This window comes from Tursiops truncatus, chromosome 9, assembly GCF_011762595.2.
Source record: "Tursiops truncatus isolate mTurTru1 chromosome 9, mTurTru1.mat.Y, whole genome shotgun sequence".
NCBI lineage: Eukaryota > Metazoa > Chordata > Mammalia > Artiodactyla > Delphinidae > Tursiops > Tursiops truncatus.
In genome coordinates, this window is record NC_047042.1 from 91,802,063 (window position 1) to 92,090,420 (window position 288,358).

At 45.0% G+C, this 288,358-nt stretch overlaps 4 protein-coding genes and 1 long non-coding RNA gene across 26 annotated transcripts in view; 1 reads left to right on the forward strand and 4 right to left on the reverse strand.

The window, feature by feature from the left end:
* Positions 1–25,754: 25,754 nt before the first annotated feature.
* LOC109551876 (uncharacterized) lies at positions 25,755–67,799 on the reverse strand. Its single transcript, XR_012334117.1, has 5 exons — positions 66,854–67,799; positions 42,718–42,833; positions 38,938–39,001; positions 37,050–37,219; positions 25,755–36,181 (listed from the first exon to the last, which is right to left on the reverse strand). It is a non-coding gene; the product is annotated as an uncharacterized lncRNA (long non-coding RNA).
* Positions 67,800–76,144: 8,345 nt separating this feature from the next.
* Positions 76,145–120,939, reverse strand: SLC37A3 (solute carrier family 37 member 3). 10 transcript variants are annotated; one of them, XM_033863353.2, is made up of 15 exons: positions 120,837–120,939; positions 111,548–111,708; positions 110,198–110,306; positions 103,519–103,611; positions 99,573–99,656; positions 97,588–97,733; positions 92,222–92,318; positions 89,959–90,043; positions 89,045–89,223; positions 86,688–86,829; positions 85,029–85,130; positions 84,374–84,421; positions 83,263–83,414; positions 79,179–79,244; positions 76,145–77,540 (listed from the first exon to the last, which is right to left on the reverse strand). In XM_033863353.2, the coding sequence occupies exons 2-15, from the start codon at positions 111,634–111,636 to the stop codon at positions 77,448–77,450; spliced, it is 1,485 nt and encodes a 494-aa protein (XP_033719244.1). In that variant the 5' UTR covers positions 111,637–111,708; positions 120,837–120,939; the 3' UTR covers positions 76,145–77,447. The 10 variants fall into 10 exon arrangements, with proteins under 10 accessions (XP_033719244.1, XP_073666086.1, XP_033719243.1 ...); XM_073809985.1 differs by lacking the exon at positions 120,837–120,939 and adding an exon at positions 120,690–120,708; XM_033863352.2 differs by lacking the exon at positions 120,837–120,939 and adding an exon at positions 120,581–120,602.
* A 3,656-nt stretch (positions 120,940–124,595) lies between these two features.
* RAB19 (RAB19, member RAS oncogene family) lies at positions 124,596–139,826 on the forward strand. 2 transcript variants are annotated; one of them, XM_019930837.3, is made up of 4 exons: positions 124,596–124,721; positions 126,970–127,182; positions 128,365–128,548; positions 138,329–139,826. In XM_019930837.3, exons 2-4 carry the CDS (start codon positions 126,982–126,984, stop codon positions 138,595–138,597), a joined length of 654 nt encoding a protein of 217 aa, XP_019786396.2. In that variant the 5' UTR covers positions 124,596–124,721; positions 126,970–126,981; the 3' UTR covers positions 138,598–139,826. The 2 variants fall into 2 exon arrangements, with proteins under 2 accessions (XP_019786396.2, XP_033719249.1); XM_033863358.2 differs by having other exon boundaries at positions 124,685–124,704.
* Positions 139,827–150,784: 10,958 nt separating this feature from the next.
* MKRN1 (makorin ring finger protein 1) lies at positions 150,785–179,906 on the reverse strand. 4 transcript variants are annotated; one of them, XM_033863359.2, is made up of 8 exons: positions 179,545–179,906; positions 171,765–171,893; positions 158,371–158,600; positions 157,374–157,600; positions 154,413–154,627; positions 153,548–153,658; positions 152,851–152,989; positions 150,785–152,494 (listed from the first exon to the last, which is right to left on the reverse strand). In XM_033863359.2, the coding sequence occupies exons 1-8, from the start codon at positions 179,721–179,723 to the stop codon at positions 152,282–152,284; spliced, it is 1,443 nt and encodes a 480-aa protein (XP_033719250.1). In that variant the 5' UTR covers positions 179,724–179,906; the 3' UTR covers positions 150,785–152,281. The 4 variants fall into 4 exon arrangements, with proteins under 4 accessions (XP_033719250.1, XP_033719252.1, XP_073666093.1 ...); XM_033863361.2 differs by lacking the exon at positions 179,545–179,906 and adding an exon at positions 179,239–179,392; XM_073809992.1 differs by lacking the exon at positions 179,545–179,906 and adding an exon at positions 178,862–179,041.
* Positions 179,907–207,013: 27,107 nt separating this feature from the next.
* Positions 207,014–288,358, reverse strand: part of DENND2A (DENN domain containing 2A) — a 108,774-nt gene continuing 27,429 nt past the window's right edge. Inside the window, exons 2-20 of one of the 9 annotated variants that reach the window (XM_073809993.1) lie at positions 288,215–288,316; positions 284,147–285,310; positions 267,734–267,861; positions 265,992–266,113; positions 254,512–254,712; positions 248,214–248,307; positions 247,697–247,747; positions 246,112–246,299; positions 241,539–241,648; positions 240,547–240,616; positions 239,387–239,464; positions 235,625–235,765; positions 234,099–234,247; positions 219,692–219,869; positions 218,028–218,069; positions 214,390–214,618; positions 213,749–213,994; positions 212,053–212,139; positions 207,014–207,177 (exon numbers count right to left, since the gene is read on the reverse strand). In XM_073809993.1, the coding sequence (XP_073666094.1) occupies positions 207,098–207,177; positions 212,053–212,139; positions 213,749–213,994; positions 214,390–214,618; positions 218,028–218,069; positions 219,692–219,869; positions 234,099–234,247; positions 235,625–235,765; positions 239,387–239,464; positions 240,547–240,616; positions 241,539–241,648; positions 246,112–246,299; positions 247,697–247,747; positions 248,214–248,307; positions 254,512–254,712; positions 265,992–266,113; positions 267,734–267,861; positions 284,147–285,310; positions 288,215–288,288 (3,432 nt within the window). In that variant the 5' untranslated portion in view covers positions 288,289–288,316 and the 3' untranslated portion in view covers positions 207,014–207,097. Of the gene's footprint in view, positions 207,178–210,811; positions 211,156–212,052; positions 212,140–213,748; positions 213,995–214,389; positions 214,619–218,027; positions 218,070–219,691; positions 222,607–234,098; positions 234,248–235,624; positions 235,766–239,386; positions 239,465–240,546; positions 240,617–241,538; positions 241,649–246,111; positions 246,300–247,696; positions 247,748–248,213; positions 248,308–254,511; positions 254,713–265,991; positions 266,114–267,733; positions 267,862–284,146; positions 285,311–288,214; positions 288,317–288,358 lie in introns of those variants that run through there. The other 8 variants (XM_033863362.2, XM_073809994.1, XM_019946017.3 and 5 more) reach the window with 8 other exon arrangements.

The following is a 288,358-nucleotide window of genomic DNA, read 5'->3' on the forward strand; positions in this document are numbered from 1 at the left end:
GCTGACTGTGGTCCAGCCACTGTTGTGTTTTGCGTAGTATGATTCATTTGATTCGCCCAATTAACTTTTAGTGAGGAGGTCCTCAGGAAGAGGGCTCCGTCTTGTAGCTGCCTGACCCTTAAGTCTTCAAGTTCACTGTATAAAGTGAGGATAATACCCATCTAATAGCGTTGTGAGGATTAAATGAAGCCACGTAGGTAGAAAGCACTTTAGCCCAAGATTTTCCATTGTAATTTCATAGATACAGAGAACTGAATGCTACATTTGAAAAATATGTACTGTATTAATTTTTAAACAACAGGAAACGGAAATTTTTGAGATCCATTCTAGAGTATTTCAACGGGCCCTTCAATACGTCTGTCCCGGTGGAGGTGAACTTGGAGTGCTGTTTGATCTCTGGATCCCAGTAGCCAGTCTCTGCTAAGCCTGGCGTCACCCCACATCAAAGGAGACAATGCGAAGTCAGAGCAGCCGAAACGCGGCCCACACTTCAAAGGGAGTTCCTCTTCCGGAAGTTGTTAGAGCCTTTCAAGGAGGGTAAACAGCAATACATCTCAGGGGACTCCCGGCGAGCTACAGCTACATCCAACCGTCTTCCTCGCTGGGACGCGGCCCTTTCCGGGGCCCAACCGGTACACCAGAGAATGAAGACGCCGCTCGGTGTAGAAGATGTTGGTCCCGTGCCTTCCTAACTTCCCTGCACATAAACGAGCAGCCAGGAAGCCCCATCACAGGGCGGGCCATGACGGGGGTGCCCCATCTTCCTTCCTGCCCGCTGTCAAGTCCGCACCGACAGCTCTGATTCCTGGGCTTCCGTCCTTTGGCTTACATATTGGAGCGCTGTGTTTAAAAACCACCAACAGAAGTAAAATACTCCTCTTTGGGCCGGGGGTGGGTGGGAGGGTGGGGGCTGAGGCATGGGGATGCTGGTGAAGGAGAAGCCTAAAACGATCTGCCTTCTCCTGAACAGGTGCCCTGGGTCCAGCATTTGAAGCCCCCCTCCCGGCCCCCCTGCCGCGGGCCCTTGGCTAAGCCGGCGGTAGATGCGCGCGGGTCATCACACCCATCCCCACCTGTCTGTGGCCCCGTTTTTAGCGAGAGGCAGGCTGAGGCCTACTGGGGAGCTTCCCGGCGCTCCCTTTTACAGCTAGGGGGGCGGCCGAGTGGCGCTGGACCCTCCTGTGAGCCCCAGGGTACCCGGGTAGACTCGCTCGGCGCGAGTACTCCCCCGGCCCTCCGCAAGACCCCGAAGCATCCCCCTTAACCCCCGGGCACGTTCACATACTCTTCACACCCTGTTCACTCCCCCGCCAGCTGGCACCTTCCAGACGCCTGAGAAACCTTCCGTCCCGCACGCTCGCATCCCCCAGGCCCCCCGCACAGCCCCTCAACCCCAGCGCGCTCACACCCTTCTCGCCCCCTGCGTACAGCCCCGACCTCCGCGCGCTCGCGTCCCCGGACCCCGCACGGTCACACCTCCTACCCAGGCGCGCCTCCCGAGGGCGCACCCCCGGCCCCCTCGGACCCCCGGCCGAGCTGGCGCCGGGCGGGGGCCGGATGCGCAGACGTGCCGCACGTGCGCCGCGCGGTGATTGGCAGCGCCGGCCCCGCCCGCGCCCCCCACCCCCACCCCCCAAGCTGTCCGCCCGGCTTGTGGAGGGGAGTCCAGAGCCCGGGGCCTGCCGGGGCGGGCAGACCGGGCTGCGGGGTTCGCCGCCCGGAGAGGCCGGGGAACAATGTGGCCTGATGGGAAGTGTGTGTGGCGGGGAGGGGGGAGCCGCTAGAAAGCGCCCCTAACAGCACCCGTGTTCTCTAGCTTGGTGGTGTTGGACTAGATGCTGTTCCTGCCGAGTGAAAACACTTTCCGTAAGTGATGAAAGAAACGTCCCCCTTTATTCGGTTATTGACTGGGGCCCAGTGCATTTAAACCCCAGAGATCTTCAGTCCACTGAGGAGGGGAAGAGTTAGGAAGGTGCCTGAGCATTTTGATGCAGCTGGTGCTGGCCTGAGAAAGTGACGGCGGAGGCACAGCTCGCATGGCCCTGAGGGTGATGCTCCGCCTCTGAGTGGAGGACCAGAAAGATGTCCTTTAAGGGACCGGTGGTGGCTGGGTTTAGCTGGGGAACGTTTCCCAAAGGAGGCGACTTGAGCAGAGGCTGTAGATCCCGGGCCTAAGACTAGAATTGCGGCCCGGGACATACTGAGCGCGCGGAGGAAGAGGGCGCTCCCGGGGACTGATGGGGACAGGGGGAGGCGAAGGCGCAAGCAGCCCTGAGTGGTTCTTGGCGGTGAACCGCAGAGGAGCTGTCTTTCCTCATCCCCGCAGCAGTCAGCCAATGAAAGATAGGCGCAGGGGGTCCCCAACCAATGGAAATCTGCCGCCTGCGGAGGAATTGCCACTGGAAACATTGATGGAAACCTGGCCCAGCGCTTTCTCTTGGGGGCTGCTTTCCCAGAAGCCCAGGACAGGTGTGTATCAAGGACCAAAATACCAGGAGCGAGTTCACTTATTCAGCCATTCAGATTAGAGCGCCTGCTGTTTGTAAGGCACACGCCGTGGCCGGTGGAGGGGGCAAAGGAAGAAAGGGAGGAGGGCAGAGGGACGGAAACACGCTTCCAGTCCTGAGCGTCTCGGAAGCTGGTGAAGGGTTTCTCCCGCTTTTCTATGTCCCGCGTTATTTTCCCTACTATAAACGTTAGCAACTTGTGACTGTGTAGTGCTTTAGTTTCCAAATTGCTTTCACAGGCGTGATCTTACTTGGTAATCCCTATAACCTAAAAGACAGGTATTATTACTCATATTTTACTAGCGAGAGAAGTGGCGCTCAGATCAATTGAATCATATACCCAAAGTGTCACAGCTGTTAGTGATAGCGTTGGGCCTAGAACTCAGGTGTCCTGACTGCAAATCCAGGGCTCTTTAAATTTATCAAAGGAAGGAAACCAGGCCTGCTTTATGATCCTGGTGCCCAGGGCACACCCAGCAATTAAAATGAAATCCAGAAGGACTGGGTTAATTTTTTTTTTTTTACTTTAGTCATTGCTCTTTAAAAAAAAATAAATTTATTTATTTATTTTTGGCGGCGTTGGGTCTTCATTGCTGCACGCTGGCTTTCTCTAGTTGCGGCGAGAGGGGGCTACTCTTCGTTGCAGTGCACAGGCTTCTCCTTGCGGTGGCTTCTCTTGTTATGGAGCATGGGCTGTAAGTGCATGGGCTTCAGTAGTTGTGGCGCATGGGCTCAGTAGTTGTGGCTCACGGGCTCTAGTGCGCAGGTTCAGTAGTTGTGGTGCACGGGCTTAGTTGCTCCGCGGCATGTGGGATCTTCCCCAACCAGGGCTCGAACCCGTGCCCCCTGCATTGGCAGGCGGATTCTTAACCACTGTGCCACCAGGGAAGTCCCCATTGCTGTGCCACCAGGGAAGTCCCCATTGCTCTTTCAACTTGCCCCTTAAAACACAGGTTAGCTCTGCTGTTATACACCTACGTGCGTAGAAGAGATTCCAGTGACTCACTGCCAGGAAAGCCAGTACCATAGGTAAAAGCAAAATGAGGAGAATGAGGATGGGTTACCAGCTGTGGACTTCCTCCTCACCCACAGCCCTCAGGCCAATGGGAGACCTGAGGCCCTCTCTGTCTTCTCTCATTATTGGTCTCCATCTGGAGATACTGCTTCCTGTCCCATGGGCTAGGCTTTGCCTGCCTAAAATAGGCTACACTCAAAGGAACCTCTGAGGCCTCCACCTCAGCCACCGCCATCACCCCACCCCTCCCCTGGCCACAATGACATTGGAGATTTGGGGGGCGGTGTTTGCACTTTTTTGGCTCTAAGGCATGTGGGATCTTAGTTCCCCAACCAGGGGTCAAACCCAAGCCCCTTGCATTGGGAGTGCAGAGTCCTAACCACTGGACCACCAGGGAAGCCCCTGCTGAGATTTTTTTAAATGCACATCACTGAGCACATCTCTGGATTGTGATTCAAGAGGTCCTGGATGTGTGTTATTTGTTTTGTTTTCTTTTAAGTACTCTGAAGTGATTCAGATAACCAGCTAGATTGGGAACCCACAGATATAGAAAGACTTCCATCAGAAAATTTGAGATAACCCAAGTGTGAAATTGGCAGGTTATTGGTTAGATGAGGAACCTGTTATTCAGATGTTCATACTGCCTAAGCATGTGCAGGGTGACAACTCCATTCATGAGAGAACCCAAAGGGGAACTAAAACCCCTCAAAGAAGGAAAATTCTGTGTTGAGTAATCTAAGACCTTAGAGGAATGTAAGGCTAGGGAACTGAGAATGGGTGTTACCTTACTTTGACTAAAATAAAATTTTAAAGTCCGTACTCTAAATAGAGGTAATGTCAGTGACTCACATCTTACATAACTTCAATTCTGATCAATGGGCACTGTTTACTTTATTTCTATTTATCATGCCTTACCCTCTAGACCAGCACTGTTCAATACAGTAGCCACCAGTCACATATGGCTATTGAGGGGCTAGAGGCCTCCCCAGCAGACAACCTGCTGAAAGCTTGACCGGTTGAGAGGAGACCGGTCAGCTAGACAGGCTCCCAATCCCGAGGGCCTCTATGCCAGGGGTTCTTAGACATGGTAGAGTTCAGGGGCTCTAATCACGCAGGGACTTTTGCAGAGTTGGGTGTGAGCACATTTTCTGCATGAGAAGTGTATCGTTTTCTGGTGCTGCTGTAACAGATTGGCACAAACTTAGAGGCTTAAAATGGCACTAATTTATTATCTTGCAGTTCTGTAAGTCTGAAGTCTGATATGGGCTCAAGAGACTAAAGTCCAGATGGCAGGGCTGTGATCCCTGCTGGGGGCCCTAGAAGACGATTGTTTCCTTGCCTTTTCTAGCTTCTGAGGGCTATTGAGTTCCTTAGCTCATGGTCCTCTGTATATTCAAAACCAACCGGGACTTCCCTGATGGCGCAGTGGTTAAGAATCCGCCTGCCAATGCAGGGGACACGGGTTCGGGCCCTGGTCCGGGAGGATCCCACATGACACGGAGCAAATAAGCCTGTGAGCCTCAACTCCTGAGCCTGCGAGCCACAACTACTGAGCCCACGTGCACGACTACTGAAGGCCGCGCGCCTAGAGCCCGGGCTCCGCAACAAGAGAAGCCACCACAATGAGAAGCCCACGCACCACAACGAAGAGTCGCCCCCGCTCGCCACAACTAGAGAAAGCCTGTGCGCAGCAACAAAGACTCAACGCAACCAAAAATAAATTAAAACAAAAAACAAAACAAACAAAAAAACAAACTAACAATGGCTTCCTGTTGCATTTAGAGCAATATCTAAGCTCCTCTCCTTGGTCATAAAGACCCAGCCTACTTCTCTGCCTCATCGGATATCATTCTCCCCAGGGCTCACTGACTGTCCTGCTTTTCACATGTGCCTGGCTTGTGCCCACTTCTAGGCATTGGCATTTGCCTTTTCCTCTGTTTGGAAGGTTTTCCCTCCAGATCTTTACAGTCATTCATGTCTCAGCTCAAACATAACCTCCTTTTTTCCTTGAGTATCAGTTAGAATGTTGTTGGTCAAAAGAAACAAGAAACCCTAATTGGCTTAAACATCGAAGGGGATGTAGTGGCTTGTGGAACTAAAAAGTCAGGGCCCTGGATCTGTGTCTCTGTGATTCTCTGATGTTCCCCTCTTCAGTGGGTCAGCTCTGTCCTCATGATGACCTCCTGTACGTTAGCAAAATGGCTGCAGCAAGCCCTGGCCTCACGTCCATATCCCACCTCATCCAGAAAGAGAGTTTCTTGTTCTCCAACACTCAAAGGAAAGTACTGCACTTCACCTAACCCATCACTTAACCCAGGAGACTCGCACATGCTGATTCGCATATCCCTGAACCAGTCGCTGCTGAAAGGACCCAGATTAGACTTAGGCAGCTAAGGCCCCATCCCACCCAAATCTCTAGGCTGCCATGTATTTGGGAGATGCTGATGGGTGCTGGGGAGGCCACCAGCAGTGTCCCCCAGAGCACTTTACCACCTCAGGGCTGGGCAAACTTTGTCTGTAAAGGGCCAAAGAGTAGATCATTAGGCTTTGTGTATCTCCTAAGGGTTTATTTTGTTTTATAATCCTTTAAAAATATAAAAATCATTCTTGGCTCATGGGCCTTACAAAAAGTAGGCCAAGGGGTGGATTTGCCCAAGGGTCGTAGTTTGCCAAGCCCCTGAACCAGCCCATGATGATGCTTGTGGTGTCTAAATTTACTTTGTTAATTTGTTTCCCCTGACTACAACATAACCTCTGTGAGAACACGAACTGTACCTACCTTCTCAGCACCTAAAATAGTGATGGGCACATAGCAGATGCTCAGTAAGTGCTCACTGGATGGATGCCGAAGAAAAGTTCATGGCAGAGCACGTCAGGACCCAGTGCCTAGCTCTGACCTGGGTTCTTCTGCCCTCCCTGTCTGGGGGACACAGCTGCCCCCATACTGACCAATGGAGGAGTGGGCAGGGCTGCCACTGGCTCACAAGGTGTCTTTACACAAATCAGGAAAAGATAACGCTTTCTGGCTGGTGCAGCCCAGCACCCAGGACCATGGTGAGTGAGTGACAACTGGACTCCAGCCCCCACTTGCCCCCTTGGAGGGTGCCCTTGGGTAAGGTGCATCTTGCATGGTTGCGTAAAGCAGCTCTGGGGCGGAGTTCTAAGATCTCACCTTTTACTGTTCCCACCCTTGATGGCAAAATCCTCTGCTCTCTGCTTTTACGCTCTTTTCTTTCACCAACTCCCAATGCCCTCTTCTTCCAGTTTTCTTCAATAAAATGACTACAATTTGCATGTATTGAACTGAAATTCTCATTTGGTACTTGGAAGTGTATCCAAGCGTACAGAATGTGGCATACGGGGAATTATCGCTGAGGAGGGATTTCTGCCCTGTGGATTTTCTACACCCCATGAAAGACAGTGGGAAACGAGGAAAAGGACCAACCAAAGTTGCCAAGGAAATAGGGAAGCTGCCATAAACATACAGAGTAATACATTGAGGGTTCTTCTCTCTGGAAAGACAAAGGCTAAGAAGGAATAATATCTGTTTGATCATGGATGTTACGGTTAGTGGTCATGAACTCATTCACCCAATCCTGAACTACAACCAGGGGGCTCTGCTTAAAGCTTGAGGGAATGATGTTTAGGAATAATAGAAGAAAATCAGACTTCACTCGGTGGGTGGTAAGCTCATGGAACTTATTACCCCAAGCAGGAGTCAGACTGGAAATTAAAATGCCCAGTACGCTGTGGAACACTTTGTTGTTGACAGACCATAATGACTTAGGAAGGGGAATGAGGATGCCTTGAGATATTGGGATGTGCTCTTGGAGGTTGCAGACAGGGAGCACAACTGCCTGTTCACAGCCCTTCCCATCATGCCCTTGGCAGAGACAGAGCTCTGAGCGAGGCAAGACCCAGAGCTGAGACTGCCCCTGCACGCCCTGGGCAGTCTGGAAGATTGCCTTGCTGAGGGGAGGGGATCTCATAGATGAAGTTCCCCACTTGGGTTTCCTTAGGCCAGCTACAATCTTTTGCTGAGAATCCAGGGGTCACTGAGACAATAAAATGATGTTTGTGGAAACTTTACATTAATGTCTATTCTGCCCAATGGGAACTCACCTGCTGTCATTACAATAGCTAACAAATATTATGCACTATGCGCTGTTATAAGCACATAATCACTTAATCCTTCTAACAACCCTGTAGGATGGATCGCATTATGTCATCATCCTATTTGACAGATGGAAAAACTGAGGCAGAGGGAAATAACTTTTCCAAGGTCTCATAGCTAATAAGTGATCCAGGATTGAAACTCAGGCTGGCTGACTCTGGAGTACACACATAACACTTCCGCACTAAACTGGGGTTCAGGCCACTCCTGCACTTCTGCTGGGGAGACACCTCTCAGCTCCAGTCAGGTGCCGCCAGGAAGGAATGCAGACCCATTTTATCCATTTATTCAAGAAAAGTTATGAAAGTCAACACTGGGGTCTAGATCAAACAAATCCAGCTAAATCCCCCGAACTCATCTGGCTCCTGACTTCTGCTCTGTCCACACTAGCTCTCCAGCAATATGCCTTCGGACAGGTTGCTGTGATCCATGTCCATGGACACAAGTCACTAGGCGTGGGCTCTGAGCAGAGCAGGACATGCGTACAGAAGAACCTCAGGGGGGCAAAGGCTGCCGGGCTGGGGTGCTTCTGGGGTCTGTCCCCAAAGGAGCCGGCTTGCTGGTCCTGTCACTCAGCAGTGATTAGTAATCTCTCGGGTTCCTTGCAGTTCCAGGACCCAAACAATCTATGAATGTCATCACAGAAAGGAACGTGTAAGGCTCTAAGGCAGAGAGTTGTTTGATGTGTGGGAAGATAGGCTCTGTGGAGTATAACCTGATCACCCATCCTAAGCCCATCAACCACACAGAACGTGCAGAACCCAAGGCTACGTGGTGTGGTGTGGGCTGAGAAAACTGGCAGGACAGAAGGCAGGGCAAGGAGCCTGTGGCATCAAGTGGAGCCTTCCTACAGGGTCACCCCATAAGGCTGGGCAGGTCGTGCACTGCGCCTCGAGTGCACAGGGAAGATCGGGAGCCTCTTTCTAGTTTGCACAAAGGCACCGTTCACTAAGCTGAGCACTCATGGGGCTGTGTCCCCCCAGAGGAGGGACCTTTTCTAATTCACATCGAGTTCCCATATATAGCAGGGGACCCTGAAGAAGTCTGGGGTGCTGCTGTACTCTTCCACACACCCCCACTATATTCTATTTCTTTCTTTCCATCTTTTCTACTATTGAGAGTGCAGGTAGAATTTGGGGGTCCAGGAATTCTACCCTGGTTCGCCCACCCCTCCCTTCCTGCGGGGCTCCTGGGGACTGGGGCACACACATGGGATAAAGGCAAATAGCACAGAGCCTGACACACCATCGGGGGGCAGGGACACCAGGATCCAAAGCTCTGACTCCCCTGCCCCCGACACAAGCCCTGGGAGGAAGACGAGGGAGGGCCAGGAGGCCAGGCTGCCAGAGGACCTTGGTTGTTTCCTCATTCCATCCCAGCTGGAAAAGCCAGTGAGGAGAGCAAGGTCACCCAGCCCCCGGGAGCAGGGAGTGGGAGAGACGCGGCACATGACCCCTTATGGCACAGGAGCCCCACCCCCTCATGAGTCTGGCTGAGCCAGTGCCCTGGATCCTGACCAAACAGATTATGGCTTCCCCGGAGGGAAGCCAGCAGGGGCGGAGGCTCTCCCTGTGCAGGAACAAAGTCTCACGGAGTCCTCACAGTTTCCCTTTTCACAGATGAGGAAGCTGAAACGCTCGCTAAATAAGGATAAGGAATTTGGTCAAGAGCACGTAACTAGGAAGGTGCAGAGCTGGGCTTTGAACCTGAGGGGGACGCTGTGGCGTTTGCCCAGGTTCCCCTTCGGGACGGAGGACAGCTCCCAGCCAGTCGCTCCCCAGGAATGGCCCTGCCTCAACGGAGCTGCCTCATGCAATGTCCAACAGGGGCTCCTTCCCGGGGGCGGCCCAAGGCCAGCTCACCCGTGCGGGGCTGGAGGTTTGGGATGACGCTGGGGCAGAGCGTGGGGTTTTGGCTGCAGCTGTGCTGCACTTGGACATCTTCTGCCCTCGCTGGCTCACAGCTGCTGCTGCTGGGAACACTCGCCAGGAAACACTCTGCACGCGTCTCCCTCTTAGAGGTGGCTTTGGGGACATCCCACCTAAGACACCTGCACGCCCACATCTATGAAACGCTGCCTCCCCACCTCAAGCTTGCCAGGATGAAAGAACCAGGAGTCCAAACAGGGGAGGCTGAGGCAACCCAGAGACGAACAACAGCGGGAGGCCACTCCCCCACCCCACCCCCCCACCCCCCCACCCCCGCCAGGCTGGAGGGACAGGAGAAAGGGGCAGTGATATCCGAGCCCAGGGATCACCCAGTGGAAGCTCTAAACACAGTTGGTCATACTGGGTCTGTCTGGGAGAAACAGAAGCTGCTACAGGGGACACCCCTGAAGGTGGGAGTGGGTGGGTAAGACCCTGGTTTCTCCCTTCTTTCCAGCTTGAATTTTACGATTATGGACAACTTACGCACACAGGGAGTTTAAACCTAGGTTGAAATTTGCACATATTTGGGTAATATTAAAAATTTAACATTTTAAGTCTGTTCTGGATTGATGATCATTTTTTCTTTTCAAAGGGAAACATTACTGTAGAATGATATGCCAGGGGGAGGACCCCAGACCATCGCCAGCCCCGGCCCCAGTGCCAGCCAAGCCCTTCACACCCTTAAAGGTCCAGAGTTTCTATTGCTTTTATCCTTTCTGGATTGGGGGTGGGTAGCCTTAAACAGCCCTGAGAGCCGGAGGATTTTAGGGCCAGAAGGGTTCCTAGAGGCTTCCTTGTTCACTCATTCTACCCCAAGCCCAGAGCCCTTTAGCGAAGCTTGGACAACCCATCCCATGGAGGGGGCCCCACAGCTTTGGGGGACTATTAGTCCTGGGGATTGGAGACACATTGGGGCTTTTTAATCTCAACCTAGATGAGTGCTTTTCTCTCTCTCTGTGTATGTGTGTGCATGTGTGTGTGTGGGTGCGTGTGTGTGTGTAGTCTCCACCTTTGTAGTTCACAGGAGAATGGTTGTCTGGGCACATCTTTTAAATATACAGGAATCATTGGCATTGGTAATAGATTGTGAATATATTTGATTTGTATTCCAATGGAAGGGAAAGCTCCAGGGAGGGAAACAAGATCTAGTGGAGAGCTGAGGATGGGGGAGCCTGGCCCAGCTCCTGGCTCCAAGGAGGCCAGGCCCAGCCCTGGAGACTAGCTCTTATCAGCCGGCTGGGGACCTGGGCAGAGGCACATCTGCTTCTGTTTATTCTTCCTCTTTATCTTAATGGGTCCCCCCACCTATCGCTCCCTGGAATATCCCTCACCACCACTTGGATACTCAGGTACCTCTCCCTGCCCTGGGCAAAGACCCAGGGAGGGAGGGGATGGGGGAGGACAGGCCAGATATTTGGTGTCTGGGTTAAGGCTCCTTACTAAACGCCACCCCAGGCTTAACTGGACGCTAAGGTGAAGGTGGCAAAGAAGGAAAAGAGTAAAAGGCCAAAGACCTTCCTCCTGGAAAGGAAACTGGCGGGTTTCTAGGAGCAACCTTAGCTCTAAGAGAAATGTAATTACATTTAAATTTCGGGTTACACCTAAGCTAATAACTATAACTGGAAATTCCTGTGGGAGCAGGAAGTTTTCTCTCATTAAGAGATAATAGAGAGTCACTCGCCCTTGAACCCAGAACAGTCAGTTTCAAGCCCGGAGGACTTTACTTAGGTAGGGCCTCTACCAGCCCACAGGGCACCTTTGTGCAAATTAGAAAAAGGGGCCCCTTCTTGCAGGTGTCACAGCCCTCGACTGGGCGAGTCACCTCTCCCAACTTCCTCAGCATCCTGGGCCAACGAGAACCAGGACACAGCTACATAGTCACAGCAGCCCCCCCTCCTGCCCCTATCTATCCCTTCCATTAACCTGTACAGCTTAAGTGCTGAACAGACCACCCCAGCAACAGAGAAAAATTCTGCAGCTATGAGAAGCTTGGAAGGCTTTTACGCTAACTTGGTCCAAAGTCCCTGCTCCAATTCATTCCATGATAAGGCTTCTGGTTGGGTTGCTAATCACATTCCAGGCCTGGCCCAGGTTATCCTAAACTGTGATTACTGGCAACTTAGAATTAATGAGGAAGTTACCAAATTTCTCAAGGATTTCTTTCTTTAAATTTTACGTAATGCCTATCATCTTAAAGCATGGGGTTTTTGTTTTGTTTAGTTATAGACATAATGAAGTTCACTTCTTTTAAAGCAGTTTCTCTTTTTGTAGCAAAATTGGCAATATGGCATGGTGGTTCCAAGCTCGATGCTGGAGTCAGAATGATCTGAGTTCCGATTTTAACTCCTCCACTTGCCAGCTGAATGGTCCTGTGCAATTAACCCCTCCACACCCTGGTTTCCTCATCTGTAAAAGGGGGCTACATAAGTGTATTGACCACAAAGAATTAGTACGTGAATTGAATGAGGTGACGCATGGAAAACACTTGCAGGGTGCCTGCACACAGTACCTAATAAACATTAGCTATTATTAAGCTTATTTTAAATGGTAAGGAAAGTGACACCTTATTTATGGGTAATTGAGAAGGATGGGCTTGTTTCCTGTCCCTTGAACAAATGGCCAATCCCAAGTCTCAGGCAGGAAAAGTGAGCCTAGGGCATCACATCGTGCCAGAAGACAAGGAAGTATTCAAAGACATAGGAGCTAGCTGGAAAGGATTCTTACTGGCCAAATTTGAAACAATTTGAGCATCAAAATAAATAATGACTACAGTTGGTAACACAATGAATAAAACAAAATCCACACGTTCACAGTGATATTCAAAATAAAAGAGAGAGGGAGGGAAATACCAGCCAATAAAAATGGAAGGAATGATAGAATTGGAAAACAGTACTTTGCAGGCCCCAGTAAAATAAGTGATTTAGGCAAAGATTAACAATGGAACCATTGGATGAAAGGTTATCGGAGAGTAAGATAGCCTCATTGGGTTAAAATAACACCTACAAAAAAAAAACAAAACACCTACAGATGACTTACAAATTACCAAGTGGAAGATTCTTCTTTACAATGGAGAGATCTGGTAGTCACCATCTTAACCGAGCAATCAAACTGAGCATCATTAATAGTGCAACAATTATGCACCTTCTGATGTGATATAATCCAAAATACACAATATGCCAAAGTGATTAACATACTTCTAACCAAGCCTCATGACCTACATTCCAGTTTACAGAAAATACAGGGATAGAGGAACAGTGAAATTATACCAAGAGAAATCAAAAAGGCAAATTCACAGTGTGGAACATACTCTAAGACAACTGACCTGTGACAAAGGCTCTCTCATTGACCAGACTTCAGTCAGGTTCCTTTGAACCCTCTTTCCACTAGGCCTTGACCTTGGTCCCCACCCTGTCTTGGGCCTACCCAACCCAATCTTAGCAGAGTGCTGCTAAATCATCCCTCCACCCTCGCTATCTGATCACCCTTAATATCTGATCCAGTTCGTCCTCTTCTACCCACGACAATGTCTAAGGACTTAACCTATCTTTAACAAGATTCCCCCTGCCCTGCTCCACCACGTCTCCTATTAGTACATCTCCATCCACTGACTCCCTCACCTGCTCTTTGTCTGTAAATCCCCACCTGTCCTTGTTGAATTTGGAGTCGAGCTCCCTCTCTCTCCCCTGTTGCAATAATCTTGAATCAAGTCTTCTTTATAGTCTGAGAATCTTTTTTCTTTAACACCTGGATACTTCAAAGAATTAATGTCTTTTTTTTTTTTTTTTTTTTTGCAGTACGCGGGCCTCTCACTGTTGTGGCCTCTCCCACTGTGGAGCACAGGCTCCGGACGCGCAGGCCCAGCAGCCATGGCTCACGGGCCCAGCCGCTCCGTGGCATGTGGGATCCTCCCGGACCGGGACACGAACCCGTGTCCCGTGCATCGGCAGGCAGACTCCCAACCACTGTGCCACCAGGGAAGCCCTAATGTCATTTTTTAAAAGGGTGGATTACTACAGAATAAAAGAAATTAGAGAAATTAAAATAATTTAATTACATTCTTTTAATTAAATAGAATTAAAAGAAGTTAGATAGCAATCAAATGAATATCAGATACTTTGGATGGATCCTGACCAAAAAAGAAAAAAAAAATCTGCAAAAGTTATTTTGAGGACAATTGGATCCTTTTGATTATGGATTGGAAATTATAGAATTATTCTTAATTTTCTTAGGTGTGGTAATGGTATTGATTATAAGGAGAATGTCCTTACTCCTATGAAATACCTGCATTTTGGTAACTCCTGTACTTAGAGGTTGTATTAGTTTTCTAGAACTGCTATAACAAATTACCACAAACTGGGTGGTTTACAACAACAGACATGTATCCTCTCTCAGTTCTGGAGGCTAGAAGTCTCAAATCAAGGTATCAGCTGGACCATGCTCTGTCTGAAGGCCCTAGGGGAAGATCCGTCCTTGCTTCTTCTTACTACCTTCTGGTAGTTGCTGGCAATCCTTGGTGTTCCTTGGCTTATGACAGCATTAACTGCATCTCTGCCTTCATGGTCACTTGTCCTTCCCTGTGTGTCTCTCTGTGACTTCAATCTCTCTCTCCCCTTACAAGCACATCAGTTATTGGGTTTAGGGCCCACCCTAACCCAATATTCTCTCATCTTAACTTGATTACATCTGCAAAGACCCTATTTATAATAAGGTCACATTCACTGGTACCAAGATGTTAGGACTTCAGCCTCTCTTTGGGGGGAATATAATTCAACCCACAACAAGAACAAAATGTCAGGATGTCTGAAATTTACTTTCAGATGTCTCAGCAAAAGATTTTATAGTTAGAGAAAGAGAGAAAGGGAAAAAAACCCCAAATGTCATGAAATGTTAATAATTGTAGAATCTAGATGGAAGGTATAGGGTGAGCATTATAGTCTTTCAACTTTTCTGTAAGTTTGAAATTTTCAAAATAAAAAGTTGAAGGAAAAACAGATTCCTAGCAATTCCCCCATCCACAATCCTGTTCCGTTTCATATATCTGAGGCAGATCCAGGAATATACTTTTAATAAAGGTTCCCTTTTTTTGGGGGGAGGCGGGGCACACCACCTGGCATGTGAGATCTTAGTTTCCCAACCAGGAATTGAACCTGCGCCCCCTGCATTGGAAGCATGGAGTCTTAACCACTGGACAGCCAGGGAAGTCCCAGCGTTCCCATTTTTAATAAGCACTTGAAGGTGATTCTAATGCACTGCTAGGGTTGAAATGTACTAGTTGATGTCATAAACTCACATGGATATTATTTATATCCCCTGCCACCTTTTACTCTGTTTCCTTTTGAGAACATAAATTTATGTAAAATTAAATCAACCAACACAGCATGCACATACATTCATACAAAGATGGTGAATATTTTAGTGAACACTGATTAATGTAACAATGTCTAACAATTTATTATTAGATATGTATTTCACAATAGAGAAATATATCCAAAGTAAATTTATTTCCCTTGAACATCAATAGGCTTCAGCTAGGATTTTTTTGATCCCTCTCTCTGCTCTTATCTCTCTTCTGGATATATGCCTTTTTAAAAAACAAAGTGTCTTGGGCTTCCCTGGTGGCGCAGTGGTTGAGAGTCCCCCTGCTGATGCGGGGGACGCGGGTTCGTGCCCCGGTCCGGGAAGATCCCACATGCCGCGGAGCGGCTCGGCCCGTGAGCCATGGCCGCTAAGCCTGCGCGTCCGGAGCCTGTGCCCCGCAACGGGAGAGGCCACAGCAGTGAGAGGCCCGCATATTGCAAAAAAAAAAAAAAGTGTCTTTACTCATATTTTAGTGGGGTTTTGGGAGGAAGCTGAAGCTTATACACATGTTCAATCTGCTATGTTTAATGGGGAGTCCTCAGAACCCACAGTTTTCAACCCCAGTTTTATTGAAGTCAACTTCCTCATGTAAACTAGCCCCAATTTCAAAATGGAAGTCAAGGAGAAATGTGACTCAGTTCACACAGTTTGAAGACCACTTTCCAAAAATGCTTTTGGCCTGTGTGGTTAAGTCTGAATGATCAGTCTGAGTATAATTGTCCGACCATCATGTGTGGACTGTGTATATGCAGCCCAAACCCATAGCCCCAGCCTTGTCCTTTCTGATGAAACACCAGTGCCCACAAACAGAAGGTTCCTCTTCTCTCACCATGGAATAAACAGGAAGGTCTCTTGGGACTGTGGTCTTAGGACTATAGCTCTGCCCCTAATTTCTGCAGACCCTTTACCAAGAACTGAGTCATTGCAACACCACGCTCAGCCAGCTGTCTCAGCACAAGAAAAGCTTTGCTGTGGTATGAGGTTTTGTGGGCTGCAAACTACATCTAGGTCAGCAAATTAAACTCCACAGGGTGGTTACCAAGTCCAGCTTCATCTAGCTAAAGGGCTGTCTGATTTCACCCTTGGATACAAGGCCCATCTGCGTGTGTTTAAGGTACAACACTTCAGGCCTAAACCCCTCGATGACACATGCCTAAACTCAGAATCCTATTTACTCCACCAGGGCTCTGGGGTATGTGAGAGTAACAATACTCCATCCCAGCAGATACATTGAGATTTGTGTGTGTGTGTGTTGGGACAAAGTGGGGAAGTGGCGCTGTATTTCTTTGTTCCTCAGTTTCACTCACTGTTTCTTTCCTGCCACTTGTGTTTCTTTCCTGCCATGTTGACCCAATCATGAGCCTTTTTTCTCAGTTCCCTTTCATGGAAGTTTTTCAGAATGATTTCACAACAGATGGCCAACTGGTCTACTACCTAGATAGAGCTTTACAAAGAGAGTATCTAGATGGGGTAGGGTGTGTCACCTTGGTTCAGGAACTGGGTTGCAGATTTATAGTGGATAAAGTCTGCAGAGATTAAATCTTGTTAAAAATTCAAAACAAGCCCGCAAATACTTATGTGAAGGCCTGATGCTATCTGGGGCTCTGGAATACAGAAAAGAAAACCAGAGTGGCTGTCTTCCAGGAGCTCTTTAACTATGAAGGTAGGATTAACATTCTAGTGGATAGCTACATTTTTCACTACCTAGCACCCATGCATGCTTTTCCTGATAATAATACCCCAAGTTCACTCTGAGAAGAACCCCTCCTCCATCCTTAGTCTGTGTGCTTTCAATGCCTGGTTCTAGAGCTGAGGTATAGACTTAAGGCCAGGCCACAGTGACTGGTTTAGAGATGGGCATGAAGCCTAATAAAAGCCAATGATATACATGAGATGTTTGCTGATACTGTTTGGGGAAAGGTATGAGATACTTTTTGCTAGGATTACCACCAATAAGGATGATGTGAACCTGGAGCTGCCAAAAGCCACACGATGGAGCCTAAGAATGAGGCCAACACAGCAAAAGACAGATCAGAATGAAACAGAGAAACTGACTTCCTTGGTCAAGCCATTCTTGATGTTCCATATATTCCTAGACTTTTCTGCTAATTGTCCCAGTAGTTATTTTTATTTGTTTAAGCTAGTTAGATGGGGATTTCTTTAAGATGCCACTAAAATGCTCTGTGTTGCAACTAAAAGGTTGAATAGTGTCCCCCCCAAAATTCACATCCACCCAGAATTTCAGAATGTGACCTTATTTGAAAATATGGTCTTTGAAGATGTAATTAGCTAAGGATGTTAAGTCGAAATCATCTTGGATATAGGGTATGCCCCAAATCTAATGACTGGTATCCTTACAAGATGAGGCAAAGACTAAGAAAGACACAGAGACACAGAGAAGAAAGCCATGTGAGAGAGACAGGGGTTGGAGTCATGCTACTAAAGGCTTAGGAATGCCTGGTGCCACCAGAAGCTAGGAAGGGGCAGGGAAGTGTCCTCTGACAGAGCATTCAGAGGGAGCATGGTCCTTCTGACAGCCTGATTTTGAACTTCTAGCCTCTAACTGTAAAATTTCCATTGTTTTAAGCCAGGTTGTGTCCTTTGTTACAGCAGCCCTAGGAAACGAAAATACTGCAATATGTGAAATAATTCAATAATTCAATAATTTATTGGCACCTAATATGTTTCCAAAGAGGTTTTAGCATAAAATTCAGAGAAAAGTGATATGGAGAATGTAGAGGGATATTTGAGCTGGGACATCATGAAGCCTGAAGAACTGTCTGCCCCAACTACCTGCCCCACCATGGGTGCCTCTGGAAGTTCCTGGAGAAACTAGAATTTATGGTCTCTGAACTCCTCTTTCTGGCCTTCTGGCAGGCCATTCTCCTAACATATGGACTTCTTCAGCAAGAAAATGAGCTCTGTTGGATAGAATTGAAAATATTTCTCCTAGCTTGTTCTTTGTCTTTGTTTAGAGTGATTTTGGCCCAGTAGAATTTTTGTTTATTGGTCAAATTTTTAAATTTCTTTATGGCTAATTTTTTCCCCCCAATTCCCCTGTGTTTTCATCAAGTGTGCTATACTGTGGAGTAAGTTATTTCTTTTCCAATTTTTTTCTTCTTGTGGTAAAATACACGTAACATACAATTTATTATCTTTCTTTCTTTTTTTTTTTTTTGGCTGCATCGTGCAGCTTGTGGGATCTTAGTTCCCCAACCAGGGATCGAACCCAGGCCCCCAGCAGTGGAAGTATGGAGCCCTAACCACTGGACCACCAGGGAATTCCCTTAATCATTTTTAAATATATAGTTCATGGTATTAAGTACATTCGTATTTTTATGTAACCATCAACACCATCCATCTCCAGACCTCTCTTCATCTTACAAAACTTTAATTATACCCATTGAACAATAACTCCCCATTTCACCCTTCACCCAGCCCCTGGCAACCACCATTCTACTTTTTGTCTCTATGATTTTGACTAAGTAAAATGTAGCTTTCTTTTATCTTTACTGTGTTTCCCTTCACTGTACTTCCATCACCTTTATTGGGTGTTCCCAAAAAATAGCAACAGTCATAATAGTACCATTTGTTGTGTCCAGGCATTGTACCCAGGGCTTAAGTACAACGGCTCTAATCTTTCCAGTATCTCTACAAGGCAGGTAGTATTCTGCCCATTTTACAGAGGAGGAAAGTGTGGTCCAAAGAAGTTACACAAATTGCCCCAGTTAAGGGTCTCACAGCTCTTAATTGGAAAAGGGAAAAGTTGTGTTCGCATTTGTCCAAGCCAAAGCCACAGCTCCTCTTACAATACCATTCAGAAGCCTTCTATCTATGCCCTCAGACTACAGACTGCTGATCTTGTCTCTCAAATGTTGATTATTCTATACAAATAGAGGGAGAGATATACCATGTTCTTGGATTGGAAGAATCAACATTGTGAAAATGACTCTACTACCCAAAGCAATCTACAGATTCAATGCAATCCCTATCAAACTACCACTGGCATTTTTCACAGAACTAGAACAAAAAATTTCACAATTTGTATGGAAACACAAAAGACCCCGAATAGCCAAAGCAATCTTGAGAACGAAAAATGGAGCTGGAGGAATCAGGCTCCCTGACTTCAGGCTATACTACAAAGCTACAGTAATCAAGACAGTATGGTACTGGCACAAAAACATAAATATAGATCAATGGAACAGGATAGAAAGCCCAGAGATAAACCCACGCACATATGGTCACCTTACCTTTGATAAAGGAGGCAAGAATATACAGTGGAGAAAAGACAGCCTCTTCAATAAGTGGTGCTGGGGAAACTGGACAGCTACATGTAAAAGTATGAAATTAGAACACTCCCTAACATCATACACAAAAATAAACTCAAACTGGATTAAAGACCTAAATGTAAGGCCAGAAACTATCAAACTCTTAGAGGAAAACATAGGCAGAACACTCAATGACATAAATCACAGCAAGATCCTTTTTGATCCACCTCCTAGAGAAATGGAAATAAAAACAAAAATAAACAAATGGGACCTAATGGAACTTAAAAGCTTTTGCACAGCAAAGGAAACCATAAACAAGACGAAAAGACAACCCTCAGAATGGGAGAAAATATTTGCAAATGAAGCAATTGACAAAGGATTAATCTCCAAAATTTACAAGCAGCTCATGCAGCTCAATAACAAAAAAACAAACAACCCAATCCAAAAATGGGCAGAAGACCTAAATAGACATTTCTGCAAAGAAGATATACAGATTGCCAACAAACACATGAAAGAATGCTCAACATCAGTAATCATTAGAGAAATGCAAATCAAAACTACAATGAGATATCATCTTACACTGGTCAGAATGGCCATCATCAAAAAATCTAGAAACAATAAATGCTGGAGAGGGTGTGGAGAAAAGGGAACCCTCTTGCACTGTTGGTGGGAATGTAAATTGATACAGCCACTATGGAGAACAGTATGGTGGTTCCTTAAAAAACTACAAATAGAACTACCATACGACCCAGCAATCCCACTACTGGGCATATACCCTGAGAAAACCATAATTCAAAAAGAGTCATGGGCTTCCCTGGTGGCGCAGTGGTTGAGAGTCCGCCTGCCGATGCAGGAGACACGGGTTCGCGCCCCGGTCCGGGAAGATCCCACATGCCGCGGAGGGGCTAGGCCCTTGAGCTATGGCCGCTGAGCCTGCGCGTCCGGAGCCTGTGCTCCGCAACAGGAGAGGCCACAACAGTGAGAGGCCCGCGTACCGCAAAAAAAAAAAAAAAAAAAAAGAGTCATGTACCAAAATGTTCATTGCAGCTCTATTTACAATAGCCAGGACATGGAAGCAACCTAAGTGTCCATCAACAGATGAATAGATAAAGAAGATGTGGCACATATATACAATGGAACATTACTCAGCCATAAAAAGAAATGAAACTGAGTTATTTGTAATGAGGTGGATGGACCTAGAGTCTGTCATACAGAGTGAAGTAAGTCAGAAAGAGAAAAACAAATGCTGTATGCTAACACATGTATATGGAATCTAAGGAAAAAAAAAAAGGTCATGAAGAACCTAGGGGTAAGATGGGAATGAAGACACAGACCTACTAGAGCATAGACTTGAGGATATGGGGAGGGGGAAGGGTAAGCTGTGACAAAGTGAGAGAGTGGCATGGACATATATACACTACCAAACGTAAAATAGCTAGCTAGTGGGAAGTAGCCGCATAGCACAGGGAGATAAGCTAGGTGGTTTGTGACCACCTAGAGGGGTGGGATAGGGAGGGTGGGAGGGAGGGAGACGCAAGAGGGAAGAGATATGGGAACATATGTATATGTATAACTGATTCACTTTGTTATAAAGCAGAAACTAACACGCCATTGTAAAGCAATTATACTCCAATAAAGATGTTATAAAAAAAAGTTAATTATTCCTAGTTTGACCCTCATAGGAAAAACTTATTTTCAATTATTGCATATAACTTTTTCACCTTGTGTCCTAGTTACAAAACATAGCTCTATTAATATCACGGGAGAACAAAAGGAAATAGTTATTAAAAAGCAAATTCTATTCCCCTTGGTCAAATTCCAAAGTATAAGACAAGTATAGCCCCAGTGGCTCCCATGCTCTGGTCCCCCCTCCACTTTCTGCTCTCTCTCAGGTGGGTGACCTCCAGCTGCCATCTGGTTTTGTCCTAACTACAGGAAAGCACAAGAGAGTTTGAACTTTGCCCCATTTGAACTCTTTTTCCTGTGTGAGAGCTGTGCTTCATTTAAGGAAGTGCAAACAATGGTGAATGATACTTGTATGTTTGCTAGGGCTGCCCTAATGATGTGGCTTACATGACAGAAATGTTTCATACTTCTGGTGACTAGACATTTGAGGTGAAGGTGTGAGCAGGGTTAGTTTCTTTTGAGGCCTCTTCCCTTAGATTGTAGATAGCTGTCTTCTCCTTGTGCCTTCATATCGTGTATTAGTCTGCGTGGGCTGCCATAACAAAATACCATAGACTGTGTGGCTTAAACGACAGATATTTGTTTTCTCACAGCTCTGGAGGCCAGAGTCCAAGATGAAGGTGCTGGCCTGGTCGGGCTCTGGTGAGAGTTCCCTTCTTGGCTCAGAGGCAGTCACCTTCTCACTGTCTCCTCACATGGTGGAAAGGGTTCTAGGGGTCTCTTTCTCTCCTTACAAAAGGGTACTAATCCTGTCGTGAGGACCTGTCTTAGCTCAGGCTGCTATAACAAAATACCATAAACTGGGTGGCTTATAAACAACAGTTTATTCCTCATAGTTCTAGAGGCTGGAAGTCTAAGCTCAGAGTGCCAGCATTGGTCATGTTCTGCTGAGGGCCTTCTTCCAGGTTGCAGATTACTGACTTCTTGCATCCTCATGTGGCAAAGAGCAGAGCACAGGAAGCAAGCTCCCTTGTGACTCTTGGAAGGGCACTAATCCCATTCACGAGAGCTCCACCCCTATGACCTCATCTTATGCTTATTAGCACAGAAGCCAAACCAAAATCAGCAGTCCCCTGCCCTAAGCTTTCTCACCACCAGGATTTGCTTGTGGTAGCCAATGGCAACTCTTCTAGCTATTTTCTCTGATACTTATCTCCATGTTTAAGAATACTGTGCTTCTACTGCTATTACTTTTGTTTTGTTTTCCTTTTTGGCCGCGCCACATGGCTTGCAGGATCTTAGTTCCACGACCAGGGATTGAACCCCGGGCCAAGGCAGTGAATGCACTGAGTCCTAACCACTGGACTGCCAGGGAATTCTCTACTGTTGTTTCTTAATTTATCATGTTTAGACATTCTCCACCGACTCTGGTAGGTGAGTACCTAACTCTCTCATGTACAGCCATCACTTCCCCTCCCCCATCATCCCAACATAGCACAACTTTGGAAGAATAAATAGTTGGTATTTACATTATAATGACTATACAAGTATCATTCACTGCTGAGCCAAGTGAATATTACTTATCTCTGTTCTCAGGCAGCCTTCAGTATTCCTAAAGTTAATGATGGCCTCGTTTTTTTAATTCATTTTATGTTCTATGACTCATCATTAGTGTTCTCTAAAAGCTTTAACATCTCTGCCAAAGGCCTTCCCATGATATTTTCCATATGGTCAAGCACATCAGCTCCATTTCTTCTTTCCCAGAGCCTCTCAGGAGGCCTCCTTCCTCCTGCACCCAAGCTGACTGGGCTCTGGCTTAATGCTCTGCTGTTAGTCCTAGGACTTTGCTCACACCTCAGTGATGGATACCCTAGTCCCTATGTTGAGGATCCCACCTCTCTCTCTCTCCCTCTCTCTCCTCCCTCACTTTAAAAAAATTTTTATTTCCTCCTTGTAATGAAGGAGGAAGTGTCTATTAGTGTCCTAATAAAATTCACTTGAGAGTGTACTCAGATAATTTTGTGATTGGGTGAAAAACTAGGCATTGCTTAGAGCACATCCTTTCTGAGTTTTCTGATTTTGATTCTATGGGGGCTCTGTGCATTTCATTGCCTTTGAGCTATTTCACAACTCTGTAAATTGTAGGTAATTGATAGCAATGCAAAATAATTCTTATCTAGAGATATGCAAATAAATAACCCACAGTCCCTCTCCCCACCCCATACAAGGCTCCCTACAAAAGGCAGTTTCATATCCGTTTATAAATTCATTTCAAAATTCCTTTTTTCCATATAAATTTGTGCTTCCTTGACATCTTTAAAATGGTTGTAACATCTTACTGTTTCCCTCATTAATAATGAGGTAAGATATTTTACATACGTTCATTTTATATTTGTGAGAGTCATGATTTTACCTTTTAAAAAATATTCCTTTAATAGAAGTGTATTTTTAAAGTCACTGAAGTCTGAAAATATCTTTATTCTTCTTTCACACTTGAGTGATAGATGGGTTGGGTATAAAATTATAGGTAAAATACCCAATGCCACAACTATACCCCAATTAAAAAAAAAATCCAATGCCACTTTGACTCCTGTTTCTTTGCATATAACTAGTTTCCAACACTCCCCCTCCATCCTATTTGTTTGTTTGTTTGTTTGCTTCTTTATCCATGGGATTCAGAAATGTCATAATAATATGCCCTGGTGAGGGTCTTTTTCACTCATTCTGCCATGCACTTCAGTGGATCTTTACATCTAGAGACACTTGCCCTTCAGGTCTAGAAATAAATTTATATATGATTTTCTCTTCCTGGAACTCCTTATATTTGGATGTTGAATGCCTAAATAGATCTTCTAGCTCTCTCATCTTCCTCACCATTCTCATTATTGTATTAATTTGTTTCTCTACCTATTAATGAGGTTGAGTAGCTTCCATATTTAATTGTCCACTTAGCTTCTCAATTATTCTTTTTCTATTAAATAGAATTTTGATGTAAAACAATTGAATATAAACCGATAGCTTGTCAGTATATCACTACATTTCAAAGGATGACAATTTTGAGGAAGATTGATTTATATCACCTAGGTAAAATTGGTGCCTTGTCTTTTTTTTTTTTGGCTGCGTTGGGTCTTCGTTGCTGCATGCGGGCTTTCTCTGGTTGTGGCGAGCGGGGGCTACTCTTTGTTGCGGTGTGCGGGCTTCTCACTGTGGTGGCTTCTCTTGTTGTGGAGCACAGGCTTTAGGCTCGCGGGCTTCAGTAGTTGCAGCACGCAGTCTCAGTAATTGTGGCTCGTGGGCTCTAGAGCACAGGCTCAGTAGTTGTGGTACATGGGCTTATTTGCTCTGCGGCATGTGGGATCTTCCCGGACCAGGGCTCAAACCCGTGTCCCCTGCATTGGCAGGCGGAGTCTCAACCACTGCGCCACCAGGGAAGTCCCACCTTACTTGTGTTGCTAGCCACAGAATTTCCAACATTTTATACACAATCTGGCATATAATAGTTGCTAAATATATCTTTGTTGAATAAACCCTCAACTTATAGATTCCTACTAAATCCTAATCTAGTTCTTCCTCCAGGGTTAAATAGTAAATAATCTTTTTTAACTTTTCATTCTGGAAAAATAAAAATAATATTTTTCAAGTATTTGCTATTTGTCCTGTTCTAAGCTCTTTAGGTGTGGTGATTAATTTAATCCTTACAACAATCCAATGAGATAGGTATTATTACTATCTGCATTTTGAAGGTAAAGAAATTTATCTGAAAGCTTCATTAGCTGAGCTGATATTTGGCTCCAAAGATTATACTTTTAACCATCATATTAGATGCCTCTTTGGTTGGCTCAGCTCACAATCCAATTCTGATCTATTTATAGTAGCTGTCAGGCACACATTGTTGAGAAGAATTCTGGGGCAGCATTTAGGTTGCATGGAAAAAATAATTTGCCTTGATTGATTAATGATGTCTGCCACAGGCCCAGGAATGGCGAGTCAGGGTTGTTTTTTTTTTTTAAACACTGCTTACTCATTCCTTGGAGAAAGAGATTATCTTTGGGGTTATACATAGCTCTAGTGCTTTTGAAATTAGGGCATGTTGACATCCAAAGTGTTTAAAGGCTGCTTTGTTTCTTTGCTGTAGCAGGAGAATATTTTAACTGCCTGTTTATAATTTATCTGAGAGAAGCACTGGTAATTAGGCATCTGATCACTCCTCTGATTCCCTTGCTTCTTCCTTTTCCTGTGATAACAGAAAGTCAGGAAAATAATCACATTGCCTCATGATACCAGTGGGCCATATAAAAAGCCCCGTGATGTTGTTTTTCCAATCACTGGTTTTCTTGACAGCCAGCATTTAAACCATTCCAAACACCCCTCCCGTCAATCGTTAGAAATGACCTTAGGATTGGTCTCTTTACTAACCTTCCTACTACGTCCCAAACAGTTTTACAACTTGGCTTCAGCTGCAGGGCAGTCCAGCTTTTAAAGGAATTATATCCCTTTCCCAGAATAGCCATTAAACAGAACTTAACACAGTTTTAAGGGAGGTATAAAGTGACTTTTTCCCATCCCTCCCCACTTTTCAAAGTGCACTTTTACACTCAGAACCAGCATCTATTTGTCTAGGACAGTTTATAAGGTGTTCACTATTCACTTTCTCATCCTTTAACAATTTTTTTTTCAGCTAAATAATATACATTTATTGAGAATTCCTGGGATGGCTGTTATTTCCTCTTAACTACAGGGCAGGGAACCAAGCAGAGAAAAAAAAATCACCAAGAAAGCCCACGGCCCTGATTCCTCTGGCTGAGCAAAGGGAAGAGGAAAGTTGCTCCAGGGGGCAGTGCTCATGAAGGCAACAGCATTTTGCAGGAGGCCTGCGGAGGAAGTCCCATGACACCGGGGGTGGGTGGAGGCTGCTTCTCCCCCGGTGGCTCCTCTATTTCAGTTTCTTGAAGGGGCTCTTCTGGCCCTTGATGACGCCTTTCTCTTGGAAGTTCCACAGGGCCATCAACAGAAAGCCAAGTGTGGGCCCGGGTTGTAATAAGCATCTTGGAGATGGTGGGCTGCTCAGACCTTGCCCACTTTGCGACGGACAGGGCTCCCACTGAGGGGGATGCTATGCGCCAAGCGTCCCCCATCAGGGCGAAGAAGGAAGACCTCGGGCTGCCTCCCAGACAGATGCTGCAGGTCAGCAGACCCCCACAGAGCCTCCGGAGGGACCCTTCCCACTTCAGCTATCCAGTCCGCGGCCCTCCCGTAAGGCGGACAGCCTGCTGCACCCGGGAAGGAGGGGCATCTCGTCTTCCTGTTGACACGGCACCTCCTGGGACGGTGCTCACATGTAAGACAAGAAGCTTCCACCACCCCTCTGCCATCTGCTGTATCCCATGATCTACGATGTTCAAGCTCAGCCCCAGAGAGCCCCCTCCAGCACGCATCCCACAGACCTGCCCCGATCTTGGCATGCACAGCAAACCCACAGCCAAATGGGCCCGATCTGAACACATCTTCAAGGCCCGGACCCTCGCTGGGTGTTCCTTTTCTGCTGTTATTTATTTGTAATGTTGTTAATGTGAAATCACATATGTATAGTTTAAAAATAATACTAAAGCCAATCCCCTAGTACTCATAACCCAGGTTAAGAAATATAACATTAGTAAAGCTTTGGGGCTTGTGTTAGTTTCCCATGGCTGCTGTAACACATGATCACAAACTGCGTGGCTTAAAACAAGGGAAGTTTATTCTCTCACAGTTCTGGGGGCTAGAAGTCTGCAGTCAAGGTGTCTGAAGGCTCCTGAGGAAAGTCCGTGCCTTTTCCTGCTTCTGGTGGCTCCCAGCAATCCTTGGCTTGTAGCTGCAGCACTCCAATCTCTGCTTCCATGGTCACTGGCCTTCTTCCCTCTACTTTCTCTTATAAAGACACCAGTCATCGGATTAGGACCCACTCTAATCCAGTCAGTATGACCCATCTTAACTTGATTAAGTCTGCAAAGATGCTCTTTCCAAATAAAGTCACATTCACAGGCAATGGGGGTGAGGACTTGAACATATTTTGGGGGGACACAATTCAATGTCCTACAGAGCCCTTGCTGTGTTCTCCTCCATCATATTCCTTCCCCAAAGAGGTAACCACTTGGCTGATTTTTGCATTAATCTTTTTTTTTTTAACCTTTAAAATAGTTCATCACCTAAATCTGTATACCTAACACAAAAATTGTTGAGTTTTGAAACGCTGAGTTTTAAGCACAAGTCTAGCTGAATAAGGTAAGGGCAGTACTGCCGTTTCTGGATGAAGGCTCCCACGATGAGATGCTCCAAAAAGAGTCTTCAGCTCAGAAAGTGTTCAGAGCCCCGCTGGGGGAGAGTGTGTAGTTTGGAAAACTCAGCACTCACCAGAATTAGGGCACTTGTGTGGACAAGAGACTGGGCCCCTGGCAGGAAGATGGCTGGGTAAGTGGGCTGCATCCTGAGTGCTGGTAAGCTCACACGGGATGGTGGGGAGCCCCTAGGATGGCTCCCATGATCCCTCCCTCGCCTTCACTCCCACTTCCAGAGGGACCGGGGCTGATGCTCCTGTACACTCTAGGGATTCCATGGCTTCTCGCTTTCCCACCGGCCCCCTGTGACTCCGCCTTTCAGCTCTGCCACTTCACCCTCCTCCTGGGTTTGTATATTATCGCTTAAATCCCTCTGCTGTAGTTTGAGTGGAGTTTCATTAGGGAAAAGATGCATGTGTTCAATGTACCGTCTCCACCTTGAGAGCTTTCTCTTGGTCTCACTTTTCTACTGAGCTGTGTTTTAGGATTTCCTCCTTCGTTCACTCAATCTGATGTCTGCAAGGCTGGGCTGTCAGGAGGGACAGAGCTGAGAGTAGTTGAGCTGACAGTAGTTGGGGAGACAGACAAGGAAATCGGTCGTTATGACGCAGCAGTAGTGCTTAAAATATGGTTCCTGGACCACCTATGCAAGCATCTCCCTGACGTTTCGTCAAAATGCTGAGACCTGAAGGTCGGGCCCAGGGAGGATAAAGACTCCAGACGGGGGAGCAGCCGTCAGCTATTTGAGGCTGGTTGGAGCCAAGGCTGGGGAAGCCCACCCAGAAAAAGTGTGAGGGGCCATGCACTGGCCAAGGACTGAGTGGGGAGAACAGCAGTACCTGTGGGCTGAGCACAGGGGGAGACTGAGAAGAAGAGGTGGGAAGATGGCGTGTATGTTGACGGCTGTCATAAAGGTTCCAAAATCCAGGTTTTCAAAAGTAGCACAGAAACCAGTCCTGTGTGATCCCCTTACATGAGGTACCTAGGGTCGTCAAATTCAGAGAAACAGAAGGCAGAATGGTGCTTACCAGGGGCGGGGGGAGGCGGGGCGGCGGGAAGCAGAGTTTAACAAGTATAGACTTTTAGTTTTGCAAAAAGTCTGAAGACTGGTTGCACAACAGTGTGCATATATTCAACACCGCTGGACTGCACGCTTAAAACTGGTTAAGATGATCAATTTTATGTTATGTGTTTGGGTTTTTTTTTTTTTACCACAACAAAAAATAATTTAAAAAGAAAAGAAAAAGTAACACAGAAAGCAGGGACTGTTTCTAACCTTCAAAAGTTCCTTGATTGGACTTCCCTGGTGGCGCAGTGGATAAGAATCCGCCTGCCAATGCAGGGGACACGGGTTCAATCCCTGGTCTGGGAATATCCCACATGCCACGGAGCAATTAAGCCCATGCGCCACAACTACTGAGCCTGTGCTCTAGAGCCCACAAGACACAACTACTGAAGCCTGCGTGCCACAACTACTGAAACCTGTGTGCCTAGGGCCCGTGCTCCGCAACAAGAGAAGCCAGAGAAGCCCACACACCGCAACAAAGAGTAGCCCCCGCTCGATGCAACTAGAGAAAGCCCGCATGCAGCAGCGAAGACTCAACACAGCCAAAAAAAAAAAAAAAAGTTCCTTGATTCTTTACCCTTTTGTGATCAGGCTGACTCAGCAGACCAGCGTTCCCCAAATGACGACAAAGCTCCAGTGTCTGCTCATCGCCACTGGGGCGTGAGGGACTTTGTCTCCCCTACTTATCCAAGAGCACCCCCGGACACCGCATGCCAGGAGACGCAATCTAAGTAAAGGCTTGAGCCGGAAGCCAGGTCTCAGCATCTCCTCCAACCGTGTTGCCCCCTTCCTGTCCAGCACCCCCAGCTAATCAACCAAAGCTCCGTCTTGTGTGGCAGTTCCTGAGGTTTGCCTGTCACCAAAAGCTTCTGCTTTGTCTCCAAGGGCTCCAGTGTCCACTTTGGGTCCTGTGGTTTAGCCTCTGGAAATTCAAATGGATTCTGGCTGAATTCTGTCACAAGATGGACTCTACACCCTGCCTCCTTGGTGCTCTGAGTAGGCCAGGTTGGGGGCATGATGGGTTATCAGGCTAGTAGGAGGGGAACGTAACTTGAGAGGCCCAGTGCATGTGGGGCCTCGAGATGGGGTCCAGCTACAGGGCCTGGCTCTGGGGAGCAGCACAGAAAGGTCTAGAGCTTCATTCAAGAAGTCACAGACTCTAATATAGTAAAATAATTAGAGCCAACACTTAGCACCAACAATGTGCCGGGCATCCTTCCAAGACCTTAATATTGATATGTGTGCGCGAACTCAATGAATTCTCCCAGTGAACTTATGAGGTCAGTTCTACAGCCGACTTTACTGCTGTAGAAACAAGAGCACAGGGACGGGGTCTCTCTTTGCTGCATCTGCTGTGAGAATGAAAGCAATCAGGCAGTCGACGGTCCAGAAAATGTAGACATCACTCAGAGGGATGCACAGGTGTCACGAAGGGCCCCACAGGAGGCTGCAGAGGGATTTGAATCACATCAGGGTCAAACTCAGTCTCCTTGGAAGGAAAAAGAAGAGGCTCTGGGTGGACAAATGGTGGGGAAATAGGAAGGAACTGGCTGTGGTTTGCACTGTCGGTTGTCACGTACAGAATGTAGTGGAGGGTGTTACCCCGGCTTCCGTTCCAAGATGAGATCTGTGTGCTTCCCCATCACCGTTGTCATTCAAGAGGACAGGTCTCTGGTTGAAATCTGGAATTTCTTGTATGAGAAATATATCAGCAGCGTTTGAAAGTATTTGAACCAGGCGTTGCTTGTTCAGTGTCTCAAGCCCAGAAAGAGGAGTTAATTCTTAAAGGAAAAGACATTGAACTTGTATCAAATTCAGGTTGTTACTTTGATCCTGCAAGCCACAACGGTTAGAAGGAAACCCGGACACTTCTGGATGGTATATGAACAAGTCTCTGAAAAAGGAACAGTTCAGCAGGCTGATGGAGATCTACGAGTTGTCTGGCTATGGAAAATAACTAGATGGCGGATCATTCTTAAGACCTATTTCTAATACGTTTGGTGTTTTTTTTTTTTTGCGGTACGCGGGCCTCTCACTGTTGTGGCCTCTCCCGTTGTGGAGCACAGGCTCCGGACGTGCAGGCTCAGCGGCCATGGCTCACGGGCCCAGCCACTCAGCGGCATGTGGGATCTTCCCGGACTGGGGCACGAACCCGCGTCCCCTGCATCGGCAACTGGACTCAACCACTGCGCCACCAGGCAAGCCCCCTATTTCTAATATTTTAAAGATGTAGTAAAGGCCCTCTATTGAAGGATCAAAAGGACGGGGAGGTTGAACTACTTGCCCAAGGTAACCCTGTCAATGCGAGGCAGAGCCAGATCTAAACCCAATCAGGCAGACTCCCGAATTGGCACCCTTATCCACCCTGCCACCTCTCTCCCAGCTGCTCGTCTTCAGGTGGCAAATCAGACAGACAGCCCCTCAGTGGGGAAGCCAGAAGAGTCCAGAGCCCGGCTGGGGTCCGTCATGGTTCCAGATAATCCGATGGTGTAGAGAAGGGTTCAGCCAGCCAGTGGGTTGGGTCAGAGAGTTCCAACCCCAGAAGGGGCTGGGCTAGAGCTAGGCAGGGAACAGGGCAGGTTGCAGTCCCAGCAAAGGGCACCTGGGCCCCTTTGGCTCTGAGCCATTTCCCTGTTTCTGGGCTGGGACCCCAATGGGCCAACTTGAGAAGTATAAAAACTGTGACAGCAGGGCTATGACACAGACATGTAGAATTTGCTCTGTGGCCCCGAACCTGTCTCATAGCAGCAAACATAGCAACACAGGCAACCTGGTTGGCACCTGGCTTCTGGGCCGAAGAGGGTGACTTAATGACAAGGTCTCATGGGTTGATGGAGATCAAGGAGAAAAGGGACAACGTGCTGGCGAGAGCACCAGTGGGTTCAGGATGGGAAAGGCAAGCAACACAGGGCAGGCATAGGTGGAGTCATCACCAAGGGCTGCAGCAAAGCCCCCAAAGTTTTAAAAGCCTTCAGGTTTCTGTGAACTATTGGGGCCTACAGATAAGACATTGCTTGAGTCTTGTAAGTGCTGGTCTCACAGCTCCTTTCCCATCGCACCTCAGCTGTTCCTCACCATGCCAAGCACCATGCCTAAGGCCTGGCCTCAGGGCCTTTGTACTTGCCACCCTCAACCTATAACACTCTTCCCCAGATATCGTCACTCCCCGCAGGCCTGTGCTCCAAGGAGGCTGATCAGGGAGGCCGTCCCTACAAAGAGCACCTCCCTTCCCTGCCCGCCCATCCTTTACTATCCCCTTGCCGTACGGACTGTGTTTTCCAAAGGTGCCGCAGCAATCTCTCCTACGCCACGTGTTCTTTCTCTGGCCCCTGGAATCTGGGGTCCCTGTCACTGCTCTAACCAACAGAATACGACAGAAGTGCCAGTCCCAGGCACTTCACAGCTCCAGCAGCCTCTGCTTCCTGCTTCGTGGAACACTTACTCTTGGAGCGCTCCTTCCAGAGCCCAGCTGCCAGGCTGAGAAGCTTGTGGGTAGGCCACAGGCAGATGTGCTGGTCAGCAGCCTGCCGAGCTCCTAGCCAGAGGTCAACATCCACGGCAGCCAAACGTGTGAGGCACCTCGATGTCCGACCCAGCCGGTCCTTCGGATGACTCGAGGCCCGGCCGGCATCTGGTTGCATCACTTGTGAGACCCCCAGCAAGACCCACCCGTATGGGCCCAGTCCACCAAAGAACCATGAGAGAGAATACAAAATTGTTGTTTTAGGCCACAGAGTTTCAGGGTGGTTTTTTTCCACAGCAGTAGTCATCTGGAGGATGCACCCTGCTTAACTAGTTTTCACAGCACCTATGCACTGCCTGATAGTATATAAGCTATTTGTTTATTGTCTTTTTCTCCCTCTTGTTTTTGTTTACTACTGTACTCTTAACACTTGAGAGTAGTGCCTGGCATGTAGTAGCTCAATAAATATTTTCTAAGTAGATGAATGAATCCAAAGACATTTTCCCCCAAATCACAAAGCAATAATCAACGTGATTCTATTAGTTCTCAAGAGGCTTAACACTGGGTCATCCTGAGCATAGGTTAGGGCATCAGATGTGGTTGTATTTATTCACTCAACAGCCATTTATTGAGCTTCTATTACGTGCTAGGCCCTAGAAATAAATCAGCGAACCAAAGCAAAAATTCCTGCCCTCATTCTAGTGGGGGAGCAGGCAATAATATAAATAAGGAAAGTATACCATATATTAGAAGAGGATAAGTTGCAAGGAAGAAAAATAAAGCAGAGAAGAGGGAGAGAGAGTCCTGGGGTCTGGCCGGAATGTTAAGTAAGGTGGCCCAGTGTATTGGTTTGCTAGGGCTGCCACAGCAAAGCACCACAAACTGGGAGGCTTAGACAACAGAAATGTATTGTCTCACAGTCCTGGAGGCTAGAACCCAAATAAGAGAGACAGATTCTCTGCAAGTATTTTGCAGTTTAGAATAATGTAATATGGTTTTAAGTTAATAAAACAAAAACTGAAAAATGAGACAGTACAGTAACAGAATGAGATGAAAAGGGAGGTTGCAGAGCTAAGGAAATAAATTGAAAATACTATGATTATAGATATAATAAATAAATTAGAAAAGAAAAAAATAATCATGGCTGAAAATCAAATTAACAGCATGGAGGAGAGACTTAAGATAAAAGAAGTCGAGGGAAAAGACACAGAGATTGAAGCAATTAGAAAGAATGTGATAGATATAGAAATCAAAGATGTTCTAACTTAAGGACAATTGATGTCCCTTGTGTACAGATCTCAACGAAAGGAACTTAAAATTATTCAGAGATATAATATAGATTTATTATAAATTTATAAATATACATTTCTCTGACTTGAATGAAAACTTAAATATGAATATTGAAAAGATCATGTATATGTCAGGAAATTTTGTTTTAGTATAACCAACATTGACATACCTGTTTAAGATTCTGAGTGTCAAGATTTAAAGGAAAAAAATTGTTCAGGGAATTCCCTGGTGGTCCAGTGGTTAGGACTCCACAGTCTTACTGTCCAGGGCCAGGGTTCGATCCCTGGTTGGAGAACTAAGATCCCAAAAGCCGAGCAGCACAGTCAAAAACAAGAAAAAAATTGTTCAAACGTTCTGGTAGAAGGAAAAATTAAAAACAGATCACTTCTAAAGGAGGGAAAAAATCAAGCTGGTCTCAGACTCCCCTTACAGCAACATTCAATGCCAAAGGACACAGAGTTGATCTAAAAAGAACTGAGAGGAAAAAGTGTGACCTAAGAATGTCACATTCAATCATAGAAGCAACAGGCCGACACTCTCAAACATGAAATAATTCAGAAACTATAGTCACTTCTTAAAAAAAAAAAAAGTATTGATGATAAAATCTATCCAAGAGATGAGTCAAAATAAAGAATTCTAGAATAGGGACATCACATAGTGGAATAGATGATAGGCACTGAATCCACTTAAAGAGAGAAACAGGACTAAAGGGAAAAGCAGTATACGCAAAAACTGGGAGTGAGGAGAGGGGAAAAGGAAGGCAACGAAACAGTATTAATCACTTGATCTCTTCTAGTTTGGAGTAAATCAATTCTATTTAAAACTGAAATGTGATTTCAAAAACTAGTGAATTCAACCTCTAATGGTTATCATAATTCATAATTTTTTTTAGGCTTAGAAGATTATTTTAGGAATTAACATCTCTTGCAGTGAAGAAACATTTATCTTAAGTTGAACAATTTCTTCTGTTTCACTTTCTTCTTTAAATTCAAAAAAATTAAATAGACTTTCGATTTAAACCAGTATATATGGTAGAGTGCATCAGCTTCCTAATTCTTCAGCTCTCCCTGCATCCATGCCCTTTCCCTGTAACTTTAGAGTTCTCCTCAGTTGAACTTTAGAGTTCTCCTAGTGAACTCTAAAGTGCCCTAGTGATGTCTGGGTTGGCCCTGTGTATCAGTCAGGTTCCAATCAGAGAAGCACACCTGGCATGAGTGGAGGAAGGGTGCAAATGTTTTCCTGTGCCCGATAATAAATATTCTAGGCTCCAGGAGCCACGTAGTTTCTGTCACACCTACACAACCTGGTCATTGAGCAGCCATAGATAATATGTAAATGAACAGGTGTGTCTGTGTTCCAATTAAACTTTATTTACAAAAACAGGTGGCAGGCTGGATTTGAGCCATGAGCCGTATGTAGTTTGCCAACTGCTGGGTTAATATGTAAGGAATTTACAGTGGAATGAGACCTTACATTTGGGGAAGTGAAGGTCCAGGAGGGAAGCTGGAAGATCATAGATAACGTCACCTATCAGTCAATCTGAAACCCAAGCACATCCAACCACCAAAGGGGAAGTGCAGAGGGAAAGTTCATGGGGACATCAATGGGGCAGGCCATGGCTCTGAGTGGCTGCTGCTTCTCTGAGTTGCTGCCCAGTGACTAGTGGTGGACCTGAGGCCAACAGGATCAGCAGTTAGGTAGAAGAGCTGAAAGGGGTGGAAGAGGCAAGGACAAGACAGAACCGACCAGCACTTCTCTGTGTCTGTCATTGCATCTATCTGACTACGGTGACCTTCAGAGAGTAATGTCTGGTGCTTCATTCCTGCCTTTCAAACCTCATGTAAATTCCTCTTTGGGCTAGCTCTACAGGTACAGGGATTCTGGGAAATGTAGTTCCAATTGAGCCTATTTGACACAATACAAACCACCACAGTCCATCCCTTGTCAACTTCACATCCATACATACTTCTTTGAATCACATTTAACCTCCAAATAAACACAATAGCAAAATCATGCATTCACCTAACGTGATACAGTGATCTTTTATACAACCAAAACACATTAGCCCTCTTTCCAAAGGAGAGTACAAAGCACATAGTCTCTTTACCCATCTCTGGGTGATGTTCATTCCTCTTCTAGCTCATTCCCTCTCTGAGATCCTATAACTTCAATACTTAAATATAAAGTTGCCTTATTAGCACATTTCACTTAGATGGTAAGGGAATAAGAGGGAAAAAAGGAAATAAAAAAATTACACAGTCTAAGTTAAAGTAATGCAGTTCTGCTTGTCATGATTTCTATTTTTGGAGAGGAGCTACCTTTAAGGTTATACTTCTTAATAGTTTTGTTCATCCTGGATTTACCACCTTCGTCTTTTTCTTTTTTTTTTTTTAATATTTATTTACTTATTTATTTGGTTGCACCAGGTCTTGGTTGTGGCAGGCAGGGTCCTTAGTTATGGCATGTGAACTCTTAGTTGCGGCATGCATGTGGGATCTAGTTCCCTGACCAGGGAGCAAACCCGGGCCCCCTACGTTGGGAGCACAGAGTCCCAACCACTGCGCCACCAGGGAAGTCCCTTTTTCTCCCTTAAGAAAGGGGAATAGGGAATTCCCTGGTGGTCCAGTGGGTAGGACTCCTCACTTTCATTGCTGAGGGCATGGGTTTGATCCCTCATTGGGGAACTAAGATCCCACAAGCCCTGTGGCGAGGCCAAAAATTTAAAAAACAAACAAACAAATAAATGTCAAACAAACAAAAAAAATTAGATATTCAAATACATTCACATTAAAGTAAGAAGAAATACTTATAACTACTACAGTCCTCATTTGTGTAACTTGTCACATGATGTAGCTGGTATTTAAAACTTCCTTCTCCTCTACCAATTCCATATCCCCTTTGTCTTCAGCAAGAATCTCAGCTGGTTCTTGCCTGACAAGGTGACCCAAACTTTCATTACTGAAGGTACTGTGACATCAATAATCCTACCTGGGGCTTCCCTGGTGGCGCAGTGGTTGAGAGTCCGCCTGCCGATGCAGGGCACACAGGTTCGTGCCCCAGTCCGGGAAGATCCCACATGCCGCGGAGCGGCTGGGCCCGTGAGCCATGGCCGCTGGGCCTGCGCGTCCGGAGCCTGTGCTCCGCAACGGGAGAGACCACAACAGTGAGAGGCCTGCGTACAGAAAAATAAAAATAAAAATAAAAAAAATAATCCTACCTGAATTGCTCTGTAATTTTCCATGAACTTTAATCACAGGACATAGTAGTTCTAAGAGGCGCCCCTGGGATCTTCTGCTTCCCAGACCTCCTCCTCACCCACATTGTGAAGTGGCCTTTCCACAATTCTATCAAGCCAGCTCCTTCCAGATAATGGGGGATATGCTCAGATCAATGAATTCCATGAGTAGGAGCCAACTGTCTCACTTCATTTGCAGTGAAATGAATTTCTAGTCAGAGCTGTTGCTGTGTGGAATAACTTAATGGTGGATAAGGCCCTCTGTAAGTCCACAGGTGGTAGTTTTGGCGAAGCATTGTGGGCAGGAAAGGCATATCTATAACCAGAGTAAGCATTCTAGTAAGAACAAAACTCTGCCCCTTCCTTGGTGAAAGTGGCCCAATGTAACCAATCTGTCACCAGGTAACTATCTGATCACCCTGGAGAATAGTGCCATATCAGGTCCTCTGTGCTGGTCTCTGGTGCTGGCAGACTGGGCACTTGGCTGTGGTTACGGCCAGATCAGCCTTGGTGAGTGGAAGTCCATGTTGACGACCCATGCATAAACTTTATCCCTGACATTGGGCAGTGGCTGGACTGGCTGGGGAAGGAGGCTGACTGACATCCACAGAATGACATTCTGTCCACCTGATTATTAAAATCCTCCTCTGCTGAGTCCACCCTTTCATTTCCATTCAGAGAAACCTATTTGCCTACCTGTTCTCCAGACCTCCTTGTCATCAATTTTCCAATCATGGTTCTTCCAAGTCCCTGACCGTCCAGCCAAACCAGTAGCCACAGCCCACGAATCGATGTAAACCCATACCTCTAGCCATTGCTCCTTCCAGGCAAAACAAACAACCAGATGAACTGCTCAAGTTCTGCCCACTGGGAAGATTTTCCTCCATCACTGTCCTCCAGATCTCTCCACAGTGGGATTGTAGCGCTGCATCTGTCTACTACGTGTGGCAAGGTTATCAGTGAGGGTGATTTCGCCTGCAAGGAACACAATATCCAACTAAAAGTGGCTTATATGATAAGGGACACATTCCAAGAACAACATCCAGGGGCAGAAAATGCAATGTCAACAACAAAATGTTACACTTTTTAAGAGTAAGTAAAACTGTCTCCAAAGCAGGGCGTCTTCCCTGAGCAAATACCACTTGGAGAGCAAATTCAAAAACAAAACTGGGTCTCGGCAAGAAAGAAGGTAGGAGGGCTGTGAATGGATATGAACCGTGAACAGGGTCTGCTCAGAAAGGTTAGCTCCTGTTCTATCTGGTTGGTTTGTTGTTTTTTCCTTTGTACTTGTCTATAAGGCTTGAACTTCTTGTTTTATTATGGTAAAAACACATGACATAAAATTTATCACTTTAACAACATTTAAGTGTACGGTTCGGTAGTATTTATGCACATTGTTGTATAGTAAATCTCTAGGACATTTTCACCTCTCAGAAATGAAATTCTGTACCCATTAAACAACTCCCTTTTCCCCCCTCCCCCGGAAACCACCCTTCTACTTTCCAAGAGTTGGACTACTTTGTGTACCTCGTGTAAGTGGAATCATAAGGTATTTGTCCTTTTGTGTCTGGCTTATTTCACTTAGCATAATGTCCTTAAGGTTCGTCCACCTAGGAGTATATGGCAGGATTTCCTTCTTTTTTAAGGCTGAATAATACTCCATTGTGTGTGTGTGTACCAATCACATTTTCTTTACCCATTCATGCATCAATGGACACTTAGGTTGCTTCCACCTCTTGGCTATGGTGAAAAACACCTGGGTATACAAATATCCCTTTGAGATCATGTTTTCAATTATTTTGGATATATGCCCGGAAGTGGTATTTCTGGATCATATAATAATTCTATTTTCCATTTTTTGAGGCAACTCTATACTGTTTTCCATGGTGGCTATACCATTTTACATTCCTACTAAGAGTGCACCAGGTTTCCAATTTCTCCATATCCTCACCAACACTTGGGGGGTTTTTTGGGTTATTTGTTTGGTTCGTTCGATTTGATTGTGGCCATCCTAATGGTCGTGAGGTGATATCTCATTGTGGTTTGATTCGCATTCCCCTGATGATTAATGATGTTGAACATCTTTTCATGTGCTTGTTGGCTATTTTCATGTCTTCTTTGGAGGAATGTCTATTCAAGTCCTTTGCCCATTTGTTAATCAGGTTTTTTGGTAGTGAGTTGTAGGAGTTCTTTATGTATTCTGGATATTAATCCCTTATCAGATATATAGTTTGCGAATATTCTCTCCCCTTCTGTACGTTTCCTTTTCACCCTGTATCAATTTCCTTTGGACTTGAAGTTTTTATAATTGAATATATCATCTTAAGGGAAAACTAAGAAGCTGTCACAGATCAAAGGCGACTAAAGAGACAGGACAACGAACTATTATGCTCTGTCTTGATTGGGTTCTAGAACAGGAAAAAGACATTAGTGGAAAAACTGGTGAAATCCTAATAAAATCTACATTTGAGTTAATAGTAGTATATCAATGTTAACCTCTTAGTTTTGACAAATCCACCATGGTTATATAAGACATTAACATTAGGGGAAGCTGGATGAAGAGTATATGAGAACTCTCTATACTATCTTCGCAAATTTTCTGTAAATCTAAAACTACCCCCCCAAATATGTATATATTTATATAAAATTATAAGTCATTATCTAAAATAAAATAAGATGGGATAAGCACTTACCCTTAAGGTTGATAAGAAGATTAAATGAGCTGGTGTCAGTAAAACATTCACACAGGGCACATAGCTAAAAGGTCAATAAATGCAGGTTATTATAATAGTTATTACATTACCTCTAAATTCCCTTCTACCTCTTGGATTCTGTGAACACTGCTACTTGGTGGCAGTGTACATACACACAACTTCCGTTTGGGGAAAATAAAGTTTCAACACAGTTCCACTTGCTGGTTTCCTACTAAATATAACATATAGCAGTTCTGTTTAATCCACTCCATTTTCTTCTTTTAAGACCATGAGAAAGATTGCCAGACTAACACACAAGTTTTGAGAATGTGAAAAGCTCTTTGAAAAAACTTTAGTAGATTCTACCCATCTTTTTCATCTTCTGCAGGCATTATCCCTCTACCCCAGCCCCCTTTTCTTTTTCTTCCTTTCTTTCTTCCTTTCTCCCCTCCGTCCATCTGTCCTTTCCTCCCTCCCTTTCTTTCTTTCTGTCTTTTATTTTCAAACTCCTTAGAGCTGGAGGGCAACGTCTTCCTTTCCCAAAGAAAAGCTCTCTAAACCTGCAGTTCCCAGTCTTTTTAATGTCACAGATCAAGTTAACTTTTTAAAAAAGGGAAAGGGCTGCGGGTAATTTACAGTTTTCAATTTGTTATTTAACTTATAAGGGAGTTTTTGTTTCCAAATCACTGTCACTATCACCAATATTTCATTAAAATGCCAGCAAAGGAAAGGGCAGTTTAACATCCAAAATGTAAGAGCAGCAGAATCTCAAAATAAAGTGTCCTTCCAAAAAATCATAGTTGCCAGCTTACTCTGTTATGTCAAAAATTTTAAAATAACAGAATATCCTAAAAAGAGTCAAACACAAAGAAACACCAACGTCAAATGTTATCTTAAGATACCACACTGGGGCTTCCCTGGTGGCGCAGTGGTTGAGAGTCCGCCTGCCAATGCAGGGGACACGGGTTCGTGCCCCGGTCTGGGAAGAGCCCACGTGTCGCAGAGCGGCTGGGCCCGTGAGCCATGGCCGCTGAGCCTGTGCGTCCAGAGCCTGTGCTCCGCAACAGGAGAGGCCACAACAGTGAGAGGCCTGTGTACCGCAAAAAAAAAAAAAAAAAAAAAAAAAAAAGGATACCACACTGCATTTTCATTTTTAGATTGTGAACATTGCATACAAGTAAAAGAGAATATATAATGTGCATATACTATACAGTTTAAAGAGTAGTAATAAAATACACAGCCATGAACCCACCACTAGTAGAAAATACAGAATATTCCTAACACTTTGGAAGGCCCTGGGTGGCCCCCTCTTCCTCTCCTGTTTCCAGAGAATACCACCTCCTTAGTACTTAGTAATCGTTTCCTATCTTTTCTTTATATTTTACTAGCTACATCTCTATCCCTGAACAAGGCATTGATTAGTTTTGCCTGGCTTTACTGCTTCTATGAAAGGAATCATATTGTGTGTGACTTGCTTTTTTTCCACTCAAAATCATGGTTTTTCTTGATATAAGCTGGGCATCTATATCCTGCAGAGTTTTGCAGAGGAGCTGGGAAGTCCATTCACTTACACAGTGGTCATGGCTGACAATCCCGTTTCGCCCGTGCACGTGGACAGAGGGAGCCAGGCTCCCAACACCCTCAGTGTGTGTGCTCTTTGGGGTAAGCCAGGGGCTTCTATGGGCCAGACAGGCCAGGGTCCCTAATGTGGGCTGCAGGGGCTGGACATCGGCTGGTCACTTCACTCAAGTGGCACAACTCTAGGCTCTGATCACCACCCAGCGCTCAGAAAATCCTCCGCAAAGGTGCTGAGAGCAGGCAAATTTCACAGCCCACCCAAGTATGGGCTGGTCTTGGAAACCACGCTCTGTCTGTTAATAACCTACTAGGTTAACATCCCTGCACCCCATCTCCTTCACCGCAGGTAAGGAGAGGCCCAGGAAACTTTCCTCAGACCTCTGGATCTCTCTCAGAAAAGATCCTGAAGATACCAGCCCCTAGTGACGCAAACTCTCATGCCCTACACAAGACCAAAAGAGTCAAAAGTTTGCATCTTAATAAAATAAGCAGGTGACTTGTATGCACATTCAAGTTTGAGAAGCACTGGCCTAGATCCTTCATTGTGTGTGTGTTTTTAAGTGAACATTTTTATTGAAGTACAACACACATAAAAGAGTGCTAAGTCTGGGAAAAGAATCTGAAAAAGAATAGATATATGTACATGTATAATTGAATCACTTTGCTGTACACCTGAAACTAACACAACATTGTAAATCAACTATACTCCAATATGAAATAAAAAGTAAAAAAAAAATAGGTGAGGGAGATTAAGAGGTACAAACTTCCAGGTGCAAAATAAATGAGTCGTGGGTATGAAATGTACAGGGTGGGGAATACAGTCAAAAGCTTTGTAACATGTTTGTATGGTGATCGATGGTAACTAGACTTATCATGGTGATCATTTTGAAACGTATAGAAATATTGAATCACTATGTTGTGTAACAGGAACTAACATAGTGTTGTAGGTCAACTGTACTTCAAAAACAAACAAACCAACGCATAGAAAAAGAGATCAGATTTGTGGCTACCAGTGGCAGGGGATGGGGGGAGGGGGGATTGGATAAAGGCAGTCAAAAGGTATAAAATTTCAGTTATAAGATAAATAAAAATGAGGGATGAAATGTATAACATGATAAATATAATTAACACTGCTGTATGTTATATCTGAAAGTTGCTAAGAGTGTAAATCCTAAGAGTTCTCATCACATGGAAAAAATTTTTTTCTATTTCTTTAATTTTGTATCCATATGAGATGACGGGTGTTCACTAAACTTATTGTGAAATCATTTCATGATGTGTGTCAGTCAAATCACTATGCTGTACACAAACTTCTACTTGCTGTATGTCAATTATATCTCAACAAAACTGGAAGAAAAAACATGCTAAGTCATAGGAGTATCATTGGATGAACTATCTATCACAAAGTGAATCCACTGGTGTACCCAGCACCCAGGTCAAGAAACAACGTTGCCAGCACCCTAGAAGCCCTCTTTCCCACATACCCTCCATAACCAAACCCCTGCTCACCAAAGGTAACTAGAACTCCAGTTACTAATAGCATAGGTTAATATGGTCCATATGTGTTCTCCATATAAGTGGAATCATCTTGTATGTATTCTTTTGCGTCTGGCTTCTTTTGTTCAACATTATGTTGGCGAGATTCTAAATCCTTCACTAGGAACCCCAGCTCTCCGCTGTGTACTTACACATTGTATACTGGTGGCTCTCCAGGTTCCTGCAACTCTCATCTCCAGAAAACTGTCATAATGTGAAATAAAACCCCTTTATTCAAATAAATATTTACTGAGCATCCAGACTCTGCCAGGGATTGTGTTAGGGGCTGAACCCCAAAGTGTGTTGCCAAACTGAGACCTCTGTTTCAACGGGGCACCTTGCCTGAGTAGTTTGGGGGAATGTGGAAGATTCACACTGGTATGTGACTTCAAACTTTGAAAGAAATTTATTACCTGCCCTAAAAAACACCCCAAACTACAGCTTAGCACACAGTTACCAAGTAGCAGTGGGGCTTCTCACTTAGGTCTTTTGAACGCATCATAAAATCTAGGTCCCATACGTTTCTGGCCCAGTTATTTCTACTTTTCTTCAAATGTGATTTGGCTAATACTGGGATTCTCCCAGCTCAAAGTTCTAACTCTTTCAAAAAACTTTTGGCACTTGTGCTTCGGGGCCTTCAGAAATAAATTATGTGCAGATACTCACCCCTGGTTTCCCTGGGGACATTTGTGGTTCTTAAATCCTCTTTTCTAATTAGTTCACCCCAAGCATTGCTGAGACCAACAGTCAGTCACCTTCTGTCTGGGCGCCTGTTTTCTCATCTGCAAAAAGAAGGAAGTGTACTACATCAGAGGTGTTTAATCGAAATCCGTGGATTTGCTAGGGAATCCACTAATCCCTGGAAATGACATGGAACATTGTGAATGGGTGTGTGTTTGGTGGAAGAGAGTCCGGAATACATCAACTGCCCCCACACCAAATTAAACACCATCATGTGGTCCCCAGGAACCATTTTAGCATTTAATATTCTGCAGTCATGTGGCTCCTTGTGTCAACAGAAGGGCTTGATGTTTGCTTAGTGTCTGGCTCCAGCTGAATCTCAAAAAGAAAAGATTGCCTTGCTTTTTAGCTTCTGTAGATTTTTCTGCCTTAACAGAAAGGATACTGTAAAATTGCAGGGCCACGCAATAGCATCTCTCTCTGATCTCTACAGGTGAGATAACATCAAGGGTCCGTTCCTTTAAAATAGCCTGGGCCCGAATTGAGTCCCTTTTTTAATATGACCTCATTCTGGGTCCTATTGTATGTAGCTGGCTTGTTTCCTAAACGCTGTTATCTACTGTAACCCTCGGAACCCACTGGTGGGTCTGGCTCTCATAACCAAATAGATGTGACGTACCAAGATACTCTCTGATGAGTTCAACAACCCCATTTTCTGTACCCAGAGAAAGGGCTCTGCAGCAGCCCCGCATGGAAAAGGGCACCTTGGTTTGCCTGCCCAGGCCGGAGCTGGCCTGTCACCTGAGCAAGGGGGTGAAACAGAACACTTCCTTTCTCTCCAAGGCCAGAGCTCCTTATTTCACACATAATAAGATTAGGTTACACGTTCCCTCTGTGTGGCTGGTTCCCCTAGCAGTGCCCTAGCAACAATTTAAGCCCAAAGTTTTCATTACAAACTGGCTCGGTCAGTATAAGGGACCGTCCTGTATTCCTTACATGGAGCAAGACATGCGGACTTGTAAACAGCGTTCTTTTTTTTTTTTTTTTGCGGTACGCGGGCCTCTCACTGTCGTGGCCTCTCCCGTCGCGGAGCACGGGCTCCGGACGCGCAGGCTCAGCGGCCGTGGCTCACGCGCCCAGCTGCTCCGCGGCATGTGGGATCCTCCCGGACCGGGGCACGAACCCGTGTCCCCTGCATTGGCAGGCGGACTCTCAACCACTGCGCCACCAGGGAAGCCCTAAACAGTGTTCTTAATCGTTATATTGCTTTCACTGCAGACAAAAGAGGTGATTTCAGAGCTCATCCTCTTCCTACAAATATCCTTTCCTGCTCACAGTTACGTAAAGAAGTAGAGCCACATTTTCAATCCCTGCTGCTCCAAGTGTGGGCCCTGGACCAGTAGCATCAGGCTCACATGGGGGCTCGTTAGAAATGCGAGATTCTTGGCCCTACCCCAGACCTACTGGACCAGAATCGGCATTTTAACCAGCTCTCCAGATGATCCCTAATCATGGGCATTTTAAAATTTGAGAAGCACTCCCGAGGAATCACCCAACACCGCACTAATACTATGTTTGTGACCTTCCAGCAAATAACGATCAATAAACGGGAGCTTTCTTCCTTCTCCCTCTTAAAACCCAGAGGACCACCTGGGATGCTCTGAGGAAGAAGGGGGAGTAAGAAAAAGCCCAGAAGAGGAGAAACTTGAAGAGAGAATGAAAAAGAGGAAAAGCAAAGAGAGAAGGGGAGATGTGTGGTGTGGCGGGCAGCGTGAGGGCCCAGGGTCTTTGCATTCCCTCCACGGGGGCTCCACACCCGAAGCTGGCTGATCCCACCTTCATAGCCCTCTCCAGTCACATGCTGCCTCCTGTGTTTACCTGTTTAATAGTTTTAAAACTTGGCTCACTTTTCAACTCTGATTACTTTTGAGAAGAAAGTTCACGTCTTGGGGTTTATGTGCTTGTCATGTTTTTTTCTAATACACATTAAAATAGATTCATGGCTATTAACATTCCATTAAATGTTGTTCGTAAGCCCTCCAGATGATCCCTAGTGATGTGGGAGACACGTGGGACACCTGCCCCAGGGGAATGATCGTCCCAGTGGTACAGGAGGTCCCTTAGAGCTGGTACAAAGTGTATGAGGTTGGTCCTACATTCTCATGCTTTTAAACTGCACTGCGGGACATGAGGTGTTATTCAGGCTAAAGCAGCAGATCATACTCTTCCAGGGCCACTCATCTAGAACCTGCTAAATTCTTAAGGGTATGGGCAAGAGCTTGGGATAAAGCCCACAGAGTAACAAGCAAATGTTCACTCAGTACTCCAGGTAACTCAAGGTACCTTAGGTTTACTAAACCCTGTCAACTGGGCTCAGAGCACGGATCTGAAATAAGTAAGAAGCCCTTGTTGGGCTGTTGCTTGGCCTGACAGAGGCTGGGAATTTCTGGTCTCCTATAAGATATCACCACCCCTTTCCTTCACTCTGTCTGCACAGAGTTTTCAGCAATTTATAGAACACGCTCTTCCCTGCGTCTTTTGAGAAGAGGGAGATGCAAAACAAGCCAAAGAAATTACAATGTGAACACACTGAGGTGCTTCTTGTTAAAAGAAATATACAGAAACCAAAAATTCCAATAGAAAACAATAAATAACGAAGAGGTCAGAAACACACACTAGAAAAGAAGGTAGCAATCATTTTAATGTGAGAGTTAACAGCAGTTTTCAGGAATTTAACAAGTATACATACATCGAGGTGACAGTGTCTTTTCCACCTCCACTGAGAACATGACATAAAAGGAATAGACTCAAATCATAGCAAGAGTGCAAAGCAACTTTGACTTGTTGGGGCTATTAGACTCTGATCCAAACTAACAAAGGAAATAATGGGCTCGCCTCGGAAGATCTTTTTTAAAGGATAGTTAAAAAAATATTCCCCCGGTTCTATTGTGGGTTAGGTGAGCTTCTGACTGGATGTCAGGGGTGAGTCTATGGATCCTTTCAATCCAGTTATAAAAAGCTCCTAGGACCTCAGTCCCAGGCCCTTCTAGTGGTATAATTAATTCTATCGCATTCAATATTGCTTGTGATAAGTGAACCATCAATGGACTCTGAGCCTTTCTGTTATTCATGTTTCTGTGCTTTCAAGAAAAGGGATCTTCTTACAGAGCCTTCTGTAAACAGACTTTCTACAAATTGTATACAGTATATTAACTGCACCATAGGAGAAGGGAGAAACAAGCTTTACTGTAAAACTGAGAACCTTCTGTAAATCGGTTAAAAAACTAGATGGAAGAGCCCACCCAAGGTAAAAGGATGAATTAGTCTCATACACAGTACAGAAAGTCAGTGTGGCTGGCAGGTTCCCAGTGCACGTAAAGCTGTGAGCACAGTGCCTCACTCTGAGGACGCAGGCAATACGTGGATGCTCTTAAAATATCACTATCGGCCTTGTATGGATACTGCTATTGGCTTAACCTCTGCTTGTACACAGGGGCCGGGGCACCAGGGATCAATGTTTCATCTCGTGCTCACCAGTCTCTTCATCTCTGCCCAGGAGCCCACAGTGGTTCGCATCTAAGCTCCAGACCAGCGGCCAAGTTCGCCCTGGCTGTCGTCTCCCTGCACCTGGGTCAGGCAGCCTCCTCCCTCCCTCTCCTCCAAACAGCATCAGCTCCTTCTTGCTTAGGCCTTTCCCACTCCTCCAAGAGCAATGAGATGAAAACAAATGGGTTGGGCTTCCCTGGTGGTGCAGTGGTTGGGAGTCCACCTGCCGATGCAGGGGACACGGGTTCGTGCCCGGTCTGGGAAGATCCCACATGCCGTGGAGTGGCTGGGCCCGTGAGCCATGGCCACTGAGCCTGCGCGTCCGGAGCCTGTACTCCGCAACGGGAGAGGCCACAACAGTGAGAGGCCCGCGTACCGCAAAAAAAAAAAAAAAAAAAAAAAAGCGTTGAAAATCATTCGTATCAATTGGATCCAAAATCCAGGTTAAAGATGGCTACGGAGGACGTGAAGGAGCCCAAAGCCCAGCCCCTTCTCCTCATACCTCTATTCCCTCCAACGTCCTCTGCAAAGTCACCAACAGTCCGTGGCCCACACAGTTCATGAGCACGGAGGAGCTTGCCCTGCCTCCACGAAACTCTTCAAGCGAGCAAGTATCTGGAACTTCACGGCAATTATCAGATATCTGAGTTACTAGAATATATTATATATGTTTTAAGAACCATTTAAGATGGAGGTCTGATTTTACTGCTTTTGGTCAAAGGCCAGAGTAAGATTACAGAGCAAGGAACAGCACAATGCAATCCTCAGTTAGAGCCGGAGTGAATAACATTTCAGAGGAAATTTCAAAGGAGGAATGATTTCTGGGTCAATTTAACTGTAGAGTCTAAAATAACTTCAGCAGCCGACTCAAAAGATAAACTCTAAAAGTGCTGTGTGTGTCTGTGTCAGAGAGGAGGAAACGGACCTTTTCTGAGCTGTATCTCAAGTGCATACTGCTTAGAATTATCCCCAAGAACATTCTGGTGAAAGGATGGACTGGAAGAGTCTCGATGTGTCATTCATCAGTCAAGGCTGCCGAGTGGGAAATGGGTCCTGGAAAAGGCTTGTCTCGGTTTGGGAAAGATAAAGCTGGCTGGGGAGGGATGCATTTTGCTCAAGTCTAGTCATTGCCAACACAGTGTCCACTGTGGCCTGCCTGTGGGGCAGCTGACGCCCCAGCTGTAGAGACATGCACTGATGAGAACCTGGCTTCTTCCTTCTGCTTATTCTGCCTTGTGCCCTTGCATGGGTTGAACTGTGTCCCTCTCACCCCCCAAAAGACATGTTGGGGGCTTCCCTGGTTGCGCAGTGGTTGAGAGTCCGCCTGCCAATGCAGGGGACACGGGTTCGTGCCCCAGTCCGGGAAGATCCCACATGCCGCGGAGCGGCTGGACCCATGAGCCATGGCCGCTGAGCCTGCGCGTGCGGAGCCTGTGCTCCGCAACAGGAGAGCCCACAGCAGTGAGAGGCCCGCGTACCGAAAAAAAAAAAAAAAACCCTTAAAAAAAAAAAAAGACATGTTGGGTTCCTAACCCCTGCTCCCTGTGAACATGGCCTTATTTGGAAACAGGGTCTTTGCAGAGGCCAAGTTAAAATGCGGTCACATTCAGTTAGGGGGGTGCCCTTGGGAATAGGGAAAACAGAGTTGGAGACAGACACACAGATGGAGGATCACATGATGAGAGGCGGGGAAAGGGCCACGTGACAGCAGAGGCAGAGATTGGAGGGGTGCATCTGTAAGCCAGGAACCCCAAGGATTGCCAGCTATAGAAGGCAAGGAAGGATCCTTCCCTAGGGCCTCAGAGAGAGCCTGGCTCCGCTGACACCTTGATTTGAAACTTCTAAGCCTTCAGAATTACGAGGGAATAAATTTCTGTGATTTTAAGCCCGCCGGTTTGTGGAACCTTGTACAGCAGCCCTAGGAAACTAACACATCCCCAAAGTGCTCTGGCCTCTCCTCCAGGTAAAACCCTCATCCCTCCTCATCCACGTGGGTACACATGCCTGGGACCCCACGGAGTCCACAGTCACAGCTCTCCACATGGAGCTCCCCAAACAAACACAGACATACTTTGTATGTAACTACCGAATTGCAGATGTCTTAGACTTTTTTTTCTTTTTTCTTTTTTTTTTTGGCTGCGTTGGGTCTTTGTTGTTGCGCACGGGCTTTCTCTAGCTGCGGCGAGCGGGGGCTACTCTGTTGCGGTGCGCAGGCTTCTCAATGCAGTGGCTTCCCCTGCTGTGGAGCACGGGCTCTAGAACGCGGGCTCAGTAGTTGTGGTGCATGGGCCCAGCTGCTCTGTGGCACATGGGATCTTCCCAGACCAGGGTTTGAACCCTTGTCCTCTGCATTGGCAGGCAGATTCTCAACCACTGCACCACCAGGGAAGCCCTTAGACTTTTTTTTAAACTTTTATTATGGGAAAATTTTTTTTCACATTCACAAAAATAGAGCAGTATAATAAACTCCACGTGCCCATCCTACAGCCTCAACAATTACCCATATTTTGTCCATTTTATTTCATCCAACTCCCACCCAAGTTTATTTTGCATGGAAGGATGTCTGGGGCATTTTAAAGCAAACTCAAGGCATCATTCCAGGTCATGTGTAAATGCTTTAGTCTAAACTACTTCAGACACATTTTTTTTTTTGGTTATCTTTGAGTACTGTGTACTTTATTAGCTATGTAAGAGGAATGAATAGCATTTTATGTCTGGGTCCTCTGTTTCTTTTCTATTTTTTTCAGTTCAGTGATTTCTAATATATTCACAAAGTTGTACAACCATCACTACGATCCAGTTTTAGAACATTTTCATCGCCCCAAAAAAGAAACCCTGTACCAGTGAGCAGTCACTCCTTACTCCCGTACCCCCCAGCCCCAGACAACTACTAAGCTACTTTATATCTCTATAGATTTGCCTATTGTGAACATTTCATATAAATGGAATCATCACACACATAGTCTCTCGTGTCTGACTTATTTCACTTGGCATAATGCTTACAAGATGCATCTATGTTAGAGCATGTACCAATACTTCATTCCTTTTTCTGGCTGAGTAATATTCCATTGCATGGATATACTGTATTTTGTTTATCCATTCACTAGTTGATGAAAATTTGGGTTGCTTCCAATTTTGGGCTATTATGAATAATGGTGCAATGAACACTTGTGTACAAGTTTTTGCGTGGACATATGTTTGTATTTCTCTTGCTAATTTACCTAAGAGTAGAATTGCTGGATCACATGGTAACTCTATTTTAACATTTTAAGGAACCACCTAACTGTTTTCCAAAGTGGCTACACCATTTACAAACCTACCAGCAATGGATGAGGGTTCCAGTTTCTCCATAAATTCTCCAACATTTGTTATTGTCATTTAAAAAAAATATATTATAGCCATCCTAGTGAGTATGAAGTGGTAGGTATCTCATTGTGGTTTTGATTTGCATTTCTCCAATAACTAATGATGTTAAACTTTTTCAGGTGCTCAGTATAACTTCTTTGGAGAAATATCTCTTCAGATTCGCCTATTTTTTAAAATACTTATTTATTTATTTTTGGCTGTGTTGGGTCTTCACTGCTGTGCGCGGGCTTGCTCTAGTTGCGGCGAGCGGGGGCTACTCTTCGCTGCAGTGTGCGGGCTTCTCATTGTGGTGGCTTCTCTTGTTGCAGAACACGGGCTCTAGGCGCGCGGGCTTCAGTAGTTGTGGTTCGCGGGCTCTAGAGCGCAGGCTCAGTAGTTGTGGCTCACGGGCTTAGTTGCTCTGCGGCATGTGGGATCTTCTTGGATCAGGGCTCGAACCCATGTCCCCTGCACTGGTAGGAGGACCCCTAACCACTGCGCCACCAGGGAAGCCCTCTTTGCCTATTTTTTAATTGGGTTATTTTTCCTTTTACTGTTGAGTTGTCAGAGCTCTTTATATATTCTGGATGTAATTTCCTTATTAGATTTATGATTTGCAAGTATGGTCTCCCATTCCATGAGCTTTTTCATTTTCTCAATGGTGTCCTTTGAAACACAAAAGTTTTCAATTTGATGAAGTCCAATTTGTTTATTTTTTTCTTTTGTTGCTTCTCCTTTATCTAAGAAACCACTGCCTGACTCAAAGATTTACTCCTACGTTTTCTTCTAAGGGTTTTATGGTTTCGCTCTTACATTTAGGTGACAATCTCTTTCTTAATTGAAATATAGTTGATTTACAATACTGTATTAATTTCAGGTGTACAGCAAAGTGATTCAGTTATCTATATTTTTTCAGATTATTTTCCATTATAGGTTATTACAAGATATTGAATATAGTTCCGTGTACTATACAGTAAATCCTCGTTGCTTATGTTTTACATATAATAGTTCATCTCTGTTAATCCCATGTTCCTAATTTATCCCTCCCACCTCCCTTTCTCCTTTGATAAACATAAATTTGTTTTCTATGTCTGTGAGTCTACTTCTGTTTTGTAAATAAGTTCATTTGCATCATTTTTTAATATTCCACATATAAGTGATATCATATGATGTTTGTCTTTCTCTGTCTGACTTACTTCACTTAGTAAGATATTCTCTAGGTCCGTCCATGTTGCTATAAATGGCATTATTTCATTCTTTTTTATGGTTGAGTAACAGTCCATTGTTTATACATACCACATCTTCTTAAACCAATTGTCTGTTCACAGACACTTAGGTTGTTTCCATGTCTTGGCTACTGTAAATAGTGCTCCTATGAACACTGGGGTACTTGTATCTTTTCAAATTAGAGTTTTCATCTTTTCCAGATATATGCCCAGGAGTGGGACTGCTGGATCATATGGTAGCTCTATTTTTTTTTTTTTTTTTTTTTTGTGGTATGCAGGCCTCTCACTGTTGTGGCCTCTCCCATTGCAGAGCACAGGCTCCGGACGTGCAGGCTCAGCGGCCATGGCTCATGGGCCCAGCCGCTCCGTGGCATGTGGGATCTTCCCAGACTGGGGCACGAACCCATGTCCCGAACCCATCTCCCCTACATCGGCAGGCGGACTCTCAACCACTGCACCACCAGGGAAGCCATATTTTTGTTTTTTTAAGGAAACTCCATCCTGTTTTCCATAGTGGCTGCACTACTTTACAGCGATCTATTCTGAGTTATTTTTTGTATATGATGTGAGGTAGGGGTCCAAATTTATTCTCTTGCATATGGGTATAGACATTACACTTTAATTCTATTTCTTATTAACTTGTTCTATGATACTGTACATCAGTTTTCCATAAAACATCTTTTAGATGATTTTCTTCAGACTACAGCCTAGAATGATAAAAAAGAAAACTCTCATGAAGAAATATTTTAAATGAGGAAGTGGTTAGCCCTTCCTGCATTGCCTGTAATCTATAATTCATTTCCCCAATTTTAGACTTTTTCCCTTTTCTTATAACATGCCATAATGCAATCTAGCACTTGCTTGACTCAGTCATAACTGTACAAATTAGTTCTGCCCTAAACCTCAACTGTTCAATTTAAAAAATTCAATATATGTATATGTATAACTGATTTACTTTGCTGTACAGCAGAAACTAATACAACATTGTCAGCCATACACCAATAAAAATTAATTTAAAATATTTTAAAACAAAAATTCAATATAATTAAGACTTTGGGTATAAACAATGTGCCAGTCAGTTCTGGTAAATCAGAGATAAAAAAACAGGTACTCTGCCCTCAGATAATTACAGCCTAGACAGGGAGAGGAACAGCATGTACACAAATAATAACACGGGGTGAGCACGAACACAGGAGGGAAATAGTGTCCGTATGGGCGGGTTGGGAAGACACAATGAAGGGAGGGGACTAGAGCAAAGTCTTAGAACTAGGCCCAGACAGGGGGTGCCAACATCTGATACCAGCTGGATAATGACCTTGTTGAGCCGAGACCAGACACCTCATCTACAGTGACTGTTCCCCACTCATCCCCAGCAGATCATATCGCTACAGAGACGTGGACCCAGGAGAGCCAGACTTTCTCATTTTTTTTCAAGAGAAATTAGGAAAAAATCTGATTTTATGTGTAATTCCTCATTTTTAAAAGTCATTAAGTAATTTGAATTTTAAAAACTCTACACTGGGTTCCTAAAAAAGCTAAACATAGAATTACCATATGACTCAGCTATTCTATCCCTAGGTATATACCCAGAAAAACTGAAAACAGGGACTCAGACAGATATTTTTATGCCAGTGTTCACTGCAGCATTATTCACAATAGCTAAAAGGTAGAAACAACCTAAGTGTCCATCAACAGACAAACAGATAAAAATGTGGTACAGCCACACCGTGGGATGTTAATCAGCTATAAAAAGGAGTGAAGTATTGGTACTTAATATAACACGGATGAACCTTGAAAATGTTATACTAAGTGAAATAAACCAGACATAAAAGCACAAATATTATATGATTCCACTTATATGAAATATCTAGAAGAGGCAGATTCATAGACAGAAAGTAGATAAGAGGTTACCACGGGCTGGGGAGTTATTGCTTAATGGCTATAGAGTTTCTGTTTGGGGTGATGAAAACATTTTAGAAAAAGACAGTGGTGATGGTTGCACAACACTGTGAATGTAATTTATGCCACTGAATTGTACACTTAAAAATGGTTGAGATGGGGACTTCCCTGGTGGCGCAGTGGTTAAGAATCCGCCTGCCAATGCCGGGGACATGGGTTCAAGCCCTGGTCCAGGAAGATCCCACATGCCACGGAGCAACTAAGCCCGTGCACCACAACTACTGAGCCTGCACTCTAGAGCCCGTGAGCCACAACTATGAAGCCCGCACGCCTAGAGCCCATGCTCCACAACAAGAGAAGCCACCACAATGAGAAGCCTGCACACCGCAACAAAGAGTAGCCCCTGCTCACCACAACTAGAGAAAGCCTGCGCGCAGCAACAAAAACCCAACGCAGCCAAATAAATAAATAAATTTATAAAAAATAAAATAAAATGAGCTTGGTAGATTTAAAAAAAAAAAAAGAAATTCAGAGGGGAGATAACACCTGGTCATGGGAATCTCTAAAGGATTCATGAAGGTAATGGAACTTGAGCTGAGCTTTGAAAGACAGGTAAGAAGGCGAGGCTGCTCCAGAAGAAGTAGCTTGAGTCAAGGTTTAGAGGAAGAACAACAGAGGGTATATTTTAGTATGGAGTCCAGGCCAAGTAGAGAGGTAGCTGGAAAGGTAGGAGGGGACTGGGGACAGGATGCCATGATTGCTAAATCAAGAATTTTCCATTTAATTTTGAGCAGAAGAACGAAGTTCTCGAAGTTGTCCCTGAGATTGATTAGCTAGGCATTGGTGTACAAAATATATTGAAAAGAGGAGACAGAGGCCCCTAAACAGCCAGGTGAGAGATAAGGAAGGTCTGGACCTGACTAGTGGCCACAGGATGGGAATGAAGGAGCGAGTGGGGACAGGAAGGGGGCTCCTTGGAGAGTAATGCATAGAAGCCGATGGTTGCAAGTGGAGAGGGAGGGTCAGAATGGGGCAGAAGGTGGTGGCGCATTATTTAGGGTATAGAGGATTTTCAATTCATTTAACAGTGAAGATGAAGAGAGAGGGTTGTATGTTGAGGGGAAAGGTTTTGCGGCATCATTTTGATTCGTGGTTTTTGTCTGTGTTTTTAGGTTAGGAGAGACTGAAGGACTAGAAAGAATTGGTGCCCTGTGGGAGACTGGAGATTAGAGAAAGAAAGAAGAGTGAAGTGATGGGGCAGAAGAAGATAAGAGGGAGAAGGGTGGAGAGACCTGGCACAAGGTCAGGATGATGTAGACAGAAGTGAAGGGGGAAAGGGTGGGAGAAAGTAAAGAGACAATTTTTAAAAATATATATACATTTAACTTTTTGCATTTTGGATGAATAAACATATTTTTTTGAATTTCATTTCATTTATTTTTATACAGCAGGTTCTTATTAGTTATCTATTTTATACATATTAGTGTATATATGTCCATCCCAATCTCCCAATTCATCCCATCACCACTACCACCACCTCCGCCTTCCCCACTTGGTGTCCATACGTTTGTTCTGTACATCTGTGTCTGTATTTCTGCCCTGCAAACTGGTTCACCTGTACCATTTTTCTAGGTTCCACATATATGCGTTAATATACAATATTTGTTTTTCTCTTTCTGACTTACATCACTCTGTATGACAGTCTCTAGATCCATCCATGTCTACAAATGACCCAATTTCGTTCCTTTTTATGGCTGAGTAATATTCCATTGTATATATGTACCACATCTTCTTTATCTATTCGAAGAGACAATTTTTTAGTGGAGAAGAAGGAAGATGGCTCCACACTTATCAGTAAGATAAGAAATGAAGTCATCTGCTTCAGGAGACAGGCCAGGAGTGATTCTGATGGTTCAACAAGGGCATGTCTACTGCAGAAGGTGACACAGGGAGCCACGAGAGGAGGAATTAAATGATTGCCGAGTGTCACTGGGGCCCAGATGCTGCACACATGAGCAGCAAACTCACCTGGTGGGCCAGCCATCAATGCCTGGCACTCTAAGGGGGAGAGAGGGAAAAGCTATGGCATTGAGAGGGTGGTTCTAAGTATGCTTAAGATTTGTGTAATAAAAATCCAAGGAGTGAGGCATTCTTGGACCATAGAAAGCACATTTTTGAAATGGTCAACTAAGGGGTTTTCTGAGCTTTGCAAAGAAACAAGAGAAGGCAACCTAGACTGGGAGAATGAGAGATCCAGGGCCTGAAGGTCATGGTGAGTGGAGGTGGGAAAGACAGAAAGAGGTTGTGGTCCTAAAATGTTTTGAAAATTGTTGTAAACTCTTAGACCAAATAGGTTAATATGTAGTGACATTAGTGGTTCATGTTGAGGAAGACTTTCAAGGCTGTGTCCAGGCTCAGTTGGACTCAGTGCCTTGGCCGTAAATTAGTGATGTCTGTCAAAGGCAAGGGAAAGGAGAGGAGAGCCAGGATCATAGCCTGTCAATCCTGTGAAACGTGGTCAGAGAGATTTTTGAGCTGAAAAGGCTGGATGAGGAACAGTCCCACGTGATTACAAAGTGCAATAAGCCTAATGTCGTCATGGGTGACTGCAGCGTCCTGAAAAAGGAGGCACTAGAGTAGGAAGTCTAGAAAACGAGAAGGGTGGGATGTTTGGGTGGTCAGTAACATGGACATTCAATTCCTTGGCAGTGATGGCAGTAAACAGGGTGGGACACTATCAGTCCAGCACTGAACTCACTAGGGAAGAGAAAGAACTTCTTGAAGTCGGTAGATGGACATGGTGACGACAGGTGGTATAATCAGGGAATCCAGCACATAGCAGGCGCTTACTAACTACTTGTGGAATGAAGGGAAGTGTCTCTAGGGGGCAAGGAGTATACCATTCCCTTCTCCTGCCCTACAAGCCAAGGAGCCGACAAGAAAAGGAGCCACTTGTTGGGAAATGACACAATCAGGAGAAAGGCAGGTGGGCGCCAGCAGGAATGGGTCTGGGAAGGTGGGGACAGAGCCGGAGGAGCTGAGCCCTGAGGGACCGCAGAGGGCAGGCTGCTCCCAGGACTCAGAATAAATTCCAGATGATACAGGCACTGCTCTAGGGAAGAGCATGTGGATAATTCAAGGAAACCCATTCCCGCTTTAATAAAACAATTCAGAGCACAGGTCTTCCTGAGGGTGGCTTCATCTCATCTCTTACGTGAGAAAAGCTTCCTGAAAAGAGAGCAGTGTGATAGAAACCAAACATAGGACTTCCCTGGTGGCGCAGTGGTTAAGAATCCGCCTGCCAATGCAGGGGACACGGGTTAGAGCCCTGGTCCGGGAAGATCCCACATGCCGCAGAATAACTAAGCCCCTGCGTCACAACTACTGAGCCTGCGCCCTAGAGCCCACGAGCCACAACTACTGAAGCCCACATGGCTAGAGCCCGTGCTCCACAACAAGAGAAGCCACCGCAGTGAGAAGCCCGCGCACTGCAACAAAGAGTAGCCCCCACTCGCCGCAACTAGAGAAAGCCCACGCATAGCAACAAAGACCCAATGCAGCCAAAATAAATAAATAATAAGTAAATTTATTTTTAAAAACCAAAAGAAATCAAACATAGATCAGGGGTCTAGACCCAGCTATGCTAACCAAGCCTATGCCCTTTGGAATAAATGCCGAATGACCTCATTCATTTATTCATTCATTCACTCACAGTGCCGCAGTGTCCTCACTTTACAGTGGGGCTAAATCTCTGTCCTACCCATTTCATGACATTGATCTGATGATAAAAATGAAAGCGACTTCAAAACACTTCACCTTTAAGTGCCCCAAGTTGCCTCACTGAAATGAATTTTAGATAACTATCCCTTGTGCTTTAAAATATTGTGTAATGTGTTGGAAATAAATGGGTCATCTGCCAGGGCTTAGAATTAGCTGTGACCCAGAGACCCGGTCATGTTCATTACAAGCACTGATCCCACAAAAGTGAAGTGTTTTTCACACCCAACCTCCTCCTGTTTCCTATCCTCACGCAGGGTATAATCCACACAGCCCCCAGTGCTTCATCTTGTCCAGCTCTTTTTGGAAATAAAAGCCCTTGGATATTTTGTTACTAAAGGTGCATTCTCTTCAGAGTGTGTATGCCATGCAGCCACAAGGAAGGGAAAATAGAAAACGTCTAGGGCTTCCCTGGTGGTGCAGTGGTTGAGAATCCGCCTGTCAGTGCAGGGGACACGGGTTCAATCCCTGGTCCGGGAAGATCCCGCATGCCACAGAGCAACTAAGCCCGTGTGCCACAACTACTGAGCCTGTGCTCTAGAGCCCGCACGCCACAACTACTGAAGTCCATGTGCCTAGAGCCCGTACTCCGCCACAAGAGAAGCCACCGCAATGAGAAGCATGTGCACCGCAACGAAGAGTAGCCCCCGCTCACCACAACCAGAGAAAGCCCGCGAGCAGCAACGATGACCCAACGCAGCCAGAAACAATAAATAAATAAAATAAAATAATAAAATTAATAATTAAAAAAAAAAACTCTAAAAGAATAAATTATCATTCTCGTCCAGACAGTGCTATGTCATTCTAGACAAGCCACCGAAACTAGCTGTGTCTGGATGGCCATAAGGTGTCGTGGAACAAGTCTGGTGATAGACACACGCAGAGCTGGAAGCGAGGAGCTCCCACTGTGAAGAAGGAACAGGGACACTTCAGTTTTAACTCGAGTGGATCCAAGAAAATCAGTGCTGGGAAAGTGGGAAAGAGGAAAGTGACTTGCTACAAAAGTGAAGTGGGACACACAGCAAGAGCCTTGCATCGAGGAGAGAATGAGAGCTCGGCTGAAGGAGATCCTGAGACCCAGGGTCTGTCTCGACCAGACGAAGAAGGATGCTTTTTTTTTTTTTTTTTTTTTGCGGTACGCGGGCCTCTCACTGTTGTGGCCTCTCCCGTTGCAAAGCACAGGCTCCGGACACGCAGGCTCAGCGGCCATGGCTCACGGGCCCAGCCACTCAGCGGCATGTGGGATCTTCCCGGACCGGGGCACGAACCCATGTCCCCTGCATTGGCAGGCGGACTCTCAACCACTGCGCCACCAGGGAAGCCCAGAAGGATGCATTTTCAAGCATTGCGTGGCATTAGGATGATTTTTCAACTAGTGGTTCTGCTGCGGGTCAAAGGGGAACAAAGGTGGTGAACTCTGGGCCTGGGTCCACACTGGAGGATTGGTGTTGAGAACGCTGGGCTATTCTCTCCATTAGGACTAGGATAGGGGAGGACCAGCCAAGAGATGTGGATGCACCTGGTTGAAAAACTATCCTGAGAAGGAAAAATCCAACAGCTGTGATTTCATAAATACATATAATTCTTACTGAGCAAGGGGACAGAGAAAAGAATGAAGAGAAGAGAGTGGGACAAAGCAAGAGAACAGAATGCCCATCCAATTGGAGAGGGGCAGGACATCACAATGAGAACTACTGTAGGGTCAACGTAGGAGCACTGTTCAGCTCAGTGGGGCAAGGTGGCCCCGATTTTAGATAGGCCCCTAAACTACCCCCTCTTCCAAATATCAGGATTCCTCTTCTTCTCCAAATTTCCCTAGGGCTTAGTGCAGACAGGAGCAGGAAACCCTCCAGGAAGGAACAGTCCAGAACAGGCACCCTCTCCTCACGGGCACGGCCTCCAGCATCACGGGCCTCCCCTCCGCTCCCAGCCCAGCGAGACTGGGGAGGACACAGAATCGGAGTCGGGGAGGAAGCCGCGGGAGGCCTGACTCACCCTATGCTCGGCCGCTTGGACCACGAGTGGGCAGGCCTGCGTGCGATGAATCACTGAGAGCCTGACTGCTATTCTGAGTGCTGCCAAGGACACGGATGCTCTTGTTGGCACCCTGGCACCCTTCACAGTTTCTCTCCCTCCCTGTCTGGCTGCCAGGAGACGAGTGCTATAGGAACTGAGTATTTTCATTTTTTTAAAGCCCAAGACAGACTATCTAATGCTTTCTATTCTTCCTGCATCCCTTCTCAGTTCCTGGAAATCACCGGCAGGAGACTAGGACAGAGAGCCACCTCCGTCCAAGCCCAGCTGAGGCGGCCTTGCTGAGAAGCCATTCCAGGGAGGAGCAGGGGAGGGCAGGGCATACCTTGTAGAATTTCCCAAATGAATCACCTGGCTATTTATTTTGACTGAAAGTGCCCGAGAAGTATGTAAATTTAAGTTCTAAATTCTACAAGGAAAAATCAGACTGGTACCTACAGCTCTATATAACTGCACAGCACTTGGATTAATTTCTTCATCTTTCTAGCTCCCATGCAGCCTATGATGACTTACATCCATGCAAGCCATGTAAAGAGTTAAGTGCTGTACAGACTATACCAAACTCACCAAATGCTACGGGACTCAGTTACCAGAGAATTTAAATAAGAAAGAGTCTGTGTAATATCCCCGTACTACTCTGTATTAAATTATAAGATCCACAGGGAAAAGTCAGTCGTCCTTCATCCTCTCACCACTGCCTGTGTCACAGACCTTTGGGGATGGGCTTTTGGAAAAGCAAAGCTCATGCTTCAGGAAGATGAGAAATGTAGGATATCCCCCAACAAATATTTATTGGATATGAGGGAGGGCACCGTGGGTGTTACAGAGATGAAGGAGGCATCCTCAAGGAGAGTAAATCTCATAGGAGAGATAAGATATGTACACAAATCATTTTACACAAGCACAAAGTAACTAAACATAGAGTTACCATATGATCTAGCAATCCTACTCCTGGGCATATACCCGGAAAAAATGAAAACTAACTCGAAAAGATACATGCAGCACCCCAATGTTCACCGCAGCACTATTTACAATAGCCAAGACATGGAAGCAACCTGAATGTCCATGGACAGATGAATGGATAAAGAAGATATGGTGTATTGGGAATTCCCTGGTGGTCCAGTGTTTAGGACTCTGCGCTTCCATTTCAGGGGGCATGGGTTCAATCCCTAGTCAGGGAACTAAGATCCCACAAGCCATGCGGCATGGCCAAAGAAAAAAGATATGGTGTGTATATATACAATGGAATATGACTCAGCCATAAAAAAAGAATGAAATAATGCCATCTGCAGCAACATGGGTGGACCCAGAGAGTATCTTACTGAGTGAAGTCAGACAGAGAAAGACAAACATCATATGGTATCACTTATATGTGGAATCTTAAAAAATGATACAAATGAACTTATTTACAAAACAGAAACAGACTCACAGACTTAGAGAAGGAACTTATGGTTACCAAAGGGGAAGGGTGGGGGGAGGGGATAGTTTGGGAGTTTGGGATTGACATGCATGCACTGCTATAATTAAAATGGATAACCAACAAGGACCTACTGTATAACACAGAGAACTCTGCTCAATATTACGTAAGAACCTAAATGGGAAAAGAATTTGAAAAAGAATAGATACATGTATATGTATAACTGAATCACTTTGCTGTACACCTGAAACTATCACAACATTGTTAACCAACTATACTCCAATATAAAATAAAAAGTTAAAAAAAAAAAAAACAGAAATAGACTCAGACATAGAAAACAAACTTATGCTTACCAAAGGGGATAGTGATTGGTGGAGGGAGGGGAGAGATAAATTAGGAGTATGGGATTAACATATACACACTACTATATATAAACTAGATAAACAACAAGGACCTACTGTACAGCACAAGGAACTATATTCAATACCTTATAATAACCTATAATGGAAAAGAACCTGATAAAGTGTATGTGTGTGTATGTGTGTGTGTGTACATATGTATATAACGGAATCACATTTCTGTACACATGAAACATTGCAAATCACCTATACTTCAATAAAATAAAGAAGTAAGTAAAAAGTAAGCACAAAGTCCTACAGGATATGAGGAAGGAGAATTATCTGGTTTGATGAAAGTCAAGCAAGATTCATGAACTGTGCCTTGGAGAACAATACAGTTCCCGAAAGGGAAGACACAGGGGTAATGCCAAAGGTGCAGAAAACTGTCTCAGTTTTCAACAAGGATGTAGGGAGACAGAGCTGGAGAGGCACACTCGGCTTGGACGTGCAGCACCTTAACGACAAGCTTGCAAGCTCAGCTTGACCCAGCGGATGTGCAGATCTCACTGAAGATCCTCAACAGGGTGAGAGTCAGGATCGAATCAGAGTCTCCAGAAGCTCAGTCTGGAAGCTGCCGTCAGGATGGATCAAAAGGGAGAGAAATCACAGAACTACTGTTCTGGTCCAGGTAGGAGTAATGAAGGCATGAAAGATGGTGGTAACAATGGGGATGGGAAAGGAAACATGTGTACATTACAGAGGTGAGTAAACAGAGCCTGAATTTTCACTGGATGTGAGGAAATGAGAGAGAGAGAGAGAGACGTCAAAATGACTCTGGAAGGGCTTCCCCCATGGCACAGTGGTTAAGAATCCACCTGCCAATGCAGGGGACACGGGTTCAAACACTGGTCCAGGAAGATCCCACATGCCGCAGAGCAACTAAGCCCATGCGCCACAACTACTGAGCCTGCGTGCTGCAACTACTGAAGCCCACGTGCCTAGAGCCCATTCCGCAACAAGGGAAGCCACCGCAATGAGAAGCCTGCATACTGCAACAAAGAGTAGCCCCTGCTTGCTGCAACTAGAGAAAGCCCGTGCACAGCAACAAAGACCCAACGCAGGGCCGCCCCCACCCGGAAAAAAAAAAAAAAAAAAAAAGACTCTGGGAAACTAGGAACCACCAGAGATAGATGTGCTTTTTCCACTAGAGAAGATGAATTTATAAGCCAGAGTGGCTGAGGAAGTGACAGTGCCATTAAAAGGCCTATGGAGGGCTTCCCTGGTGGCGCAGTGGTTGAGAGTCCGCCTGCCAATGCAGGGGACACGGGTTCATGCCCCGGTACAGGAAGATCCCACGTGCCGTGGAGCGGCTGGGCCCGTGAGCCACGGCCGCTGAGCCTGCACGTCTAGAGCCTGTGCTCCGCAACGGGAGAGGCCGCAACAGTGAGAGGCCCGCATACCGCAAAAAAAAAAAAAAAAAAAAGGCCTATGGATATGAGGAGGAGGAAGATTTGGGGGATGGTTCCCCCTTGCGAGGGCTAAGAGGCCATGTAGATGCTCAGAACACAGTCAAAAATACTTACGAGAGAGATCAGGGTGGAGAGAGAAATCTGGGGGTCATCTGCATGGGGGTGACAGTGGGAACTGTGGGACACAGCAAAGAAAAGCATTCTGAAGGTAGAACCAAAGGAAGACCTACATTTAGAGAATGGAAAAAACAGAAACAAAATGGGGCAAGCAAAAAGGATAAGTATTTACTGAGTCCCAACCACATGCCTGTGCTCAGAGATTTGAATATACTGTCATCTGTGAAGCACTTTTCCCATTTTACAGATGAGGAAACTGAATCTCAGGTAACCCACCAATCAACCCAGAGGCCACATCAGAAACCCAATAATCATTCTCTCCAAATCCACCTCCACGTCTCACAGTCAATTGCAAAATGCCTTTTGTTTTTTTTTATAAATTTATTTTATTTATTTTTGGCTGTGTTGGGTCTTCATCGCTGCACGCGGATTTTCTCTAGTTGCAGCGTGCAGGGGCTATTCTTTGCTGCGGTCGCAGGCTTCTCATTGCCATGGCTTCTCCTGCTGTGGAGCATGGGCTCTAGGTGCGCAGGCTCAGTAGTTGTGGTGCACAGGCTTAGTTGCTCCATGTCATGTGGGATCTTCCCGGACCGGGGCTCAAACCCGTGTCCCCTGCATTGGCAGGCGGACTCTTAACCACTGTGCCACCAGGGAAGCCCACAGCATGCCTTATTAAGTTTACCTTTGAGGGCTTCCCTGGTGGCGCAGTGGTTGAGGGTCCACCTGCCAATGCAGGGGACACGGGTTCGTGCCCCGGTCCAGGAGGATCCCACATGCCGCGGAGCGGCTGGGCCCGTGAGCCATGGCCGCTGAGCCTGCGCGTCCGGAGCCTGTGCTCCACAGCGGGAGAGGCCACAGCAGTGAGAGGCCTGTGTACCACAAAAAAAAAAAAGTTTACCTTTGAATCTTCCTTGATTCTACTCTTTTCCTCCATCCTTACTCTAGGCCCTCAATTCTCCCCTGCTTACACAATAACCTCCTATCTCCAGGTCTCCCTGTTCATGGTCTCACCCATCACTAGTCCATCTCTTTCCCTACTGCCCAAGTGGTCTAACACACAAATCCAGTCCTCACAAAGCCTTCAGAAGCTTGCAAGGCCCTTGATGAGACGGCTCTGCTAACTCCAGGATCACCTCTGGCCCTTCACTTGCAAGCACTCCATCCCCAGCCTCGCAGACCTACCTGTGGTTCACAGAATCCAGCCACATTCCCTTCTCTGCACATGTTTCCTCTCTTCCAAGACCATCTCCTACAGTTCAAGAGCAATTCAGGCATCATAACCTCAGGTTGTACTAATCTTCCCAAGGACCTGTTTTCTGTACTCCTCACTGCTCTGAGCATACCCACATCACAGCACTTATCACACTGCAAGATTTAACCCATACAACAGTCTCTCTCACTGTATTAGCAGCAGTTTGGGGGCAAGGATTTGCTTTTATTCACTGGTCTCTAAAACTCAACATTTCCTGGTAGAATTAATAAAACAGTCAATTCAAACCCGAGTCTGATTCTAAGGTTCACATTCTTTCCACTATGCTGTAAAGTTAGAGAGTAGAAAGAGAAACTGGATAGTGTAGGATGACAAAAAGGCAAGAGGCTCTTTGTTAACCCACAGCTAACATACTTACTGGTGAAAGACTGGATGTTTTCCTCCTAAGATTAGAAGCAAGACAAGGATGGCTACTCTCACCACTTCTATTCAACATTGTACTGGATGTTCTAACCAGGGAAATTAGGCAAGAAAAAGAAATAAAAGGCATCCAGATTGGAAAGGAAAAACTAAAACCATCTCTATTCCCTGATGATGTGATCTTGTATATGAAAAATCCTAAACAATTCACAAAGTAATTATTGGAACAAAAAAAAAGAAGTTCAGCTAGGTTGCAGGATATAAGGTCAATATACAAAAATCAATCGTATCTCTATATACTAGCAATGAACAAAATGAACTGAAATTAAGCAAACAATTCCATTTACAATAGCAACAACAACAACAAAAACAACCCTTAAGAATAACTGTAACAGAAAAAGTACAATATTTGTACAGTGAAAACTATGAAACATCACTGGAAGAAATTAAGGAAGACCAGGACTTCCCTGGTGGCACAGTGGTTAAGAATCTGCCTGCCGATGCAGGGGACACGGGTTCGAGCCCTGGTCCATGAAGATCCCACATGCCGCGGAGCAACTAAGCCCATACACCACAACTACTGAGCCTGCACTCTAGAGCCCGCAAGCCACAACTACTGAGCCCACGTGCCACAACTACTGAAGCCCGCGTGCCTAGAGCCCGTGCGCCACAATAAGAGAAGCCACCTCAATGAGAAGCCCACACACCGCAATGAAGAGTAGCGCCCGCTCGCCACAACTAGAGAAAGCCCGTGCAGCAACAAAGACCCAACAGAGCCAAAAATAAATAAATTTATTAAAAAAAAAGAAATTAAGGAAGACCTAAATAAATGGAAAGACATCCTATATTCATGGACTGGAAGATTTAATATTATTAGATGGCAATACTCTCCACCTAATTGATCTACTGCAACGAAGAGCAGCCCCCGCTCACCACAACTAGAGAGAGCCCATGAGCAGCAACGAAGACCCAACACAGCCAAAATAAATAAAATCAATAAATAATTTTTTAAAAAAGACAATTCAATGGGGAAAGAATAGTCTTGCCAACAAATGATGCAGCGGGATAATGATAGCCACATGCAAAAGAATAAAACTTGGACTCTATCTAATACTACATACAAAAATTAACTCAAAATGGATCATATGCCTAAATGTAAGAGCTAAAATAATGAAAGTCTTAGAAGAAAACTTACGAGTAAATCTTCATGACCTTGGACTAGACAAAGATAGCTTATGTATGACACCAAAATCAGAAGTGACAAAAGAAAAAACAGGTAAATTAGACCTCATCAAAATTTTAAAAATTTGTGTTTCTAAGGATACCAGCAAGAAAGTGAAAAGACAATCCACAGGATAGGAAAAATATATTAAATCATATATCTGATAAGGGACTTATATCTATAATATGTAAAGAACTCTCACAACACAACAATAAAATGACAAATAACCCAATTTTTAATGGGCAAAGGAGACACATCTCCAGGAAGACAAACAAATGGCCAATAAGCACATGAAAAGATGCCCAACATGATCAGTCATTAGAGAGAACCGCAAATCAAACCACAGTAAGACACCACTTCAAATCTATTAGGATGACTAAAATTTTAAAAAGACGGACAATAACAAGTGCTGGTGACGACGTGGAGAAATTGGAACTTTCGCAGATTGCTGGTGGGATTGTAAAATTGTGCAGCCACTTCAGAAAGTAGTTCAGTAAAACAGATAGCTAGTGGGAAGCAGCTGCATAGCACAGGGAGATCAGCTCCGAGCTTTGTGACCAACTAGAAGGGTGGGATAGGGAGGGTGGGAGGGAGGGAGACGCAAGAGGGAGGAGGTATGGGGACATATGTATAACTGATTCACTTTGTTATAAAGCAGAAACTAACAAACCATTGTAAAGCAATTATACTCCAATAAAAAACGTTAAAAAAATAAATAAATAAAGTTGTTTGGCAGTTCCATATGTTAATTATAGTTACCATATGACCCAGCAATTCCACACCCAGGAGACCCAAAAACATACATCCACATAAAAACTTACATACAAATGCTCCTAGCAGCATTATTCATAATAGCCAAAAAGTGGGAATAACCCAAATGGCCATCAACTGATGAGTGAATAAACAAAATGTGGTGTCTGCACATAATTCAGTCATAGAAAGGAATGAACATGTGACAACAGACATGAGCCTTTGTCTCAATTGTACCTGTGAGATTTTTAACTTATGGAAGTGACTGAGTGACGACAAGGAGAGGTCAGTGCCACTGGAAGATTTTTATTACTCACGGTGCCTGAAAGGCAAGCACACCACACCCACCGGGCCCTCCAGGGAAGCTTCAGTTTGGGTCAGGAGGAGGAAGGAGCCAGGGAAAGCCTGAGCCAGAGCCTTTATTGTGTTTTCTGCAGGAAAGGCAAAGCAGGGCAGGGTAAAGAGTTTAGGACTGACTAGTCTGAATAATTCTGGCAGGCTTTGGGAAGGGCCGTCTCTTAGTTGTTTGGCACCTGGCCCTCGTTTGACTTAGGGCAGGGAAGAGATTAGCTTGGTGTGTGAGAGTTTGATAAAGGACGTGGTTGGTTCCTGGTTGGTTCGGGGTGTGGGCTCTGGACTGGATCGTTTGCGTACGAAAAGTGTGCTACAGGGTGAGCCCTTTCCTATCTCTCAGAGCCGGCTAGTCCTGGGAGGGGCAGCGAGCCCACAAATGCCAGAGCATCAAGAATACAGAGAATAAGATGATACAATGAAGACAGCTGGCCTTCTGATGAATGGACGCCAAACAGACAAATACAGGATCTAAGAAAACCCAGTTAGAACAGCCTAGAAAACATCACGCTAAGTGAAAGAAGCCAATCACAAAAGACCCTGTATTCCATTTATACGAAATGTCCAGAGTAGGTAAATCCACAGATACAGAATGTAAATCACTAGTTGCCAGAAGCCGGGGAGAGAGGAGAATGCAGAGTGACTGCTAAGAGGTACGGGGTTTCTTTTGGGGGTGATGAAAATGTTCTAAAATTAGATAAACCCGTGACTATCCCTAAAACCACTGTACACTTTAAATGGGTGACATATATGTGTAAATGATATTTCAATAAAGTTGTTATTTAAAAAAAAATACAAAGAAAGAGCGGTGTTCAATACTTTCACAAACAAGACATCAGAGGGGAATTTCCTGGTGGTCCAGTGGTTAGGACTCTGCACTTTCACTGCAGGGGGCCCGGCTTCGATCCCTGGTCCGGGAACTAAGATCCCACAAGCCACACAGCATGGTAAAAAAAAAAAAAAAAGACATCAGTGGAAGAGAGGTGTCACTACTACTTACCCTCAGATCTCTGGTCTCCCCGATTTTCTAGCTAGAGATGAGGCTTCATGCAAGATCTCAACATTAATCCAGGAAAGAAAGTCCTTTTTGATATATGAGCAGGAGAATAACACCACAAAAATACTGTTTAACAGGATTATTCTGAGAGTTGAGCATGGCACAGACTGGAGCAGGGAAGCCTAGAAGAGGGACACCAAAAATAAGACCATTGAGAATAATTCAGGCAGAGGAAAATGGCTTAGAAATCAACAAGAAACATGAGCTAGAAAAGCAAGTGAGAAAGAATCAGCAACGCCTGGAGGCTGAGGACAAAGGAGAGAGAAAAAGATGTATCCACAAGTATCCTTAAGGCTGGGAGCCTGGGGAAGATGGCGTTACCACAGACAGTTAAAGACAACCCAGAAAATGTGAGAATTACGGCACAGTGGAGACTCCGGGCCCAGTAATGCGAGAGAGCTACTTAACGAATAAGGATCAAAATGTGCCTTGATGCCTAAGTTTACTCAAAAATGCTTCAAGCAGCTTATTAAACAAAGACCACTAGGAAAGTTATGTGGGAAGTGGGTTTGCAGGGACTGGGGTGAGAAAATGAACTCTATTACACTGGGCTGCCAGCAGGACATCCTGGTGACCGCAAGGCAATTTAAGATTGGAAAATGAGTAACAAGTTGGGGCTAGAGAGAAAAAATTGGTAGTCATTGGGAGGTTTTAGAAAAATATGAAACAGCGAACTGTGTAAAAGAAGTACTGGAACTGGACAGAGAAAAATTAAACACTAACTAAGTTCTACCACCTACCTGCCAGGCACTGTATGAGAGGATTTTTCAAAATGATTAGAAGGTAGTCCTGACTTTCTAGAGTTTTGTGGACGAGTGATGACAAAGCTAAAAATAGAGTATGAACGAGAGCGTCTGGAACACAGAAGATGAAACAATTTTGTCTAGAGAGTTTTCTTACGACTGAGGATTAGGAGGAAAAGGAGATATCAAAATGGAGACAAAAGTGGAATTCAAAGAATAAGAAGGTAGTTAACGACATCAAAAGTAAAGAACAGAGACGGCCAGCTTTGATCAGAAAGCAATGCTTGGGGGAATAGCTTCAATAAAAATTTAAGATTAGAAGCATAAAAAGCTGAAAGGGAAAGAGGGAAGTTGTCTCCAGATATATCAAGAGAAAATATATATCTGTGTTACTTTGGAAGAATTAGGACAAATGGAAGACACTGTAAGATTTTCACTCAGGGGGCTTCCCTGATGGCGCAATGGTTACGAATCCACCTGCCAATGCAGGGGACACGGGTTCGAGCCCTGGTCGGGGAAGATCCCACATGCTGCGGAGCAACTAAGCCCGTGCGCCACAACTACTGAGCCTGCGCTCTAGAGCCCGCGAGCCACAACTACTGAGCCCACGTGCCACAACTACTGAAGCCCGCGCACCCGGAGCCTGTGCTCCGCAACAAGAGAAGCCACCGCAATGAGAAGCCCGCACACCGGAACGAAGAGTAGCCCCTCCTCGCCACAACTAGAGAAAGCGCGTGCGCAGCAACGAAGACCCAATGCAGCCAAAAATAAAAACAAATAAAATAAATGAATTTTAAAAAAAACCAAAGATTTTCACTCAGTAGAGCACATCTAACGAGAGCCTCACAGGGAGAGCATGGCTGAGGTGCGCATGGGAAGACCATCCATTTGGAGAACAGGTTACTATTCATAGTAGGGGGATGGCAGAAGCAAGGTGTGGAAGGGAAGGTTCAAGGTCTCAGCTGAGAGGCCTGGAGGATTGAAAGACGAGGAAAAAAAAGATGGAGAGAAACTAATCAAAAGGAATGGAATTTCGAGTGAAGTTAAGGCATCAATTCCTGTGCAAAACAGAGAAATGCCCAAGTGGAGAAACTCCAGATAATCCTGATCTTTCAGTAAAACGGGTGGGGCATCACCAGTGGTAACAGAAGGCTGCCAGGTGGGGGGACCGAGAACTTCTGAGAGAATAACTAGCCAGGAGGGTTTCAAAACCAACGGATGTAAAGTCATGATGAAATGAAGCACATGTGGCTTTCTGGTGCTGACAGGTGCAGCGGGCAGGGTCTTTGGAACTTTGTCTCCCCCTGCTGAGTCAAGAGGCATGAACGGCTGAGTTCTTTCCCAATAGGAAAGAACTGTTTCTTTTGGCGCGCGGCGGTGGGGGGGGGGGGATTAGAGAGAGGAAAACATAAACATTGATTTTTAAAAATCACCTTATAAGTTAGATCCTGCAGCATTAAATGAGCTGCTATGTGAAAAACAAACAGCAGAAAGATGTGGGAAGGGGGCCAGCACTGGGTCATCCCTGTGGCCACGCTTGCTAGTCTTTTGGGGACTTCCCTGGCCGTCCAGTGGTTAAGACTCCATGTTTCCATTGCAGGGGGCACGGGTTCAATCCCTGGTTGGGGGACTAAGATCCACACGGTGCGGGGGGTGAAAAAAAAAAACCTTTGCTAGTCTTTTCTCTAAAAGGTTCTTCTCTTAAGTAACCCATCCCTTTATCCAGACGCTGCTTCAACAGCCTCAAAGTGATTGCAGAGATAGGGACCTTTCCCTCAGCCAGGACACAGGCTTGTTTTGAATTTCAAAAGTTCTGTTAAATTATCTTCTCTCCAAGACCTTGTTCACAGAATCATTTTTACGTGAACCCACCTAGTAGAGCCAACAAGGATGAAACCTATCTCACGACTGGGGGCATTTGGGGAAGGGTATCTCTTCAGCCTCTATTTTAGTCACTGCTCCTTCATCCCCCAGTTCCACCCTCCTGGCTCCAGAGCCGTCTCTCTTTATTTTGTAACCCCATTCACATCTTAATCCCATGCAACAAAGGCAAGTTATGTATGCGATTCCTTAGGTATCGTTTTTTTTAATGAAATCCACAGCAAGAGTTAGGTTCCTGAAACTTTCTATGGTGAGCCTAGGAAAACAAACAAAACGCTAAATACATACGCAAATGTGCACATGCACACACACAATCTAGGACTATGGTATACTGATGTCACTCTTCAGGGCCTGATAATAACTATTAAACAAGGTGAAGGCCTTTGAAGTACTTGGATGAAAGGTTTTACCTAAATACAATTATCCCATTACAATCCAGATCAACATTCCCATCCAACAGCGTGGCCTTTTTATCAGTATTTCACTGATGATGAAGTTATGACAACATCCTTGTGATTAAATGGGATTTTAAATGGTTTCAAATGATTTTGCTACTTGTTATCTAATTTCTGAAAGGGCAAAAGGGAAAAATAAGTTATTTCTTTAATCAGAGGGCAATGGCAGGCAATAAAAAGCTGACTAATAGCATTTTAGATATAAGACCGTCATTCAAAGTTAATTAAACATTCATTAGAAGGAAGGGTAAAGGAATTCCTGGCAGTTCAGTGGTTAGGACTTGGTGCTTTCACTGCTGGGGCCTGGGTTCAATCCCTGGTCAGGGAAATAAGATCCCACAAGCCTTGAGGCGTCGCCAAAAAAAAAAAAAAAAAAAAAAGACGGGTAAGAGCAGGGACCTTGGTCAAGAGGAAAGAGGCAGAGCTGGCTCAGGTGGGCATGGGATATCAGCACCTCCACCAACTCCAGGGCCGGGGGAGGACAGAAGACGTCACAATGCAAGAGTCTGTCAGGTGGCAGATCTTCCTAAGCCTCAGGCAGAAGGACCAGGAAAGAGGGAAGAGATCCTCCTTAAAAAGGCAAACCTGGAGCGGAAGGCGCTGCAGAGAGGGGCCCTGGGGGGCTCTGAGGGGCACTCAGTCCAGCAGCAGGTGCGAGCTGGAGGCAGTTTTAAGACAAAGCTTCGGACGTCCCTGGGGCACCTGCCAATGCGGGGGACATGGGTTCCAGCCCTCGTCCGGGAAGATCCCACATGCCGCGGAGCAACTAAGCCCGTGCACCACCACTCCTGAGCCTGTGCTCTAGAGCCCGCAAGCCACAACTACTTAGCCCACGCTCCACAACTACTGAAGCCCGTGCGCCACAACTACTGAAGCCCGCGTGCCTAGAGCCCGTGCTCTGCAACAAGAGAAGCCACCGCAATGAGAAGCCTGCACACCGCAACGAAAAGTAGCCCCCGCTCGACGCAACTAGAGAAAAGCCCGCACGCAGCAACGAAGACCCAATGCAGCCAAAAATAAATAAATAATGTTTTTTCTTTTTAAAAGCCAAAGCTTCGCAGCGTCTGGCAGCCCTGCTCACCTGCAGGACTCTGGCACTCGGAATTCGAGAGCCTTGCACAGCATGTACCTTGGAAGGAAGCCCAAGATAAGATTAAAGTCAAATGAGAAGAGGCCGAGTAGCATCACGGAAAAAAACACTGAAGTCAGAAGACCTGGGTTTTGATTCAGTCCTGCTGTCATGTACTAGATGTGTGACCCTGGGCAAACCCATGAGCTTCTCAGAGCCTCAGTTCTCAAATCTAAGGACCACAACCACGGGTCCTCCTACCTTACAAATGCAGTGGGGATAAAAGAGAGTAGTGGATGGGAGGGCACTTTTAAAAGTCATGTACCAGGAATTCCCTGGTGGTCCAGTGGTTAGGACTCTGGGCTTCCACTGCAGGGGGCCCAGATTTGATCCCTGATCAGGGAACTAAGATCCCACAAGCCGTGCGGCACGACCAAAAAAATAAAAAAGAAAATAAAGAAAATCAGGCCAGGGGACTTCCCTGGTGATCCAGTGGTTAAGACACCATGCTTCCATTGCAGGGGGCACGGGTTTGATTCCTGGTCTGGGAACTAAGACCCCGCATGCCATGCAGTGCAGCCAAATAAATAAATAATAAAATAAACTTGTTTAAAAAAAGAAAAGAAAATGAGGCCAGGAAGATGAGAAGCTTAAAAAAAATAGCAAGTTGTGTACACACATGAAGCGTTGGTGGCTCAGGCACAGAACTCCCTTTCAAATATTAGTCTTGATGTACATGTACATATGTATATATTTATATGTGTGTGTATAGTTAAATGTAACACATAATTACATATATATATATATATAGTCACCTAGAATTACCTGTAACACATATATAACCATTTAAGTGATTTGTATTATCTGTGTTCACATATATAAATTTCATACTGAATCTGATTTTATTCTGGGTATATGCTGGAACAAACCTGGTCACCAGAGGGACTTCTCTGGGTAGCACAGTGGTTAAGAATCTTCCTACTAATGCAGGGGACACAGGTTCGAGCCCTGGTCCAGGAAGATCCCACATGCCGTGGAGCAACTAAGCCCGCGAGCCACAACTACTGAGCCTGCGCTCTAGAGCCCGCGAGCCACAACTACTGAGCCCGCGTGCCACAACTACTGAAGCCCGCATGCCTAGAGCCCGTGCTCCGCAACAAGAGAAGCCACGGCAATGAGAAGCCCGTGCATCACAACGAAGAGTAGCCCCCGCTCACAGCAACCTAGTGAAAGCCCGTACGCAGCAACGAATACCCAATGCAGCCAAAAATAAATAAATAAGTAAATAAATAAAAACTTGGTCACTAGAAATGGTCAGGGCATTTAAGGAAAAGCAAAAGGAAGATGTGCCTGAAAGTACAGAGGCCACAAGGGAAGATAAACCAGCTGTCTTGATTGATGGTTGCTGCGACCTTGGACATGGAGTTGACTCTTTCACGCTCACAATTTAACTGAGGAAACAACTTAACCAGAAACAACCAGAGAACAAAATAAGGCAGTAAAATCACTCGGCCTGGGCAGACTGCACGGTCTATGTAATGACTCTAGAATTTTAAGGAAAGGAAAGAGCATTAGAAGTGGGGTAATCAGGAAAAGCTCCATGGAGATGAACATATACACTCTACTATATATAAAACAGATAACCAACAAAGACCTACTATATAGCACAGGGAATTCTACTCAATATTTTGTAATAACCTATAAGGGAAAAGAATCTGCAGAAAAAATATATATATACATATGTGTAACTGAATCACTTTGCTGTACACCTGAAACTAACACAACATTGTAAATCAACTAAACTTCAATTAAGAAAAAAAAAGCAAAGTCCCATGGAGGTAGGACATCAGGAGCTCAGAGGGACAGACAGAACTGGAAGGAAGAGGATGGGCCAGGTGAAAACACGCAGCAGGAATAAAGACAGCAGCCTGAACAACATGGGGTTTCTTCTGTAGCAGCAAGCTCGCCCTTCACTGTGGCTTAGTTCCCCAGGAGAGCTGATACGGCTACTGAAGAGCCTGAGGAGAGGACAATGCATTCTCTGCCCCACGGCCTGGCCTGATAACCTGGCCATTTACTGTGGGAGGCAGTGTCATGTTGTAAAGCAAGGGGAAGAGCCACATGCAGGGTCAGGGAGCCACACTCCACTCGGCCCCCCTCCACTCCTTTTCCTTCCACCTCTTCCAACACGATCAACATTTACGCAGCACCAACCATGCAAGGAACTAGGCATTGGAGAAAAAGACCAATAATCAGGGCTTCCCTGGTGGGGCAGTGGTTAAGAATCCGCCTGCCACTGCAGGAGACACGGGTCCGAGCCCTGGTCCGGGAAGATCCCACATGCCGCGGAGCAACTAAGCCTGTGCGCCACAACTACTGAGCCTGCGCTCTAGAGCCTGCAAGCCACAACTACTGAGCCCACGTGCCACAATTACCTAAGCCCACGCGCCCAGAGCCCATGCACCGCAACGAAGAGCAGCCCCCGCTCGCCGCAACTAGAGAAAGCCCGCGCACAGCAATAAAGACCCAATGCAGCCAAAAAAAAAAAAAGACCAATAATCACCTTGGGGAGTTAGATATAAAAACAGGTTAGACTGAAGCAGCTAAGGACCAAATAAGTAATATTGCTATTGCTACCAAAAAAAGGCGAGACGATGCGGGGCCAGTAAGGCTGTGGCTGGAAAATGGTTTCTTGGACTAGATGGTGCTTGTCCAAGTCTTGAGGAAAAAATTAAGATTCAGAAAGTAGAGAGTTAAGAAGGGGTATTACAGACCAGAAGTGTGAATCAACACTAGAAGGTAAGCACTACGGTGTGAATATATTAATACTTAACACTACTGAACTGTATACTTAAAATGGTTAAGACGGTACATTTTATGTTACATGTATTTTATCACAATTAAACATTTTTTTCATTTAAGAAACCAAAAAAAAGAGAAAACAAACCAAAACACAGGTGCTTCCAAAAAAAATGTAAACTGATATGAATACACACTGCCATTTGTAGTCAATAAGCTAACCAGTCTGATTTTGTAGAAAGTTCGTGTAGAGAGACATCAGGAGATTCGGTAAAGAAACAAACTGAGGGACTTCCCTGTTTGTCCAGTGGGTAAGACTCCATGCTCACAATGCAGGGGGCCCGGGTTTGATCCCTGGTTGGGGAACTAGATCTCGCATGCTGCAACTAAGACCTGGTGCAGCCTAAATAAATAAAGAAAGAAAGAAACAGACAAGGTGGATTGTGGGAAACCTCAGGCTAACAGATGGCACTCGATTCTCTCAACCAAGGTTTCTAACTCTGTGGTCTAAGGACGGGCTTCAAGTTTTGGCCTGTGAACACCCTGTAATAAACCTTGAAAGTTTGTTCACAGGTGCATTTTGATCTGGGGAGAGGGCAAATGGCTGTCAGCTTCTCAAAAGGGTTTATGACTTAGAAAATTTGAAAACCATTCATAAAGCCAATTGGCAGTGTGGTCTGGGTGGGGATGGGACAGGGGTTGAGGTTACATAAGTTGAGCTCACTTCCCTTGAGACTTGCAGTTAACTAAACACCAGATAGTATTATATAAATGGATGCCCTATCTCTCTTTAGTACTTAACAGAGCTATTGTTAGGTATTAAGAACAGCTCATCTGGGAAAGCTGGTGACCCCTATTGGAAACTAGCAGAGGGTGAGCAGAGAAGAGAACCCAGTAAAAGATAGGAAATAAGAAGATTCAATACATTAAAATGCCATAGAAGCCAAAGAAAAAAAGTCCTGGAGAAGATGAAGTGGTTACCGGAGTCAAGTATAAGAGGAGGATTAAGAAAGATAAGGAATGAGGAAAAAAAGATATCTAAGTTCTATGACCTTCAGTTGCACGGTTTCTGGAGAGCAATGCAAAAAAGGTCAGAGGTTAAGGGTAACATATCCAAACTAGGAGACTGGGAGAGCAAAGGAAAGTGCTATAATTATGACGTGATAATTATGTCAGAACATCAGGCATAAACCAGGAGTGTCCTGGACAAATAGACATACAGTTAGTTACCTAGTTGAGGAGGAAGTTTGTAGCACAGCCAGGAGGGCAGCAGATACCATCTGTTAACTCAAAGGATTTGGTTGTGAAAAGGAAAATAGGACGTAAGTCAGAAGAACTAGTAGGGATAAGAAAAGGCTTTATCAGTTACCTATGTGGGAGGAGGGAGGACTTCTGATGTTGTAAAGGAAAGGGAAGGAGTGGTGGACAAGAGCATCCTGTACCCTCCATCTTGCTGAACTTCACGACGCACACGGGGGCCCTCAGACATTTCTTGTGTGAATGTTGACTGGGACACCAGCCCTCCAGGAAGCGGCAAAGACTAGAATAAGCAGGAGTGGAGAGGGGCCTTTCTCCCTTTGAAACTATATGGAAGGAGAAAAGAAAACACCATATGACAAGAAAAGGCAGGCCAGAGTGCTGTATTTCAACCTAGTGAGTATCGGAGGATCGAGGTGTCGGAGAAGAATGCTTTTCCAAACTGGCCTTCACTATGGCCTTTTCTTCAAGGGAAAAAAAAATAAGAAAGTTAACTCTTAGGAGTTCTTTAAAGCTAACACGTAAGAAAGAGAACAATAGGAAATATATCCATAGTGCAAGATATAATTTCATTCAGTGCTGAGCAGTTGTTTTATTTATAATTTCATTTCAGGTACAACTTGGGGGCTACAGAGAGGTCAGAGGAACACCTGTCCAGCTAATTTTAAACTTGAGAAAGAAAACAATGGTTGGTGTCAGGATACGAAGATGTGACCACACTGATTACGTAGGGGGAGAGGAAACGCTCAGCCAAATGTCAGACAGGGGCTAAATCATCAAAACGGGGTTCATCTAGAGACGATTCTTAAATTACAACTAGGCAGCTCATCCAAACTCAGCACAGTCTTACACAAAGGGGAAGGGAAGGCTTTCACAGAATGTAGTAGAAATAGACCTGTACAATCTGGCAACACCGTAGGGTCAGTGAATAGTCACCAGGGAACACTCAGTAGCAGGAAATTGCAAGGCATGAGTCACATTCTACAGCGCGGAGCTCACGGTATATATAAAATAACCAGGTGGACAGATATTTATTATAAAAGTCAGTTTATTTTCCCTTTCTGTGTTTCATATTTTCCCTTTTTGTCAGTAATGAGCAATTAACTGATTGGAAATCTGCTTGATTAAATAACATTAACAAGTTCATAAACGCACCGCATTTGAGAGTATAAAGCAAGAGGTTGAAAAATATTCCATAACCCAATGCAAATTAGGCAGCCCTCCCTCAAAATTGCACAGTTTTCACCTGTTAACTTCCATAATTTAAAATATATATACAGTATGACCTTAAAATATTCATAATTAGTATAGAATTCACAGCCTTGAAGACATATATTCTACAAACTTCTAAAGAATAGATACCTAGATACACCTCAGGCCCTAGTAATCCATTAATGTGATTCAAGGTCACATACTTAACACTTACAGGGCCAAAAGGTCTTTCTTTTTTCTCTAATTCTAGTCTTCTGCTGAGGTAATGCAAGGAACCCAGCTGCGACAGAGATCAATCCTCTGAAAATAGTGCTAAGCAGATTAGCTTCCTAGTGGATCCTAAAGTTCCCAGAGAACCAATCTGGGGTTGAGTACTTCAGTTGTAAATTACACACTGGCATGTTCACAATCGAGGTACCTTATGGTCCTTGAAAGGAAGACTAAAGACTTCCAGGAGCCAAAGGGAATTCTGAATGAAGACGGAGGAGAACAAGTTGACAATCACTTGAAGATATTTCTGCTTCTGGAGCTGAACGACTTTAGAGCAGATACAGAGTGACTGAGCCAATCAGCATGTAGTGTGATTTTTCCCACCGTCGTTAACAAAGGGATTCTCTGTCCAAGCAGGCTTACGCTGGACCCAGCTAGAGTGCTTTATCCGGATTTGATGCTTCAGAGACGAGGCACGCTCTGCAAACTCATGACCAAAGCAAAATGCAACGATCCTTTCTATTCGTGGAGCACGTCACTGATACAAACCATGCCTGACTGCCTTGTGGTCACTCGGCTTTCCAGACTGGAGAACTTGGGTCCAAGTCCAATACAGCATTTACGGTTAAAGGGATAAACCTCCACAGGCCAAAAAAGACACTGGCAGATTCATAGGCCATTCAGTACATTCATGAAACAACAGCGATAAAAATCATTAACAATGATTCCTATAGTGTAGAAAAACAGCCCAGCCTTCACTCTGGTCAGCATCTCCGGCGGCTGACACTGTTGAAAGAGGCTTGACGATCTGAGGTTATGCTGGAGCTCTTAAGACAACCCCAAAATAAGGTGAATGAAAAGAAATAGTCCTGATGTGTCTCCTATTATTCTTGTTCTTTTGTGGGCACCAGTCACCCACTCAATATGCGAGCTTCTCGTCTTTGCATAAGATAGCATATTTCCCTCACTATTAATGGTGAAATAAATAGAATTGTGCAACTTGTCTGTGAAGAGAAAAAAGCATTGAACATGCAGTGACAAGTTAATTAATTCTGTTAGAGCATCATGTTTTGAACATAATAATGAATTTGGACAATTACATTCTTTTTGACTTCGTACAAGGACAACTCAATCTTTAATGAATTAGAAAATGATTTTGAAAATTACAGTTAATATTACAAAATACTTAATGTTACATTACAGTCTCCAAAAAAAGAACTAAGGTACACAGATTAAATAACTCATAGGTAGGGCAGAAAATTGATACTGGAGCTCAGATTTAAACAGTGTTTCTTCTAACAGATTCCGTTTTCTTTCTATTACATTTCTAGTATGATCACACCAACAGGTTCATCAGGAGATACTTCCCTCTACTCAGAAGTAGATGACCGAGTTATACGGCCCAGTCTGTAGAAGCTGGAGAGCACTCAGGCAGAAGAAAGCATCCTTTGTGATAGCAGAGTACATAAGCCTTAAGGCAGCTCCAGGGGATTCCAGGTGCTGAGCTATCCCAAAGGCTCCTTGGATAGGCTGGAGGACAGCATCTAGACTTGGGCAATGGAGGCTGCCTCCAATTAGGATGCCCTAGATTTAGGGACAGGATACTGAATGCATCCCCTGGTGGACGAAGCCATCACCAGACTCTCAAGTAGACCTGTCTTGAGCACCGTCTCAATATGTGATAAGAGTATGTCACATGCTTATTCAAAAGAGAGCAATGTTTTAAAAGCACAAGGCCTTATTCTGTGTTGGCTGTTTCCCAGAAAGTACAGAGTTCCAGCCAAGAATGTTGAAGGCACAACAGATATTTTCTCAAGAGACTCGAGGTTCATTTTAGAACTTGCACACCACAGTGTTAATTACAGCAATGCTTCTTTTTTAACCCTATGTGGCTTGGCATACACATTTCCTTCAGAATTCCCAAATTATATTTAGCAGACAGAGAGTACTCTGGAAGAGTACCCTGATTAATGGTTGGGGGTATAAATCTCTCTTCATTTTTTCTGGAATTATAAATGACAATACTCATTAGACTCAGGTCAAGGGCAAACTAACAGCCCTTTCCTTCCTTGAAAAATGAATGTGTCTTTCAGAATAATAAAATGTTACTTTTCACAAAAGAATCTTTAAAAGTGGTCAGCAATTTTGTTGGTTTAAGAAGTGATTTAACCATAAAAAGAAATGAACTACTGATACATGCAACAACATGGATGAATCTCAAAATAATTATGCTGAAGGAAAGAAGCAGACAAAAATACATAGTGTATGATTCCATGTATATAAAACTCAAGAAAACGCAAGTTTATCTATAGCAACAGAAAGTGCATCAGTAGTTACCTGGAGAGAGGTGGGATGGTGGCGAGGCAAGAGACAGGGATTACACAGGGGCCATGAAGAAACTTTTGGGAGTGATGGATACATTTACTGTCCTGATCGGGATGATGGGTTCACAGACACGCATGCACATATGTTAAACTGTACGAAATTTTACTTGTTAAATATATGCAATTTATTTTAAGTCAATTATTCCTCAACCAAAAAAAACTACTTTGCGTGTAAAAAAAGTGATTTAAGTAAATGCTTTGAACTAATTTAATTTAAAAACTACTAGTTTAAAAAAAACAAAAAGGGCACACACTTACCATAAGAATGAAAAAGTAGAAAACCCACATCCATCCTAGGTTGTCCTGGATCAAAGACACTAAATACTAAAAGGGAGAAAAAGAAATCACAATATAATCCTTTATAAAATAATAAACTGAAGTAGCTAAAAAGTAGATTAGGGCTTCCCTGGTGGCGCAGTGGTTAAGAATCCGCCTGCCAATGCAGGGGACGCGGGTTCGAGCCCTGGTCCGGGAAGATCCCACATGCCGCAGAGCAACTAGGCCCGTGCGCCACAACTACTGAGTCTGTGCTCTGGAGCCCACGAGCCACAACTACTGAAGCCCGTGCGCCTGGAGCCCATGCTCCACAACAGGAGAAGCCACTGCGATGAGAAGCCCGTGCTTCAAAAAGTACTACTGCAACAAAGAGTAGCCCCTGCTCACCGCAACTAGGGAAAGCCCACGCGCAGCAACGAAGACCCAATGCAGCCAAAAATAATAAATAATAAAATAAATAATTTTTTTTAAAAAAGTAGATTAAACATATCTCTTCTAGAAAATAAAAAGGAGTTAGGATTTGTATAATGTTTTGCAGTTTGCAGAGCTCTTGCATATACATGCTCCTATTTAAGCTTTATTGACACCCTTCATTTGGTAAGCTGGCACAGTCCAAAATCTGTGTAACAGAAGACACAAGTTCAGGAGGTATATTTTTTTTCACTTTTCTATTAAGAGAGGATGATGGGGACTTCCCTGGTGGCGCAGTGGTTAAGAAACCACCTGCCAATGCAAGGGACACGGGTTTGAGCCCTGGTCCGGGAAGATCCCACAAGCCATGGAGCAACTAAGCCCATGTGCCACAACTACTGAGCCTGCGCTCTAGAGCCCGTGAGCCACAACTACTGAGCCCGCGCACCTAGAGCCCATGCTCCACAACAAGAGAAGCCACCTCAGTGAGAAGCCCATGCACTGCAACGAAGAGTAGCCCCCACTCGCCACAACTAGAGGAAGCCTGTGTGCAGCAACGAAGACCCAACACAGCCAAAAATAAATAAAATAAAATAAATAAATTTATAAAAAAAAAATTAAGAGAGGATGATGAACAGCCTCAAGTCACTTCCACTTAATCAGTCCTTCTTCCAGTGAATGGTACTATAATTGATGCTTTTAAAAATAGTTCGTCTCTGCAACTTCCCTGGTGGTCCAGTGGCTAAGACTCCACGCACCCAATGTAGGGGGCCTGGGTTCGATCCCTGGTCAGGGAACTAGATTCCACATGCCACAACTAAGAGTTCGCATGCTGCAACTAAGACCCGATGCAGCCAAATAAATAAATAAATAAATAAATAAATTTTTTTTAAGTTTGTCTTTTAAGTATACCACTCATTTTTCAATTACACTATTTGCTCATAGGATTACTGTATGACTTTGACACTCTACAGCACATTCTTTTATTTTCAATTAATAAAAGGTATCCAATAGTTTTTAACCCATGCTCTTTTAAAAAATAAATACATGTAACATAAAGCTTGCCATTTTAACCATCTTTCAGTGTACAACTCAGCAGCATCAAATACATTCATGATGTTGCACAACCATCACCACTACCTATTTTCAAAATTTTTCATCACCCCTAACAGAAACTCTGCACCCGTTAACTCTCTGCAAGAACTCTCCATGGCCCCTCTCCTCAGCCCCTGATAAACTCTAATCTGCTTTCTGTCTCTATGAATTTACCATTCAAGATATTTCATGTTAAGTAGAATCACACAATATTTTTGTGTCTGGCTTATTTCACTTAGCATAATGTTGTTAAGGTTCATTCATGTTGTAGCATGTATCAGAACTCCATTCCTTTTTATGGCTAAATAATATCCCATTGCATAGATATACCACATTTTGTTTATCCATTCATCTATCAACGGACACTTGAGTTGTTTCCACCTTTTGGCTACTATGAATAACGCTGTGGTGAACATCGGTAAACAAATATCTGAATCCGTTTTCAATTCTTTGGGGTACAACATACCTAGGAGTGGAATTGCTGGGTCATATGGTAATTCTATGTTTAACTTTTTGAGGAACCACCATAGTGTTTTCTACAGTAGCTGCACGATTTTACATTCCCACCAGCACTGTATGTGAATTTCTCCACATCCTCACCAACACCTGTTACTCTGTTTTGTTTTAACTACAGCCATTAGGTGTCAAGTGGTAGCTCATGTTTTTGCTTTGCATCTCCCTAAGGATGCTGAGAATCTTTTCAGGTGCTTACTGACCACTGGTGTATATCTGTCATGAGGCGTCGTCCCTATGTTTCCTTCTAAGGGCTTTATTAAGTCCCTATTAAGTCATGGAGTTTGGGATTTCATACCTCAAGCAATAGAAAATCATTCAAAAATCAACATGGCGGGGGAATGAGTAAAGCTAGCTATGCTTTGGTCCTGGTCCTGCTTCCCAAACCATGAAAGTCAACCTAATGCTGACCCATGTTCACAGATAGGGATCGTAACACTGGCAGGCATTCTAAATAAAAAGAAACTCCTTGAAATGCTAATTACAATCTACCCATTTGATTAATGAAGAAAACATTAGTTGGGAAGGAAAACTTAAAATACAGTAATTTCAGAAAAGGATGCCCAATACCCCTTATATGAAGACATCTGAACAGGTGGCCAATAGCATTTTTTTTAGTTCCTACTCCAGGACAAATTTCTCCTACCTTTGCTAAGTTTGTTTTTCCTTTAGTCTCAGAATCAAATATGCTAACACACTGATCCTATAAATCACTCATTCTACAATCATTCCACAAATATCTGAATGTCTACTGTGTGCCAGGCACCGTTCCTGGTACCGTTCCTGGTACCAGGGCTACAGTAGAACACAAAACAAATAAAATGCTGCCCTCGTGAAGCTCACCTTACAGTGGGAGACACAGACATTAACAAATAAATGTGTAATATATGGCTGGGTGGAGACCAGCACTAAGATGGTTTATCTCCCTCAGTATTTGCTCTTGCATTAACCACTAGCAATCGGATACCACTGATCCACTCCCATTAAGCAGCAATCTTCAAGGCCATTTAATGACCTCAATGTCAAAACTACAAGCCTTTTTCCTTCCATTCTCTTTCTCCTGATCTCTCTACCTCTATGATCTGAGTAACACACCTCCTCAAATTCTGGCTTCCTGTTTCTGTGACCATTGGGCATCCTCTGAGGGTTTGCCTATATTTTCTTTCCCCATTAAACATCACATCACTTCCACGGTTTCAACCATTTTATCCATGCAGTTGATTCTCAAATCCACATTTTGCAAAATCCACATTCTGCAATGACCTAGAGTAGTATACCCTAGGCGAGGCATGACTCATGACTGTCCCAGAGAAGGGATGCCTTTCTGAAGCTGAATGTAAGCAAAAAGGATCGATTTGAATAGTTCTGATTACCTAGAGTAGGCCAATCTTAGCCCAGAAGATCTCAAACTTCAGAGTGCATAAGAATCGCCAGGAAGGCTTGCTGAAATACAGATCCCCAGGCTATCACTCAGCAAGTCTACAGTAAGCTTAGTGTTCAGTACTTTAATGAACCCCCAGATGATTCTGGCATAAGACATTTATGAACCGCCTTCTGAGACACAGTTGTAGGAAGCAGAGTAAGCGACTCAGGGCAGCTGCAGAGTCCATGGCAATTTCTGGCAGGGATCCATGGGAAGAATGTGTGTACGTGTGTGTGTCTGGTAGGGGGACAGAGGTAGGGCCTGCATGTCAGGTGTGGGGTAATGAGAAGCATGTGTCTCATGGCCTCCTTGGAGTGCCAAGTTCAGGCTGGAAGAAAGGGGTGGCGGGCTGGGACTGGAGAATCTGTCTTATGAGGTGTTAGCTTCTTTTCAGACAGGAAGAATCTGGAGGTAAAAGTGGAAAGAAGGAACTGATAAATGTAGAGCAACCTTCCACATTAGGTCACATCAGCTGGACCTCAAAGACTAAAAACACAAGGCTTTCAGTACAGTGCACTACAGCACAAGAGTGCCACCCTACTGTGGCCCAGAGGGTGGGGTAAACTCTTCCACCGCTGAAGAACTGCTGAGCACTCCATGTCAAGCCCTCCCCTGCTCTCTCACCTGGCCTACCGCAGCTCCAATGCTCCCGGTTCCATCAACTATTCCTGTGACGGTCGCCAAAGCCTCAGTGCTGCCTTGGATCAGCTCCTGACGACCCAGGTCCGCAGAAATAGCAGAGCTAATCATATTAGAAGGTCCACCAATAAAAAATCCTGAAGTCATAAACAGAACAGGTTCTTATTAAGACACTATTTGTAACAACACTAGGAATCTACTGAATAAAGCAAACTCTTAATCCCAATACTCCAATCAGTATGTTGGAGAGAAACAAAAAGAGGGGAAAAAAATAACCAATAAAAATGGAAACTCCCCCAGATAGTAACATCTTCAAACTAGTTAGCATCCACTTTTCTCTAGAAAATAGAGTGAACACACAGCTTTCTAATCCTGTGAAGTGCGCATGCATTGACAACTAACTGCACTAGCTTGTCAAATTCTCTTATGGTAGAGGTGCAGCGCAGAGCATCTGACTGCCCAAATTCAACCAAACGTATTGAAAAAAAAGAGAGGAGAAAAAGCGATTTCAGCGGTGTAGGGGGTTCCATCGACCACTGCTCGCGGTGAGGCTGTCCAAGGACTGAGCGGGAGTTGGCCCATGTGACTCTGTCCATGAGGCTGCATCAGTCCCACGTGCCTCATAGAGCAGGAGCAGCTCCCACTATCCTATGATCTCAAGTTGAAAAATAAGAATTCTTCTATAACATGGTCGCTAATTGCACCGAATTGTTTCACCTGGGGCTCAAGTGAAGAAATTCTGACCAATTCCAACACAGGAGGAAAAACTAGCTATACTGGACCTTTTGAAGGCTGGTGAATTGGTTTCCAATGCGGCATCTTCCTAAGCCACTTCCGCAAGTAACATGAGCGGGCGGGGCAGCAATCAAAAATCTTAGGAAACCTCTGTCAAAAGGGACTGCCTCTGTCACGACAGGACTGAGGAGGTCACACGAGAGCAGAGAAGTAGGATCTGAAGGAGGCATCTTTCCTTTTTACCTTCTGAGTTCTCTATAATTGTGGTTTTAGCATTACTCAAATTGAAGGAGAAATCAGTTTCCTTTTTTCCTTTTTCCTTACAGAGAAACAGTACAGTGAAATGGAGCTTATGCCATACCTGTGACAGCCATCAGAAGCGCATTGATGGACTTATCATTTGGAGAACCTGTGAGGAGACACACAGACACAGAACAACGATCTGAGGAGCGCATTACGTGTGCCTCCACCCAACAGTACACACAGATCTGCGCCTGGATCTCCGTGACCTCACAGATCGCTCCCAGGGATACAAGCGCATACAGCTCCATCACCACCTCCCCCAGCTTTTATTTGTAATGTCTGCTTCTTGCTGGTGCTCAAGCTAATGTGACTTCTAAAAGCTTACAGGAAAACTCTGCTTCTATCTCAGCAGCATCTTAAGGGACATATACCAAACCTAATTACCATCTTTCCTCTTTTGAAATCTTGTCCCTTTTATTGTTTTATTGGCTCTAATGCTGCCACTCTGGAGCCTACCCTTGAACAAAGCATATACACTCCCAAGCAAGCTTTTAAACAAACCAACAAAGCAGAAGAGATGCCAGTTTCCTCCCCAACACAAATAAAACTATGTGATACTTTTAGCGGCATTTACAGGACAATACAAAGGTCCAATATTATGCCTTTGTGGCTGGTCTCAACTATCCCCCCAGGGTTGATCACTGACTCAAGGCAAATAAATGCCTTAGTCCTAAGAGATGAGGAAAACAGTTTAATTGCAAGGGAATACTCACGACTATATCCAACGAGGGAGCCGACGGCCAGAAGCAGACTGAGAGCTAACACCGGGGCTCTCTTCTGTAGCACATCAGAGATGAAGCCTTGCAGAGTTCCACCTTCAAGCACAAAGAGTGCAACCCAATCAACATGTCTAATTTAGCTCAGTTACCTGACTCTTGCTTACCACATACCCTCCACCTGCGATCAGGATCCTAACACTGGTCCATCCAAAAAGAGAGCTGGCTCTCCTAAAACATTTCCTCCGTAATTTCCTTTCAGAAAGGTTACCTGACTATTAACTGCCATGATGGCTGATGGGGACGGAACACCACAAATAAGGGAAAATCATCAAAACTACCCCACTGTTCCTTGCTGTTTTTGCTTCTCCAACCAGCTGTGAAGGCTTTTCCTGCTTTTTATTTTAAAAGATAATTAATTAAGGACTGTGCTTCATCGGCTATTAGTAGTAGTGAACATAAATATTCACTAAAATTAAGTGCAGCAATCATGGTTTGGTAATAACTAATAGGTCAAGACGTTTAAAAGAAGTGATGTGGATCCTTGAAGCAACGCAGTCACATTTAGATGCATTCCTACTTGGAGTCTAGGGGCAATGGGACACCTGGTACACCCTCATCAGAAGTACGTGCAGGTCTAAAGGCAGCAACCTCACCTTGGCTCTGGATCTAAGAACAAGGGCACCCAAGTTCAAATACAGCAACAGTATATCACCTAAGGATACACTGTGCTTTCATGCGCTCAGGGCAGTTTAGGCTTCCCACACTTCTAAATGTGAACATTACAGAAAGGATATTAAGGTTCTGCCACAGCCATGTAAGCAGTACCCACTAACATGCAACCTGTACATCTGTCTGATTTGAAAGTTTCCTACTTCCTTGTTTACACTTCCAGTTAGAACAAAAGGTCACTGTTAAAATCTGCTGTGGGGCTTCCCTGGTGGCGCAGTGGTTGAGAGTCCGCCTGCCAATGCTAGGTGACACGGGTTCGTGCCCTGATCTGGGAGGATCCCACATGCCGCGGAGCGGCTGGGCCCGTGAGCCATGGCCGCTGAGCCTGTGCGTCCGGAGCCTGTGCTCCGCAACGGGAGAGGCCACAACGGTGAGAGGCCCGCGTACCGCAAAAAAACAAACAAACAAAAAAATCTGCTGTGTACAATGAAGCAACTGCAAAACAAAAAAATTAATCCCTACTATTATTCCTACCTTTATGATCTGACAATCAATACACTAAGCTAGTATGTTTCCCTTCTTTGGCTGCGGTGTGGTATATAAAATGAACACATTCACATCCTAACTTGAATGTCTGACATACAATTTGCTTTACAGCTAAGCTATCGCTGAAAGTGTACAAAAGGGTTACACTTAAAGGGATCAGAGAGAGACATCCCTGCACTTCCCAAGACAAAAGAACTGATCCATCAACAAAGGACTGGGAAAAAGAGCCCTGTAAATCGCAGGGCTGCCACAGGCCAGGGCTTCTTTTCTGAGGACTTTTTTTTTTTTAAGAGTTTGGCTATTTACTCGTAGGACAGTTTAGGAAAAATAGCTGTGGAATAAGTAATAAAACTTTAAATGATGCCAGATTTCATAACCCAGTAAAATATGACTAGTGACTAATTCTTATTACAGAAAAAGATGTATCACTGGCCTTACCTATAATTCCTCCAACATCGTACCAAATGGACAGCTTGTCGGCTTCAGCCTCCTTCCATCCGAAGTTATTACTCAGATAAAAGGGCAACCAGAAGAAGAAGGAGTAATTCACTAACTTCAAGCAGGCGTAGGCCAGTGAATACTATAGGGAAAAACATCCAACTACCAGTAAGGAACAAACGGCACAACATAACTACCATGTAAATGTAATTAAACAACAAAACAAAACAGAGGAGTATGGGGCGAATAGTACCTGATTTTCAAATTAAACGTTTCTACAAATTCCTATTTGCCTGACTTTACCCAGTCTCCCTCTTCTCTTCATCCCCCCTTAGCGTCTAGAAAGGCAGTACAGTAGGCCTTGGGATAAAAAACACATAGGACTACTCCTTAATTGTCCCCCCACTTTCTTCTTTCAGTTCTCTGGTAGAAGCAAACCAGTGTTTTGAACCTGCAAGGCAGGGCACATACTCATATTTCTTTATATGGATAAAGATAAAAGGTATTCATGCCACTGACTAGCACTAACCATACGCAAACGAATCCAGAAACATCACAGCCTTTATTGCAAGCAGCCAGACTTTTTTGGCTCTACTTCCTGTGAAGTTAACATTATGGACAATGCAAAGCAATGGGACTGGACTACGGTTCCAAGGTCTTAAGAAAAGCATCAACATGAAAACTACTTTCACGCTGTAGTTTCCACAAGCTTTGAGTCAAAAGTGAAAGAACAGGATCGTCATGGGTCTTGTGGCTCTAGGTTGAGGAATGAAAGTTACAGCTGCCTTAAGATGGCAGCGGGGCTGAGAATCCTATATTCAACACATTATTACCAGGAAATCCTGATATTTAGCATCAAAGGAAAAAGGGGGAGGAACAGAGAGACTGACTTCAAAGGGTGTCTGGCTAGTATATTCTTTTCCCTGGAGCTGCCAGTTATTCCCTAGGTATCACTTGTTTTAAAGCAGCTTCCCAGGCAGGGCAGCAGCCACCCCCTAGAGAGCCAAATCCCAATCATGAGTGCATTTTGTCCAGACAGCCTGCCACAAAGACAAAGGAATTAAGTTAACTGGATTTCCTTTACACCCTGCCCGTGGCAGGGAACAATAGCTTGTGAAACACAAAGCAATAGCAAAAGAGGGCCACGTTTAGTCACAACAAATCTAAGTTCTGTCTCAGAAATTAACCTATTACCAGCAGAACATTTTAATAACTACTTTAAAAAATACTGATCATTAGCATAAGAACAGGCCCAAAGGAACTTGCATTTCCCTTGTATTACACATCATCTTTTGGTTGAAGACTTGTGGGAACTTACACTTAAATTTTAACTCACGCTTAAACTATCTTGTTTGTAAATGTCAGTTCTCTTAGCTTGGGGGCAGGTAGAAGGGAACTGGAAAGTATGAAATAGGACAACCTGCAGACTCTGAATTTACTGACGGGTTGCGTTCATAAAGCACCATTACACAATAAAATAAAAAAGGTGCTTATTCACAATACAATAACCCAGTGTTACAGACTCCAGGGAGGACTGGTAGGCTTTCTGTCCATAGGAAGGGGAACTGAGACACGAGGACGGGCTGAGTGACTTACCCCAGGCCTAGTTAATGGGTAAGCTGGCAACATAACCTAGGCCTCTTAACTTCCACTCCTATGCTAGAGCGCCCGAAACACCAAGACAGAAAAACTGCAGCAGAAGGGCTTCAGTTCAGACATTAGGAAAAAACCTAACTGTAAAGGTTGCGGAAACACTGGAATGCATTACCAGGAAATGCTGTGGAGTATTCTGCTCTGGACCTTTAACAGAAGGGAAAACTTTTTTTCCCCTAGAATAGTAAGGATATAGGCAAATCAAACAGACCTAACGAACCACTCAAACCTCTCTTGGGCTATTTATAATTCTATAAGACTTCAACAGGCCAAAAGGTATATATTTTAAAATATCAATTTTGCCTTCTTACTCGAAGGCTAGACCACGGTCAGCAAATTCCAGCTCACGGGCCAAATACGGCCAGGCCCATTTGTTCCGTATCGTCCATGGACTCCTTTCCTCTACTGAGTTGAGCGATTGTGGCAGAGACTGTATGGTGCCCCCAAAGCTGAAAACATTTACTAACTGGCTCTGTACAGAAAAGGTTTTGCCAAACCCTGCATTAGATTTCAGATAAAACTTCAAGTGGTGCCAATACAGAAACAGGCTGAGGGCCAATATTCACTATTCCTCTGAACATATATTCCTAAAATAAAGTCTCAGAGAGAAGCGAAATACTTCAAGATGCTTTATCCCAGGCAGAGTTACTATCCCGGCTATAACATCTCACTGGCTGTGGTAAGGAGATTTGAACAGGCTTTACCGCTATAACTCCGGGAAGGCAACAAGCCTGGTAAAAGCTTATCGCCTTGACTTGGGTAATAGTCTTGTCTTCTTGGATTGAATAATTAGGCTCAGCTTCATCTTCATTTTCAGCACCACTAATCAATGGCCTGTGTGAGTCGTCTTCAAAATTTTCTTCGGCCTCAATACCTGGGAGACCTACAACAAGAGTGACATCCATGTTTACAGAGGGCCCTCCAGGTGCCCAGCACTGGGCTAAGTGCTTTGCATGCATCATTACTTACGGGGTCCATGTTATCTTTATTTCCATTTTACAGAAGAAGCTACTAAGGTTCAGAGTCCAAGGTCAATTAAGGTCACACAGCTAATGAGCCACAAACGCAGGCCTCTAATTCTCCTTGACCTGGCTTCAAAGCAAAGCTTTTTCAGCTACATCACAGTATCTCTCTTACATAATACCAAAAACACCATTAATTACGTGCTCTTAAACTGACATGTCTCTTTAGTATACTCAAAAGATAGAAGAATCATACATCTATCTGCTTCTGTGGTTTCACTTGTACACGTTCTGTATTTAACCACAGATAAGTATCACACTAAATTATTTTTATGAAGGAAAAGAAATCTGTCTCAAGAAGTGAAATTCGAAATACATCCATGCTAATTTCTAGCCAGCATCTCCATTATAAAACCCATTTGCAAATGATGAGTTTTCCCTGAATCTATAAAAAGGTGAGCCTCACTGCCTCAAACATTTGCAGCTGTGCCAGGAGAGGCCGCAGCGTCAACAGGATACAAACAGCAATACTGCTCCTTGCATTCACTGAAAGGAGCTCACAGTTCTCCTAGGAAGAAAGAGATAGGCTGTTCTGGCCACAGGTTTCTCTTTGCCTATAATAGTAAGACGTTCTGAGTAGAAGAGCAGCTTCTCACCAATTTCTTCGGGTGATACCAAGAGTCCAAAGAAGATGATGATCCCACCAGCAAACTGCACAGCCGCCGTCACCAGAAAGGCATACTGGAGGGGGAAGGGAAAGGTGTTCCTGACGCATCTGAGATGCTCATTAAAGGCACATTCATTAGAGGCACACGGGGGGAGGACAGGGCGACTGGAAAGGAAATGAGCGCTGAGCGCCTAGCCTGTGCCAGGCACTGAGCTAAGTGTTTTACTTGTGTTTTCTCACAAGTTTTTCCCAGTGACTCTATGGGACTCAGAGAGGATAACTGAGGTCCACGGGACACTGAGTGGTACTATTACGATCATGAAATCAGAACTAGCTCCAAAAGTAATAATCCTTACACTACTCGGCCTCCTACAAAAGACAGTATCTGCCCTCAAAGATATTTTCCAGTTGAGAGGATTAAACAGTACACAAAATAATAGTATAAGGCAGCATGTAGCTGATAAATGAGAAGGCCCAGTCCTAATAGGAAACAAACAGAGGAACTGAATTCAGAAGAAGGAAACAGCTAAAGAGGTTGAAGGAGGGAGACAATGCTTTAGGGAGCAGCTGAAAATCATAGCAACTGACCACCTTTCCTGGCACGGCTGAGGCAAAGGCACCAGGTGGGAGGGAGATGGAAAGCCTTCTGCATGGTGGGAGCTGAGGGCTTCTGCTGGGGGTAACAGGGAAGAACACTGACTTGGAAAGGTGCTATCCAGATGAAAGACTCAAGAGCCAGGCTGCATCGCTGAATATTATTTTATTTAAGAGTGGAGCCTGATGCAGAGAGACAGGTGACAAAATTAGTTTTGCCAGAAGTCAAATCTGGGAGCAGCACGTAGGGCGAACTGAAATTCCCATCTGAGCCAATTAGTACAATCCAGGTGTGAAGCTAAGAAACCTGGGAAAAGGTGAATGTGAACACAGGAAGGACTTCCCACTGGCCCTAACTAGACCAGAATTCTTCAGGGACCAAACACTTGGTGAGCAGCTTAAAAATGTATCTGCTGCTTTTCAAAAGAGCAATTTACTTTTAATTATTAGGGTTTTGAACAGGCAATAGGTTGACAATGATTCAAGTAACAAAAAGTAGAAGATGTATAGTTAAACCCTCCCTCCCATCCCTTCTCCCAGCCATTCAATTCTCATTTTTCCACATATAAGCACTGTTATTTCATTTTTACTTTGCAGAGATTGTTTTGGAAACATACAAGCCAATACAATAGATACTCTTTAATTCTTCCTCCATTTCACACAAATGGCAGCATTCAACACACACGGTTATGCACCCTTGCTTTCTTCACTTAACACACCATTGAGCTGTTTCCCTGTCAGGACATTAGGGCTGCATAATTCTATTTCACAGCTGCACAGCATTCCACTGAATAGGAGTTCCTTAGTGCAACTATTTCCCTTTTGGTTGACATGTTACCAATCTTTTGCTATTACAAATAATGTTGAAGTAAATAACCTTGTAGATGTATCTCTCTGTACATGCTGAAGTTTATTCACCAATGGGATTAATTCACAGATGTGGAACTGCTTGGTGAAAGCCATTATAATTTTGATAGACCATACTGACCCCAAGAGGGGTTATTTACTCTCCCATCTGCAATGCCTGTTTTGTCACATCCTCATAAACATGTTACCAAGCTTTGGGGTTTTTACCAATATAATAAGTATACAGTGTCGTTTCTTTTCTTTTTTTTTTTTACAGTGTAGTTTTAATTTGCATTTCTCTGCCGACTACACCTAAACTCCATAAGGGTAGAGATTTTTGTCTCTTGGTCAGGGCTCTATTCTTTACTGCCTTGGGGCACTTAGAGGAGCTTAAAAATATTTACTGAATGAAGGAATAAATTCTGAGTGAAGTGGAATACCCTGCCGTATGTTTACAAGCCATTTCTATTTCCTTTTCATGAACTACAGAGTCAAATCCTTTACCTTTCTTTCTGTGTGTTGGTCTTTTTCTTATCAATTTGTGGGCTTTCTTTATATATTAAGGAAATTAGCTCTTTATCTGTAACATGAGTTGCAAATACTTTTCCCCAACCGATATGTCTTTAGATTTGGTTGTTTTTCCATGACTAATTTTTTAACGTGTTTGAATTTACCAAGAGTTTGTCCACTCTTAATACAAACCTTGCCCCACCCAGACATAGCTCTAGGTCATTTTAAATGGTCACAGGATTATTTCCTAAAATAGAAAATATATTTATATACTCAAGAAAAAGCTAGAAAGAAACACCTACCTCATAACCATACTGCAGAACGGAAGAAGCTAGACATGCTCCCAAAATATTGCCCACTGAGGCACAGGCACTCCAGAGACCAAAAACAACTCCTCGTCTATGATGGGAACAGTGCAAAACAGAAGACAATAGAATCAGAAGGGATTTTATGTGCAGTTCAAATACAAAATGGCCAAAATAGTGCAGGTTCGCATTACAAAGAATCAATATTCTACTTTAACGTTTTTTTAAAGTACACCCAAATGGCAAAACATCAGGTAGGTCTCTTCTAACTCTAAGATTTTATTATAAGTTCAATTTGGGGCTCACTGAAAAACACCATTAAGAGAATTTAAAAAGACAAGCCACAAATTGGGAGAAACTATTTGGATATCATTTATCTGACAGAAGACTTGTCACTGGAATATAAAGAACTCTCAAAACTCAATAAGGTGAAAAATAGACAATGCAATAAAATGTTAAAGAGTATAAATCTACAATAATCTCAAATACAAAGTTTCTGAAAAAGGGGCAAAAGATTTTAATAAATACTTCACACACAAAAAAAATAAGATGCGGAATTCCCTGGTGGCGCAGTGGTTAAGAATCCGCCTGCCAATGCAGGGGACACGGTTTGAGCCCTGGTCCGGGAAGATCCTACATGCCATGGAGCAACTAAGCCCGTGCGCCACGACTACTGAGCCAGCGCTCTAGAGCCCACAAGCCACAACTACTGAGCCCACGTGCCACAACTACTGAAGCCTGCGTGCCTAGAGCCCATGCTCCGCTACAAGAGAAGCCACCGCAATTAGAAGCCCGTGCACTGCAACGAAGAGTAGTCCCGCTCACCACAACTAGAAAAAGCCTGAGTGCAGCAACAAAGACCCAATGCAGCCATAAAATAAATTAAATAAATAAATAAATTTATATTAAGAAAAAAAAGAATCCGCCTGCCAATGCAGGGGATACGGGTTCAATCCCTGGTCCAGGAAGATCCCACATGCCACGGAGCAACTAAGCCCGTGTGCCACAACTGCCTGTGCTCTAGAGCCCGCACGCCACAACTACTGAGCCCGTGCGCCCTAGCGCCCGTGTGCCGCAACTACTGAGCCTGTGTGCTGCAACAAGTGATGCCCACGCGCGTAAAGTCCATGCTCCGCAACAAGAGAAGCCACTGCAATGAGAAGTCCATGAACCGCAACCAAGAATAGCCCCCGCTCACTGCAACTAGAGAAAGCCTGCGCGCAACGAAGACCCAACACAGCCAAAAAATTAAAAAAATTAAAAATAAATAAGATGCAAATAAGCACATGAAAAGATGCTCAACATCATCAGACATTAGGGAAATGCAAATTAAAACCACAAGGAGGTATCACTACACACCTACTAGAATAGCTAAAATCAAAACACACTGAGCATACCAAGTGTTGACAAGGATGTATAGCACCTAGAATCCTTATACTCTGCTGGTGGGAATGTAAAATGGTTCAACCACTTTAAAAGAAATTGCCAGTTTCTTAAAAAGATAAACACACCCCTATCATATGATCCAGCCATCCTACTCCAAGGTATGTATCCAAGGGAAGTGAAAGCATATGTCCATACAAGGATTCATCAACAAATATTCACAGTAGCTTTACTAGTAAAAGCCGAAAACTAAAAGCCTGAATGTTCACCAATAGGTGAACAGATAAATTGTGATATAATGGATGACTCCTCAGCTATAAAGAGGAATGCAGACATGAATTAACCTCAACGTTACTGTGCCGAGTGGAAGAACACAGTCAAGAAGACATACTGTGTGATTCCATTTATATAAAATTTTAGAAAATTCAGATTAAAGTGACAGAAAGCAAATCAGTGGTTGACTGGAGACGGCAGTGGGAGGGAGGAATTACCAAGGGGCATGAGGAAACTTTGGGAGTGATGGATATGTCATGATCTTAATTGTGATGATACTTCTACAGGTGCATGCATGCCAAAACTCATCCAACTGTACCCTTTGAACATGTGCAGCATATTGTATACCTCAATAAGGCCATCACAAAAAAAAATGGATATGTGGATGAAGAGTCTATGGAAGGGAAACTAGCTATTACAACAGTCCTGGAGAAAAACAACTAGCTCTGGACATAGGCAATGGCAGTGGGGCTGCTGAAAAAAGAAAAAGACAAAAAAAAAAAAAAGCAGTTAAGAAAAATTAATTTTTTTAACGTTTAAATTTGTGTATTAGGACTTCCCTGGTAGTGTAGTGGTTAAGAACCCACCTGCCAATGCAGGGGACACGGGTTTGAGACCTGGTCCGGGAAGATCCCACATATCACAGAGCAACTAAGCCCGTGCACCACAACTACTGAGCCTGCGCTCTAGAGCCCGCAAGCCACAACTGTTGAGCCCATGTGCCACAACTACTGAAGCCCACACACCTAGAGCCCGTGCTCCGCAACGAGAAGCCACCGCAATGAGAAGCCAGCGCACCACAACGAAGAGTAGCCCCCCGCTCGCCACAACTAGAGAAAGCCCACGCGCAGCAACAAAGACCCAACACAGCCAAAAAATAAATCAATCAATAAATAAATAAATTTATTTTTTAAAAAATGTATGTGTTACATTTTTAAAACTAATATTAAAAAATAAATTTGTGGGCTTCCCTGGTGGCGCAGTGGTTGAGAGTCCGCCTGCCGATGCAGGGGACACGAGTTCGTGCCCCGGTCCGAGAAGATCCCACATGCCGCGGAGCGGCTGGGCCCGTGAGCCATGGTCACTAAGCCTGCGCGTCCAGAGCCTCTGCTCCGCAACGGGAGAGGCCACAACAGTGAGAGGCCCGTGTACCGCAAAACAAACAAACAACAACAACAACAAAATTTGTATTTTATTCTACTTAATACATATCAATAACACACGGTGTTAGGTCTAGGTTCTTCAGCTCTTTCAACGTTTTTATAACCTCACTGAGACAGAAGGAATCTTAGAAATGAACAGGTAGACAACATTTAACAGTGAAAAATAAAGTCTTTTCAGAAGTCCCAGCTCTGCCACTTCCAGCTGGGTGATCTCCAGCAAGTCCCAGCCCAGGCTCAGGGCTCTCATCTGGAAAGCGCTGTGCTCCTCAAAGGAATGAGTGCAGTGACAGAGTTGACAGTTTGGGCCTGCAAGGGTGTACCTACTAGTACTACCTGCCTCAATGTGTTTTAAAAAACTATGACCCCAACAACGGGAGGAGGGACACGATTCAGCCAAGGTAATAGCTTTCCAAGGCAACGTCCTCAGTGGATCACAAACCTACCAAGAGCGTCCTAGAGGGTCTGAATAACACTGGCTGACCAAAGACATGATTTCAGAAGAAACTGGCTGAAAACAACTGTGACTTTAAGTTATCATAGTTTTATTGGTACTTCATGGTTTATTGTTACATTTCACAGGAAGAGTCACTGTGTGTCAGGCAATGCATCACTGATTTCAATTACTAGTGTTATTTGCTTAAAAACAAGCTGTCTTACTTTCGAAAGTAAACTGTAATGGCTTTCTTGAATTTGTGACTGAGCCAGAGAAATAATCAAGGTCAGCCTACCCAGTCACTGCCACCTACCACCAAGTGTCACCCAATTTATAAAAGTTCAGATAAGGATTATCTCAAAATTATACAAGTCAAAGTGATTATCCTTGAAGTGACAGGATTTCAGGTGGTTTTACCTTTACTTCTCTATGTTCATTTATATTATCTAGTTTGGTTACAATAACCAAGTAACCTTTGTATAATTTTCAAAAATCACGCTTGGAAAGAAGTTATGTTAAAAATCTTAAAAATAAATAACACACAAGCAGACAGCATCTCCTACTCCAAAAGAAAACTAAAGTATCCCAGGGGAATGAGTACGTCCGAAAATCAATTCTGTTAAACCAGTGACACTAGAGTTGGAAAGAACTGGAAATCACTAGCACACTGAACATAATCAGAGCATTCTCATTAAGCGGTGCTGATTCTAACCACAAGGCATTTTACAGGTGAACTTTCACAACAATACAGAGATCATTAGCCAGCAAGCACCTCTACTACTACTATGAGACTGGGGAAGCTGGAAAACCGAGAGGAGTTGGTCAAAGCATGCACTGATCACCGCGGCGGGTGGATACTGCCTGCTGTGCACACTGGTCCCTACGTAAAAGAGTAAACAAACAAAAAACATAGAGCCATCGATGAAATAAATGTGCATCTCACAACACACAAATATTTATCCAGGACAAATGATAGAAATCCAAATTAACAGTATTCCTAAAGGCAGAGTGTCATAAACAATGATAAACAACAAAGGCAGAGTGCCACGAACAACAATGAACAACAAAGCCAGGTCTCGGGGTAGCTCAGTTTATTTTCTATCCTGTAAATTAAGTATGGTTCTTCTTGAGTGGCAGTAGGTGCCCATCCTCAAGCCATGGCCCCCGCCACACACACACAAACTCACATACCACTGATAAGTACTTAAAGGTTTATGGAAAAAATGGCCAACTTAACTAAGCCCCAAAGTTGGGCATTCTTCATCTGCATTTTCCTTTTTTTTTTTAAAGGGAACTTTATTTTTATTTATTTATTTATTTATTTTTGGCTGCGTTGGGCCTTCATTGCTGCGTGCAGGCTTTCTTTTGTTGTGGCGAGCGGGGACTACTCTTTGATGCAGCACGCAGGCTTCTCGTTGCGGTGGCTTCTCTTGTTGTGGAGCATGGGCTCTAGAGTGCGTGCTTCAGTAGTTGTGACTCGCAGGCTCAGTAGTTGTGGCGCACAGGCTTAGGTGCTCCACGGCATGTGGGATCTTCCTGGACCAGGGCTCGAACCTGCGTCACCTGCACTGGCAGGTGGATTCTTAACCACTGCGCCACCAGGGAAGCCCCATCTGCATCTTCTTGAAGCCTTTGCTCTGTGACCTTAGGGCAAGCCCTATGGATAACTTCTGGCCTCAGTTTCCTTATCTTTAAGAAGGTTAAACTAGATCACTGAGTCTCAAAAAAAGGGAAAGCAAAACCCACAGGAAGATACATGATGAGATGGCACGTGAGATTTGTTATTATGGTGTGTTATTTATGTTCTCTAAAGGGAAGATTTAAAAAAAAAAAAAATCTGAGATGTACGGCCTTAGCCACACTCAATATCTGACCATGGCCAGGAGACTGCTGTGAATGAGTCCCACAGGCAAGACCATATCTAGGGTCCACATTATTTCCAATGTACTTTGACATGAAACCTCCTCTCCCGGCTGCTCTAAACTTTCTAAAATACAGGGAAGACGTGTGTGGTGTCGAAGGGATCAAGTGCATTGACTCTGACAAGTCTTGAACAATCCCATATTAAAACTACTTAAGTAGAGAAATGAAAGGAGGAGGAAGTGGCTTACCCAGCTTTCCCAAACCAGTTGCCCATAACAGCAACGACGCAGGGCCAACCAGTGGACTGCAGCAGGCCATTCACGATCCACAGGCTACAGTATAGCCCCTTGTTGTAGAAATGCAGCCATTCTGTGAGAGTGCCAAAGACAAACACCTTAGAGAAGAAGAAAGAAAAAGACACATGTAACATCCTTGTGGACACCCCGACTAAAGACCCTATGTGAAAGATACAGTCAATGTCTGGGGCCTGAGAGACGTGTGGCCAACTCTTCAGATGCTCCCGCCCAGAGCAGTGCTGAGTGAGACCACTGCCAAACCACCCCCACCAGAGAGGCAGAGATGGCAAAGAGCGTAAAACACAGCGAGGACCATCCTTCCAACTTGCATCTTCAACTCTAAAAGGTTAAGTCCCGATTGTTGGACCTCTTTTTACATTATTTCCCTTTCCTCTTGTTTATGGAAGACAGCTCTGGGGACTACCTGACTTCACATGTTTAAATATCGTTAGAACAGCCCAGGCACATCACGCGGACCAGAAAGCGCCAGGTATTATTAACACCGTGCCTAATAAGTGCATTGGCGTAACTTGTGATTGGCTCAATCATTTGGTGGCATTCATCAAAGGACTGCTTTTTTCCAGGCATTCTGCTCGGCGTGGGCATTTTATTTGTAGTCAGTCTCCTTCGGGAATATTTGGCATGGGTTTCAAACTGGTATGTCTAATACTGTATGATTCCAGTTATATGACATTCTGAAATGAGCAAAGCTATAACGACAGAAAAACAGTCAGTGCCTGCCAGAGGCCGGGGGCAGAAGGAAGGGTGGCAGTTACACAACTATACTCACTTGTCAAAATTCAGGAGTATACACTAAAAAGGGTGAGTTCATTGAGTTTATGTACATACTTCAATTTTTCAAAAAACGTAAAAAAACAAACAAACAAGAAAGTATGTATACAGGTTTAAAAATAGTATGTATATATGTGTGGGTGAGCAGCTTGTGAATAAATAAAGTGCTTCAATCTCTGAAATAGAAAAAAGTTTTTCCCCATACACAAATGGCAGACATTGAAAAACAATAATAGAGTCTAACTAAACTCCATGCTTTCATTCAATCAACAAAAATTTATCACCAGATGCTTGTAAGCAAATAAAGATGAATCAAATATGGATCTTGCCCTCTATAGCACTCAATACACCAGCCACTGTTCCAAATGCCCCACACATAGTAACACACAGAACCCTCACTGCAACCCCAGGTGGAGGTATTCAAAAGGGGAGGCTAAAGCACACAGAAACCGTAGCTGGACACTCCCGGGGAAGGACTGAAACCCAGGCGGTGCAGGTCTGGGGAAGTCTGTGGTCTTAATCACCCCACTGCAGGCTCCTAGGGAAAGCAAGACCGACACAGAAACAAGCAGGCTGAGCAGCAGACAAGAGAAGTGCCTTCAAAGAAATCCAGGCACGGGAGCTCAGGACAGGGAAGGATGACTTCCGGGAGTGGGGCTGGTAAAGTAAGGCATAATGAAACAAGAGTCATTTGGCCAATGACTTGAAGGAGACACTGAGTTATACTATCAAGAGCTGAACAGAGCATTCAAGGCAGGAAGAACAGCAGGAACGATAGCCGTGAGGTAGAAGGAAGCAGGATATGTTAGGGCCACAAAAGGTATTGATAGTTTGATGTGGGAGTGCAGAGAGGTGAAGCACAGGACAGACATGACTGTAGAGGCGGGCTGGGACCAGGTTCTCGGGGGCACTGGATGCCAGGCAAGTTATGCTTTGATTTTGCTGGTGACTGAGAATCAAGCAAGGGGCATGATTGAAGTCATACTTTAAGGACATACCTAAGCGAAAAGGCACAGAAGGGATTAGAACACTGAAGATTAATTTTTCTATTCTACTCTACATACAGAAGTGGGAGACTGCTTGGATTGTAAAATACCTGGCTGAGACAACAGTAATAGTAATAAGAATAACACCTTTCAACTTACCACTAATGCAGAGGAGCACATGCCAAAAGACAGAACCCATCGCAAATTAAGCCGATCCCCAACGATACCACTGATGAAAAGGCCCTAAAAATAAAGCATTTTATTTTATACCTCTGGATAACAACACAGCCTGGAAAAAGTGAAATGCATTCCAAAGCAAACAAGGCGAGGCAAACAAAACACAAAAATTAAATCTCATTCTCGTGCCTAGCCTAGCCATCTAAATCACTTTCACTAACATTTCAGGAAATGACCATTGTTTCTGCATACTATACTGTAAATACTTCATGCACCAAGACAGTACAATTCAGTGCAAATTTCCATTCTATTTGATCTCCTAACTGCCTAAGAGACTGAAAAGAAAAGAAAAAAAAAACAAAGAATAATTCTAATAAAACAAGCATACAAATATATTTCCTCTTCTAGAACAGATGAACTCCTAAAAATCAGTTACCTGCTTTCCCAAAGGGGTTCCTCTTAGCCATTTGCGTTCTGAATTAAGATGTTACGTGTCCTGCAGAACAGAAGCTTTGGAGGTACATGCACTGCCTGCTTAATCTGATCCTTGGGTTTCATGACATCACGAGGCAAGGAGAGCACGGAGGCAGAGACAATAATCAGTTGAAGAGAGGCACAAATGTTCTGCCTTCTGCTCTCCTCCCACTGAGTGGCAGGAATTAAAATGCCGAGATCATGGCAGCAAGGCAGCCAAAAAGCTAAGGGCAACACACTTTAGGTTTCTTCCACAAATATGTAAAATGAATAAATGTCTTGACTAAATACCTAAATTCAGATACAAGTGTTTCTCATAAGTTGGCTACATTATAAATATAATATAGCTGTATAAATATATCTATATTAGAGAAAATTTAGATGATAAATGGCATAATAAATGTTTCTCCCTCATTACTGTCAAGCTTTCACTACATCAGAAGAGGTACCCGCAAACATTAGAGAAGAGTCTATGTTCTATAGCTCCAATTCACATGGTCTTATACTATACATAGTGGGGGGGGCGGTGGTGAAGAAAATCTCTCAATTATGTTTCAGATTAGGCAACCAATTTATTCTGTATTGCTCCAAAGGTCCACACAATGCCTGGCAGTTACAGAAGGAAATGCAGCTCAATATAAAGAGCTATGATCACTGGTTTTTCATGGCATTTATCTTTTATCTCCTAAACCTATTTAATCCTATAGACAACTATTATCATCATAATTCTGTATCATCATAACTCTGTAGGTAAGGGAATTAAGTATCAAAAAAAGGTTAAATTCCATTTTGATACAAAGCTTATCATAGCTAGTTGGTGGTGGTGAGCTAGTGGTTCCATGAGACGACACAGCCTCTTCTAAGGCTGAAGGAGAAGCATCACTGGGAGTGCTCCAGCCAAAGCCAAGCGATCCTATATTGGGATTTTGTACAGAAAAGGCTGGCCTGATCATCAGAAAATCTACAAACAACAAATGCTGGAGAGGGTGTGGAGAAAAGGGAACCCTCTTGCACTGTTGGTAGGAATGTAAATTCCCGCAGCCACTATGGAGAACAGTATGGAGGTTCCTTAAAAAAATAAAAATAGGGCTTTCCTGCTGGCGCAGTGGTTGAAGAGTGCGCCTGCTGATGCAGGGGACACGGGTTCGTGCCCCGGTCCAGGAAGATCCCACGTGCCACAGAGCGGATAGGCCCGTGAGCCATGGCTGCTAGGCCTGTGCGTCCAGAGCCTGTGCTCCGCAACGGGAGAGGCCACATCAGTGAGAGGCCCGGGTACCGCAAAAAAAAAAAAAAAAAAAAAAAAAAAAAATAGAACTACCATACGACCCAGCAATCCCACTACTGGGCATGTACCCAGAGAAAACCATAATTCAAAAAGACACATGCACCCCAATGTTCATTACAGCTCTATTTATAATAGCCAGGTCATGGAAGCAACCTAAATGTCCACTGAAAGACAAATGGATAAAGAAGATGTGGTGCATATATACAATGAAATATTACTCAGCCATAAAAAGGAACGAAATTGGGTCGTTTGTAGAGACATGGATGGACCTAGAGACTGTCATACAGAGTGAAGTAAGTTAGAAAGAGAAAAATAAACATTGTATATTAACGCATATTATGTGGAATCTAGAAAAATGGTATGGATGAACTGGTCTGCAAGGCAGAAACAGAGACACAGATGTAGAGAACAAACGTATGGACACCAAGGGGGGAAAGCAGGGGGAGAGGGGTGGGATGAACTGGGAGACTAGGATTGACATGTATACACTAATATGTATAAAATAGATAACTAATAAGAACCTGCTGTATAGCACAGGGAACTCCACTGTACAGTAGAAACTAACACAACATTGTAAAACAACTATACCCCAATTAAAAAAAAAAAAAAAAGGCTGGCCTGAGAAGCTAGGCTAAATGATCCAAGATCTGCTCCAACTACGTCTGTAAGTTTCCTCTTCAAAGAAAAGATATTCTAGTAACCGCCCAAATAAACATTTCGAGATTACTTTGGGACTTTCACCCAGCATTTCACATCACCTGCACACTTATACCTAAAAGGCTTTTTTATAACTGGACACTTTTTTTTTTTTTTTTGCGGTACGCGGGCCTCTCACTGTTGTGGCCTCCCCTGTTGCGGAGCACAGGCCCCGGACGCGCAGGCCCAGCGGCCATGGCTCACGGGCCCAGCCGCTCTGCGGCATGTGGGATCCTCCCAGACCGGGGCACGAACCCGCGTCCCCTCCATCGGCAGGCGGACTCTCAACCACTGCGCCACCAGGGAAGCCCTATAACTGGACACATTTTAAAGATAAACAGTAAGATGCTGGGGAGAAAAGGTCAGACTGCTCCCCCGGGGGCACAGCTCCAGCTATGGCCACCACCGCTCTAATTCAGCAGCCACCACAGACACTCCCTAAGGCCAGACAGAGACTCTGGCTGCCCGATTCCAGGATACTCCCTCAGCCAGAGCTGGCCCCGGCTGTCCCGGTTCTGCTCCCAGGACGATGCCACCCTCTCACGGTTCTCCTGCTCCCTCTCAGCCTCCCTGGCCCACCCCTCATCTTCCCCACCTCGAAATACTGGAAACGCCCCAGCCCCGGCTCAGTCTTCCTACCTCCTCCCTGTCCTTATCAACTCTCCTGACCATTTTCATCCAGTCTCATAATTTAAAAAATCATCTACGGGACTTCCCTGGTGGTCCAGTGGTTAAGACTCCACACTCCCAATGCAGGGGGTCCGGGTTCAATCCCTGGTCAGGGAACTAGATCCCGCATGCATGCTGCAACTAAGAGTTCGCATGCCACAACTAAGGAGCCTGCAAGCTGCAAATTAGGAGCCCTCCTGCCGCAACTAAGAAGCCCACGTGCTGCAAGTAAGGAGCCAGTGAGCCACAACTAAGACCCAGCACGACCAAATAAATAAATAAATTTTAAAAAATAAAAATAAAAAATCATCTATATGTGAAGGGCTCTGAAATCTCCACCTACACTCAGGCCTCTGCTCTTCACGAGGTCCTCCCCGGCCGTCCTACATACACGACAAACCCCCTCCTGCCCCCCCACCCAGGCCTGGCTCTTTGCCACAGCACTTACCACCTTCAAATACACTCAGTCATTTACTTATTTACAGCATTTTGTTATCATTTGTCTCCCTTAGCTCCCACTCAAGAAGAGAAGCTTAAAAAAGAATATAAGCTTTATGAAGGAAGGGATTTCTCCTGTGATGCTCACTGATGAATCCCCTATCGACTAGAAAAGTACCTGGCACATGCTCAGCACATGCTAGGTGCTCAAAAAATATGTGTCGAATGGAGGAATAGAGGAATGGGAAGGACACAAAATATAAACTCTCCTCAGTCAGCAAATTCAAAATCCCTTGCCAACTTCATTAGGTTTGGAGTAATTTTACATTTTTCCTCAACGTAAAAGCCTAGAGTTCTGAGACTTACCACAGCATAGGAGAAGAGGAAGATGGTGTCAAGTGTTCCGAGGAAAAGAGTGGCTTCCTCTGCACTGGGAAACAAATGGTTGCTGCTCCAGATCTGCAGTCACACAAGAACTAGTCAGTCCCGCTGGTCCAAAGCACCTACACACACAACTACCACCCACCCCCGCATCACCAGGTGGTGATACTGAAAAGAGCAAATCAGCATTCTGTACATAAGGAAACACATATGCAAAAAAGGTCCACAAGGCCAAAATCATTTGCATAACACTAATATGTTATTTGCTTTTTCCCTTTAACTTTTCCATTGATGGTGCAAAAGCAGTGGTGGGTAAAACTCCTGTGCCTTAGCACGGATCAAGGTGGTTACACAACTGTACTATTATATATATATATTTTTTTAATTTATTTATTTAGTTAGTTAGTTTTGGCTGTGTTGGGTCTTTGTTTCTGTGAGAGGGCTTTCTCCAGTTGCAGCGAGCAGGGGCCACTCTTCATCGCGGTGCGCGGGCCTCTCACTATAGTGGCCTCTCGTTGCGGAGCACAAGCTCCAGACGCGCAGGCTCAGTAGTTGTGGCTCACGGGCCCAGTTGCTCCACGGCATGTGGGATCCTCCCAGACCAGGGCTCGAACCCGTGCCCCCTGCATCGGCAGGCAGACCCCCAACCACTGCACCACCAGGGAAGCCCCACAACTGTACTATTAATCACTGTATTCTTTAACGTTGCACAGTTTAAAAAAAAACAAAGGCAATTTCACTTAAGAATGTCCTTGGCACATGCTAGACGTTCAATAAATATTTGTCGAGCAGTAAAAATTATTGATTTTATTAAATCTGGCCCCTGAGTACATTTTTTTAAATATTTCGTGTGATGCAACAGAAAATATGCATACAGCACTTATGCACACCAAAGTATGATGGCTATCTTGAGAAAACTGTCTGAGCTGCAAGCTGGAATGTCCTTTTTACTTGAAAGAGTGACTGACAAACAAACCCTAGTTATTCAGATTTGGGTATTTGGCAGATACTTCCTCAGAAAAGAATGAAATGAGCCTGTCACTTCAGGATCCATTCAAAGTACAAGACAGACAAATGGATCTTAATGCAAGTGTATAAAAAAGTTAATGAATACAGTTTCAGATTCCACATTGTAACTAACCTTTAAGAAATTGCCTCTTGTCAAATTCTCATGTAGTATCAAAGACAAATATCCACAATTAACGAAAAAGGCTATTAAAATACTTCTCCCCTTCCTACTATGTATCTGTGAAAGCCAAATTTTCTTCATATACTTTAAAGGATCAAGCTGCAAGCGACTGAATTCAGAAGCAGACATGAAAACCCACTGTCTTCTACTGAGCCAGACATGAAGAGATTTGCAAAAATGTAAATCAATGCCACTCTCCTTATTAAGTGATTTTTTTCCATTTTGAAAAAGTCATTTTTCACTAAATGTTATTTATGTTAACGTGTTATAGGTTATTTAGTTCATTTATAAATAATTTAAAACCAATGTAGTTTTCTTCAATGTCTTGGTTTTAATTTCTAAAACAGTAAGTCTCCATAAATACAAACCCATAGCTCTTTGGGGTCTGCAGACCAAAAAGGTGTTATACTAAATGATTTCTGAGATGGGTTATTATAGAAAATTTGACTTTGGAATATTAAGAAGAAAAATCACAATCGGCAACTTAAAATACACTCTACCTTTTAACAGAAAGTAAAATCCCCAAATTGTAAGAGAATATATAAAGTGTGATCCTAAAGCATTGTGACTCACTTCCATGAGGCTTAACGCCAACAGTCTTGTTACTTTCCCTCACACACTGCTTTCATGAGCGATAAGAAAGCAGCCCACACGGCTGAGACCCATCAGTATTTCAGTGTGCCAACTTGGGGCCCGAAATATCTCCAATTAGAGTCATTTTGCCACCTTCCTCTCTAACCACAATCTTTGATCCCTGATGCCATCCAGCCTCAACAGGACCCAGAATGAAGCCCTGGGGGGCACACACCAGTGTGAGGAGCTCACATTCAAGCAGCTGCTCCAAGTTTCAGGGTTTTTTTCTTTTTTTTTCTTCTCTTACTAGAAGCCACCAAAATCTCCCTGCAGGTGTGGCTGACACAAAAACTGACAGGTTTCAAAGAGCTTTTTTCTGTTTAAAATTCAGCTGAAATACACTTCTGACTGCCTACTTAACAAGTGTAAACAAATCCCAAAACTAAAAAAAAAAAAGCAGGACTAACAAAAAGATCCAGAAAATAGGATAAAAGAGAAAAGGCTAGCAAAGAAAGTTAACATCAATAATACAGCTATACGAACAGGAGAGAAGATGACTGTCTTCAGGAAAACTGTGTGAGTCGCAAGCTGAAAAGTCATTTTTACTCGTAAGAGTGACCGACAGACAAACTCTAGTTATTCAGATTTGGGTATCTGGCAGATATTTCCTCAAAAGAGAATGAAATGAACCTGAAGGTCATCAACAAAGTGACTTTAAGGTGCTCAAATCTCACCCGCTGGCCTGCACATATGCACAATTGCCATGTGAAAGGACCGGCCTGTACGTGTGGAGGCCTTTCTTGTGTTGTCAGGGGAGGGCCTGCATTAAGCTACGACAACCGCTACACACTGGGGCACTTCCAGGAAACACAAAAGGTCACAGTGTGGGTTTCCTAAGTGAGAATGTTTATCACTGAACTATAGCTATGCATGGGGGTGGGGAAACTGACACGAAAGCGCTTCTTGAAGCGGCGCTCGGAGGAAGCTGAAGCTGACTTGTGTTCAGGGGTCAGGTATCTGTTGCTGTGAGAATCTGAGTAAGAGCAGCTGTGGCCGAGGTTGAGCTGGAATGTTGAGGGCACCTTGAATCCTGCTTTCCTCTCCTGGAGAGAAGTTTAGACTCTTACACTATTCCCTACACCCTGGAAGGACTGTGCTGTCTGGAGAGTTATGACTTTTTAACTTAATGGAACAAATTTTTGTTCACAATTTTCAATCAAGTTGTCCTCAAATCTTAGATTCGACCATTTCCTCTTCGTTATCTATAAACAGAGATTTTATATCATGATCTCTTACTATGTCCAATGTTTGCCCATGTCAGTGGGATCCATTATAAAATCTCAAGGTATACAGACTGGGTCTGTTTAATTTTTTTGTAAAGCACCTAAGACAGCTATGCATAAACATGAAAGCTATAATAAGCACTTTTTGAGGATGCTGTTTAGGGCACTTAAGAAATGTTAAAAAACATATAAACAAAATGTTTTTTAGAGTTGACTCATTTTACATATATTTCCGGTTCTAAGAACGTTTCCACTTTGGACAAGAAAGTAAGTCTCCAAAGGAAGCTAGAGTTAAGATAGTTACAGACCCAGAAGCACAGAAGGAGTGAAAGGTACATACTGCCCTAGCCACTCTGCTCCCAGCAGCAGGCTTCAGGAAAGAAAAAACCTGGATTTTAAAGTCTACAGAAGGGAGTGGAAGGTTGGCACTGCTCTCTATGAGGGCAGGTATGGAAAGACAAAGACCTCCAAGATAAGTCAGAACCCAACTTCTACATAATCAATCCATCCAAGCTACTGAGTACATAGTTCTGAAAGATCAGAATGGTGAAACCTACTTCAATAAGCAGCAATTAGAATAAGTAAGTAAGTAAATATCTTAGCAGGAAAATTAATGCAAGTTCAACACAAGGTAATAATGTGACACGGTCACTGGCAGGAAAGAGTTACCATAGCAGACCTGATATGTACCCTTAACAAGGCCTACTTGAAAGGCTGGCCCCTGGAAACTTGGATCTTGGGAGGGTTCCCATCATTCCCTGCTAAGAGTGGCTCCCTGTACCTAAACTGTCTGTCCAAACAATATGGTTTGTGCTGAACACCTGCTTTCCTTATGGGAATGTGGAATTTTCATATGTGCCAGGCAGAGGGTGCCTACATGACTAGCCCCAGTAAAAACCCTGCCACCAAGTCTCTAATGGGCTTCCCTAGTAGACAACATCTCACCGGAGCTGTCATGACTTGCTGCTGGAAAAATTAAGCACATCCATATTATTGCACTGGAAAGGGACTCTTGGAAGGTTTTGCCTGCTTTCCTCTAGACCTTACGCTATGTGCTTTTCCCTTTGCTGACTCTGCTCGGTATGCTTCACTGTAATAAACCACAGTTTTGAGTCATATGCTGAGTCCTATGAGTCCCCCTAGTGAATCATCAAACCTGGGGGTGGCGCTGGGGATCTCCAACCCAGTCACCTAAAAAACAAAGGCTGTATAACCAGAAATTCAGTGCCTAAATCAAATCCTATTATTCTATATATTGGTCAGCCTGTACCTGAAAGAGCATATTTAGTGCTCTGTGTCACTAAACTACAGCCGAAGGAGCAGGGATGTTTTGCCTCAACATGAGAAATTTAGGGAGACGGATTTTCCTCAAATATTTAACAGGCTGTCCTACAGCACGAATCAACTTAGTATGCACAGCTCAGGATAAAACCTAAGATCAAAATTAAACAGCAGAACACTCTTACCTCACTATAAGAAAGAACTTCCTAATAATGAGAGTTAAATAAAAATGTAATCGTCCACCTAGAAAACAGGGAGTTTCTTCTCCCTGAAGTATTAAATCAGAAGCTAGGTGGTCATCTGTCAATAATGACAAAGAAGGATTCTATACCATTTGAGAGGTTAGGGCATATGATCTCTCTAAGGCCACTTCACCTTGAGGGTCTGTGACGAGTCAGTTAATGATCATTCAGACGTAGTTACCGTGCACACAACACTGGTCAAGGCTCCGTCAAGAAATGTAGCTGTCTAGTCTTAACAGCCTCCCTTTTAAAAGTCCTTGATTAAAAAAAAAAAAGTCCCTGATAACTTCAATTCCAGAAAAATTGTTCAAGAGCATTTCCACTACAATGTCAGCTCCATGAGGACAGGCTCTTTTCTTTTTTTAATCCTCTAGGCTTTTATTGATTGACTGATTGATTGATTGTATTCTCAGTGCAAGACAGACTGAATAAGCAATTGACTGAATAACTTATTTAAACTTCAGGGTATATTCATATAACCTTCGAATCTCTGTCAATTTTGAATTGGTCCAAATAGGGGAAATAATTTTTAAGAAATAAAAATGTGGGGCTTCCCTGGTGGTGCAGTGGTTAAGAATCCCCCTGCCAATGCAGGGGACACGGGTTCGAGCCCTGGTCCAGGAAGATCCCACATGCCGCGGAGCAACTAAGCCCCTGTGCCACAACTACTGAGCCTGCGCTCTAGAGTCCGTGAGCCACAACTACTGGGCCCGTGGGCCACAACTACTGAAGTCCATGTGCCTAGAGCCCGTGCTCCGCAACAAGAGAAGCCACTGCAATGAGAAGCCTGCGCACCACAACGAAGAGTAGCCCCCACTCACCGCAACTAGAGAAAGCCCACGTGCAGCAACAAAGACCCAACGCAGCCAAAAATAAATAAATATTTTAAAAAGTGCAAAGCATATTAACATATACCTATAATTCCACATAAGTAGAGCTCAAACAACATAGTAAAGTTTGACAGGTATGGATTTTTGTATTGAGATATGGCATCATAAAGAATAGCATCTCCAGGACTTCCCCGGTGGCGCAGTGCTTAAGAATCCGCCTGCCAATGCAGGGAACACGCATTCGAGTCCTGGTCCGGGAAGATCCCACCTGCTGCGGAGCAACTAAGCCCGTGCACCACAACTACTGAGCCTGCACTCTAGAGCCCATGAGCCACAACTACTGAAGCCGCCGAGCCTAGAGCCCATGCTCCACAACAAGAGAAGCCACCGCAATGAGAAGCCCGTGCACCACAATGAAGAGTAGCCCCCACTTCCCGCAACTAGAGAAAGCCTGCACGCAGCAATGAAGACCCAACGCAGCCAAAAACAAATAAATTTATTTAAAAAAAAGAATAGCATCTCCATTCCAAATAGTCATCAAAGAATTTACTTGGTCCAAAATGAATATAAGAGGGAATTCCCTGGAGGTCCAGTGGTTAGGACTTGGCACTTTCACTGCCAGGGCCTGGATTCGATCCCTGGTCGGGGAACTAAGATCCCGCAAGCCACACGGCACAGCCAAAGAACAAAAACAAAACAAACAAACAAAAATGAATATAAAACTGGATACAGACTCCCTGACTTCAAGTCACTTAAACAAGATAAAAACAAGTGAAATGATTATAAAGTACATAAGTACCTCGACATTAAACTATGTAATATGCAGTGCATATTACAGTGCACAGTTCAGGAGGGGAAAAAAATCAGCAGAAGCTGGGAAAAAAATTTGATAGAAAAAGTGGCATTTTATCTTGACACAAAGGAAAAAGCAAAATTTAGATGGGTGTAAGGAAGGTGAAAGATCATACAAAAGAATACAGGCAAAATCTCAAAGGCAGAAATGAGCATGGTACTTGTGAAACTCGATGAAAAAACCAGCCTAGCCAGAATTGTGTGATTTCAAAACAGTGAGAAATAAGTTGGTTGAAATGGTAAAACAGACCTGAATCAGGGCAAGCTAAGAAATCAGGCAGAATAGTTTGGATTTTATGCCATAGGAAATAGTAAGCCATCCTAAGGATGAATGAAACAAAACAGAACTTAGAAGAATTTATGGGTGGGCGTGGTTCCCTTCTTAAATCCACCCCAGCATTTCGTTCCGCTTACCTCTACCGGCAGTTCAATTGACTTGTTAAAAGCACTTGGGGTCCACTGCTTAGAGATACTGACTTTGACATTGCTAAATGTTTTTCTTGACGCGTGGAGCAACGAGTAACTACAAAAGAGAGAAGAAAGACAGCTGAATGAAAGAAAAACAGATTCAATAAAATCACAGATATATTCCCATTTGTTTTATACAACTTGGAATTCTTCTTTTAAAAAAGAGAAATTCAGAAAGAAAGAGAGAGAGAGGGAAAGAGGGAGGGAAGAAACTGCTTTATAAGAACTATCCACTGAAACACTCTCTGCTAAGCAAAGAAACAATTGACTTGTCTTCTTCAGTATGAGCCCCCATGTTCACTCATAACATGTCTCTGGACCTAGAAGATGGAGATGTGATGGACTGCAACCCCTTTAAATCATGGTTGCAGTTCTGTAAAGGATTTTAAGTCTTTACCAACCACTGGCCACTCATTGCACTAGCCATTCAGTGGCTTTTTACTTGGGGCCTGTCTTTTCCTCATAGTGTTGCCTCCCTCAACCCCTCACAAATGGATTTCCCCTAAAGCAAGCATCCAAAATTACCTATCAACTCTTACATAATTAGAAAACCATTTTCCTAGTTTCTGCCTTAAAAATAAAACAACCATCATCATCATTTGCGGTGGCTTCAATAAAGATTAATTATAAATAAAATGTATTCAGAAGAAATAATCAAAATAGTTGAGTCACAGGGTTATGAAAAACGTGCCCTTAACACCAAAGAGCCTGGCTGAAGTCATCTATAGACCACTAAAGAGAGCCACTGAAGGCCACTGAGTCAGACATGGACGATTCTTCTGGTCGGGCTCTCACACGAGTGACCGAAGTTCCTCAAAGAGGTCTCCTACCATCTTTACTGCTCAAGGAGGCACAGAGCATTCCCTGAATACACACATCCTTTGTTCGCAAGCTCCTGGTTTTAACAATTAAAGGACTTTATGTTAGAGCAAGGTTTTTCAATCACAGCAGTATTGATATTTTGGGCCCCCCAAATTCTCTATTGTGGGGGGCTGTCCCGTGCACTGCAGGATGTTTAGCAGCATCCCTGGTCCCAACCCACTAGATCCAAGTAGCACCCCTTCCCCCAGCGTGACAACTAAAAATGTCTCCAGACATTGCCAAATATAGGCAAGACAACCCTCGAGAACCACTGTATTAGAGCTATCATAAAGTACTGCAGAAGGACTAGCTGGTCCAGCTCATGATTAGCCCAGGCCAATCACTGCATTAAGCACTTGACATGCAATAAATAGCTCCTGCAAAAGGAAAACAAGGACAAGAACAACAAGAGAAGAGTTTCAGTGGTCCACTTACCTGAAGAAGGTGAGCAGGAACACCACCACATGATGGTGGCTGAACTGGGAGAGCAGAGCTCCTCTTTGAAAAATATTTGGCCAGGCCATGTTCCTCCTGACCTTCCTTCTCACCTTGACCTTAAAGTCTGGACAGTGAATGGTTTACATCATTTCTTCTTTCTGGAAAAACAAAACACATTATTAACATTACTCATAATAGGCATATTATCCAAAAACAGAATTATTTAGACTTACAACCTGTCACTGTATAATCAGGCCTAGAAAAAAAAAATTACGTGGATTAGTTGACACCAAAAAACTAGATTGATAATTATGTTTTATAGCTATTAACTAGTCCTTTAAAAAGAAATCCTTGGGGCTTCCCTGGTGGTGCAGTGGTTAAGAATCCGCCTGCCTATGCAGGGGACACGGGTTCGAGCCCTGGTCGGGGAAGATCTCACATGCCGCAGAGCAACTAAGCCCGTGCTCCACAACTACTGAGCCAGCGCTCCAGAGCCCGCAAGCCACAACTACTGAAGCCCGCGCACCTAGAGCCGGTGCTCCGCAACAAGAGAAGCCACCGCAATGAGAAGCCCGTGCACCACAACGAAGAGCAGCCCCCACTCGAAGAGTAGCCCCAGCTCGCCACAACTAGAGAAAGCCTGCGCGCAGCAACAAAGACCCAACACAGCCAATAAATAAATAAATAAATAAATTTATTATTTAAAAAAAAAAGAAATCCTTGATGAAAGATTACCTCCTAACAGAACGAACTCTCATACAAACTGATAAGAAAATCACTAATTCTGACTGGAAAATGAGCAACGGAAATGAACAGACAACTCAGAAGAAATGAAATGGCTATTAAACTTATCAAATAAGAGTTCCAATCTCATTAGAACATAAGAAATGCTAATTATGGTAACAAAAAAAGTTTGCATAGTTAAAAAAGACTGTGCTCAATGCAGCTCAAGGTCTAATGATCCTGAACTCTCATACACTTGCTGATGGAAGCGAAAAGTAACACAATTTTATAGGAAGACGATCCGGCCATATGAATTGAGAGCCTTTGACACAAAAATTCAATTTCCAGGGATTTATTCCTAAAGAAATACAAGATGCATTCAGCTCTATACACAAGGGTAGTTTTCACAAAAAGTCGGAAGAGCTCTCTTATATGAAGAAATGAACTTTGTGCCAGTCATAAAGGAACAGGGGAAAGAGACAGGGCCACACCTCTGCCATCTCTTTCCACTTCCTCTCACCTCTCCTCTGTCCTCTCGGAAAGCCACATCCACACTCTGACACCAAGACTAATGAAGCATAAAGTAAGCACCTACACTTAATGTCTCCAGGTATGAGTCTGCAGAAACAACCTAAATATGCAATAAGAGGGGAATAATTAAACAAATTATGGTATATCCAAATGGCTGAATATTTTATCATTTGACATGATGATTAAGACTTTATAATAACATGAGTAAATGGCAAGTGAAACGTGTAGGATATGACTTATAATCAACTGAACTCTACATTTACATAATATTTACAAGTAAACAGGAAATATATAGTTCTCTCTAGGCAGCGGGATTATGGGTAATTTTACTTTTCTATATATTTTCCTAAAAATTCTACAATAAACATGTATTTACTTTTATAATCAGGAGGGAAAACATCCACAGCATTGTAAAAGTCCTATAGTTTATCTGCATATTAGGAAAAAATAAAATTAAATTAACAGGGGCTTCGCTGGTGGTGCAGTGGTTAAGAATCCGCCTGCTAATGCAAGGGACATGGGTTCAAGCCCTGGGAAGATCCCACATGCTGCAGAGCAACTAAGCCCGTGCACCACAACTACTGAGCCCGTGCTCTAGAGCCCGCGTGCCACAACTACTGAGCTCATGTGCCACCACTACTGAAGCCTGGACGCCTAGAGCCCGTGCTCCGCAACAAGAGAAGCCACCACAATGAGAAGCCCATGCACCACAACGAAAAGTAGCTCCCGCTCGCCGCAACTAGAGAAAGCCTGTGTGCAGCAATGATGACCCGACGCAGCCAAAAACAAATAAATTAAAAACAAAAACAGGGCTTCCCTGGTGGTGCAGTGGTTGAGAATCCGCCTGCCGATGCAGGGGACACAGGTTCGTGCCCCGGTCTGGGAAGATGCCGCGGAGCGGCTGGGCCCGTGAGCCATGGCCGTTGAGCCTGCGCGTCCGGAGCCTGTGCTCCGCAACGGGAGAGGCCACAACAGTGAGAGGTCCGTGTACCGCAAAAAAAAAAGCTTTAAAAAAAATTAAATTAACAAAATACCTTGTATGATAAACATACTACAATAATAGTCAAGGTAGGAGACAAACTCAAAAGCTTCCAGCACTAAAATTAGTGAATCACAGGACTTTGCCCAAGGCTGTGTTCCCTGTAACTGCTATTTATACTCCTGTTCTCTATCACAATTTATACTACTGACTGGTAGATGAACCCAAAACCTTAAATGCTGAGAGACCCAGATGAAAGGCCATTCTTTTTGTTTGTTTGTTTTTGCAGTACACAGGCCTCTCACTGTTGTGGCCTCTCCCGTTGCGGAGCACAGGCTCCGGACGCGCAGGCTCAGCGGCCATGGCTCACAGGCCCAGCCGCTCCGCGGCATGTGGGACCTTCCCGGACTGGGGCACGAATCCATGTCCCCTGCGTCGGCAGGCGGACTCTCAACCACTGCGCCACCAGGGAAGCCCTGAAAGGTCATTCTTGAAACTTTTGGATAAAAGATACAAAGTTGAGATGGCTAAAGTTATATAAACATTATAGCTGATTCACTTACTGGCTGTGAGCCCTTGGACACATCAATCTCTCTGAAGCACAGACTGTCATGTGTAAAATGGCCTATCTCTTCTGGGACCAAAATAAACAATGCATGTAAGGTATTAAGATAATTATTTTAGCCACTGATCTGCCCAGGGTTAATCCCACATCAGGAGAATATAGTTAATTTCACATACTCATTCTCCTTGAAAAATGTTAAAACAAAATTATGAGCCAAGTAAGACAACAAATTTCCACTCACAAAATGTAAATAAACTTTCTGTCTGTAATTCCAGGAAGTTACAAACCTGAGAGCTACTAGTGTTACTGCTAAATTTACCTCTATCCCCCAAATTAAACATGACACCCAAGTGAAACAACTCAAAGTTTTAACCATTCTTTATAAATCATAGCTCTTTGACCTGAACACACTCACAACTCAAAACACTGTACTGAATACTTCAGAAAAGGTTGTGGGTTATGAAATTCTATAATTAATTAGGTAAGAGAATAATTCCAAAAATGTATGCTCCAACAGATTGGAATTACTTGCTTTGGCAATAATGGTTGTGGATTTCAGGCCTGTACAGTTACATTAATGGTGCTAAATGACTACCAAGCTGTTTGAGACCATCTGGATTTAGTTTCTAAATAAACCACCTTTTCCTTAGCTACAGTGACAGGGAAGAAAATGCTTAATAAGTTCAATGGGAAAAGAGTTTAAACATTCAACTGATGTTGGCAGAATGCCATTTAAAATGAATACTATTATAACATCTGGTCCTATATAATTATAATCATTAATAATAATACCTTGCATTTATATGTCCTACATCACAGAAGTGATTTCTGATCATCTGTGAGCTCTGGAGCCCTGCAGAAGCACAGAGTTTTTGCCAAGTCCAACTCTATTAAGCACATCCTACTTTTAGACCATTTTCTTTCCGGCTCTGAATACAGACTGAACAAATGTCTAACATTTTTCAAGCGTATGTAAATGCTGTTATAATTAATAAAACCAAAATTCATTTTAAGTGTTTCTGAATAGAAGCTTGTCATTTAGTATTTTCTTAATCCATGGATACTAAATATACAACTGTCATGTGAGAACAAGAATGACCTTAAAAAAAAAAAAAAACTTATAAAAAGTAAGATCCCTGCCATCAAAAAGGATGCAGAACCATTGAGCCTTATTCTACTTTTCAAGACTAGTTCATGATCATTAACTCATCTGACTTGTAAGAAGCTTTCTGAGATCCTATAGGATCACCCACACAATATACTTTCCAGGATGAACACTCCATATTGTGTGATGGAGGCTAAATAAAAAGATGGCTTCACACGTGACACGCCCAGGCAGAGGGCAATCTCCCCCTTATAAACACTGCCTTGGAATATAAAACATTCCCCAAATTTCACTTTCCATACATATTTAGAGTCCATTCCAACTCAAAATAGTAAGATTTAAAGCTGTCTTGTAGGGACTTCCCTGGTGGCGCAGTGGTTAAGAATCCGCCTGCCAATGCACGGGACACGGGTTCAATCCCTGGTCCAGGAAGATCCCACATGCTGTGAAGCAACTAGGCCCATGCGCCACAACTACGGAGCCTGCGCTCCAGAGCCCGTGCTCCAGAGCCCGCGAGCCACAACTACTGAAGCCTAGACGCCTAGAGCCCATGCTCCGCAACAAGAGAAGCCACCGCAATGAGAAGCCCACGCACCGCAACAAAGAGTAGCCCCGGCTCACCGCAACTAGAGAAAGCCCATGCACAGCAACGAAGACCCAACGCAGCCCAAAATTAATTAATTATTTAAAAATAATAAATAAATAAAGTTGTCTCGTATTATGAACACTTTGGGGGAAACAGACTGCGGAGTGGAAAGGGGAGAGACTGGCAGAAAGGAGATCACCTGCCACCTCCATTTCATCGGACCCATCCTCACCCGACCCCCACTGTAAAGAAATGCTCTCTGGAAATGGAGAGAAACAGTTAATCTACTTCTCCATACTATGACCCTGTTCTGCGAGTTCTTGCCTTTCCTACCCTGGCGGACTCCTGCCTGCCCCCAGATAACACTGCTTCCTCTGGGGTCTCTCAGCGAGAAGCAATCTTCCTTTTCACAACCACTCTTCCTCCTTGCGAGACCCCAGCTTCTCCGAAGCTCCTGGGCCTCGCTGCCCACTGCCCTTCACAGCCGTTGTCTCCTGGTCACCTGCTGTCCCCCCTCTGCTCTGTCTCATGTCAACACCCAGATGGGTCCTCTTCCCACCAATCTTTTCCTCTATCCCACAAGCAAAACCCACTCCGTGGTCAAAACCTGGCCCGTGTCATCTACTAAGCAGTAAGTGCATCACCTCCCAAACTGCATTTCAAACATCTTGCTTTGTCTCCTTCCAGAAAACTGCTTACTTCATACTCCCCACTCCAAAGTCATTTTACCTCAGCAAGCTCCCAATTAGGTCACCTCCCCATTTTTTCCCTTCATCCATGACCCTCCTCCTGTCCTCATTCCCTTCTTTCCCAACTTAGAATCTGCACTATCTCCTTTATGGGCCTTTTTTTCCTCGCTTGCCTCTGGCCTCCTCCCCTGGGCCCAAGTGGTTGAGTTTTGCCAGAGAAAAATCAAAGGAGCGGGCTGGTTTCACTTTTCAGATTCAAAACCACAAACCTCAAAGGGCATGCAGCTCTGCCCAGCAAGTCCACACTTGCCTAAGGACCTGCTTTCTCAACATCTGAGATAACCACTTACACTTCTCTCTCTAAACTTCCAAGATCTCTGTCCCCTTCATCTGGTACCATGGCTTTCTGCCTATGATTCCCAGAGCGCCAGCTCTAACTCAGACCCTCCAGGGCTCCCAGCGGCACAGCCAACCAACCACTTGAGAGCCCTCCTTGGAACTAAAAGACAATTTCACAATTCTTCACTTCCTCCCTCCACACCCATTCGTCCCCAGCACTGCCCTCACAAGATGGTACCACCAAGGCAACTAACACTTAGCCCTCATTTCTCCTTTCCTCTCAGCTTCCACATCCAACCCATTACTAAATCCAGTCCTTTTCACCCCAAAATTCAGCCCAAATCCATCCTCTTCTCTCCATCCCCACAGCCACTACCAAGGTCAACCACCCACATCTTCTACCAAGCCTAGTGCAACAGCCTCCGGCAGGGTTTCACTATTTTACATCTAGCACACACACCAGCCCCCTGCTGCCCATCACTCTTCACATATCAGCCAGAAACATATCTTAAAACATAAATCAGCTGTCATTCTTCTGCTTAAAATGCCTTCTTCACTGTTTCCTAAGACTCATATAAAACCACAAGAGTTTTGCCATGGCCTCCAAAACCTGTATGCAGTAGATGCTATACACATACTGTAGAAAGTTCAAAGGGTATATACACGGTGACACCTCCCTCCCTGTTCTCACCTCACCCGGGGTTCCTACCATTGCTTCTGCATTCTTGCAGAATGGTAGAAAGTTCAAAGGGTATATACACGGTGACACCTCCCTCCCTGTTCTCACGTCACCCGGGGCTCCTACCATTGCTTCTGCATTCTTATAGAATGGTAAAACGTTCAAAGGGTATATACACAGTGACACCTCCCTCCCTGTTCTCATGTCACCAGGGGCTCCTACCATTGCTTCTGCATTCCTGCAGAATCTGCACCTGTGCGTGCATTCCAGGCGTAGCCCCACACTCACACATACACAAACGGGAGCATACAACACACACTATCCTGCACTATTTTTTCTCTTCCCTTATCAGAGGGTGGAGGTCCACCCCATCTGCACCTACAGAGCTGCCGCAGTCCAGTCTCCTGCGGGACATCTGGGTGGGTCCCAATCCTTTGCCGCTGTACACAGCGTGGGGCTAGCCGTTTCCTTCTCCTCTGTGCCCCCCTTGCTCCACCCCCCACCAGCATCACTCCTCCACACGGCTACCATCTCCCTAGCACCCAATCCCTTTCTTGCCCCTGAACACACCAAGCCCTTCCTTGCTTTGGGACTTCGCATTTGCTCTTCTGTTGTCTGACATGCTTTCCTCCTGGTTCTTTGCAAACGGCTTGCTCTTGCCTTTCCCTGGCTCAGCCTCAAGTGTCATCCGCTAGAGTGGCTGCCTGGATCGTCCTATCTAAAATGGGCTCCCTCTGTTACTACCTCTCCCATCTCCATCTGCTTTTTCCCTTCACAGCATTTCTCCCAATCTCATTATCTGCTTTAATTGTTCACATGTTTATTGTTCATCTGTAAGTTCCACATCTGTCTTAACACCACAGCTATAACCCCAGGGCCTAGTAGAGCATTTAGAATGATCAGTAAAGATTTTCTGAATGAATGAATGCTTTGACTGATGGCTGACACTGAATGCTTTCAAAGTGCCAGGCCCTGTGCTAGGTACTTACCATGTGCCATTGCATTTAGTTCTCACCATATCTTACAGATAAAAAAATGGATTTTAGAAAGTAATATCTCTTAGGAGGTGAAAGGAGCATTCAAACCCAGACCTGACCCTAGACCCTACGTTATACTGTGTAAGAGGGAAGGTTAAAAGGTTAAAATATCCCAAGTTGGGTAAAACACAGTAATTAAAAATATCACACATTAAACATGGAAGTATAGATGCAGGATGGAAAAAAAGCACCTTATTAGTAACTGTGGTTCTCGCACACACTTAAATAAGAAGGGCAATTACTTCACTCCCTAGACTTCAGTTTTTATGTTTGCAAAGTAAAATGATTATGCATACTCAGTATAAAGAGGTAGGGGGAAAAGTACTAAATGGATAGTTGAGCTCACCTATTGTGACAGTTGTGCATTCTGTAATTTACACAAGTATCTTTTTTATCCCACATGACCTCATTTGAGGTCGTTTCCCTGTATCATGTAAATCCTTTTATTCGAAACTCAAGTCTTCCTGTAATTTGTCTCTCTTCTTAAATTGTTCCTTACCACAGATGTAAAATACCTAGCACTTTTCTGTAAAATTCTCTCAGGGTTCCCCAAACCACGTTCTTCCTACCTATTCTGAACATATTCCAAAGACAACAGTTTTCAAGATAAAAATCTTTCCCTCTCCTAGACAAAGGACTTATACTCAAGTTAATGGTCATTGCTCTGACATCTCCTAACCACTGGTGAACAAGACAAATCAGAACCTGAGACAATGACTAATACACTGGATCCTGACAGCTAGTGAGCAACAAGACAGTGCACCGACTTTGAGCTTATGAAAGTATCATTTCAGGGTTATTTTCTGATGCAGAGACCAGATATCAAAGATTAATAGAAGATTGTCATCTGAAGCCACAACATGGCCCACACAAAGGCATGAAAGTTCCAGTTGGAATTCAAGACCCTCCACTTCTTTGAGTCTCAATTTCCTCACTGAAAATTAAATGAGACAATTTATCTAAGTACAGCACCTGGGGCTTCCCTCGTGACGCAGTGGTTAAGAATCCGCCTGCCAATGCAGGGGACATGGGTTCGAGCCCTAATCCGGGAAGATCGCACATGCCGCGGAGCAACTAAGCCCGTGCGCCACAACTCCTGAGCCTGTGCTCTAGAGTCCGTGCTCTGCAACCAGAGAAGCCAATGCAATGAGAAGCCCGCGCACCGCAACGAAGAGTAGCTCCCGCTCGCCGCAACTAGAGAAAAGCCCGCACGCATCAATGAAGACCCAACGCAGCCAAAAATAAATTAATTTAGTAAGTAAGTACAGTGCCTGGCATACAGCAAACATTCAACAAATGGGAAAAAAAAGAATTCAACCATCAAAACGCTGAAGAAAGAAGGTGGCCATTAAAAATCATATTTTGCTCACCCCAGGAACTCCCTACAATCCTTTCAGTAAGTTATCAGGAGATCGCCTAGTTTCTGGAAACACCAAAAACCCTGTGGACACGTTCCCATAATCCCGTGAGACGTGAGAATAAACAGACCACATTGTGCACACAAGAATACTGAGTTAATGACGAAAAAGCGATCAGATAAATTCCTGACCGAGACCGTGGTAGTTACCAAAAGGCAAAGCCCAGTTATTCCACTAAGACCCTTCTCCCTCTGTGGCCTCACTACATCCTCTCCAAAAGCCTGCCCGCCCTACCTGTGAGGTACCCTTCCACCTGGTCTAGACGACAAACCCTTTTCTTGCACAGGCGCCCCCGCCACCGCGCTGGCGTGGGGCCCGGCCGCCGGCTCTCCCCGGAGGCCCTCCCGACCCTCCCGCTCCCCTCCGCTACGGTACTCGCCGGCCCGCTACGGTACTCCGCCGGTCCCGGAGCACCTGGGCGCCGAGGAGCCAGGCCCAGCGTGGACGGAACGAGGGGTGGCCGGCCTTGCCCGCGGCGCCACACCCACCGGCCGCCACCTTCTGCCTCTCCGCCCCGTCCCCTCGTCGCCTGGAAGCTCCTCGGACCTGCCCTCGCCTGCGGCGCCCCTCACCCCCGCCCCAAGCCGGGTTCCGGCCCTTTTCGGCTCGGGCCCGGCGCGTCGCCGCTCGCGCACCCGAGTCCGCAGTAGCAGTCGCACTCCGGCCGGCCGACAGCTCCTCTCGCTCCGCCACGCCCGCAAGCTTACCACTCCCACCGCCACCTCACCGGCGCCGCCGCGGCCAGGGTTTCCGGGCATTCACGTGACCCGTCGGTACCCGAGGCATGCTGGGAGTTGTAGTCCGACCGCGCGGCTTTACCTGAGGGCCACTGGGCAGGGAGGGGAGGGGGAGAGGAGGGGGAGGGGAGGAGACTGGAAGAGAGGGAGGAGAGGGAGGGGAGGGGAGGGACAAGGGAGGGACAGGGGAGGGGAGGAGGAGAGGGAGTGTCGGCTTCCAGACGCCGCCAGAGGCCTGGGTGGACCCGGCAGCTCCGAGGGGGAAGTAGGGGTCGGAGGGACGGACACCAGCCAGGACTGTTGGGAAAGAAGCAGTGCGGGAGAGAGAAGATATAATCTGGGAAAAAATTATGTATATATAAATCATCTTTTTTTTAAAAAAACCTTTATTCTGCATTTTGTTTTGAGAGAAAGAAACGCGCTGCCAGGTGTGCTACTGACCTGCCAGGAGGGCATAAGCTTTAAATTTTTGTTGAATTAAATACAGTTGCCCATAAGGACAGGGCTATTAGTCTGTCGGTATAATTCACTGTTGTACATCCCACCCCCATCACCCAAACAAATAAATGAGTGTTAAGATCCTGGCAACCTCAAGCAAAAACTGAAGGCCTCCAATAAAGATGTAAAAAAAAAAAAAAAAACTGAAAGCCTTACAACACACGACTCTGAAAAAGGGTCTTTTGCCCTCCTGGGCTCTCTTTCAACTGCTAGGGGGAAAATAAATAAATAAATAAATCTTTCAACCCAGAAAACCTGTCCACAAAGATAGCAGATTAGAAAACAGTTTTATTATTGAATACGCTTTGAATCAGACTGTAACGCACATCACATGCAACGCGCTAAGAGGTAACAAAGGAAGAAAGGAATCTCCCCCTTACATTGCCAGGCAAACACTACCCACTCCAGGCAAGTTCTCAGATAATCACTACTCCTCAAGTGAGAGCACTGGACTGGACCTTATGTCACAAATATTTCTCCTAACTTTATCATGGTCACTGGGGAGACCACCGGAGTTGGCTTATCCAGAGAACTTCTCACACCTTTAGGACAAACAAACTTTTCACACCTTTAGGACAGGAGATGGTTTTGCAAATTGGAGCAAGGCCCCCACGGAAGTTAGCCTCCCATCCTGCCACAGGAACTGGGAGTTAGGGGCAATAGCTCCCTGGATGTTTGAATTTCAAAAGATGGCTCCCAGGTCCTGGAGGAAACATTCCAGAGTTGTGAGACCGGCAGAGGTTATTTAGCCGTTCTAAAGATATACATATATTCGAAAAGGACAGAAATTTTGAAAGAAAAAGGAGGGGGGGGTCCTCTTCCCTTATTTTCAACAAGGAGAATTAAGTCTCTTATTTTTAATTTGTATTTGCCTTTACACAATGCAGGGGTAGTTTTGTTTCCAGTCATCAGAGGGTGTGGCTGGGGAAATGTGATATTATGGGGAGCAACCATAAATCAACCAGACCAGGCGTTTCACACTTATTGTAAAAAACAAATTGTGGACAATTATTCAACTTTAAAAGAATGAAATTATGACACATGCTACAACATGGATGAACCCTGAAAACATTAAACTAAGTGAGATAAGCCAGGCACAAAAGGACACTTACTGCATGATTCCACTTGCATGAGGTACGTAGGGTAATCAAATTTATCGAGACAGAAAGTAGAATTATGGCTACAAAGGGCTGGGGGGGAGGGGAAATGGGAGTTATTGTTTAACAGGATATAGAGTTTCAGTTGGAGATGATGAAAAAGTTCTGGAGACGGACGGTGGTGATGGCTGCACAACAATGTGAATATATTTAAGACCACTGGATGATACACACAAAAATGGTTAAAATGGTAAACTATATATATTGTGAGATATATGTGTGTATATGCACGTATGTATGTGTGTGTGTATAAGTATATGACCTGCATCACCACCACCCAGGTCAAGAATGCCTTCTTCCCCATAACCCAGGTTCTGCTCTTTGCACTTATAGTCAGCATTGGTGGAGAGGGTCGGGGTAGGGAAAAGCAGCATCTCTCCTTGACGTCCATAACCATTCGGGCATTTTACCATTCGAATTATACTTGCTCCCCAAGTGCGAAGTCTGAGTCAGCTGGGGTTTTTTGGTTTGGGGTTTTTTTTTTTCTTTATCAGTCATCATTACCAGAAGAAGAAACATTTTGACACCTAACCTCACGGACGCATCTCACGGGTTTTATTTCCCGCCCCGGCCCATACATTTGTCATGGATCTTGACCTACATTTCATTTTCAAGCCTCATATGCATGACTGTGGCTTTCAGAGCACAGTCTGCAGGGCCTTCCCTGGTAGTCCAGTGGTTAGGACTCCACGCTTCCATTGCTGGGGGCACGGGTTCAATCCCTCATCAGGGAACTAAGATCCCGCATGCTGAATGTGAACTAGGATCCCACATGCTGCATGGCATGGGCAAAAAAATAAATAAAAGAAAAATTTTTTAAAAACACAATAAAGCACAGTATGAAGCAGCAGTATTTGTCTTTTGTCTTCTTGCTCTACCTGCCAACATTGGATTTATCCTCCCCAAAAGAGAGGTTCCTGAAAGTGATGTGTAAATGGAATTTGGGGTAAGATAAATCATCATTTACAGGTTTTCTGGAGGAATGTTCTTGAGTAGTGAATAAATTGTCCTCTATTTCAGTGCTAGGCCTCAATCCACAGTAAGAAATACATCTTACATCACCCCCAGCACACACGTGCCTGTTCACAACTGATCCAAACAGCTCATGCAACAATACCCTTACTCCATGGAATGCATTCTGAATTGGTTTCCTAATCTTTTCTGTAAAAACGCTGGTTACGACCCACTAAATTTGACTTCATGACTCATTAACGGGTCTCGGCCCACAGTTTGAAAACACTACACCAGTTTAATATTTTATCGATCGGGATGTTTCTGTTTTGCATGTTATGCCTATAGCTTAACTGCCTGGTCAGCACATTCCACAGAGTGGAGCTGATCTGGTCCCCATGCTAGAAGCAGTGACTCTTCCAGACTCTGTGGGGAAAAAATAAAAAGGAAAATTCACCTCAGCTCCATGCTTCTCCTGCCAGCATCAGGGACTGACGAAATCCAGGTCTTCCTAGAAATTAACCTTGGTTCTGGGGTACACTTTGTGGGGGGAAGGAAACATTTTTTTTCAGCTCCTTTTTCCCCTGCAAATTCAAAGTTGTTTTCGTTTTTTAATCTTCTCTTTGGATCACCTCCTTTCTCTCAGTGGCTCCTCAGAAAAGGTTATTCAAGTCCACAAAACAGTTAAATGACTCAAAACCCAGATCTGTGTCCTCCTTTAAGTTGCTGTCCTTCAACTAGCCACTCCCACCCCAGCCAAACAGGGGACACCAGGAAAAATTGGTGGTAAGGGCCGCCTAAGAGAATGTGAGCTGAAAGAAAGAACAGGGAGGCTCAATAGGTGTTGGCTGAGGTAGCAGGCTAGTCCTTTTCATTTTGGGTTTGCTGGATAACATGTGATGCTAAGAAGCCGGAGGAAAGGTGACCTAGTGTGGCCTCACCCCGTGCTTTGTACCCAATGGCAGCTCCTCCGGATGGGGAGGGAGGGGGAGGCGGAGGGAGGGAGGGTTGACACTTTCCTTTCACTTTCTCAGGCCACCAAACCTGACACCTGGGGACAGAACTACAGTTCCCACCACGCCTCGAGACAGGAGGAAGAAGGGGCACGGAGGACCAAAAGGAAAACCAGGAGAAAGAGCAAACGTTACCTACTGGCAGAGGTGAGAGAGCCAGACAGGTAAGCAACAGGTGCAGGTTACAGGATGCAGGATGGAGGGTGTTGGAGGGTGGACATCGCTTGTTTCTCCTTGCAGGGCGTGTAGGCGGAGGTGAAGGGGGCTTTTGTGGAAACCCTGAGGACTTACTTGGTGTGTGTGCATGGGGGGGGGCGGGCATGGAAGTAAGATTTCAGCTCAAATTACAGGGATAAGACACCGGAAGTGGAATGGCTTTCTTTACTTGAAAAGCCCGGGGAAGAGTTGTTTGATTATGTCTCGTGTCTGCTGGATCATTTAGCCATAGTGATTTCAGAGGAGTCCAGGAGAAGTGTAGGATCCTCCGTCTGTTTAAAGCTCGCAGTTTTTACGTACAGATTTTAATCTGTGTGATGATACAGACTTGTCCTTTTCTATGACTTCTGAGAAAGCCAAAAACTAAAACTGGGGGAAATGAAGAAGGGTGTCATAGGCAGGAACAATTTGCAACACATCAAATTTCGTCATCAAATGAAATAAGGTTTCCTGTATTTTTAAGAGACATCTGACGAGGAGACCCAACACAACCAAAGAACAGTTGAAGGGCCCGGGTATATCTGCCATGAGGGAACATGGTTGCTGCTCCAACTATCTGCTGTGGAGTAGGAATCTGCTGTCATGTGGAATGGGAGTCCTGATGTAGCATGAGGGTCCACAGATGGAAACCTCGGGGAGATAGATTTCAACCCCATGTAAGTTAGAGCTGTGCACACAACATAGATTTTTTTAAAAGGTAGTGAGTTCCTTGTGATCTGAGATGCTGTGGGTATTTAAGCAGAGACGCTGAAGGTGGGAATAAAGTTTCAGGTGGGTGATTGTGTCGGTCAACACTTCCCAAGGCTAGCTAGTCCTCAAAATCACCTGGGAGTGTGTGCATGTTTTTAAATCTATTTAGCACACCTAAGATGGGCTCCAGGAATATATAGATAGTTAATTATCTTCCCAGGTAATTCTGATAATCAGTTAGTTTGGGAGACACTGTCATGAGAAACTTTCTTTTCCAGCCTATGGTAGAGTATGGCACAAACATTCGAACCACAGGGTTTTTTTGTCGGTTTCGTTTTGTTTTGTGGCACCTCGAGGCTTGTGGGATCTTAGTTCTCCAACCAGGGATTGAAACCGGGCCCTTGACAGTGAAAGCACAGAGTCCTAACCGCTGGACTGCCAGGGAATTCCCCACAGTTTTCATTCTGAATATTCTCAGAATCATAATTTCCAGGACAAGGAAAAGCAGGTGCCAACCGGAAGAAAAGGGCTGTGTGACTCTTCCCGAAACTGACTTGCCTGTCAGGTCTCATGGATGCTTGCGGCTGGTTGCCTTGCCATTCAGTCTTCCAGTAATTTGTCTTCCTCCCATGTGACATGGAGATAGGCTGACAGCTAGGCATGTCTCCCACCTGATAACTGGCAGGTAAAACACTCCTGCTGGGCCCCGAGGCATGTGGGATCTTAGTTCCCGGACCAGGGATCAAACCCACCACCCCCTGCAGTGGAAGTGCTGGAAGCATGGAGTCTTAACCCCTAGACTGCCAGGGAAGTCCCAGTCAATGCTGTCATCTGAGAGTGTTGATCGTGTACTGGGCCCAGCAGAGAACAGCAGTAGAACCTCTTCATTCCAAGGTCACCCCTAAAGTAATGTTAACTCACCTAGGACAGGTGGGGTTTGTGCGGGCAGCTCCCTCTTACCTGACCAGTAATTAACATCCTTCTCCCACGAGGACGGCAGTGCTAGGAAAACAGTAACCTCACTCTGTCTTGTCCTGTGCTGAATCCCGAGTGCCAAGAATAGTTCCCGGCCCCTGGTAGGTGGTCACTAACACAGGGGTCCCCAATCCCCAGGCTGTGGACCAGTACCGGTACTGTTAGGTACTGGGCCACACAGCAGGAGGTCAGCGGCAGGCAAGTGAGCGAAGCTTCACCTGCCGCTCCCCATCGCTCCCCATCGCTCCCCATCGCCCCCCATTGCCCCCCATCACTCCCCATCGCCCCCCATCGCCCCCATCGCCCCCATCGCTCCCCATGGCTCCCCACTGCTCCCCATCGCCCCCCATCGCCCCCCATTGCTCCCCATTGCTCCCCATCGCTCACGTTGCCTCCTGAACCATCCTAGCCCCCCACCCTGTCCGAGGAAAAATTGTCTTCCACGAAACCAGTCCCTGGTGCCGAAAAGGTTGGGGATGGCTGCACTAAAGAGAGACTGAATTCCTTCTTTTCTTCCTTGATCTGTTCTAGGTGGCAAGAGCCATGCAATTCTCCAGCTCAGCCAGGGCAGCAGATGAGAACTTTGACTATTTGTTCAAGATTATCCTCATCGGGGATTCCAACGTGGGGAAGACGTGTGTGGTGCGGCATTTCACATCCGGCGTCTACACCGAGGCGCAGCAGAACACCATTGGGGTGGACTTCACTGTGCGTGCCCTGGAGATCAACGGCAAGAAAGTGAAGGTCAGAGGGGGACAGGGGTGGGTCTGCCTCTTTTAGCCATGGTTCCTAACCCCGAAACACATGCCTGAGGAGTGAAAGATTTAAATATAAAATATGAGATCATTAAAATACCAGGAAAAAAAAACCCATGGGAGTATTTATTTTTATCATTGAGGAATAGAGAAATCAGGCTTTAAAGCAAGACAAGAACCCAGAAGCCATAAGGGAAAATATTGCTCCATCTAACTATTTAAAGGTCAAATTAATACTCTTCTATATGATCATATAAAGGTCAAATTTCTACATACTCAAAAATACCATAAACAAAGTCAAAGATGAGTGACAAACTGGAAAGAAACATTTGCAAATATGGAACTGACAGAGAGCTAATTTCTCTGATGTGAAAAGAGCTCTGATAAATATCGAAGAAAAGACCAACAACCAAACACAAAAAGTAGGCACTTCACAGATTAGACAAAACAGCTACTTCACAGATGTTATGTGAACTGGCTCATACATTTATGTGAAAAAGTAAAAGTGCCCATTGTTACTCATGATTAAAGAAATGAAATTAAAATAAGTGAGATAATATCATTTACCCATTTGACCAACCAAAAAAGATCAAAAAGTGTTGGTGAAAATGTAATAAATGGATTTTGTGTGGGATCCTTATTAAACAAACATGATAGTAAAAAGACATTTTGAGGCTTCCCTGGTGGCACAGTGGTTGAGAGTCCGCCTGCTGATGCAGGGGACACGGGTTCGTGCCCCGTTCCGGGAAGATCCCACGTGCCGCGGAGCGGCTGGGCCCGTGAGCCATGGCCGCTGAGCCTGCGCGTCCGGAGCCTGTGCTCCGCAACAGGAGAGGCCACAACGGTGAGAGGCCTGCGTACCGCAAAAAAAAAAAAAAGATAAAACATCTGGATGAAGGGATGAGTGTGGTAGGAAGGCAAAAGAACACCAGACCTTAGGACACTGGATCCGCCTCTCCCACTGAAGGGCACCTTAGGTGATGGCCCCCAACCTGAAAACCTTGGGGATTTTACCCTGGGAGCACCTGAAAAAAGACAGATTCCTGGGCCCCACCCCAGACCTCCTGAATTTGGATCTCTAGAAGTGAGACCCAGGGAACGACTTAGGCGAGCAAGTTCCCATCAGGGGTGGGAACTCCTGATGCGGACCCCCTTTCCTGCCCTTCTCCAGATGCAGGTGTGGGACACTGCAGGCCAGGAGCGCTTCCGGACCATCACCCAAAGCTACTATCGCAGTGCCCACGCGGCCATCATTGCCTACGACCTCACCCGGCGGTCCACGTTCGAGTCTGTTCCTCACTGGATTCACGAGATAGAGAAATACGGGGCGGCAAACTTGGTCATCATGCTGATTGGTAGGTCGATTTCAAAGTGTTTCGCTTTCCTTGACTGCCCGCCGCCCCCCATGCTCAGCTTTTTCTGTGTTTCCAGTGGCAGTGGAACAGGAAGCCATAAAAGTGCACGTGGCAGATGGGACCTCAGAAAACATCTGGGCCAGAAATTCCCATCAGGTTCACTTGAGCATGAGAGTGGGGTGGTTTGAACTTGTTAAGAATACAGATTCCAGGGCCCCACCCTAGAGTTTCTCACTGCAAAAACCTGAGATGGGGCCAGATACCTAGATGAAGGTACACCCTGGCTGATTCGACACACGTCTGTACAGACCACACAGGAAGCATTCTGTAGTCTGAGCTTCACAGCGTCAGATGGCTCTCAATCCCCGGAAGAGCCGCTCAGATGACTATGACTAACAACACTCTTGAATGACTTATCACACCTGCTAAGATGCTAAGCAAATCTTAACAACAAGCCAACATCAAAATTAACTGCAACTTCAACTATACAAAGTGAACTCACAGCTTGAAATACGTGCCGTCACATTGTGCATTCAGAAACGGGTAATGTGCTGTCACTTCCCTATAGTATTAGCTTTGCAAGCAGTGCCCCTCCTAAGGACACTAATGTTTACCAAGTGGCTGCTTAATTTTGGCAAGTTGGTTTAGGTTCTTGCTACTCAAAGTGTGGTCCACGGACCAGCAGCATCACTGGGGTTTTTGGTTTTAGGTTTCTTTTTCTTTTTTTTTGTATTAAGACTTATTTTTTCAGAGCAGTTTTTAAGGTTCTCAGCAAAATTGGGAAGGTACGGAGATTTCCCATATGCCCCCTGTACTCACACATGCATAGCCTCTCCCATATCAACATCTCCTACCAATGTGGTACATTTGTTACAAAGGATGAACCTACATTGACACATCATAGTCATCTGAACTTCATAGTTTACATTATGGCTCATTCTTGGTGTTGTACTTTCTATGGGTTTGGACAAATGTCTAAGGACAAGTATCCACCATGATGATATAGAGAGTATTTTCACTGCCCTAAAAATCCACAGAATCAGCATCACGTTGGGGGTTGTTAAAAGCGCCCCATCTCAGGCCCCATTCCAGACCTACTGAACCTGAATCTTCGTTTTAACAGGATCCTAGAGAGATTCATATGCAAATTAAAGTTTGCAGAGCACAGGTCTAGAGAGCTGCTGTGGGACTGAGCGCTAAACACAGCAATGATTAGTGGATTATTTATCCATGCACAGGCATGTCCTAGCTGTGTGGTAAGTTACCTTCTGAGCCTTAGTTTCCTCATCTACAATATGCAATCAGTATTCACTAGGGTTGTTGTAAAGACGTGACGAGATAATGTGTATACATCGCTTGACAGTGCCTAGCACATAGTAGGTGCTTCATAACGGGTGTGGGATTTGTTTCTAGAAGGTTCATTTGTTTGAGAGAACAAACTCCTCTGTGTTCCTTAAACAATGGGGTGGGGTGCTTATGGTGAGGGTGCAAGTCCCTGGGACCTAGGAAAACCCAGCCCAGCATTCAAGCCCAGCAGAGTGGGAGACACAGTGGAGCCATCGCAAGCAGGAAGTTGGGGACCCTCTTCTCAGGGCTGGGCTCTGTGTACCAGCCTCCTCCACCATTGTGTATCTATGTCTTCTCTCAGAGCTGCTTCTTACATTCAGGATACTGTGGGCCTGCAGCACTCTCCCTCTGAACCATCCCTCCTGGGTTCCTCAAAGCATCATCCCCAGCCTGCTCCTGCCACAGAATCCCTCATTCTCTCATACCCTCTAGCTCACATTCTTCAGGAAGGAAATCCCATTGCCCCGTTCCTTTTTTTTTTAATACTTAATTTTTAAAAAATATTAATTTATTTATGTATTCGGCTGCACCGGGTCTTAGTTGCAGCACACAGGGTCTTTTAGTTGCAGCACGCACGTGGTATCTAGTTCCCTGGCCAGGTGTCCAACCCAGGCCCCCTGCATTGGGAGCACAGAGTCTTAACCACTGGACCATCAGAGAAGTCCCGCCCCATTCCTCTTTCTCATGGCAAAGCCTGGCCCAGGCTGCTGGCCAACCTCACGGTGGCGGGCAGGCCTGGTGTAAGGTGCCCGGCCTGGACCAAGCAGCTGGGCCCCGAGGGGGGAGGCAGTGACAGGAAGCATAGCTGGGCTGCAGACGGTCCACAGAAGAGGTCACTCGCACACATCGTTGGCACATCTAGCCCATCTATTATTACTATTGTGATTCCAAAAAGGACTTGTTATTCTAGAACCGTGTTTTCCCTGTCTTTGCTGTTTTAAGTCACAGTCTAGCCCCTATCATATGCATGGCCTTGAAGAGAATGCTGCTTTGTAATTCATTCTGCTTCTTGTAACTTAAGAATCAAAGTCATTCCAAGAGCCTAGACGGGGCTCGTTCCTTCGTGCTGCATCAGATCAAAAGCTCCCTATGCACAGCCAGCTGCCAAAGAAAATGCGCCTCAAACTTAGCCCCTTTTTTCAGAGGGGCTGTGTCTTTTCCCTCATGGCAGAAAACAGGAGAGATTAGTGAGACTGGGAAGCGTCTTCCACATGGAGGGCGACTTGCCTTTTTGGAGAAGCGTGAGCTGCCTCCTCTCTCTTGTTACTTCTCAGCCAAAGGTCCCCTCTGGAACCAGAAACATTTTTGATTTGACTTCAGGTATAAAGAACACTTCTTCAAAAGGCAGAGTTCAGGGCTTCCCTGGTGGCGCAGTGGTTAAGAATCTGCCTGCCAATGCAGGGGACACGGGTTTGAGCCCTGGTCCGGGAAGATCCCACATGCTGCGGAGCAACTAAGCCCATGAGCCAGAACTACTGAGCCTGCGCTCTAGAGCCCACGAGCCACAACTACTGAGCCCACGAGCCACAACTACTGAGTCCATGTGCCACAACTACTGAAGCCCGTGTGCCTAGAGCCCGTGCTCCGCAACGAAGAGTAGCCCCTGCTCACTGCAACTAGAGAAAGCCCGCATGCAGCAATGAAGACCCAATGCAGCCACAAATAAATTTATTTTTAAAAAAAGAAAAAGGCAGAGTTCAGAGTTATAAAAATAAACACTGACCCCCCAACAGAGCCATATTTCTTCCTCAATAACCACTTCTTCGAAGCACCGAGGAGGACACTGGCCAAGGTTTCTGACACCCTTCACAACAGCTGCTCCTGAAGTGTGATGACCAGGAGGGGTGACAAGATCTGACGACAGGTGACATTTACTAAACTCCACTCTGAGTCTGCCCCTGGGTCCCTTCATTTAATCCTCACAACCATCCTGAGAAGCAGAGACGACCATCCTCGTCTCCCAGCTGAGGAAACCGAGGCCTCTGCAGGTTAAGTATCCTGCCAAGGAGCTCAGCGAGTTACCTACTGACAGGTGAGGCAGGATTTGAATCAGAGCCCCGGGTGGTTCAGTTCCTGTCCAGCCACTTTCCAGTAGCTGGTCAGGCTGACAGTTGCCCCCTGAAGCTCTGGTTGAGGCAATGTCTCATCCACTCCAGTGCCTGGACTTTGCAGTCAGACAGATTTGGGTTCAAATCTCCCTCTCTGTCCTTCCTGTCTGAACTTGGTCTCATCCCTCTCTCTAAATTTCTACTTACTCATCTATAAAACTGGTACCTGCCTCAAAGGTTTTGTTGAATTTAAAGGATTAAACAAGGTAACATATAAAGCACTTAGCACAGTGCTGAGACCTCAGTCCAGGGAACGAGGGGCTCAGAGGGCATCCCCCGGAGAGGGGGGACATAGCTGAGCCGCCAGGGAAGGTGGGAACCCCACCAATAGTAGCTCCCAGGGAAGGGAAGCTTGGGTGTGAATCCCTTGCATCTCGCTGAGGGGAACCATGCCGTCCTAAACCCGCTGGCGGTTACCCAGGAAGGTGGGTTGGATCCCTCTTCCATTAAATTCACAGGCTTCCCAGGAAACGTTGAAGCAGAAGAACCTTGAAAGCTGCCATGCAAAGCCACCCTGACCAGCCATCCCCTCTGGGCTGTCTTTGGAAGGCCTCACCCACTTCTCCACCGCCGCCTTCTCCTCCCTTGCGGGCCCCGCCCTTTGATGGCCCCGCCCCCACCAGCATTGTCCTTCACTCTTCCTCCCCCTACTGCAGAAACAGGTGGGGCAGAGTAGGGGAACAAATGCCAAGATGTGGTGGGATTTCCACGAATCTCACAACTTTTGCTTGATATTTACTCCCTCGTCTGTCTGTTGTAACAAATATCTCTGCCCCACTTCTTAACTGGTTCTAGAAATGCCCCCAAAGATGATCAGGACGTGTCCCCAGTGCTCCCGCTTATGACGCATCCAATCCCAAGGGCTGACACCACGGGTCTTCCTGTTTACTGTCGGTGGTCTCCTCGCTTTAATCTGGGATAGCCAACTGTGCTGTTCCCTCACAGAAGTGTCCCTGCCGTTTTACCATATTTTCCATTCTGTCTCCATGGTTCTTCACACAAATGGCTTTCTCTCTCAAAAGTTTACCCCAGCCCCTAGAGGCCATGTCACCACCATACAAAATCAAAGAGACCATTGTGCGTTGATTTGTCCTGTTCCTTCCCCTCCAGCCATTCACAGGGAACCCAGCTCCTCAGTAATGTCCCTCTGTTTACTTATTTAAAATTTTTTTAAAATTATTTTTGGCTGTATTGGGTCTTCTTGCTGCATGCGGACTTTCTCTAGTTGTGGCGAGCGGGGGCTACTCTTTGTTGCAGTGCGCGGGCTTGTGGCTTCCGTTGTTGCAGAGCATGGGGTCTAGGTGCGTGAGCTTCAGTAGTTGTGGCACACGGGCTCAGTAGTTGCAGCTCGCGGGCTCTAGAGCGCAGGCTCAGTAGGTGGGGCGCACGGGCTTAGTTGCTCCACAGCATGTGGGATCTTCCTGGCCCAGGGCTCGAATCCGTGTCCCCTGCATTGGCAGGCGGATTCTTAACCACTGCGCCACCAGGGAAGCCCCGTCCCTCTGTTTAAAACCTTCGGTGTCCCCATCACCCCCAAGATAAGACACAAATTCCTGAACATCACTCACAAGGTGCCCTGCTTTCCGCCTGGAGATGGCTGCTTCTTGTCCTTTTCTCATCCCGCTCTGTTTTGTTTCTAACTTCTTAACTCTTCTTACTCCTTCAGAGTGAGGGTTTGGGAGCCAACCTCCTTTTGTAGGTTATGTGGCTGTTCTGTCTCTTAACATTCTTTGGCGTCTGCTATTTGTCCCCTTAGGATCTCGGGCAAACTTTCCACTTAAACCCCTGTTATATTTAAAGGTCCACAATCTCTCAGCAAAAGCTCTTAGAACCCGGATTCCCTGGTTCTACATCCTCACCAGCACTTGCTATTATCAGATCTTTCCATTTCTTCCATCCTGATAAGTGTGTCGTGATATCACTCGCATTTTTTATTTGCAGGTCCCTGTTCACTGTTGAGGTCAAGCACCTTTTCATACACTTGTTAGCTATTTGGATATTCTCTTTTCAATTCTCATGCCCATTTTTCTACCTGTTGTTTGTCTTTTTCTTATTGATCCCTACAAGTACCTTATGTTTTCTGGAAATAATCTATGTTGGTTCGGGTCTTCCAGGAAGATGTCAGGACAGGATCCGATAGACATTCAAGAGATTTATTGGGAGAAATGGCTGTGAGGGATAAAGAGGAAGGCGCAGGAGGAGGCAGGGAGAGTCTTCTATGTCATGCTGACCTGCCCCTGGGAAGGAGAGAAGGGAGGAAGGAGGATGGTGTCCAAGAAAGGTTGATTCAGGCCTGAACCAAAGCTGCCTGATAAGAGGAATGGAACCCTGGTCTCTGCAGCAGGGGCCTGCGTTAGTGCCTCCCTGTGCTGGGGCCTCTGCACCAGCTGGCGGAGGACAGTGGGGTAGCAGCTGGGCTGGGGTCACCTATGCTCCCTGAAGTCAGTTCTCTTGAACAGCTCTGAGCCCTTTGTCAATTGCATGTGTTGCAAATACATTTTTCACTTTTATTTATTTATTTTAAATTTTATTATTATTTTTTTAATGTTTTGGCCGCACCATGCGGCATGTGGGATCTTAGTTCCCTGACCGGGAATCGAACCCATGCTCCCTGCATTGGAAGCTTGGAGTCTTAATCACTGGACCAACAGGGAAGTCCCTCATCTTTCACTTTTTTACTCTCAGAGTTCCTCTTCACTCTCTTGATGGTGTATTTTGATGAACAGACATTTTTAATTTTAATATATTTCAATCCATCAAACTTTTCCTTAATGATTATTGCTTCCTGTATCCTATGTAGGAAAATTTACCCTAATTGAAATCATTAACATAGCCTTACATTATCTTTTGAAGCTTGCTTGCTGTATGTTTTTTGTTTCTTTAACATCTTTATTGGAGTATAATTGCTTTACAATGGTGTGTTAGTTTCTGCTGTATAACAAAGTGAATCAGCTATACGTATACATATATCCCCATATCTCCTCCCTGTTGCGTCTCCCTCCCACCCTCCCTTGCTCGTTGTATTTGTTTGTTTGTTTATAATTTATTATGACTTTTACATTTAGATCTGCAATCTATCCAGCATTGATTATGGTGTACAGTGAGAGGTCTGGGCCAAAACTTGTAACTATTCATGTAAAGATCCAATTGCCTCCGTACTATTGACTAAAAAGGCAATCTTGTCCACTGCTCTGTGGCACCATCTTTCTGTGAAGGGTACATATATTCGTGAGTTTGTTTCTGAGCTTTTTATTCTATTCTACTGGTCTATTTCATGCATTCTTTTGGAGGGCAAAAATATTTTAGATGTGACAGTGGTTTGTGGCCTCCAAAGGGCCAGATATACAGTGTATCTGTAGGGTCTGTACACAAATTTTGTAAGGTCTGTACACAAATGTTCACTGAAGCACTATTCATAATAATAAAAAACTAGAATCAACTCAGTTTCCTTCATATGGGTGGGTAGTTAAACTGTGGTACATCCATACCATGGAACATGACTCAGCAATAAAAAAGAAACTACTGGGGGCTTCCCTGGTGGCGCAGTGGTTGAAAGTCCGCCTGCCGATGCAGGGGATACGGGTTCGTGCCCCGGTCAGGAAGGTTCCCACATGCCGCGGAGCGGCTGGGCCCGTGAGCCATGGCCGCTGAGCCTGCGCGTCTGGAGCCTGTGCTCCGCAACGGGAGAGGCCGCAGCAGTGAGAGGCCCGCGTACCGCAAAAAAAAAAAAAAAAAGAAACTAATACATACATCACTCTGATGGATCTCAAGAGAATTATGCTGAGAAAAGCCAATCTCCAAAGGCTACCTACTGTATGATTCTTTTTTTTTTAAATAAATTTATTTATTATTTATTTATTTTTGCTGCGTTGGGTCTTCGTAGCTGCGCGTGGGCTTTCTCTAGTTGCAGGGAGCTAGGGCTACTCTTCATTGCGGTTCGTGGGCCTCTCATTGTGGTTGCTTCTCTTGTTGCGGAGCACAGACTCTAGAGCACAGGCTCAGTAGTTGTGGCGCACAGGCTTAGTTAGTTGTTCCATGGCATGTGGGATCTTCCTGGACCAGGGCTTGAACCTGTGTCCCCTGCATTGGCAGGTGGATTCTTAACCACTGCACTACCAGGGAAGCCCCTACATAACATCCTGGAAATGACAAAATTATACAGATGGAGAACAGATTAGTTACCAGGGGTCAGGGATTAGAGCTGGTGGGAGGTTGTAAAGGGTAGCACGGCGAGTACTTCGTGGTGATGGAACTGTTCTGTATCTTGACTGCACTGGTAGGTGTAGGAATCTACACATGTGATCAAATTGCACAAATACATACGCACACACACACATACACACAAAGGAATGTGTGTATAATTTGTGAAATCTGAATAAGCTCTGTGGGTTGTATTAGTGTCAATTTCCTGGTTTTGATATTGTACTGTAGTGCAAGAGGTTACCATTGGGGGAAACTCGGAGAAGAGTACACTGGACCTCCCTGTATATATATATATATATATATATATATATATATATATATATATATATATATATATATGTAGTGTGTATGTGTGTGTGTGTGTGTGTGTGTGTGCAATTTCCTGTGAATCTAGATTTTTTTTCCAAATAGGAAGTTTTACTGTTTTTCAGAGGCAAAGGGGTAATTAGGGGGAAAAAAGATCGAAAAAGACCCTCTATGAGGACAATAAAGAAACACTGGTCTAGCCCATCTTAATTGCTGTAGCTTTGTAATAAACCTTGATGTCTAGTGAAACAACCCTGGTGAGAAAGTAATTTCGCCTTTAGATTCCTGCCTCCGAGAGATCAAAGTCCAGTGATTAGATGAATGTAGGATTGAGGAGGAGGAAAAGAAATACGGTACTTCTCTAACAGTAAATCCTGGGCTGTGCTGGCAAAACCCCTCATCGAGCTTTCTGGGGGAATTGCAAATGTTCTGTGTCCTGAGGGGGATGGCGGTTATGGGACATAGACATTTGCCAAAACTCATGGACCTGTCTGCTTCAAGTCTGTGCAATTTTTTTTTTTTTTTTTTGCTGTACGCGGGCCTCTCACTGTTTTGGCCTCTCCCGTTGAGGAGCACAGGCTCCGGACACGCAGGCTCAGCGGCCATGGCTCACGGGCCCAGCTGCTCCGTGGCATGTGGGATCTTCCCGGACCGGGGCATGAACCCGTGTCCCCTGCATCGGCAGGCAGACTCCCAACCACTGCGCCACCAGGGAAGCCCAAGTCTGTGCATTTTATTGCCTGTAAATTATAGCTCTGTCCTTCACTATTCACTCCACGCCTTCAATCCAACAAATCTCATCACAGTCTCCTCAGTGAGACCAGGCCCCATCTCTACAGTCACTTGGGAAAAAAAAGAGTGAAAAGAGGAAAAAGATGTGAAGCAAGTAGAGAGAAGACAGAGAGGGTCACCGGCCCAGCCTTCACCTTGTCACACTTGGCAGGAATGATGGTCCCCAAATACAGGGGCTCCACCTGTCCTGGGCAATAAAACACACACCTCCAGCCCATTCCTAGCAGCTCTTAATGCTCTTACAGGACAGTGAATTAAGACAGCAGCTCCGTGAATACTCTGAGTCGAAAAGATACGTGCACCCCAATGTTCATAGCAGCACGATTTACAATAACCAAAACATGGAAGCAATCTAAGTGTTCATTAACAGATGAATGCATAAAGAAGATGAGGCACATATATACGATGGAATTTTACTCAGCCATAAAAATGAATGAAATAATGCCATTTGCAGCAACATGGATGGACCTAGAGATTGTACTGAATAAAGTAAGTCAGACAAAGACAAATATCATATGTCACCTATACGTGGAATCTAAAAAAATGATACAAATGAACTTATTTACAAAACAGAGCCAGACTCACAGACGTAGAAAACAAACTTATGGTTACCAAAGGAGAAAGGTGGGGGAGGGATAAATTAAGAGTTTAGGATGAACAGATACACACTACTAAATATAAAATAGACAACCAACAAGGACCTACTGTACAGCACAGGGAACTATATTCAAAGTATAATGGAAAAAATCTGAAATTTTATATATATATATGAATCACTTTGCTGTATACCAGAAACTAACACAACATTGTAAATCAACTGTACTTCAATTAAAAAAAAAAAAAAGATAGTGGCTCTGTTTCCATTCATCGTTGGGTTCATTTTCAGTAAATCTGCCATCAGTAACTATTTGTGAACAAATGCATGTGCGCATATTGCTAAACTAAAATGTTCTTTTTGAAGTTCACCTTTTAAAAAACCAGATTAAGTTACTCATCGGAATATTTGCTTCTCTCTCACTCCCAGGGAACAAATGTGACATGTGGGAAAAACGGCACGTCCTGTTTGAGGATGCCTGCACACTGGCTGAGAAATACGGCCTCCTGGCTGTCTTGGAGACATCTGCCAAGGAGTCCAAGAACATCGACGAGGTCTTCGTGCTGATGGCCAGGGAGTTGATGGCTCGCCACAGCCTGCCCTTGTACGGGGAGGGCACCCTGGGCAGCCTCCCCCTGGATTCCAGTCCTGTCCTCACGGCCCCGGGGCCGAGGGAGAAGAGCCAGTGCACTTGTTGAGTATGTTCCCCGGGCCGGTGGCACCCAGCAGAGGCCACCTCCGAAACCAAGGGCAGCGGACGGCCTCGTGTCTGCTGAGGAGACCTCGGACTCCAGTGCGGACTTGCAGCTGGTCCTACTCCTTCCTGCCTGGTGGGGGGGCACCCTTTTGCCTCAGTTCACACCAGAGGGGGAAACCCTGACTCTGAGGATAGAGGACACCACTGTTTTTCTTGACTTTTCCTAGGACTCAAGGCCCAGTGGTAGGAGGACAAGATTTGTTCCTTTTCATCTTTCCCTTTTCTGTCTCCCCAACCCTTCAGCTGTTTTCTACTGAACTCTGCTTCTCACTTGAAGAAGAGGGTAGTGAAGGAAAGAAGAAAAGAGAAGTAGAAGAAGGAAAGAAGACAGGGGAGAAGATGTCTGGAACATTGCAGAGTGGTTGAAAACAGTGTGGGCATGGGAAGATGGGGAAAAAGCCTGCAATGATGAACCAGATGCTGTTAACTTTTGCTTCCTGACATTCACACCTCGGGTCTTAGTTTGGGGGGCAAAGCTTTTTGACCTAAAGACGATAAATACGGTCTTGCCAAATGGTCAGGAGCCATGTGATGGAGAGAGAATTAGATTTCACTTTATCCGAGTTGGGCGGATTGGACCACCCTCCTAGGATGAGGGAGATGCCTACAATTTCCTTCCAAAACACCCAATCATCTGCTGGATCAAAAGTCATTTCTGAATTGAAATTAAATTGGCTCATAGACAAATATCAAACCAGTACTGACCTTGCTGTATGGCCGGGGCGTGCTGTCTACCCTCCGGAAGCTGTGAGTCATAACCCTTGTGTCCGCAAAGCTCCCTGACGGTTGCTGCTGAGGGTGTCTTACAATCCTAGTAAGAACTGCAAGTGTTGGTCCGGCCACAGCATCAGCTCTGAAAGAGGAAATGTCTGTCTGGGGCGCACCCAGGGTGCAGGTGGGTCCACCCCAGGCATTTCTAGCTGTAGCACTGTTATCTGCAGGCTGAGACCAGCACAAAACAAATAGCCACTAGCCACGTGTGACTGAGTACTTGAAATTGGCTAATTTGAATTTGATGAGCTCTGAATGTAAAATACATAGCAGAATTTGAAGACTTATTATGAAAAATAAAATGTAAAGTATCTTCCTAATAATTTTATATTGATTATATGTTAAAATGATATTTTAGATTAATATCATTCCAGGTTAATAAAATATATATTAACATTTCAGCTGTTTCTTTTTACTTTTTTTAATGTAGCAACTAGAAAATCTTAAATTATGTGTGGCTCACACCATATGTCCATTGGACAGTACAATAGAGCAATGCTTCTGTAGTGGAATTCCCCGACCACACCTAGGACAGGGGCCAGGAGATGCTTGTCTAGGATTCCTGACACCCATGGCTGACTGACTGAATCTTTCCAGAAACCCACACTTCACCACGCTTGCCAGGTGATTCTCCCCACACTAAACCTTGAGAACTACTACCATACAGAGGTTAGGTGAGGATGGGAGTGTAACCACAGAGAATAAATTACATTTAATTCACAGCAATATATATTCATTTTTGAAGCGAACAACTTACCTTTTGGAAACATGAGGGAAATCTATTACAAGCCAGAAATAATAAAGGCATCAAAGCAGATTAACCTTTTTTCACATACATATTCTTGTTCTAAAGAAGGGGTTATGTGAAGCAGGAGTTCACAAGGCAGATCAGGAATACACCTGTACCAAGTCACTGGGCAATTTTCAGAGGAGGCAGTGAGCAGACACTCCTTAAGAAGGGGAAGGAGAGGAAGGGACTTCCCTGGTGGCGCAGTGGATAAGACTCTGTGCTCCCAGTGCAGCAGGTCTTGGTTCGATCCCTGGTCAGGGAACTAGATCCCACATGCATGCTGCAACTAAGAGTTCGCATGCCACAACTAATGAGCCTGGGAGCCACAACTAAGGAGACGGCCTGCTGCAACTAAGACCCGGTGCAACCAAATAAATAAATAAATATAAAAAAAAAAAAGAAGAAGAAGGGAAAAGAAAACTGACTGGATCAGGGGAAAGTGTGCAGACAAGAGGCTGAGCAGGACAGGAGATTAATGGTTCACACCAAGGCTCCTCCACTTATCTGCACACCAGTCTCAACCAATACTCTAAAACCTCATCAGCTTCTAGGATGATGCCCTCTGCGGGTTATCTGGAATTAAAATATTCCTACCAACAGGTTACACACGTGAGAACAAGGTCACCGGAACACCAGCAACCTGTAATTAACCAGTGTGGGCTCCTGTTGAAATGATCGTGCTGGGACAGAAGTACTGGAAAGGGCAAGTGGAAGGGAGCAGCTTCCCTGGGTGAGGGCGCACAAATGTCTGCTCTGAAAAGAGGCACAGGCTTTTCTGAAGCTCAGAGCAGGCTTGTACCACACTGTGAAGCTCACTCAAGCAGGCGCTGCTTTAGAGCCAAGGTCCAGGAAGACTCTGTGTTAACTGAAGCTCGCACTTTTCTCACGTCCTCAAAACTGCATAATTGTTAACAAGGGAATTATATGAAATAAAGCTCCAAAAGGGACATTTTGGAAGAAAAAAAGATTATAGATGTATAAAATAGATAACTAATGAGAACCTACTGTAGAGCACAGGGAACTCGACTCAGTGCTCTGTGGTGACCTAAATGGGAAGGAAATCCAAAAAAGGGATATATGTATACGTATAGCTGATTCATTTTGCTGTATAGCAGAAACTAACACAACATTGTAAAGCAACTATACTCCAATAAAAATTAATAGAAAAAGATTATGAATGTCTCTATTTCGTCTGCCAGCGTCAAGTACACCTCCATGTATGAGAAAATCTTTCAGTTAATATTTCATTGTTCATAGATTATTCCTGAATCTCTTCCCCACTCTATTACTGAAAAGGTCTATTAGTAGTAACAGTAATAGTACTACTACGGTAATAATAATGGCAAACACATACGGCAATTACTATGTGCCTGGCACTGTACCAGGCTTTTTTTTTTTTCGGCCGCGTGGTTTGCAGGATCTTAGTTCCCTGACCAGGGAAGGAACCCGGGCCCCCTGCAGTGGAAGTGCGGAGTCCTAACCACTGGACCACTAGGGAATTCCCCAAGCATTTTATTTACACTAACTCAGTGCATCCTGTCAACTATTTTTGAAGTAGGTACTATTTGTAACTCCTACTATAAAAATGAGGCTATGATTGTGTCCATCATCGGATGAATGGATAAAGATGTGACACACATATACAATGGAATACTACTCAGCCATAAAAAGAAACGAAATTGAGCTATTTATAGTGAGGTGAATGGACCTAGAGTCTGTCATACAGAGTGAAGTAAGTCAGAAAGAGAAAAACAAATACCGTATGCTAACACATATATATGGAATTTAAGAAAAAAAATGTCATTAATAACCTAGGGGTAAGACAGGAATAAAGACGCAGACCTACTAGAGAATGGACTTGAGGATATGTCTCGCTGTGACAAAGCGAGAGAGAGAGGCATGGACATATATACACTACCAAACGTAAAAGAGGTAGCTAGTGGGAAGCAGCCACATAGCACAGGGAGATCAGCTCGGTGGTTTGTGACCACCTGGAGGGGTGGGATAGGGAGGGTGGGAGGGAGGGAGACGCAAGAGGGAAGAGATATGGGAACATATGTATATGTATAACTGATTCACTTTGTTATAGAGCAGAAACTAACACACCATTGTAAAGCAATTATACTCTAATAAAGAAAAAAAAGGAAAATAAATAAAAATGAGGCTATGAGACACGGAGAGATTAAGGTCACACAGCTAGTAAGTGGCAGAGCCAGGATGCAAACCCAAATCACCTGGCTCCAGAGCCCACTTAACAATTATGCTTCACTCTCTCTCAGATAATGACCAGTATTGGATTTGGGCTCCATCATGTTAACTCCTCATCAACTTCTACACACACAAAAATACACTCACCGCAAGATAAACTCACAAACATACATTTCAATATCCTTCAAAGTAAAGTTGTGCAGCTCTCTCTATAAAAGAAGCTGAAGGGGGACTTCCCTGGTGGCACAATGGTTAAGAATCCACCTGCCAATGCAGGGGACACAGGTTCATGCCCTGGTCTGGGAAAATCCCACATGCTGCGGAGCAGCTAAGCCCATGCGCCACAACTACTGAGCCCGCGTTGCCACAACTACTGAAGCCCGCGTGCCTAGAGCACAAGAGAAGCCACCGCAGTGAGAAGCCTGCGCACCGCAACACAGGAGATCCTGCTTGCCGCAGCTACAGAAAGCCTGCACACAGCAAGGAAGACCCAACGCAGCCAAAATAAACAAATAAATAAATTTATTTAAAAAAAAAAGCTGAAGGGGCGAGGAGGCAGTGGGGAAGAGGCAGGGTAGAGAAAGGGTAGCAGGTTGGGTGGATTGCGCGAGTCCTGTTTAACTGTGGGGGAATTACAGAGGAGCTGTGCCTGAAATACACCCGGCCCAGGCTGAATGCTCTGCCTTTTGAACAGGGATGATGTAGAAACTCCAGTTCCATCATATGTAAGGTGACGTGGCTGACCCAGGGCAAACCAGGCTGGCTTCCACCAGCAATTACGACCCAAGGCTTAGATTGAAAGGATGGGGAAGGACTCGGCCAGCGGTACACATCGCAGCTCCCCACAGGTCGCTTGTAAACCTCCAGATGATTGAGAAGAGGTTCTGGGGATTCATATCACCAAAGGCAATAACAGTGCCTGCTTAATTTTTTTTTTATTCTCAATAATATCAGTATAACCTGTTCAAGAGCCTGTGATCAATTATTGAATGAACATGTGTAGATTTTACAATTCACAAACGATTCACTAGTTGGTTTACCACCAGCAGAAGGGGAGCTGCTAAAGTGTTTTTGACATCCTGCAGTTTCTTTTGTGTTTATTCTTAACCATATATTGTTTAATTTATACCTCAAAATAACTGCCAAAGACTGGAAGTACCAGGAATGCCGAAATTAAAGTACAAGTTAATAAATCATACAGAATAGGTGGTAATTCTGCAAAATCAACCAAAGTTTGCTCTTCACCTGAATAGAAGTTTCCTTTACCTATCATTTAGACTTGCATTTACTTATTCTTACATAGTGTATCAAGATGTCTCTAGAACTTGAAAAACCAACATTTAAAAGAGATCGTAGGGACTTCCCTGGCGGCGCAGTGGTTGAGAATCTGCCTGCCAATGCAGGGGACACGGGTTCGAGCCCTGGTCCAGGAAGATCCCACATGCCCTGGAGCAGCTAAGCCCGTGCACAACTACTGAGCCTGCGCTCTCGAGCCTGTGAGCCACAACTACTGAGCCCACGTGACACAACTACTGAAGCCCACGTGCCTAGAGCCCGTGCTCTGCAACGAGAAGCCACCGCAACGAGAAGCCTGCGCACCACAATCAAGAGTAGCCCCTGCTCGCCACGACTAGAGAAAGCCCGTGCGCAGCAACAAAGACCTAACGCAACCAAAAATAAATAAATAAATATATTAAAAAAATAAAAGAGATCATACAGTTATAATTAGATTCAATCAGTTTTTCATTTTGGGGCAATAAAAATTATCCACACATGATGTGTTAATTTTTAGAAAGTCACTTATGAACAGCAGCCTGAAACCTCATCTAATTTAGAAATGAAATTTCAATTACAAAAATAAAATTTATGGGCTTCCCTGGTGGCGCAGTGGTTGAGAGTCCGCCTGCCGATGCAGGGGACACGGGTTCGTGCCCCGGTCCGGGAGGATCCCACATGCCGCAGAGAGGCTGCGTCCGTGAGCCATGGCCGCTGAGCCTGTGCGTCCGGAGCCCGCGTGCTGCAAAAAAAAAAAAAAAAAAAAGAGCTCTCACAATGAGGGACTTCCCTGGCAGTCCAGTGGTTAGGACTCCGGGCTCTCACTGCCGAGGGCCTGGGTTCAATCTCTGGTCAGAGAAGGTCAGGGAACTGCTGCATGGAGGGGCCGAAAAAAAAAAAAAAAGAGCTCTCACAATGAGAAAGTAGGAGAGAATTAGTTGATGACTGGAAACGAGCAAAGGTTTTTTAAATATTGGGAAGACTACTTCTAGGTATTTAGATTCAGGAATTCTTCATGGATTGTGTGAGACAGTACTGCTAATAATAATGAAAACCTGAAAATAATCTTCAACAATAGGGGGTTATTACATAAATTCTACACAACTTTTAAAGGTGTGGTAACTACTATATATAAAATAGATAACTAATAAGGACCTACTGTATAGCACAGGGAACTCTACTCAGTACTCTGTAATGGCCTACATGGGAAAAGAATCTAAAAAAGAGTGGATATATGTATATGTATTACTAATTCACCTGAAAGTAACACAACATTGTAAATCAACTATACTCCAAAAAAAAAACCTTGTGGTATCATTGTTTAATGGGGTTTAATATTTGTTTAATATTCAATAATAGGGTAAATAAAAGATTCAAGAGGGACTTCCCTGGTGGCCCAGTGGATAAGAATCTGCCTGCCAATGCAGGGGACACGGGTTCGAGCCCTGGTCTGGGAAGAATCCACATGCCGCGGAGCAACTAAGCCTGTGCATCACAACTACTGAGCCTGCGCCTTAGAGCTCACGAGCCGCAGCTACCGAGGCCCGCAACAAGAGAAGCCACAGCAATGAGAAGTCCGCGCACCGCAACAAGGAGTAGCCCCTGCTCGCCGCAACTAGAGAAAGCCCGTGCGCAGCAATGAAGACTCAACGCGGCCAAAAATAAATAAAATTAAATCTTAAAAAAAAAAGATTAAAGAAAAAGTATGATTGTTACAAACAAAAAAGTATAGATGTACACAGAAAGAAAACTACAAACGATATAACTACAAGGATATAAACCAAAGTGTTATTCCTGGATATATTAGTTTTCTATTACTGCATAACAAATTGCTACAAACTTAGTGGTTTAAAACAACACGTTTATTATCTCACAGCTTCTGTAGGTTTCTGTAGATGTGCAGGCACAGCTTAGGTGGATTCTCTGCTCAGTCTCACCAGGCTGAAAGCAAGGCGTCAGGCAGGGCTGTGGTTTTCATCTGGGTCTCAGGTTCTTCTTCCAAACTCACTGATTGTTGGCAGAATTCATTTTCTGTGGTTGTAGGACCGAGGTCCTTGTTTTCCTGTCAGTTCTTTTGTTTGTTTCGTCTGCGCTGGGTCTTGGTTGCTGCGCGTGGGCTTTCTCTAGTTGCAGCGAGCGGGGGTTAACACTTTGTTCCAGTACGTGGGCTTCGCACTGCGGTGGCTTCTCTTGTTGCGGAGCACAGGCTCAGTAGTTGTGGCGCACGGGCTTAGTTGCTCCACGGCATGTGGGATCTTCCTGGACCAGGGCTCGAGCCTGTGTCCCGTGTTGGCAGGCAGATTCTTAGCCACTGCGCCACCAGCGAAGCCCCTTGTCAGCTCTTAAAGGCTGCTTGCAGTTCCTTGCCACACGGTCCCCATAGGCAATCACGACATGTGTGTTTGCTTTCAGCCAGGCCAGCTGGAGCATCTCTCTCCACTTTCCCTTTGGCAACCAGCCAGTGAAAACTCTACTTTGAAAGGATTCACCTTATTAGGTCAGACCTACCCAGGATAAGGTCTCTTTTGCATTATAATGGAACATAATCACAGGAGTGATATCTCCCATCATACTCACAAGTTCCATCCACTCAAAGGGGATGGTATGATATCTGAGCAAGGGTCATTCTAGAGTTTTACCTATCACATTGGATTCTTTGGGTTTAAAACTTTATTCTTTATGATTTTGTTACATTTGTTTAATAAAAATGTTATTAATATAAACCTGTGAATAGTTATCATGTAAATGAACACTGTCCCTTAATTTCAGTGCCCGTTTGCCTTTCCTTTTATAATTGTGTTGGTATCAAAATTTGTAATGCACCTGTGTCTCAAGCTGCAGTCCACAGACCACTGTCTCTGGAAATGACCCTTAGAGTCCCTAAGACTGTAGGTTATGACAGCAGTGTTTTCGGAACTTTGACTATAATCCATATTAAGAAACACAATTTACATTTCTACCCGGTAAGACGTGTCCTTATCACATGAGATGCACTCTGACATAAATATACCATTCATTTGCTTAAAATGTTGCTTGTGGCCCATAAATTGTTCTCCCCATCCATGAATGGGTTACAACCTGCAGTGAATAACACTGCTCTGGAGCGGAGGTTCCATGTCTCTGCTACTCCTTTACTCCTTTATACCAGCAGTATGATTAGCAAGCAAACCACTTAAATGCACTGATCATCTCAGACACTTAGACTAGATTATAAGCTAGAGGGTAAGAGTTGTGTTTTGCCTATCTTTGAAGTCTGCAGGATTTAAACAAAGCATATTCTCTGTAAGAAACTACATTTCTTACATTTGAATCTCCTGATGCAAGTAAACAGAACTAGAAAAATGACCAAAAAAATCACTCCCCCCAAACCTTGAGGCTTAGGACTCCACAGTGTCAAGAGAGAACAGATGTTCAAGTCACAAAGGCCAACTGAGGGGATGGTGGTGAGGAAGAGTGTAAATCTGTTACTCAAGTCACCCAGAAAAGTGAGCTATATCCAGAAAGGAAGCAAATGGCAGCAGATCTGTGTAGACCCAGACGTGGAGTCCAAAGCTATAAGGCTTCCACGGACACACTACCTGCTGGACACTGGGCTAGTTAACTCCTGCACCTTGGTGTTCTCATTTGCAAAATGAGACAAAAACTGGCCTTAACTACTTTACAGGCTTGTGAGGATCAGTTCAGAAAGTTCGAGGGCTTCCCTGGTGGCGCAGTGGTTGAGAGTCCGCCTGCCGATGCAGGGGACGTGGGTTCGTGCCCCGGTCTGGGAAGATCCCACATGCTGCGGAGCAGCTGGGCCCGTGAGCCATGGCCACTGAGCCTGTGCATCCGGAGCCTGTGCCCCGCAACGGGAGAGGTCACAACAGTGAGAGGTCCGCGTACCGCAAAAAAAAGAGAAGAAAAGAAAGCTCGCAAACCGCCTTATAAAGCATCGTGCAAGTTCTCCCCACGATGACAGGGTTACAGCTAGGTGGCACAGACGGCCCAATAATGTGCAAGTGGCTTTAGAAGAGTGATAGCTGAGGTCCCTGTGGGACAGGATTCTGCGGGTGCAGTGACTTCAGGGGAGGGCTAAGTTCTGGTTAGGCTAAGAAGAGGACCAGTTGGGTGTGTCACATGTTACTAAAGTACTGAAACTTAGCAAGATCATCTTGATATATTAGGGCAATCCAATATTATCCCTATAAATGTTACCGACACACTTGCATTGATATTCTTTTCTAAAAGGAAAGAAACTGTTGTAGCTAAGATAGTAAACTGGGCATACCCTGCAGGGTATCGACTGCCACTGATGGTAGGGTTCAGTACGAGGTATCGTATGTTCTGCCTCTGCCGGCTTCACGGCTTCAGCACATGTCTTTGGTCTGAGGGGTCGTGCCCTTTTCCCCCCTTTCAGGTCTCAGCTCAGATGAGCTCTCCCTGGCCAGAGACGAGCCAGGCCTCCCATTGAAAGCTCTCATTTTACACCTTTATAGTAGTTATCATAATTTATAATTACCAAAAATAATCACACAATGGGACTTCCCTGGCAGTCCAGCGGTTAAGACTCCACACTTCCACTGCAGGGGGCACAGGTTCCATCCCTGGTTGGGGAACTAAGATGCTGCATGCCGCGTGTTGTGGCAAACAAACAAACAAACAAATAACACAAATATCTCTAACTCCATTAAGAAAAGGACTACAACTATTGTTATCAGGGTATTTCATGCTAGGCTACATCGGCAAAGAAACAAAACAAAATAGACTCGCAAACCTCAGTGAATCTCTTGTTCATGCAAAATCTGATTTGGGGTGGAGGGGTTCTCTTCTCCAGTGACCTGGGGACTCAGGATCCCTCCACCTTGTAACTGTCGATTCAGCGGGGTGGCTCTCAACATCTCCTTGGCAGGAGGAGGGATGGAGGAGGCATGCAGCACGTGGTCTGGGTCAGTCACATGGCAGCAATTCAACTAAAGTCCTTCCTACATGTTTAAAAACTGTAGTACAAAATCTCGTTCTTCTAAAAAAAATTACATATTTTCATTAGTAGTATTTATCACCAAAGATTAGGCAAAAAAGCAAGTAAAGTTTGTAATAATGCTTTTCCTACTAATCATGTCTGTATATGATGTATCAATTTTAAAAGATAAAGTTTATTTATGTTTGTTCATCAGTACAACTTACTTGATCACCTTACAACTTACTTTCCACTGGATTATCTTGAATAGAGGTGCCTAAAAAGTACTGTAAACATAAATGAATATTTTAAATACTGAAAGTCTTTTACTTAGATTTCTGTATAAAATGACAACTCATTTCTTTAAACCGATGATTTCAACACAGGACTGGTTGTTATGCTGTGACAACATGAAGATCCAGAATTTCAGAGGCTTTTCACCCCCCAGCTGGCGTCCCATGCCCCTCAGAGGTCAGCTGAGCGTTCGCCCCACCTCTCCCTGCAGTGTGACCCAGGCCGGTGGAACTGCCACCTCCTCAGAAATCACACGTGGCCACAGGAAAGTGGAGAATGAGGAAAACCATGGGCTGACTGACTCGTAACTTTCATCTGGAAATGAGATTTGTCACTTCCGCTCACATTTCATCAGCTCACGAAAGTTAGATGGGCTTTGCCACTGTACCGCGCACCTACAGAAAGCCGACTTGGACATTTGAAGAGCGTGAATAACGACGACTACAAATACCTTTATCGACAGCATACCTCCTCCCTCCCTCCCCCAAATCTTCGGCAGTATTTGCTTCACTTTTCCTCCAATCTTAAAAAAAAATAATCTGTGAATGTCCACAGGAGTTAGTCACAGATGTAAACATCACTTATTGTTGTGTGGTGGCAGGAAAGACGTTGAGATGGTAGTTTTGTGCAAATGGGAAAGAAGTTTCACTCATCACCGGTGGTCCCCCAACCGTGTGCAATCGGCAAGCACACAGAAAGAGCTCACTTTCAATGTAGGCAGTGACCAGGCAGCAACACGCATTAAGGACAGGCTTATACATAAGCTTCCACTGCCTTTTCTGAGACACAAAGAAGGCTGCTCCGAACATCAACCCCCCTAAACTCCAGCACTAAGCCATTATCACCACCTGGGTCACGCCTAGACCATTCTCCCCACCAGACTCGGACATGCCGCCAACGGCGCAGCTCCTGATGAGCCTCTTCCTACTTTCTGGACACCAAAAAAACCAGAGGCTTGAGTCTCTGGCCCGGCTCAGATCCCCAACACTTCCACCTCGCCTCAGGCTTTCTAGCACCCCTCTGGGTCCCCAGCAAGGCCTCAGCAGCAGCAGCTGAAGGTGAACTTTGGGCACTTCTGGAAGGGAGCAGTTTCAGCTAAAAATCCACCAGAAGGGAGCTTACAGGAACAGACTCCTCAGTGGACCTTCAGCTATGACCATGACTACAGTAAGTTGCAATACACACAACCCTAGATGTGGAGACGTTTTCAATAGCATTAATTCTTAATATAGATATTACAACTATTAATTCTTAATTATAGTTACTAAATTATTTTACAAACAGGCACTGTAAAAAGGTTACTGAAGGTCTTCCATTGGAGTGGTGGAAGGGTTTTTATTTTAATAATAAAAAATTTACATAGGGAATTCCCTGGTGGCCCAGTGGTTAGGACCCCACACTTTCACTGCTGAGGGCCTGGGTTGGATCCCCTGGTCAGGGAACTAAGATCCCACAAGCGACGCGGCACGGTCAAAGAGAAAAAAAAAAATCACGTAATAGAATTAGGAACAAAAACACCGTTATTTGCGGGTCTGAAGCAGGTTCAACCAGCACATGGCAACAGAAACTGTCAGTGCCACTGTCCAATAAAGAAGGCCTAAGGGTTAGTCTTAAAAATCCTAAAAAGAAATTTGATGATCCCAGCTGGTAAGGTTTTCCTCTTTATCTCTTTCTCTCTCAAACATTTCTCAGCAGGCTAGATGTTTTAGGAAAGGTGTCAACTTTTCTCAATGAACCTATATCCACAGAAATTTGACCAACGGATGAACTGATCCAAGAGGCGATGAAAGAAACAAATATGCTTTGACATCTGCACAGTTCAAAATGGCTCATTACACAAAACAGAAAGCCAAATTACGGGTTTTTAAAATTGTTTTATTTGGGAAAAGTGCGTCTTACAAAAGGGCAGCTGCAAAATACAGAGACCTCTGCAACAATTACTTGTTTTTGCTTAACGTGAAAGAATGAGTGGTATCCAAGGAATCAAAGCAGTAGATGGACAAATCAGGGGCATCTCCAAGTTATTTTCAGGAAATAGAGCAACAAAACGCAAATTTATAATTTCTGATCAAGGAATTCTTCTAACAATTTAACTTTAGCTTATCTCGTGATTACCACCTCTCCGTCCCCTTTTAGTGGAAAAGCATGACTTACTACTGCAAACCAATTACTCCACTACAGGAAACACCTTAGAACATAGTTTTGAATCACACCTGTCTAGCTGCAAAGCTCAGGGATGGAATGAGGCAAATACCCACAAAAACGAACAGAAAAACCCGACAACAAAACCCCTCAAATGAGGACAAAGGTTTGTCAAAAAGTGCCTGGACTAGAAAGTCTAGGAGATCATAAAACATTAAATACAACTGTGTAACTGAGACCCAGTTTGTGTTAATACATGAGACAACCAGATAGTTTGAACTTCTATGGCTAAGCCCATTTCCCTATTTATAGAGACAGAGCTAGCCCTGCTCTATTAACAGCTACCAATGTACTGCTTTGTCCTTTAAGATCTATTTGCCACACGAGGCTGAAACCACTAAACTTGAGTTTTTCCACTAAGGCTACAGACACTGCATCTATGCAGGGATGAGAAGCTTGTTACACACTCACACGTACCAAGTCTATCAGCCCTTGGGAGTCAACTTCCAACTCTGCATTTATTTTATTCCACTATATCTTTATATGTGTTCTTTCACAATTTTCCTATCAGGCTAAACACAGTAAAAATCTCAACACAGTCGCACCTGGTTCTGGTTACCCAGCAGTAGTACTTGTGTGCAATTAAACAAGAGACCAAAACCACAGAACAAGTGCACAGGGTGGGGATTACAGGGCAGGGAACAGATATAAAAACACAGATGTGCAGAATTCACCAGAAACCTCAAGCATCTGCCTAAGTCTATAGCAGAAGGCTACATGCCACAGTTCAGATCCTTCACCTATCACCCCAATTCTTGGACCCCACAGCAGGGCCAATGCTGTTACTTTTGAACCTGGGGTCCTCAAAAGTGAGTACTGCAAATCCAGAAATGCTACCCTTGAACTGTGTGAATCTGGCTGAAAACAGATGACGCAACAAACCTACACTCTAACTGTCTGACAGTTAAATTCATGTTACAAAAAAAACTAACTTTAAGATTTATTTTTGTAACTTTCTGAAACAGAGAAAACAACATACTCCTTGGGGAAAGGTGAGGGATTGAGAAGACAGGCCCTGGGTAAAACTTGTTACGACAGCACCTGGAGTTGCGAGGCCTGCCTAGGAGAGAACCACGGGCGCTGCCGCCACGAGCGGGCACGGCTGCCGTCTGAGGCTCAGCAGACCAGTTCACACGCCCCGCAAAGCTGCTATAGATCCAAGTCATAAAAATCTTCCAGCTCATCGTGAAACAAGTCCCACTCGTCTTCAGAGTCCGTCAGGTCGTCGTCCCCACCTGCAGCCAAAAGCATAAGCAACATCTCGCCCAGCTCGAAGGTGACAACCTCTTCGTCGTCGTTGTCGAAGGGGTTGCCGTGCTCTCTTTCCTCAATGAGCTCCCAGAAGTGGTTCCTTCGTTGGGCCTGTAAAAAACAGGGCCGTGATAGGGATGGCACTGCCGAGTAGCATCTTCTATTCTCTTGTTTCTAAGGCAAAACGTCCAGCACACCAGAGGGCATGACGAACCAGACTTCTTATTTAGGGTTTCGACTTTACCAATTCCTCCCCTCTGGTTACTTGAGGCCAACAGCTTAGTCTAGAGCTTTAAGCATTCTAGTTTCTCCTCTCACAGCCCTCCCAGTTTGCCGAAGTTGGTTTCCTCCTTTAATGCTCTAGTCTCGTTCCCAGTGTTAATCTTCTCCTTCCCCTACCCCAATCTGTGCGGGACTCAACTGAGAGTGTGGTATTTCCCCTCCTTCAAAAAAACAGTGAGAGTTACCCGGTATCTGCTTGATGTTCCCACTTTCTGTCTCTGTGGCTCCTCTCTACGGCCATCAGGGTACGCATGCTTGTAAAAACAGTTCCCTCCAAATGGACAGCTCCCGCGTCCTTCATCAAAATACCTGCACGCCTTGTTGCTGGAAAGGAAAATATCGCAACCCTTATTCACAGTGGATTTCAGGTCTGTATTTGACTATCATCCAGGGTTTCTTTAAACAGGGAGGGATAGAACTGGTACGTCTGTTTACATCCCTTCCCAAGGTGTGTTCTTAAACACGTGTGTGCTATTGCATGAAACACTGACCAGAAACGGAAAATGGTCAAGTCTACTGTTTAACAGCCCTAGTACCGCAGATCCAGCAGAGAGAAAACCTTCGAGAAAGCCCACACACAGGAACATAGGACAACTGTAACATGGAATCAGGACAAGGCAGACCCCATTCCTGGGGCTTTAGCTCTCTCAGCAGTGCAGACTTCATCGTAACGCAGCCCTCTGGCGTGCACCCCAAGGACTGTGTTATATAGCAAGATACAGAACAGGTTAAGTGTTATCAGCGGTGACAAAATAAACTGTACTGGGAAGTAAAAGAAAGGGTAGGAAGGAGGTAGGAGTATATAATGCAGCACTGTTCTTTTCAATGTGAACCCAAGCGACGTTGGGATCTTAGGTTGAGAAAAGGCTGCAGTGCTCATACCTCATTGCCTCCTTGTATTTCTGAATGAGTTTCTGCTTCTCTTCTTTCTCCTCCACCCAGTACTCACTTGGAATGACAAAGTTAGATGTGATGCGGCATTCTGGGCAGGACCTGGGAAACAATGAACAGGCTGCAATGCAAATTCCCCTTCACAGGCCCACTCTCCTTCAAGGACACACCCTGGTGTGTCACCTCCAGGTTTAAAGACTTAACTGAAAGGCAAATGGACTTTTCCTGAAAGGGTTCCACACACTGGTCACACAACTGACCATTTATTTTGAGGCAAGACAAACTCCTTTATAATAAAATTCAACTCAACGGCTAGCCAGTTCATTAAAAATAATAATAATAACTTAGGTTAAAAAAAAAAAAGAAGACATTTCACACAGACTCCTTTTTCTTTCGTTTAAATAAATTTATTTCTTGTAACTTTGCTCTGTTTAGATTATGTAGTTTTTGTTCAGTTATGAGAACAATCTTTAAAGGATGGTGGATTATTGGCTAGCTTAATGGATGGAATAGGAAAGTGGAAAATGTAAAATGTCAGGAAACATACATTCAGAGCTAGATAAGTTTGTTCTCTGAACCTAAACTGGCTAATCCATTAAACACAATCTCCTCAGAAAAAAGCACGAAGATTCTACTAACTGATACATATGGTTTCCTCATTCAAATAAAAGTAGATATATCAACTAATCTAGAAGCTAGCTGAAATACAAAGAAGAAATCCCAATTAGAAGAACCCCCAGTTTCAAGATAAAATGCATGCATTTAAATGCGGTCCATCTGGTTGAAAGTTGGCACAAGATACTAAATTCTTCCCCAAAATAGAAAAGCACAAACGAAGACTGGGGAGGAGCCTCACTTTATGATCTTGCTCTCAAATTGCTTAGCACTCCTCCACTTGCGAATACACTTGAGACAGTAGGTGTGGTTGCAGTTGGAGAGGATCCCGAAGCGGCGCTCGCTGGGGTTGGCTTTTTCATAGACGACCTCCATGCAGATCCCACACACCATGTCCTTGCTGCGCTGCACGGCAAACGAGAGCTCCATGTCCTTCTCATGGGCCTCGATGCAAGACTAGAAGAAGTGGAGAGAGGTGCAATCAAGTCATGGAATCACAACAACTTGACAGCTAAAGACTCCTGTGCAGAGAATCGAACAGTCAAGTGAAAAGATAATGTTCCCAATATGACACTGAAGACAGCTTTGTTCACCAGTGAGTACAGGTGCACCGACATCTGGGGACTTCACGATACTATAAAGTCAAACTCTGAGGACTCAACTGCAGGAACTAAAAAATTACCTAATTTTCTCTATTCTGCAACTCAACCCCTGCTGTTATTCACACTATAGTTTTTCACACTAAGTTTGTTGATTTTACAGGTTTCTAGATGGAAAATGTAATTAGGATTAAGGCTGTAATTTATAACCTATCAGAAAATAAGGGTGAAGGAAACTAACCTTTATTAGGTGACAATTATGTGCCAGGCATATAATTCACATTCAAAATAAAACAGCTTTATTGAGATATAACTTACATCCCATATAATGCATTCATTCAAAGTGTACAATGAAATGGTTTTTGGTATATGCACTGAGCTATACAACCATCACCACAATCAATACTAGGACATTTTCATTACCCCAAAGGGAAACTCCAAACCCACAGCAGTCACTTACTTTCCCCGACTCAACACCTGTAGCCCTAGGCAACGACACATCTGTGGATACGCTTATTCAGGACATTTCGTATAAATACACGGCCCTCTGTGACTGCCTTTGTTCACTTCGCACATTTTCAAGGTATCTATGGTGGCACAATATATGATTATTTCATTTTCTTTTTCTTGCTGAGTAATATTCCATCGTATGGAGAGACCACAGTTTGTTTTTCCATTTTCAGATGATGGACATTTTGGTTGTTTCTGCTTTGGGGCTGTTATGAATAGTGCTATGAACACTCATGTGCAAGTTTCTGTGTGGACATCACATACTTTTTATTTTAAATGAGGTATAATTTACATAACATTATACTACACATATTTTAATCTCTAAGAAACATGCTAATTATAGGAAATACAAAAAAGCAATAGAAAAGTCACCCATAGTCCCATATAACCAGTTATTTTAGTATATATTTTTATCCTTTTCCTAAACCTTTTTTTAAACATCTTTATTGGAGTATAATTGCTTTACAGTGGTATGCTGGTTTCTGCTGTACAACAAAGTGAATCAGTTCTACGTATACATATATCGCCATATCCCCTCCCTTTTGCGTCTCCCTCCCACCCTCCCTATCCCACCCCTCTAGGTGGTCACAAAGCACCGAGCTGATATCCCTGTGCTATGCGGCTGCTTCCCACTAGCTATCTATTTTATATTTGGTAGCATATATATGTCCATGCCACTCTCTCACTTCATCCCAGCTTCCCCTTGCCCCTCCCTGTGTCCTCAAGTCGATTCTCTAGTAGGTCTGTGTCTTTATTCCTGTCCTGCCCCTAGGTTCTTCATGACTTTTTTTTTTTTACATTCCATATACATGTGTTCACATACGGTATTTGTTTTTCTCTTTCTGACTTACTTCACTCTGTATGACACACTCTAGGTCCATCCACCTCACTACAGATAACTCAATTTCGTTTCTTTTTACGGCTGAGTAATATTCCATTGTATATATGTGCCACATCTTCTTTATCCATTCGTCTGTTGATGGACACTTAGGCTAAACTTTTTTTTTTTTTAAAAAAACAATCCCCTGAAGTAGGCACTGCTCTCCCGAATATATACAGGGGTTCAAACTGCTACATCACACAGCCAATACGCTGAGAAGGCAGAGGTCAAACCACACTCCACTGCTTCACCACCACCCACAGCCAAAGTGAGTTTATTAAGAGATGATTATGATTAGAAGCAAAATCTGCTCCAATAAATATAAGGTTTTTAATACAGGGTCTTCCCAACAAAAAGAAATTCATGCAGTAAATGGGCTTAGGAAACCATAGTTTGAAACCTTCATCCATCGCTGATGAGAATGTAAAACAGTGCAGTCACTGTGGAGAAAGTTTGGCAGTCGCTCAAAATATGAAGCATAGAGTTACCATGTGACCCAGCAACTCTATTCCAAGGTAATCAAGACATATGTCCACCAAAATTTACACACGAATGTTCATGGCATTATTCATAATAGCTGAAAGGTGAAACAACCCAAATGGAAAAACAAAGTGCTGTGCAGCCATACGGAGGATTATTACTCAGCCATGAAAAGGAAGGAAGTACTGATACACACTCTAACACAAACGAATCCTGAGAACATCTTGCTAATCTTTAGCCAGTCACAAAAGGCCACATATACGAAATGTCCAGAACAGGGAAATCCATAGAGACAGAAAGTAAAACAGTTGTTGCCAGGAGCTGGAGGGAGGGAAGAACGGAGAGCAGTGGAGCTAATGAGCCAGAGGCTTCTTTTCTGGGATAATGAAAATGTCCTAAAATTAGAGAGAATAGTGGTTGCACAACTCTGCGAATATACTAAAAACCAATGAAATGTGCATTTTAGAAGAGTAAATTGTATGGAATGTGAATAGAGAAGCTGTTATTTTAAAAAAGAAGAAATAAAAAGGAAAAAAAGCCCCCAAAAGTCTGAGGTTCTAAAGCACAATTTTCTTGATAAAGCAGTCAAGAAGACTAGGGAGGAGAACACCCCCAACTTAATGATAATCACCATTCAATTCACCAAACGTTTCTTTGAAATGAACTGACAATGTTGTGAAAGGGAAAATATAGTTCTCACACCTATTAACAGAATATCTTCCTTAAGACTTACTTTTATATGTTGTGATCTTTGGGCAGCATCCATTGGGTGGAGGACCTGCAGCCCACACATATCACACGAGTCTCCGTGGAGATACACACAGTTCTCCCCATATCGGCACTCTCCCACCGCAGCATAGGGGCAGAGCTGCTTCTTTGTTTCCACTGCAGTTTGCTCCTTCTCTGATTCTTCCTTGGTCACTGAGCCCTGCAGGGGTGCTTCAGTGGAGGAAGGGGCAGCTGAAAACGTTTAAGAGTGTGGTAAAGGTCCAAAACGGATAAGGCAGATACATGAACTATAAATAAGGTAACTGAGAAACTAACTGAAAAGAAAAAAAAAATGAAAAGAACTTCAGTTAAACTCCAAAGCAGTCTATTGAACTAATTCCCTTACTCTTGAAAAAATGAATTTCTTCTGATACTGACATTTCCAAGATTAGCCTTGTTTTAAAATTTTTTTTAAAAACCTTTTTACGTATTTCTTGTGCAACTGTACTGATTAAAGGAGAGATGCTTGGAACTTCCCCGGTGGCACTGTGGTTAAGAAATCCGCCTGCCAATGCAGGGGACACAGGTTCAATCCCTAGTCCGGGAAGATCCCACATGCTGCGGAGCAACTAAGTGTGTGTGCCACAACTACTGAGCCTGTGTGCTAGAGCCCGTGCTCCGCAACAAGACAAGCCACCACAATGAGAAGCCCACACACCACAATGAACAGTAGCCCCCGTGCGCAGCAATGAAGACCCAATGCAGCCAAAAATGAAAAATGTTTAAAAAGAAAAAAAAAGGGAGAGCAAGAGGCTTCAGTTTTTCAAAACATTCTAAATTCATTACTATTGGGATTCAAAAAGTTTCTTTCACTCCATCTGTTAAGTCTTAGGTAACCTAATTTAAGAGTATTAAGATTAGACTAAATATGAAGATTGGAAGCAGGAAGCTTGTGAAAACTCAGCTAATTGATGAACTACTCCCTATCCCTCTGACCTGTTTTTATTCTTCAAAATACTCACTACGGCCACAGTAGGGCTGCCCAGGAACAAACTCAATGGCGTTCACCCAGTCTTCTGAACCTGCTCCTACAGTTGAAAAGTTTGAATTTCTTGACTCAGCTTCGCCCATATTCATTTCAACAATCGGTCCAACTACTGATGAGAGACTTGAGGAAGCAGCAAGGGGTGACTTTGCAGTTAGATCTGTAGCAGTTGCTTCTTCCTGTTTCAATGGCTTGCTGTGTTCATATCTTAAAAATAAAATAAAACAAAATTTAAAAAGTCGGCAGTCACTGTCTAACCAGAAGCCTCTAGATGGAATATATTCCCTATCCTGTCCTTGGGTTCTTTTCAAACTACTGTGCCTATGAATCACGTGGAAAACTGTTAAAAGGCAGATACCTAATTTCTAAGTCTGGTGCAGCCCGGAGTTTTGCGTGTCTAAGCAGCCCTCACACGTGCCACTGCTGCTGCTCCAGGGAGGGACCAGTGTGAGCAGCAAGGCCATGAACCAGGGGTCAGCAAACTTAGAGTCAAATACACACAGATTTGGGGCTCTGCAGGTCATATTGCCCATGTTACAACTATTCAACCCTGCAGCTGTGGTTCAAAAGTAGCCATAGGGGGCTTTCCTGGTGGCGCAGTGGTTAAGAATCCACCTGCCAATGCAGGGGACACGGGTTCGAGCCCTGGTCCAGGAAGATCCCACATGCCGTGGAGCAACTAAGCCCGTGCGCCACAACTACTGAGCCTGCGCTCTAGAGCCCGTGAGCCGCAACTACTGAAGCCTGCGTGCCTAGAGTCTGTGCTCCGCAACAAGAGAAGCCACCGCAGTGAGAAGCCCGCGCACCGCAACTAACAGTAGCTCCCGCTTGCCACAACTAGAGAAAGCCCGCGCGCAGCAACGAAGACCCAACGCAGCCAAAAATAAATAAAATTAAAAAAAAAAAAAAGCAGCCATAGGCATTATCTAAATGACAATGCGTGCTGTGTTCCAGTAAAACTTTACAAAAACAGCCTTTGGTCAGGTTTGCCCTACAGGCCATATAGTTCACCTACCCATGCTGTAGAACATCTATTACCCTTCAAATTCCACTCTAATTAGGAGTTTCAGACAGTTGACTACCGTTCCCATGGCAAGTCTGCTAAAGAGATTGTGCAGCCAAAATTAACATTGATTAAGAAAGCAAGGCTGACACTCAAATTCAACAAGTAAATATGTGAAACATTTTACCAACACATAAAATTCCCCCAATATTAAAACGCAGAGATAGTATTTACAAAATATGCAGTATGTATTTTCTTTTCCCACATCCATCCATTCACCTAATTTTCTTTTCTAAATTCTTACCCTACGCATCTTCTGCTTGCTTTTCATCTGTAAAATTATCATTGACCCTTATCCCCAAATACAGAAAAAAACTGTTTATTTCCTTTGAGAAGCACCTTGCTGCCTGAGAAAATCCTCACAATTCTTTGAGCATTCTATGCTGAGAGATTCACCCAGACACAATAAATTAATTATGAATGCAGTATATAAACTGTGTTATACAGTATGTATCCAGCAGTTGTTGTAATTAATCAGTTAACTGGGCAGTACTAAGCATGGATCATCTGTGTTATAGGCGTCTGGGTTTACATCTAAGGAAGAGGTAACACTTTAACTAAAGACTGTCCTTTAGCTTATGGCAAACATTTGCTGAGCTGGTCTTTATCCTTATATTATCTCAAATCTTCCTATTTCCTACTCCTAAGCATTAGGTAACCTACTCTGCTTTGCAGTACAAGTAATTTGAGTATCCTGATATCAGCTACAAAACCCAGTGCACTTATCCCACAGACTGGAATTATGCCAGCTGAAAATATGCTCTTTCACTTGCACCACCTCACTTCATCATCAAAAAACTCTGAGAAAGTACTCTTTCGTTTTATAGATGACGTGTAAGTAGTGCTCTAGGTCTAATGTGACTCCAAAGCCACCCTGTAAAAGAGAGCAGCCATTAGCCGTATCTAGCTGTTTATACTTAAATAACATTTAAAACTCAGTTCCTTGGTCCTGGCACTAGCTACGTTTTCAAGTGTTCAATAAGTAGTCACACGTAGCTAGGGGGTCACCTTTTTGGGCATTCACACTATCACACAAAGTTCTATTAAACAGCACTGCTCTGAAGTTTGTTTCAGAGCCTTAAGGAACCTTAGAAATCTATCCCCAGATCCTCACATTTTAACTGCTTTCACCGCCTTTAAGTTAGAAAAGAACCCGGGTTTCAGAATTAAGACAGGCTCGAATTTAAAATGCCAGCTTCACCAATAGAGAAAGCCTTCAGGGCTTTGGGAAAGTTTTAAAGGATTAAATAAAACTAAATGTCAAGATACATAAAGGGTCTAAGAAATAGATATGACACCCATATTTTAGTTCTCTTTCTTTCTCCTTTGCCATATTCATTTCAAGAATTTCAGGGTACATGACTCAAAAAACTACTTAAAAGATAGGACTCGAATGCTTATCACCATCTATCAAATTGCAAATACTACCAAGTTTTTGAAAGGAGTGCATTTTGGTTTTAAGGAAAATTTATCAAGGAATCAATAAGGTATAAATAAAAATTTTGAAAGCACAGAATATTAGCAAGAAAGTTCACACTTGTAAATAGTGCAGAATGTATCTATATAAAATACGCTTCTGAATTAAAATTTTGTGAGTAAGCACTAGGAAAGGTAGGGCACAAATAAGAAAGAATAAAGCAAGAAAGAAAATGACAAAGGCAAAAGCAATACTCCCATTTTGAAAGGAGTTTACTAAAAACTAACGGTTCAGTGAAGCATGAACTCTTCGTAGAAAAGGGACTGGCCCCCTACGGCCCTCAAGTCAAACCCAACGGGAGCTAGGAATGGTTTTGGCATTTTTAAATAGTTGGAAAAAAGATCATTTTATGACACGAAAAGTAATTGAAATTAAAATTTCAAGGACTTCCCTGGGTGGGCCAGTGGTTAAGACTCTGCACTCCCAATGCAGGGGGCATGGGTTTGATCCCTGGTCGGGGAACTAAGATCCCGTGTGCCACACAGCATGGCCAAAAACAAAATTAAAAAAAAATAAAATAAAATAAACTCTCTCTCAGAAATGTTTAAATTAATTAACTAATTAAATAAAATTTCAGTGTCCCAAAATAAAGTTTCATTGGAACACAGCCACATCTATTAGCTTATGTATTTACCTAGGGCTGTTTTTGTGCTACAAGAAACCGTATGGCCTGCCCAACCACAAATATTAATTCTCTGGTCCCACACTGAAAGTCTTCCAGGCCCCGTTAAAGAAAATCCTCACATCTACTGGATTCAGTCCATGACAGTGGCTTTGTAAAGTTATTAATTCTTTAAGAAATTAACACAGAATTGCTGATCCTTTAAGCCACAGTGGTAAGTTAATACTGAGGCAACACTGAAACTAATATTGAGTTTTTCTTTCACATCTTGCAAAGAATACTTTGATACAGTATCAGTTTCTATCTAAGGAAGTTTAATCCATTTTTCTTCTACCTCTACACAAAAGACAGACACTCCTCCCTCTGGTTGGCTTGCAACTCCCCACCCCCAATCATTCTGAGCTTTGATATCTGCCTTTAAAGATTTTAACTTATGGGATTTGGTAGGTCTATAGGGCAAAAAAAAAAAAAAAAAAAAAAAAAAAAAATCCCTCCAAAGGGGAATTCCCTGGTAGTCCAGTGGTCAGGACTCCAGGCTTCCACTGCAGGGAGCATGGGTTCAATTCCTGGTCAGGGAACTAAGATCCCGCATGCCTCATGGTCACTCCAAAGGAAACAAGATCTACCATAACAATGGTTGTCAACCAAGGCAGTCCTGTCCCTTTCCCAAGTGGGTGTTCAGAAACAATGCCCAGGAGTTCTAATGGCACTTACTCAGTGGGGGCAAAGGATGCTAGATCTCCTGCAACAGTCCTGAGCAACAAAGAACTGGCATCACTAAATAACAGCACCCCATTATGCAACACGGATGCAGCAATACTTCTGCAATACGGATACAGCAACACTTCTGCAACACAGATGCAGCAACACTTCTGACCTGTTGGAACTAGGATATCATTTCATTATAAACTAGTCCCTTCATGAGGAGTTAAACTACTCAAAATCCCTGGGCATTGGCCAAGTTGCATAAAAAGATCTCTACATAGTAAGAGTGAAAAGTAGGCTTAAGCCCCCAAGTACAATTTTAATGAGGAAACAGTCAGTCTTGGATCTTGGGACAAGCCACTCCATGAGATTCCTTCCTTAGCTAATCTATAATCAAGCTCTTAATAGTCACCTATATCAGCCTGTCCCAAACAATTATCACCAAACTTTCCTTTCAGGTAGACTATTGGGATGTAGGTTTCTCTAACTCCTTTCACTTTACCCTAAGAGCACTAAACCCAGCTCAATCAGGATCATTCCCCAAAAACGGAGCTGTATACCCTTACTAAAGAGAAAACTGCTGATTAACACACGGAGCCTAGGCCTTAGCTCGGATTTCTTCAATTTACCCCCTTATTTCCCAGTTATTTCACCTCTATGGTCCAATCATATGAGTACCTCTTCTGAAATAAGAGGCTCATCTGTTAACAGCCATAATTTTCCACAATCTATCACACAGTATATTATTCTCCAAGTCTCTCTGCTGCACACCTTAGAGCCCCGTGTCCACTCTTGCTTACATTCAATTCCTCTCTCCCTATAGTTTACAAGGATTCTCAACTGACTGCCTAGTCAAGGAATTACGTTGGTTTAAAAATCCTGCAGAGGAGGTGGAGTCAAGATGGCAGTGTGGGAAGACGCAGAGTTAGCGTCTCCCCACAACTAGGACACCTGCTGGCCGCTGGTGGTGAACTCTGACACCCAAGGAGACAGGAGGAACCCCAAAGTGAACCGGTAGGACATAGGGAGACTGACGGCAGGAGAAGTGGAGGCCAGACAGGATGGGTGCCCCTGCGGGCAGGGAGATCAGGAGAGGCAGGCGGGAGGGGCCCTCCAGGAGGAGGGGAGGGCGTTGCCCCGCCTACTCAAGCCCAGGAAGCCTGCTGGGCTCCCAGGTGAGGTTCCCGGCCCTCTGAGACCAACCTCTGCTCCTTGAGCCGAAGCCCCAGCCCCCACAGTCCCCAAGGCCTTTTCCAGCACTGTGGGTCCTGAGCACTGGCCCCACCCACTGCCCAAACCTTGCCCTTGCTTGGGCCCCACTCTCCACAGCTAAGGCCTTTCTCCCCTGCCCCCAACTTTTTCATTTCCTTCCTCCTTTTTTTTTTACTATTGTGATACTGATGCACCTTCTGGTTGTTGACTCATCTATATTTTATTTTTATATTCTTCCTAAAATATCTGCTAATTTCCTAGGCTAATTTTATTTTTTACTATATTATTGGGTTTTTTCTTTTTTTTTGCCACCCCAGGCAGCTTGTGGCATCTTGGTTCACGAGCCCGGAGTCGGGGTGAAGCTCCTGTGGTGGGAGTTCCAAGTCTGAACCACTGTACTAACAGAGAAACTCAAACCCCAGGGAATATTCATCGGAGTGAGGCCTCTCGGAGTCTCTCACCTCAGCAACAAAACCCAGCTCTACCCAATAGCCTGCAAACCCCAGTGTTGGAAGCCTCAGGCCAAACAACCAGTAAGACAGGAACATAATCCCACTCAAAAAAAAAAAAAAAAAAAAAAAAGGAGAGAGGGAGAGAGAGAGAGAGCAAAAAAATATATCACAGATGAAGAAGCAAGGTAAAAACGTACAGGACCAAATAAATGAAGAGGAAATAGGCAATCTACCTGAAAAAGAATTCAGAGTAATGATAGCAAAGATGATCCAGAATCTCGGAAACAGAATGGCGGCACAGATTGAGAAAATACAAGAAATGTTTAACAAAGATCTAGAAGAACAGAGATGAACAACACAATAAATGAAATGAAACATACACTAAAAGGAATCAGTAACAGATAACTGAGGCAGAAGAACGAATAAGTGAGCTGGAAGACAAAATGGTACAAATAACTTCCGAGGAGCAGAATAAAGAAAAAAGAAAGAAAAGAATTGAAGACAATCTCAGAGACCTCTGGGACAACACTAAAAGCACCAACATTCGAATTATAGGGGTCCCAAAAGAAGAAGAGAAAGAGAACGGGTCTGAGAAAATATTTGAAGAGATTATAGTTGAAAACTTCCCTAACATAGGAAAGGAAATAGTCACCCAAGTCCAGGAAGCACAGAGAGTCCCATACAGGACAAATCCTAGGAAGAACACACCAAGACACATATTAATCAAACTAACAAAAATTAAATTCAAAGAAAAAATATTAAAAGCAGCAAGGGAAAACAAAAAATAACATACAAAGGAATCCCCATAAGGTTACCAGCTGATTTTTCAGCGGGAACTCTTCAGGCCAAAAGGGAGGGGCAGGATATACTTAAAGTGATGAAAGAGAAAAACCTACAACCAAGATAACTCTAACCAGCAAGGATCTCATTCAGATTTGATGGAGAAGTCAAAAGCTTTTCGGAAAAGCAAAAGCTAAAAGAATTCAGCACCACCAAACCAGCTTTACAACAAATGCTAAAGAAACTTCTCTAAGCGGGAAACACAAAAGAAAAAGACCCACAAAAACAAACCCAAAATGATTAAGAAAATGGTAATAGGAACATACATATCGATAATATCCTTGAATGTGAATGGATTAAATGCCCCAACCAAAAAACATAGACTGGCTGAATGGATACAAAAACAAGACCCATATATATGCTGTCTACAAGAGACCCACTTCAGACCTAGGGACACGTACAGACTGAAAGTGAAGGGATGGAAAAAGATATTCCATGCAAATGGAAATCAAAAGAAAGCTGGAGTAGCAATACTTGTATCAGATAAAATAGACTTTAAAATAAAGACTGTTACAAGAGATAAGGAGGGACACCACAGAATGATCAAAGGATCAATCCAAGAAGATGTAACAATTATAAATGTTTATGCACCCAACATAGGAGCACCTCAATACATAAGGCAAATGCTAACAACCATGAAAGAAATCGAAAGTAACACAGTAATAGTAGGGGACTTTAGCACCCCACTTACACCAATGGACAGATTATCCAAACAGAAAATAAATAAGGAAACACAAGCTTTAAATGACACAACAGACCAGGCAGATCTAATTGATATTTATCCACCCAAAAGTGGCAGAATATACTTTCTTCTCACGTGCACATGGAACATTCTCCAGGATAGATCACATCTTGGGTCACAAATCAAGCCTTGGAAAATTTAACAAAACTCAAATCATATCAAGCATCTTTTCTGACCACAACGCTATGAGACTGGAAATCAATTACAAGAAAAAAACTGTAAAAAACAAAAATACATGGAGGCGGGCTTCCCTGGTGGCGCAGTGGTTGAGAGTCCACCTGCCGATGCAGGGGACACAGGTTCATGCCTCAATCCCGGAAGACAGCACATGCCGTGGAGCGGCTGGGCCCGTGAGCCATGGCCGCTGGGCCTGCGTGTCCGGAGCCTGTGCTCCACAACGGGAGAGGCCACAACAGTGAGAGGCCCGCGTACTGCAAAAAAAAACCCCCAAAAAACATGGAGGCTAAACAGTGCGCTACTAAATAACCAAGAGATCACTGAAGAAATCAAAGAAATTAAAAAATACATAGAAACAAATGACAACGAAAACACCACGACCCAAAACCTATGGGACATAGCAAAAGCAGTTCTAAGAGGGAAATTTATAGCAATTCAATCTCACCTCAAAAAACAAGAAAAATCTCAAATAAACAATCTAACCCTACACTTAAAACAACTAGACAAAGAAGAACAAAGAAAACCCAAAGTCAGTAGAAGAAATCATAAAGATCAGAGCAGAAATAAATGAAATAGAAATGAAGAAAACAGTAGTAAATATCAATAAAACTAAGAGTTGGTTCTTTGAGAAGATAAACAAAATTGAAAAACCTTAGCCAGACTCATCAAGAAGAAAAGGGAGAGGACGCAAATCAATAAAATTAGAAATGAAAAAGGAGAAATCACAACTGACAGTGCAGAAATACAAAGGATTATAAGAGAATACTACAAACAACTACATGCCAATAAAAAGGACAACCACGAAGAAATGGACAAATTCTTGGAAAGGTACAATTTTCCAAGACTGACCCAGGAAGAATTAGAAAAGATAAACAGATCTATCACAAGTAATGAAATTGAAACTGTAACTTAAAATCTTCTAACAAACGAAAGTCCAGGGCCAGACGGCCTCACAGGCGAATTCTATCAAACATGTAGAGATCCTTCTCAAACTCTTCCAAAAAAACTGCAGAGGGAGAAACACTCCCAAATTCCTTCTACGAAGCCACCATCATCCTGATACCAAAACCAGAAAAAGATATCACAAAAAAAGAAAATTATAGACCAATATCACTGATGAACACAGATGCAAAAATCCTGAAGAAAATACTAGAAAACAGAATCCAACAACACATTAAAAGGATCACACACTATGAACAAGTGGGATTTACCCCAGGGATGCAAGGATTCTTCAATATATGCAAATCAATCAATGTGATACACCACATTAACAAATTAAGGAATAAAAACCATATAATCATCTCAATAGATGCAGAAAAAGCTTTTGACAAAATTCAACACCCATTTATGATAAAAACTCTCCAGAAAATGGGCAAAGAGGGAACCTACCTCAACATAATAAAAGACACATATGACAAACCCACAGCAAGCATCATACTCAATGGTGAAAAACTGAAAGCATTTCCACTAAGATCAGGAACAAGACAAGGATGTCCACTCTCGCCATTCTTATTCAACATAGTTTCGGAAGTCCTAGCCATAGCAATAGAAGAAAAAGAAATAAAAGGAATACAAATTGGAAAAGAAATAAAACTGTCACTGTTTGCTGATGACATGATACTATACATAGAGAATCCTAAAGATGCCACCAGAAAACTACTAGAACTAATCAATGAATTTGGTAAGGTTGCAGGATACAAAATTAAGACACAGAAATCTCTGGCATTCCTATACACCAACAATGAAAAATCAGAAAGAGAAATTAAGGAAACACTCCCATTTACCACTGCAACAAAAAGAATAAAATACCTAGGAATAAACCTGCCTAAGGAGGTGAAAGACCTGTACTCAGAAAACTATAAAATACTGATGAAAGAAATCAAAGATGACAGAAAGAGATGGAGAAATATACCATGTTCTTGCATTGGAAGAATCAATATTGTGAAAATGACTATACTAGCCAAAGCAATCTACAGATTCAATGCAATCCCTATCAAACTACCAATGGCATTCTTCACAGAATTAGAACAAAAAATTTTACAATTCATATGGAAACACAAACACATATGGAAAATGACTATACTAGCCAAAGCAATCTTGAGAAACAAAAATGGAGCTGGAAGAATAAGGCTCCCTGACTTCAAACTATACCACAAAGCTACAGTAATCAAGACAGTATGGTACTGGCACAAAAACAGAAATATAGATCAATGGTACAAGATAGAATGCCCAGAGATAAACCCACACACACATGGGCACCTAATTTACAATAAAGGAGGCAAGAACATAGAATGGAGAAAAGACAGCCTCTTCAATAAGTGGTGCTGGGAAAACTGGACATGTGAAAGAATGAAATTAGAACACTACCTAACACCATACACAAAAATAAACTACAAATGGATTAAAGACTTAATATAAGACCAAACACTATAAAACTCTTAGAGGAAAACATAGGAAAAACACGCTTTGACATAAACCACAGCAAGATCTTTTTTGACCCACCTCCTAGAGTTCGGGAAATAAAACCAAAAATAAACAAATGGGTCTTAATTAAACTTAAAAGCTTTGCACAGCAAAGGAAACCATAAACAAGACGAAAAGACAACCCTCAGAATGGGAGAAAATATTTGCAAATGAAACAACAGACAAAGGATTAATCTCCAAAATATACAAACAGCTCAATATCAAAAAACAAACAATCCAGTTTAAAAATGAGCGGAAGACCTAAATAGACATTTCACCAAGGAAGATGTACAGATAGCCAAGAGACACATGAAAAGATGCTCAACATCACTAATTATTAGAGAAATGCAAATCAAAACTACAATGAGGTATCACCTCACACCAGTCAGAATGGCCATCATCAAAAAATCTAGGGAAAAAAAAAAAAAACCTAGAAACAATAAATGCTGGAAAGGGTATGGTGAAAAGGGAACCCTCCTGCACTATTGGTGGGAATGTAAATTGATACAACCACCAAGGAGAACAGTATGGAGGTTCCTTAAAAAACTAAAACTGGAACTACCATATGACCCAGCAATCCCACTATGGGGCATATACCCTGAGAAAACCAAAATTCAAAGAGACATGCACCACAATGTTCATTGCAGCACTATTTACAATAGCCAGGACATGGAACCAACCTAACTGTCCACCAACAGATGAATGGATAAAGAAGATGTGGCACATATATACAGTGGAATATTACTCAGCCGTTAAAAAAACTGAGTTATTTGTAGTGAGGTGGATCCACCTAGAGTGTGTCATACAGAGTGAAGTTAAGTCAGAAAGAGAAAAACAAATACCGTATGCTAACGCATATATATGGAATCTAAAAAAAAAAAGGTACTAATGAACCTAGTTGCAGGAGAGAAATAAAGATGTAGACATAGAAAATGGACTTGAGGACATGGATAGGGTGGGAGGGCAAAGTTGGGGCAAAGTGAGAGTAGCATGGACATATATACACCACCAAATGTAAAATAGTTGGCTGGTGGGAAGCAGCAGCTTAGCACAGCAAGATCTGCTTGGTGCTTTGCGATAACCTAGAGGGGTGGGATAGGGAGGGTGTGAGGGAGGCTAAGAGGGAGGGGATATGGGGACATGTGTATACATATGGCTGATTCTCTTTGTTATGCAACAGAAACTAACACAGTATTGTGAAGCAATTATACTCCAATAAAGATTTTTTTTAAAAAAATCTTGCAGAGACCATCCTACTACAAAGAATCGCTCATTCACAGTGGGATGGATTTCTAACACCTATTGCCCTTTTTAATATTGTGACTGACTACAAAAGACATATCTGGGTTTTTTAGTTTTGGGTTTTTTTTTTGAGGAGTGTCGTATCAGTTTTTTCCTTCTAGCAATATTGCAATATTGCTAGAAAAAAAAAATCAGCAGAGAGCAAAATGACCACTAAACTCAGATACCAGGGGTTCCATTTCTGGGATCCTTCCTACAGTCACATGGAAAGAATCTTATATTTCTTCTCTACCCTTACTAGATTTCCTAAGTAAAACAGATGTGAGATAGCCTAACATCAATATCCCACCCGTCAATAATTTCTTAGTCTTTTGAACTCTAAGCATTTGAACCCAATAGCTGACACAATTCTTTTCTGATAACAGGATGCTACAATTGGCTATGACACTGTCAAAATATCTTACCTAGTGTGATCATTTAAAGTATGCCTGGGACTTCCCTGGTGGCGCAGTGGTTAAGAATATGCCTGCCAATGCAGGGGACACGGGTTAGAGCCCTGGTCCGGGAAGATCTCACATGCTGCGGAACAACTAAGCCTGTGTGTCACAACTACTGAGCCTGCGCTCTAGAGCCCACAAGCCACAACTACTGAGCCGTCATGCCACAACTACTGAAGCCCACGTGCCTAGAGCCCGTGCTCCACAACAAGAGAAGCCACCATAATGACAAGCCAGCACACCGCAATAAAGAGTAGCCCCCGCTCACTGCAACTAGAGAAAGCGCGCACAGCAACGAAGACCCAACACAGCCAAAAAGAAATTTTTAAATAAATTTTTTAAAAAACCTTAAAATATATAAAATAAAATATGCCCAAAATTCTTTAGCAGTCCTCCCCCCTTCAACAGGTGGAGGCCAATTTCTTTCCCCTTGAAAGTGGGCTGGACTTAGTGACTCGCTTGTAATAAACAGAATATAGTGGAAGTGACAGTGTGTGACTTCTGAGACTAGATCATAAAAAGGTATTGTGGCTTCGTCCTTGCTGTCTCTCTTGAATCACTTACTCTGGGGACAAGTTAGTGTGAGGACACTAAAGCAGCCCTAGGGAAATGTCCACGAGGCGAGGAACTAAGGCCTCCCACCAACAGATGTGTGAGTGAGCCACCTTCCAAGTGGTCTTCCGGCCCCCATTGAGACTTCAGATGATGGCAGCTCTGGCTGAAATCTTGGCTGCAATCTCTTGAGAGTCTCCAAGCTAGAACCACCCACTCAGCTAAGCCACGCCAAGATTCCAGACTCCAGAAACTATGAGATAATAAATGTTTACGATTTTCAAGCTGCTGAATTTCAGGGTAACTTGTTTAACATCAATAGATAACTAATACACTTAGATATTTTCTAAACTGAGAAGATAAAGAAAAGCTCTAACTGGGACTTCCCTGGTGGTCCAGGGTTAGGTCTCAGCACTTCCACTGCAGGGGGTATGGGTTTGTTCCCTGATCAGGGAACTAAGATCCCACGTGCCGCGCAGTGCGGCCAAAAAGAAAAAGAGAAGCAAAGCTCTACCCAATTGCTAGCAGAACCCACAGAACCCACTACTGCTGAATTGCAATTTAACAGGATTATGATACCAATTCAATGAATGATTATAGAGATTACTTAATAACTAATCCCTCTTGATTTTCCACGTTCTGAGATAGATACTAGAAACTGTTCTGACGCATTTTCTGTAAATCTTGGCTTAAAATTTAGTCTTGCGAGCTCAAGTGGTTTATGAAAGTTTAGTTGGAATGAGAAGCCCTCTTAACTAGTAACCTAATACACTGTTCCAAATGCCTATGATCTCATTTTCTCTCCATAATTCATACTAATAGAGAACTGAAACTAGTCCCAACTGGTCAAATATGAACCTTATTCTTGGTCTTTAAGAGGAGATGCCATTAACAAACATGCCTTCACCACACCCTATTCCTAGGTTTGCTCCTAAGTTGCTCCTCAGGCACTATTTAAATTTAGGACTGTATTATAAACTCATTTTTTAAATGTAATACATTCCCTCCAAGAGAGAGATGTCAGTGTGCTAACATTTCTAATGAGCACTTTTTAAAGTACTATTTTAGGGAATTTGCTGGCCATCCAGCGGTTAGGACTTGGTGCGTTCACTGCCATGACCCGGGTTCAATCGCCGGTTGGGGAACTAAGATCCTGCAAGCTGCGAGGCATGGCAAAAAAAAAAAAAAAAAAAAAAAAAAAAAAAAAAAGGACTATTTTAAATCTATTATTTACAAAGTTGTTGGAATTATGTATTTTCCTCTCATTTTTTTCTGCCAACCTCTCCATCCACCCCTGAACAAAACTGAATTGGAAACAAATTCTTACCTGCAGCGGTCTCCGTAAATACAGTACCCTCGCTGAAAATACTTGCACACTACACCATATGGACTGTCAGAGAGGTCATGTGAGTATCGACAGTTATCTCCTTCCTTACAAACCCCATGCATGAAATACCTGTGAGACAAAGAACCACAAGTTGGTTTATAAGTCAGTACTCAAAGAATTCATGACCAATATATTCTAATAACACAGGAGCACTATATACTCGTACTTCATTCTACTGTTATAGTCTATCTACACAAACATGAGAAATGAACACAAAGAAAGTAGAACTAGACTGTATGACCGTAAAATTATCCATGATGGTACTACAGGAAGGTTGCTTATAGATACAGACACCAATTTAAACTTTGAGGTCATCATTAATCTTGTCTCTACGGGTTAAGTCTGACTACTGCTCTCATTTTACAGTCCTACAGAGGTAGCTTCTTGTTTTCCACTAACTTCAGCCATAATGGCAGCTCTATCTGCAAAAAAATCAAAGATAAGCAAGAAACAACGTAAACCTGAACGGGTCAGACTACTGTATATGTTTCAATTCTTTGAGAAACCATTTTAATTCTTTAAAAGCCACATGTGAAAATACAAGTAAAATTTGTTGCAAAGGTAGAGGCAAAGGGAAATCACTTTCTGTCCTTCATTTAGCAGACTCTTGTTCTGAAGGAGAACATGTGTACCTATCTAGCAGTTTCCAAAAACCAAGTATCAGAGAATGACTCAGTTTCTAAGAGGACCTGGGAATTTGCTACAAGTGCAACTTCTGAGACCTCACCTCAGACCAACTAAACTGGAAATGGGGCGGGGGGGGGGGGGGGGGCCAAGCAGCAATCTGTAAGTAACTAGGTGGATCAGGGAAGTGATAAGGGGCTTTATTTTTTGTAGATAATCCTGATCTTGTAAAGTGGGTAGAACTACCACCACCCCTTGCATCCTCCCTCCCATCACTGACTTTGGTCTCTTTCTCCTGAGTAGAGTTATGAAAATTTCATGTTGGCAGACCATTAACTGCCCCAAATATGCATCTAGGTACAGCTGATCCAGAGTAAGGAAAAAGTGCCTACCTCCTGGGTGTGTCAATTATCTAGAGAAGGAAGGTAAAATAGCATTAAGTGCACTCCACTTGTCCACTGGATTGAAGGATATATAGAAAAGAGACTCATATTTACCTAAAGGAGCCTTGAAGAAGCCTGCCCCAAATTGAAATGTGAAAGGTTCTATTCAAATTACTGGCATGGGGCTTCCCTGGTGGCGCAGTGGTTGGGAATCCGCCTGCCAATGTGGGGGACACAAGTTCGAGCCCTGGTCCCGGAGGATCCCACATGCCACAGAGCAACTAGGCCTGTGCGCCACAACTGCTGAGCCTGCGCTCTGGAGCCCTGAGAGCCACAACTACTGAGCCTGCGTGCCACAACTACTGAAGCCCACGCTCCTGGTGCCCGTGCTCCACAACAAGAGAAGCCACTGCAATGAGAGGCCAGCTCACCGCAACAGGGAGTGGCCTGAGAGCCCGCGAGCAGCAACGAGGACCAAACGCAGCCAAAAATAAATTAATTAATTAATTTTTAAAAATGACTGGCATGTATACCTTCTATGTGACACAGAAAGAAAAAATGTTAACATCTTGGTGGAACAGTTATAATTATCAAGAAGATCCTGAACTACCCTGGGGTTTCAGTCTGTAACAAAACATAAGAATATAGTAATAGGAAGTCAAATTCTAACTATAATTAACCTAATTTCAACTATTATCAGGTTTAACTTAATCTAACTAGGTCTGAACTTTTGCTCAACTACAGGGCAACTTTCTGCAAGCTTTGAAGCTGTCTGAGCACCACATAACACAAATTTGAGTTAAACCACTTGAGCCAATAGGTACTTTTTGACTGTATAAATGAACAGATTAACACTTAAAAAAACCCAACAACCCAACAAGTCAGTAATTTCATTGTAATCACCACTAGTATAATCATGCTTCAAAGTATCTATAAAAGTATCCACACACACACAAAAAAAGTATCCACAGTTGGTAATTGCTTATTCATTTCAAACAGTCTCACTGTTTGAATACAGTTGCTTACTGTCCCATCCCCAGTGGGAACTTTCACAATTCTCAACACAAGACAAAGCTGTCTATACCTTCAATATTCTTTGGGGTCAGTTTGAAGTCAGAGGTGCACATACTGATACAGTTTTTTTTGTTTTTTGTTTTTTGTTTTTTTGCGGTACGCGAGCCTCTCACCGTTGTGGCCTCTCCCATTGCGGAGCACAGGCTCCGGACGCGCAGGCCCAGCGGCCATGGCTCACGGGTGCAGCCGCTCCGCAGCATGTGGGATCCTCCCGGACCGGGGCACGAACCCATGTCCCCTGCATCGGCAGGCGGACTCTCAACCACTGTGCCACCAGGGAAGCCCCTGATACAGTTTTAAGGCTTGATAAAATACCTGCCCCTGGAGATTGCAGAGCCGTTACTCCAAGGAGTTCAGCTCCCTGACACCTGCATTTCAATGTCCAGCAGGATGCTCTTCCTCAACACTTGTGCAACACCTCACACCACTATTACTTTCTGACATCCATGATAGTAAAAACTGTTCTCGAGAATCCAAAATGAAAGAGTAAAACTCAGAGTCACTGGCCCAAGACAGTGTAGCATGGCCTGTTGGCACCTTTTGACCAAGAGCATAATACAGCAATGACCAAGAATGGAGAGAACAGAGGGGAGGACAGGCTGGAAGGCTAGGGAAACAGATTCTGCAGGGCCTTTTAAGTCAAGTTATCTTAAAGCAGTAAGAAACCACTTAAAGATCTGAAACAAGGACATGTCAGAATTAAATTTAAATTTTAAAACACTACATTAAACTGCCTTCTTCCAGGTGACGTGTCTGGGCCAGCTGATTACATTTACGTCTAGGGACTTCAGTTGATTCCAAGTTTCAAGAGCCAGCAGTGGATGCAGCCACCAGAACAGTTAATACAATCGGGCTGCAGCAGCAGTCAACTGTTTGGATCCAGGTAGTAATAAAAAGCACACAGTTTAAGAACTGGGAAGACTGTTTAAATTCCAGCTCTGTGACCCTCAGTAAAGCTATTTTGCCTTAGTTTCGCCACTCTTTCAGATTTAAGAACTTAAAAAAAAACAGAAAAACCCCTCCATGTGTGCAGTAGCAGCTGCATAGTGTCTTTGCTGGCACTGAGTTCATTTCCCCATCTCCCCTTCCACATCTCTTCTCTGCCTTGACTACATTTGTTTCCGACCACACACTGTAAGAGGTACACACTAACGAATCGGATAAGAAAAGCAAGAGACCTAGATGTCATGCCATAAGAAGATTTTAAGTAACTGGAGTAGTTTGGCCAGAAGACAAAAGAATAGCCTTTTGCAGCACTATTCCTGGCAAAGTCAATACATGTGGGAAGCTACATCATAAACCTGGCTCAGCGTAAGGACCGAGAACTAGAACTATCCAGCAATGAAATAAGCTCCTGAGGTCCAGAACTAGCATCACCAAAGGAATTCAAGCAGACACAAATCACCTGATACCGCAGAATCAACAGAAACACTAGAATACAAGCCCTAATTAGTTACTGCCAAATACTAAGCATTATTTTACATGGTTGTTTGGTACATATGGTCTGGGTTTCTGGTTTGTTTTACTTGCCTTTTGTCTCTCAGTGATATTAACACTGTTGGTATAAACAGCCCTCACAGTGAAATCCCTTCTTGCCAATCCATGTCTAAGAGATTATGACATGATAGTGTAAGTTATAACCTAAAGAGGAAGAAAGGCAACTCTCCCAAGAATTTCTCCCCATTTTCTTTTTTAAATGCCACCACCAAAAAGTCATTATCCAAATTCACCTTAATGCCAGTGTCCAGGCTGAGCTTGCCTTCAGTTAAAGGCTGGGCCATATGATTTCTATGGTTCCTTCCACCTTGAAGATTCTATGACTCCAATCAGACATTGTCCACTAATAAAGACAAATACAACTGACTAGAATCCCCGACTGTTGTACCTCTTGGAAACGTAAGCATGGTTACCAAGATATATATAAGAAACCCCAACAGTAGCTTGTGAGGGTGTAAGAGAACCACCCAATACCCTCAAAGTACTTCTAGGCGTCATAACAACCTGTCTGGGGATTTACAGAATATTAATTAATTTGGCACTTAATCACTTAATCTGCTGTGACACTGTTTACTCTGTTACTTAATTCTTGATAAGTACATGTACCCTATTTCTCAAACTAGATTGTAAATTCCTGGTGTTTAAGAACTATAGTTTATTCTGCTTTTTATCTTCTATAGTACCTGTACACGTAATACTTAGATATGTGTTCAGTAAAAACTGTAGAAGACACTTAGGTGTCATGGGGAATCACAGTGCCAGTAGCAAATTGATTTCTCTTTCCCTGGGCTGAATAACTTTTTCAATGGCATCCCTTCAAAAAACACTAAAGTCTGAAGGCAATAAATTTTACTGTGGATATCACAGCACTTGGATAAAGACTTTCCGGAAAAATTCCCTTCATTTTTACACTACACTTAAAGTTTTTGAAAAATCAAAATGAAAAAAACACTTGGTTTTTGTGTATTATTTCAATACACTCGTCTACCATTGTAGAAGCACTCTGATAAAACATTGTCTAAGTTCAAAATTACAACCTGCAAGTTACGACTTTGTTGTTTTAACCCCCAACACTCAAGAAAACTAGAAGAAGCAATAGCATTTCTAGTTCACAGCACTAAATTCTAATAAAAGATATCAAAATGGCCTGGTGGGGGCAGCATAACACAGTTCCTTGGGAAAAGTATACCTAGGTTTTCCTTAAAGGCCGCGAAGATAAACACAATGACAGAATTTCAAGAGAAATATTTAGACAATTACTAACCAACAAGAAAATACAGATGATTCTGAGCAACCAAAAACAAATTTATAACATCCAAACAGCTAAGAGGATTATACCCTTGGTGAAGAAAACAGCCTTAGTCAAATTCCTAGATATAAAGAGGGGAAGAGGCACAAACTAGAACACTATCTTGAATTCTCTTCAAAGGAGATTTTGCTATCAAACACAATGGAAATATTTATAATACAGTGCATTTCTGCATTTCCTTCAACATCTAGCTCTATGTCTCTCGTTGTAAGCACTAATGCTTATTTACTGAATAACTGAATGAGGTAGTCCCAAAAAGATATACACGTTCTACTAAGTCCTTTGTCTTTGCTGATTTACAAGGGTCGTCCACTTCTTAACGAAAGCAGAGGAATCTTACAAGCACATATCAAAGTGGGTAATTTTAGGTGTGGATTTATCAAGATCAATTTAAGCATTTACTGAGTATACCAGGCACTGAGTAAAGCCCTACAGATACAATGATAAACAAAACAGGGCCCCTGCTCTCAGAAAGCTCAAAGCTTACAATAAATAAATGAAGATATCATATTTGGTATTCCCCTATTCAAAAGGAAGAAAGATTTTTTAACAGGAGATCGTGTTGCTACTTAGAACAACTGAAAACAATATCAAATATTAAAACCCAAGACTCATCAACTAGCCTGTGCTTTTTTGGATAACTGTCTCAAGCAAAAGCTATAGACAGCTTTATATGAAAAACAAAAACAACAGCATATCTAAGCCTGTATCTGATACATAATGCTTCTTAGAAATATTACTCAGCTACGTAAATTCCTTAAATATATAAATCTATTGGTTCATGGGCAAGGAACTGCCACTGGTCCAGGATCGATCTGGGATCTTTCAGAAACTCAAAGATCCTAAAGGTAGACAAAAAGGAATGATTAGTCTGGTGAGCTGTTCTGAATTCTGGTGACACTGGTGAGGAAGTAGAAAAGGAGAAGTAGATCAGGGAAAAGTGCCTAACAGAGGGGAAAGTAAAGTGTAGAAGTGATAACGCATTCTGGGCAGAAATGAGTTGAGCTCAGATACAGACGCAACAGGATAGTAATGAGACAAGTAATATATAGTAATGTCAAGTTAGTGATGGGTATTCAAGGCTAAACTATATTGAGATCACAGTCTGTGTAAAATCAAGGCACTGAATAGAGTTCTTAAAGAACCCACATATTAAAGGAAGATTAGTCTGTGTATAGATAGATTGGAACTGCAGGATGAATGGCTAGAAAATTCAGGAATGTAAAAGGTTACACTACTCCCTTTATTTTTATATTTTTAATTTTTATTTATTTATTTTTTTGCGGTACGCTGGCCTCTCACTGCTGTGGCCTCTCCCGTTGCAGAGCACAGGCTCCCGACGCGCAGGCTCAGCGGCCATGGCTCACGGGCCTAGCCGCTCCGCGGCATGTGGGATCTTCCCGGACCGGGGCACGAACCCGTGTCCCCTGCATCGGCAGGCAGACTCCCAACCACTGCGCCACCAGGGAAACCCCTAGTCCCTTTATTTTTAAAAGAGTCAACCAGCACATACATATCAACTGTAACATTGTAGATAAAAGAGAAGTAACAGACTCAAATAATTGGTTCCATTAATAGGAATTTTAAAATTCTCATTCTTTGGGATACTGCACAAGTATTCTAAGGATCTACAGATCACTGATAAAAGAAGCTACCTAAAACGGCTTTTATGCTTTCTACATCCCGTTATTGAAAATAAACGTAATTAAACTTATCATTCATGCCTTAAATGTATCATGTTAAGCACTGAGAACGCTTCACTCTCGCTGTTAATACCAGGGAAGTGAGTTTTGTATATTAAGAATATTTTCAAACATTTACATATAAATTAAATTACCCTACCTAAGTGAAAACCGGCGTTTCAACTGATTTTTTCAACCGATTGAAAAACAAAAGCTTCTAGGCGCTTACTGATCACTTTTTAAAAATCCAAGTACAACATCCAATTAAATGCCCTAATCTTAAACGTACAGCTCGATAATTTTTTACAGGCGTGCACACGTCAGTATAACCGTCCTCCACTAATCACTTATTTTTTTTCCAAATATTTTCATCCGACATCCCAAACCAAAACAAAATCTCTCTCCTTTGGGAGCGACGAGCTCCTCGACTCCCTTAAGTAAGATGCGTGGATTTCCAAGAGATGATACCTTTAGCCGGGGCACGGTAACGGCAGCTCGTCAAATTTAAGGCGGAGGAGACGACCCCGGCCCGGCACTCGGTTCTAAGACAAAGCTCAGAACCGCCAACCTCGATAAACATACAAAGAAGAAATAACCAAAGCTCCTGCTCCAGGTGGGGCGGGGGCCGAGAGACCCGAGAAGACTTTACAAACGGATGACACGGCGGCGGGGCCCGGCAGCCAAGCCCCCTCGCCGGGGCCCGCGGCGGCGCTCCCCGGCCAGGCAGGGTCGCGGGGAGGCGGCTGGCTCCAGGAGACACCGCCAACCTCCTTCTCGAAACGGCGAGCTGGAGGCAGGGGCTGGGGGTTCCGGCGACAATAAGAAGGAGGGAGGAGTCATCCTACCTCTCCCCGTGCGCGCTGCGCGCTCCGCCGGGTGCGGGGAGACTGCGGGCGGTGCGGCGGCTCCGCAACGAGGCCGCGCGCGCCCGAGCCTCAGCGGCCGGCGGGGGTTGACGCAGCGCGGGCGGCGAGGCCGCGGCGGCCGCGGGGACAGGAACGCCGGCGGCGCCGGCGGCGGCAGCAGCAGCAGCACCGTCGGCGGCGGCTACGAAACGCCGGCTCCCCTCCCACCTCCGGCCGGTCGCCCGCCCCTTCCTCCGGGGTCTCGGTCCCCTCCCCGCGCCCGGCGCCGGCCGCGCTGCGTCTCACCTGCAGGTGACCTGTTTAGTCCAGCCGCCGCTGCTGCCGTCGCTGCCGCCTCCCCCGCCCCCCGCCCCCAGGGACGGGGAGGTGACTGTGGGGGTAGGGGTGGGGGAGGCCGCTGCCGCCGCTGCCGCTCGTGCTCCTGATGTTGTGGCTGTTGTTCCGGGAGCTGCAGCCTCCGCCATTACTGTTTATCCCACACAGCAATGGCGCCGGAACTTCCGGGATCACATAATTCCGGTCCGGCTGCGGGGAGGAGAAGGCGGCAAGGCGAGGGGTGGAGAAGGACACTGAGGCGCCCGCTCGTTCCCCTCTGCCCCGCGTCGCGTCTCAGAGCGATCTCGCCCCTAGCACTGCGGGCCGGAGCCCGAGCGCCCCAGCCCGCCCCCAGGGCTCTCTGATTGGTGGGCGAGGCAGCCCCGCCTTGGAGGGGCGGGGCGAGGGCGGGCTACCCCAGGTGAGGCCCACCCCCCCACCTACTGCCCCCAGGCTCCACATCCAGGGAACCAAAGTCCTCATTTCAAGGGCACTGACTTAGAGGAATGCGTCCCAGCATAGGCTGATGCAGTGGAGAGGCGTAGTGGGATTGGGGTCCTGGGTTTGAATCCAGACTTCCCTGGCTCTACCAATTACTAGCTGTATGAATTTGAGCTGGTTACCCATTCTCTCTAGCCTCAGTCTCCTGATCTCTCAAATGGGGGTGAGAGTAGGCCCCACCACATTGGGTTGTGGTGAGGTTTATATATGTGTGGCAATCACTGAGCTTAGTGCCTGGCAGACTAAACACTTAATAAATGTTCTCTCTTATTCTTCCCATCAGAGGTGGGATCTCTCAACCCAAGAGAATAGTATGGTGGCTAAGCAAATGCTCTGCAGTCAGCTTGTCTCCATTACCTCCAGGCTTCTCCCATTCCTAGCAATGTGTTTTTGAGTAAGTTAACTTACCTCTTAGTCTCCTGCTTTCCATCTGTAAAATAATAATAATAATTTAAAAATAACTCCCTACCCCAGAGACGATTATGAAAATTAAATGAGAGTCCGCTGTGCTTCACACTACAGTTTTAACTTAATAGATATTGAATAACAAAAGCTGTCTGAAATATCCCAGCTTCTAAGAGTTATTTCTAAAACTAAGAACATTAAAAAGTATTTAATCCTACTTTCTGATTAAACCCCATGGTCCACACAGATGCTGCATATTAAATCCTGAGCAGTTTTTCATGAGCCCTTAAATTTGCTTTTCTATAGTCTCTCTACCTTGAGAAAGTGAAAATCCACCCCACTGATAATCAGACCACAATGTACCCAACAGACACAAACAAGGACAGTGGCAAAGCCAACAGAAAACAATGTTTCACCCAAGGCCACACCATGACTGCAAAATGACTAACAATCCCCTTTTGAGTAATCACAGCTTTTTGCTAATGACCTTCCCAGCCCCACTTCACTTCTCCCTCTGACCTCCCAAAGAAGATTTATGAGACACCCAGTTTCTAAACTGCCCCACCTCACGACAGCACCCCAAACCAGAGCTGGTCTCCTCTTCTGCTGTGTTGTTACCCAAAAAGAGCTTCAACCCTGTGAGAAGCCCCTCCCTATTCCCCTTTCCAAGATGCCCACATTCCGCTCCTGGGTGGCCTCCCCTGCGGCGGCAAGTTAATAAATCTTTGTTGGACTACAGGTGTGTCCCTGGTAGTCTTTATCTGTTAGGGTTTATCTGTTGTTGTTAAATAACAAAATTTCAACCAAGTCAATTTTATGATCTAATTGGCTTTATTGAACAATTCATGAATTGGACATCTAGAAAGGAGTTGCACTGAGCTGTAGAAAAGGAAAGGTTTTTAAAGGCTGAAAGGGGGCAGAAAAAGGAACTTATTAGCAAAGAAAGCATTGTTCTCCCAAAAAGAACAGAAGGGGCCTACTGGTCATTATCACGTCACCTAGTGCTGACCAGGTAATTCCAGGTTGACTGGTTAAAGGTTACATTCCTGGGGGGTTGAGACAACAGGCTAGGCATTAAGTCTTGGTTTGGTGATGTGAGGTTTAGCACAAGTGACTCCATTTTGGGCCTTCTGTCTCCTTTTTAACACAGTCAAGTGATAAATTGTGTTTTTAAAATGTGGGAGTAGGAAAGGAAGTACTGAAACTTTTTTATGTTAAGAAAGAGGGTCATTTAAAACAATTCTATTTTAGAAAAATCCTCTTGTAAAGTATGGATTCTTTTTGTCTCCTCACTGCTGCCCTCACCTGGAAGCAGTGATGCTCAGCTCAGGGCCCTCAGAGCAGTCACATGAGATGGTAAAAGATCTGAGTCACAGAGATACACCTGGAAAGGCCCTGGGCCTCAACTTTAAGATGGATTGAGCATGGAACCCAGACTGTCCCCGAGGCCCCATGTGCCCAGCCAAGCTGAGCTCTGAATTTTAGATCTTCCTGTTCAGCCCTGCAGCCAAAGTGACTTTCTCTGCTCCAAGTTCTCCAAGGAGGGTTTCAATCAGGGTAAGGCTTTACTAGGCCCCATCTACAGACCTCATCTCTCTTCTGCCCCTTTTTCGCTTCTCCAGGAACTCTGACCTCAAGCTTGTTACCAAATGCAAGTTTGTGTGCCCGAGGCACAGTGAGGCCAAACAGACCTAAACATCAGAGTCTGGTGCAGAGAGAGGTTTATTGCAGGGCCAAGCAAGGGGAACGGGTGGCTCAAAAAACCCCAACTCCTCGATGGTTTTCAAGGAGAAATTTTTATAGGCAAAATTTGGGGTGAGGGCTGCAAGGTGTGTGACTTTCTTCTGACTGGTTGGTGGTGAGGTAACTGGACGGTGCTCCAGGAATCTAGCGTTCAGCCCGAAGTTGCGAAGTTACCATCCTCCACCTGGGTGGGGACCTTAGTTCCTGCAGAAGAACTCAAAGATATTGTTATGTACATTCCTTCAGGAAGAACCAGGACCCTGCCCCGAGGTTTCACTATTGTTTCTTGACTACTCCTTCTTTGTTTCTGTATTCCCTCCCTTCCCTGATTAGCAACTGTTTGAATCCACCCTTTGGGACTCAGGGAATATCAAGGAGGCTGAATGAAGCTTATAAACAAGAAACTGGGGGCAGGGAAAGGATTTGTACTTGGTTTCATGCTGACCCAAACACGCAAGTCACACTCTCACAACCTCATCATCTAGACATTTCCTTGGCTACCTCCTCCAAGCTTTTGCCAAAACTCAACCAGAAATTCTCAAATCTTGGGGCTGGGGGTGATAAATTGGGAGATTGGGATTGACATATACACACTACTATATATAAAACAGGTAACTAATAAGGACCTACTGTATAGCACAGGGAACTCTACTCAATACTTTGTAATGACCTATATGAGAAAAGACTCCTAAAAAGAGTAGATAAATGTGTTGACTAAAAAACTCTTCACAACCTAAAAATTGAGAGTTGTGTTTTATTCAGCTGGAGTTTTTAGGACTTCAAGCCCGGGAGTCAGTGTCTCAAGTAACCCTGAGAAAATTGCTCCAAGGAGAGGAGGGGAGCTGGGATATATACTTTTGTAACAAAGGGAAGTTAGTAGGAACAAAAGATTACTGTTAATAAAAGAAAACCAGATATCTCAAGTTAAGGAATTTAACATTTTTCTATGTATGGGAAGATGCAAGAGTTGGGCTCACTGAAATCATTCCTTTGATATGCACCTCAGCTGTCTGGGGCCAGTACCCTGTGTTTTCACGTCCTGAGTTTCCTCAGGGCTCACCGCAGGGAGTGGCTGCAGTCTGATGGCTGCTAGATGGCAGGTATTCTTTCCTTCCTGAGTCCCCTCAGGGATCACCAGCGCAGCCTAGTGAGCTGCAACTGCTGATGACTGTGACATCCTTTGTTTACTGATAATGGCAGGCAATATTCCATTTATCATATGTATATGTATAACTGATTCACTTTGCTGTACAGCAGAAACTAACACAACATTGCAAATCAACTATACTCCGATAAAAAATTAATTAAGGGATTCCCTGGTGGCACAGGGGTTAAGAATCCGCCTGCCAATGCAGGGGACACAGGTTCGAGCCCTGGTCCAGGAAGATCCCACATGCCACGGAGCAACTAAGTCTGCGAGCCACAACTACTGAGCCCGTGCGCCACAACTACTGAGGCTGTGTGCCTAGAGCCCGTGCTCCGCAACAAGAGAAACCACCGCAATGAGAAGCCCGCGCACCACAACGAAGAGTAGCCTCCCGCTCACTGCAACTAGAGAAAGCCCGCGCACAGCAACGAAGACCCAACGCAGTGAAAAGTAAATAATTTAAATAAATAAATTTTTAAAAATTTAAAAATTAAAACAATTAAGAAAAAGAAATTCTCAAATCTCAATTTCTCCTCTGACTGCCTTTTAAAATATGGCAACACGTTTCCTCACCACCTCACCCCACCCTCCTACACTCCTAATCCCCTTACTCCGCTCCATCTTTCTTTTTCTTTCTTTCATTTTTTTTTTTTGGCATGCAGGATCTTAGTTACCCGACCAGGGATCGAACCCATGCCCCTGCAGTGGAAGCTGGAGTCTTAACCACTGGATCACCAGGGAAGTCCCTGCTCTATTCTTCTTTATTGCATACTATTTACCTTCTAATTTACTATAGAATTTCTTGTTATTTATTTTTTAATTGTCTATCTCTCCTAGCTAGAATATAAGTTCCCTGAGGGCAGGAATCTTTACCTATTTTGTTCAGATGTATCCCAAGTCCCTAGTACAGTGTCTGGCATATAGTAGGTGCTCAATAATATGTGGGCAATGGATGAAAGAATTCTCTGTTGTTAGAAAAATTACTACGCCTTGTCTCACCATCCATACCAATAGGAATAATGATGTTTTGTATTATAGGGAAACAAAATAAACAAAGAGTCATCCCTTTCTCTGGGAGAAAAGTTCAGCACAAGGCAATCCATTTACCTCTTCCCTCACAAAATATTTATTAGTGATTTTGATTTTGCTGAACCCATGCTACCCAAACAGCCAGGTTACATAGGAATCATGAGCGGACTTTAGTGCCTGAACATAGTAGCCCGGTGACATTGGGCAAGTTCCTGCCTAAGTCTCCTCACTGGTGAAATAAGGCCAGTGGTACACCTTCCTTATAAGTATTAAATGAGTTAATATATATAAGCCTCAAGAAACAGTCCCTAGGTGTAGTAACTGCTAGGTAAGTATTTATTATTGTTTCCATTGACGTTGTTATATGATGTTAAAACAGGGTTGCCAGATTTAGCATATGAAAATACAGGATGCCCAGTTAAATTTGAACTTCAGATAAATAACAAATCGAGTTTTAGTGTAAGTATATCCCAAATATTGCATGGGATATACTTATACTTAAAACATTCGTTGTCTGAACTTCAGATATAACTAGGCCTCCTATATGTTATCTGGCAACCCTACATCAGAATCATACTGATGCTTTTCAAAGGCCTGTCACCTCCTTGTCTAGTTCTAGTCTCACAACAGGCTTGTCAAGTTGAGCAAGCACAGATTATTTTGCCCCTATGAATCTGAGCAGATGAAGTTGAAGAGACAGGCAGAGATGCTGTGCAGGATCACACAGCCCATGAGTGACAGAGCAGAGCTTGAAGCTTGAGGAATTGTAGCTGTGGGGCTAGTGTTCCTTCCCCAGCCAGTACTGGAAGTCAGGCTCTCCCCTAGGGGAAGCTTTTAATGTAAAAGGGAAGACTACAGACAAGATGCAATCCCACTTGTCGGTCTGTGCCGAGTGCTACAAAATTAAAGAAAGTATAAGAGATAAGGCTAGCATCGTGCCAAGCTGCTGTGGATTCTATTGCTGTGGGCAGATCTACTTTGCACTCTGTGGAATAACCTTGAAAACCTTACTGTGTGAATTCTAGTCCCACACAATAAGCACAAATATTAATCTTCCTGTTATTTTCTTTCCAAAGGGGGTTCAAATAATGATTTGGTCTCTGTAAAAACACTTTGTATTTTCACATAGGTCAGTGGTTCCCTGCCTTCTTTGGTGTAAGTATCCTCTCCAACAATTTATGAATTATTTTGTATTAGAGGCTGTGTTAATTTTTCCTTTGTATAATTTTTTTTTATAATAATACAATCATGTGACTAAACATTTTTTTAAAAGTAGAAAAGGGCCTGACAGGGACTTCCCTGGTGGTCCAGTGGTTAGGACTCCAGCCTCTCACTGCCCAGGGCCGGGGTTCAATCCCTGATCAGGGAACTAAGATCCCACAAGCGTGCAGAGCAGCCAAAAAAAGAGGGCCGGGGTGGGGGGGTCATGACAAAGATTCTTTGACTAAACTCTACTCAGGCTCCCCTGAACTTTACAATGAGGCCTCAATTTTTGGACTTCCGTGTTCATCTCTGCATCCAATTTTAGCAAGAATCCTGTTAAATTGCTTTAGCCAGAATCCTCCATCGCACTGGTGCGGGTCGAATCTGGGAGACAGTTTTGGGTGAAGTAGTAAAGGACTCTATTGCTTTGCCAGGCAAATGGGAACACACAAGGTTCCTGCCTCAAAAAAATGTGTGTGCCAACCCAAGAGGATTTGAGGAGGAGTTTTATAACAATACTTCAAAGGTGGGGTTGCTGACAAGATGAGGGTGTGTGCAGGGTCTCAGGGTCTCCTGATTTGATGGGCTTCTCTGCTCCCTTTAATCTTGCCTCGGGTGGTTTCTCGGCAGCTCCTCCTTTGATTAGCAACTGTTCGAATCTGCCCTTTGGAACTCAGGAAAGGTCAAGGAGGCTGGAGTCTTGCCTACAAGAAACGGGGGACAAAAAAAGGCTTCCTTGCCCAGGATCCCATAACCCCACCCCCGTTTCACTAAGCACTGGACCACCAGGGAATTCCCCTCTCTCTCTTTTTTCAAATGGAAGTAGAGTTGATTTACAATTATTTGCCATTCCTCTTAATCCTCATAAGTTTAAGAGATACTTTATTTCCTTTTCTGTCTATTCGCAACCTTTGCCCATTTTTCTCTTAGATCATTTGTAAGCGGAATTAGGGAAATTAGCATTTTGTTTCTCATGAACTGCAAATATGTTTCTCAGTTTGTTGTTGGTGTTCTGATTTTCCTTGTGATTTTTGCCATGTGGATTTTTTTTTTTAAGATGCAGTCTAATTCTGTTTTCTGGATTTTGTATCATAGTTATAAAAGTCTTCCCCACCCCAAGGTTATTAAAGTATTCACCCCCCTTTTTTTTTCCTAGTAATTTTATGGTTTGATTTACTACGTTTAAATTTATGATCCTTTTGTAATTTGTCCGGGCACAAGGTGTTAGGTGTGACAGCTTTGATTTTTCCCAGATGGTTACCCAGTTGTCTCAATACCATTTATTGAATAGTTCATCTTTTCTCCACTGACTTGAGATGCCATCTTTATGGCATATTAAATTCTTTTTTTTTTAATTTTAATAGTGTTCATTTCTTTTTTTTTTCTTAAGAAATTTATTTATTTTTGGTTGCATTGGGTCTTCATTGCTGCACGGGCTCTCTTCAGTTACAGAGCGGTGGGCGGGCTTCTCATTGCGGTGGCTTCTCTTGTTGCGGACCACCGGCACTGGGCCAGCGGGCTTCAGTAGTTGTGGCTCGTGGGCTCTACAGCACAGGCTCAGTAGTTGTGGCACACGGGCTTACTTGCTCCGCAGCAGGTGGGATCTTCCCGGACCAGGGCTCGAACCCGTGTCCCCCGTACTGGCAGGCAGATTCCTAACCACTGCGCCACAGGGAAGTCCCATATTAAATTCTTATACTCAAGTCTGTTTGTGAACTTTCTGTTCTCTTTATTTAAATCCCAGTGCTGTATATTATTGAAGGTATATAATATCTGTTAGTGCCATCTTACTATTTTTTCCAGAAAAGTTCTCACTTTATCTTTTACATATGAAATTTAGAATCTGATTGTCTAATTTTTAAAATCCTGTTATTTTTATTTTTAACCTTAAACATTTTGCCCTACCCCTCCCACAATCTGCACATAATGCTTGGAGCTCTTTGTCCTCAGCTTTAGCTCACTGCCTGGCCCAAAATCTTTGTTGAGTAAACAAATGAATAGATAAACCAACCGGTAGATGCAGGAATGAATGCAAATTTAGGTTTGTGCTGGTTTACCCTAGTGTGAAGCTCCCCTCCCCCACTCTAAAGGACAGGAGCTAAGGTCTTAGGAAAAAAAATTAGGAAAACTTGTAGCAAACTCAGTGCCTCCTCTTTAAATGGCCTGGTGTCTCAGCCCTTCGGCATTCCCACACCCCCAAGCCTTTGTGCAGACCAAATAGCTTTTGCAGTTTGAGGGCTTTCTTTTAAGCAGGGAGCAAAAAATGCTAATAATGTTTCCAGTTTCCATTCTTGCCCTTGCTAGGAGTGTGAGCTGTAATCTCCAAAAGTACAAAAAGGCCCAGGGACAGCCCTAGGGGTGGGTGGGAAAAAGATCAACTAGTTTTGAGAAAAGTAAGCATTTAAAATACCAAGAAGTTAGAAAAATCTTATCTGCTTTAACCTGTACTTTCTAGGGTGTGTGTGTGTGTGTGTGTGTGTGGTGTGTGTGTGTGTGTGTGTGTGTGTGTGTGTGTGTTTTAACCGTTAGAGTAAACGCTACTCTCTCTTCTGCCCTAGTGAAACCAAGCTTTCTAGGAAACAGAGGCTGGAGACGGCAGCCTAATCTCCGTAGGAATTATCTATTTCAGAAGACTTCTTGAGTCCAGACTAAGAAATGGGTGCTGAGAATGAATTTAAGAATTCCCTAGGCTGGGATTAACAGATACACACTACTATGTTTAAAATAGATAACCAACAAGGGCCTACTGTATAGCGCAGGGAACTATACTCAATATTACATAATAATCTATAAGGGAAAAGAATCTAAAAAAGCATATATATGTGTGTGTGTGTGTATATATATATGTAAATAGCTGTGCTGTACACCTGAAACTCACACGATATTATAAATCAATTAAAAAAACAATTCCTTAGCCTTATCTGGTTAAAAAACAGAATTTTGTTTGTTTGTTTGTCTTTTTAAGAAAAAGCTTCTTCTGGGTACAGTCTAAATGGGCCACAGTCTTAGAATGATGGCATCAGTGAATGTATTCACTTATTCATTCATTTAGATAGGATCATCAGGGAAGGCTTTTCTTTTCTTTTTTTTTTTATAAATTTATTTATTTATGTATTTTTGGCTGTGTTGGGCCTTCGCTGCTGCACGGGCTTTCTCTAGTTGCAGAGAGCGGGGGCTATACTTCATTGCATTATGCGGGCTTCTCATTGCAGTGGCTTCTCTTGTGGCAGAGCATGGGCTCTAGGGGCGCAGGCTCAGTAGTTGTGGCCCATGGGCTTAGTTGCTCTGCGGTGTGTGGGATCTTCCCAGACCAGGGCTCGAAGCCATCTCTCCTGCATTGGCAGGCGGATTCTTAACCACTGCGCAACCAGGGAAGTCCAGGGAAGGCTTTTCTAAGATGATATTTGAACAGACACCTAAAGGATTGGCAAGAATAAGCCAATTGAAAATCTAAGGGAATAGTGTACAGGACAGAGGGAACAGCGAGTACAGAAGCCCTGAGATGGGGTCATGCTTGATATAATCCAAGAACTGCCAATGCCAGTGTGGCTGGAGCCCACTGAGCCAGGCTGAGTGTGGCCAGAGATGGGGCAGGCTGGCTGGGGAGAAATGGGAAGAGAGAGTGAGAGACAGGGTCCCGAGGAGCAGATTCCTCCTAACACCAGTTCACAGCATGCTTTGGGTGTGAGTCTACCAGCCAGGCAGAAGTTATCAAACCTATTGAAACTGCACGGAAGCAGCGGGCATCCTGGTGTGGCTACCTGAAGGGAGGAGACAAAGGGATACTGTGAGGGGAGGGGAGGGACAACACAGACTCCTTTTTCATTCTCAAATAATCACAGGTACAGAGTGTCTTTCTAGCTTTCTGTCTGTTTATCCTTCTGGCTTCACACGTAGCAGGGAGCTTTGATCTGAAGGATTACGGCAATGCATTCTGGATTTGGTAATTACATGGGAGAAAAAAAAAACTTTCTCTACTCTCTTAGGTTCATTATCTAGGACATGCAAATTAAACTGATAAAAGACAGATTAACAGGAGAAAAGAGTTTGTTTCATACGCATAAGAGTAGCCAGCGAAAGAAGTAGCTGGCTTTTTAAATGGCTAAAATTAAAGGCTTATACACCTAACTTAGTAGGGAAAAGGGAGGGAGAGAGAAGGCTTCTATGGGAAAAACCCAATAGGTTTCTTTAGGGAAGCCCAGTGGGTTTTTAGAACAGGTGAGAGATAAGAAGGTTTGTGATAATGATTGTCTACATGGGTATGCACTGTATTTCTGCCTTCTTGAGGGCCATTAAGGGGATTTATGGTATCCTCATTTCCTAGCAGTTGCTGATTTTAGTTAGGTAAGGAAAACTCAGAAAAGCTTTTTTTCTGCATCTGTTGAATCTTAAATGTCTTTAGCTTAAAATCATCTTGATATCAACTCTGGGGCCTTGAGTGGGTCCCCACATTATCTAATATATATCTCATAGCATCTTGTGCCTATTTTCCAAAATATAAAAATGCACGGGTAATTGACAGATGAAACTAATGCCCTTTGATCAGAGAGCTGCGCAGAGAATACTCACTTTATGTGTCCTCATAGGACGGGGATCTGAGCTCCTAGGACTCACCCTTGAAGAGCAGTACAAGACCACCAGCCCCCCAAGCCGCAGAGGAGCCTTCACCTCGCTGACTCCACCTCAGCTCGGTGCCTGCAGTTCCTTGTTGCCTCTCACAGCAGCGGCCAGGCTTCCTGAGCACTGGTTCCCATGCAGGACCACCAGCCAGGCCCAGAGGCGACGGATGCCTTCCTCTCCCTCTTCCCAAAGCCCCCCTGTGCCCAAGTCCTGGCCTTTTCACTTCTGAAATCTATCTCAAATTTGCCCTGTTGCATCTCCACTGCCACTACTCTAAGCTATCATCATTTCTTGCTGGGCTATTTCAGTGGCCTGGTAATTGGTCTGTGGGCATCTACTCTGGCTCATCCCATTCCATCCTCCGCATTGTAGCCAGTGATCTAAATCTGAAGATGCTGTGTCATTCTCTTGCTTAAAACTTTTTCATAGTTTCTGGTTACTTTTATTATTTTTTAATTTATTTTTTAAACATCATTTATATATATATATTTAGTTACTTATTTGGTTGCACTGGGACTCAGCTGTAGCAGGCGGGTTCCTTAGTTGCAGCATGTGGGCTCCCCAGTTGTGGCATGTGAAATCTTAGTTGTGGCATTCATGTGGGATCGAACCTGGGGCCCCTGCATTGGAAGTACGAGTCCTATCCACTGCACCACCAGGGAAGTCCCTCTGGTTACTTTTAGAATGAGAATTAAATCCTTAGTAGGATCTACAGAGCCTTACAAATTTTGGCCCTGTTATGGACTGAACTGTGGCCCTCTCTCCCCCAAATTCCTGTGTTGAAGCCCCAATTCCCAGCACCACAGAATGTGACTGTATTTGGAGACACAACCTTTAAAGAGGTAACTGAGGTTATATAAGGTCATTGGGGTTGCCCCTAATCTAAAATGACTGGTGTCCTTATAAGAAGAGGCACTTAGGGCTTCCCTGGTGGCGCAGTGGTTGAGAGTCTGCCTGCCGATGCAGGGGACGTGGGTTCGTGCCCCGGTCCGGGAAGATCCCACATGCCACAGAGCGGCTGGGCCCGTGAGCCATGGCCGCTGAGTCTGCGCGTCCGGAGCCTGTGCTCCGCAATGGGAGAGGCCACAGCAGTGAGAGGCCCGCGTACCGCAAAAAAAAAAAAAGAAAAAGAGGCACTTAAGACACAGACAAGCAAAGAGGAAAGACAATATGAAGATACAGTTCATCTGCAAGTCAAGGAGAGAGGCCCCAGAAGAAAGCAACCCTGGGACTTCCAGCCTCCCCAGCTGTCAGACAATACATTTCCATTGCTTAAGCGGCCTAGTCTGTGGTACTTTGTTATGGCAGCCCTAGCAAACTAATACTGGCCCCTACGTACCCAGCCAGCTTTAATGTCTCTACAAAGCTCCCTTTACTAAGTTTCTAGAACTTGCCTTGCTCCCTCCCACTATGTATCGGTACCAAGCTATTCCCAACCTTCTTTCCCTTGCCTGTTCCCACCACAGAAGTGAAATACTAGCTTTCCCAGCATCCCTTGCACCAAGGGATGGTCATATGATCATAGGCCAAGGAGCTATGAGGGGAAGGCTGCAGGGAGGCCTCTGGGAAAGATGTCCTGGGTTTTCTGGATAAGTCAGGCTTCTGCTTGGTCCTCCCTACCTCCTGCCTTTGAAAACCATCCTTATGTCTGGAGCTGGGCTGATAAGAGGACAGGCCTGAGCACAAGAAGTAATGTACAGAAGATGGTAGAGCAGAAAGAGCCTCAAAGACAGAGTGCAAGAACTGGCCCAGTGCCAGCAGCCACCACCTCCATATTTTTTGTTGTATGAGAAAAAACAAAAACACCCAATTGTTTTAGCCACTGGCAGTCAGATTTTGTTTCTTGAAGCCAAAAGCATTTCTAACCAATGTATGACTTAAGGCTTTGCACATGCTATTCCCTTCTCTGGAATGCTATTCCCTCCTCTCCCCAACCTTCAGACCTCAGCTCAAGTATCACTTTCTTGGGGAAGTGTTCTCTAGGCTCCTGACCAAGTCCAACCCCTCTGATCCACTCTCACACTCCAATTCCCCATCCTTCATAACACCTGTCATGATGGAAACATTATGTTTGTTTGTGTATGATTATCTGAATGTCGGTCTTCCCCCCAAAATCTCTTGAGAGCAGGGACTGTATTTATATTTGTTCACTGTTGTACCACCAGTATCTATGACACTCAATATGTGTAGAATGAATGAATGAATGAATGTCAAAAAGGCCCAATCCCAGGACATGCATTCATTCAAACTAGAGCAGTGTCTGGTGCATCATTTCAGTTCAATAAATATATGTCTAATGAGTGAATGAATGGGGGAAACAAAGGTGAAAAGTAGCAGCACCTGTCCTCAAGGAATTTAGAAGCTAAGAGGGGAAGCAGACCCCAAAGCAGAACATTTTACTGGGAATGTGCAGTGGTAGAGGCACCTGCAAGGTGCTGTCAGAGGTCAGAGAAGCAGCCATTATGCCAGACTGATTGAGAGTGAGGGTAGCAGGGAAGGTGCCACATGAGCTGAGCCAGCCGTGTGCCCTTGCTGCAGACTGCAGATGCACAGGCGTGGAGCTCAGGGACCGGATGGTGGAGGAGGGCAGCTGGAAGCAGTTCTACATTCACTGTTGAAGCATAAAATCCTCGGCAGGAAAGGGCAGGCTGCAGCCAGCTCTGGGGGAGGTGGGGAGGGCAGGGAGGGGTTGGACTTGGCCTGCAGGCAGTGGGGAGCCCTGGGAAGGTCTTGGGCAGGAGCCTGGCGCCGGTGCAGGTGGTCAGATCACAATCTAGCAGCAGAAGAAAGGTAGCTCTGAGTCCTGAGCTGCCAGCTTCACCGTGGTTACCTACCCTTCTAACTGGGATGATTCTGAGTCCCAGGCAAGGTTTCTCCACACAAGCTGTTCCGAAAAACAAATCAACCCTGTTAACTGAGTCAAGGAAATGGGTCCTGACCATTCATCAAGGACTCTGGCACCTGCCCCGCAGTCTCTCCACCCCAGGCCAGACCAGAAGGTCACTTGTCTTTAAAATCCACGGGGAGACTTCCCTGGTAGTCCAGTGGTTAAGACTCCGAGCGTGGGTTCGATCCCTGGTCGGGGAACTAAGATCCCACATGCCACGCAGCATGGCCAAAAAAATAAATAAAGCAAAGCAGTATGCTAACACATATATATGGAATTTAAGAAAAAAAAATGTCATGAAGAACCTAGGGGTAACACAGACCTACTAGAGAATGGACTTGAGGATATGGGGAGGGGGAAGGGTAGGCTGTGACAAAGCGAGAGAGAGACATGGACATATATACACTACCAAACGTAAGGTAGATAGCTAGTGGGAAGCAGCCACATAGCACAGGGAGATCAGCTCGGTGCTTTGTGACCACCTAGAGGGGTGGGATAGGGAGGGTGGGAGGGAGATGCAAGAGGGAGGAGATATGGGGATATATGTATAACTGATTCACTTTGTTGTAAAGCAGAAACTAACACACCATTGTAAAGCAATTATACTCCAATAAAGATGTTAAAAATAAATAAATAAAATAAACTAACTCACTTTAGAGATTAAAAAAAAAAAGCAAATCAAATCCACGGGGACCACCCTGACTCCAGTTTTCCATGCACTCACCCTCAGGGGCCATTTCCTACCTTAAAAAAAAAAGTCCCTACTATATATAAAATAGATAACCAACAAGGACCTACTATATAGCACAAGGAACTGTATTCATTATTTTGTAATAACCTATAAGGGAAAAGAATCTGAAGAAAAATTAGATATACATGTATGCATAACTGAATCACTTTGCTGTACACCTGAAACTAACACAACATTGTAAATCAACTAGACTTAAATATATATATATATATATATATATATATATATATATATATATATATCCAACTTAAAAAAAAAATCCCAGATACCTTCTCTACTGTTTATACCCAGGCCTTTTCAGCCCCCCTAACTGCTCTACCTCCAGCCACTGCTCTTATAGCCCATTCTCTAGGGGTTTCAGGGACAATCATCCTGTGAGCCCAAGACCCCCCAAGAAAATGCCACTTGTCATAAAATCTTTCTTGGTCATCAGATCCTGCCCTAAATCAATGAAAAGCTTCAGGCTTTAAATAGAAAGCTGAGACTTCCCTGGTGGCGCAGTGGTTAAGAATCCACCTGCCAATGCAGGGGACATGGGTTTGAGCCCTGGTCTGGGAAGATCCCACAACTAAGGATCAACTAAGCCCGTGTGCCACAACTACTGAGCCTGCGCTCTAGAGCCCGTGAGCCATGACTCCTGAGCCTGCATGCCACAACTACTGAAGCCCGCGCAGCTAGAGGCCGTGCTCCGCAACAAGAGAAGCCACTGCAGTGAGAAGCCTGAGCACCGCAATGAAGAGCAGCCCCTGCTTGACGCTGCTAGAGAAAGCCCGCGAGCAGCAATGAAGACCCAACGCAGCCAAAAATAAATAAATAAATAAAATTTTAAAATAAAAAATAAATAGAAAGATAGAAAGCTGGCCGATTCCATTTGATTATACTCTGGCAATGGGGATTCTGGTTCCAACACTGCATTTGAAATGTAAAAATGTGTGGTGTGATCCAAGTGTCCATCAACAGATGAATGGATAAAACAAAACATGTTTAACATTCCCTGGTAGTCCAGTGGTTAGGGCTCCGCATGTCCACTGCAGGGGGCATGGGTTCGATCCCTAGTCTGGGAACTAATACGATGCAATGAATATGATTCAGCTTTAAAACAGAATGAAGGGCTTCCCTGGTGGTGCAGTGGTTGAGAGTCTGCCTGCCGATGCAGGGGACACGGGTTCGTGCCCCAGTCCGGGAAGATCCCACATGCCGCGGAGCGGCTGGCCCGTGAGCCATGGCCGCTAAGCCTGCGCGTCCGGAGCCTGTGCTCCACAATGGGAGAGGCCACAGCAGTGAGAGGGCCACATACCGCAAAAAAAAAAAAAAACAGAATGAAATTCTGACACATCTCCAACATGGATGAACCTTGAGGACATTATGCTAAGTGAAATGAGCCAGTCACAAAAGGACAAATCCTGCATGATTCTGCTTATATGAGGTACCTAAACTAGTCAAATTCATAGACAGAAAGTAGAATGGAGGTTGTCAAGGCCAGGGGAGGGGAGAAGCAGGGAACTGGGAGAATGGGTACCAATTTTCAGTTGGGGATGGTGAAAAGTTTGTGGAGATGAAGGATGTCATTATGGTTGCACAACAGTATGAATGTGCTCACCACTGCGAACTCTACACTCAGGAACGCTTAAGGTGGCCAATTTTGTATTATGTGTAACTTAACACAATTAGAAATTTCAAAAATATGAATGGGTTTAGGAGTATTTGGAACAGATAACACGTACACAGTCGAGTGCCTGTTCTGTGTGAAGCCCTGTGTGAGTCAGAGCTGCACCAGGAGCCCAGCGTGCTCATCAGGAAGGCAGACATCACTGGAAAGAGGATCCAGTACCGGGCACTGCAGGCAGCTACCAAATAAGGAGGTGTATGAGATATAAATAGCTGCTAAGACTGGTTGAGGCATGCCCTGACTTTAAGACCAGCTCAGCTGTTAGCTGCCTGGGATACACTGGGCTCTAGCTCAGTGTGTTTCCTCCCTCCTCACACCCCACCTGTCCTGCCAAGGCCTCCAGCTGCTCCCTCCCTCTTGCATCTGCCCAGTGGCCCCATCAGCTGAAGGCCCTGGAATCCCGCCCTGACCGGGCTTATAGACCACACTTCCTGGTTGTGGCCACAGGTGCTCCAGCAGATAGTCAAGTCTGGGGTCAGAAGGGACCTCTTCAGGGACCTCCCTGGTGGTCCAGTGGTTAAGACTCTGCGCTTCCAATGCAGGGGGCCCAGGTTTGATCCCTGGTTGGGGAACTAAGGTCATCCCACATGCCACATGGCGCGGCCAAAGAATAAAAAATAATTAAGAAGGGACCTCTTCACCTACTTTACAGATGGGGAAATGGAAGGGCTGGAGGCGAGGAGCTGTGTCCCAAGTTCCACCGTCACCCGGAGGCAGAGCTGGGTGAGGATGTTCCATGCCCCCCTCTCTCTCAAACCTCACTGTCCTTTTGGTGCCAGGGCCTTCCCGGGGGACAGGTAAGAATCCGGAGCGGTGGCTGAAATTTATCTCTTCCTCTCCCCCAGGTGAGGCTATAGGACATTATCAGTTTGCCAGTGAGATGTCCATCTGCTGGGCCTACACAAAACACTCAGGGAGTGGGACTTCCTGGTGAGGGAGTGGGACTTCCTGGTGGCGCAGTGGTTAAGGCTCCGCCCTCCCGATGCAGGGGGCCCTGGCCAGGGAACTAGATCCCACATGCATGCCGCAACTAAGGAGCCTGCCAGTTGCAACTAAGACTTGGTGCAATCAAATGAATTAAAAAACAAACAAAAAAAACAACGGGGGTGACGACTTTTCTTTCTGGTGTGTGTGTGTGCACGCGCGCACGCACATGCATGCAAACAGAAGAGTGTGTAAAAACAATGTGCATAGTTCGAACTGAAGGAGAACAGTCTATGCTACCCCAAAATGTGCCGTTCTGGAATGAAGATTATTTTGAGCTGAAGGCAATTGAGAATCAACAGATGCAGGAAGGGTTCTCTGTCCTTCTGCCCCTTTTCCTCCTAAAAGCAGGACATATATTTCCCTTGTGAAGGTACCAGAAAGAGGAATACAACTCTTATTACAGAGGTGGAGGCACCAGCATTGGGGTGAGTCTGCACAACCAAATCTTACTAACATAACCCTTATCTGTCATTAGCTTCCCCCATATATTTCCTAGTCCCTTCTCCACAGTTTATCGTCCTTTGAAACCCAAACCATGTTTCCTTTGTTAAAATGGTATATGAGCCCCTGAGTCCCACCATTTCTTTGATTTTCACTTATTTTCTGTCAACTCCCATGCACATAAATATTGATAAAAACTGTGTACATTTTATCCTGACAATCTGTCTTTTGTTAGTCTAATTCACAGACCCTAAGAGCTCAGAGGAAGTTTTCCTCCAACAAAACACACCCAGGCACCTATCACCCATATCACGAAGTAGAATATTATCATATCCTAGAAGTCCTGCCCTGTGTGCCTCTTCTTCCTTCTTTTTTAAAATTTTTATTGGAGTATAGTTGATTTACACTGTTGTGTTAGTTTCTGCTGTACAGCAAAGTGAATCAGTTTTACATACACATATACCCACTCTTGTTTAGATTCTTTTCCCATATAGGTCATTACAGAGTATTGAGTAGAGTTCCCTGGGCTATACAGCAGGTTCTTATTAGCTATCTGTTTTATATATAGTAGTGTGTATATGTCAATCCCAATCTCCCAATTTATCCCTCCCCCCCTTCCCCGCCATGTGCCTCTTCGATAACACATCCTGGTCCCAAGTAAACCATTGTCCTACATTTTGTTTGAATCTTTCCTTTGGTTTTCTTTACATTTGTTTTTAGCTGCACACGGATTCCTAAACAGCACGTTATTAGGTTTGCCTGTTTTAAAATTCTATTTAAGTGGAATCTTACTCATATCCTCTGTTTCTTGCTGCTTTAGCTTATGTTTGTGAGACTAACCTATATTGGTGCATATGATGCAGGTTATAGATTTTTCACTGTTGCATAGTGTTCCACTGTATGGTTATCCCACACCTGATTTACACATTTTACTGTTGATGAATATTCCATTACCTCCAGTTTCTGGCTATTACAAATGATGCTGCTCTGAATACTCCTGTACATGTCTTTTGATACACGTAGGCATGCATTTTATTGGGTGTATGCTTAGGAGTGGGATTACTGGGTCATTGGTAATCAATTGCTTTACTTGGTAATGTCGGTTTTCCAGCGGCTATACCGTTTACTTCTGTCATATCCTGTTGCTCCCGATTCCTACTTTTTTTTTTTTTTTTTCCGGTACGCGGGCCTCTCACTGTTGTGGCCTCTCCCGCTGCGGAGCACAGGCTCCGGACGCGCAGGCTCAGCGGCCATGGCTCACGGGCCCAGCCGCTCTGCGGCAGGTGGGATCCTCCCGGACCGGGGCACGAACCCGTGTCCCCTGCATCGGCAGGCGGACTCTCAACCACTGCGCCACCAGGGAAGCCCCCCGATTCCTACATTTTAAACTGTACACCCAGCAGGACCTGAACGTTCCCAAGCCCCTGCTCTTCCAACTCCAGGCCAAGGCCAAAGCCGCTGCCCACAGCAGTTTGAAAAAGATGTAATCTTTCTCAAGTGATGAAAGTGTTCTGCAGTTAAACAGTGGTTATAGTTGCACAACTTTGTGACTGTGCTAAAAGCCACCAAATTCTGCACGTGAAAAGGGTAAATGTTACGGTATGTGAAGTGAGTTATATTTCAATTTAAAAAATTGTCTGACTTTAATTTTTGATCATGTGGGAGGTTTGAAATGGTAACACGTAGTGGTTTCAATGTGCATTTTTCTGATCAATATTGTATTTGAAAATACTTTCGTCTGTTTATAGATCATTTGTACTTCCTCTTCTATGAAATTACTATACTCTTTTTTTTTTTAAAGTATAATTGATCTTTTCTTTTTGTTTATTTGGCTGCGTTGGGTCTTCATTGCTGTGCACAGGCTTTCTTTAGTTGTGCCGAGCAGGAGCTACTCTTCGTTGCGATGCACGGGCTTCTCACTGCGGTGGCTTCTCTTGTTGTGGAGCATGGGTTCTAGGTGCGTAGGCTTCAGAAGTTGCAGCATGCGGGCCCTAGAGTGTCCAGGCTTCAGTAATTGCAGCCCTTGGGCTCAGCAGTTGTGACTCACGGACTCTAGAGCGCAGGCTCAGTAGTTGTGGCGCATGGGCTTAGTTGCTCCGCGGCATGTGGGATCTTCCTGTATCAGGTATCGAACCCTTGTCCCCTGCATTGGCAGGTGGATTCTTAACCACTGTGCCACCAGGGAAGTCCCACTATACATTTCTTTTGCCTGTTTATCTGTTGGATTGTTTGTCTTTTCTTGTTGTCTTTTCTTATTGTTATAAGCCCCCTTATAGCCTAGGGGCTACTTACATATATTTAGGTCCTAATCCTTTGTTGGTTCTATATGTTACAAATATCTTCCCCCAGGTGTGGCTTATCTTTTTACTCTACAAAATGGTATCCTTTGATGAAGTAAAGATTTTTTCCACCGTGCTTCTTTTTTTAAATTGCATTTAAAAAACAAATAAATTTACAGACAGTAACATGCACAGGTACTTCCAATAAAAGTACTGGATTTAGTTTTTTACACATTAATTTGTTTTACCAGCAGTTAGTTAGTTACCAAGTTCACAACATATTAACTAATTTAAACCTCACAGGTACTTCCTTGGCGGTCCAGTGGTTGACTCTGCTTCCAATGCAGGGGGCAGGGGTTTGATCCCTGGTCGAGGAACTAAGATCCCACATGCTGCGTGGCCAAAAAAAAAAAAAAAAAGGTAAACCTCATAAAATATTCTTTCCATTTTATAGATGAGGAAACTGAGACAGAGACATTAAATAACTTGCTCCAAGCCCCACAATTGGTGAGAGGGGAGCCAGGATTTGAACCCACACCATGCCCAGAATCCACACTCTTGACAGCTGACATACTTTGCTGGATATCTGGAATTAATTCGTATGCATGGGCTGAGGTGGGGGCCCAATTTTCTCCTTTTTCTTTTTTTTTTTTTTGGCTGCATCAGGTGTTATTTGCAGCATGTGGGCTTTTCTCTATTTGTGGCGTGTGAGCTCCAGAACACGTGGGCTCTGTAGTTTGTGGCACGAGGGCTCTCTAGTTGAGGTGCACGGGCTCAGGAGTTGTGGCGCGCGGGCTTAGTTGCCCCGTGGCATGTGGGATCTTATTTCCCCGACGAGGGATCGAACCTGAATCCCCTGCATTGGAAGGCAGATTCTTTACCACTGGACCACCAGGGAAGTCCCTCTTCTTCATATGGAAAACCACTTTTTCCAGTACCAGAGGACAGTGTGATTCAGAGATACTTTGAAGCTGCTTCAGAACAAATCACTGCTCTTTCAGCACTAAAAAAAGGAAAGAAAAGAAAAGAAAAGAAAGAAAGAAAGAAAAAGAGAGAGAGAGAGAAAGAAAGAAAGAAAGAAAGAAAAAGACCAAGTACATGCCCCCTCCTCAAGCACCCTGTCCTACCTACCCTTGGCCCTGCAGATCTTCAGGGGCAGTAGGAGCCTCTCTCTCCTGTCTTGGGCCCTGATCTTCCTTTTCCAATACAATGCAAAAGCACCCAACATGCCCTTTCCCACGTAAATTGGTGCAGCCACTATGGAAAACAGTATGGAGGTTCTTCAAAAAACTAAAAATAGAGTTGCCATATGATCCTGCAATCCCACTCCTGGGCATATATCCAGACAAAACTACAATTCAAAAAGATACATGCACCCCAGTGTTCACAGCAGCACTATTTACAATAGCCAAGACATGTGGCATGTAGGCTCAGCCACGACTACTGAGCCCACATGCCACAGCTACTATATGTCCATTGACAGATGACTGGATAAAGAAAATGTGGTATATATATAATGGACTATTACTCAGCCATAAAAAAGAATGAAATAATGTCATTTGCAGCAACATGGATGAATTTAGAGATTATCATACGAAGTAAGTGAAATAAGTCAGAAAAAGAAAGACAAATACCATACAATATCACTTATATGTGGAATCTAAAATATGACACAAATGAACCTATCTAAAAAAACAGAAACAGACTCATAGACATAGAGAACAGACTTGTGGTTGCCAAGGGGGAGGGCGGGAGGGGAGGAATGGATTGTGAGTTTGAGATTAGCAGGTGCAAACTATTATATATAGAAAGGATAAACACAAGTTCCTACTGTATAGCACATGGAACTGTATTCAATATCCTGTGATAAATCATAATGAAAAAGAATATGAAAAAGAACATATATATATATATATATATGTATAACCGAATCACTTTGCTGTACAGTAGAAATTAACACAACACTGTAAATCAACTATATTTCAATAAAATAAAATTTTTTAAAAATGCCCTTCCTCAGCCACAGATGGGTTAGCATGTGTTTGAGCTGGAAAAAACTGCCAAAAACACTACAGCTTTCTCATTCCTCTTTCAGAAGAATCCCTGGTCTCCTATGTAGAGGGCACTGTCCACTGTCCACTGCTGTGAGACTGGCAATAAAATCCCTGTGTTGGGGGACTTCCCTCGTGGTCCAACGGTTAAGAATCCGCCTGCCAATGCAGGGAACATGGGTTCGAGCTCTGGTCCGGGAAGATCCCACATGCCGTGGAGCAACTAAGCCCGTGTGCCACAGCTACTGAGCCTGCGAGCCACAACTACTGAGCCCACGTGCCGCAACTACTGAAGCCCGCGCACCTGGAGCCTGTGCTCCACAACAAGAGAAGCCACCACAGGCACAGTGGTTAAGAATCCACCTGCCAATGCAGGGGACACGGGTTTAAGCCCTGGTCTGGGAAGATCCCACATGCTGTGGAGCAAATAAGCCTATGAGCCACACCTACTGAGCCTGTGCTCTAGATCCCACGAGCCACAACTACTGAAGCCCACGCGCCACAACTACTGAAGCCCGCACACCTAGAGCCCGTGCTCCCCAACAAGAGAAGCCACCGCAATGAGAAGCCTGCGCACCGCAACAAAGAGTAGCCCCCGCTCGCCGCAACTAGAGAAAACTCGTGCGCAACAACGAAGACCCAACACAGCCAAAAAAAAAAAAAGAAGCCACCACAATGAGAAGCGCACGCACCGCAACGAATAGTAGCCCCCACTCGCCACAACTACAGAAAGCCTGCACACAGCAACGAAGACCCAATGCAGCCAAAAATAAATAAATAAATAATAAAAATAAATTAATTATTAAAAAAAAAAAATCCCTGTGTGGGGATGGCGAGGGGCCTGTGGAAGTGGCGGGTGTGGGCCGGGACAGAATGTTCGAGCTGTTTCACGTTTTATTTCAGGGCTGGACGCAAGGCCAAGATCAGTGAAATATTTGAAGTCTGCCTATAGCCAATTGATGAGTCTCTGGGAGGAGGAACAGCCAGGGAGATACTGTTGGGAGTTTTGTATACAGAACACGCAGTAAAGCACGGGAGTGAAGGGTCAGTTGAGATAATGATATCAGCTGTTGCGGTGAAAATACGCTTTTCTCTCTCTCTCTCTCTCTTTTTTTTTTTTTGTTGCATAGCCCAGATTGGCAGCTTGCAGGATCTTAGTTCTCTGACAAGGGGATTGAACCGGGTCACCCCCACTGGACCGCTAGGGAATCCCCAAAATACACTTCTTTAACGAGCAGAGTCTTTAACAATTATGAGGAAACTGTAAGCACGCCTCTGTGGTAGTTAGATTATTGGTCACAGGGGTTGCTGTGACAGTGGCCCCCACACGCCCAGATCCATAAACCAAGATGGGGGTTTTCTCTCTCATGATGTTGGGGTTTGGGTGCTGCTTCTACTTTCTGCAGCCTGTTGGGTCCCCAGCTACAGGCTCAGCTTGTCCCATACACCAAGCTTGCTCCCCTTGTCCCCCAATGGCTGGTCTTGTCTTTTATTTTTATTTTTGGCCATGCAGCATGTGGGATGTTAGTTCCCTGACCAGGGATCAAACCCACAGCCCCTGCATTGGAAATGTGGAGTCCTAACCACTGGACGGCGAGGGAAGTCCCCTTGTCTTTTTAAAGGAACATTTATTTATTTTTGGCTGCATTGGGTCTTCGTTGTGGTGCGCAGGCTTCTCACTGCGGTGACTTCTCTTGTTGCGGTGCACGGGCTCTAGCCTCGCGGGCTCTAGAGCACAGGCTCGGTAGTTGTGGTGCGTGGGCTTAGTTGCTCCGCGGCATGTGGGATCTTCCCAGACCAGGGCTCGAACCCATGCCCTCTACACTGGCAGGCGGATTCTTAACCACTGCGCCACCAGGGAAGTCCCCTCCCCACCTCCGTCTTTTATTTTATTTAAAAAAAAAAAATTATTTGTTTATTTGGCTGTGCCAGGTCTTAGTTGCGGCATGCGGGATCTTTAGTTGTGGTATGTGAACTCTTAGTGGTGGCCTGTGGGATCTAGTCCCCTGACCAGGGATTGAACCTGGGCCCCTGCATTGGGAGCGTGGAGTCTTAGCCACTGGACCACCAGGGAAGTCTCTTGTCTTTTATATTTTTTAATTAATTTATTTTTATTATTATTATTCTTTTTGGCGGTACACGGGCCTCTCACTGTTGTGGCCTCTCCCGCTGCGGAGCACAGGCTCCGGACGCGCAGGCTCAGCGGCCATGGTTCACGGGCCCAGCCGCTCCGCGGCATGTGGGATCTTCCCTTGCCGGGGCACGAACCCGTGTCCCCTGCATCGGCAGGCGGACCCTCAACCACTGCGCCACCAGGGAAGCACTCTTGTCTTTTATTTTAATTGAAATATAATTCACATACTACAAAAGTTCACCCTTTTAAAGTGTGCAATCTGGTGGGTTTTAGTATAGTCGAAAAGTTGTCGTGTAACCATCACCACTATCTAATTCCAGAACATTCTCATCACTTCAAAAAGATCTCGCCTCTTTTCAGCTGCTGTGGGCAGCAGCTTGGGCGATGTCGCAGTGGAGGAGCAGGGTTTCAGGAGGGCTCAGATCCTTTCCCACACTTGGCTGAAAGTGAGGAGGTTTCAGTGCTCCCCTGAAGGTCATCAGTGTCTGTAGGGGGCGCCCAGGCAAGTTGTGCTGCCTCAGACGTGGGCGGGCTTGGGCGCTAGGGAAGCTGCTTGGCTGGGCAGGCACAATGGAGACAGGGGCGAGACAGCAAGTCCAGGGGGAACATTCAGGACAGGCCCCACCCAAATGATCCCTCCCCTAAGCGCCAGTCTTAGCGCTGCAATCCACACTTTTGGGGCTACAGCTCAAGAGTCGGCAGTTGAACCGGAAATGCCTTGCAGGGGTGACTCCCTAAACGGTTATCACCACAGCCTTTCTCTGAGGGTGCTTATCTCAGAGGCCGGAGGGAAGATTGAGCTCTGGGGCTGAGAAAGGAAGGAGGAGGGGCCGACTTAGAGAAAGGAGAGGAGAGCGGGAAGACCAAGTTTTAGCAAAATTCTGTCAGGCCAACCACAATGCACATTGCTTTGTCCTAAGGCTCCGTTTGTCATTCCCAAGCCTCTGAGGAAGGCATTAAAGAGCTCCTTCACAGTTCCCTGGACCAGTCCTGCAATAGTAAGAGCCCAAAGTATTAAGAGGAATATATATAACTTTACCAAGTGGACTTAGTAGGAAGTGCTCTTAGGATAAATACCTGTGGAATGGAAGAAAACAATGGCACAGAGGAAGAAGTTGGCATTTATCCTGTAGAAATACATGTGTGAATGATATATGCCCAAGGTTGACATAATTGCACAGGATATAAATGCACTGCAACATTACTCCTATGGTTTTTTGTTTGTTTGTTTGTTTTTTGTGGCATTAGGCACATGACATAAAATTTGCCAATTTAACCATTCTTAAGTTTACAGTTCAGTGGCACTAAGTACATTCACATTGTTGTGCAACCATCACCTGCTTTTTTTTTAAAGAGCAATATTTTGACGTGGCTGGAAAGTGCAGGACAGTGACTGTGCCCCTCAGTGTAGCAGGGCCCTTGCCCTACATATCTCCTAGAGGGCAAATGCCCCCATCTCGAGATAGGGGGCAGCTTTCGGCATCTCTCTGCTTCCACAGCCCCATCTCCACACAGAGCAGGGCTTGACTAGGAGGGGCCATCTGGCTGGTGGGAACCAAGGGCGTGGAGCCAGTGGACCCCATGCCGCTGGAAAGGCACTGACCCCCTCGCCCTGTGAATCACCCTAGCACAGCTGATCCTGGCTTGGCCTTGGCAGGGCTGCTGTGCCACCTCAGTTTCTGCCCAGAGCTTCCCAGATCAACCAGGCCAGGGATAAACCAGGGTGGGGAGGGGAGAAAAGCGGCCTCGGCCCCGGGGCCCGAGCGGAAGGCAGCGGGGCTCCGGTCTGCTAGGCTCGTTGCCGGCCGCTCTGCTGGACTCTTGGCCTGCCGCCTCCCAGCTTGTCAGGTCCGGCTGCCACCCATAGTCCCGTTGGATAAGCCCATTCACACCTGTCCAGGGGCCTGGCGAGACTTAAGGGTGGGTCCACATGAATCTGCCAGAAAAAACAACTCAGCCTGCATTCCGCCTGGGGGGATAAGGGATGAGCTCTGTCATAGGGAGGACAACCTGTGGTGAGGTTCAGTAGCAGGGCTTAACCTGGGCTCTTAGGATTAGGGTTGGGGGGGGAGGGGTGAAGGCTGTAGGCAGGAGAGTAAGAGGGGCAGGTAGGGAGCCCTGATCAAAGGTGAGACGCTCCCTGGCCCATTGTCAGGGAAACTGGCTCCAGGCCGCTGTTAATTGTAGCCCTAAGGAAGTTGCAGGCTGGCAGCTGAACCCCATGCAGGAGCTGGGTAGGGGCGAGGTGTGGTCACTGGACAAGTCAGGGAGTAAAGTTAATTGGCCTTAACAGGTGCCAGCAGCTAAGTGGCCCGTCTCACCTGCCTTCTGCTTTTCTTACTAACCTTTGCTCAGCCAGGAATCTCCCTTTCCTCCTCTACCTGTTTCAGCCCCTCCCAAACATCCAAGTCAGGCTCTGAACTCAGCTCACATCAAGCCCGCCTGAAGTCTCAGCGCAGCTGCCAGCTCCGGCCCGCCTTGCCCTCCTCTGAGTTCACGCCCACAGCGATCTCTCCTCGGGATTTTGGGGAGCCTAACCTGTACCGCCTTGGGTTGGCTTTTAAGCCGAGGCAAGGTAACTAGAGTAATGGGACCTTTTTAAAAAAAAACATACAAACAAACCTGAATTCACCATGTCTGTGGGCTCTTGCAAGCTTTCATCAATGCTTTTATTCTCTAAAGCACTTTAGAAGCTCTTATGTAATGCTGAACTCAGGCCATGCGTGCAAAAGCCTTACCTCCAAAACTTGGTGCTAAGATTACTCTCTGTCAGTGAAACTCAAGGGAGAATTTGTATATAAGGGAGGAGATGGGTCACCTGAAGAAGTGAGATACCTAAGACAGAGACCTGTACATATTTGAAGATACTTGGGGGACTCCCAACCAATCAAGCGTTCTAGGGCCTTAGCCCCAGATAAGTCAAGGTGGATCCCCGGCACCTGCATTTTAAACTAGTACCCCAGGCAGATTTGATGCAGGTGATGTCAATCACCCCTGAGAAACATGGGGCTTCTTTGAGAGGTATGGCTGGAAGGTGAAGGATATACCTAAGAAAGCTGGAATCTCTCTGAAGAAAGGAAGGGAGCATAGGAAAGGGGGCACCCCTCATACATTGTGGGCAGGAGTATAAAATGGTGCAGCCTCTGTGGAAAACAGTTTGATGGCTCCTCAAAAATGTAAATGTGGTAATTACCATATGACTCAGCAATCCACGCCTAGGTATATACCCAAAGAAATTGAAAACAGGTACTTAAATACATGCATACACATATTTGTTGCAGCGCTATTCACAACAGCCAAAAGGTGGAAACAACCCCGGTGTCCATCGATGGATGAATGGACTTTTATGTTATGTGAATTTCCCCCCAATAAAATAAAGAGGAAAAAAAAAAAGAAATGTAGGGCAGGGGGCGGGGGCAGGGGAAGTGCCAAGGATCAAGGAGTCAGCAGGGCAGGGCAGATGGAGCACTGCCCAGGGAAACAGACCCTCGGTGAGATGGGAAAGTCTGTTGGGCTCCCCTCCCCTCCTGGGGAGACGTTCCTCCAGACTCTCCACCACCCTTTGCTCTGACTTCCTACTCACCAAGCAACCTTCTGATTATTAATGTGGTCTCCTAGGAGCTTGGTGCTTGTGCTGAAAACAAGCTATCTGAGATGCCAGGAATGGCTGTTACGGTCAGTAGCAGACTGCCTCCCCTTGATGAAGTACTCCTTTGGCTTTGTGGGGTATGCATCCATCTCTACTGAACTTGCTGCCTGCGATAGAGACAGTATAGTACCAGTTTTATTTTTTATATTTTTAAATTTTTTATCCGTATATTTTATTTTTATTTATTTTTTATATCTTTATTGGAGTATAATTGCTTTACAATGTTGTGTTAGTTTCTGCTGTAAAACAAAATGAGTCAGCTATACGTATACATGTATACCCATATCCCCTCCCTCTTGCATCTCCCTCCCACCCTCCCTATCCCACCCCTCTAGGTGGTCACAAAGCACAGAGCTGATCTCCCTGTGCTATGCGGCTGCTTCCCACTATCTATTTTACATTTGGTAGTGCATAGATGTCCATGCCACTCTCACTTCGTCCCAGCTTACCCTTCCCCTCCCCATGTCCTCAAGTCCATTCTCTAACGTCTGCATCTTTATTCCTGCCCTGCCACTAGGTTCATCAGTACCATTTTTTTAGATTCCATATATGTGCGTTAGCATCCGAGTACCACTTTTAGTACTGTTGTGGGAATTGTTTCTTTGGTCAGCAAACATTTACGGAGAGACAACTCTGTGCCAGGCGCTGGTTTTAGGCTCTGGGAATTCAGCAGTGAACGTGATGGACATAGCCCCTGCCCTCAGGGGCTTACATTCTTGTGATCAAATAACACATGTGATGAACTCAGCATAGTAATGGGCAAAAAGAAGTGCTCAATAGAGGGCAGATCTTATCACTATTCTTGGTCTGAGTGAGAAGAGGTTTGTGTGGTAATTCCTAAGAATTCCTTCTCCCTCGTCTGTCTCAGCAGTGGTGACAGCCGCATTCTCGCTCAGACTTGCTCTCTCCGGCCTCTTCCCGAGACATGCCAGCTGCACCTGCTCCCACTCACCCCTTCCCTTGCCCACCAGTGTCTCTGATATTCCATAGCAATAAAATCCACCCAACAAGCCTGCTCCAACTGTTTTTCGTGGCCAGGTAACTGACCATGAATTGAAATACAATAATGGAATGCTTCTAAACACATATTCTTTATGGAAACTGTATGAGTTTTACTGGAATTAGAGGACTTGGTTCTTGGACAGATGGTTGGTGTGAGGCAAGAACCAAAGGTTGAGTGGTTGTGATCTGGTCTAACACACCCATGCTTTATGGCCATGCTTTGTTTCTGAACCCAAAGAGCATGATCCATCCAGATCTACCCTAGACTGAGCAGAGATCACAAACCTACTTTTCTCTTTTGTCTCTGATCCTCCCCAGCCCAATTTACCACTTTGCAAAATGTAGACAACTTGTTAGTTGATTTAGTTTCAACTTAGAGTAGGATGGGAGGGATGTTGGGAAGCTGAACCGTGTCCGATGATGTTCTGCTTCTTGATATGGGTGCTGGTTACACAGATGTGATCATTTGTGAAAGTTTGTCAGGCTGTGTATATTTCATAATCTGTGCACTTTTCTGTATGTATGTTTTACTTAAAGCAAAAATGAAAATGAAAATAGGGCCAATGGACTAAGATACTATTTTTTTTGGCTGCGCCGCGTGGCTTGTAGGATCTTAGTTCCACAACCAGGGATTGAACCCATGCCCCCTGCGGTGGAAGCACAGAGTCCTAACCATTGGACTGCCAGGGAAGTCCCTGTACTAAGATACTTTTACAAAGATGCTTTTCTCAGTGCTCCTTATGATATTAAAAATTGGAAATACGTTGCATGCATGAGAGGACTGGTAAAATAACTTTTAGTATATCTGTAAAATAGAATATTATGTGACCATTAGAGGTGTTGAAAAGATGTATAGTTATTCACTTGGAGGTGTAAACAATATAATATGAAATAAGTTAGAAAAGAAGGTAGATTATAAAATATTAAAAGTGATCATCTTTGGGCAGAATATTGGTATTAATAGAGTTAACTAATCTGAGGAGCTTGTTAGTTACAAATTCCTGAGTCCAAACACTCAGAGAGTCTCTTTCAGTCTTCGCCCAACCCCCAACCACACATATCTACCCAGGTTAATTGTTATGCATAGTCTCATTCTTACCCTTTTGGGGGGCCTTGGACCCCTTTGAGAATCTGATGTAAACTATGGATCCTCTCTCCTCAAAAACGAATGGACACACCAAATCTCGGATACAATTTGGGGGGTCCATGACTTTAGTTAAGAACCCCTAATGTAGAATGAGAGGTCAACCTCTCCTTATTTTCCTCTTGTTCTTATTTTTCCTCAGAAGACCCCCTTGCTCCCAACTCCTTAAAGGTCAAGAACCTCTGCCAGGGGACTTCCCTGGTGGTGCAGTGGTTAAGAATCCACCTGCCAATGCAGGGGACATGGGTTTGATCCCTGGTCTGGGAAGATCCCACATGCCATGGAGCAACTAAGCCTGTGCACCATAGCTACTGAGCCTGCGCTCTAGAGCCCGTGAGCCACAACTACTGAGCCCGTGTGCCACAACTACTGAAGTCCACACGCCTAGAGCCCGTGCTCCGCATCAAGGGAAGCCACCGCAATGAGAAGTCTGCGCACTGCAACAAAGAGTAGCTCCCACTCACCGCAGCTAGAGAAAGCCCGCGTGCAGCAATGAAGACCCAACGCAGCCAAAAAATTAAAAACAAACAAACAAACAAAACCTCTGCCAGGCAGCACAGGCCCCTGGGCCATTGCCAAGGTCAGAGCACATTCCTTTCGTGTGTTCTTGCAGGGTTCCTGGTGCCACCCAGAGGGAATCCACCAGTGGGATGTGCAGGCAGTGGGTTGGCCGGGGGGTGGCCCGGAGGCCTGCTTTGAGAACGTGCCTGTGCTGCCGACTGGTCTCTTCCTGCCGCCCTGCCTCAGGCCTTGCAGGACAGCGCCCCCCGGAATGCAGCCTTCTCCTGCACCCCCGCTTCCTCCCCTCTGGCCGCACAAGTCTGAGGAAGCTGTCCCCAAGGTTTTGATGCGCCTTGATAACATCAACAACAGAAGTCCCTGCATTCATCCTGAACATGTACTAGTTCATGTACGCTGCTCTGGGTCCCTACACTGAGATGGGGAAATTTCATATAGTATAAATAGGAATGGGCTCAAAGCAGTGGCTCACATGTTTTAAGATGGGCTCTAGGCAGCATCATAAACTTTAGGACCCTAAGAATATTTTATTAACAGATCTTACGAGGAGATTTCCTCTTTTTGTGTGTACCTCTAAAAGTCATGGGCTGCTTGGGCAGGGGACGGCTCTATGGCTTCTAAGAGGAAAGAGGCCGTCCAGAAAAGTCAGGTCCATTTGGGACCAGAGGAATCAGTGGCATGACAGCAAGTGGCCTTGGCCACCAGGTGGCATCACCAGCCAGCCTGAGAGCGCAGCTCATCCCAGGAACCCAAATCCTTTTACTGTTGTTCTCTTTCTCCCTTTTCAGCACAGATTTGACTCCACTCCACTACCTGCCAGTCCTTTCCCCAAGAGGACTCCCGTCCTGACACCTGTGGTGTGGTGTCTGTAGTGTCTGTAGGCGTCGCCACCGTGCTCCCCCCTTCACCCCGCACTTGTCCCCAGTTCTGCCCAGAGGAGCACCTGGGGGCCGCCCCTTCCCATCTCCTCCTCTTGGCTCCAGAGCACAACTGCCAAGCAGGATGAACCAGGGAGAGGTGACACAGGGCAGGACAGTTGTCTTAGCCTTGGCATAATAAAAGGAAAACCCAAACACTTTTCTTTTTTTCTTTTTAATATCTAAGATAAAAAAAATTAAAAAAACCCAAAACCAACAACCAAAACAATCCGTTTGAATGTGCCTGGTCTCAGGTCCCATTTCCAGTGCTGTTCTAAAGAAGCGGCACCTTCCGGTGGCTCGGGGGGTCCCGGGTTCTGGGGAGAGCCCAGTGGTGGCCGGAAACCATCCCGGCCTTTATCCCAGCCCCTGGGACAACCAAGGACCCAACATTTCAGAAAGACCACCAGGACTGTTTTTAAGACACGCGGTTGCCCTAGGAAAAGTTCTCCCTGGAGGCTGGATTGAGGGCTATTTCTTGTGGAGAAACTTCATTTTATTGCCTAAAAAAAGAAAGTGAGAACATTTCACCAGGCAGACAAAGGGGCTGAGTTAAATCCTGCTCTTTTCACCCCAGAGGCAGTGCAGACAAGTGTGGCCTCCCCGCCCCCCCCAGAGCTTCACCCCAGAGCTCAGGAGAAGTTGGGGGACTTCGCCCTGCCTGGCTGCCCTCCTCGTGCCTCCCAGTGAAAAGGGGTCTTCCTCAGACTTGGGGAGTTTTGAAAGGAAGCATGTCAGAGCTGTAGATGTTGCTTCTGAAACGGTGATACAGGAAGCACTGACTGTAACACATCCCTGAGAGCCAAGTGAGGAGAAAACTCCCAGCAGCGCGGGAGGCAGGCGGTCCCTTCCCAGGCAGCTGGCCATCCTGGCTGAGGCACCGGCACGCCCCCTGCAAGTCCTCCGTGGGGTCCTCCTCACCGCAGTTCCTCCTTACTGGGGCCTGCTTCCTCCTTCACCTTTTTCGCTTTCTTCTCCTGCTCCCTCTCCTAGCAAGGGCCTTTTTCCTGATTAACTGCAGTCCTTATGAAAATTCTTACATTTCCACCTTTTGGGGGCATCATCTGGAGGCTGGTCCAGGTCTTTACTGCCAGACATCTTTCTCTGGTTCCATTCCTCATGCTTCTAAGCCCAATACCCCAGAAGGTTTAAGAGTGTGGGAGATAATAGTGAAAGAACAGCAAGGCAGCCAGGGGCCCAGGAAAGCAGGGAGGGGGCCATTTGCGTCCTTTGCTTACGATCTGGGGACAGATTAGAACAGGTGGGTAAAATGCTGACTTGGCCCACTCGGTGCAGGCCTCAGAGCTCTGCATTATTAGGCCCCGGCTCTAGGGGAGGGAACTGGCCAAGACCCCATGGTCCGGAGGCTGCTGATGGGAACCGAGACCCCTAGGCCTCACCTAGTCCCTTCAGGAACTTGTTGACACCACTGTGTTCTCCACTGGGGAGTGTTTCCAGGTACTCTTGGGCTCGGACCTCAAAAAGACCTGTTGACAAGAGAAATCCCAGCCATTTTAGTTCCTTCTCTTCGTGCTTCTAGACATATCCATTTCCTTACTGCCATAGGAAAGAGAAACCTTGCTTCTGAGATGAAGTTGCTCCTATAAACATGCTCTGAATCATGAGATTTATAAGGGCTTGTACTGCCCTTATAATTGTCCAACCTGTGCAATAAGTGTCTTTGGAAAGCTGTAAAGCTAGCTCGTATGTGTAATCCTATCTTTACTGGACAAACGCCTTGCAAGCATGTACACCGTGCCAGGCCCGCGGTTTCAAAGATGAACCAGACGGCCTTGGCTCGGGAGCTCCTGAGGGCTCCCTTTTCCTCGCATTCTCCCACAAGAGGGCCTCTGGCCAAGTGCTTTGGCCTCCTGGGAACCCGGCTGCCATCTGCAGACTCAGGAGGGCGGGCAGGCCACCTCTGAGGGCCCTTCAGTTCTCACCCGGGACTGGAGCCTCAGGCACGCTGTCTTCATCTCTTACTGATCTTCCACAGACGGGGCTCCTTCTGTGCTACTTTTAAGCCTTATGTCTCGCTCTCTCTATCAAATAGTGATCTGTGTACCCAGCAGGTCTTCTATTAAAAGGAATCCTTTCACCAGGAGTTGTGGGACTCATACTTGCTAATCCATTTTCTTTTGTCTCTTCAGATAGCACTCATCAGAACGCCTCAAGTGTGACAGACTCCCTTTCTGCCTTGCAAAGAGCTCTGGGAATGCAGAGCTTTGGTTCCTCAGATCAGTCTCTGCAATCGCAGCCCCAGAGGACACCAAGGCCTGGGCCAGCTGCTTCCCTGGCCCCCACCCTGGTCACTGTGAGGCATCTCCTCAGTGTTGAGCATCTTTCCCCTTCTCGGGTCTAGCTCCCATCTGGGATAGCCTTTACTGACATTTCTAGTTTTTAGATTCCCACAAGGACTTAAAATGATGTAAGAAAGAGATGGGAACGGTTTCATCCTCCTGGTGCACACTCCCTGCTCCTCCATCACTAGAAGCGTGATGGAGTCCAGCAACAGGGACAGGGAGACTAGGAGAGACAGGGGAACCTCACGGAGCGAGGGCTGGGGCGGGGCTGGGCGGTCTCGCGGAGCGATGACCCACGAACTCCACAGGTTGGGGCAGTCTCTGCCGTCCTGCCTCCCCCATGGCCAGCCCGCTGGGCTCAGTGGCACCACGTACAGTGGAGGGCGTGGGGCCGTCCTCTCCTCCTCTATCCCATCCCCAGGTCCCGGAGGAGAGGCTGAGGAAGCAGGGCAGAGGGAACCAGAGGAGGCCTGAGGAAAAGGGAGGGGAAGGGAAGGGTGTCCTTGAGACTTTCGTTGAGCTGGGGAGAATAGAACAGGAGGGAACTTGCCACCAGAACCTGCAGTGTGGTTCTGGGAATGGGAAGCAGAGGGGAAGCGACGCCTGAGGAGACGGCAGGACATAGGGGCAGTTTCCCCAGCTCAGAGGTGGCGAGAATGAACGTCCTCCAGAGAAGGCTGCATGCTGTTCCCATCCGTGCCCTGGCCCCCGACCTTCCACCCTGCTCAACACCCACCCGGGGTCTGGGCATCTCTGGCTGCCTCAGCCCCCCACAGGGAACATGCCTCCTGACCTTTGGCATCCTGCCGGCGCCGCTCCCGCTCCTGGATGAAGCCCCGGAACGTCTGGGTCTCCATGAAGACCTCCAGGAACCGGCGGAGGCTCTTGGAGGAGACGGCTTTGCGGAAGGCCTCTCGCTGCAGGGTCCTCTCCTCTCGCTCGCCCGCCGTCAGGAACAACGAGTAGTGGCCCACGATCTCCACGAAGAAGCGGACAAAGGCTTCGGATACCACTTCGTTCAAGGGGCTGGACTTGGGGCCTGAGCAAAATGGGGAAGGACCAGGACCGGTGAGGGCGGAGGGCTGAGGCAGAGCCTTTGGGACAAGCCAGGCACTAAGACAAGGATGCTAGCTCCCTGGATGGCAAACTGCAATGATCCACAAAAAGATTACCCACAGTGAGCATTCATTTCTTCCCACCTTTAAACAGATATTTTAGGGCCAAAATGGGGTGGGACAAGTCTTCCCCACAGCTCATTGTTAGAATGAGGTCCTGATAGAGGGGATGAGCGCCCAGCCTCTCTCCCTGTATACCTCTCTTGCCTATTTTCCTGCTTAACCCAGTGCCAAGTGGGACAGATGCCCATAGTCCATTTGCTCCCTGACTCCAATGATGGAAGAGGGGGTGCAGTCTGGGAGGTGGATGAGCATTTACCACGCTTGCAGTCTGGGGACCTGTCATCCTGGTCACTAGCCAGGTCATTCCTCTGTTCCAGAATGTGTTCCAGGGCTACCTGAAGCTTCCGGGGCAGAATGGAATCCTCGTCATCCATCTGTAAAGCAGAAAAAACAGGTGGGCCATCGCCCCGGTGCTTCTGGGGATGGTGGCTGCATCCTGGCCAGCAGGACACATTGGACACTGCAGGGCAGGCCTGGCAGGGTTCCTGGTTTAGTGGAAAGAACACAACTTAGAACTAGAGGTCTGAGGTTTGAATCTTGATTCCACTTTTTACAAGCTATGTGAGCCTCAGTTTCCCCACCTGTAAAATGGGCTACCAATCAGTATCTACCTCACCGTGAAGATTAAATGCACCATATAAGACGGTGATGAAAGAAACTGAAGAAGATATAAATTAATGGAAAGATATTCTGTGCCCATGGATTGAACGAATAAATACTGTTAAAATGTCCATACTACTTAAAGCCATCTATAGATTCAATGCAATCCTTATGAAAATTCCAATGACATTTTTCACAGAAATAGAAAAAACAATCGTAAAATTTGTATGGAACCACAAAAGACCTTGAATAGCCAAAACAATCTTGGGGAAGAAGAACAAAGCTGGAGGCATCATAATTCCTGATTTCAAACTTTATCACAAAGCTACCGTAATCAAGATAGTATGGTACTGGCAAAAAAACAGACATATAGACGAACAGAACAAAATTGAGAGCCCAGAAATAAACCCGTACATATATGGTCAGCTAATATTTGACAAGGGAGCTGAATATTTAATGGGAAAGGATGGTTTCTTTCTTTTTTTTTTAAAAATAAATTTATTTATTTATTTATCTTTGGCTGCACTGGGTCTTCATTGCTGTGTGTGGGCTTTCTCTAGTTGCGGCGAATGGGGGCTACTCTTCCTTGCGGTGTGCAGGCTTCTCATTGCGGTGACTTCTCTTGTTGCAGAGCATGGGCTCTAGGTGCATGGGCTTCAGTAATTGTGACATGGGGGCTCAGTAGCTGTGGCTCATGGGTTCTAGAGCACAGGCTCAGTAGTTGTGGTACATGGGCTTAGTTGCTCCGCGGCATGTGGGATCTTCCCGGACCAGGGATTGAACCCATGTCCCCTGCCCTGGCAGGCGGATTCTTAACCACTGTGCCACCAGGGAAGTCGGAAAGGCTGATTTCTTAAATAAATGGTGTTGGGAAAACTGGACATCCACATACGAAGGAATGAAATTGGACCCCTATCTTATACGAATGAAATTGGACCCCATCTTATATGACTCACAAAAATTATGTGGATTAAAAAAAATTGGATTAAAGACTTAAGTGTAAGAACAGAAACTGTAAAACTACTAGAAGAAAATATAGGTGAAAAGCTCCTTGATATTGATCTTAGCAACAATTTTTTGGGATCTGATACCAAAAGCACAAGTAACAAAAGCAAAAGTAAACAAGTGAGAGTACATCACACTAAAAAGCTTCTGCACAATAAAACAAACAATCAGCAAAATGAAAAGGCAGCTTACAGAATGGGAGAATATATTTGTAAAGCATATATCTGATAAGGGGTTACTATCCAAAGTATATAAGGCACTCATACAACTCAATAGAAAAAAAAGATGGGCAAAGGACATGAATAGACGTTTTTATAGATGTGTATGTACGTGTATATACGTGTGTATGTGCATATATACACATAGATACACATACACACAATGGAATATTATTCAGCCATAAAAAAGAAAGAAATACTGGGCTTCCCTGGTGGCGCAGTGGTTGAGAGTCTGCCTGCCGATGCAGGGGACACGGGTTCATGTCCCGGTCCGGGAAGATCCCACAGGCCGCGGAGCGGCTGGGCCCGTGAGCCATAGCCGCTGAGCCAGCGCGTCCGGAGCCTGTGCTCCGCAGCGGGAGAGGCCACAACAGTGAGAGGCCCGCGTACCGCAAAAAAAAAAAAAAAGAAAGAAATACTGACTTTTGTGATAACATGGATAGACTAATACTAAGTGAAGTAGATAAGACAGCAAAAGGTAATACTGTATGTTCTCACTTATATGTGGAATCTAAAAAAACTGAACTCTGGGAATTCACTGGTCATCCAGTGGTCAGGAATCAGTGCTCTCACTGCCAGGGTCCCGGGTTCAATCCCTGGTCAGGGAACTAAGATCCTGCAAGCCCCGTAGTGCAGCCAAAAAAAAAAAAAGTTATATATACATATATATATATATGAACTGAACTCATAAAAATAGAGAGTAGAATGGTGGCTACTAGGGGCTGAGGGGTGAGGGAAATGGGGAAATGTTGGTCAAAGGGTACAAACTTCCTGCTATAAAATGAATACATTCTGGGGAATCTAATGTACAGTTTGGTGACCATAGTTAACATATACTTGAAAGTTGTTAAGAGAGTAGATCTTAAATGTTATCACTACACAAAAAAGGTAATTATGTGAGGCAATGGGGGGTTAACTAATCATACTGTGGTTATAATTTCTCAGCGTGTATGTACATCAAATCATCATGCTGTACATTTTAAACTTACATATGATATGTGTCAATAATATCTCAATAAAGCTGGGGGGAGATTAAATGCAACACAATTAATTTGTGAAAGTGCCTGGCACCTAGTGGCTCCTCAATCAATGTTTCCCACTGTCCCCTACCTCCCACCCCATGGGGTGGCTAGTTCTAATCCGGGGACTCGGGTCAGGGCAGATGACCAGTATTTTTTTTTTTTTTTTTTTAACCAGTATTTTTTAAAGCTGGCTTTATGATCTGGGTCTCAAAGCAGGAAGGCCTTGGGATGGGCCTACCCAGAGGGGCTTTGGGAAGTGAAAGTAGATGGAACTAATGATAAAAAACAGGCATTAACATATATAACTTTTCAGTGGCCATTCCAAGTGTAAAAGCAGTCCTTCAGAATGCCCAGAAAGCCTTTATGTAATGATTCTTTGCAAGACCTGATAGGAGTCAGGCCTTTCTGGCAAGTGATAACAAGAAACTAACTGTGTATTACTTTCTCTGATAATGAAAGTAGTTTATAATCATTATAGAAAATATATGAAAGTATCAAAACAATTAAAAATCACTCATAATCTGTCTCCTTTTCAGTCTCCCATCCCAAGAAGACCAGAATTAATGTTTTGGTGAGTTTTCCTTTCAATCTTTTTTAGAGTTTTATATATATATATATATATTTTTTTCTTTCTTGTTTCTATTCTTTTTTTTAAAAAAACAAGGTCAGCAAAATAGTGTATACAATTTTGCATCCTGATTTTTCCACTTCATATTGTATCATGAAATTTGTTATCAAATATTATTGAAAAGCATGTTGAAAAAAGACAAGTGTCCATAGTTATAACCTATACAAAGATTCTAATTGTCAGTAAACCGTTTTGTGACAGAACACGTGGGAATCGATCCTTTGTCCAAAGCCCTCCTCTTTGGCCCCGTCTTCTGTCCTATCCTCAGTCAAGCCCTGGCCAGGGACTGCCCAAGCCCCTTGACCTGTTGTGCAATTTCAGGCACACAAGGGAGCCTTTCCGTAGCTGGAAAGCTGAGCTCCAAACAACAAAGAGCTGAAAACAGAGCAAGCAGTGGGTTGAAGCTGCACTTCTTACTCACCTGTCTGAGGAACCGATTGTTGACAAGATCGACCACAAGGACCTATGAGATAAGGAAAAGGGACTATTATTGTTACCAGGGCTTCCGGGATACAGAGATGGACTCTTAGCCTTCTTCCTTCTTGGCACCCAGAGTGGCAGCAGGGCTGGGGGTGGAGGGGGCCATTTGTGGTTTCCTGACATTGCCACTGTAGCCACAAACGATGAAGAGGGGAGGTGGGGCAAAGGGCTTTCCAGAAACACACACTTTCAACACTGTAACTGCAGGCTGGGACGTGTCTGGGCCACAAGCTGGACTCCCTGCCCTGTTCTCGGACTGGCTGAGGCAAAGCCACTCAGACTGTTTTTTAGCGTGTGGGTCACTGAGGAGGCGCTAGAGGCCACAGCCCCCCATCGTTCCCATTCCACTCGGTTCTGTCACACCCCCACCCGCCAGGCCTCCCTCCTCCTACCTCCCAGTGACACACTTAGCCCTGTCATTTGTTTTAATAGGGTAGGAGGGGAGAGACCCAGAGGACTGGACCCAACGGGAGAGTAAGTCAAGCTACAGGTGCTGGGCTTCCATGAGTCAAGGCTTTCAGGCTAAAGCACCTCCCTCCTCCCTCCTCAGAGTGAGGCTGAGACCCAGAGCCACAACTAGGGTGAAGCAAGTGAAGGGCCTAGGGCACGAAACTTAAGGAGGCGCTCACTCATAGGATCATGCAAGTGGCCGAGCCCCAGGCCTCAGCGTGGGCCACTGGCTCTGATGGAGGATGAGCAGGGGGCCTGGATGGCCACCATGATTGCACCAGCAGCGGGAATCATGGGCTCTGACACATGGCCCAGGAGTTAAGGGAGCGCTCTCCTTCCTTCTCACACCTTCTCCTGGGGTAGAACTGAGCCATTTGCGGGATTGAGGGTACCCAGGCAAACTCTTTGCAGTTCACAAACCCACACTCAAAGACCTGAGTCTGATGGTTAATATTTAACGGGACTTTAGGACTCTCTGGGCAATTAGAGGAGCTGCATCTGGGGACACGGGGAGGATTTCAGGCCCAGGGGTTCCCTGGGGGTTCAGGACTGCGCAGCGTCATTCAGTCCCCACGGTTCTGCTCTGACTGCTGGAGTTCTCAGTACACGGGGACAGACTATTTAGAGGAAGGGGCTGGGACTAAACATCCACAGAAATGCCAAGGGCTTTCCTCACTTGGATGCTAACTTGAAAATCCAGAACGCGATCATTAAAAACATTTTGGTTGTGGTCTTTTTAACTGATATGGAAAAGGACCTCCTTGTAGGAGCACAGTCTTTGTCAAGACTTCGTTATTAGCCCAAAGATAGTTTCCAGTTATTGTTCGCTCTTTGTGTGCTGTCTTCCCCCGGTGCTGCGGGGTGGAGAAGGGAAGGATAGGGTGGATGGCTATTTACGGATTAGGTGTATTAAAATCTGGGTAACTTGTTGATTGCTGCCCTTCTCAATGGGTATACATGGCAGTAGGTTCATTTAGAGGGGAACCGAGTCTGCAGTCACTGAGGGTCTACTGAAGCCGACTTGGGGCAGCGAACTCCCAGACAAAGCTGTGGGGTCCCCCTGCTCCCCGACCCTGCCTGCTGGCAGAGCCACAGCCAGCACCTCCCCTCTGCCCCGCCCCACAGGCAGGGCACAGGGGACCTCCCTGAGCTCACCTCTTCCAGCGGCAGCTCCCTGAGCAGCGGCAGCGAGCTGGTGAGCAGCCCAATGAGGAAGGGGGTTGGCGAGCACACGATGTCGATCATGGCAGGTGGCAGCACAGGGATGTAGGTGTGCTGCCAGGTGAAGGGGTAGATGACCGCCACCATCGCGTGGCAGCACGTGGACAGGGTGCTGCAGTGGGGAGAGAGGGGAGGAAGGGCCGGTTTAGGGGAGGTGGGCAGCCTCCACGGGGAAGCCAGAGAGAGCTGTTCACACTCCAGCTCCCATTCATTCCTTCTCCCTCCCAAAACACCCCCAAACAACAAAAGCCTCTTTTCTCATGGGTACTCCTTCTCTTATTGAAGATGCTTTGTATGCAAACACACAGTCTCTCCGCCAAGCACGAAAGCCTAGGTGTGACCAAGGGAAAACAGGGTAAGTCCTTCAGTATTCATGTGCAGCCGTCCGCTCCAAATGGCTCGGTTTGTGTAAAAGTGAAACTCACATACAGTTGCTTCTTGCCCAGAATCCAAAACACAGAAAAATAACAACATTCAGAGAAATAGTCTCTCTTAAAGCAGAATGATCATAATGCAGCCTTTTAAAAAAATATATATTTATTTATTTATTTAGGCTGTGCTGGGTCTTAGTTGTGGCACATGGGATCTTTAGTTGCAGCATGCATGTGGGATCTAGTTCCCTGACCAGGGATCGATCCCAGGCCCCCTGCATGGGGAGCGTGGAGTGTTACCCACTGGACCACCAGGGAAGTCCCATAATGTAGCCTTTTATTGGCAAACGCTGGGCCTTATGAATCGTGCGTGATCCACAGCGCTTTGCTCAGTGCCTGGATTCAAACTCAGTTTGTTGAATGAAGGGTGGATTATTTGGGATTATCACTTTGATATCAGTTCTGTGGAGCGGAGCCGCAGCGCAGTGATGACTGGCGGCCTTCCGAGATGAGTGAGAGCAGACTTTCTCTTCTTCCTTGCAGCCATTTCTTATCGCTACTGAGCCTGCTCACAGCAGCTCCCCTCTCCTCTCATTCTAATATGCTGTTTCTAAAATGCTATGGGATTGGAAACTTCAGAAGCTTGTTAGAAATGTCTAAGGTAAGAATAAAACAAAAGTGAGGGCCCAGTGGATTCGTCTGTGAGTATACCAAGTCATCTTCAGGGCCCTGTAACCAGCATTTCATTTGTTAGGACATCTTTTGAACATTTGCCCTGGTTCTCAGCTGTGCTCTGTTTACCTAAAGTTGCAGGGAAGCTGAGTTCTGGATAGATGAATGCTCCTTTACTAGGTTCCCATGATGTCAGGCACCTATAATCTCATTGTCATAAAACTTTCCTGAGGCCGTTTAAAAAAATCACTTAGCTCTGGTTTACTTAAGGAAAAAAGAGGTGGATTAAAAGTTATTGGCTAGGGACTTCCCTGGTGGTCCAGTGGTAAAGAATCCGCCTTACAATGCAGGGGATGTGGGTTTGGTCCCTGGTGGGGGAACTAACATCCACATGCCGCGGGGCAACTAAGACCACAGGCCACAACTACGGAGCTCCCACGCCTCAACTAGAGAGCCCGTGTGCCACAAACTAGAGAGCCGAAGCGCCACAACTAGAGCGAAGCCCACGCCCCACAATGAAGAGCCTGCAATGCCTCAAAGAAGGTCCTGCGTCTTAGCCGCAGCTAAGACCGACACAGCCTAAAAAATAAATAAAATAAATATTAAAAAAAAAATGAATTAAGCCAGGCAGAAAGAGACAAATATTGTTTGATTCCACTTATATGAGGGACTTAGGATAGGCAAATCCATAGAGACAGAGTAGAATAGAGGTTAGCAGGGGCTGGCGGAAGGGAGAGTGTTGCATTGTTGCTTAAAGGGTACAGAGTCATAGCTGAGATGATGAAAAAGCTCTGGAAAGGGATAGTAGTGATGGTTGCAAACACCGTGAATGTACTTAATGCCACTGAATCGTACACTTAAAAATGATTTAAATGGTAAATTTTATGGTTATGTATATTTTACTGCAATAAAAAAAGCAGGGCTTCCCTGGTGGCACATTGGTTAAGAATCTGCCTGCCACTGCAGGGGACATGGGTTTGAGCCCTGGTCTGGGAAGATCCCACATGCTGCGGAGCAACTAAGCCCGTGCACCACAACTACCGAGCCTGTGCTCTAGAGCCCGCTCGCCACAACTACTGAGCCCGCATGCCACAACTACTGAAGCCCTCGCGCCTAGAGCCTGTGCTACACAACAAGAGAAGTCACCGCAATGAGGAGTCCGCCCACTGCAACGAAGAGTAGCCCCCGCTCACCACAACTAGAGGAAGCCCGTGTGCAGCAACAAAGACCCAACACAGCCAAAAATAAATGAATAAATTTATATATATATAAAAGAAAGCAATCCCCCCCAAATCATTTAAATTCCTCTGAATCTAGTGAGTTCCTCTGAATCTAGTACCCCCTGAGACATCCTTAAAATATACACTAGCCCTCTTTTCTATCCTGCTCCGACTTTGGGGCCCCTAACCTAATAAGGGTAATGTTGAATCTTGTCCATTTATCAGCATGTCTCCTAACCTTCCTGTTCTCAATCTTAGCAAATAGTCAATCTCCTAATACTCACTGGAGTCATGAAATGCCTCTTAGTAGCATAGCATCCACATATTTCACTGACATTTGGTCTTGTGTTTTCTTTCAAATGATCACCCCCAAAATGAGAAAGATGCTACCCCAACACTTTTGTTTTTATCACTATAATACCTTCTTTATTAGCTGAGTAAGGGTGAGACAGACTAAAGTTCAGACTTATACCAAGGAGAGCAACATCAATAATTCAGCCAGCAGCTTGGGGTGAAGTGACTCCTGCCTTTCAAAGGATCTTCTTGAAAAGCACAGAAGCTTTTTTTCTTAAGGCATCACTTTCTCCTAGATATCAAGAACATTGATACTTTTAGTGAATTGCTTACCATTTATGTTTAATTTCCTTGATCTATATAGATCACTGAATGTGTTGAATTCACTTTATTCTAAATCTTTTTGATTTTTAGGACTAATCTGTATTTGTGTGTGGCCAGTCTACAAATTTGATCTGCTCAAGTACCATGGGTGTGAGGTCATGACTTAGAAAACTAGAAGGACATTAAACTATAAACAAGGATAGTTGTGTCTAGAACAGGTTTTTGCAGACTATATTTACAGCCCACTGGGGGTCTTGAAATAATTTCAGTGGGTTGTTATTAGCATTAAAAACAACTACCGGGCTTTCCTGGTGGTGCAGTGGTTGGGAGTCCGCCTGCCGATGCAGGGGACGCGGGTTCGTGCCCCGGTCCGGGAGGATCCCACATGCCGCGGAGCGGCTGGGCCCGTGGGCCATGGCTGCTGGGCCTGCGCGTCTGGAGCCTGTGCTCCGCGACAGGAGAGGCCGCAGCAGTGAGAGGCCCGCGTACCGCAAAACAAACAAACAAACAAACAAAAAACCCAAAACTACCACAGAAAGAATAGAATAGAAAATAAGAGAATATGTTGCATTTTTTCCAGTTGTAAATGACTATCTGTGTGTATTATGTGGGTGGTATATTGGGTCTGAATGTAAAATGTATTTCTTTTTAAAAAATTATTTATTTTTTTGGCTGCATTGGGTCTTAGTTGTGGCACGTGGGATCTTTGTTGCGGCACGTGTGCTTCTCTCTAGTTGTGGCGTGTGAACTCCAGAGTGCATGGGCTCTGTAGTTTGCGGCACGTGGGCTCTCTAGCTGAGATGCGCAGGCTTAGTAGTTGTGGCACACGGGCTTAGTTGCCCCGTGGCATGTGGGATCCTAGTTCCCCGCCCAGGGATCGAACCCGCGTCCCCTGCATTGGAAGGCAGATTCTCTACCACTGGACCACCAGGGAAGTCCCTAAAATGTATTTCTTATTGGGGACTGCAGTAAAAAGGCTTGGAAGCCAATGATTTGGACGAGAGAACTGGTGGGGGCGGGGGGTGGAGACAGGTAGACAGTGATGGTTGAGTTGGAATTTTGACATTTACGTGTTTTACTAGGATGTTGGTTTTCATTTCCAAGTGACTAGAGGGAGTCCCTTAAAAGAGACCCTAAGAAGGAATTCCCTGAAGGAAGCCTTGTGCATGAAATCCACCTCTTTTTATAGCACATTTGTTGTTAAGTTCCTAAATATTACTTGGAGAAAGAGTGGATCATGCGATGGTCCAGGCCACAGACGCTGTCATCCATGGTCTCTTCAGCAAGTCTTTGAAACTCTCACTTTAGTCAATTCACTAAAGGAGAATAAAAATTCAGCACTCATGTTTAACAGTCCGTTTACAGGGGACTTCCCTGGTGGTCCAGTGGTTGAGAATCTGCCTTCCAATGCAGGGGACGTGGGTTCGATCCCTGTCGGGGAACTAAGATCCCACATGCTGTGGGGCAACTAAGCCCATGTGCCACAACTACGGAGCCCACACCACAACTAGAGAGCCTGCACCTAACTAGAGAGAAGCCCATGAGCTGCAACGAAAGATCTTGCATGCCGCAACTAAGACTCGATGCAGCCAAAAATAAATACATAAATATATAAATAAATATTACAAAAAAGAGTCAGTTTACATTTCAGAGATGTGATTTAAGCATTTTTGACTCCAGGGAAGTTATAGAATCACAGAATTTTAGTCCTGGGAGTGATTTTAGAGATGGAGTGCATCGTCTTTTGAATTTTATACTAACAAGCCCGAGGCTAAAAGAGGTTAAAGTAGGGACTTCCCTGGCAGCGCAGTGGTTAAGAATCTGCCTGCCAACGCAGGGGACACGAGTTCCAGCCCTGGTCCGGGAAGATCCCACATGCCACAGAGCAACTAAGCCCATGCACCACAACTACTGAGCCTGCGCTCTAGAGCCCGTGATCCACAATAGGAGAAGCCACTGCAATGAGAAGCCCATGCATCACAACGAGGAGTAGCCCCCGCTTGCCACAACTAGAGAAAGCCCATGCACAGCAAAGAAGACCCAACGCAGCCAATAAACAAATAAATAAAATTAAAATAATAATAAATAAATAAATAAATAAAATAAAAGAGGTTAAAGTAACCTCTGCATTCAGGATGGGGGGAGAGTGGGGACAGAGGAGTTCTGCAGACTTGGGGTGGTAAAGAGATACACACTGAGGAATGGAGGTACGAAGAGGCCCGGCCAGAAGCCTTTGGGTTTTTCTCAGTCGCTGCAATAGAAAAATACAACTGTTTTTTCCCAACTCAAAGAAAAGGCCTCCCGCCCTTCTGCTTTCTTTTGGCCTCATCCCTAGAAGGAGAAAGTCTAATGGGTTCTCCTTTCTCTGTGCTGCTGCAGCGCTTTGTGTCTCCTGGCTGAAGCCCTGCAGGGCCGGGGTTGGGGGACAGGGTGTGCCTGGCTTAGGTGCAGTGAGTGTGAACCAGCTGGACTGGGAAGGTGTTGGAACAAGTTGAGAAGATAATGATGAGCAACGCCAGAGCTAGATACATCGGGCCGGTGAATAAATGTCACAAAAGAAAGAAGAAATTCATTCATTTCACTGGAACACAGGGAGCTAAAGGACAACTGTACTCAGTTTGATGACAACTCACTACATCACCTGTTGGCCATGTAGCTAGGTGCTGCCACTGTTTGTGATTTCTCCTAACAAGTGGTTTTTGTTTGTTTGTTTTTTGAATAGTCTGATTCGCTGTTGCAGCTGGGTCCCAATGTTCCACACCTGGTTCCCACTGCCACCTCGTTAGCTGGCACCTGTGGAACCCAGAGTGTCAGGAGCCACATGGCAGGTGGGCAGTGCTGGCAGCGTCACATCCCTCTTGCTTTCCAGCTCCACCAATATTCTAAACAAAAGTTCTGCCTCTTGAAACACTATAAGGAAAGGTCAGATTCTGTATATAATACAGCTAGTGGCAGCTCTTCCCCCAAAATAAATGGTGGAAGAGAAAAGAAGGGGTTATTCTGAGTGTAGCCTGTCGAAATTTTATTCCCCGACTCGTGAAGGCTAGAGGAGCCTTCTATGGGGGTGGGTCCTGCTGGGATTGGTGGTTTCTTAGGAACATGCAGAGAACAGTCTGTGGTTCTGGGGATGCTAAGGATGACTCTTCAAGTTCGCTTGCCCCTTAATGTGTAGCCTTACTGAGCATCTGCTGGTTGGAGGACAGGCAGTGTTTTTGAAGGAAGTCCTAGGAAGAGAGCCCTGGAAGCTGGCTTGCATTACAGTGGGGGTGGAGGAACACCAGGGCCCGCAGCTGTGATCAATTCCCACAAAAGCGAGGTGGGGGAGGAGATGCCCCAGTGGGAGGTTGCCTGGGCCACAAGGTTAAAAGATGGGCACAGGGGAGAAGGGTCAGGTCTCAGAATGCTTTGCCATTCTGTAGTGTTTCCTGAGGATTGAAGCATCAGTCCAGAGACATCAGGATACACTTATGACTGCTTAACTTCTCCTGGAGAAGACACTATGGTTCTGGTTGCTACAAAGCCCTTGTGCCCTACTTGGGGTTACTGTGCTGGGCAGCCTCCCAATTCACCTAGCAACCAGTAAGAATCAAGCACAGAGCTTTCTCTAAGATGCTACCAGAAAAGTAAATGATGAGTTTCCAGAGTTGGACAGACCCCAGGAATTTGAAGGATGAGCCCATCAGCATCCTTTAGCATATTCCAAGCAAAGCGTCTCTCCTACTGTGCATCAATCCCAGGAACGTGAGTGAAAGGTAACTCGGATCTAGTCTGGGGCCTGGTGAGACCTAGTAGGAGGTGGCTGCCGTATTTCCATTACTATACTTTCAAACCCTGGAGTAATGTGTCACCGAGTTAAAAAGAACACAGCCTGGGCCTCAAGAAAACTGGGTCTGCTGCTCTCTGTGTGATCTCAGGTAAAGCCCTTCTCCAGGCTTTAGATTCCTCATCTTTGACATGAGGAAAGTGGACGTTCCAGCTTTAACATCTACAAACTATGAACTATAAGAGAGAGAGAGGGCTTCCCTGGTGGTGCAGTGGTTAGGAATCCACCTACCAATGCAGGGGACACAGGTTCGAGCCCTGGTCTGGGAGGATCCCATATGCCGCAGAGCAACTAAGCCCGTGCACCACAACTACTGAGCCTTTGCTCTAGACCCCGCAAGCCACAACTACTGAGCCCATGTGCCACCACTACTGAAGCCCGCACGCCTAGAGCCTGTGCTCCACAACAAGAGAAGCCACCGCAATGAGAAACTCGTGCACCGCAATGAAGGGTAGCCCCCGCTCACCGCAACTAGAGAAAGCCCGCGTGCAGCAATGAAGACCTAACACAGGCAAAAAATGAAAGGAAGGAAGGAAGGAAGGAAGGAAGAAAAGAAAGAGAAAGGAAAGAAAAAAAGAAAGAAAGAAAGAAAAAGAAAGGAAGGAAGGAAGGAAAGAAAGAAAGAGAAAGGAAAGAAAGGAAGGAAGGAAGGAAGGAAGGAAGGAAGGAAGGAAGAAAAGAAAGAGAGAGAGAAAGCCAGGAAGTGGAAATAGGAGCCAGGAGCTGGAAACAGCGATATTGAAAAGAACCAAGGCCTGTCATCGGAGGGTAATTGTATAGCTCATTAGCAGAGACAGGACAGAAGAGCAATGGCGACACCTCACTCTGAGCAACTAATGGATACAAGTGTTGGAGAGTTTTTAAACTGCTGCAGTAAGGCCCCAAAAGACTACACACAAAGCCAGCATAGCCTGGGAGGGATCTGAATCCGAGGGAAGAACTGGAGTACGCTTCCAGCCCGAGATTCTGTCAGTGATGGATTTGGAGTAGAAGACAATTTGTGGCTATGCTACTGTCTAAATGTTGCTTCAAATGCTATCTTCTTGGTGTTTGTAGGCAAAAATAGGTAGTTAATATATAGTCAGTCTGACAGCATTGTGATATTAAAATTGCATTTTTCATAGCACTCTGCTGAATTAAATGTAGGTATCTCCCTGCCAGCCACTCTGAGGACCTCTGAAGTAGTATTCTGGGTGCCAGACCACCAAGATGGCAGCTACTCACACTTTTGGGTAGGCCTTGGCAAGCTCACCTGCCTGGAGGGGGCAGGCCACAAAACCAACCTTTTTCTGAGATGGCAAACATTGCTGGTGCAACTGATTCCAGACAAGATAGGGGACCCCATTTAAGCTTACAGAAACTGATTAAAAATGAACCAAAAGGAACACACAACAAGATGAAGGCGCACAGCTACACATGGACTTATTTGCTTAGTTATCCCATGTCAAGGCCAAGGTTCAAACTCTAAATTTGTCAAGATTCGACCACCGAATCCTACCTATCATTAGCTAGAAGTCTGTCATTTGGCTTCTGGTCTTAATGCACTACAAAAAGATAAGAAGTAAATTTCTTGAATATTAAAAACTTCATCCTGGGACTTCTCTGGTGGCGCAGTGGTTAAGAATCCGCCTGCCAATGCAGGGGACATGGGTTCGAGCCCTGGTCCGGGAAGTTCCCACATGCTGCGGAGCAACTAAGCCCGTGCGCCACAACTACTGAGCCTGTGCTCTAGAGCCCATGAACCACAACTACTGAGCCTGTGTGTTGCAACTATTGAAGCCCGCATGTCTAGAACCTGTGCTCCGCAACAAAGAGAAGGCACCGCAATGAGAAGCCCGCGCACCACAATGAAGACCCAATGCAGCCAGAAAATAAATAAATAAATAAATAAAAACTTCAACCTGTCTACAACTTTTGTACAAATTGTTTATGTGCAGCTCTGACTTTATTATTCAGCCTAGTTGTAGATTTGGCCAAAACTTTGGGAACTGAAATTAATAAACTAAAAAACAAAATGTTTATCATCAGAGAAATGAAGAAAGGGGTATAGGGAAATATTTATTTGGGTTGTTATGACAACAGAACAAGCCATCACAACAACATTCTTTCTTTTTCATCTGCTAAACTTTGGCTTGACAGAGCCTTAAGAAACACTCAGCGTCCACCCTAGAGATGAAACGGAGCAGAAATGTTATTCTAAATTCGATAGATTTTTGGCTCAACTTAAAACCCTTCTGTAACTCACACGGTGTTTGCCACGGCTCCCAGCTCTTCCCTCTTGCAGTGGGCAGCCACAGCTGCGGTGCTGAGCAGATGAGTCGTGCGATGCGGAGGGTGCTGGTGGCAGTGACTACAGGCCTCAAGCAGGCTAACGTCCGCCCCGCGAAGTCACGGGGCCACTCCCTGAGTTTGCAGCATGCCCTGTTCCCATGCCCTGTTCTCATGCCCTGCTCTGTGGTCTTAAGAAGACTGGGGCTACGGATGGCAATCGGGAGAGGCCCGCTTCTCGCTAAGCAGGGCTGGAACTCAGTGCATGTGCAGCCTGTAGAGAGCGGTGCCAGCTGATGAGGATGAAAGTACCGGCGGAACTTAGGCTGAAGGCTTTCTTCATAGACTTTCCCAGGTCCGACAGCTTGCGGCCAGCTACTTGTTTGTCATGGCCTGGCTGAAAAACACTTCAATCCCCTCTAGCTATTTTCCCGTAAATCAGAACTAGACTGAGGCTGAGGCCTCCCAGAGGAGTACCCTTAGGCGGAGCGGAGGAGAGAAGGAGGGTTCTGGCTTTCTCCCTCAGTGACGTCACACCCACCATGCTTTTTGGTGGCGTTTCTGTGCTTCAATCATTAGCTAGGTCTCTGCCTCCCAGGTGAGGCAGACTTCTGTGCGCGCTCCCTGTTAGGGGAGGGGGCACATCTGCGGGTCAGAGAGGCCCAAAAAGAGAAGGCCGTGCTGAGGCCCCCTCAGAAGAGGGCAGTTAAAGCTGCAAGAGGAGGTGCAGAGGGTGCCCCCAGCTGCTGAACACAGGCTAGAGCAGAGGCCTGGGAATCCCATGAGAGCAGATCCACAACACGGTGTGTATTTATCTTTAACCCACATGAGGTGAGGAGGGCCATTAGCGGAGCACTCACAGTGAGTTACCTCAGCGTCTCACCGCCCTGAAGTGCCCACAATCAGAATCCCTCTAAGGGAAACGCTATCTGGATGGTTAATACTGAACCAGATCCCCGGGGAGAGAAGTGGGCCTCCGTGAGGGTGGGGAGGGGCAGATGTCTGGTTATAGGGCTGACTTTCCCTCAGTAGCGCCTTCATAGAATCCCAGAGCATTTGAGCTAGAGGGGTCCCACAGGAATTACACAGTCTACTCCCCCACTTCACAGCTGGGCAGATGAGGTGGTTGTCCCCTGGGGCACTTTTAAAAAAACTTTATTTTATTTATTAATTTTTGGCTGCATTGGGTCTTCATTGCTGCACGCAGGCTTTCTCTAGTTGCGGAGAGCAGGGGCTACTCTTCATTGTGGTGCACGGGCTTCTCATTGCGGTGGCTTCTCTTGTGGCGGAGCACATGCTCTCGGCGCACAGGCTTCAGTAGTTGTGGAGCTCAGGCTCAGTAGTTGTGGCTCACGGGCTCTAGAGCGCAGGTTCAGTAGCTGTGGTGCACGGGCTTAGCTGCTCTGCGGCATGTGGGATCTTCCCGGACCAGGGATCGAACCCGTGCCCTCTGCACTGGCAGGCGGATTCTTAACCACTGCGCCACCAGAGAAGCCCCTTGTTTTTTGGTTTTTAAAAATATTTATTTATTTATTTGGCTGCGCAGGGCCTTAGTTGCGGCAGGTCGGATCTTTAGTTGCAGCATGTGGGCTCTTAGTTGCGGCACGTGGGATCTTTAGTTGCAGCAATGTGAGCTCTAAGTTGCAGCATGCATGTGGGATCTAGTGCCCTGACTACGGATCAAACACGGGCCCCCTGCCTTGGGAGCGCGGAGTCTTAACCACTGGACCACCAGGGAAGTCCCCCCTGGGGCACTTTGGAAATCACAGGATGCCTGAGGTGGATGAGTCCTGGGTCAGGAATTGGGGTGGGGGGACCTTAGTAAGTCCTGGAGTAAGATCGCTGGGAGGGCAGACACCAAGGAGCACAGTGCCAGGAGGCCTGGGGCACCCTGGTCCACAAAGTCAGAGAATATCATAGCTGGGAGAGACTATGGAGGTCACCCAGTCCACCTGCCTCACTGGGGTCCCGGCTGGAAGGCTGAAGGCTGTAAGGGAGGGTGGGCCCTGGGGAGAAAAGCACAGATGTCTTAGCATCTTCAGGAGACAATTCTAGCCTGATTGCCAAGCACCAAGGGGGTCCTAATGGCATGTTTTTAAAAAGACTGTAGACGGACAGTCTCACAGACACTACCTCCCCCCACCCCCACCCCACCACGGAGGCCTGCTCCGCTTCCACCTTTGCCCTGGAGCCAGCTGACCTTGTCTGAATCCCGGCCCTCCCACTGACCCCTCCCTCCCTTGAGCAAAGTGACTTAACCTCTGTGTGCTTTTTAGCTTCCTCCTAATAGAACCTAACTGACTGAGTTGTCAAGAGCCTGAGAGAATACAGGCCCAATGCTTAGAGGAAGGAGCCGGGCCCAGGGCAGCTTCCAGCGCTCCCTGTTCTCACAGTTGCGCTGTTGTTATTCTCATCAGGTTCGCTCACGCTGTGTTTCCTTCTCTTCCTGCCTCAGAGCTCTCAGGGCCTTTCTTTCTTTATTTCCCCACCTCTTCAGGTCCACATGGAACTAGTGTTGGGGGGAAAGATAATTTATTGGGCAAGAGAGAGAACACTTTGAGCCATTTGTAACAGGACAATCATGGGCTGCTTCTGCGGACCATGAGATGACACTGAAGCCCCAGCAAGTCAGCGCTCTGAGGGGCCGGTCCCAGGCAAGCCCTTGTTTCCTAAATGAAGAGACCCGGGGCCAACAGCTGAGGATGTTCAGGCCTCCTCCCGATCCGGGAAGACCCCTCTTGTGTGATGAGAGATGGACGTGCAAGCCTGAATGTTGTAAAGGGTCTAAACATGTAACTCAGGTATTTTATACGCACATTCATGCACAGGCACACACTAATTAGTGCACCATGGCCTGGCTCCGGACCCAAAGGCGGCGCCAGAATTATCCATGTCCCTGCCCCCGCCTCCTCCCCTACAAAAACCCTGTCTCCTCAGTGCCCCACGTCTGGCAGCTGCTGCAAAAGAAAACAGCCAGTGGGCAGTAAGGGCCCTATGGCGAGAACGGCGCGCAGCAGCTACAGCTGGCATTTCACGCTCTCGTGGGTGTCTGCTGCTTGAAGAGACTAAATCTCTCAGGGCAGAGTGCCAGGCACCATGGCAGGTGGGGTGACGAGAGAAACAACCAAGTCCCTCTAATCAGAACACCGCGGTGACTTGTCTCCTGCCAGAGCAGGAGGGGAGGGGGCTGGGAGGACCGACCAAGACCCAGGGTAGGGCAGGCTCCATTCTCAGGGATGGGGTCCCTTCACCGTCCATTGTCTCTCATTACAGCAGCTCCGTGTGAGGGGATGCCCAGAGTTCAACCTGTCAACCCAGAAATCTGTCCAGGGACAAGGTAGACGTGGCCAAGTCCCTTCCCAGACATCTCTGTCCTAAGTACTTCCCAGTGTCTTGGTGCCCTGAGCCTCTGACACATGCCCTCTGTTGCCCTGCAGGGATGCACTGGTCTTTGATGAGGCTCCCCTCCCTTTCTGTTCCCAGCTTCTCTTTCATTGTACCTTCATGAGAAAGACAGGTGATACTTTCTGTTCTCCTTCCCCCTGAAGAAAGCCTGGATTAGGGCGGGGGCCACAGGCCCTGGTGGCTACTCCTCTAGAGGCACGCCCACCTTCTCAGACATTTTCTCAGGCTGGACCCTTCCCGAGCCTAACATCTTTAAACCAGAAGCAAGCGTCTCAAGGGACTGTTTGTCCCATCTCCACTCCTGGTAAGCCTTCTACTCCTTGCCTAGGTCTTTCTGAGATCCATCATTTTCCCCTCCCCCAAAGGAAAGCCTGAGAATTCTACAACTAAAGACGTGGGGGAGTGGGGGATGGTAGGGCTTCCAGAAAATACAGACAGTTACTCGAGTGCCGGTGAAATCCCATCCTGGTCACGGAAGGGTTATTTCTCAGCCTTAGCTTCCAGGGCCCTAACCCAGAGAACTCTCTGGTCCGAATTCCCCAGTGCCCAGGGAGCTTGGAGAGCTGCCTGGCGCCCAGCACCAGCTGCAGGCTATAGGCAGGGCCTGCTTCCTGAGCTGACAAAAGTACACAGGGAGTACAATAACTGTGACATTAAAAGTGAATAGCTAGCTCAAAGGCAGGGTGGGAGCAGCCTGGGAGTAGCCAAGTGGCTGCCGTCCAAAGGGTAGCATCATCAAGGTGACCAGATGGGCTGCGGCGGAGAGAGGGCTGGATTCCATTTCCCACCACGCCTCCTGAGGGACCCCACATTCATACACCTTGACCTTTCCATGCTTCTTTCCCTTTTCGTCTTCCTCCCTTTTGTTTTCTAGAGTTGAGAGTCATATTTCCTCTCCAAACCACAGTTCTCCAAGTTTTGTGTTTTGGCATTTCTTCTTTCCAGATGGACTCTCAGCTAGCCTCCCTGCCTCTCCTGCGGTTGGCCCACCTCTAGCTGGGCCCCATATCTCAGCCCTTCCTGGAATTGCAGCCACCACTTGTGCAACTATGTCCTCAGGTCCAAAGCGAGGAAGGCTCTGATTTGGTATTTTGAAATGATGAAAATGCCAGGAATTTTTTTTTTTTCTTTTTTAAAGTTCAGAATTAACCCAAATCCCTACCTGCATCTCCTTCAGGATCTTCTTTGATTTGTGGCCTGGGCTTTGCAAATCACTGAATGTGACCACGAGGATGTGGGTGCATCCTACTGGGCAATGAGTTTGTGTGTGTGATTTACGTTAGTACTGAGAGGAAGGGATGCCTTAGGCTGTGTCTCTGCTTTCCACCACAGTCCTGCAGCCCTCCAAGAACCGGGCCTTGCCCATCTCTGCCAGTTCCTGGCTTTCTTCTGGGCTTTCCTCTCTGCTCAGCCACACTGAGCTGCTTTGCAAGTTCCTGAAGGCGATGCTCTTGGCCTCTCGTCTCCCTGCCTTTGTACAGACAGCTCCTTTTGCCCGCTATGTGCTTTCTACTTGCTCTTCATCTTAAGACACAGGGAACTCGCCTCCACTGGGAATGAGCACCCTCCTTGGTCTCCAGAATGCTCTGCCTCTAGTCAGCCTTTACATGCTGCTGGGTGGTCTGTTTACCTCTCCATTCCCCGCCTTGGACTGAGGCCTCTTTGAGGACAGCTCTGTGTCTTTAATGCCTCTTTCCTTAGCACATGGAAGGGTGCCCAGCACAAAGCAGAATGAGTGAAAAGTAGACCAAGTACCAGAAAAGTAGTGCACAGAAGTGCGGGCTCACCTCACTTTACACAACTGGTGTGCCTCACAAACCTCCAGCCTTAGCTGTCCACTGACTCACACCCCTTCTTCCGAGGAGCTGCCTCTGCAATCCCAGGCAGTCCCTACCCCACAGATTCCAGACGGTGTGAGACGCCCGCCGCCCAAACACCTTAGCAGGAGTAGCCACGGGTGGTACCTGAGTTTGTCTGCGATGAAGATGACCCTCCTTTCCAGAAGCAGGGAGGCAAAAACACAGAGCAGGTGTCGGACGCTGAGACAGGAAAAGAGAGACTCAAAGTCCACGTGTTCGAGCCGGGAGTCCAGAGGGCGGCACAGTTCAATCACCTGCCGGGAAACAGGAGCAGCATGAGGGGGGCCAGGCCTCTCACACGCAGTGCAGACCTGGGGCTCTGCGATCTGCAGCAGGGGTGGCCCACTGCCAGTGGAAAAGGGAAAGAGAAAAAAAAGGAAAACAAAAGGGACTGGGAAAGGAAAGATCACAGGAGATTGGGGAAGGAGGTGTGTTTGGTAGGGACTCAGTCTCACAGCTGCGTGTGAGGACAGTTTGGACGGAGGTGGGAAGAGAGGACTGCAGAACAAGAGGCCCTCGGCCCAGGATGGTTGGAGACCCTCCTTGTCTATAACATATCTGGAGACCACACAGGGAGTTTTATGACTGTTGAGGTCCTGTCCCTCGCAGTCCCACAGCAAAGCGTCTCCGTCTCACATGGGAATCACAGGCTCACGCAGAAGGACCAGCAGATCCAAGCACCTCTTTCAAGACTCACCTCCTCTAGAAGGTGATTCGTAATGAACTCAACCCCATTCCAGCCCCTTCCCAGTGATGGCTCTTTCAGCTTGTATGCTTAGTGTGCATATCTTCTCACTCCGTACTTGCTGAAATGTTCCTGAGTTCAAGTCATTACTCATGTGCAGGTTTTTCTTTTTAAATAGCTGACTCCTTCTTGGTGAGCAGAGACTGGCTTCCACTCTCAGCACGGCACCTGCCTGGTGCTGCCCACACAGTGGGGCTCACTAAGGTTGACACCCCCATGGCCAAGCCACCTGTGTCTGTAGGGGTAGTTTAGGATTCTCCAGCAACAGGGAGACTGCTCCTCTCTGTGCTGGGAAGTTGGGTTGTTCCAGAATATCCCAGACACATCCTCATCCTTCCCCTGTCCCCAGAGGTGACCTGCTCTTCCGAGGGCCTTTAGAACTGGAGACTCAAGGCTGAATGGGACCTGCCCTCTGATATCCACAGAGTCACACACAGGGAATGGGAAGGATGAAAACAAGCTCTGGCATCAAATCCCAGCCCAGCCAAGGAAAGGGACATGCTTCAAAGTCTAGGATGAATAAAACGTAGTACCTGAGCTTATCTTCCCTGAAAAGAATCTGCTTTACACTATAAAGTGGTAGAGGTGATGCAGACCAAAAACTTGAATAGGGTTAAATACAATTTATGAAGGTAGTAGGCTAATAAGAGAAGCTAAAGATGTTCACTGCCCTGGCACAGTTCTGAGCCAGAATCCTGGGCTGGATGGACTGGACTTAGGGTGGAATTTATGATACTCTTAGAAATGGGTGATCTGGGCCAGCCTGAGGAGCAAGAGGACATCACTGAATATGACAGCCCACTGGAAGCCAGCCCCTGGGATCACTGGAACTTGGCCACAGTCTGGGCTACTCCCCCCAGGACAGGAAAGGACTCTGATGGCTTACCTCAGTTCCTGATCCTGGCAAGAAGTTCTTGACAACAATGGTTTTGCCCAGGGCTGGGAAAGGGGCTTCCATGACGCTCCTCATGAGAGGCTGGACCAGGGCGGGAGAGATGCCTCGTCGTTTTTCCACCTCATCCAAGATCTGCCAGGGGCAGAAAAGCAGCTCAGCTATCCTGAAGTCAGGTCATCAAGGTGTAGCTCTGTTCCAGATGAAGTGGGCCTGCCACAGAGGCTGAGGAATTGTGGGGAAGCCCGTTGTCCTCATCAGGCCAAACAAAGTGTCTTTCACCTTGTGTGTTAGGGCCCCAATTCTCTCCTCTATGCAGCCCCTCTTTTTCCACGTGACTCTGTAATTTCTCCCACTAAAGGGGTGAAGTATAGTTTCTTGCCCCCTTGACTTTGAAAACTGTCCTGTTTGTCACACGGGTATGGCCATGTGACTTACTGGATTGATATATGCATTCTCAATGGGAAGAACAGCACCCCCCAAAGAGGTAAAAATTGGTTTGGGGGTTGGTGGTGAAAAACTTAGATATTGTGAGGGTTTATAGCCTTCTAAGGTGCCACAGTACATAAACAGATATGCGATATATCTATGGAATTAAAACTTCTTTGGGGGGGCACTTCCCTGGTGGCACAGTGGTTAAGAATCCACCTGCCAATGCAGGGGACACGGGTTTGAGCCCTGCTCCAGGAAGATCCCACATGTCGTGGAGCAACTAAGCCCGTGCGCCACAGCTACTGAGCCTGTGCTCTAGAGCTCACAAGCCACGACTACTGAGCCCATGTGCCACAACTACTGAAGCCCGTGCGCCTAGAGCCCGTACTCCGTAACAAGAGAAGCCACCTCAATGAGAAGCCCACGCACTGCAAAGAAGAGTAGCCCCCGTTCGCCACAACTAGAGAAAGCCCGCGCACAGCAACAAAGACCCAATGCAGCCAAATAAATAAATAAAATAAATTAAAAAAAAAGTTTCCCTGGGGGGTAGCCATTTGGGCAACACAAACCAAAACCAATGAGATACCACTTCATACCCATTAAGATGGCTGAAATAAAACACAGGTAACAGGTATTGGTGAGGAAGTGCAGAAATTGGGACCCTCATACACTACTGGTGGGAATGTAAACTAGTGAAGTTTTTCTTTTGAAAACATTCTGGCAGCTCCTCAGAAAGTTAAACATAGAGTTACTATATGACCCAGCAATTCCACTCCTAGGAATTTAACAAAGAGAAATGAGAACATGTTCACATGAACACCTGTACATGAATGTTCATAGAGCATTATTCATAGCAGTCAGAAAATGGAAATAACCTAAATGTCCATCAACTGATGAATGATAAACAAAATGTGATATTCATATAGTGGAATATCATTCAGCCATAAGAAGGAATAAAATACTGATACGTGCTACAACATGGGTGAACCTCGAAAACACTGTGCTGAGTGAAATAAGCCAGACACAAAGGGACAAATAGTGTATAATTCCACTTACATGAGAGCCTAGAGTCGAACTCATAAAAGAGACAGAAAGTAGAGTAGAGTGGTGGTTGCCAGGGGCTGGGGGAGGAGGGAACAGAGAGTTAGTGTTTAATGGGTACTGAGTTCTAGTTTGAGGAGATGAAAAAGTCCTGGAGATGGATGGCGGTGACGGCTGCACAACAATGTGAATAAACGTAATGCCAACCAGCTGTGCACTTAACAATGGCTAAAACGGTAAATTTTATGTTATGTATATTTTAGCACAATAAAAAGACAAAAAATTAAAAGTAATTCCATGGGGAGGGGAGGCAATTGAGAAAAAAATATCTAAAAAGGCTGCTTAGGGGATCAATAATGAGAAAAAGGTTGCGGAGGACTGTGCCAGCAGAATGAGGCAGAAGTGACAGTGGGCCAGTTCTAAGCCCAGGCCTTAGGAGGCCTGCCTCATGTGTTTCTGCTCGCCCTCTCATGCCCCTGCCACAGCTGCGAGAAGAGCACGCATGGGACAGCTTACTGTCTAAGGGAGGTGACAGATGTGTGAGCCAGACCCGCACCCAGACTTGCAGCCTTAAGCACAGCCCAGCCAGCCTAGATCAGCCAACCCCCAGCCTACTAGCAGCACATGAGTGAGCCCATGGAGACCGGCAGAGCCGAACCCCAGCTGCCTGCCCCTCTGTGAGAGTAAATGATGGCTGCTTTACACCACGGTGGTTTGTTACATAGCATTATTGTAGCAATACTTCTGCCTTTCTTCAGAGATTCTGAGAGCTGTTCTTATCCATGATTCCTCTTTCTGTACTAAAGGACAATTTGCCATTTTAGTTATCCTTGTCCCTCACCTAGAAATAGCTTGAGATTTTGGAATCATTTAGCCAAAGCTCTGTCTATGGTTCTATGCTGAATATTTGCTGTGTGATCTTTGGCAAGTCTTCATACTACAGTCTTAAAACATATGCTGTCACAAAACTGACATGAAAAGGCAGGACTGTGCATCACACGAGTATGTGAGGATGTTTACTTGCTCTGCACCCCCTGCCCATGATATAGCAATGCAGCTTATGTGAACCCCAAAGCTGCCCCTGGGTGCTGGGCTACCTCACATCAGCTGTTTGCTCCTAGATTCATAAGCATTCTTGCAACAACAAGGGCTATGACCTACAGCCTTATTTCCATGTTTAAACAAGCCCATGTTGAAGACTGGCATGAGCAGCAATGCATATCTGTGCTGCAGCTTGTAAATGACTGACTTTAATGTACAATGATTACCACTTCACGTGGAGTGGAGGTAAGACCATGACTCAGATTACACTGATAACGTTAACTACCTCAGACTTGCATACAAGTTCTACCTTGGCAAGAGGTCACGCTACATCAGTATAATTCAGGCTTCCTCTGAGTTCAGGAGGAGGGTGGGCAGGAGGGAGGGAGACTTTTGTTTCGGAATGCTTTTAGGGAGTGTTGCTTACATCCGTGGAGAGCAGATGTAGGACTTCAATTCTCTAAAAGAAAGCTCAGACTGAAATACGTGCTCAAGAAGGATTTTAAAAAAATTTATGGAGGGACTTCCCTGGCGGTCCAGTGGTTAAGACTCCAGGCTTCCACTGCAAGGGGCATGGGAACGATCCCTGGTTGGGGAACTAAGATCTGCATGCTGTGTGGTGTGGCCAAAAAAAAAAATTTATGGATTATATATTCAGGTCTGGTTAACACAGGAAAAAACGTTGAATTATACCTAACTTTTGAGATTGGCATCATATAGCATAGTAATTATCTCCTACACACCATTCTGGAATACTGGGGTGGGTAAGCCAATTCACCACGGCAATCCCTATGTCTTGGTATACTGGCTCATTTTCCAAAAAGGACCAAATTATACTAAGATTTTGATAGAGCAGTCTTGCGATAGCAAATCTTGCACACACACAACAGATATACACACACGACACATATACACAACACACAACGTGACAAAAGATAATGCTTAAGGAAATTAAAACGTATGGAATATTCTGGGGAGATCCTCTGCCCCTCCCATCCTCAACTGCAATGACTTTGACCTTCTCCCCTCCCCCACTTTCTGGGCCACAACCTTCATCAGCTCATTTCCTGTCCTAAAGTTTAGAGAATAGATGAGGCTCAAGGAAGGGAGAAGGAAGAAGTGGGAAGGAAAACAGGTGGGGGAATAAGAGGATAAAAGTCACACGAGTTAGGGTGTCTCCTGTGTCCTCCTGGGCCCTGCCCTGCATTCCCTCCCTCCCTTCTCTGAGGCCCAAGTCCTCACCTTCGAAAAGAGGCTGAAGCATCCCAGGCGGCTCACGATGCAGTAAACTTCAGGGAGACGCTTTCCTTTGCCACCAGGCTTTTTGGAGTGAAACACAAGGAAATCATGAGTGTTACCAATCTCAGGGGAGGAAAGACCCCAAATGTTTTTAACATGCTGCCTATTGTTTCCATACACCATAGCTTTTGAAAATCAGTGAGGTAAGCAGTTACCAATACCCCGTCTTATAGGTGAAAGCACTTCTAGTTACGTAGACATATTTTTTAATTCTCCCAAAGGGACCAAATCAAGAGTGTTGTGCACACAGCAGGTGCTCAATATGGCCTATAGCACCATAAAATAAGGAATCTTGTTTACCCGTATCACTGTAATTCCTCTCAAGGAAATTATTTATTCTTTATCATTATTATAATAAGTCCGAATGAGAAATCATTTCTGAAAATCCTTTTTGGAAACTGACTTTTAATTTTCAAAACAATCTCAACACTTAAACTCTAAAGTAATTATATCAACAAAATCTATTATCCCACTTAACTTTTTTGATTATTATCCACACTTTTTATTCACTAATTACTAAACAGCCACTATGTGCCATGCGTTATTCTTGACTATATTAGCCTATTTATAAAAAGACTAAAATATACTCTCAGTGGAAAATGATTTGCCACTACAGAAGATCGTCCCCAAAATGGGCCTCAAAAAGACTAGTTCTTAAATGTTTTGGCAAAATCATTTCATTGAAATAAGTTTCTGACTTTTATAGGTTCATGTTCTGAAGGAGGCACTTAAATTATTTGCGTCATAAACAACAAAGCCATCCTTCTTCTGCCCTAACAACTATTATGAATGTTCTCTGTAGGCTCTCAAAGTCTGTTTAGCACACTTTATTAGAAAGGACATTTGGTTTGAGGAGAGAAAGTCATTTATTTGGCAGGGAAAACAATGGAGAGAGTATTTTCTTTCCAAAGGAGACAGACAATGTTCCCGTCTACCAGTAAGACTCACGTGGACCCCCAAATATTCCTTCCTGTTTTTAACTGCCCCGGTGAACTTGCTACACCTCCTGTCCCTTCTCGTGTGGCACGTGGTGAGTGAGACCTCAGGAAGCCAGCGCCGGCTCTGCACAGAGCTCTTGCTGACCGAGAGCAGGACGTACTGACCAGCAGTCTTCGGCAGTAACCGAACCTCCTGCTCCCATCTTCTCCAGTTAAGACAAACGAGAATGTTTCACTGTGGTTGGGAAAACGAAAGCGCGTTACAAAGCAAAACAAAACCAAAGTCACATCGCGTTGAGCAACCAGGGGACATTCTGGGGGAGGCTGTCAAAAGGGCTGCTCGCTGTCTGGCTTGTCCACCTCTGGGCTGGGGCTCCGGTCACCTACAGCTTTGGAGTCTGTGTCAGGGACAGGGAGATCTAAAGTGTCGCTGCGTCCTGAGACGAAGTGAGGAATTTTCTTTTCACCCTGAGCCCTCATATAATCCTATCACCTGGGCCATCCCATTGCATGCACACAGCAGTCATTATCTGAGCCCGGGAGTGAGGTGGCATCTGCTGATCTAGGGATGTGCCTCAGCGAGGGAGCAGTGGAAGAGTAGGACACTTCTGTGCCCCTCTCGGAACCGCCCCTTGCGCGGCTCTCCGAGGCCTGGACCGTCCCTAAAGACTGCTGGGCCAACTTCAAGGAACTCAGTATCCCTCAAACACTCAGGATTTGGAGCCTCCTGAGTTTGGTCAGTTACTGAAACATCTGATAAAAAAATATTGGTATCCAACAACATGGGTTAAAGCAGAAATGTAAACTTATCACAATCCGAGTAACAGCTGGATGGGCTACTGAAGAAATATTTCCAGAGCACTGGACAAGTATTAGTGATGGGCAATGCTTTCCTAGGCTATGAATTACCTTATCGCCCATCACGTCAGCTTATGAAACACACTCCCAGGTGGAGCGGGAGATCTGGGAATCTGCACACTTAGCAAGGTGATTCTTGTCTTCAGGCAAGTTTTAAAAACACCTGTGGAGGAAATGGCTACACTCGGGCCCACCAGGATCACTTAGCAGTAGGACCGACTTATGGGGTCTACCATCTATGACCCCCTCTAGTTCTTGCTTTAGTCTTTGCAGGAGGGGAGGGGGATGCCAGCACATACCTGGTAAACTGCTGGACAGGAGTCCAGTCCTTGGCGTCAGGGAAACAGAATTGGGGGATAGCCTTCAGCTGGTCCTCAGCTTCTCTCATGAACTTGAAAGACCTTTCCAACTGCAGGGAGAAGGGCGAGAGAAGATTGGAGAATAAACCCCAGCACCGGAGAGTGAGGCAGATGCTTGGCAAAAGCACATCTCCCACCTTCCTGAAGTCATGACTGCCACCTTAATCTCCACTTTGAGGAGGGTTTGCAGCTCAGTCTGCTTGGGGTTTTTGTCCCCAGGGCAGTTCCAACTATAATCTTATGGGGGAAATGAGGAGAAAATAAGTGTGCTTTAGAGAAATGTTCTCTATGCAGAACATTCTGGAATGTAAGTATTTTAATCAATAAGGAAACGCTGTCACAGCAATCCCTTCCAAACCGGAGACTCATGAATCTGCAAAGCAGAACCTCAAATCTAGTCTTCTGACCTCTGGGCCCAGGCAAATGCGTCCCTCCTTGATCTAGGCAAAGACGTTTTACAACACTTTTTAGTGACTACATCCAGCTAAATTACATTATATGGTGAAATTTAACTCATTTCAGGAAGTCTTTGAATGTCAGAACTAAAGGAAAACTAGACATCATCCAGCCTGACCTTCTTATTTTAGAGATAAGAAAATAAGCCCCGGGAAGTTAAGTGATTTGTCCATGATCACACAGCTAGACTCTAGTAGAGAATCAAAATGATCTTAATCTCTAGCCTGTCTGTCTTTCTCTCTCTCTCTGATTTATCTGACATATCACAGACTGGATGAACATCATCTCATTTCAAAATGGAATGAATCACTAAAGTCTGATTTAGAGATGATATTTAAAGCCATGAGTCTGCTTGTTCTGTGTCTGAACAGGTTACCTGTGCTAAAAAAAAGCATCCCATCCTGTTGGACAGCAATGCACATGCAGTTAACCATACTGTACTGTGCACATGGAGATGTTGGGATGGTGAATTTTATGTTATGTGTGTTTTTTTTGTCTCAATTGAAAAACAAAGGCACTCTAGGTATAAGTTTGGGATACAAAAAGGAATAGTTTATAATTAGCACAGTTAGCTTATAAATTGGTACTTCTAATGTGTTGGGAAGAATTGTTGGCTTTTGCTGTGTTGTTGATGATAGGTTTACACTTGTTAAATTTCCTTTATAAACAGTTAAAGAAAAATAAATTATGCTAAAATTATCTTCAGTCATTTGAAATATCAGATATTTGAAGTGAGTGGAGTATGAATTTCTAAAGTTACGAAATTGTAATGTCTAACCTAAATTCTTACTATAATATTTTCCATAATTTCTTATTTTGTTTCTCATAGTTTGCCATTGGCCTCCACCTTAAACCAGGCTGGCAGAGAGTTTCTGACATCTGCAGGCCAACAGTACCTTTGACTCCTTCACAGAGGATCTACAAGCCTTCCCAAGGCCATGAAACGTCAGAGAAAAGAGGTTTCTGGAGAGCATCCAAAAGAACAGAGCACCGGGCTGATGGCTTTCAATTTGAAAACCCACTTCTAGTATGATTCCCCTTAGGCTAGATCAAATTTAAGTAAAGCTGCTACTACTATTAATGGTGGAGACAACTATCAATGAGTGAAACACAGTCACCATATGTAGACTGAAAGCCAGTCATTAATTGTCCTTTAGTTTTTCTTCTTCAGAATAAATAGTCACTCTTTCTTTTCTGTATAATTGTTCTCTCTTCTATCCATGACTCAGAGGCTTCCAAATGGTCCTGGAACAGTCTTTGAGTTGATAATTGACTAGCTCAGACTGTTGCCAAAGCAATAATTTTTGATTACCCTTGGACAGTCTTGCAGAGAAGCAAATACCAGCTGGGTGTAGTTGTTGGAAGGGGTCATTAATCATCACAGAGTGAAGGACCCCAAACTATAAATAATACAAAAGGAAGGAACAATGACATTTCTCCACAGTGGAAACAGCATTAGAGAACTGAAGCATAGGCCTTGTAGAGAAATGAGTTCTAGCGCTTTTCAACGTGGCCCAGTCACCATTTGGATGAACCCACCCTCAGACCACATGCACGATACCCAAAAATATGTGTCTATACACATGTGCTTACACACACTGTCATCAATGTATGAGTTATCCACCCGTATGTGCACACACATGCTCTGACATGCACAGGAGCACATTTATAGGAAGTGGCCTGCAGAGATCTCTCTTACAAATACAACCAAGCACAGATGGCTGGAAAACAGCCTGACCTCCATGAGTTGTCATAAAGATAACTGCAAGATATCAAGCATTTTAAGGGAATACAGCAGGCATGATCTCTAGTGTGCAAATATGGAGTGTAAACCTTGATTAAAGTGGCTATAGGGGTGGAGGATAAAACTCATGAAAAAGAGTTAAAAGTGAGGAGGCAGAAGGAGAAAAGGGGCCTTCTGACAGAGGGAGCAAGTGAAGGGAAGGAGATATAAAGTAGCCTGGCATGCAAAAATGCATATAAAGGATGATCAGCGTAACATTAAAAATACATATCTAAAGAAATACTGGCAGCAAGACACATTTCCAACAGAAAGAGAGTGGTTAAATAGATTAGGGTAGGGGATTCCCTGGTGGCACAGTGGTTAAGAATCCGCCTGCCAATGCAGGGAACACGGGTTCGAGCCCTGGTCCAGGAAGATCCCACATGCCACGGAGCAACTAAGCCTGTGTGCCACAACTACTGAACCTGCGCTCTAGAGCCCGTGAGCCACAACTACTGAACCCGCGCGCCTAGAGCCTGTGCTCCGCAACGAGAAGCCACTGCAACGAGAAGCCCGCGCACCGCAATGAAGAGTAGCCCCCGGTCGCCACAACTAGAGAAAGCCCGCGCGCAGCAACGAAGACCCAATGCAACCAAAAATAAATAAATAAATAAATTTATTTAAAAAAAAAAGATTAGGGTATACCCACATAACGCAGCATTATGTAATTTCAAAAATGATGTTTTAGAATTTGTATTAAATATGTTTATAAACAATGACAGGTTTATAAAACGACACGGAAATTACACAATGTATGATCTCAGTTTTGTAAGAAAATTATACTATGAGAAAAGACTGGAAGAAAACACAATAAAATGCTAACAGTGATGATCTCTGTGGGATTAGAGATGGCTTTTTTCTTTATACATTTCTGGATTAGTCCCCTTTCAACAGTGACTATGCAACTTTCCACTCTTTAAAAAACGTTTTAATGTGATGTCTAAGAGTCTGGAGATTCCATGTTGGAAACTCAAGCACTCAATAGTTAGGTTGATTCATTAATTCATTCACAAATTAACGCTTTTATTCCTGGAACACTGGTTAAGTATTGCTATATGTATAACATTGTGCTATGCCCCAAAGGAAGTACATAAAATAATAGGACAGTCCTTCGTGTGTTGGTGCAAGTGTGGTTCTCAACTAAATATGGGCACACCCGTAGCACTGGGGTTTTCAGAGCATCATCCCTGGAGCTCAGACAGAGGAAGTGGAATAAGTGCCGGTGTGGAGGGCTGGTGCCTGTGGTTTCTTTCAGTTATACATATTTCCATCCTAAACTCCAAGCAGAGGGCTCGATTGCTGTGCTGGAACCCAGTGCGCAGGACGGAAGGCAGGCTGGCCTGAGAAAGGAGAGGGACAGCTGGAACCTAGGTCTTGGTAGATGCTGGGATTATGCTTGGGTGGTGGCAGCAAAGGGAGGCCCTGATGGGACTAGGACATGAGCGCCCTCCCGTTCCTGTGTCTGCGCACCTGCATTGTATGAACTGTACAGAGACTGTCACATTGTACCTCGCGAGTCTTTGTAGGCTTATCTCATGCCCTCCTATCAGAGTGTAAGCTCCTTGAGGACAGGAAACACATTTTGCTCATCTTTGTAATGCCCTGGGGCCAAGCAGAAAACAGCTTGAAAGTAAAAGGGTCTCAGTAAATTCTGGCTGAACTCAATTAGAATGTGGTGGAAGCTCTTTATTACTGATGTCAAAGGCTAAGAATAATTTACATATTCTAGGCCATGTCATTTTCGGCTTTATTGAGCGCCGTTTCATTTTAGGAGCCATAATTTAATATATGGTAAAGCCACATCCACATAGCCATGACCCATGTGAGAACAGAACAGGATTCTCGTGCATACACACATACAGAGGCACACAGGGCACGCAGGGGTGTGTAGCATGGACACAAACATGACACTCCTTAGGGAGAGTTGTGCGGCTGATGGAAAGAAGCTTCTAGGACAGGTTGGGAAGAGACCTGGCTGGATAAGGAGATGGGGAGGATGAAGAGGATAGTACAGTCAGCACAGTGACCACAGGAAGGGGCTAAGTATTTCTGTCCCTGCTTTGAGCATTGACTCTCACACCTCCTCGGAACTCGCAAATTCTCCAGCAGCGGTTTTTTTCACTTGATATACCTTAATTAGGACCCATTTTTGAAATTCTAAGCACTGAATGTTCCTTGGGCTCCTGTACCTCCCTGAAACCGTGAGTACCAATAAGATTTTGTCAAGAATGCTGCAGTCCCTGGCAGGCTGCAGACGCCTGGCCCACCCTGTACCTTCAGAGGGAACTGCTGGGTGAGTTCGGGCACATAGGCAGCGCCGGCCTGCTTCTTGTGCAAAGACACGACCACAAAGTACTCGAAGAGCTGCCTCTCCTGGTACTCGACGAGCTCCCGGTCCAGTGATGGGTATCTTGGAGCCTGCTTCAGGCGTGACTTCACATTGACCAGGCGCTGGCTGTGGGCTAGAGAGGGAGTAGAGGAGGGGGAGGGAGGGGGGGGGAGAGAGAGAGAGAGAGAGAGAGAGAGAGAGAGAGAGGGAGGGAGGGAGGGGGAGGGAGGGGGAGGGAGGGAGGGAGGGAGGGAGGGAGGGAGAGGGAGGGAGGGAGAGGGAGGGAGGGAGGGAGAGGGAGGGAGGGAGGGAGGGAGAGAGAGAGAGGGAGGGAGAGAGAGAGAGAGAGAGAGGGGGAGAGAGAGAGAGGGAGGGAGGGAGGGCAGGAGGGAGGGAGGGAGGGGGAGAGAGAGAGAGAGAGAGAGAGGGAGGGAGGGAGGGAGGGAGGGAGGGAGGGAGGGAGAGAACGCCTGAAAATGACTCACCCCCAATGTGGAATTGCACAGAGCTGCAACACGTTGTGTAATTCCTAGCTCAAAGAACTTTTTCTAATCCTAAAAGAGTGTTCCCACATTTAACAAATTAGTACAAAGCTCCTTATTTGGGATTCTTGCCAGAGTTTTAGTTGGAGCAACACCCGCCGGGCCACCAGGCTAATCGGGGTGCAGGAGCCTGGAATGTGGGATCTGCTGTCTGGACTTAGGGCAGCGGCTTGAGTGACCCTTGGGTTCCTCTGTCAGATGGGGTGGGGACTCCTCCCTTCACTCACTTCCTTCATCTTTCAGTTTGGGGGATGTGACAAAATCCAGACCCTAGCGCTTTTGGAGCTGGGAGCTTTGAAAACATTCCATGGGGCTCAACTGGCAGAGACCTGACTAACTCAGGAACCCCATCTGCCTTCTCTCCTGCCACCATTCTGTGCAATGGAAGTGACTGGCTTCATTCCAGAGGTGGGAGCAGGTGGGTGCTGGAGGCAAATGAGGCAGGGCCACTGAGCAGATGGGTCCCCATCACCTCACTGAGCAGCCCTGGACTATGGCTTTCTTTGGCTTCCCCGCTAGGGTCTGAAAAGCTGTGGAAAACTCACTAAAGCCTAGATTGAGATCACGAAATTTAGATCCACAGGGACCAATAATTTCAGTGACTTCATTTGACAGATGAGGAACTAGAGGCCCTGGATCTCAAGTGATTTCTTCCAGATCACAGAGCCAGGAGTAGGGCAAGAGCCCCAGGTCTCTGGAGTCCAGGCCAGCACACTGTACCTTACACAGGTGTGAGAAACACCTATGACATAACGGAAAGGCACAGGAACGGGGTGTCACTGCAGTGGTAGCCACCGTGGATCTCTAGAACTGAGCTGTAGGCTCAGGGACCGAACAGGCCCACTCTGGCCAGGCTCAGACTTTCACGACTTGCCCAACAAGCTCGTGCAAGGCCACTGTGTCCCGTCCCTCACACTGAACAGGAAGGGCTACCTTCGCAGCTTCCCAGTCACCTGCACGCGCCCTGCACAGCAACTGCTCTTCTCACCTTTCAGCTTCTCCTCGGTGTCACTGTCAGACTCACTGTTCTCATCTGTCACTAGACAAAAAAACATAACAACAAAAGGAAGAAAGTTGCAAGTGTGGGTTTTTCTAATGCAGGAAACTTTTTATATGTGGTAGCACAAATCCAAGACTTCTAGTTCAGAGGGGCTGTTTTCTTTTTGTCTATTTAAATGTAATGAACAAACTATGTCTTTGTCCAACTACATGTGTTTCCAAATTAATTTGGCTTTAGTTCAGATGGTACCTATATAAATACAGCAAAAGATACTGGCCCCTTTAATGTATATTAAGCAAAGAAGGTTGCTCCCATGGTGAGGTCAGAGAATGCAGCCCTAGGCTGACCTGATGGATACACAGGGAGACAGGATGGTGGGGTACATTTCCAAAGCCCCCAACTTGTTCTCCTCCTTGCTGAGTCAACCCCAAACAACAGGAAGCCACTTGTAGGAAGATTCTGTTTTCAGATTCTTGGGGGAGAAGGGATGGTGGCAGGGCCCTACCTTTTCCTGAGTTGCTCTCCGTGGACTGGGACAGCCTCTTCACCCGTTTCTTTCCTCTCCGGGCCTCATAAATGGCATTGATTCGCAACACCAGCTGCCAGACACGGGGAGAAGAAAAGCCAGTGTGAGCAGTCTCCTCCCTGTGGCAGCTGGGATTCCTTCGCTGCCCATTCTCTTTTAGGAGGGTGGTGGGCCAGGGAAAGGGGGTGGGGGGAGACATTTCCCACTGGCCCGCCGGCGTCTTTCGGTCATTCCTCTGGGCCAGATAGAAGCATGACTGTCAAGAACACTGAAGGCCGCTGCCAGCCTCACTGATGTATGGGCGGGTGTCGTCTGAATATGCTAACGCAGCCAGCTGAGACACAGAGGGAGACGATTTCATTGGCTAAATGGTGTGATGGCTCCCCCCCCCCAGCCCCCCCACCCCCCGGCCCTGATAGTGAAACGTAACTGTGGTTTGGGAAGGAGCTTTTGCCCCCAAAACAAAACAAGGAAAGAAAGAGACAGAAAAAAAAATGTTCCCAGGCAGGGCCCCTTTCATAGGCACCATGCCAAAGAGTGTCTGAGCAGCAGGAAGGGACCAGGGACTGCGGTGGCTCTTGAGTCCGAGCTCAGGACTGCAGGGAGGAGTGCCATGTACAGGGCACACCGTCCTTCCTGCAGAGGACACACTGGCCGCAGACTTGCTGAGGCCTTTCATGACCTCTCTGGCGCTCAGAAGCCGAGCTGCTCAGCAGACACCTTAGTAAGCAGCACATCCTCCAGACTGACTATAGCAGAACTGTCCGGTGATTGAGGCTCTGGGTCACTTCCCCTCAGGCTTTACGGCACCACCTGCAACTTTCAAGAGAAGAAGCTTCCTGGACTTCCCTGGTGGCACATTGGTTAAGAATCCGCCTGCCAATGCAGGGGACACGGGTTCGAGCCCTGGTCTGGGAAGATCCCACATGCCGTGGAACAACTAAGCCCGTGTACCACAACTGCTGAGCCTGTGCTCTAGAGCCCACGAGCCACAACTACTGAGTCCACGAGCCACAGCTACTGAAGCCCGTGAGCCTAGAGCCCATACTCCACAACAAGAGAAGCCACCACAATGAGAAGCCCGCGCACCGCAATGAAGGGGAGCCCCCGCTCACTGCAACTAGAGAAAGCCTGCGCGCAGCAATGAAGACCCAAGGCAGCCAAAAATAAATGAAAAAAAAAAAAGAGTGTAAGCTTCCTGGGTTCCATCTGGTTGGGAGAAAGGGAAGTCTACCCATGCATAATTGACACAAACCAGTGACTTTAAAGGGGAGCTGTCTGTAAGCTGCTGCCTTGAAAGGTTGAAAATTCTTTCATACATTGGGAAGAACAGGAGGGGGTGTGCTATGGTAAACTGGGTGATGCGTACCCGTCAGGGACAGTTGCCAATACCCACCTCTGCCCCCTACTCCTCGATCCCCTCCCTAAAGTAGTTCACCAGCTCCTCTCTACAAGCACTGGCCCACCAGAGAGGAGGGTGGCTTATTCTCAAGGCCTCCTTGTGGCCAGCCTGGGTTCCGTCCCCCCAGTTCTGTGGACTCTCACTGACACTGCCCTGCCGTAGCCTCGGCCATCTGTGCCCTCTGGCTCCTGACGGGAAGCCCAGCCCTGGCCTTGCCAGCTCTCAGTGTGAACTCCTCTTCCCTAACCGTGAACCTGACCCAACTGAGGCCTCTGCCTTCATCCCCAAATCCCTGCCATGTGGCAGCTCTTTATATTTGCTCTCACGAACCAGCCACCTCCTTGACAGCTCACACCCCTGAATTGGCCTTCTTTTCTTTTCCCGCATGTTCTAACTAGTGGGATGTAACACTAACCCCATTTCCCATGCAAGAAGACAACGTATCAACAGTATTATTCACAAGGACCAAGAAGTGAAAACAACCCAAATGTCAACTGATGGATGAATGGATAAACACAATGTAGCATGTACATACAAGGGAGTATTATTCAGCTTTAAAAAGGAAGGAGATTCTGACACATGCTTCAACGTGAATGAACCTTGAGGATTTCATGCTAAGTGAAATAAGTCACAAAAGGACAAATATTGTATGACACCACTTATACGAGGTACCCAGAGTAGTCAAATTCATAGAGACAGAAAGTAGCATGGTGGTGGCCAGGGGCTGGGGGGAGGGGGGGAATGGGGAGTAAGTGTTTAATAGGTGCAGCGTTTCAGTTTGGGGAGATGAAAAAGTTCTGGAGACAGATGATGGTGACGGTTGCAGAACAATGTGAATGTACTTAATGCCGCGGAACTATACATTAAAAAATGGTTAAAACGGTAAGTTTTATGTTATGTATATTTTATCACGATTTTAAAAATACAGGTAGGGCTTTCCTGGTGGCGCAGTGGTTGAGAGTCCACCTGCCGATGCAGGAGACACGGGTTCGTGCCCCGGTCCAGGAAGGTCCCACATGCCGCGGAGCGGCTGGGCCCGTGAGCCATGGCCGCTGAGCCTGCGCGTCCGGAGCCTGTGCTCCGCAACGGGAGAGGCCACAACAGTGAGAAGCCCGCGTACCGCAAAAAAAAAAATACAGGTAAATAAACAAATGAGTTGCTAGGTCAAATTGTTTTTGGAGAGAAGGAAATTTTTAAACCTTTTCAAAATCTCCCCCCAAAGTATCCAAAAATTAACTAGAAAGAAGACATTTACAATATAGTTAATATCCTTCCATTTGTTTAAATAAAATGAACACTAGACTGTAAGCTCCATGCAGGCAGGAATTTTTGTCACTTTTATTTACTGCTGTCACAGTACCTGTATGGGATGGAGCAGGGCCTGGCACACAGTACGTACTCAATAAATATTTGTTAATTATTAATTTGTTGAATGAATACTGAGCATCTCCTATGTGCAAGGGATTTTGCTAGGAGCTGTGAGGGATAAAAGGACATATGGGACATGGCACACATTCTCAGGGAGTTTACAAGCTAACAGGAAGGACGAAGGTGCATTCGTAACTATAAGACAATTCATGAGTGCTATGTAAGTAGTATAAATAATATGACAGAGAAGGTTTTTCTCATTTTAAATCAGGTCATAGAGTAAGTGGAAGCCAAATATATACTTCAGTTAATAAATCTTTGTTCCTTTTTATTTAAAAAAAAATTTCCCCAGGGAGAAAAACTTAAACAGGCTTTCACATAATTGAACTTTAACAGGAGATAAGTTTTGTTGTTTTAAAAGCGTTCTGAGGGCTTCCCTGGTGGCGCAGTGGTTGAGAGTCCGCCTGCCGATGCAGGGGACGCGGGTTCGTGCGCCGGTCCGGGAAGATCCCACATGCCGCGGAGCGGCTGAGCCCGTGAGCCATGTCCGCTGAGCCTGCGCATCCGGAGCCTGTGCTCCACAACGGGAGAGGCCACAACAGTGAGAGGCCCGCGTACACCAAAAAAAAAAAAAAAAAAAAAGCGTTCTGAAAAAAAACACAAAAGTGTTCTGTACTAGAAGTATTGGCCTTTTTAGAAACTTTTTTAAAGTTGAAAACAAACATTTTTAACTATAAGCTCATTTGGAAGACAGTCTGTTTCAGACAGAGAGTCATCTGGGACCTAATTCTGCCTATGATGGCTGCCTAAGAAACAAAGGATTCCACATAAACCTGCTACAGTGCCGAGGGGGAATTCACTTCTCATTATAAAGGACAGCACGATGTTTCATGAAACCTGGGGACATCACACCACTGTGTAATTAACTGCTCCGTTTCAGCTGCCACGTTAATGAAGGTACAGGGTTGCTAGGAGAATATAGGGAAGGACTGTCTCTTTCTCTCTCCCCTCCTCCACTGGGACCTTCATTCCTCTTAGGGCTGAGGCGGAAGAGATCAAGGGAAGCATCCATACTTCCAGAAGGGACTCGTGTTACGCGTTACAGCAGAGGCAGCTGAAGGAACACCAACCAACCCATTAACTGATGAGTTGTGAGTAGACCATTAAGTCCTTCTTGCTAGATAAAAACACAAAAGCAAGGGTTTTGGATAGCAAACGCTTTAAGGTTCCAAAACCTGGAAGTCATGAATGTGCCTGAAAAAGAAACTTTGACTTCAAGTAAAGGATTCAAAGCATTTGGAAAGGACAAGCCTAGGTTAAGATTAAGTAGCAAGTGATAGAACTGAGGATTCATGAGACTTCTAATAGACTGTAATGAGTCATTTTTAAAGAAATATTTATTTGTTTATTTGGTTGTGCCGGGTCTTAGTTGCGGCAGGCGGGCTCCTTAGTTGTGTCATGCAAACTCTTAGTTGCAGCATGAATGTGTGATCTAGTTCCCTGACCAGGGAACCAACCCTGGGCCCCCTGCCTTGGGAGCACGGAGTCTCACCCACTGCGCCACCAGCGAAGTCCCTGTAATTAGTCATTTGTTTTCTTTTTAAACATTCCTTTGAAGAATTGTGTACTTCACCTTTATGACTAAAATTTTAATAAGATTTTGTTGTTGTTGTTGTTGCTGATTTTTCTCCAGATTTGATTACACCTGCCAAACCCTACTTGAGTAAGTGCTTGGGCACTACGTAAGTGGGGAAACTCACTTCAATTTCAGGCAATAAAGTAAGAGGGACAAACTGCTGCTTGCAAGTTAAATTCATATAAAGTGGCAGAAATAGTTCTACCTTTATCTCCACCTCTCTATTTTTATATAAAATATGCACACATATTCTCTTCCCCTCAATCTCAAAGAATCTTTTTTAAATATTAAAATAGTATAAAGGGGGAAGTGATGGGTAAAAGTGCAGGGGTAGAAGATAGAGGGTAAATGCTTACTAAGAGATACATAGTCAAACTCAGAGTTGTATCAAAACTCTTTTAAACTCAGCTGATTCACTTGACTGTTCCTGTTTAATTTGCTAAAATAACAGTGAGGCTGTATAGATGTTAATAGCCACTTGTAATTATTTCACTATTGCGGGTTTTTGACATTACAGATATGTGTGAGTCATGCCAGAACAAGAAGAGGAGAGTTAAGACAGTGACTGAAAGACAGCCAAAGGGAGACAGAAAGCGATTCCACCAGGGGCGAAGGAGACTGGGATCCATGTACTAGTGGGAGCTCATTCAGCCACCATCCAATGATCAATATGCAACCTGCACTGTGCCCCAGGTGGTGCGAGGCAACCAGGAGAACAGGAAGGGGAACGAGGCCTGACTCCTGCCCTCCATCAACAACACAAAGCAAGACATCTTCTCCCCTGTTCCACCTGCAACCCCGCTGCTGGGCTGCAGGTGACAGGTCTTCTCTTGCCCACCTGAGCCTAACCGCCCTCACCCTTCAGAATGCACTTTTTTTTTGGGCTGCGCTGTGCAGCTTGGGGAATCTTAGTTCCTCGAACAGGGATCGAACCCATGCCCCCTGCAGTGGAAGCGCAGAGTCTTAGCTGCTGGACCTCCAGGGAAGCCCCCAGAATGCCCTCTTGATTGCCCAGGTGACTTAATTTCACTTGAATAAGAATGTCGGGGGCAGGGGTGATATTATGGCTCAAAACACTGATTAACCAAACTGGGTCAGGAGGGACTGGCTTGTGAAAATGTCCCTGGACTTTCAGGTCAACGGGTCACTTTGAGAAATCTGATGAAACGTACAGACAACCCACCCCCTCTTCCTTTTATCCCCCCCAAGCTCATCCATACAGTTTTACATGATTTTGTGGGTTTCATGATCCCCTAAAGTCCATCCATGGACTCTGAAATGAAGAATTCCTGCTCTAAAAGTTCCTGAGGGAAGTTGGTACCAAAGTGGCCAATGAAGAATGACAAGCACTGCAGGGGTTGGACTGAGCAAAGGAAATGTAACAGCAACAGCGGCCACATGAGATGCACATCCAAGCCCTTGGGCACGTTTTGCCTTTGGGGCTGAAAAGAGCCAGAAAAGATGTATTTTTGACAAGTGCTCCCTCGGAGCGCAGGCTCCATGTGGTGCCACCTCTGCAGTGGGAGGTGACGGAGCCTGAGCCAGAGCACGAGGGATGGAGCTCTGCTTTTTGAGGCCATGAAGGAGGGAGATGCGGCCCTTTGAGGCTGGGTCCTGGAAGCACAGGTTGGTATCCTAAGAGTGATAAAGGTAGGGAGAGGGATGGCTAAGAGGAAGGCTACAGGACCACCACAATTACTCTGACAAAGGGCCAGATATCTCAGCCTGCTGGCTTCACCGTGTCTACCCGGCCTGTGGTGAAGCAGGAAGAAGGGCCCAGTGATTTGATCTCTGCCCAGACTCCTCTGCAGCCTTCCTTTGCAGGGAAGGGGGAGTGCACATCTGAACATGAAGCTTGTTGCAAGCCTTACCTTGGGTATCTTTCTCTTCTTCCTGCCGTTCTGTGGGTCTCCGAGGTTAAAGAAAGTGTCATCAGGGCTGCTGGGGGTGGAGGGAGGGCTGATTTTAGAAGGGGACCCAGTGCCATCCCGACTCAGCTTCCTAGTGTCCAGCAGTTTGAAGTTCCTCCTTTCTGAATTTTGCCGGAAAAAAGCAGGTTTGGACAAGGAATGCTGTGAGGGGAGAGGAAAAAAGAAGAGTAAATAAATACAAAGGGACTAAATGAGAGGTAACTGGTGGTGGCAGTGATGGAGACCAAGAAGATCAAGAAGGGAAGCTGGTCTATGTTCCCAAGGGTATGTTGAGTCTGCCTATGCTATTCTTAAGTGCTCAATAAACACTCATCATTCAATTATGGAAAATGAGCATGATAAAGGATGCAAGTCTAATCCAGTCTCTTTTTAGACAAGTGGGAACTCACCTGGCTCAATCCCTTACTTTACAAATGAGGCTTTCTGATACAATGTACCGGGAGTTACAAGACCTAAGCATAGCTTTGTCCCTGCCACTGGTAAGCTGAGTGCCTTCTATACAAGGAATTTCACTTCTCTGGGCCTCAGTGTCTTATTTCTAAAAATGAGCTGCTTTAAGGTCAAAAGGCAAATAAAAAACCAATTAAAAAAATTTGCGACTTATAGAACTCATTTTTCTGATACATACTACATATTAATGAGAAGACTAACAACTCAGAAGAAAAACAGGCAAAAGATGAGAATTGAAAGTTTACAGGAAAGGAAATATAACAACTTTTATATATATAAAAGATTCTTAGCTTCACTCAATCAGAAAAAAAAAACATTAAAACTCCACTGAAGAAACATTAAAAAAATTTTTATCGGAGTATAGTTGATTTATACTGTTGTGTTAGCTTCTGCTGTGCAGCAAAGTGAATCAGTTATACATATACATATATCCACTCTTTTTTAGATTATTTTCCCATATAGGTCTCATTATACAGTATTGAGTAGAGGCCCCTGTGCTATACAGTAGGTCCTTATTAGTTATCTATTTTATATATACTAGTGTGTATACGTTAATCCCAGTCTCCCAATTTATCCCTAACCCCCAACCCCCCTGGTAACCATAAGATTGTTTTCTACATCTGTGACTCTATTTCTGTTTTGTAAATAAGTTCATTTGTACCTTTTTTTTTAGATTCCACATATAAGCAATATTATATTTGTCTTTCTCTGTCTGACTTACTTCACTCAGTATGACAATCTCTAGGTCCATCCATGTTGCTGCAAATGGCATTATTTCCTTCTTCTTTATGGCTAAGTAAAATTCCATTGTATATATGTACCACATCTTTTTAAAATTAATTAATTAATTTTTGGCTGCGTTGGGTCTTCGTTGCAGTGCGCAGTCTTCTCATTGTGGTGGCTTCTCTTGTTGCAGAGCATGGGCTCTAGACGCGCAGGCTTTAGTAGTTGTGGCACGCAGGCTCAGTAGTTGTGGCGCACAGGCTTAGTTGCTCCGCAGCATGTGGGATCTTCCTGGACCAGGGCTCGAACCCGTGTCCCTGCATTGGCAGGCGGATTCTTAACCACTGAGGCACCAGGGAAGTCCCCCACATCTTTATCCATTCCTCTGTCGATGGGCATTTAAGTTGCTTCCATGTCTTGGCTATTATAAAGAGTGCTGCAGTGAACACTGGGGGTGCATGTATCTTTTTAAATTATGGTTTTCTCCGGGTATATTCCCGGGAGTAGGATAGCTGGATCATAAGACAGCTCTATTTTTAGTCTTTCAAGGAACATCTATACTGTTCTCCATAGTGGCTGTACCAATTTACATTCCCACAAACAGTGTAGGAGGGTTCCCTTTTCTCCATACCTCTCCAGCATTTACTGTTTGTAGATTTTAAAAAATTTATTTATTTATTTATGGCTGTATTGGGTCATCGTTGCTGTGCACGGGCTTTTTCTTGTTGTGGAGAGTGAGGGCTACTCTTCGTTGCAGTGCGCGGGCTTCGCGTTGCGGTGGCTTCTCTTGTTGCGGAGCACGGGCTCTAGGCGTGTGGGCTTCAGTAGTTGTGGTGCATGTGCTCAGTAGTTGTGGCTCACAAGCTCTAGGGCGCAGGCTCAGTAGTTGTGGTGTATGGGCTTAGCTGATCCGCGGCATGTGGGATCTTCCCGAACCAGGGATCGAACCCGTGTCCCCAGCATTGGCAGGCGGATTCCTAACCACTGCGCCACCAGGGAAGTGTCTGTAGTTTTTTGATGATGGACATTCTGACTGATGTGAGGTGATACCTCATTCTAGTTTTGATTTGCATTTCTCTAATAATTAGTGATGTTGAGCATCTTTTCATGTACTGAAGAAACATTTTTCACTCAAAGATTAGCAAAGATTAAAAAATTTGATAACTCACTGTATTGATGAAAATGAGGGAATAAAATCATTTTCACACTTTCATACACTGTTGGTGGGAATGGAAATTAGTACACCTCTACGGAGGGCAATCTAGCAGTGTCAACAATAGTACAAATACATATATGCTTTGACCCGGTAATTCCACCTGTAGGAATTTGTCCTACTGATATGTTCATACTTATGCAAAGTTATATTGTACAAGGAAAGTCATATTATGCAAAGTATACCGTACACTGTGCCATGGTTTGTAAACACAAAATACTGGAAACAACCTACAGGTTCATCGATGGAAGCTGGTCAAATTATGGTACATCCATAAAGTAGAATACAATGCAGGTATAAAAAAACTTAATGGACTGGTATGGAAGGTTCTCTCATTTATATATTGTTAAGCATAAAAGGTAAGGTGTAGAATAGCTGGTATAGTATGCTGGTGTGTGTGTGTTGGGGAGCTATTCTGCTGGTATAGGCATAGGACAGTTCTGGAAGGATACACAAAAAACTAACAGTGGTTGCTCTGGGGCGAGAGATAGGGGTGAGATAAAGACTTTTCATTGATACTTTTCATACTAAAACTTTGAATGATATGAATGTAATAACTACTCAGCAAAATAAGGAAAATTAATAAAGATTTTAAACAACTTTGACCACATGTTCTCTAAAGGTACTTCCAGATGCATGTTTTATGATACCATAATTATAGCTGCAACGTCTCTTTTTAAAAATTACCTAATGAATTAGATGAGATAAAGGTATCTAGCAGAGTACCTGATACACAATAGGCATTCAGTGTAAGTTTTTCTTTAAGACATTGACATTTTTTCATACTTTAATGTTCTAACTGCATTTTTATTATATTGTTTATGTTCTTTTCCTGTTTATTCTTTGGGATCCTCGTGTTTTTATTATTATTTTGGATGAGCTCCCTATATAGAACAGATATGAACTATTTGTCAGTTTTGCTGCAAGTGTGTTTTTCCCGTGTGATTTGTTTGTATTTTTATTTTGGTTATGTGGAATTTTTCACATAGTTTTTTTTTTTTTTTTTTGGCCTCACTGCTTGCAGGATCTTAGTTCTGCGACCAGCGATCAAACCCAGGCCCACAGCACTGAAAGGTTGGAGTCCTACCCACTAGACTGCCAGAGAATTCCCCACATAGCATTTCTATGTATGAAAATCTGATCATCTTTTCCTTTGTGATAAATTTACTCTCTTCTTTCTTTCCCTAGAAAAACAATACCTTCTTAAAGGTTTAATATATATTTAATTCCATTTTCTTTTGGATGTTCTTAGTTTATTTTGAATATATTTTATTCATTAGTCCATTTGTAATTTATTTTATTGTATGTTAGTCTAAACTGATTTTTTCCTTCAAGCTAACTTATCCCTATTCCATTTAATAAATAAGCCTTTCTTTCTCTATCAATTTATAAGACCACATTTATCATATCTTAAACTCTCATAGAATAGTTTTATTTTGTTCCTTTGGTTTCTCCATTCTTACTTAGTTCCAAACAGTTATGTATCAATAACTCCAGAACCTTTTTTTTTTTTTTTTTTTTTTGCGGTATGCGGGCCTCTCACTGTTGTGGCCTCTCCCATTGCGGAGCACAGGCTCCGGACGTGCAGCCTCAGCAGCCATGGCTCACGGGCCCAGCCACTCCACGGCATGTGGGATCCTCCCGGACCGGGGCACGAACCCGTGTCCCCTGCATCGGCAGGTGGACTCTCAACCACTGCACCACCAAGGAAGCCCTCCAGAACCTTCTTAAAGATTTCCAGGAATAAAGACTCCCAGCCTTCCCAGGTGGCCTCCTCCTGTGTCATCATGGGTCTATAGGGAGCAATCACAAGCCCTGAGTAGAAGAGGCTGGCCTGACTTGCTCTCTATGGGCTTCTTAATAATTAAAGCAGCACAGAAGAAGGAATAATGACAAGCCTTCTTCAAGACCAAACTCCATCTGCAATGAAATCCAAGGAAATGGCCCCAGTTCTTTCACTGCATTGGAATCTCATACCAAATTGTTGGCAAAAAGCAGGTATCTGTTTTTATTAGAGATTTAGATTGTGACAGAGTTTGTTCAAAGAAGTTTTGACCTATGAAAAGGGCTGAGAATAAAGAAAACGGAAAGGAAGGAAAACACGGCACATGACTTTCTAAAGGGTGTGAAGAGACCTGGTGGAGGCTGTGTAGGGGTTGCATCTTCCAGGGGTCATGCTGCTGGAGAGGGGGCCTGGTGTGTCCCAGAGCACCCAAAGGAAGCCACCAAATGTCCAGGGAGTTTTCATGAGGGGGTGGAATTTCATTAGCTTCTTCTTTTTTTTTTTTAATATTTATTTATTTTATTTATTTTTGGCTGCATTGGATCTTCGCTGCTACACACGAGCTTTCTCTAGTTGCGGCGAGGGGGGGCTACTCTTCGTTGTGGTGCGCGGCCTTCTCACTGCGGTGGCTTCTCTTGTTGCGGAGCACGGGCTCTAGGCGCACAGGCTTCGGTAGTTGTGGCACGTGGGTTCAGTAGTTGTGGCATATGGCCTCTAGAGCACAGGCTCAGTAGTTGTGGTGCATGGGCTTAGTTGCTCCGTGGCATGTGGGATCTTCCTGGACCAGGGCCCAAACCCGTGTCCCCTGCATTGGCAGGCGGATTCTCGACCACTGCGCCACCAGGGAAGCCCTCATTAGCTTCTTCTTTTTTTTTTTTTTTTTCTCATTAGCTTCTTAACTGATAAAAAGGCTTAGTGGGCTGTCGGGGAGAGCATTATCATGTATAACAAGCACAATCTGAGAACAGGAATAGAGTCAAGAGCAAATAAAACCAAGAGTATCTTCGGGGTTTACAGCCAGTGCAGTGAAACAGATGGAAAGATGGTCAACAATGAAGACAGAATTGCCTGTAGAAGGCCTTTGAAAGTGAGGATATGAAGCCAGCAGGAATCAGCAAGTTTTTTCTAAAAGGCCAGACAGTAAATATATTAGGCTTTGTGGCCTATACTGTCTCTGTCACAACTACTCAACGCTGCCACTGTAGTGCAAAAACAGCCATAGACAATATGTAAACAAATGAGCTTGGTTGTGTTCCAATAAAACTTTCTTTACAAAATCAGGCAACCATCAGCAGTTTGCCAAACTTGAACTATAGTATAAATGGAAAGTCACTACAGGACCCTAGGAATGATTGTGTCAGACTATGGTCCAGAGAAGATCCCAGCTTTTGATCAGAGCACCTCAGACCGACAAGCCCTGATGATAACACACCCATCCTATGGTGTCTCTATGGAGTAATCTCTATGGAGGAGCCTAGCTCTGCTGCAGCAGAGTCTCCCTAACCTTAGAAATATTTGATTTGCAATGGACTCAACCAAAGATCTGTAGTGTCCAAAAGGGAAAAGCAGACAAGAACCCTCTGTTGAAACCTCTTATTTCAGGAGACAGTATGATGGGCCCTAGCCAGGGAGCATACACTGGGAGGAGGGGGCGACAAGGAAGCTACGTGCCTTGTGCCTCGAAGAGGGAGCTGACCTGGACTCAGGCCAGAGTTCATTCACCCTTCTTGTCTGTGAATGGTGGCTAATGGCTTAACTCCTTCCACTCCTCGAATGTCCCTGTCCTACTGCCTCAGGAGACTGACCGCAGGAGACTGAAAGGGTCCTTGATATAAAATATCCCATCTCCTCTTTTACCTATCTCAACCTGACTCCTACTCTCTTCTACAGAGGCCTCCCCCAGGAAGTAGTCAGATGCCATTCACACACACGTACACATTTGTTCACATATGCCCACAGGTACACATATTCACATGAATACATAGAAGCTCCCTTAACTATACATACATAGAGATACACAGGAAAGCATACACACACGTTCCAACAATTGGGACATTACGCTAATGTAAAGTAATGGCATTACATTAAATGATGGCATACCATGCAGGCAATACAAGTTGTTTTTAAAAATAAAGTTAATGACATGGGGAAACACTCATGATAAATGTAAAAGAGCAGCAAAAATGTATATACAACATCATCCCAAATCTTTTTTTCATGTACACACACACACACACACACACACACACACACAGTGTGACATGGTCTGGAAGGAAGTAAACCAAAGTGTTAACAGTGGTTTTCTCTGGGTGTTGGGATTACATGCAATTTATAAAAATACTTTAAAAACACACACACACACATAATAACAATCTATTATAGAAAAAAATATAGGTGAGTACAAAGAAAAAATAAAAATTCCCAATTACAGATGAGTTTTTTTAAGATTACACATTTTGGTATTTAAAAAGAATTTTATAATGAGAATGTTCTGCTTTTAGAAAATGAGGTTATTTTATAAAGAACACATATTGAGGGACTTCCCTGGTGGTGCAGTGGATAAGAGTCCACACTCCCAATGCAGGGGGCCTGGGTTTGATCCCTGGTCAGGAAACTAGACCCCACATTCATGCTGCAACTAAGAGTTCACATGCCGCAACTAAGGAGCTGGCAAGCTGCAACTAAGGAGCCCAGGAGCCACAACTAAGGAGCCCACGTGTTGCAACTAAGACCTGGCGCAACCAAATTAAAAAAAAAACACACATATTGAAAAGCATAATTCTTTTTCTTTAAATTAAAAAAAATTTTTAAACTTATTTACTTATTCATTTGGCCGCTCCGGGTCTCAGTTGTAGTATATGGGCTCTTAGTTGCAGTATGTGGGATCTAGTTCCCTGACCAGGGATCGAACCCGTACCCCCTGCATTCGGAGTGCAGACTCTTAGCCACTGGACCACCAGGGAAGTCCCTGAAAAGCATAATTCTATCTATTTAGCAAACACACATAAATAGTAGTTATGTTGCAGGCACTAATGTAAGTGGTTTACGATAATTAATTTGATTAATCTTCATAAGACCCCCTAAGAGGAGTGTACAATTATCATTCCGTATTTTTACCAATGACATACAGATGTATAGAGATAAGATTATTTGCCCAAAGTCACAGAACTAGCAAGTGGTCTAGGTAAGTTTTGAATGGAGGCAGTCAGGCTCCAGAACCTGCACACCTGACCAGATACGGTCTCTACGCAGCCGCAGCTAAGTAACAGATGATTTGTTGGTGGCAGATGGTGTGGGTAAGCTACCCAGGCAACCAGAGAATGCCAGTTAGTGACTTTTCCCACTTAGGTGTCAATACATAAGAAAGAGTATCTCATATTAGCCTAGATTTCCTTTATTACAAAAAACAGTTCCTACCATATTCACTGTGCTATTCTACGTTTGGGAATGGTGGGTGACACATACCAAGAAAAGAAAACGGCCCCTTCTCAGGAGCTTGCATTGTGTGTTTGTAAGTGTCAGCATCTGCCCCCAGCTGCACGTCTCTCCTTGTTGAGGAAAATCTGTCCAGTTGACCCTTACTTCTCTACTGGGACTAGGCACAATCTAATTAAATAAAAATCCTCAAATACGTTTTAGGACTTTTCTGTGGCTGGTAGAGGAGGTTGTCACGGAAAGACTGCTTCAGTAAGTTCTCAGTCCCAGATGCAGCCCAGATGTGGCAGATGCTCCATGAATATTGATGAGCTAAATGGAGGAGGTGGAGAAGTCTGCAGCTGTCCCCCAGAACGGGGACACAAACCAGACACCCAGATGTAGGAAGGCAGAGAACTGAGCATGACACAGAGTCTTGCTAATGACTTGCAAAGGCCCAAAATGCCTGCAAGTATCTGTGGCAATCAGACATGTGCATTGGGCAACTGGATTCTCTTTCTGCAGGATAGCTGCCTCTGGACTTCAAGTTCTCATTGACATGATTACCTACTGTGCTTTACTGTTTTGGGGACAGGGGACCTAGGTTTTCTCTAGCCTGGCAGGAAGGGGAAGAAAAGGGCTGCTAAGCCTTTATTTTCTGGTAAGAGGGAGGAGCACCCAGTTCTGCAGGCAGAGCTGCTTTGGACAGATGTTTTCCATTGTTCCTAAGAGGCCATGCAGTTCACTCCCTGCATGAAGTGGGGTAGAACTGAGTAAGACACGAAGGGGGCAGACTGGGTATGATAGCCTTCTTTTTCTTTTTTTAAATTTTTATTGGAGTATAGTTGATTTACACTGTTGTGTTAAGTTTCTGCTGTACAGCAAAGTGAATCAGTTATACATATACACATATCCACTCTTTTTTAGATTCTTTTCCCGTATAGGTCATTACAAAGTACTGAGTATAATTCCCTGTGCTATATACAGTAGGTCCTTATTAGTTATCTATTTTATATATACTAGTGTGTATATGTCAATCCTAACCTCCCAATTTATCCCTACCCCCCCACCTTTCCCCCTGGTAACCATAAAATTATTTTCTACATCTGTGACTCTATTTGTTTTGTAAATAAGTTCATTTGTTCCATTTTTTTTAGATTCCACATAAAAGTGATATCATGTGATATTTGTCTTTCTCTGTCTTATTTCCCTCAGTACGACAATCTCTAGGTGCATCCATGTTGCTGCAAATGGCATTATTTTGTTCTTTTTTATGGCTGAGTAATATTCCATTGTATATATGTGCCACATCTTCTTTATCCATTCTTCTGTCGATGGACATTTAGGTTGCTTCCATGTTCTGGCTATTGTAAACAGTGCTGCCGTGCATAGTGGGGTGCATGCATCTTTTCAAATTATGGTTTTCTCCAGGTATATTCCCAGGAGTGGGGTTGCTGGATCATATGATAGCTCTATTTTTAGTTTTTTAAGGAACCACCGTACTGTTTTCCACAATGGTTGCTAACAATTTACATTCCCACCAACAGTGTATAGGAGGGTTCCCTTTTCTCCATACCCTCTTCAGCATTTGTTGTTTGTAGACATTTCACCAAAGAAGACCTACAGATGGCCAAGCGGCACATGAAAAGATGCTCAACATCACTAATTATTAGAAAAATGCAAATCAAAACTACAATGAGGTATCACCTCATGCCGGTCAGAATGGACATCATCGAAAAGTCTACAGACAGCCCTCTTCTTCTAAGCCAGACTTATCCACTGTGGGAAATGAAGGATTCCCTAAATGTTGAAGACATCCACATTCCAATGAAAATATAAACAACACATTTCAAAGGCAAGTAGAAACTATTTGCTAATTATTGGTTGTCATGGATTATTCATGATGACACTCTTTTCCATAGGAGGAGAAAGCAGCAGTTAATTGGTTTTGGCAAGTATTGCAGCAATTGACTTGGGTGGGTAAGATCCACCCTTCATGAAAGGTTCTACCTTCCACCCTCTTGAAGAAGATTCCCTTTGTGACTATCATGTCTCATGTGTATACACCCCGCCCGCCAGCAAATCCTGACCTCGAGTGGAGCCCAGAGAGGAAGATGGCTTCTTTTCTTAGGCTGGAAACAGATCCTTTCAATGGGATTTAAACGGACACTTGCAGCCTGGATTTGGTCTTCCTTGATTTAATTTCTTCAACAACTAAACCATTGTATAACAACTACTTATGGAAGACACAAAGAAAACAAATATATACTTCCTGACCTTGAAGAATTTACAATCTAGTTGGGGAGATGTTTTAAAGATATTTTACGTCACCTAAATCAGAATTCAAACCATCAAAGTAAGAGATATCATAAGACAGTATATACAGTTTGATGTGAAATGAATGCTTAGCCCACTGAGTGTTGCAGGCAAGTACAGGGGGAACAAGTCCCAGGGACTGGGATGACCTGGAACCTTCCTGAAGGAGGCATGATTGAACTGGGCCTTAAAGGATGGGAAGGGAGAGGTCCAGGCAAGAGCCAAGGGCAGAGGTAGAAATGACCTAGCACAGGGGTGGGCAAGTTACGGCCTATGGGCCACATCTGGCCCGCCACCTGTTTTTGTACAGGCCATGAATCAAGAATATTTTCACTTTTAAATGGCTAAAAAATATATATATATATTTCATGACACATGAAAATTATATAAAATCTAACTTCAGTGTCCATAAATAAAACACAGCTTCACTTACTGGTTTGCATATAGTCTGCGGCTGCTCTGCACCGCGATGGCAGCACTGAGTAGTTACAACAGAGATCATATATCATCATATATAACCAGATCTCTGGTTCTTTAGAGAAAAAGTTTGCTGATCCTGGGGCTACAATATCAGAGGGGCAGTTAGTAGGCTTTGGCTGGAGAGAAGATTTTGTACATAGAAACTGCGGGAAATGGTAACCAGGGATCAATTATGAAGGAAGTTTAATGCTATGCTAAAGAATATGAATTCATACTAATCTGTTCTCTGTTCCTACAATTTTGTCCTTTCAAAAATATTATATAAACGGAATCATGTAGCATGTAACTCTATGGGAGTGGCTTTTTTCACTTGCCATCATTCTCTGGAGATTTATCCAGGTTGCTGTATACATCAATAGCTTATTCCTTTTTATTGATGAACAGTATTCCATCATATGAATGTACTATACTATATGTAACTGTTCACCCACTGAAGGATATTGGGGTTGTTTCCAGTTGGGACCATTATAAATAAAACTACATACGCAAAAAAAAAAAAAAGAATATGAACTCAGTTCTGTAGGCAATGTGTTGATGTTATCATGTATGTGAATATAGTAATATTATCTGTATGCACATAGTACAAAACTGCAAAAGGTTCAAAAAGATATTCTGTGAAAATGTCAGTCTTCTTTCCTGACCTCCAGATACTCAGACACTCAGACAACTCCACAGAGGTACCCACTTACTCATTCTTAGGGACCCTTACAGAGATATTCTAGTACATTCACAAACATATATGAGTTTGTTTTATGTCAGGACATTCTTCTTTATAGCTGTATAACATGGATGTACTATCTTATTTACTCAGCTGGGGAGAATTCTGACCTAGAAGCTAAAATGACACTTTAGAAAGCCTTGTTGAGCAGAGGGGTTCCAAGAGAACTAGAGGCAGGAAGAGGAGGCAGGCTGCCGATGTGTAAATCCAGGAGCCTGGCAGTGAGGGTGGCCTGGCATTCCAGTGTGACCCAGAACTCCAGCCTGCTCAAGGCCGTGGTGCTGGGGACCCCTCTCCCCCACTGCTCCTCTGGGGGCTCATACCTTGGTGGGTGTGTCAGGGATGGAAGAGGTGGGAGAACCTGGAAAATTCAAGACACACTTCTTCCCGAGGCATCGACCATGTAACTCAACGTCCTCATAAGGATTTTCCTTCATTGGTGGATCTGCAGTCAAAGGCAACGGATTAGAAACTGGGAACACTAAGGAAGTTCTCCTTATCAGATCACGACCCAACACCTTATCAGGTCTCTCCTTGTGGGGATGTCTGTTGTCTTGCTATCCATTTAACCTTCCTCTTGGTAACAGACCTTGGTTTTCACTGGGATAACTCCCTGACTCCCCATTCTTAGAAATGTGAGATTAACTCCACTCCCAGTTTCAGGGTTTAAGCCAATCTGAGTATCCCGAATCCCTGCCTCAGTGACCAGCTCTGGGAAGGGCTCATATTCCAAGCCTAAGCCAATTGCTGCATGGCATTCCTGGGCTCTGAAGGTGAACAAGGGACCTAAATCAGTCTCATCAGAGTGAACCTCAGGATGTTTGCTGGGACTTGCAGGACACAGGCTTTCCTTTCTCGCTGCAAGGCACAGATTCTGGGGAGCCAACGGCAGCCATCATGGGGATCGTGGGAAACCTGCTGAGAATGGAGCTAACATGAGAGATAAGAAATGAGGAAGAAAAAGCCAGTTCTGGTCACATGAGCCAACAAACTCCCTTTGTTGTTTCAGCTGGGTTTTCTGTTCCTTGTAACTGAAAGCTTCTCTGTCAGGTACACACTGCTAAGAGAAGTCTAGATCTCATACCCACTTTGGATTTGGGAAGCCTACTGCTTTGGCAGGAACCCATCTCTGGCAGCTTGGACACAGCAACTCAAATAGCTCGGCTTAGTGTACGCCCTTCCTTAAGTCTCATGTTTCCTCCTACCATGGAGTTTCTTCTAGTGTTGATGACTGCATGCATGTAAGTACATGTATATATGCCTGCTCTGCCCCTTGCATAGGGACACAGAAGGGTTTCTTCCTCAGCTCATTTCTCGCCCACTGCCGCCCTCAACATATGCAGACACGGTCTGGGTCTACACCTTACTGAAACTGTGATCCTCCCTGGAGATTATTTAACTCACCAAACCTAAATGCACAAAAGCTCTGTGAATCTGAGCCCCATTTTGGAATCACAGAATTCTTTAGAGCAAGGCCAAAGTTACTTTTTAAATAGAAGACATTCATTTCAGTCTGAATTGTGATGCCGTTACTGCCACATTCCTACAGTTTTGGAAAGAGTACGGTGGTCTTTGGTTTTCTTTCATTCAGTAATCCCTACAATTCACTGAGAGTCTGTTATAAACCAGGTATTTTACATACCATTTTCTTCAGCCCTCAAACAACCCTGTAAAGTAGCTGTCACCCTCCCTAGTACAGAGATGAGAGAATTGAAGTTCAGAGATGTTAAGTCACCAGCTTAATGTCACACAGCTAACAAGTAGCAGAGCCAAGATTCAGTCATGGATATTGAGGCTCCAGGTCTCATGTGCTTCCCGCTGTATCACGCTGCCTCCTTGGCCGTTCATCACCAGCCCTTCCTCCCCACTCCAGCCCATTTTTCTCTCATGTATTTCACCATGGGTCACTCTTCCACCCACCTACCTGATCTCTCATTCATTTGAGTACATGTTTGTCTTTGAGTGTGACTGTGTGTGTGTGTGTGTGTGTATTTCAAGCAGCCAGCCCCATTTCCTCCCTCTTCCTTCTCATAGACAGACTCACTCAAACATTTTGGCCTCTTACCTAGAATGTCCTCATAGATGTTCTCCTCCGATAAAGTGCGTGTGAGCCCCAGCTTAGTCTGTGCGTACCAGTCCACCCTGCTGTTCTCAGAGGAAGACTGCAGTAAGTCTTCAAACTCATAGGACTTTCTGGGTTGTACAAGGTGGGAAGAAAAAAAACCGAGAACTCAAATCAAATTAGGCTGGTTCAGAGAATACATGCCAAAATGTTTTTTTTTCTTGCAAAAATTTCCAATACTGAAATCAACTCTGTTCTTTATAAGAAAGTGTGAAAATCCTCAAATACGAGATGTGGTTTTTACTTGTGAGAATGTTTATGCTATTATGCCAGCTAAAGATAGTAAAGTATACATATAAAATACAATCCCAACTTTGTAAGCAAACATGTACACAGAAGATAAAAAGAAGAGAAGTGAAACATAGAGCTGCTATCTCAGGACTGAGGGACGACTGGTGTCTTCTCTTCACTTTTACTTTTCTGGATTTTTCAAATGTTCTAGTGTTTACAGAGCACACATTAATAAACACAAAGGAGTAGTAATGGCCAATTCAGAGCAGAGAAGAAGCCTGAGCACCTCCCCCTTCTCTCACCCAAGTGGTTATCAGAAACCCAAGGGCCAGTTGAGGCACCCCACGCCACCCTGAGATCTGTGCAAATGTGCCCGGGGCTCTGTCTGGGGCCTGGCTCACCGCCACCCTCCCCCCCATCTTACATCCACACAGGCTGTCCCTGTTCTGCTGGTATTGACCCTACTGTGAAATCTAGCCCCTTCTCCAGCTCACACACACACACACACACACACACACACACACACACACACACACGGCCAGTCACCTTGAGTTTCTATGATCTTTTGTAACTCTATGGAACACTTGGGAGATCATGAGGTGGGTCATATTATGAAACATACAAAACATCACCCATCTCACAGGTTCACTCCACCTCCCCCCTTTTTCTTCTCTCTCTATCCTTCTCCAAAGTAACCCACAACTTCTCCCTGTTGGAGCAGAACAGTCCTGCCCACTCAGGCTCCAGAGGCTCACCTTCTTCTGGCCCCAAGCAGATTTATCAGGAATTTCTGCTGAACACACCTGGGCCTTCTGTGAATGGAATTTAGGTGAACATGCAGTCCACCCACGTTAAACAGGGCACATCCCTGAGCTGACTTGGTCCTGGCCCCTCACTCCTTCTGGTACAGGGCCCAGATGCTCACAAGCCTCCTCTGGCTCAGCAATCACCGCTCTTCTCTCTCACTGTGTTCACATGTGTCTAGTACAGTGTTCTGCGCATGCCAGATGGCACATTGCAGCTAACTGCTGCGAAATGCAGAGCGTCCTCGTTTCCTCACCCACACTTCCAGCCCCGGGAGAAAGTGCCCCTCTGGTGGCTCTAGGATTAAACAAATCTGGACACAGATCCCGAATCCCTCATTCACAAGTCTTTTCAACTTGGATAAACTACCTGAGCTCAAACTCAGTGTCCTGATTTGTAAAAATAGTAATTATCTCATAGGACTGTCCATAGAACAGAGGACGTTTGTGAAGTCCTTGGCACCTAATAAGCCCTCAACAAATGTTAGCTATTATTATCTGTCGTGGTGCTATTAGTTATTTATGCAGCCAGGGCTTTATATGAACATTTACTGTGTGGGAGGCACTGTGCTCAGGGTTTGGAAAATGAGGACTAAAACAGCCAGAGTCCGTGCCTCTAAGAGCTTACATTCTAGGGAGGAAGACAATGTTCAACCAGCTCACACACAGATAAACAGAATTATAAACTGGGTTAAGTTCAGTGATGGAAAAGCACAGGTTGCGAGGATGTTGAGGAAGGCTCAATGTAGGTTGTGGGATGCATCAAGGGAGGCCTCTATGAGAAAGTCACTCATTGAAGCTGAGCCTTGAAGGATAAAAAGAACTTAGTCGGGGGAAGAGCATTCCAAAAAGAGGGAAAAGCATGTGGGAAAGTCCTGAGTCTACAGAGAGAGCTCGGTGCATTTCAGGAAACGGCAGACAGACGGACACCATGGCTGGGCTGCAGGGAACAGGGTGGAGAGTGCCAGGCAATGAGACAGCAGAACCAAGCAGAGGCCATCTGCCTGCTTTCCAAGCTTTGGGGATTTCTTGCATTTGAAATCTTTCCCTCTCCACTAGCTTCTTTCTCTCCTTCTTTAACATGCACAGGTTTCCTCTATCTTAAAAAGCTTTCATTTGGAGCAATGACCTTTGTGGTTCTGCTATTTCTCACCTTCCTTGCCAAAAAAAAATTTTTTTTTTTTTTTTTTTTGCGGTACGTGGGCCTCTCACTGCCGTGGCCTCTCCCGTTGCAGAGCACAGGCTCCGGACGCGCAGGCTCAGCGGCCATGGCTCACGGGCCTAGCCGCTCCGCGGCATGTGGGATCTTCCCGGACCAGGGCACGAACCCGTGCCCCCTGCAACGGCAGGCGGACTCCCAACCACTACGCCACCAAGGAAGCCCTTGCCAACATTTTTAACTAAAGGGAGGGGAGGATGAGCAGAGATTATTCTCTTAGTTTACCACAGTTCACTCGTTTTCCTTTCCCTTACCCTCTCAACCTGTCCGTGTGCATCCCTTTCCTGAAATTCCTCTCTTAGTTTACCACAGTTCACTCGTTTTTCTTTCCCTTACCCTCTCAACCTGTCTGTGTGCATCCCTTTCCTGAAATTCCTCCTAAAGGTCACTAGTGAGTTTCTGGTAGAACCTAACAACTTTCTCGGTCCTTTCACTACGTGACACCACTTGGTTTCTACAGCATAAGGTAGCAGTGCTCAAAGTGCAATCTGTGGGCCAGAGCTGGGGTGCCAACTGTTTCTGGTCCTTGACAAGATAAGTACAGAAATTGAGAGAAAGCGTTTAGGAACTTTTCAAACAATTTGACAGAATGAACTTAAAAAAAAACACAAAAAAACTGAGGTTTGTATACTGATGTCTTTTTTCATTACATTCCTCTGGTAATTCTTTTTTTTATTATATTTTACAGAAGTATCTTTTGGCAAAGGGTTGGAAACACCTGCAAACCGGCCCCCCTGATGGTCTGAGGAGGCGGGTGCAGAGCTGCCCTAACTCTACTTGCCTTGTCAGACCGCTCTTCCTGGGCTTGCACTGGCAGCTCTCTACCTCTTCCTCTTTCTGGGCTATAGGTATTTCCCAAAGCTTCTCCTCTTCAGGCTTCATACTTTTTTCTTTTTGGCTGCACTGCACAGCTTGCGGGATCTTAGTTCCCCGACCTGGGATTGAACCTGGGCCCACAGCAGTGAAAGTGCCGAGTCCTAACCACTGGACAACCGGGGAATTCATTGGGTTCTATACTTTAATATCTGCACAACTGAATTCATCACCCCTTATCTCCACCCCACCCTCATTCCTTTATGAACTTGAACGCGGCACTTAGGACAGGAGCACAAAGATGGGCTTCTAGGCTGGAGCTCTATGGCCTTAAGTCAGGTCACAAGGCTGAAACCGTCACCAGTGCCCCAGGGTTCTGACTTATGAAAAGAAGTTTGTGCCCAAAAAAAGGGATACTAATCCATGAGCCCCTTCTTTCTCCCCTTGAGGTGTCCAGCGGGGAGAGGAAGGACTGAGTTTCAGAGCTCTCGCAGATGGGACCTGGGGGAAAGCAGGTCTGAGCCGTTTTCTCTAAGATGGGAATGGGTTGTGCTGTGACCCCACTCTGAACATTTTCTAGTCCAGTTTCCATTAGCCCAGGCTGGCAACAGCCAGGCAGGTGATTGGGGCTGGAGGTGTGGCCCAGAACTCCTGGGTTTCCCCTGCTGAGCAAACCAAGTTACGTTAGCTAGTCCTCAGCATGTACGCTCCGTGGTAGGGAAAGTGCAAACTGTTCAGAGACCACAGAATCATTCATTCAGTACTTACTGTGTACTGACCAAGTGCTTGTCTTGGGTCAGCACATTCAAACTTTACAACAACCTTGTGAAAGATTACTATTATTATACACATGTTATGCATGAGAAAACAGGTATAGAGACATAAGGTAAATTGCTCAAAGTCACTTTGGGAGAACCCAGGAAATCTGGTTAGAGATTGGTGCTCTTAAAAAGACAGGCACTGGACTTCCCTGGTGGCACAGTGGTTAAGAATCCGCCTGCCAATGCAGGGGACACAGGTTCAAGCCTTGGGGGGGGAAGATCCCACACGCTGCGGAGCAACTAAGCCCGTGCTCCACAACTACTGAGCCTGCGCTCTAGAACCCACGAGCCACAACTACTGAGCTTGCGAGCCACAACTACTGAAGCCCGTGTGCCTAGAGCCCGTGCTCTGCAACAAGAGAAGCCACCGCAATGAGAAGCCCATGCATTGCAACTAGAGAAAGCCCATGCTCAGCAAGGAAGACCCAACACAGCCAAAAATACATAAATTAAAAAAAAAAAAAAAGACAGGCATTATGCAGAGCACACAAGTAAGGCAAGGCAGGAGGAAAGCTGCAGTCACAGTCCCCAGATTAAATCAGGTCGAGTTTCCGAAGTTTACTGTTAGGAACTTGAACTATTTTTTTGTTTTTTATTTGGCTGTGTGGCTTGTGGGATCTTAGTTCCCCAATCAGGGACTGAACCAGGGGCCCTCGGCAGTGAGAGCACGGAGTCCTAACCACTGGACCGCCAGGGAATTCCCAAACTAATTTCCTCTATAAAACCATATTACACATTACTGAGCATTGCCCAGGCAAGCCCTCTATTTCCCATAATGTAACTAAACTATACGATGAAGAGATGCTATGAACCCTCACAGGGAAAAGAGAGGACAGGTGGGGAGTCACTTCACTGGGAGCTGAGCAGTTTCTGCCACAATAGCAGGAAGTCCACTCCCAGCAGCAGAGGGAGAGGGTGGTGGCCACTGCCTACAGTTAAAGCCTTGACTGCCTGGGATTCCAGCATGACGTTGGCTAAGGTGGGCCTTTTCTTTGATTGCAGAAAGGGGCTGCAGCTGTGCCTTGCTTTGCCACGGAGAGAGCTCTATCGTTATTTATTTATCATAAATTTATTTATTTATTTTTGGCTGCGTTGGGTCTTCATTGCTGAGCGCATGCTTTCTCTAGTTGTGGTGAGTGGGGGCTACTCTTCGCTGCAATACATGGGCTTCTCATTGTAGTGGCTTCTCTTGTTGTGGAGCACGGGCTCTAGGCACGCGGGCTTCAGTAGTTGTGGCTCGCGGGCTATAGAGAGCAGTCTCAGTAGTTGTGGTGCACAGGCTCAGTTGCTCCACCGCATGTGGGATCTTCCCAGACCAGGGATCGAAAGCGTGTCCACTGCATTGGCAGGCGGATTCTTAACCACTGTGCCAAGAGGAAAGCCCTATCACTATTTATTTTTTAAATTTTATTTATTTATTTATGGCTGCGTTGGACTTTGTTGCCGCGCGCGGGCTTTCTCTAGTTGCGGCAAGCGGGGGCTACTCTTCATTGCGGTGCGCAGGCTTCTCATTGCAGTGGCTTCTGTTGTTGCGGAGCACGGGCTCTAGGTGCGCAGGCTTCAGTAGTGGCTCGCGGGCTCAGTAATTGTGGCTTGTGGGCTCTAGAGCACAGGCTCAGTAGTTGTGGCGCATGGGCTTAGTTGCTCCGCAGCATGTGGGATCTTCCTGGGCCGGGGCTCGAACCCGTGTCCCCTGCATTGGCAGGCGATTCTTAACCACTGCGCCAGCAGGGAAGCCCTATCATTATTTATTTTAATTTTTTAAATTTTTATTTATTTATTTTTGGCTGTGTTGGGTCTTCGTTGCTGTATGCGGGCTTTCTCTAGTTGCGGCGAGCAGCAGCTACTCTTCGTTGTGGTGCACGGGCTTCTCATTGCAGTGGTTTCCCTCACTGTGGAGCACGGGCTCTAGGCACGTGGGCTTCAGTAGTTGTGGCACGCAGGCTCAGTAGTTGTGGCTCACGGGCTCTAGAGCACAGGCTCAGTAGTTGTGGCACACGAGCTTAGTTCCTCCGTGGCATGTGGGATCTTCCCGGGCCAGGGATCGAACCCGTGTCCCCTGCATTGGCAGGCGGATTCTCAATCACTGCGCCACTGGGGAAGCTCCATTATTTATTTTTAAAAATATCATTTGAGGTACCAGTGAAGCAATATTTTTATAGGTCAAATTTTAAAATAATAAAATTATTAAAAAATAATATCTGAATATTAGTTCAAATGTTTTAATAATAAATGACCTGGGAGACGCAAGAGGGAAGAGATATGGGAACATATGTGTATGTGTATACTGATTCACTTTGTGAATCAAAGTGAATATGTATATGTGTAACTGATTCACTTTGTTATAAAGCAGAAACTAACACACCACTGTAAAGCAATTATACCCCAATAAAGATGTTAAAAAAAAATAATAATAAATGCCCTAACAATAAAGATGTTTGTATGCTAAAGGCTCTCCAAGTCCCAGCGGATGGCTCACTTATTTAGAGCATATGTGGCACAATCAAGAATCTGGATCATCTGTTGGGGTTTGTTAGGATGGGATTAGCCTGTAATCCAAATGGCTGCTGTCAGATACCCTGGGATTTCAAGCTATAGTTTGAATGTTTTTTACGATCCTTCCATATTTCTGAGAACAAGATGCTAAAACAAGATATCAGCCGTATTTTGCATTTGATTACCAACACATAAAAGGTACCACCAATCTAAACAGTATTAGAAAAACCCACTTTTAAAATGTTACAAACTTCCATTAATAAAAAAAAAAAAGCTGATTAGAGGATGGTTATTCACAGTGCAAAACTCTTATTTAATTTGCAAAAGAATTCATCACAGGATTTCTTAAATAGTAGTTCCATTTCTGTATTAAAATGTTGGGTTTTAGCTGGTTAATTCTTATACAGGAAGCCTGAAAGACAAACTTTAAATCAACATGAAGCTACTGTCCATCCAAGATCAAGAAGAAACCAGAAATCCTTACATGCCCAGCTTCTAGAGGCAGTGGGAAAACAAAATTCCAATCACGAAGTTTGATTTCTCATTGTCCTGTGTTGGTGACATGTTTGCAAGCATTAGCTTTATTAAGTGGTTGGTTCCTCCTCAGCACTATTTCTATAATCTGCATAAATGGCCTCCAAGGACTGCAGTCCTTTGGTTCTGAGGTTCAAGTCGGTGATTAGGGTCCCAAAGAGGAGACATATGATTAAACTAATCATCCAATCATTTAGCTAAGTCTTTTCCATGAAAATATTATTTACTTGAAAAAAAGGTTTTAATACCGTTATTTACACATTAACTTTGAAAGGAAATTTTGAAAGGCTAATGATAACCACATCCAAATTGGCTTCTCTCTCGTTTAAACATTTCCACGTTTGTTCCACATCCAGCTGCATGTTTAATAAGCACCTCTTAAAGGGTGGACTTGAGCTCACAGCTGGTGATGCACGGTAAGAAGTCCCTGGGAATGTATTTCCTCGAGGTCCAGTGACTGGGACTCTGCGCTTCCACCGTAGGGGGCACAGGTTGGATCCCTGGTTGGGGAACTAAGATCCGGCAAGCTGTGTGGTGTCCCCCAGCAAAACAGTGTAATTTCGAGTAGCATTTTGAATGTTTTTGTTTTTGTTTTTGTTCGCAGCACACGGGCCTCTCACTGTTGTGGCCTCTCCCGTTGCAGAGCACAGGCTCCGGACGCGCAGGCTCAACGGCCATGGCTCACGGGCCCAGCCGCTCTGCGGCATGTGGGATCTTCCCGGACCGGGGCACGAACCCGTGTCCCCTGCATCGGCAGGCGGACTCTCAACCACTGCGCCACCAGGGATGCCCACATTTTGAATGTTATTTGTGACTTTTCCATATTTTGTAAACGAAGTACTAACGTAAGAGCTCATCCCACATCTCCGTTTAGATGATGCAAGAGAAGCTCAAAATGAACAAATCCGAAGTTGAACTCATACCACCATTCCCCACTCCCTCACGAGGACCAGCTCCCTCTCCAGTGCTGCCATCTCGGCAAAGGCCATCACCATCCATCCACGTGTTTACGCCTTAACCCTGGAAGTCCTGTGCAACCTTCCCTCTCCATCACTGCCCACATCTAACCAACTAACGAGTTCTACCTGCAAAGTATCCCTGGGATCCACCCACTTCTCTCAACCCCCACTGCAGTTATACCACAGGGTAACCCCAAAACCTCCTTGATCTCCCTCCCACCCGCCCCAACTACCCACCCTGTCCACTGGTGCCCCTTCCAGTCTCCCCGCAGCTGTGGGGTGGGGCAACCTCTTAGGAACGCAAATCGGATTGTGTCTCTCCCCTTCTTGGACACTTCCAGATGCTTCCCATTCCTCTTCGGTAACAGGCCAACACCCTCGCCTGGGCTCCAAGGCTCTTCCAGAGCTGACTCCAGAGGGCTTCTGGACCTCAGCTTACACTCTTCCTGCCCCTCTGGCCCACCCCCTGCCTTTCAGTCCTCCAGTGTGCTAAATTCTTTCTTGCCCCAGGGCCTCTGCTTGTTTGTCCACTCAAACTGCGCGCGCACACACACACACACACACACACACACACACACACCCATTTCCCAGCCCACCCCCTTGCCTGGGAACCTCAGGCCTTGTATGAGTGTCACTTCCTCTCTGAGCTGGCCAGGTTTCCATGACAGGCTAGCTACCGCTGCTGAACATTCCCACAGCACCACAGGCTTCCTCACTGCCCCGAGAGTGCTTAGTTACATAACCAGTTGTATAGTTCTGACTATTACTAGTACGTAAGTTTCATGAGGGCAGGGTCTGAGTCTGTCTTATTCATTGCGATAGCATAATACTACATAGGTATAGTAAAATGTTGGTTGAGTAAGTGAGTGAATATTTTAAAAGCTGGTTTTAATGGCCATCTTTACTGCTTATAATTTATCCCTATTTTGGGGTAAAGATATATTTTATCTGTATTCTGAGAGCTAATGTTTAGTCAACTGTTTGAACATATTTCCCCCAGAATTATTTTCAGCTGTATTTAAATTTGCTTGGACAGCCTGAGACCCAGCACCCACCTAAAACACCATTCAGATGATCTAGAAACCAGGGATGCCTTGCTCTGAGTCCCTCATCCACCTCCAGCTGCCACAGACTCTCTTCTTTCCTCCATCCCCGGTGATCAGGGGCAGCTCTTCTCCTTGGGAAGGGCATTCATACCACTGTTACTGATCAGGGTTCTTGGCCTCCTTAATCGATAGAAATTGATCAGAGGCCAGAAAAGAGATTCAGGCAAGACTTTATTGGGGCCCCTGCTGCAGCAGTGGGGAGTGAGAACAAACAACAGGTTCCCTTGCTTGCTCATTTGCTCAAGGGGCTGCGAGCTGGTTCCTTAAATGGGGTGAGGGTAAGGGTGTGTCCAGGGGTCGGGCCAGAGGGATGGTTTAGGTGGGTTTCCCACCCCTTTGGTGGTGTTGTATGCAGCGGACATGCGCAGTACCCTACTTTTTCTCCCTCCCGCTCTTCAAAAGTGGCAGTTGGGTTTTTTTGGCCTCTTTGTATCTTTTGTCCAGAATTTGTCCCAACTGCACATGCAAACAGTTATTTTTAGTCCCTTATAGTTTCTTTGTATTTTGCTGCTCAAGGAGATGTTTGTCCAGGTGCAAGCATTGAGCACTGCAGCAAAGAGTCCCAGGTCCCAGCCTGTCTCACCACCAGGTGATCAGAGTAGGGGGCTAAATGAATGTTTATGTCAGCTCTTAGCTCTCACTCTGCTACTGGGTATCTCCTCTGTCGAGGGCTATGACTACGCCTGTTGGGTTTCCACTTATCTCTATCCTGGATGCAAAAATAGAAATGTCAGAAGAAAAACTATCCTTAGCCACCATTGTACCTAAAATCCAACCATTTCCACCTTCTCATGAGAAATGACATGACAATCACTATTGTAATGTTGAATGACAACCACCCTCTCTACTCTCATCTCTTTGTCTTCCAATGCAAACTACTATCGAAATAAATGAATTCACAAAGTCAAGCTTCTCAGCTGCTTTCAAAGTTACTTTTGCTCTAAATCTCAAATTAATCAAACAATTTGCCCCTTTGAAAATTTTAAACATTCAGTTTTTAGACATGGTAGTTAGAGTTGCCTCATGGATGACATGGTGACTGAGACAGATAGTGACAGAGACAGACCACAGTGTGGCTGGTACGTTAACTTTAACGACTAAACCCATGATAGCTGAGGGCTGCTGCCCAGCCAGACTTCTGTGGGGATCCCTATCAGTCCTAGAGTAGATGGAAATTATGGAATCAATAACAGCACCGTATAATTTGGCAGCCATATAATGACTGAGGTTTCATGTCCTCAGAAAGTTCTGAAAGTCTTACACTAAAGCCCCAAGGAAAGGCTGAATCTCTGTGATGCCAAAATAATCAGTTGAAAAGTTGAAATTTTGGTCAACATAGTTATTTGGTTTCATAAAGATCTAAAAGCTCTGTCATGTGATCATATTAAACTAAAATAAAACAATCTGAATTCGAATGAAAACGTTTTGGACACACAGACCCATGTGAATTCAGGACGCTGCTTACACTTAAAAAATAATCACTTTTCTTGTTAAATGTCAGCCTTAAGGCATTCCTGCCAAAGTTTTTAAACGTATGCCATAAAATATACATAACCAAGTTAATGCTGCTGTAGGAAGCTTATCTTTGGAATTTCCTGACATTTGAGGGTTTCTCATTTTCCATTTTAGGATTGAAGGCATAAGTCCTTGCAGTTAATTTCCTGGGGCTTTAGAGAAATGAAGAAAGAAGAGAGAAGAGACAGAAGGAAGGAGGAAGAGAAGAAAAAAGAGGAAAAAAGAAAAAAGAGCAGGGAAAAACAGAAAGAGAGAAAAAGAAGAAAAAGAAAAAGACATTTTCTCAAACCGAGAATCTGAATCCATTGGTTTGGCTCTTGCTGAGGTGGACTAACGGCCTATGAAAATAAGCTGAATACGTTCTCGGGAGCGCGCAGCCTGGCCGTGTAATTCTAAACCCTCATAACCTCAAAATCCTTAATCATTTCTTTCTTCAACCTTGGCTTGGCTTTCCTGCCTCAGAGAGGACAGGAAGCCTGCCAAATTCAGAGTTGGGTCTTTTCTTTTTTTTTTCCTTAAGCGATAGGACCACAATAAAGAGCATACTTTGTTTTTTAAGAGTAGAAAGCGAACATCTTGCCCTAATCACCCCCATTGTACAATTTTAAACAAAACGAAAAATCCAAAGCCAAAATTCTTAAAACACAGTTGATGCAACCATATTCAAACTGGCCAAGAAAAATTACATCTTTGGACTGAAACTAAGTAACTTTAGCTGGTTTTAAAGAAAATGCTGGAAGACTGAAAAGAGCAGATGGTAGCTAAGAGAGAAGAGATAATGGGAATAACTGTTCACCAGGTTGATCTGTCTGCCCAGTGATGACACAGCTGAAAGATACCAATTTCCCAGAACGAAGCTGCCCCTGGGAGAGTGGGTCTCTTTGGAGGAATAGCCCGGAAAGGGCACGGAAGGGCTACTCTGGGTAAGCACTGGGGACAGGAGCAGAAAAGTCACGAGGGCACTTAGGGCCCTGAGGTTGGCACTAGTTTGGGAAAGGATTTAGAATTGGAGGTCGATTCAAACCTTCTCAGCACATAAAGAAGGAAGCCTGTAAATTCTTCTATAGATATCACATAATGCTGATACCAAAGCCTAGTAAAGTTAGTATAATAAAATCCAAGTATAGACCAGTCCCATTTATAGAATACTGGGACAAAAATCTTAAATAGGGGGCTTCCCTGGTGGTCCAGTGGTAAAGAATCACCTTCCAATGCAAGGGATGCAGGTTTGATCCCTGGTGAGGGAACTGGGATCCCACATGCCGCAGGGCAACCAGGCCTGCACGCCACAACTATTGAGCTTGTGCACCTCAACTACAGCCCACATGCCGCAAACTAGAGCCCACGCACCCTGGAGCCCACACGCCACAACTAGTGAGAGAAAATCTGCACACCACAACTAGAAAGAAGCCTGTGCGCCACAACAAAAGACCCCATGTGCCGCAACTAAGACCCGATATAGCCAAAAATAAATTAATTAAATAAATAAAATATAATAAATCTTAAAAAAATCTTAAATAGAATAATAGCAAATAGAATTCAGTTGTGCATTAAAAGAATAATGAACCAGAACAAAGTGGGAGTTCATCCCCCAAATAGTACGATATAAATTCACTATTAATAGGTCAAAGGAGAAGAAACACACAATCATATAATGCTTCTGAAAAGTAATTTGACAAAACCCAATCCTAATTTTTTAAACTCTTAGTAAGAAAAGGATTACCAATGAACACCACCTTGATAGCATGAAAACATAACTCCAACAAGAGTTCTTGAGAGTAACACCAGAAGCATTACCACTAAAGTTAGGGGTGAGATAAAGCTGCCCAGTGATATCAGCACTATTATTTCACACTGTTATGAAAATATTAGTCAGTGCACTTTAGTAAGAGAAAGAATCTGGAGATGTAAATCAAAATGAAAAACATAAAATGATAATTCTTTGCAGACAATATGATTATATACGCAGAAAGTCCAAGAGGAACAATTGACAAACGATTAGAAACAATAAGAAATTTAAGGAGTCTTTTAAATGAATAATATACAAAAATAAATATTTTCTTAAATACAAAGACCATATAATGAGAAAAAAGATTACATTAACAATGGCAACAGGGCTTCCCTGGTGGCGCAGTGGTTGAGAGTCCGCCTGCCGATGCAGGGGACATGGGTTCATGCCCTGGTCTGGGAAGATCCCACATGCCGCGGAGCGGCTGGGCCCGTGAGCCATGGCCCCTGGGCCTGCGCGTCCGGAGCCTGTGCTCCGCAACGGGAGAGCCCACAACAGTGAGAGGCCTGCGTACGGCAAAAAAAAAAAAAAAAAAAAAGCAACAATGGCAACAAAAGAATAAAATACTTAGGAATAAACTTAGCAAACGTATAGAATCCCAATTAAAAGCTGACATATTTCGTGTGTGTGTGAAATTTGATAGTGATAATATAGACCATTTAGGAAAAGACATCAGAATATTCCAAGACATTTTTTGAATAAGGAGAATAATTAGGAAATAAATAAGAGGTTTATAATTATTAAAAAGGAGACCAAATGATCATTTGTGTGTGTATTACATGGTAGTGTATGTAGCATGTCCAAAAGAATCCACTAATTATTAGCAACAATAAGAAATTTCTGTAAGCTCTACTAGATGTTAAAACAGATTATGAGGGGACTTCCCTGGTGGCACAGTGGTTAAGAATCTGCCTGCCAATGCAGGGACACGGGTTCAAGCTCTGGTCTGGGAAGACCCCACATGCCACGGAGCAACTAAGCCCGTGTGCCACAACTACTGAGCCTGCGCTCTAGAGCCCACAAGCCACAACTACTGAAGGCCCTAACTCCTCACATACAAGGGATCTTCAATAAGATTATTTGATTTCTAATAGAAACTATGGACGCCAGAAGGTATTGGGATCACATATTCAAAAGGCTGAAAGAAAAATATTGTCAATTAAGAATTCTATACCCAAACAGGGACTTCCCTGGTGGCACAGTGGTTAAGAAGCCACCTGCCAATGCAGGGGACACGGGTTCGATCCCTGGTCTGGGAAGATCTCCCATGCCGCAGAGCAACTAAGCCCATGTGCCACAACTACTGAGCCTGCGCTCTAGAGCCCACACACCACAGCTACTGAAGCCCGTGTGCCTAAAGCCCGTGCTCTGCAACGAGAAGCCACTGCAATGAGAAGCCCGCGCACTGCAACAAAGAGTAGCCCCTGCTCGCTGCAACTAGAGAAAGCCTGCGTGCAGCAATGAAGACCCAATGCAGCCAAAAATTAATTAAAATAATTAATTAATTAAAATAAATAAATAAAACAGATTATGAGGTTAAAATAATTAAAACAGTTTGGTCCTAGAAAAGAAATAGGTACCCTGGGCTTCCCTGGTGGCGCAGTGGTTGAGAATCTGCCTGTTAATGCAGGGGACACGGGTTCGAGCCCTGGTCTGGGAGGATCCCATATGCCGCGGAGCAACCAGGCCCGTGAGCCACAACTACTGAGCCTGCGCGTCTGGAGCCTGTGCTCCGCAACAAGAGAGGCCGCGATAGTCAGAGGCCCACACACCACAATGAAGAGTGGTCCCCACTTGCCACAACTAGAGAAAGCCCTCGCACAGAAACGAAGACCCAACACAGCAAAAATAAATGAATAAATTACTAAACTCCTACCCCCAACATCCTAAAAAAAAAAAAAAAGAAAAGAAATAGGTACCCTGATTAATTAAACAGAATAGAGCAAGAAAAAAATAACAGCTAACATTTATTGATCATTTACTATATGCCAGGCTCTGTTTTAACTTATGTTTACAAATATTTACTCATCCAATCTTCACAACAAAGCTATGAAGTGGTCACATGGAGATAATTATACATCTCCATTTTACAAATCAGTAAAATGAGGCTCAGACAAATTTAGGAGCTTGTCCAATGTCACACAACAACGCTGTGTTCATCACAGCGTTATTTGTAAACTGGAAACAACCTAGGTGTAAATCACTAGGGGAATGGCTAAATAAAATATGGTTTAGCCAGGTGCTGTAAAGATGGCAGTTAAAAAAGGAAGGTGAAAAAAAAAAGGAAAGTGGAACCATTGAAATATCTCAATGAGATCCTAAGTAAAAAACAGTCGATATAGAGCATGATTCCATTTTTTAAAGGATATAATATATACGTGTGTGTGTTTCTAGAAATTCTAGAACACCCAAACTTTTTTTCCCCTGTAAGGGAACATAAGACATTGCATTTCTGGCACCCAAAGAATCCTACCTGACAGACCATGTTGAGTAGGGGACTGACATGATCAACTCTGTATTTCTAGAAGACTCCTCTGGCTGCTGAGGAGAAGAACACTGGGGGTGGATACAAAATGACTAAGGTGGTGGCAGTGGAGGAGATGTAGTCAGCTTTAAGAAAATGTTTAAAACTAGAACCGAAGGACTTGCTGATGAATTAGACTGGGGGTATGTGAAAAAGAGAGAAATCACAAATGACTCTTAGGTTTTTGGCGTAAGCAAAATAAAGGGTGATACCACTAATAAGATAGCATCTATTTTGGGAAGAGACCGTTAGTAGTGGCCTGGATTGAGAATTTAGGTTTAGACGTGTTAAGTCCAAGCTATTAGATAACCAAATGGAGACCCAAGCATGAGAGGACTATACAAACCTGAGGCTGGGGGAGAGTCAGGGCTGGAGATATATATCTGGGAATCATAAGCATGTAACTGACACTTAAAACCATGGGACTGGGTGAGATCATTTAAGGGAGTGAGTGTAAATGGAGAAGAGGTGACATGATCCCGGGATGGTGTGTAGATGGGTTTGGGGGTGTTATTCCGACATGTAGAGGGAGAGGAAAATGGAGCTGAGGAGGAGCAGCCAGTGAAGTAGGGCTATCAGGAAAGCAGGTGGCCTAGAAGCCTAGTGAACATAGTATTTCAAGGTGGTGCGAGTCAAGTTGGTTCTCAAATGCTAAGAGAGGTCAATCAAAAAAAGAACAGAGAACTGGCAACTGTATTTAGCAAGATGGAGGTGGTAGGTGACTCGGTCTAGAGCAGTTCCAGCATAAGTGGCAAAAGCCCAACTGCAGTGAGTCAAGATAAACACAGGAGGGGAAGAAGTGGTGACAGCAGGTACAGGCAACTGCTCTGAGGAGTTTTTCTCAGTAGCTGGTTTCCAGATTAGCAGGTATCAAACCAATTAGCACATTACAGAAATAGACAAGAAATTAGGTTTCAAAACAGAAAAGAAATTGTTTCCAAAGCACAGATTTTACCTTCAAGCATTCACATGCTTTTATTACCTAAGGTGTTATTTTAATATTATAAAATATTTACCGTGTGTGCATCTATACGCATAAATGAGAAAACTGAGGCCTCGAGAGGTTACGTAACTTGTTCAAAGTCACTTAGATAGACCATGATAGGGCCAGGGTAGGTCAGGCAGTGTGTTTCTAGAGCCCATACCAAGAAAAAACATGCAAGGAAGAGCCGGGAAAGACTTCCGGCACCACGCACCAGGTGGGGATGGTAGCAGCAGAATGAACATCAATTAGCACCAATTAGTAGATGGCCAGTGTCAATACAAGTTTTCATTTAACTCTTGGTTACTGTCTGAATTACAAGCACTCATCACATTCAAAGGGTGATTTTTCAAGGCCAATACTCTTTTTTGAAGACAAGGAACTAACACAAAACACCTGTAACAGTTACCATGTTTTCAGGTTTAATCAGTGAACCATCTTAAGCTATGAACAGTCTCAACTAACTACAAGATCCAACAGTTTAATAAAATAAATAATTAGGCTGAGAACAGACAGTTGCAGTGCAGCCTAAAGGGCTCCAGCTGACAGCCACCAGTCACCTACCTGTGGTCAGCACTGGCCTTCGGTCTCCCGCTCCACAGTCTCCTGTTCACAGAGGAAGGCGGGGGAGAGGAGGGCAGAGGCGGGGCCGGTAGAGAGGGCAGAGGAGGCAGGTTCCTTTTATCTTTCCGGAAGCTGATGCCTGGGTTCCCATCCTTGTCCCCTTCGCCATCATGTTTGAAAGTTCTCCGGGGTTTGGGCGGGGGGCTGATGAAGGGTCTTGTGGGGGAGTCCTCCGAGCCCCTGTACACACTCTCCAGCCTCTGGTCACAGGGCCTCCCGCACAAGCCCTTCCTTTCCTCTGTGGCCTCAGGGGCAGGCTCCCTGCCTTCCAGGTCCAAGCGGTGGGCCCTGAATTCTGAGACACTCCCGCCCCCACGGTTCTCAGGAAGGGTGGGCCCCTCCTCGGCCTTGTCCGGCAGGCAGTGTGGGGAATAACAGGTGCCAGGTAGCTGGGGATCCAACCCTGCAGACCCATCCTTCAGAGCCTGCTCAAGTTTCTCCACCTGCTTCAGCACAGACAGGCTATCATTCTGAAAGCGCTGTTTGCCAAGCCTGGGCTCCCGGCCTCTTCCCAAGCTAGGAGCCAGCTCCCGGGCTGGCTGGCTCAGGTCTTGCCTCTGCTCTGCATCCTGTGCCCCAACTTTCACTACCCCTTTATTCCTCTCATCCTCTCTACTCTCTGCGTCCAGCCTTGTTCCGTTCTGAGCCTCTGTGACCCGAGTCCTCGAACCATCGCTGCTTCTCCTCTCCATCACACATGACGTCAGGTAATCCTCTTGCCCATCTGCTTTCCTGCCAGGGGCAGGAGTGGGCAACTCCTTTTTCCCTTCCCATTCTGATATCTTGTCCTTTATGCTGAGGGACTTGTGCCAGGCCCTGCCTTGGGCGGGAGGGCAGGGGTTCTGAACACTGCTTAGCTGCCTCTTGCCGGCCCTGCTGGCTCCTTTAGTGCCGAGATCTGAAGCTGGGTCGCTGATGATCATATTTGAGCTGAACATGTTCTGCTGAAAACAGTCCACTCTTGGCTCTAGCATCAGGTTATAGAGGCTCTCCAGCGGGCTTCTTCGGAAGGGTGAGTCCTGATCCGTCTCTAGGAAAGGAATGGAGGACCTAAATGGCTGCCTTTGAGGGTCTTCCCCAGCCTTTGGACCTTCCACCTTGACCCTGAACAAGAAAGACAAACACTGAGTGCAGGAATTCTTGGTTATTGTTCTTAACTAGTCATTCAGATTTGCTAGAACTTAGATATAGATGTTACATACTAGTTGCAAGCCACACACATTGAAACCACCATTAAAAAAATCACTTTATGTTTTTCTTGGGGAGACAGCACGGTGAAATGAAAGGAGCTATTGGATTGTGGAGTCCAATAGACTTGGGTTTAAATCCTAATTCAACCACCGACCAGCTATCTGACCTTGGGTAAATTGCTTAACTTCTCTAAACCTCAGTTTCCTCATATGTGAAATGGGAATAATAAACATATCTAACAGGGTGGCTGTAAACATTTAATAAGCTAGCTCACATAAAGCATCTAGTATGGTGTGAGTGTACAGTAAATGGTAGTTGTCATTAGCTTTTTTTAGTATTTTATTTATTTAGTTATGTATGTATTTATTTATTTGGCTGCACCGGGTCTTAGTTGCCACGTGCAGGATCTTCACTGCAGCATGTGGGCTCTTAGTTGCGGCATGTGGGATCTAGTTCCCGGACCAGGGATCGAACCTGGGACCCTGCATTGGGAGCGTGGAGCCTTAACCACTGGACCACTAGAGAAGTCCCATATTTGCTTTTTCCCCTGATGAAAATAGGAGAAGTTTTTCCTAATACTGGGTTTGATAAATTGTCCTGATCTGAGTGGGTAAAGCCACAATGATTGGCTGCATTTGAATGGAACCTCCTCTAGAATGTGAGCCCTACTAGACTGGTCTCTCCGTGAGGACAGGGATTGTTTTGTTTTGTTTTGAACTGTGGCCTGTTTTGGCTACTGCTACATCCCTAGCACCCAGAACAACATCCAGCAGAGTAGGTGGTCAATAAATATTTGTTGAGTGAATAAGTGAGTAAACAAGCAGATTCAGATTTCTCACATAGCCTGGAACTGCACTGTCCAATATAGTAGCCACTAGCTACATGTGGCTATTTGAACTAAAATCAAATTAAATTAAAGCTCCTCTTCCTCAGTTGCAGCAGCCATATGTCAAGTACTCAGTAGCCATGTGTGGCTAACGGTCACTGTATTGGATGCAGAAGAACATTTCCATCATTGCAGAAAGTTCTGGCCTAGCACGTACGTGTGGGGATATAGGCCTCCATACGTGACTTTAGGAGATGAGTTAGTGCCACAAAGATGTTAAAAATTATTTTGAAAGAAAAACAGAACATTTGAAGCTATTCTAATGAGAATGGGAGTATCTGTGTTTTGAAATGCAAAGCATTCGTCCACCAGCAAAGGTCATGACGGAGCACAGGGACCTTAAATGTGCCAAGATTAGCAAACATGCATGGACCGACTTCATGGTGCATGTTTTCTGAATATGTAGATCTGACTATATGGAAACTCCAGTTAAGGTTCACATGAAGGATGAATAATTAGCAATTTCATGCATCCTGTTACTAGCTAGCTTTCTATTCCAGAGACTAACGGTTGTTTATGTAAAGACTTCTCCCAGGACTGGGACATTAACATGTAAATTATGTCGTCGTTCTTGGTTGCTCAGCATAAACCAGAAGCTTGTGAAATTGCAAACAAATTTTCATATGTTAAATGTGGCTATCAAAGCAGAATTCCTTGTTTAAATAATCAATTAGCATTCATAACAGAGCGCTTACAAAAAAGAAACCCTTTTGTAATGGTCCTGTCACCACTGAGGATATTAGCATGAATTCAAATTTTAGTCAGAACCAGTTTGTTATTTTACTGAGAGTTCAAAAGACAGAAATTTAAGTCCTTGCTCTCATTGTGCTAGAGGCAAGATGAAGAAACAGGACACATAAAAACACAATTCAGGTTAGTTCACACTTAGTGAGAATTGATGATATAATATATAATCATAAATATCCTATGTACTGTTAAAAAATATTGACAGTAGATAAATATATGGCTTTAGAGTTAGAGGGACCTGGGTGTGGACCCTGGCTTCATTTTTTTTCACTTTAAAATGAGAACACTGGATTTTATTGGTGCAGAGGCCAAATTTATCTTGTTTGCTGTGACCAGTACATAGTAGGTAGTCAATGAATGAATTGTTGTGTTAATATATGTAATGTGCCCAGAGCACAGCACACATTATAAGTCTTGATGGCAATAAATGGTAACTAGTGTTATTATAATGATTGTAGTTATTGTCTAAGATCCCAGACATCTGGAGCAGCTTCACAATCACTGAGGCCCCATCTAAAAGCTGAAGAGGAGAAAGGCTAGCTTGCTAGAAAACCACGCTGGAATTACAAAGCTCAAGCAAGAGCGGCAAGGATGATGAAACCAGGGGCAGAGTGCCTTCTCCACATGGTTGCTGTACCCAAGAAGTTCTCGAGTTCCTGTTTCCAGGATTCTGTGGCCCCAGAAGGGGCTCTGGACTGGGATGCATAGCTGTGAACAGCTCAGTGATCTGTGAACAGCTCAGCAATTGCTAATTCCATTGCAGAATGTGAGACAGGGTATCAGAGGAAAGGGCTCCATCTGGGGAGAAAACAACCCTGCTAATATAAAGCAGGCTATGTGGACAGATGCAGCTGCAAAGCTTTAGGGCTCAACGATAATTAAAATACCTGCACATCCTAGTAGTTAGAAAAATAAACCCTGGACTGGAAGGCATACATGGGGATAGGGCCTGAAGTGGAACACTGGGCACCAGGAAGACCTTTCCTTGACCACTCTGGTCTTGGGTTGCTGACTGAACGCAGTGCATGGAGATGATTTACAGGAGGCTCACCACCAAGACTTGGAAAAGAATGCCTCCTTAGTTCAGGGAGGCAGGGTTAGTGAGGAGGGAAAGGCAGTAGAAAAAGGAAGGAGACTGCGAATCCGGGCCAACTTCTGCGTTCCTGGGGGAGAAAAGTTCTTACTTGTCAGCCAATTTGTGGCCCAGGTTTTCAGTCTGGCTGTGGCTGCCCTTGGCTGGCCTGCACACTGTCATCATGTCAGCACCGAGAGGAGCTCCAAGTCGCCTGGGGGAACAGGGATGCACACTCAGTGAGCCATGGCAGCAA

Excerpts from the sequence above, each read along its gene's own strand:
- SLC37A3 (XM_033863353.2), bottom strand. The coding sequence starts at position 111,636 with ATGGCCTGGCCAAATATTTTTCAAAGAGGAGCTCTGCTCTCCCAGTTC. Across the intron at positions 110,307-111,547 it reads TTCCTGCTCACCTTCTTCAG|TTACTCGTTGCTCCACGCGT; the intron begins GTAAGTGGACCA and ends TCTCTTTTGTAG. Across the intron at positions 92,319-97,587 it reads AACTGGTTTGGGAAAGCTGG|ACGAGGAGTTGTTTTTGGTC; the intron begins GTAAGCCACTTC and ends TTCCCATCATAG.
- MKRN1 (XM_033863359.2), bottom strand. The coding sequence starts at position 179,723 with ATGGCGGAGGCTGCAGCTCCCGGAACAACAGCCACAACATCAGGAGCA. Across the intron at positions 154,628-157,373 it reads AAAGATCACAACATATAAAA|TCTTGCATCGAGGCCCATGA; the intron begins GTAAGTCTTAAG and ends CACTTCTTCTAG. Across the intron at positions 152,990-153,547 it reads AAATACAAGGAGGCAATGAG|CAACAAGGCGTGCAGGTATT; the intron begins GTATGAGCACTG and ends TTTCCTTTCCAG.
- RAB19 (XM_019930837.3), top strand. The coding sequence starts at position 126,982 with ATGCAATTCTCCAGCTCAGCCAGGGCAGCAGATGAGAACTTTGACTAT. Across the intron at positions 127,183-128,364 it reads TCAACGGCAAGAAAGTGAAG|ATGCAGGTGTGGGACACTGC; the intron begins GTCAGAGGGGGA and ends GCCCTTCTCCAG. Across the intron at positions 128,549-138,328 it reads CTTGGTCATCATGCTGATTG|GGAACAAATGTGACATGTGG; the intron begins GTAGGTCGATTT and ends TCTCACTCCCAG.